At 44.1% G+C, this 242,132-nt stretch overlaps 2 protein-coding genes and 1 long non-coding RNA gene across 3 annotated transcripts in view; 1 reads left to right on the top strand and 2 right to left on the bottom strand.

Moving 5' to 3' along the window:
• The window catches only part of LOC120936304, an 8,087-nt gene extending 4,814 nt beyond the window's left edge, over positions 1-3,273 (top strand). Inside the window, exons 2-4 of the long non-coding RNA XR_005748599.1 lie at positions 794-862; positions 1,250-1,316; positions 2,110-3,273. This is a non-coding gene — a long non-coding RNA (uncharacterized LOC120936304). The remainder of the gene's footprint in view (positions 1-793; positions 863-1,249; positions 1,317-2,109) is intronic.
• A 38,538-nt stretch (positions 3,274-41,811) lies between these two features.
• LOC120935625 lies at positions 41,812-45,051 on the bottom strand. The gene has a single exon (XM_040347677.1). It carries the CDS (start codon positions 45,049-45,051, stop codon positions 41,812-41,814), a length of 3,240 nt encoding a protein of 1,079 aa, XP_040203611.1.
• Positions 45,052-71,749: 26,698 nt separating this feature from the next.
• Positions 71,750-229,672, bottom strand: WDR35 (WD repeat domain 35). The gene is made up of 29 exons (XM_040348549.1): positions 229,500-229,672; positions 218,685-218,802; positions 215,594-215,665; positions 212,283-212,375; positions 210,997-211,125; positions 208,534-208,667; positions 205,886-206,051; positions 200,216-200,361; positions 196,848-196,973; positions 195,341-195,526; positions 190,470-190,502; positions 189,753-189,776; positions 181,324-181,384; positions 159,445-159,589; positions 159,283-159,352; positions 154,897-154,950; positions 152,894-153,003; positions 144,153-144,363; positions 143,116-143,196; positions 141,639-141,775; positions 127,061-127,264; positions 122,952-123,098; positions 120,885-121,017; positions 112,156-112,266; positions 104,877-105,041; positions 82,903-83,043; positions 78,800-78,956; positions 74,350-74,590; positions 71,750-72,036 (listed from the first exon to the last, which is right to left on the bottom strand). The coding sequence occupies exons 1-29, from the start codon at positions 229,521-229,523 to the stop codon at positions 71,883-71,885; spliced, it is 3,573 nt and encodes a 1,190-aa protein (XP_040204483.1). The 5' UTR covers positions 229,524-229,672; the 3' UTR covers positions 71,750-71,882.
• Positions 229,673-242,132: the final 12,460 nt, after the last annotated feature.

The following is a 242,132-nucleotide window of genomic DNA, read 5'->3' as shown; positions in this document are numbered from 1 at the left end:
CTAAATATATGTATATAAAAATCTGTGTTTGTCTGTCTGTTTCTCTGTCTCTTTTTAAAAATTTAAAAAAATAATTATATCGAATGTCTCTTGCTTTAATATATTTTCTTTTTTCTTAGGAAGACCTTCGATGACAAATAATTTTGGCTTCATTAATTAGTTATCTTTAATTTTCATATCAAGGTATGTATTTCAAAATAAATAAAAAAAAAATATTTCGATCTACAGAAAGATCTCTCGCTGTGGCTGTTTATCGCTTACTCTCTGTCTGTCTCTCTCACTATGTCTCTCTCACTCGGTCTGTCTCTCTCACTCTGTCTTTTATGTCTCTCTCACTGTGTCTCTCTCACTCTGTGTCTCTCTCTCTGTCTGTGTCTGTCTCTATCTCTGTCTGTGTCTGTCTCTGTCTGTCTCTCTCTATATGTCTCTCTATGTCCTTGTCTCTCTCTCTCTCAGTCTCTGTATTTCTCTCTCTCTCTCATTATCTGTCTCTTTCTGTCACTTCGTCTATGTTTTTCTCTCTCTCTCTCTCTCTCTCTCTCTCTGTCTATTTCTCTGTCTCTCCCTCTCTGTTTCTCTGTGTGTGTGTGTGTGTGTGTATATATATATATATATATATATATGTGTATATGTGTATATATATATATATATATATATATATATATATATATATATATATATATATATATAATATATATATAATTTTTTTTTTCAATATACTGTATAAAATAAAACCAATTTTACAAATGTTTAATTTTAATTTTTTTATTTTTTTTGTATATTGACTTCTTAGACATATCGTTTTGGAGAAATTCTTACTATTCATTACTACTTGATCTTTATCCTCTGATTTTAACATCAGGTATGTGTTAAAAAACCATTTTAAAAATTTGTCTATACAGAGATCTCTGTTTGTCTCTCTATTTGTCTCTATCTCTCTCCCTATCCGTCTGTGTCTCTGTCTCTGGGTCTGTGTCTCTCTCTATATGTTTGTTTATGTGTCTCTGTGTGTCTGTCTCTCTGTCTCTCTGGGTCTTTTTATCTGTATATCTATCTTTATCTATCTTTGTTTATTTTTTAGTGTATTTTTGTCTTTATTTTTTTTTATCTCTATCTCTCGGTCAGGTATTAAAAAAATTATCTATAGAAAAAAAATAATTTTAATCTATTATGTTATTATTGTATTATTTTATTATTTTATTATTTATTATTTATTATTAATTATAGTATTTTTTTTTTTTAAATATAGGGAAAATTACCTTATACGAAATTTGGATTCAATACTTCTTGTTCTTTATCGTCTACTTTTTAACCAGGTAAGAATTAAAAATTTAAAATTATTATATTTATATTTCTTGAGAAAAACATGTGTGTGTGTATATATATATATATATATATATATATATATATATACATATACATATACACATATATAATATGTCTCCTCTGTATACACTCTGAATACTGTTAATTTTTTCTCTTTTTACTCTTTTTATATATATATATATATATATATATATATATATATATATATATATATATATATATATATATATAAAACCAAAAATTATATACAAAAATACGAAAAAAAATTAAATGCTTGTGTATTATAGATCTCTCTCAAAAAAACACTATCCTAAATCTTGGTTTTGGATGTATGTATGTCTATGTTTAATATTCTCTCATTTGAAAAAATATATATATCGATTATTATATATATATATATATATATATTTTAAAAATTGGATAAATATATATTTTTTCAAAAAAAATTATTTATTATTTTGAAGAGAGAGATCTTGAACACACACACTCACACATAATGATTTTATCTAGGATATACCTCTCTATATATCGCTCTATATATCTCTCTTTATATATATCTCTTTATATATATATATATACATCTCTCTATGTATATATATATATATATATATATATATATAAAGAGAGATATATATATATAGACTTCTGTATCTAGATAGATAGATATATATATATTTATATATATATAGATCTATCTAGAATAATGCTTTTTGCTATATGATTGTAATTTTTTTTTAAATTTATATTAATTTATTTTTATTTATTTCATTTTATTTCCCATAGAATGAAAAGACAAGTGGATTTTGATTTATCAAAACCATGCCATAAATCAAAAAAAAGGGTTATTTTATTTTAATAAATTATATATTTTATATTTTATCTATATTTATATATTTTTTTTTTTTTTTTTAATTGTCTTTAGTAAGCATAATTTTCTACTCTGATCCTATAATTTAACCTGAATCCCCCTCTCTTTCCCTATCGATCCCTTACAGTGATCATTTACTGTATTTTTTTTTTAACCCTCTACTTTATATCTATCTAAAAAACCTCTGAAAACTATAAGAATATCTATAACCGTGAATCCCCCACTACCCACACAACCTAATATCTCTCTATGCACCACCACCCCCCCACTCTTTCATCTATCCTTTTCTATAGCCACCCAAACCCACTATGCTATTTCTCTATCCCCCATCACTTCTCTCTCTATAACCACCCACTCTCCCATCTCTCTATCCACCACCGCCTCAAATCTCATCTCTCTATCCATCATTGTCTGACCTCTGTACCTCACACCCCCCCCCCCACTCTCATCTCTCTATGTACAACCTCCCCCACAAATCTAAGATTTCTATTTCTATCCACTACCACACTCTAACATCTCTCCATACACCACCAACTCTCTAATCTGTCTAACCACCCCCCCACCCCCCACACTCTAATGTCTATATCCACCACCACTCACTCTATCATGACTCTATCAATTAATGTCTCAATTATCTACTCCCCCCCCCCCCCCCCCCACCCACTCTCACTTCTCTATATACAACAACCAACACCACCACACTAATCTAACATCTCTCTTTCTACCACAACCACATTCTTTCACCTCTCTATGCCCCCTTTTTATTTTTTAACTACACATATTTTATTAATTTTATTTCAACTATCTTAATTTTATTAATTGTCTTACTATTGGTTCTGCTTGTTTTGAAAAAATAATTAATGTTGTATTATTAATAACATGTTTTTTTTTAACATATTTACATGTATCTTTCTTCTTTTATATAATTTTAGATTCTATCTCATTTTAAATTTTCAAACAACATATTTCACTGTCCACCTTTATCCCCTCTCTCTCTGTCAAACTGTTTACTATTCTATATTCCACGTCTATATTAGAATTTCAAAATTTCTTTAACAAATAGAAACCAACCACCCCCCCCCCCCTTCTCTTGCCCCCATCTCTCCAACCCCCGCCTTCTAACGCCCCCTTCTCCCCTCTCATATCGCTATGCTATATGCCTCCTCTTTCTCTAGCACAAACCCCCTCTTATTGCCCTCTTCTCCCCCCTATCTCACTACTATTGATATATTTTCTCCACAAGAGCCACCATTTATTGACCGCTTTTGTCGCTCACCCCCACTCCCCCCTTAGTATAGCCCTATTTTACCCCACACATCTCCTTTTGCTCTCTTCTCTCCCCTTCTCTCTGACCACCCATCTCTTCTATTGCCTCCGTTCTCTGTCAACCCTGTCCTATCACCCCCTTGTCTATGCCCCTTTTCCGATGCCACTCTTCTCTAACCCATCCACATCTTATTGCAATCTCACTCCTCCCACTCCTCTCTCTCTTCTTAATCGCACTATTCTGTCACCTACTCCACCGTCTCCTATCTCCCCCTTCTATAGTGTCTCTCTATATGTCCCTCTCTATTCATCTTTTTATAAAAATTTATTCAAACTAAAACTAAATTAATTAATATGAAAAAATCTTTATGATTACATCTGTACCCCACCCCCCCCCCTTCAATTTTATATTATATCCTTTTTAACACATTAATTTTTCTTATATGAACATTAGTCCTTGATAATTTTTTCTCTATCACACTCTCTTTATTTTTTTTTTTTTTTAAATCATATCTAAGTAATGAATAAAATGTGTATTAATTTGTAAAGATTAATAATTATTTTGTTTTTTTATCTAAATAAAATTATTGGTTATATACTTACTTTGTTTCTTATTTTTTATTTTTTTTAATATGTTATTATATTAAAATAATGATTATTAACTAATAATTTTCTAAAAAAGTCAAAAATAAAAATTGATATATGTGTATGTATGTATGTATATATATATATATATATATATATATATATATATATATATATATATATTTATTGAGAGAGAGATATCAGGGGTTTAATACTTAGTAGTGTAATTTTGAATGTTGCTTATTTTAATGTAGCTTTGATATGTAACTGCGTTAATAAAATTAAAATATTTTTATTTATTCATTCATTATTTAGAAATGCCGGCCTGTTTTGCCTTAGTGTGCAAACATCACACTGGTCCTAAAGAAGTACAGACAGACCTAAAATATCTTACGTTTCCAAAAGATAGTGAGAAGATAAGGATATGGCTAGGAAATGCAGGTATGCAGGAAGCATTGATAGAGGAATATATTCCTCTTATACTTCAAGATAAGCGCAGCGACTTTTACCGCCTCTGTTCAGGCCACTTCACAGATGAATCTTTTACTGGTCAAGGAAAAAGGCGTAAACTCAAAACTGATGCTGTACCAACAATATTTGAGGAAACACCTTTGACATTGTCTGACCAAAATAAGTGGGTAAAAAAAATTAACAGACTCAAAAAATCTACATTGAATCAGGCTTCAACATCTCAAATTTTAGTTGCATGTAAATGCAACACTTTAAAAGTCGATGCAGCTACACAAACTGCTATATTTGATTTGCCACTCGATCTATCAGAGGAAGCCACCTGTAAAATTGCAAGTCAGGAAATTTTAGATTTGGATCACGATTATGTAATTACCGAAGAAGATGTTATGCCACCACCACTTGAGGTATCAACACCAATTATTCATGCACATTCCTCAGCCACTCAAGGAGCAATGTCACCCTTAATCATAGAAAGTCCATTGCCTATAAGAAGGCGTAAATTAGCCTACGAAAATGATCCCAGTTTCCATCTATCGGACTGTGACACTCCTGAGAAGGAAGACATGAGTCTCGCTGAGAGTGTGGATGACACTCAAACTCCACATGAACCAGAATCTGTTGATGTACTTGCAGCTCATGTGAATTTGGTGAAGGAGAGAAAATTCATAATTTTTGAAAATAGTCTTGATATACTGCTTTTAAAAATGAGCTGTCCCAGTGCAGAGTGTACCGAAAGTATCATAAAATTGGAAAAACAAACAATTGGTACTATGATTGTAGTCTACTCGATATGTAAAGGAGATCATCGACTCAAACTTTGGAGTAGCCAGCCTAAAATTAAAAATTACGCCGCGGGAAATATTTTGTTGGCAGGTGCAATCACTGTAAGTGGAGGAAATTTTACAAAGGTAAAGGAAATGTTTGACCTTTGTGGAATCCAGATTTTTGGAAAATCTTCTTTTAATAGAGCACAGAATGAATACATTTTTAAGGCAATCGACCACAGCTGGCAAACAGAAATTCAGAAAGTGACTGAAGATTTGCGTTCTAAACCCTTGTGCATTATTGGTGACGGCCAATGCGACAGCCCTGGTTTTTCGGCAAAATATTCAACATACACTTTCATGGATCTTGATTCCAAAAAAATTGTAGATTATGAAATGGTGCAGGTGTCACAAACAACTTCATCGGTTGCGATGGAGAAATTTGGCTTTCAAAAATGCTTGGATAGGATAATTGGCAAAGGATTAGATGTAAAAATGATCGGAACAGATCGGCACACTGGCATACGAAAATTGTTAAGTGAAAAATATGCATACATAAGACACCAATTTGACATGTGGCATTATGCAAAAAATATAAAAAGCAAATTGACAAAAATTTCAAAAAAAACAATATATCGTGAAATTTTGAAGTGGATTTCCCCCATAGTGAATCATTTCTATTGGTGTTCTAGAGCATGCGAAGGGAGCGAAGATATTTTCCGTGAACTTTGGCATTCTCTACTACACCATGTGACAAATGTTCACCAATGGAAAATTGACGATGTAGAGCATAAATGCCGACACAGTGAACTCAGTGTGGAAACCCCGACTATTCCGTGGTTGACTTTAAGTACACCTGCGTATCATGGATTATCCTCAATTGTTTTGAATCAACAACTTGATAAGGACATGAAACACCTCACGTATTTTTGTCAGACAGGGGTCATTGAGACGTATCACAGTATGATTTTAAAATATCGTCCAAAAAGAATACATTTTGGTATAGATTCAATGGATGCAAGAACCAAATTGGCGGCCTTGAGCCACAATCATAATGTGATACGGAAACCTGCCATGACAAAAAAAACGAGATGAAAGTGGTGCTGAATATTGGGTCGAAAGGAAAAACTTAGAGTTTCCCAGGGGTCGCAAAAAATGGATTGTCAGAAATGTCTATGAGAAGATTAACAATAACCATGCTTTTGCAATACTAGCAGACATGATATCAATCGTGAATGGAAATCTGACAAGTACTTGGCGAAGCAGGAAAACGGAAATGCCCCAAAACATTGCCTCACTAGAAAGGCCGGAAACCAGTCTAGCTGTTAAAGCACACATGTCCCGTTTCCCTACTAGTAAAGACTAATAAATGCCTTCTACTGTTTCTTTTTTTTTACTTTTAATATTGATATAACAGATATATTTCTTATTATATATATTGTAAATATGTTTAATTTTTTTTGTTAAATTTGTCAACATTTCAATAAAAATTATGTTTAAAAAGAAGTTTATGGATCTATTTTAATATTAGTAGAAAAAAAATGTTACCTAAAGCATTATTTATAATAAAAGACAGAAAAATATTGTTATTTTAAATATAACTCTTTTTATTATGTTAAATTACATACAAAACTTTAATATATGAAAAAACAACCAAAAAAAAAAAGACAACAACAAAAATTAACATTTTAAATTAAATAATTAATGATAAGCCATCTCTGATGCATTATAGTCCTCAGAATACATAAATCCTACATATGTACCATTGGGATCTGGAAAAAGCAGGCGTATGATGTTGACTGCACATGACGGGATCACCCTCCTGTTACCTTTCCCTAGGAAGCCATAGATACAGGATATATATGTCCTATATGCTATTTTTCTTAATCTCCTAATAAAAAAATAAAAATGTTATCAAAATAAAAAAATATTAGTAAAAGGAGAAATATAGTAGTGTAAGTAGGATCAACATATATCTTTTTCTATTTACCTGTTGTTGTCAGGATCTACCTCTGGTCGTTCCTCAAAAAATACTATATTGTTTATTATTGGTATGAGTCTATCTGAGGCTACCACTGTATTGAAAATTTCAGATTCTGTTATGCAAATTTTTCCTGGTGGAATATATTCTTTGACTTCCTCAAGTTCTTGGCAGCAAACGGCTTCAACGGTTGTGGGCATTTCAATGCAATTCTGGCATAAACACCAATTTTTGGTTCCGATTCTGTCAGTCACTTGTGATTGGGAGGAATCACTACTGGTAGAAGAGCCAATGGTCGGGTTGATTGGGAATGCCGGATCATTTTCGCGTGGTGGATACCTAGCTAACAACTGATTTCTAAGAATATTCCACTACAAAGGAAAAAAAATAATATAGATCCAAAAAATAATATAGATCCAAAATATCATATATGAATACATACACATATATCTATGTCTGCACATCTATTTTAAAAAAAATAGTTTGTCTGGTATTATAAAATAACAAGTTATTCATAAAAAATAATATTAACTTTGTTTGTAAATATCTAAAACTGTTTTTTATGTGTTTGTGTGTATGTGTGCGCGCCTAAAAAAAAATTTATATATATATATATATATATATATATATATATATATATATATATATATATATATATATATGTAAATATATATATATATAGATATAGATATATAATTAGATGTTCTAGATATATATATAGATATTATATGTATATAGACATTGTATATCTATATGTTTTTTTTATAAATATATTTAAAAATATAAATATCTATGTTTTCTGTGTGTGAGAGTATATATATCTATATCTATCTCTATATATATATTCTAACAAAATATATGTCTTTTTATTTTGTTTTATATTAACAAATATAAACACACATACAAAATATAAATATTAAATTCTTTGAATTGTTTCAATAATAAGTAAATAAATATTTTATTTTACATATTTATTATAAAAGCAACACAAAGAACGTAATAGTTATATTTTGTATGTGTTTATATTTGTTAATCTAAAACAAAAAAAAAATACATATATTTTGATAATTATATATATATTACACACACACACCCTATCTCTTAGCACCTCCACTATATATATTTAAGTGTATTCTGCTCATTTTTTATATATATATATATTTATATATATTTATATATATATATATATATATATATATATATATATATATATATATATATATATATGTATTTATTTATGTAATATTTATTTTAAATATACACTAATATGTAATTAAATAAACTTATATATCTACACAAACACAAAAAGAGAATGATTATATCACTACATATATATATATACATATATATATATATATATATATATATATATATATATATATATACACATATATATATATATATATATATATATATCTATATATATGTGTGTGTATATATGTATATATATATATATATATATATAATCTATATATATATATACATATACAAACACATATATATATATATATATATAATCTATATATATATATATACATATACAAACACAAACATACATAAATATATAAACCAGCATATCAGATTTTATAAAATTTTTAGAAAATTCACTAGATAGCTAGATTAATTTATATATATATATATATATATATATATATATATATATTCACACACACACACATATATATATATATATATATATCTATATGTAGGATTAAATCTAAAAAATGAAAAAAAAATTAGATACTCGTTAATATAGTGAAATAATTAGAATGTGTGTTCTGGTGTGCGTGTGTGCATATACATATATACACACACACACACATGTAATTATATATTTGAATGTATTTATATATAAAAATGTATTTATAACAATACAGTATTTTATTAAATACACTCAAATATACACAGTGTATTTTTTTGATTTCTTTTAAAAAATAGAGGTATACATATATAAATATATAAACAACAAAAAACCGCGCTAGAAGACCCCCAACCCCCAACCCCTAGGCAGCAGCTGGCGTGTGAAACACAAAAGAATTTATAAACAAAGGAAAAAGCCGCGCCCCAACAAGTAGTCCATAAACATGCACAGTCTTTGAGAATATATTGCTTCCGTATTAAAAGAAATACAAAAATGGATCCGGATTGGTCTTAACTATGATGGCTCCTTCAATCCGCAACCCAAAAACATCAGACACAGAATGACCCGGATATGTGACAAAAAAGGCCGCTTACCAGAAGGCAAGTGGTTAAGGCAGATGGCTATAACCCAGCCTAGGCCTTTTGTCCCTGAGATTTTACCAGGAAATCCTCCGTCCTCTGAGACGCTTGTCCTCCTCTCCACCGTGTTATATGCAAATAAAGCAGAGAGCGCACATAGCGTGATACTGGGACAATTTCTAGTAATGGTATTTACGGTCCACACCACCTAGTGACAATTGTACATGATTGTGCATACATAACCCATCACCAATAGCAGTGGCCGCTTACCAGAAGATAAATGTTTAAGGTGTTTTGGCTATGACCCAGCCCAGGTCTTCCCCTTATGGTAGGGGGTCCTTACACTTCTTTGTGTGGCTCCCTGGAATCGGTTAATACATGCAATTCACACCACCCTGTGAATAAAACCTTAGGTGACCCTCCACCAGCCTGATTGGCTCCTTACCAGAAGAAAACAGGTAGCAGGCAGATGGCTATAACCCAGCCTAGGTCCTTGGCTCCTTGCGGTGAAAAAGTCCTCCTTCCCTTAGGCGCTCGGTTTCCAACTCCCCCGTTTAAATAAAGAAAAGACCGCACATAGCGTGACTCTGAGATGGTGACTTTAATTTAAAAAGATAAAAGTACTCACATCGAGCGATAAAATTTCAGACAGATTTGCCGGTGCACTGCCATGAAATGTGTTTTGCCATGAAATGTGATGGTCCGCCTGGAGGCTGTCTGTTAGAAAAAAATTCCTTTACAAGGCTTGTCTTATCCTAAACAGGCCTAGATTTTTTTTATATTAGTGTAGATTTGATTATCTTTTTAATTAATGTTATTTACTGTGTGTCTGTCTGAGTCATGAAGTCTCTTGGCCCAACAATGTAAGATAGACTTAAATAAATACAGGTGGCCTCTTTTTTGCTTAGGCAGTCACAAGCATATGTTGATAACGGCTAAAGAGCCTGATAAAACCGGCTTGAAAAAAAAAGACTATACTCAGACAGTAGATAAGATCAGTGATAATAGACAGTCCTCTTTCTGGTTTAAACAAAAGCAGACAAGAAAACCTGTCCATTTTCACCTGTCCAAATAAAACAAATTCATGCTATTATACAAGTGAAAAATGTAATAAAATGTAGAGTGTTATTTACATTTAAAAAAAAAAATATATATATATATATATATATATATATATATATATATATATATATATATATATATATATATAATGATTTTATATACACATACATTAATTCATGTAGATATCTATATTTCACCAATTTTTTTACAATTAAAATAAGATTTTTGAGAGAGAGGGAGAGAGAGAGAGAGAGAAAGAGAGATATGTGTGTATATATATATACATATATATACACATACACACTATTTTTATTTTATTTAATCTAATTGAAGAGATATATATATATATATATATATATATATATATATATATATATATATATTTATAGCTAAATGATTTATTATATATCTATATGTATATAAAATCATCAATAATATATTTATGGATATACACACATATGATTGTTTATATATCTATATATAATTTCATATATATGTATATGAAGATTTCTCATAAATCAATCAATAAATATATATATATATATATATATATATATATATATATATATATATATATATATATATATATATATATATATATAAATAAACAATATGGAGTGAGATATTTATATATATATATATATATATATATATATATATATATATATATATATATATATAATGTCTCTCACATTCTATCACCCTCTATATATAGATATATATATACACATATATCTATATATCTAACTCTCTATATCTCTCTCTCTATATTATATATATATATATATATATATATATATATATATATATATATATATATATATATATATATATATATATATATAAACCAACATAAATACTCATAAATGATATAATATATTTATTTATAGGCAATTAATATATTATATATAACAATAAAAAAAAAAATGAAGGCATATAGAAGTACAATGATTATTTTATAGATATATTTGTTTTTACAATAATCTAAAAAAAAAGAAGCACAAACATCAATCAAAAATCTAACAAATATTTTTAAATATATATGAATATAACATTATATTTGTGTATTAAATTTTAGATTTTTTTTTATGATTTTATGGAATAAAAAAAAATTTTTAGTCAGTAAATCGTTATAACAATTAAAAAACTATTTTATACTATCGTTAGATTCTATTTCTATAATGAAACAATGATTATGTTTATTATACTATAAAATCATTCAGTAATTTTCTTACCTTGCTAGTCCGGTCTTCTCAGCTGTGAGTCTCTCAGTCTGTTGCTGTTGCTGTATTACACGAGGCTCTGTTATCATCACAACGGGGCGGGAACTTTTCATTCATACGCCTGCCGTTGCGATGGCAACAGAGACGCTCAAGCCGCCAGGGAACATTCGACACTGCGCATGAACGAGATTTTGCGGTGGATGCTGGGACAGCATCCACCGCAAATAGGAAGTAACTCCTTGCTGGAATCGCGTGCCCAAAGCTAAAATGGCCACGGGACGCGAGGGAGAATAAAAGTTATTCTTGGGGCTGAAATCGGAGCGGAGCAGCGGACGAAACCCGGAAACGTGAGTTTAGCACAGCAGTGCTAATAGTGATATCGATTTGCATTAAAAAAAAACTCGATTAGGCCGCGGGCGATCCGCTTTAAGAACAAACACCAGGCAGGCTGTATGTAAGTTCAAACAGGACTCTTTATTTTCAAGTACACAGCACACTTTTATACAGAATTTTGGAACATCCCACTCCCAACAACCGCTTTCCTATTGGTCAATTGTAAAGTATGCAGTCTTCACTCAGGTCCTCCTTGACCATGCAAATGAGGACTTGAAATAGTCAACAGGGATTGGTCCAATAGCTTGGATAGAAAGACTTGTGTATTGAGACAGAAGCCCCAGGGGGTAATCAATGTACACAATAACCCGGTCTACTTAATTACTACCTCTGAGAGGTTACATTCCTTTTAGACAATAGAATGCTAATTCAATACAGCTGACAGGCTTCTGACCTTTAGAACAATACAAAGTCCCTTAGCGTAAACACATACATCTTCAAACATACATAATAGATTCAATTAACCTTCAATCCCCATGTGACGAGATCCTTCCTCGCCCAGGTCCTGCTCTCCCGACACTCCTCTGCTACCAGTGAGTCAGCTTGCAGATTGCAGCGTCTGATGGTCCAGTCATCCAAGGTTCCGGGGTCCGAACTACAGCTATGTGCCATTCAGACCCATTAAGAACAAACACCAGGCAGGCTGTATGTAAGTTCAAGCAGGACTCTTTATTTTCAATTACACAGCACACTTTTATACAGAATTTGGAACATCCCACTCCCAACAACCGCTTTCCTATTGGTCAATTGTAAAGTATATGCAGTCTTCACTCAGGTCCCCCTTGACCATGCAAATGAGGACTTGAAATTGTCAACAGGGATTGGTCCAATAGCTTGGATAGAAAGACTTGTGTATTGAGACAGAAGCCCCAGGGGGTAATCAATGTACACAATAACCCGGTTCTAGCTAGACGGACTGACTCCGACACCCGCTCTTAACCTGCAGAACACAATAAAAGGTATTTCGCAAGCTGGTTCCACTTAGCATTTCAAAAGCCTTGCATTGAATGTCCCTCTCCTGTGTAACAGATGTCAAGTAGAAACACTTTAATATCTCAAGGTCCATGACATTACTTCCCCTGGGAAACAGTCCAACAGCCGCAGTGGGACCCAAACGGGTCAACTCGAGGATGTTGGAAAAGTAGTCTTAAAGTTCCAGGACTGTGCTGGGATGACCCATCTGCCTTCCTGTTTTGAGGTCCTGGCCCATAATCGGACGGCAAGAGGCTCACATTCAGTCCTCTCCAAAAGCCCCTGTCCCGGCTAGGTCTGTCACACATCTCCCCCTTTGGCAGGAGACTAACACTGGGAGAGACCCCAATTTCGGTACCCACCCAGTACCCCAGATACCTTGTCCCAAAGAGAGCATTACTCACCCAGCCAATCTCTGCCTCTCTCAGAGAACACGCCTGCCGCTGGGGAGAGGCCTGGACTGGCCCTTCTCCCTGGAGTCCTTTCAGCCGCTGGAGAGAAGACAGGGTGGCTGGGCTCAGTTCATCATGCCGTTGGTAATCTGGGCCAACTGGCCACCATTCCTGGGGTATACCAGTGGAGACTGCAGTCCCATCCACTGATGCTAGGTAAAAATCCCCCAGTGCTTGCAAAGCAAAGCCGACATCCTCCTGTCTCAGTGCCGCACCATGTTCTGGGGTTGTGTCTGTGGAGATCGGAGTCCCATCCACTACCACAGGAACCCCCTCTTCTGTTAGTTGAGAGCAGAGGCCCGGGGCACTCTGCTCTGTTGCCAGCTCTTCCGCTGGGTTGCTGTGAGTGGGGACCACAGTCCCATCCACCGATATCCGCTCAAGCTGTAGTTGTGTGCAGCAGCCAGTAGCATCCTGCCCTGCTGCCAGTGATTCAGCTGGGAGTACGAGCTTTACCACCTCAGCTTGTTGCTGGGGAGGGGGGCCAACCGCCCCGGCTCCCTGGAACTCCACAGTTGGTCCCAGTGCTGGGCAGAGATGGCTAGCATTCTGCCCTGTTGCCAGCACTTCTGCTGGGGGTGCATAATCCATAACATCCTCTGAACAGTCCATACATTCTGTAATCTGTGGCTGGGGAGTGATTGCCATCTTCTCACCCTGAGCCTCCGGAACTGCCACGGGGTTGGGGCAGAGGTCTTGATCCCTCTGTCCTGTGACCAGCGCTTCAGCTGGGGAAGTTCCTTGTAACTCCACAAATACTGCCCTTGGTGCTGGGCAGAGCACAGTGAAGTTTGGCCCTGATACCAGCTCTTCTGTTGGAGGCTCCCCAGGTTGTTCTTCCTCAGCAGAAAAGTCTATCAAATCCCCTGTCTCTACAACTGGTGTCTGGGGATAGAGGTTCACCATCTCCTGTCCATGGAACCCAGAAGATGCTATGGGTACTGAGCAGAGGTTAGCAGAGCTCGGCCATGCGGTCAGCACTTCAGCTTTGGGAATGGCAAGCTCCCGATTTTCCACTGCTGATTCATCAGCCAGGATTTCATCACTGTCAGCTGATATTTCCTCATAGTCCCAGGTAAAGGGAACCTCACCCTGCTGCTGAGCGGAGTCTAGCAGCTGTTTGTAGGTGATTTCCAGTTCCCATTCTTGAGCGGCCAGGAATTCCAAATCTTCCTGTAACCAGTGCACTTCCGGGACATTCAGTCTTCGCTCTCTGTGCTCCATTATTTCCTCCCAACGCCACTCCCGATCGCTCCCAAAGTTGGGATCCCTGGACATCCTCCAATACAACAATCCCAGGCCATCATAGTCATAGCCTTCCGTGGGGCTGTCATCCGCTGACCACGGGCACTCTTGGACTACATACCACCGGAGGGCTCTGTAGCTCTCGTCCAACCGCATCTCTTCCCGGATCAGCCTGCTTAACTCTGCTGTCCACTCCTGCTTTGGTTGTTCCCCCAATAACAGCATCCGTACTTCATACTGTGACCAGTACCTTACATGGATGGAGGGGAGAGCTTTTCCCTGGTGTCGCTGCTCGCGGGCTAGCGCTTCTTTCCAGAGTTCGCAGCGGATCGAATCAGACCATCCAAGCAGGACCTCCTCTGATACTGGTCCTCTGCGCTGTATCTGCTTCTCTCGCAACCTCCTTCTGAATTCCTCTTCAATGGTTACTGATATCTGTACCTCTCCTCTTCTTTCATTTGGTGCTGCTTCTTTAGGTGTTGTCACCGATCGCTGTATTTCTGCAATTCTCAGCTCCTGTTGCCGCTCTCGTTCTCTCTGTTGTCGCTCTCGTTCTCTCTCATCCTGCCGCTGGAGGTCTCTAATGGTATTCTGTATGGCGGTCTCTGATGGGTTCGCACCATATAATGCCAACCGCTGTTGAACTCGCTGCTGGAACAAGTCTTCAACTGACCGGGGTCCTGCATCACCATCCCTCTGATCCATCTCGGCTAGCGCAATGATCAGGGTGGCCTTGTTCTTCCCACCGGTCCCTCCACGGCTCTCAAGCAAGTCTTTTAGCATGGTTCTCCTCCAGGCTGCATAGCTGGTCATTCATGGTGGTGGTTTGGAGTTGTCCCAGTAACTGGAGAGCAAATCCCACCGCTGCCAACCAATGTGACGAGATCCTTCCTCGCCCAGGTCCTGCTCTCCCGACACTCCTCTGCTACCAGTGAGTCAGCTTGCAGATTGCAGCGTCTGATGGTCCAGTCATCCAAGGTTCCGGGGTCCGAACTACAGCTATGTGCCATTCAGACCCATTAAGAACAAACACCAGGCAGGCTGTATGTAAGTTCAAGCAGGACTCTTTATTTTCAATTACACAGCACACTTTTATACAGAATTTGGAACATCCCACTCCCAACAACCGCTTTCCTATTGGTCAATTGTAAAGTATATGCAGTCTTCACTCAGGTCCCCCTTGACCATGCAAATGAGGACTTGAAATTGTCAACAGGGATTGGTCCAATAGCTTGGATAGAAAGACTTGTGTATTGAGACAGAAGCCCCAGGGGGTAATCAATGTACACAATAACCCGGTTCTAGCTAGACGGACTGACTCCGACACCCGCTCTTAACCTGCAGAACACAATAAAAGGTATTTCGCAAGCTGGTTCCACTTAGCATTTCAAAAGCCTTGCATTGAATGTCCCTCTCCTGTGTAACAGATGTCAAGTAGAAACACTTTAATATCTCAAGGTCCATGACACCCCAATTCTAGCCAGACTGGCTCCGACACCCGATCTTAACCTGCAGAACACAATAAAAGGTATTTCACAAGTTGGTTCCACTTAGCATTTCAAAAGCCGCTGTCCTTGCATTGAATGTCCCTCTCCTGTGTAACAGATGTCAAGTAGAAACACTTTAATATCTCAAGATCCATGACACTGTCCAGCGAAGAAAATTTCGATAACGCTTTCCAGCAATGTCAATTGTCGATAATGCCGTCCAGCGATGAAAATTGTCGATAATGCTGTCCAGCGGCAAAAATTGTCAATAACGCAGTCCAGCGATGTCCATAACATTGTCCAGCGATGAAAATTTCGATAACGCCATCCAGCGATGTCCATAACACTATCCAGCGATGACAATTTCGATAACGCTTTCCAGCGATGTCAATTGTCGATAATGCCGTCCAGCGATGAAAATTGTCGATAATGCAGTCCAGCGGCAAAAATTGTCAATAACGCAGTCCAGCGATGTCCATAACACTGTCCAGCGATGAAAATTTCGATAACGATATCCAGCGATGTCAATTGTCGATAATGCCGTCCAGTGATGAAAATTGTCGATAATGCTGTCCAGCGATGTCCATAACACTGTCCAGCGATGAAAATTTCGATAACGCTTTCCAGCAATGTCAATTGTCGACAATGCCATCCAGCGATGTCCATAACACTATCCAGCGATGAAAATTTCGATAACGATATCCAGCGATGTCAATTGTCGATAATGCCGTCCAGCGATAAAAATTGTCGATAACGCCGTCCAACAATGAAAATTTTCGATAACGCCATCCAGCGATGAAAATTGTGGATAATGCTGTCCAGCGATGTCCATAACACTGTCCAGCGAAGAAAATTTCGATAACGATATCCAGCGATGTCAATTGTGGAAAATGCCATCCAGCGATGTCAATTGTGGATAATGCCGTCCAGCGATGAAAATTGTCGATAATGCTGTCCAGCGGCAAAAATTGTCAATAACGCAGTCCAGCGATGTCCATAACACTGTCCAGCGATGTCAATTGTCGATAATGCCGCCCCGCGATGAAAATTGTCGATAACGCCGTCCAGCGATGTCCATAACACTGTCCAGCGATGACAATTTCGATAACGCTTTCCAGCGATGTCAATTGTCGATAATGCCGTCCAGCGATGAAAATTGTGGATAATGCTGTCCAGCGATGTCCATAACACTATCCAGCGATGAAAATTTCGATAACGATATCCAGCGATGTCAGTTGTCGATAATGCCGTCCAGCGATGAAAAATGTCGATAATGCCATCCAACGATGTCCATAACACTGACCAGCGATGAAAATTTCGATAACGCTTTCCAGCGATGTCAATTGTCGATAATGCCGTCCAGCGATGAAAATTGTCAATAACGCAGTCCAGCGATGTCCATAACACTGTCCAGCGATGAAAATTTTGATAACGCTTTCCAGCGATGTCAATTGTCGATAATGCCATCCAGCGATGTCCATAACACTGTCCAGCGATGAAAATTTCGATAACGCTTACCAGCGATGTCAATTGTTGACAATGCCGTCCAGCGATGAAAATTGTCAATAACGCCATCCAGCGATGTCCATAACACTATCCAGCGATGAAAATTTTGATAACGATATCCAGTGATGTCAATTGTCGATAATGCCGTCCAGCGATGAAAAATGTCGATAATGCCATCCAGCGATGTCAATTGTCGATAATGCCGCCCTGCGATGAAAATTGTCGATAATGCCATCCAGCGATGTCCATAACACTGTCCAGCGATGAAAATTTCGATAACACTTTCCAGCGATGTCAATTGTCGATAATGCCGTCCAGCGATGTCCATAACATTATCCAGCGATGAAAATTTCGATAACGATATCCAGCGATGTCAATTGTCGATAATGCCGTCCAGCGATAAAAAATTGTCGATAATGCTGTCCAGCGATGTCCATAACACTGTCCAGTGTTGAAAATTGTCGATAACGCCATCCAGCGATGTCCATAACACTATCCAGCGATGAAAATTTCGATAACGCTTTCCAGCGATGTCAATTGTCGATAATGCCGTCCAGCGATGAAAATTGTCGATAATGCCGTCCAGCGATGAAAAATGTAGATAATGCCATCCAGCGATGTCAATTGTCGATAATGCCGTCCAGCGATGAAAATTGTCAATAACGCAGTCCAGCGATGTCCATAACACTGTCCAGCGATGAAAATTTTGATAACGCTTTCCAGCGATGTCAATTGTCGATAATACCGTCCAGCGATGAAAATAGTCGATAATGCCGTCCAGCAATGAAAATTTCGATAACGATTTCCAGCGATGTCCATAACACTGTCCAGCAATGAAAATTTTGATAACGCTTTGCAGTGATGTCAATTGTCGATAATGCCGTCCAGCGATGAAAAATGTCGATAATGCCATCCAGCGATGTCAATTGTCGATAATGCCGCCCTGCGATGAAAATTGTCGATAATACTGTCCAGCGATGTCCATAACACTTTCCAGCGATGAAAATTTCGATAACGCTTTCCAGCAATGTCAATTGTCGATAATGCCGTCCAGCGATGAAAATTGTCGATAACGCCATCCAGCGATGTCCATAACACTATCCAGCGATGAAAATTTCGATAACGATATCCAGCGATGTCAATAGTCGATAATGCCGTCCAGCGATGAAAATTGTCGATAATGCTGTCCAGCGGCAAAAATTGTAAATAATTCAGTCCAGCGAAGTCCATAACACTATCCAGCGATGAAAATTTTGATAACGCTTTCCAGCGATGTCAATTGTCGATAATGCCATCCAGCGAATAAAATTACGGATAACGCCGTCCAACAATGAAAATTGTCGATAACGCCATCCAGCGATGTCCATAACACTATCCAGCGATGAAAATTTCGATAACGATATCCAGCGATGTCAATAGTCGATAATGCCGTCCAGCGATGAAAATTGTCGATAATGCTGTCCAGCGGCAAAAATTGTAAATAATTCAGTCCAGCGAAGTCCATAACACTATCCAGCGATGAAAATTTCGATAACGATATCCAGCGATGTCAGTTGTCGATAATGCCGTCCAGCGATGAAAATTGTGGATAATGCCGTCCAGCGATGTCAATTGTCGATAATGCCGTCCAGCGATGTCAATTGTCGATAATGCCGTCCAGCGATGTCCATAACACTGTCCAGCGAAGAAAATTTCGATAACGCTTTCCAGCGATGTCAATTGTCGATAATGCCGTCCAGCGATGAAAATTGTCGATAACGCCATCCAGCGATGTCCATAACACTGTCCAGCGATGAAAATTTCGATAACGATTTTCAGCGATGTCAATTGTCGATAATGCCGTCCAGCGATGAAAATTGTGGATAATGCTGTCCAGCGATGTCCATAACACTGTCCAGCGAAGAAAATTTCGATAACGCTTTCCAGCGATATCAATTGTCGATAATGCCGTCCAGCGATGAAAATTGTGGATAATGCTGTCCAGCGATGTCCATAACACTGTCCAGCGAAGAAAATTTCGATAACGATATCCAGCAATGTCAATTGTCGATAATGCCGTCCAGCGATGAAAATTGTCGATAACGCCGTCCAGCGATGAAAATTGTCGATAACGCCGTCCAACAATTAAAATTGTCGATAACGCCATCCAGCGATGTCCATAACACTATCCAGCGATGAACATTTCGATAACGATATCCAGCGATGTCAATTGTCTATAATGCCGTCCAGCGATGAAAATTGTCGATAATGTCGTCCAGCAATGAAAATTGTCGATAACGCCATCCAGCGATGTCCATAACACTGTCCAGCGATGAAAATTTCGATAGTGATGTCAATTGTGGATAATGCCGTCCAGCGATGAAAATTGTGGATAATGATGTCCAGCGATGAAAATTGTCGATAACGCCATCCAGCAATGTCCATAACACTGTCCAGTGATGACAATTTCGATAACGCTTTCCAGCGATGTCAATTGTCGATAATGCCATCCAGCGAATAAAATTACGGATAACGCCGTCCAACAATGAAAATTGTCGATAATGCTGTCCAGCGATGTCCATAACACTGTCCAGCGATGAAAATTTCGATAACGCTTTCCAGCGATATCAATTGTCGATAATGCCGTCCAGCGATGAAAATTGTGGATAATGCTGTCCAGCGATGTCCATAACACTGTCCAGCGAAGAAAATTTCGATAATGCTTTCCAGCAATGTCAATTGTCGATAATGCCGTCCAACAATGAAAATTGTCGATAACGCCATCCAGCGATGTCCATAACACTATCCAGCGATGAAAATTTCGATAACGATATCCAGCGATGTCAATTGTCGATAATGCCATCCAGCGATGAAAAATGTCGATAATGCTGTCCAGCGACGTGCTTAACACTGTCTGTGACGAGATCCTTTCTCGCCCAGGTCCTGCTCTCCCGACACTCCTCTGCTACCAGTGAGTCAGCTTGTAGATTGCAACGTCTGATGGTCCAGTCATCCAAGGTTCCGGGGTCCGAACTACAGCTATGTGCCGTTCAGACCCATTAAGAACAAACACCAGGCAGGCTGTATGTAAGTTCAAACAGAACTCTTTATTTTCAAGTACACAGCACACTTTTATACAGAATTTTGGAACATCCCACTCCCAACAACCGCTTTCCTATTGGTCAATTGTAAAGTATGCAGTCTTCACTCAGGTCCTCCTTGACCATGCAAATGAGGACTTGAAATAGTCAACAGGGATTGGTCCAATAGCTTGGATAGAAAGACGTGTGTATTGAGACAGAAGCCCCAGGGGGTAATCAATGTACACAATAACCCGGTCTACTTAATTACTACCTCTGAGAGGTTACATTCCTTTTAGACTATAGAATGCCAATTCAATACAGCTGACAGGCTTCTGACCTTTAGAACAATACAAAGTCCCTTAGCGTAAACACATACATCTTCAAACATACATAATAGATTCAATTAACCTTCAATCCCCAATTCTAGCCAGACGGACTGGCTCCGACACCCGATCTTAACCTGCAGAACACAATAAAAGGTATTTCACAAGCTGGTTCCACTTAGCATTTCAAAAGCCGCTGTCCTTGCATTGAATGTCCCTTTCCTGTGTAACAGATGTCAAGTAGAAACACTTTAATATCTCAAGATCCATGACACTGTCCAGCGAAGAAAATTTCGATAACGCTTTCCAGCAATGTCAATTGTCGATAATGCCGTCCAGCGATGAAAATTGTCGATAATGCCATCCAGCAATGTCCATAACACTGACCAGCGATGAAAATTTCGATAACGATTTTCAGCGATGTCAATTGTCGATAATGCCGTCCAGCGATGAAAATTGTCGATAATGCTGTCCAGTGGCAAAAATTGTCAATAACGCAGTCCAGCGATGTCCATAACACTGTCCAGCGATGAAAATTTTGATAACGCTTTCCAGCGATGTCAATTGTCGATAATGCCGTCCAGCGATGAAAATTGTCGATAACGCCGTCCAGCGATGAAAATTTTGATAACGCTTTCCAGCGATGTCAATTGTGGATAATGCTGTCCAGCAATGAAAATTGTGGATAATGCTGTCCAGCGATGTCCATAACACTGTCCAGCGATGAAAATTTCGATAACGCTTTCCAGCGATGTCAATTGTCGATAATGCCGTCCAGCGATGAAAATTGTGGATAATGCTGTCCAGCGATGTCCATAACACTGTCCAGCGATGAAAATTTCGATAACGATATCCAGCAATGTCAATTGTCGATAATGCCGTCCAGCGATGAAAATTGTCGATAACGCCGTCCAACAATGAAAATTGTCGATAACGCCATCCAGCGATGTCCATAACACTGTCCAGCGATTAAAATTTCGATAACGCTTTCCAGCAATGTCAATTGTTGATAATGCTGTCCAGCGATGAAAATTGTCGATAACGCAGTCCAGTGATGTCGATTACGCTGTCCAGCAATAAAAATCGTCGATAATTCTTTCCAGCAATGAAAATTGTAGATAACGCAGTCCAGCAATGTCAATTGTTGATAAAGCTGTCCAGCAGCAAAAATGTACTGTTTTTGGAGGATGGTGGTGCCCTTTCTGGCCACTGGGTCTTCTGGGGTAGTAGTTTGGGACTTTTTTTGAGGGGGTAGTGTCCTTTTTTGCCATTGGGTCTTTTGGGATAAGTTGGATTCTTTTTTGGAGGATGGAGGTGCCCTTTTTGGCCACTGGGTCTTTTGGGATGTTTTGGCCTTTTTTGAAAGGGGGACAGAGTGCCCTTTTGCCCATTGGGTCTTTTAGGACAGATTAAGCCTTTGTTTGGGCAGGGTTGCCCTTGTTGACAATGAGAAAGTTTACAGCATTGTTGTTTGGGGGAGGGGGAGCCCTTACTCTGGAGTCCTAAATCACACACTTTCGTGCACCAGGGGGCCAGGTACTGCTTGTCTGTCCTCCGTAAAGGGGTAACCCTTCTTCCCCACTTTACGGCCGAGACGAGGCACACAGACGGGACAGCAGCGAAGAGACATTTTGAAAACTCTTTGCACCTGATGCATCCAGGTGGGTGTCGGTTTCTGCCCGAGCTAACAATCTAAGGAGAAAATCACTGCCCACAAGAGCTTAACATCTCATATGACAAAGAAAATCCTGCTCATAAGAGCTTACAATCTAACAAGAAAGCCCACAAGAGCTTACAATTCAAGATGAAAAGAATATAGCACTTACCTTGCAGATATCCACTTACCTTTGTCTTTTCTGGAATAATATAATTTTGGAGGATGGTTGTGCCCAAGTGGGATTATTGAGTGAATTTAGACCTATAATTCATGGGTCTGTAAGAGAGAGGAGCGGTGAATTCTTACAATGGTGGGGAGTGAGGTGTGACACAGACACTGGGATCTAGTATACACCGATCTGCACTCACTTGTTGTATAAAGTGTTCCATCCACAAGGAACATCCAACAATATTATTTGTGATCGCATGGGCAGTGACAGGTACTCTTTCCTGAGAGATATGGGGTCTATTAGATCCCAGATCTCTCTTCTGCCCTTAGAATGAAGCTTACCTGTAGTTAAAATGAATATCTCAGAAACATGCACCATTTAGGAGATATTATCAGCCGGTCTTGCCACTGGTGCATGCACTCTGAAGGAACGGCATACCCGTGCCAATCCCTTCAGAGCTGTGTGCCATAGCCGAGACTCCCGCACATAAGCGCAGGCGCAAAGTCATCGCGGCTCGTGAACAGGGAAGGAAGACCCGGTGAAGAAAGAAGACTAATGACCTGTTTGCATCCGGCCAAACCGGAAGTGACAAAATACTTGCTTCTGGTTTCTTAGACCATCCTTTCTCAATCGGGGTGCCGTGGCATGGAAAAGGTTGCCGTAACTCTCGCTCAGCACTGCAGGAGCTTGGCTGACACAGTACAATGAAGAGTGCAGTGGAAGAGGGAGTATGCAGGGCCGGTGGGGGGGGGAAGTTGGAGCAGAAGGGGGTATGTGCCCCCTACATCCTACTAAGTGCATACAGAGCTACACCAGTACTTCCTCCACACTCTGCCAGCACCGCCCACAGCTTTGTAGTTTAATGGCAGAGTGGCCCTGCCCTGAGGTTTTGCTGAGAGGAAAGTAGGGCAAGGGGGGGGGATCAAAAGGGAGGGTGGGGGTTAGCTTTCAAAAGAGGGTTTGGGGTACAAAGGGGAGTTTTGAGGTACAGAGATTAGCAGAAAAAGAGGGGCGTGGGGTGTGAGGGTGACCAGAGAGCAGGTTTGGTGTGCGGAGGTTAGCAGAGAGGGGATTTTGGGGTGCAGAGGTGAGCAGAAAAAGAGGGGCTTGGTGTGTGGAGGCGACCAGAGAGGGGGTTTGGAGGTTAGCAAAGAGGGGGGTTTGGGGTATGGAAGTGAGCAGAGACAGGAGGGTTGGGGGTATGGAGATAAGCAAAGAGGGATTGTCTGTAAACAAGGCCGATCGTTGTTCTAACAGGGGGCAATGAATGGATTCTGTGTTCCTGTGTTTTATTTGAGTACTGCATTGCATGACCATGCAACCATTTTTACTGAATGAAACTGATTCATTCAGCAAATTTTGTTGTGATTAGCCAAAGCTAATCACATATGGGCTGTGATGAGAGAGAGAGAGAGATAGATAGAGATAGAGATAGAGATAGAGATAGAGATAGAGATAGAGATAGAGATAGAGATAGAGAGAGAGAATAGACCCTAAAGAATAAAATGGTGGGTTTTCAAATATATTTTTTATGTCACACGGTACTTGTGCTGAAGTTTTTAAAAAACATTTTTTTGGGGAAAATATACACTTTTCTACATTTTAAGGCAAAAAAAAAGAAAAAAGACCTAACCCAATTTTTGGTGAAAAAAAAAGGATGATGTTATGCCAAGTAAATAAAGACCAAGCCGTGCAACGGTGACAAACAGCGTACATTTTACTACCCCTAGTCCAAGCTTTTAAAGCCTTCACAGGTTACCACTTCAGATTTACACAGGAGGTCTGGTTGTAGAATTACTGCCCATGATCTGAGGTTCGTGGCGACACCTTACATGTTATGGGACGATCGCTGTTTGCATGTGTGCGGGACAGACGTCTGCATTCGCCTTTGCACAGCGGCACTTTCATTTTTTATTTATTTGTTTTTACAATGTCGTTTTAAATTTTTTTTTTTGTTTACTTTTATTGCTGTCACAAGGAATGTATACATCCCTTGTGACAGCAATAGGCATCTTTATGGAGAGATCTCCCTCCTCTGCTCTTAGAAGCATTTCATCACACCAAGATCCTCATCACTTCTGGGTTACTATAATCATAGAGCCCAACAAAGCTGATCGGGTCTTTGCTGGGCTCTATAATCAGCTGGCAGAATCACCAGCTGGTTGATCGGGACTCCCGGTGGGACAGAAGATCCCGGTACAGACACGGAAAGCGGCGGGAGATTTCCCCTCCCGCTACTTGTAAAAACAGTCCATCGGCTAGTTAGCCACTAGGATTACTTTTACAAGAGAGCCGACCGTCGGCTCTAAAAAACGATAACGGTGTGATGCCCGCAGTTGCAAGCATCATCCTGGTATAACCACCTAAAGCCTAGTGATGTACGGATACATTGTTGGTTGGCAGGTGGTTACAACCTTACAAATACAACCTGTGCCTTCTTATTTCAGGGGTCCCTATCAGAGTCTCCCTTAAATCAAGTACTCCCATTAGAGTGCCCCCCTTAAATCAAGTACTCCCATCAGAGTGCCCCCCTTAAATCAAGTACTCCCATCAGAGTGCCCCCCTTAAATCAGGTACTCCCATCAGTGTCCCCTTAAATCAGGTACTCCCATCAGAGTGCCCCCCCTTAAATCAGGTACTCCCATCAGAGTGCCCCCCCTTAAATCAGGTACTCCCATCAGTGTCCCCTTAAAATCAGGTGTTCCCATTAGAAGTCTCTCTGAAGTCAGGTGCTCCCATCAGAGTGCCCCCTAAAATCAGTGCTCCCATCAGAGTGCCCCCTAGAATCAGGTGCTCCCATCAGAGTGCCCCCTTTAAATCAGGTGTTCCCATCAGTGTCCCCTTAAATCAGGTGCTCCCATCAGAGTGCCCCCTAAAATCAGGTGTTCCCATTAGAGGTCCCCCTTAACCACTTCAATACAGGGAATTTTCACCCCCTTCCTGCCCAGACCAATTTTTAGTTTTCAGCACAGTCGCACGTTGAATTACAATTGCGCGGTCATGTACCCAGATTAAATCTTTATGTTTTTTTCCCCACAAATAGAGCTTTCTTTTGGTGGTATTTGATCACCTCTGCGGTTTGAATTGTTTGCGCTATAAACAAAAATAGAGCGACAATTTTGAAAAAAATATATATTTTTTACTTTTTGCTATAAGAAATATCCCCAAAAAATGTATTTAAAAAAAATGTTTTCCTCAGTTTAGGCCGATACGTATTCTTATTGCGATTTTTTTTTTACCAAAAATATGAAGAGGCAAAAGTTATAATGTCTACATAGTATGGGATAGATTTATGGCATTTTTATTTCCATACTATTTTTATCTTGACTGCGACATTATGGAGGACACATCGGACACTTTTGGGACCATTGTCGTTTTTACAGCGATCAGTGCTATAAAAATGCACTGTTACTGTGAAAATGACACTGGCAGTGAAGGGGTTAACCTGTAGGGGGTGCTGAAGGGGTTAAGTGTGACCTAATGTGTGATTCTTACTGTGTGGGGATGTGGCTTGGCGCGTGACGTCACTGATCGTCGTTTCCGATCAGTGACAGTCTCACTAGGCAGCACGGGGAGAGGTTTGTTTACACTTACCTCTCCCCGTTCTTCAGCTCTGTGACCCGATCTTTAAATGGTTAAATCAGGCGCTCCCATCGGAATGCCCCCTTAAATCAGGTGCTCCCATCGGAATGCCCCCTTAAATCAGGTGCTCCCATCGGAATGCCCCCTTAAATCAGGCGCTCCCATCGGAATGCCCCCTTAAATCAGGTGCTCCCATCGGAATGCCCCCTTAAATCAGGTGCTCCCATCGGAATGCCCCCTTAAATCAGGTGCTCCCATTAGATTTCCGCCTTAAAGTGGTTGTATACCCATTTTGATAACTTTTAATGAATTAATAATAGCAGGCTATAGTATAATTTGGAATTTTTCATTTTTCTCTTACCTGCTTCCTTAGTGAGTAATCGCTGTTTTACTTTGTCTGCGCAAGCGCTGTAAGAACTATCTTTCCGGCCAGCAACAGACCTGGCCGGAAAAATGCTCCGTCTATGCCGGGCACGTCACTTCCTACTGCTGGCATCGGCCCGAGATCCCGCGAGACTCATTTCCCTTCTGACGTAAGGCAGCAACAGGATCGGCACCTATTCGCTGGAGAATGTTTCCATAGTGACCGGACACAAAAACGAGGCGTGGATTCGGCGGTAATGCGCATGCGCGAGATTATGTCCTGTTAAACCTACTGAGGGCAGAAATAAAGCACCGCACCAACACGGAAGGACCATAGTTGTGATGGCGGCGGCTGGGAACATGCGGGAGCATGCACAAGTCACTTTATTTGTAAAAGTAAGAACACTTTTGGAGCATATCATTAGTAGCATTGTAATGCAAAATAACTAACTTGATTGATATATTGCTTAAATGGATATCATTGTCAGAGTTTACAACCGCTTTAAAAATCGGATGTTCCCAATAGAGTTCCCATCACAGTGCCACCTTAAAATCAGGTGTTCCCATTGGAGGTCCCTCTTAAAATCGGGTGCTCCTATCAGGGTCCCCTTAATATCAGGTATTCTCATCAGAGTTCCCCCTTTAGATCAAGTGATCCAATGAGGGTCCCCCTTACAGTGAGGTGTTCCCATCAGACTGATGATTGGCTGCATTCTCATAGACTTGGAGAGGAGAGCCCCTCCCCCTGATCTGTGTGTACGGCACTGTATATCTGATCACATTCATGTTACACAATGATTTCTCCTCCCCCTACATCACATGACACGGCGGACACTCCCCTCACCTACAACACTTCGCCTCTCTTGAGGTCTTACTCTGCTCTGAGGGGAGCTCCAGTAACTCAGCTGTAAATAGGGCGAGGAGGCGGGGCCCAGGAATGAAGAGGCGGGGCTACACTCCCCTGCGCGCGGCAACTTCTTCTGAGTGTCGAGCATTGGAGGCACGCGAGCGCCCCCTGTAGGGCCTGTAATGGTGAATACACAAAACGGTGGGGGTGAGGATCTGTATAGACTCCGCCCGGCTCCAGCACCGCCTACGGGCGTGTCTTTTTCTCGTTTCTGGGCGTCCTGTGTCGAAGATATGGTCGGTCTCTCCTGTGCTCCGGAGCTCTCTGTTACACGTCCTCTCCTGAGCTCCGCGCACTCACTACTGCTGTACCTTCCCTGCGTGCGGCTATTTATTGCAGCTGGACGGTGACGTCACAATGGAGGGGCCATATCCTTATAACGAATTGCGGACCGTTGGAGGCACGCGAGCGCCCCCTGGAGAGCCTGTAATGGTAAATACACAAAAGGGTGGGGGTGAGGACCTGTAAAGACTCCGCCCGGCTCCAGCACAGTCTTAGCATTGTAGTTATGATGAGCTGTATGAGTATGGCCTATGACTATGTTATCCTTATGGAGGTATGAATATAAAGAAATAACTATAAAAAAATACAAATGTATATATATATTATTTCTTTTTGATAGTTCATATTCATTCTCAGACACATATCTGCTCATCTATGGCCATTCTCAGTGTCTGTGGATGATTTCTATGATGAAGTTGCTGGGGGGGGCGGAACATTCCGGCGAAATCCGGGACGGTTGGGAGGTATGAGTATATACCAGCTGTGTATGTAGTGTCAGGCTCCATGTGTAACAATCCTGAGATGAAGAGAGCCCACCAATAATCAGTGTTGTAAGTCATTCTACGGCGGCAGGTCGGCTCTCCTGGGCGAGAGCCCGTAGCTATACGGCAGCTCTTTGGGCGGCCACTAGGCGCCGCCGACTCCCGTGCGAGTGCCCGGCGGGCACACAGCTCCCGGTCCTGTCAGGGGGGGAAATGCTGATCCTCTGTTCATAAAATGTATGAACAGAAGATCAGTGTTTCCCCTAGTGAGGCCACCCCCCCCACACAGTTAGAACACACCCAGGGACATACTTAACCCCTTCCCCGCCCCCTAGTGTTAACCCCTTCACTGCCAGTGGCATTTTTATAGTAATCCAATGCATTTTTGTAGCACTGATCGCTATAAAAATGCCAATGGTCCCAAAAATGTGTCCGAAGTGTCCGCCATAATGTCGCAGTACCGAAAAAAAATCGCTGATCGCCGCCATTACTAGTAAAAAAAATATATTAATAAAAATGCCATAAAAATACCCCCTATTTAACTTTTGCGTAAACCAATCAAAAAACGCTTATTGCGATTTTTTTTTTTACAAAAAATATGTAGAAGAATACGTATCGGCCTAAACTGAGGAAAAAAAATGTTTTTTTAAATATTTTTGGGGGATATTTATTATAGCAAAAAGTAAAAAATATTCATTTTTTTCAAAATTGTCGCTCTATTTTTGTTTATAGCGCAAAAAATAAAAACCACAGAGGTGATCAAATACCACCAAAAGAAAGCTCTATTTGTGGGGAAAAAAGGACGCCAATTTTGTTTGGGAGCCACTTTGCACGACCGCGCAATTGTCAGTTAAAGCGGCGCAGTCCCGAATCGCAAAAAGTGCTCTGGTCTTTGGGCAGCAATATGGTCCGGGGGATTAGTGGTTAAATAAACGCCGTTACGTAACGATGGGCCTCCTGAGGGAAACGAGTAATCTACCAGATTGCTCTTTCCCTCTCGGCAACGCCGTTCCCATTACTTGGGCGGCGTTACTGAAATTACATTGAGTGCGCTCGGGGGGTGGCAGTCCGGGCAGACTCTGACTGAGGTCACTGTCACGGCAGGATGGAGCTGGCCTGTGATTGGGTCACAGGCCAGCTCCGGGTCATGTGTCGTCGACGTTGTGACTGGCGCTAGCGCATGCACGCGCCTGAAGACTCCCGCCCGCAGCAGTGTCATGTGACGGATCGGGAGGGAGTGAGTCTGGCTCACCTCCTCACCCTCACCTCAGTCGACATCTCCCCCAGCCGCCGCGGAGGCTCCGCTCCACCACCACCGGTCCGGACTCCGGGGACACTCACCGCGCCAGCAGACCAGCAGTGCACCGACCGACTGTGGGCCGTGGCCCTGCGCAGGTGAGGAGCCGGGCGGCATCGGATTGGGAGTGGGGGGGCCGAGGGGGAAAGAGCTCAGAGCACAAGTAATTAGGGTGTGCTGCCTGGTACGTAGCTCCTTGAGGATCACTTGTACCAGTCCCATGTTGGTTTCCAGAACCACACCAATTTGTATTTGTTAAACCCTGCAAAGGCATAATGTGCTAGTATGCAGCACATACTAGCACATTCAGAAATACATAGAACGATGTGCTGTCAGCACTGACAGGTGGTTCCATCTTCACCCGGTCTTCCTTCCAGGTTCATGGCCTCCAGCCATCTGATTGGCAGCACCCGAATGACATAACTCCTGCACATGCGCGTGGAAGTCGGGGACAGCGCCACGGAGCTCTGAAGGGACAGCACCGGTATACCGTCCCTTCAGAGGGCATGCACCAGTGACATCACCGGCTGCATGCAGTGTGAATATCTCCTAAACGGTGCAGGTTTAGGAGATATTCATAGTACCTACAGGTAAACCTTATTATCGGCACTGGAATCTTTAACCTCAGTGGAGTTGATCTCACTGAGGACGAGATCAGAGTGCTTGATAGGGGTTTAAAGTTTGCTCCTGTACGCAATCTTAATAAGTTTGAAACGTATGTGAGTGTGCAGAAGTATATAAGAAATTTAAACTTAAAGAAGTATTTCTTATCCAATCCAGTTATGAGGAATGCTCCAGCTGTTGCTTCTAATCCCTCCAATCACTCTACATTAAGAAACAAATCTGTTTTCAATCCCCAACACACTGATACTAAACACTTGGATGTGTTTCGGAATTTAGTGTGTAAAGATCTTGATAGTTTGCGAATTAATAAAGTGAAAGATTCGCAGTGCATACAGAGGGGTATCACTTCCCTGGAAAAACGCAATGAGATCGTTATTCGCCCCGCAGATAAGGGGGGTGGGTTGGTGGTCCTCAGCAAGACCTATTATTTTGAGGAAATGAGTAGGTTGCTTGGGGACCAGGATACTTACCTTTTGCTGCGAGGCGATCCAATGATGAATTTTAAAAATGATCTCCATGTTTTGATTGAAAGAGGTAAGGGATCGGGGATCCTTAATAAGAAGGAAGCTGCTTATCTCGATCCTTACTATTGTCGGACCCCGATTATTTACTTCTTGCCGAAACTGCATAAAAACGCAGAACGGCCCCCAAGCCGCCCGATCGTGAATGGGATCGACTCAGTCAGTTCTCGATTAGGGCAATATTTGGATGTGTTTTTGCAGCCGTTAGTCTGTAAGTTGCCTGCATATCTACGAGATACTAAGCAAATTATCCAAATTTTGAGTTCCATTACATGTACACCTGGAACGATACTGGTGACAGCCGATGTGGGGTCTTTGTACACCATTATAGGGCACGATGCAGCCCTCACATCGGTTGCATGGGCTCTGGAGTCCACTAATCTGGACCCTGAGCATGTACGTTTCCTTTTGGATAGTTTGGAATTTTGTCTACTTAAAAACTATTTTTGGTTTGATAAACAGTTTTTTCTTCAGCGCTGCGGAGTAGCAATGGGGGCTCGTTTTGCTCCCAGTGTGGCCAATATATTTATGGCCCACTGGGAGCAAGATGCGATCTTCCATGATATGCCGCCCCAGCTCTGTTGCTATCGAAGGTATATAGATGATTTGGTGCTCATCTGGGAAGGCGATATGCCATCTTTAAATGCCTTTATGACAAGGTTGAATGCCAATCAACTGGGTATAGTCCTTACCTGGACCGTTTCTACGGAACAGGTGACCTTTCTGGACTTGGAGATATCCAAGTCAGAATCTAGATTGGTGACTAAGAACCACTTTAAATCGGTGGACAGGAATGGATATATTCCATTAAATAGTTGTCACCACAGATTGTGGTTGTGCAACATACCCCGTGGCCAATTTGTGAGACTGCGGAGAAACTGCACCAGGGAATCTGATTTCCTGGTGCAGTCCCGTGAGTTGGCCACTAGATTTGTTGCAAAGGGATATTCTAAGCCCTTGATAGAGCAAGAAATAGAAAAAGTTAGGACAACAGATAGAAATCTGATGATACAGGACAATCCTCCCAAAGATGATGTAGGAAAAACTAGTTTCAAGATGCTATTGGATTTTAATGTTCAACATAAAGCATTCGAGAAAATTGTTGCCAAATATTGGCCGATACTAAAGGGAGATGTAATTCTTGGTCCTGTCCTTCCTGAGCGCCCACAATTTATCTATAAAAAGGCACCTTCACTTAGAGACCGATTGGCACCTGGAGTCACTGACCCACCTGTCATTCCTCGTCCTAGGCTTTTTAATTTTCTGTCCGGGTTCTATGCCTGTGGTAGGTGTGCCACATGCAAACATGCAAAACGGAATATTAAAAAACGTAAATCTTTTGTTTCCAATGTTACCCATGTAGAGTATCCGATAAAGCAGTTGATCACCTGCGCAACAGAGGGCGTAGTTTATATGCTCGAGTGCGACTGCGGGTTACAGTACATAGGGCGCACCTCACGTGAATTGCACGTGAGAGTGGGCGAGCATGTGAGCAACATTAAGCGTGGCATTAAGACCCACAGCGTATCCAAACACTTTAGAGACCATCATCAGAGGGACCCCAAATGCCTCAAATTTTGGGGTATAGAGAAAGTCACCAGACATTGGAGAGGAGGTCACTATATTCGGCAATTGAGTAAACGAGAATCGTTCTGGATATACGAGATGAAGGTTTCTGTGCCGTTGGGATTGAACGTTGAGTTCGATCTCAACTGCTTTATATCTAATCGTTGAGAAGTACTTTGGGGATTGTATTTTAATGTTATGTTTTATTATAGGTATCCAAATTTTTATTTGGGTATTACTATATAATTTTTTATTATTTATAATTTTTACTATAATTGCTTTTCTAGCTTGAACTGCCTTTATATGTTGATGCAGTTATATATTGTAAACTTGTAATGTAAATGTTTTGGTCTTAGGTGAGGTAGATGCGGATGACGTCTAAATATATTTTTTATATATTTTTTATATATTTTTTATATATTTTTAAATAATTGGTTGGTTTTAACCTGATTGCCTGACTGAATATTGTCCCTTAAGATTTAAGTATCTTCAGTCTTGTGTTTGTACACAAGATGGCGCTATTCTCAGGCTATTTTTAAATATATTATTTAGATTTTATTTTACCTTTGCCTGGCGTGTTGCTTTGCAAACACCAGATGGCGCTAGTCAATTGGCTCCTTTTGTGCTGCTATGGCAACCGTATTGTATATATAGTGTTGTGGGACGTCTGCGTTGATCCCCGCCCCATGCTGATGAAGTCCCGCCTACATTGGGATGTAACGCGTACAAGGGGGAGGAGCTACGACGACGTCATCCACGTTTGCCTCACAGAGACCTACACACGCTGTACACATTGATCCGGGCCTCTGAGCTGCGGTACAAGCTGCTATCTTTGCACTCGGACCAGAGTGCTTTACAATGTGAGTGGTTTTTAAACTTTTGTTGTGATTATTAAACCTTTTAAGCAGTGAACACTTAGAGTGTGTTTGTTTTACTCTTTCTCGGTCCATTGAATGATCTATGGGAGATTATTTGTTTATTGCTTGCTGGTTCCATCTGGTGGACGTTTTTGGAGTTGAACCCTGAAAGCTGCTTGCCATTTACTGTGTGGAGGATATGATATTTGCTTTTTGACCTAGCCACAGGTCGAATCGCTGAGGTGAGAGGCCATCCATTAGCCTTGGTGGAGGATTATCCTGTCCTATGGGTCACAGATCTGATGAAGATTTCTGCACTATATATCACCACTGTATATTTTTTGGAGCACCTTTATCACTTTGCACTCTATGGACTTTATGTATTTATTTTTTATTATGTATCTATTTTTGATTATTTGAATTTTTAGGCATATTCACTTGCGCTGCACTATTTATTTATTTAAACCTTATTATAGACTTACCTGTAGGTACACATTTACAGAAAGGGTTTACTTCCACTTTAATTCTTAATGGCATATTTTTTTGTGAACTGGTGCCCAGCCACCTCTGTACCCCCCGTCCACAGCCACCTCTGTACCCCCCCTCCCTGTCCACAGGCACCTCTGTACCCCCCTCCCTGTCCACAGACACCTCTGTACCCCCCCCCCTGTCCGCAGTCACCTCTGTGCCCCCCTGTCCACAGACACCTCTGTAACCCCCCCCCTGTCCACAGCCACCTCTCTACCCCCCCCCCCTGTCCACAGCCTCCTCTGTACCCCCTCGTCCACAGCCACCTCTGTACCCCACCCCCCTGTCCACGGCCACCTCTGTACCCCTCTGTCCACAGCCACCTCTGTACCCCACCCCCCTGTCCACGGCCACCTCTGTACCCCTCTGTCCACAGCCACCTCTGTACCCCCCTGTCCACAGACACCTCTGTATCCTCTAAATCACAGCCACCTCTGTACCCCCCGCACAGTCACCTCTGTATCCCCTGTCCACAGCCACCTCTGTACCCTCCCCCCTGCACCACCACCTCTGTACTCCATGGCCACCTCTGTACCCCCCCCCTGCACAGCCATCTCTGTAAACAATCACCTCTGTACCCCCCTGCACAGCCACCTCTGTACCCCCCATCCACGACCACCACTGTATCCTCTGTCCACAGCCACCTCTGTACCCCCCTCCCATCCACCTATGTATCCTCTGTTCACAGCCACCTCTATACCCCCCCTGTCCACGGCCACCTCTGTACCCCACCCCCCTATCCACGGCCACCTCTGTACCCCCCCTGTCCACAGACACCTCTGTATCCTCTAATCACAGTCACCTCTGTATCCTCTGTCCACAGCCACCTCTGTACCCTCCCCCCTGCACCACCACCTCTGTACTCCATGGCCACCTCTGTCAACAATCCAAAACTGTATCCTCTGTCCACAGCCACCTCTGTACCCCCCCCCCCCTTCCACCTCTGTATCCTCTGTCCACAGCCACCTCTGTACCCCCCCTTTACAGCCACCTCTGTACCCCCTGTCCATGGCCACCTCTGTATCCTCTGTCAACAGCCCCCCTGCACAGCCACCTCTTTACCCCCACCCCACACAGCCACCTCTGTACCGCCCCTTCCACGGCCACCTCTGTATCCTCTGTCCACAGCCACCTCTGTACTCCCCCCTGCATAGCCACCTCTGCATCCTCTGTCAACAGCCACCTCTATAACCCCCTCCCTGGCACCGCCCTCTTTTTACCTTCCCCCTCGCACAGCCACCTAATTACCCGTCCACCTCTGTATCCTCTGTCCACAGCCACCTCTGTACCCCCCTCGTCGACAGCCCCCTCTTTACCCCCCCATCCACAACCTCCTCTGTCCACAACCACCTCTGTAACCCCCCCCCCCGTCTGCAGCCACCTCTATACACCCTCCCCCTTTGTGTTAGCTCAGTTTACACCTCACTTAAATGATTAATGATACATAAAAATGATTGGTTAATAACCTGTTGCCTATATAAAATTAAAGCATACAATAGTAGTGGAAAAAGAAAATAATTAGTTTATTATACAGAAAAAGAAACTTGTATTAATCCCATAATCATAACAGAAATTATATTACTTTTGATCAGAGAGAATATCGCTGATACACATACAACATACAAGTATTGTTATAACATATAAGATACAAACAATAAGATTGCAGTAAAGGATTCAACAGTATGGTTAAGACAAAAAGTAGTTATAACATATAAGATACAAACAATAAGATTGCAGTAAAGGATTCAACAGTATGGTTAAGACAAAAAGTAGGATAAAGGGAGAAACAGATTATAGGAGAGAATAAGGAGATTATAGAGTATATTTACAGAGTACTTCACCATGTTTCCCAAGTCAGATCATGATCCAGTCTGCCTCTTAGTCAAGCTAGCACTGTTTTTTTATACCCTCTAAGAATTAAGAAAAAAACCCCTCTGCTGTGATTGGTCGAATATGTGTCCTTTTCAAGATGGCAATTAAAGACTCCCGACCCACCCAGTATCGCCCTGTCCGTCCTGTCCTATTGTGGCTTGTAATTAGACAAAGGGTGAAAGGAATCTCTTTTAATATACACACCCACACCTGGTATTATTATCTGATTAACACAGTCCTAAATTTGGTCCTAAAACAGGAGATGACCGGAAATTCTTGTAATTCAATGAGGAGATACTTCTTATCAGACAATATATTGTGCTGTAAATAAAAATGGTATGCAGCTATTCTTGGACAGAGTAGTCATACCAGTATGCTAAGGGCCCCTGCTGTTTCTGGCCTCCCTTCAGAACAATAGGACAATGTGACTAATTGAATTAAAACCTGACACCGGTAACTGGTTCTCAAGACAGCAAATGCATGTACAGTAGTGGCTCTGTCTTATACATTAATATTTTTCCCAATGGTTCCCCTGGTACAAATATGAAATTCAACATTTCTATAACAGTACCCCCTCAAGTTCATTATTGAACTTATATCCTCCTTCAATGATCCGGTACCCACACACAACGGCCCGGAAGCCCCGACCCTTCCCCCACCACCACTGCGGCCTTTTCCTTTCTTGAACTCGTCGTAACTCATCAAGGTAGACTTGAGACAGTCCTGGTGCCTTTGAGACTTCCGATCCGAACCCTGAGTGTCTGTACGGCAATGTTTCATCGCCCCTCTGCATTGGAGGAGTGGAATTCCAACATTGATGGCGGGATCCTTATATATTTAGTCCTGTATCTTGGAAAGATGGTGTTCTGATTGTCACCATTGGATCGGACCGCGAGGCAGCACTTTTCCAGCATGATGAAGAAGGGTTTCGGAGTGTCTTATTCATGGCACGTTTGTCTTCAAAAAGATGACTTGGTTGTCGTTGTTTCTTCAGGTGGTGGTTGGGTGGGCCTCCAGACAGTCATGTATGAATACAAAAGGAGAAAGGAGAACGTCAGTGTACAGTTATTGGAGGAATGTCGGACAGGAGCCGTGGGGTGGCCTTTATGACTATAAAGCCGTAGGTAGACTAGGGGAGGTAGAATTACTTTAAGACATGAAAACCTGGATGTCCAGGGATACTTCAAATGGGTGTACAATATTGCGCTGGCGGGCAGGCATGCTCACGCGCCTTAAAAACAAAATATGACTGAAGTTCTAGTTACATTATCCTGAGAAGATGTATGATAGAAGCCAAAAAGTAAAAACTTAGAGAGCATAATATTAAAGGAGGGAAGGAAGAGAGGTGAGTAATGAAAAAGAATATGGAGAAGAGAGAGAAAAAAAAAAAAAAAACACAAAAAAAAAATAAATAAATAAAAACTACAGATTTAATGCTGCTCCAACCAAGCTCTCCAGTTTAGATTCCACTTTCGATTGTTAAAAGAGCATTGAATCGGTATTTCAAAAAAAACTTAATACCTAGTTGCCCTGTCAATTTTAGCTGACAGCGAGAAAAAAATAAAAACGAAATATTGTTCCGTTAAAAACGACTCCTCTCTCCTACTAGTAATTGGTGGTATTTTTGCTGGTCAGGTATACAGATTATAACAAGAGAGAGATGATTTAAATTTGTAGAATTTGGGTAAACCTGACCGCACTTTACTATTACAAATTGAAGAGGCTTATTCCTAGATCAACAGGAAAAAAATATAGTTCTAGGGTCCTCTCTTAAAAAAAAAACAAGAACAAAACAAAAAAACAAAACAAAAAAATTGACTTTTCTGCCCTAGTGGTGATCAACAGGTGAACATGATCATGGTCACTTAACAATGTACAAGTCGGGTTAAAAACATAAAAAATGTAAATATTAAAAAGGAGCTGCTAAAAATGGTTGCCAAAAAACTTTTTAGAATTTAGTCAAACCCGACTGTACTTCTTACTAAAAAACATTTTTTAGGCTCTTCCCCAAACCAAAGAATAATAATAAATTCTCCAACAAAAGGGCCATTAAAAACAATGCATTATTTATTCTTTTTCCTCCAGGTCTATGCACTACTCCCCCCTTCAGGTGGAAAAAGTTCAAAACCTTTTGGAACCTTTCTCACCTGAATGGAATGAGAGGGAAGAAAAACAATAACAATGAAAAAAACTTCAAAAAATTAAAAGCAAAAAGTTATAACCATCACACTTCAGGGAGAAAATTAGAGAAAAAATAAAAATTAAAACTGACAAAAAAATAAAAAATGAAAAATTAGAAAAATTTATTAAAAATGACTAAAAATTGAACTAAAACCGAGAGAGAAAAAAAATGAATAAAAAAATAACTTTTACAAAAATCTAAAAATGTATAAAAATGAAAAGTAAAACAAATTGTAATGGATAAAAAATGAATAAAAAATTAGAAATAAAAATTACTAAAAAAAAATTACACGAACATGATAAAAATGTTAACCTTGGAGTATTGGAGTAGTGTTTCTGAGTTAGTGGCTTTTCTGTTCCTTGAGAGAAGATACCTCGTTGAGGTGCACATTCTCATAGTTTTGGCGTTCATTCTCCTGATAGTAATGCACATCATTACTTGCATCAGGGAGAGCAATAGAGCTACACAGATTAGGACAACAACAGGATGGAGCAAAATGTTTAGGAAAGCTGACGCGTTAGGACTATACCCAAATATACTTTCCCACCAGGAAATCTTAGCGTCTGCCTCTAAAGCGTGGGATACTTGGATCAACTTATCTTGATCATGGGTGAGTCGTATAGTGGCTTGTTTCTCAGCATCTCTCAGCACATTTAATATTTCATCCTGTTGTCCAAAATCTACCAGCCAAGCCTTTAACTCAGCCCCAAATCCCAGAGGAAGTTTCTGTAGATGTATGGGGGTGTCAGGTTTGATATCCAGCCTTTTCTCTGGGGTAACAGGGGTACGTCCTTGTGTCCCGGATATATCTATTCCCAGGACCGGGGAAGATGTACAGTAGACTCCCTGAGGTAATGTACCCCGTTGAGTACAGTTCAACCCGTAGGCAGAATATAGAGCATCATTGGACATTTGATACCAGCACCAATACCCTTGCCCCAAGTATTTTACATAAGGTTGGAACAATTCCTCGGCATCCATAAGACACGACCCTTCCTTGTGCCAGCATTGTTGTCTCATGATCCTATCCTGTTTCCCTTGACATAATACCACCCCTTCCTTCCTCCAGCACCCATCAGTATCAATCATTTGAGGTTGTTCAGACTCATAAACCATCAGATCATGATGGACTCGGGGGTGTAACACAGTAGTGCCCGATAGGATAGTACCCAAATTAACTGTGGTATAAGCACGATGTTCGGTCCCGGCGACCGGAATCAGGGATGAGACTGTGCAAGTCAGGTTTTGGCAGCCATGGAATTGAGTCATCCACCAATCCATATGACTCATAGCAAACTTGGATACTACCCTACCTGCTTGTTTTCTCAAATTTAGTGGAAATTGTCCTGCTGAAAAAGAAGCGATCATTACTCTGAGATCCTGGGACAGTTCTGATTGTACCTGGGTGCAAGATAAAGCAAGTTGGATGTCTTCCTGTACCTTGGATAATCCTGCTATCAGTCCGGTGAACTTCTGTTTCATTATCTCAGACAATGAGGCAGTAGCATCAATATGAGCATGTTGTAGATTTTCAAGAATATGATTCACATCTAGCTGCACCTCAACACCTTCCCCCACATGCTGTGCCAACCCTCCTAGCTTGTTTCTGAGTACCTCTAAATCCATTGTGTTTAGGCTACTCAGGGCAACACCTCCTGCTCCTAAGGCAGTATCTATTACGTCTCTCTTTGCTCTTTTGGGGGAATATTCTGAATATCCCGATTGCATCCACTCCTTTAACATGTATACCTGATTCTTTATGAAGGCTGCACACCGTTGATCCCATTTATCAACTCGGAAGTCAGATAAGGTTATCCTCCATGTGTATAACATAAATTGTGTTTCTGTTAGTACTGTCCAGTGAGAGGAGAGTAAAGGGCTGACTAGATCTGCAGCCTTCACTATAGGGGCTTTACAGGAGTCCGAACTAATTTTTGCCGGCACAAGAACATCTAACTCATTGGGTACCCGTACTACTGTCACACAGATCTTTCCTCGCCCTTTCCAGGGATACCAACGTTTAGGATCCATAACTGGGGTACTGATTCCGGGCAACAGTTCATCACTCTTAAGCTTTGTCATTTGCCTAAAGGTCCAACAGCCTTCGTCAAATGCGTTGCAGAATGGCCACACAAATGGGCCATCTAGATGTAAGTCTAGATCCAGATCGTATCCTTGGGGGTCTTGCCAGTCCACAGTCATATGCACGCCTCTCATTTCTTCATTCATTGGCCTTCCATTCATCCACTCATTCACACTAGGCAGATCCACCCCGTTGCATAAGACATCCCACTTCCATGGGTTTGGACTGTTAAAAGCCAAGGATTGAGTTGGGGGCCAGTAAGCGGTGTCGATAAAATAGTGACCCTCTGTCTCGGGGACACAGGTATCCCTCATTACCTGCAACACAAAGGCATGTATGGACAGTCGTGGTTGTAAATCCATGACCTCGTACTGTTTGTTTTTAGCATCGGTCCTAATTTTTAAGATTACGGTGTTTGTATATTTGGTAGAGAGAGTCACATTCGCTCGTTCGTACCATATGGCCTGATTGGTGGTACTACAATTCAACTGCAGTACAACCTTTTTCTTTGACAAGTAGTTTAGTGCAGGGTTTCTCAACTCCAGTCCTCAAGGCGCCCCAACAGGTCATGTTTTCAGGCTTCCCATTATTTTGCATCAGTGATTTGATCAGTTTCACTGCCTTCGTAATTACCACAGCTGTTTCAACTGAGGGAAATCCTGAAAACATGACCTGTTGGTGCGCCTTGAGGACTGGAGTTGAGAAACACTGGTTTAGTGGATGTGTCTTCCTATCATAGGTGGGATGTTTAGTGATCAGAATCTCAAGGGTTCCCTCCTCGGGGTGGAAACACTTGTCCGCTAGTGACCCTTGAACAAGTTCGGGGAAATCATAATAGTACCTCTTATGTTCTTTCTCTTTCCCCTGATTAAAGATGATGTAAACTATGTACCACCCTTCATAGTTCTCCCCTGTGGGATCTATGGGATATACTCTGCTCTGTTTGCATTTTACCCTCCATGTATCTGACCCCTTGGTTAAATTAGTTATGGACATTTCATAGGTCTCGGTATCAAGATCTACAAACATTCTCTTGGTAGTTTGGCTGTCATTTGAGGTCTCAGGAAAAATTCCGGGGATAAGACATAATCTATCCTTGGGGTCCCAATCCCCTTCACATAAGGCAATGTCCTCATCTATGTGATAGGTGACATACATTATGGTGTCAGGTTTATCTTTCACCACCTGCTGTATTCTTACCCGGTCACGAAGATTGGCCATTCTGTATGTAAGACTGCAAAGCCTATCTAATAGATTCCCGGCCTTAATGTCCCCACGGGCAGTATGAAATCTGTATGGGTGTGGGTCGAGGCCAGTGGTATGTTCTAGGAAGGACCCATCAAATCCCAACCCTGCTATGGCATGAATGAGTATATACCCATGAAAGTACATTGGGTATCGGGGAAGTACTCGTCCGTGTTTGCACTCTGCCTTATGGATCTGTGTGGGACTCCACCCCTCAGGTTTAATTCCCCATTCCCCATACTCCCCCGGTGGAGTCCAGGGTACTGGCTTTGGTCCCTCTAAAAATGTGGCTGGTGTCATAGGAGCTGTTAGTTCTTGAACAGAACTGAGAACATACCTGCTGAGTATACCTAATAATAGGGGGAACGTGCCCATTCCACCCGATTCCCTAAACCTCCTTCTGAACTCGTTTGCAATGAGAAGCATGTATCCAAGAGATTTTTCCCTCTACCTTTACTGAGGTGGGGGTGGTCAGCAATACCTGGTAGGGACCCTCAAACCTGGGCTCCAGTCCTCTTCGTTGAAATTTCTTGATCACCACCCAATCTCCAGGTTGTAAGGAGTGGGATTTACCGTCAGAATTTGGGTCTGGAATAGAAGAGAACACTTTGGCATGCAACTTAGTGAGCTGCTGGTGTAATTCCTGCACATACATTTTTAAGGAACAATGCATTAATGTCATTTCTTGTGGGAAAAACAATCCTGTCATTGGGGGTCTTCCAAACAATATCTCGAATGGAGACAGTTTTTCTGGACCTCTAGGAGTATGTCGCATGGATTTCAAAACCAGAGGGAGAGCTTGCACCCAGGTGAGGCCCGTATTTTCACAAATTTTTGCTAGTCTATTCTTAATCACCCCATTATATCTTTCGACCTTTCCCGACGCCTGTGGGTGATAGGGAGTATGGAACTTCTGTTCAATTTGGAGTCCTCCCATAACCTCAGCCATCACCTGGCCTGTGAAGTGGCTCCCTTGATCAGACTCTACAGTCTCCATTAGGCCATACCTGCACACAATTTCCTGCAAGAGTTTCTTTGCAGTGACTGATGCCGTCGCCTTGGCTACCGGCCAGGCCTCTACCCATCCTGAAAACATGTCTACACACACTAGGACATATTGAAATTGTTGGCATTTTGGCAATTGAATGTAATCAATCTGCAGTCTTTGGAAAGGATACTGTGCTTTGGGCAAGTGTTTAGTTGGGGTTTTGACCAGCCTCCCAGGATTATGTTTCTGACATGTTTCGCACCCTTGACAGAATCTCTCTGCAACAGTGGTGAATCCGGGGGCCACCCAGTGAGATGTGATTGTGGAGACCATTGCTCCTTTGGATAGATGAGAAGGGCCATGCGATGCCTCTGCCAAATATGGATACAGTGCTGGAGGGGCACAGTACCTTCCATCCTCATGGGCCCAAAGTCCAGTAGTTTCTTTACATCCCTGATCTTGCCACTTCTGCTTTGTCTTTTCATCAGTTTGCCTTTGCAAGTTCGCCAGGACAGTCAAATCTACCTGATCAGGACTGTCAGAGCAAGGTGTGGCTATGAAGACTTCCACAGACTCGGTGCCAGTTACAGCAGCGGCCTTTGCCGCAACATCTGCTTTAGCATTCCCAAGTGAAACCTCATCCGTGCCTCTGGTGTGTGCTGCACATTTTAGAACTGCTATTTCCTCGGGGAACCAAAGTGCCTCAAGGACTTTCTTAATGAGCTCACCATGTTTGATAGGTTTTCCACAGGTGGTCAGAAATCCACGTAATTTCCAGATCTGGCCAAAATCGTGACATATTCCATACGCATATCTTGAGTCAGTGTAGACATTGAGCCTTTTATCTTTTCCTACTATGCAAGCCTGCATGAGAGCCATAAGCTCTGCCACCTGGGCGGAATGATGCCCAGGTAATTTTCCTTGGAAAAGGATTTCATCCTTGGTGACCACAGAATATCCCGTAACAGGGTGCCCTTCTTCAGTATAGAAGCGGGACCCGTCTACAAACACAGTGAGGTCCGCATTGGGAATGGGGGTATCTCTTACTCTCTGCGCTTCCAGATAATGATCCTCCATTTCTGCATTGCAGTCATGGCTTTCTAGTTCATCTTGTACTGTCTCTGGTAGCAATGTAGCTGGATTTAATTTTGCACACCTTTTGAGGGTAATATTTGTGGGCGTTAAAAGTGCCAGTTCATATCTGGTCAATCTCGCTGATGAAATGTGTTTTGTTGTCAAGTTCTGCATGACCACGTGGACCTCATGAGGTACGTAAACCTCCAATGGGTTCCCTAGCACAATGTCTGCAGTTTTAGTCAGCATCTCCGCAGCTGCAGCTACTGCCCTCAGGCAGGGTGCCATCGCATTGACAACAGTGTCAATCTGACAACTGTAATAGCCAATTGGCTTGTCATGTCCTCCATGGTCCTGCGTCAGAACTCCAGCAGCGTGGCCTCTGGACTCGTGACAGTAGAGCCTGAATCCCTTGGTATAATCTGGCAAGCCCAAAACAGGTGCTTCGCTGATTGCAGCCTTCAAGGTCTGAATAGCATGCATTTGCCCTTCACTGAGTTCCAGTTTCCCCTGTGTGTTCACAGAGTCATAGAGTGGTTTACAAACATTGGACATTTCTGGTATCCATTGTCGGCAATATCCAACCAATCCTAGGAACCCCCTCAATTGTTTTGCATTTTGTGGCATTTTGCTATTCAGAATAGCCTTCTTTCGGTCTTGTGTCAGGTGTTTTCTCCCTTGGGAGATGCAATGACCTAAGAACACAACTCGGTCCATGTTGTATTGTAATTTGGCGGGGGATACTCGGCATCCCTCCTCTGCTAGGTGATTTAACAAGGAGATAGTTGCATCTCTGCATGCCTCTCTCGTGTTGCCTCCAATCAGCAAGTCATCCACATATTGGAGTAGAGTGGTATCCTCTGGGCAGTGCCACCTGTCCAGGCATTCTTTCATAGCTTTGCTGTACTCATTTGGGCTAGATACCATGCCCATGGGCAATCTACTCCAGGTATACTGTTGCCGTTCAAAGCTGAAGGCAAAGAGGTACTGACAGTCAGGGTGGAGTGGTACCGTGAAAAAGGCATCCTTCAAATCCATAACTGTGAAATATTGGTTAGAAGGAATGATGTTACTCAGAATAGTGTGAGGGTTTGGTACCACCGGAGCATCCTCTTGGATGATTTTGTTAATTGCTCTCAGGTCTTGTACCATCCGGTACACGTTTCGGCCTGGTTTTTTCACAGGGTATAATGGGGTATTAGCGGGTGAACTCACCTTCACCAGTATACCCTCTTTCAGGAGGTGTACAATTTGGTCTCTAATTCCCTCCAATTGGGCCAATTTTAATGGATACTGAGGTAACCTAGGAATGATAGCATCTGGTTTTAGCTTGATCCTAACAGGGGGGCAGCGGATCATAAGTACCGTGTTCCCCTCTGTAGCCCAAACATCGGGATTGGTGCCTTCAACTAAATCACTAGGCAAGCTCTCTGTGAAACTTGCGTCCAGTTCCAAGTTACACAAAGCAATGATACTATCCCAGGTTTCTTCCATTTGGGGTTGGTCAGAATCAGAAGGGATGTTTACTTCCACTCCATCCTCAGAAAAATGTATTTGGGCCCTCATTTGGGAGAGCAAATCTTTTCCCAGCAAATTGCAAGGAACTGAATTGCTCAAGAGCAGTGAAGCTTCAGTTTGAAAAGGTCCTATTCGAACTTTTGTGGGAGTGGTTTCCAATAGGGGGTATACTATACCCCCTAGCCCAACCCCTCTCACGGTTTTTCGAATGGGAAGATTTATTTCACTGGATTTTAATATGGTCCGGGCAGCACCGGTGTCAACTAAGAGCCTTAGGGTCTGATTATTTAATTTCATCTGTACATAAGCACTACCTTGCTCATTGGTCGAAATTACAGGTAACACCGGGAGCTCTCCCCGTCACTTGAGGTCTTTTTCAGATTCACTCTCGTGTCGTGGTGGCCTACTTGGTCTTGGAGCTGTACAATCTTTCCTGACGTGCCCGGGCTTGCGGCAGTTGTAACAAACCGGTTTCCATCTCGGTTTCTGGTCAAGATCTGCACTGTTCATCTGATTGGTGACAAGGCAGATCTTTTGAGGTTTTTGTGACTCCCAATCTGCTATATTCCTTTCAATAGCAGTGGCAAGTGACAACAAAGAGGAGAGGGGCTTATCTCTCCAGTCTGGATTTGCAGTCATCAATTTTTCCCTGATGTTTCCTCTCAACCCGGTAATGAAGCTATGTATCAATACGGGTGATAGGGCACTGTTAGTAATGTCCCCACCCGCCGATTCCACAGCTTGTTTAAAGTGATTGTAGTATGTCATACAATCTTCTTTTGGACCTTGGACCACTCCTGACACCTTGGTCCAAGACTGGGGAGGATAGACGGTTTTAATCAACTGTGCTAATTGCTTCGTGAGTATATCTCCTTGCTGGCTGGAGTCCATATACAGGGTTCGTGGAATATGAGTTTTATTGAGGATTTCATCAAAGTCCCCATCTCCACAAACCCTTTTCATGATTTGAAGCATGTCACCCCAGTTTGCATTGTAGCTGGCCTGGATGTCCAGCAGTTCTTTGGCAAATTTAACGGGATCAGTCCTTGGATGGGGGATAACACTCAGAAATCCCTTCATCTCAGAGGGAGTCCATGGTACATGATGTATCATTCTTCCAGTGGACCTCCCGCTGTTGTCATAAACCACCTGTTCTCTTACAGGATAGACAGATGTGTCATCCGGAAAAGATATTAGTTGTTGATTGGTCTTTTGGGATTCTGTCACAGGTTCCCAACAAGACTGCGGATGATTGTTGCTGCCATGTGGGGGCACTTTATCCAATTGCAAAGTGCCCTGGAGCGTGGCATTAACAGTTCCATGGTATACAGGTGTGCCCACATTGGGTGACATTCTTTCCTCATTAGAGTGACCCCACATAGGTCCTTGTTGTGGGGTGCTAGTTACTTGGGGGTATAAAGGTACATAGGCAGTGTGCCCTGTAGCAGAACTGCCAGTGTTGCTTGTAGCAGCGGAATTGTTTGTTAACTGCTGTCTAGGGGAGAATGTTGGTTCGCAGCCAGTAAATGGAGGATTACTGTATTCGGGAGGTTTTTCTGTCAAAGAAGAAGAGGGTATCCCTTTTGATGGTATATGATCTCTGGAACTGGGGAATATTTTCTCCCTTGGGTCCATCACTCCCTTCCCCTGGCAGGCTACGCTATCTCCCTCCTTTTGTTTCCATGCTTCACAGGAAGAGTTTCTCTGTGATTCATTTGGGGTTTTTAATGGGGTGTCAAATCGGGCCGCAAGTTGTGGCTTCCTGGTTTTGTCATCTGCTGATAGGTGACAATTCCTCTCAGCCTTTAAACATTTTTCCAACCAGGACCTGGCAATTGCATAAGGCCCCACTCCTGACACTGCCCCATCCTCTTCCTGTTCGTCACTGTCACTATTCTGGATAGGTGGCTCTCCCTGCTTGTCATTACTTCTCAGCATCATTTTGTGTGTTTTCTCCTTACCTCCGACTGTGAAAATATTCACATCATCGGCTCTATTCATGGATTCTACCATCCAGGCACTCCAAGCATCTTTTTCATTTGTTCGTACCATCTTCCCGTGGTGACGGTACCACAGGGCTTCCCAAGCGCTTGGCTTGAAAGTACCCTTTTTCGAATATTGCTTTCCTGTCCACTGATCCCAATCTTTTATATATTTCACAACCCAAGGTCCATATTTATCTATCATTTCTTCCTTCGGAGTCAAATGGTAAGGTTCCCCACGGTTCTACATCCGTTTTGAAGCGATTTGATTTCCCATCCTTTTACAGACGAAAGGACTTTGAGCTGATCCCGCAAACCCTTATAGGTCGCTGATCCCGCAAACCCTTATAGGTCGCTTTTTCCCAAAGCTAGCTACGCTTTGAGCCCTGATTGAGTTGACCGGTACTGCCCCTCTGCTGATCTTTTTTCACTACTTGTCAGAACAACGACTGACTATAGTCCTTCAAAAAATTAGCCCGGGGATTTTCCCAACTAAATTAGTTGTCCTCCCGTGAACTTTTCTGCAATATTCTAAAAGAAATGCTTACTTATTAGATTGTTATGATTGCTTGCAGTGTAAGAGGTACCTAATTGCACTAATTTAGCTGACGCTTACCTAATAATGATTTTTAGCAGTTACAATATAGTCAGTGTTTACAGATCTTATTACACCGCTTAAAACATCCCGTTAGTAGTTTATATAGAAAGATAGATTCACATACATCCAGACAATTCAGGGTGACCTAGGCCCACAGGTGCAATTCAATCTCAAAGATTGGGAAGCGTCTTGACCTAGACTCATACAAGGGTCAATCGGAAGCGCTTGTCAGCAGAAAGGCCCAGATTCCAAATCTTTTCACTGCCTTCAAGCGTCCAATCAGAGCCCATATCATTCACACTGACACCCTGTTGTAATTTTGGCCTATCACACAGGATGTCTTCTCATACACTCTCAGTATAATTTATTTTACTTATACTGTTCATATCAGTCTCATCAAAGTTTGTTAGTACAGACAAAAGGTTATATACCTATAAACAATGTTCACAGAAGCTTGCTAGTCTGGGTGTTCAGATAGAGTAAAAAAAATGCTTACCTTGTTTAGAGTTAGATTCGTCTGGTTCTGTTCTGTGCTCCACACAAGAAATCCCAATGGCCCAAAACGTCAAGCTTCCTCACACTGGAGCACCAAATGTGTTAGCTCAGTTTACACCTCACTTAAATGATTAATGATACATAAAAATGATTGGTTAATAACCTGTTGCCTATATAAAATTAAAGCATACAATAGTAGTGGAAAAAGAAAATAATTAGTTTATTATACAGAAAAAGAAACTTGTATTAATCCCATAATCATAACAGAAATTATATTACTTTTGATCAGAGAGAATATCGCTGATACACATACAACATACAAGTATTGTTATAACATATAAGATACAAACAATAAGATTGCAGTAAAGGATTCAACAGTATGGTTAAGACAAAAAGTAGTTATAACATATAAGATACAAACAATAAGATTGCAGTAAAGGATTCAACAGTATGGTTAAGACAAAAAGTAGGATAAAGGGAGAAACAGATTATAGGAGAGAATAAGGAGATTATAGAGTATATTTACAGAGTACTTCACCATGTTTCCCAAGTCAGATCATGATCCAGTCTGCCTCTTAGTCAAGCTAGCACTGTTTTTTTATACCCTCTAAGAATTAAGAAAAAAAACCCTCTGCTGTGATTGGTCGAATATGTGTCCTTTTCAAGATGGCAATTAAAGACTCCCGACCCACCCAGTATCGCCCTGTCCGTCATGTCCTATTGTGGCTTGTAATTAGACAAAGGGTGAAAGGAATCTCTTTTAATATACACACCCACACCTGGTATTATTATCTGATTAACACAGTCCTAAATTTGGTCCTAAAACAGGAGATGACCGGAAATTCTTGTAATTCAATGAGGAGATACTTCTTATCAGACAATATATTGTGCTGTAAATAAAAATGGTATGCAGCTATTCTTGGACAGAGTAGTCATACCAGTATGCTAAGGGCCCCTGCTGTTTCTGGCCTCCCTTCAGAACAATAGGACAATGTGACTAATTGAATTAAAACCTGACACCGGTAACTGGTTCTCAAGACAGCAAATGCATGTACAGTAGTGGCTCTGTCTTATACATTAATATTTTTCCCAATGGTTCCCCTGGTACAAATATGAAATTCAACATTTCTATAACACCTTGTGCACAGCCACCTCTGTATTTCTCCCTTTACGCCACCCCTCTGTCCAAGATTTTACTTACATCTTCATAAAAAGAAATCAGGTTTGTCTGACAATTATATTTCATGAATCCATGTTGTCTGTTGCTTAAAATATTTTCCAGCAAGAACTCATCTATGTGATCTTTTATTAAACTCTCCAGTATCCCCCCCAACTATAGACATTAAACGAACAGGTCTATCGTTTACTTGTAAAAACTTTGATCCCTTTTTAATTATAGGCAATATATACAAGTGGGCAATAATGTGAGTGCACCTATGCCTACGCACACATGCATTGGTTGGCACTATGTTCCACACAATGATGTGTAAGTTTGTACACTGTCACAGAACAGACCACCTCACACCAGAAGGACCACATCTTCTCACCCACCAGTGACACCTGTCCTGGTGCTGACTACAGAGTCCTTTTAAACCTCTTCCTGCTACTTGCACATAGCAGGGTTTCTGCTGGGTGCACAGTGTGCTCCCAGCACAGAGACAGGGCTCTCACAATCACTAACGATCGGTAACCAGGACTCCAGATCGCCTGATTACTGTGGTTGCCTCTGATTGGCTATCGCAGTGATCAGTCACTGTGCAGCCCACCCATTGTATCTTTCTTTCCTTACCAGAGGAGAGAGATGTAAACAAACAAGTATTTAGCCCTGGTTCACACTGGGCTGCGGGAGTGAAGCTGTGCAAGTTCAGCTGAACTCACACAGCTTCACTCCCGCTGGGAGTCCCGATTTCGGCCGCAATTTAAGAGACATCTGTGCAGGTTTCTGCACAAATGTCAATGTAAATCGCGGCCCGAAATCGCAAAGAGTAGAACAGAAACTACTTTTTGAAATTGGTGCAGCGCCGCAGATGCGGCGTCGCACCGATTAGGACGGTGTCATTACTAAAAGTATATATAATATTGCGCAGACAAAAGTTGATCTAGGCTGCCAGCATAACAAAAGGATGGTTTGTGAAGAATATGTGAATAAATGTAGCGCCTAATAAATGAAGAAAAGAAAGCCTTAATAAAGGATCTTTAAAAAAGAAAGAAGAAATCCAATGGTGGATATTCTTTCATCCACTCAGAGAATATGTAAAGTGCACAACCATGTGAGGTGAGTCTTTAAACCCTGTATATAGTGGTGAGTAGATGATTGAGCTGAGTGTTTAATGTGAGCACCAGGTTATAATATTTAATCCAGTGATCCGGGACTGAAAGCCTTCCCTGACCAAAAGGGGGGGCAATAATATAAATGTCCCAAAAAAAAAACCCCGCACTAGTGGTGACAATCAAGTGATAAGTGAATGCATCAGCTGTTAGCCGACAAGACTAAAAGTGAATAAAGAAAAAAACTCTTATCCACGAGAGTGATAATGTGATAACATATACAGTCCTAAGCTTACATGACATTCGTGCAACTTATTTGAAAGTTCAGAATATGGCAATTCTTTTACCCAAAAAATTATATATACATTGATCTGGGTTCAAACAATTATAATGAACAGAGTCTTTGTAAAAACAAGTCCAGTGTAGACAAAACAAAAGTGTCTGTATGACTAACATACACACAACAAAGGTCCTTGTGAGTAATATATAGTGAATGTATATAAAAATTCTTCCAATGTGAGATAGAGCAGATATCTTCAACCCGGCAACTTCTCAAGAGATATTTCGATAAATAGAATAGGTGGGTACTCTTACCAGAGCAGTTGGACCCTCTACTCACCATACGGTGGGAGGGTCGTCAAGGCTTGTACAGACCGATTGTCTGAATCCAGAAAGAGGTCACTTCTATATTCAAGGATGACTTGGTTGTTCAAAGATATCGTGCCAGACTTCTCACTGTCAGCAATGGCTCAAAACACATGCGGAAGAAAAGAATATAGAGGTGCTCCTCATGGTGTAAAACTATTATATTTAATAGTATAAAAAAATTCCAATTTTCAAATAAAATCATAAAAGAGGCTGACACAGCCACATGTGATGAAAAAACAGCACACCAGAAAAATCGATCACACGCAAAGATGCAAAAAAAACAATATGCAAAAATAAAGATGATATAGCAGCAAACTCCCACCTATGGATAGGTATAGGGAGTAATTCAATAGTATGTAAAATGCAGCGGAGGTACGTTTGAAACGGTCACCCTACCGGTTTCGTCACAACGAGGACTTCAACTGGGGTATCTGACCTACACACGCTGCTCCCCTGCATTATGTACCTGAAATCCTGATCCGTGAGTGTCCACACCTGACGCAATGGCGTGCGTTCCAAATCATTCAGCCTAATGACTGGCCGGCGTTTCAAAGGCCGGAAATGTGTGGGCAGACTTAGCACGTCACTTCCCTTATCTAACATGACTCATAGGGAGAGAGACGGAGACAATGCGACCAATCCTAGTCTCGCATGGGATGCAGCGCTGCGCGATGACGTCAGCGCGACAGCGCTGCGTATCAAAAATACGTACCAAACGGGCAGGGATTGGATATGGGCAGACGAGTCACTTCCATCTCACATAGGAGGAATAGGAGCTTAGCTGGCCAATAGGAACCTGTCAATAGCTAACGCCACGTCTTGACGTCAGCGCGTTAGCGTTGCGTCTCACGGTGCGTTCCAAGGATAAATGTCAATGCATCTATAGTACCCTATTGTTAATGCATGACAATCCTATGACCAGCTGCATCATACAAGGTTCCAAATATGACACTCGCTCCTATGGGATAATAGATCATCCTTAGTTGCCATCATATAATCAAAACCGCAGTTTGTATAATAGTCTATATATATACAAATATAAAAGATTAAAAAAAATTTTTTTTTTTTTTAAATGATGATTGGCTCTCACGGATACAGGATATGGTAAGAAAAGACATCATAATAGACATGCATGAATATGGAGTGAAAAAATCCCATCTTGCAGCATATAATCATAAAAAAATGAAAATTAGGTTAAAATTTACACAATGGTGCAGAATATGCACCCCATATATATGCATATGTTGGTACTCCATATCTATCAAAACCTGGTTAGGATTGGTTGATGAACGCATTTACGTCCCACTCGACGTTAAGGCCGAATGGTGCGTAACTTTTGAGCGTATAGATCCAGAAGACCTCTAATTTGGAGACCCCTCTGGTGCTTGGCTCTCCTCTCCAGTGTGGAATGAATTTGTCAATAATCAAGAAAGTAGTGCCTTCCAATTTCTTATTATGTACTTGTAAGTAGTGTCTGGGCACTGTATGTTTCTCACATCCTTTCTTGATCTTCGCAATATGTTCACCTACCCTTGTGGAAAAGCTCCGAATGGTCCGACCAACGTACTGTTTCCCACAAGGGCAGGTGATCAAATACACTATGTGTGTAGATGCGCAGGTAAAAAATTGTCTCATGGGGTGTTCAATATTGGTGATACTAGACTGGAAGGAAATGGTCTTCCTTCTCCCGTATGTATTATTGAGACACACTTTGCACTTCCTGCATGGGTGGTAGCCCTTAGATAGCGGAAAAAAGGAGGGTCTAACAGGTGGGTCAATGACATTGGGTGCAACCTGATTTTTTACAGAAGTGGCTCCCCTATATATCACTGTAGCGTTGTTAGGCAACGTGGGTCCAAGGATTTGGTCCTCTTTTAAAATTCCCCAGTGTTTGTAAATAATATCTTTAATCTGTTTATGCTGACTTGAGAAGGTGGTAAAGAATGCATTTCTGAATTTCGGATCTTGGACTAATTTAGTTTTCTCTATTGTAAGGGTTGAACGGTCAATACTTCCAATCCTTGTTATTTCTTCCTCAATTTGTTCCTCCAAGTAACCTTTATCCAAAAACCTCTGTTTAAGTACCTCTGCCTGTGTGTAGAAATCTCCAACGTCTGAACAATTGCGTCGTATCCGTAGCAACTGGCTTTTTGGGATGGACTTAAGCCAGGCAGGGTGATGGCAGCTATCGATCGGAATATAGCTATTACGATCAGTGTTTTTAAAATATGTTCTGGTTACTCTTTCTGGATTCAGACAATCGGTCTGTACAAGCCTTGACGACCCTCCCACCGTATGGTGAGTAGAGGGTCCAACTGCTCTGGTAAGAGTACCCACCTATTCTATTTATCGAAATATCTCTTGATAAGTTGCCGGGTTGAAGATATCTGCTCTATCTCACATTGGAAGAATTTTTATATACATTCACTATATATTACTCACAAGGACCTTTGTTGTGTGTATGTTAGTCATACAGACACTTTTGTTTTGTCTACACTGGACTTGTTTTTACAAAGACTCTGTTCATTATAATTGTTTGAACCCAGATCAATGTATATATAATTTTTTGGGTAAAAGAATTGCCATATTCTGAACTTTCAAATAAGTTGCACGAATGTCATGTAAGCTTAGGACTGTATATGTTATCACATTATCACTCTCGTGGATAAGAGTTTTTTTCTTTATTCACTTTTAGTCTTGTCGGCTAACAGCTGATGCATTCACTTATCACTTGATTGTCACCACTAGTGCGGGGTTTTTTTTGGGACATTTATATTATTGCCCCCCCTTTTGGTCAGGGAAGGCTTTCAGTCCCGGATCACTGGATTAAATATTATAACCTGGTGCTCACATTAAACACTCAGCTCAATCATCTACTCACCACTATATACAGGGTTTAAAGACTCACCTCACATGGTTGTGCACTTTACATATTCTCTGAGTGGATGAAAGAATATCCACCATTGGATTTCTTCTTTCTTTCTTTTTCAAAGATCCTTTATTAAGGTTTTCTTTTCTTCATTTATTAGGCGCTACATTTATTCACAGGACGGTGTCATTGCCGACAATTGCCGCCGATTTGAGATGCGATTTCACATGTGAAATCGCATCTCAAATCGAAGCAAATCGTACCCAGTGTGAACCTGGGCTGAATGTTAAATAAATATAGCTAGATCAAGGCTTGATCTAGGTAAGGGTCAAATGTCAGGGCCAGTGTATTTTGGGTTGGATTTTTAAAAACAAACATTTTTTAAAGTGGTATCTGTGTCAGTGGGGTAGATTCAGTAAGCAATTGCGTCTGCGTATCCATAGATATGCAGCGCAATTGCTTAGTTGCGCCGGCGTATCGACTTTTCTGTATTCAGAAAGCTCGATACGCCGACTGCAGCCTAAGATATGACTGGCATAAGGCTCTTATGCCGTCGTATCGCAGGCTGCATTCTTACAATGGCCGCTAAGTGGCGTTCCCGTAGTGGTCAGCGTAGAGTATGCAAATTGCATACTCACGCCGATTCACAACCGTACGCGCGCCCTGCGTTCACATTTTACATCGTTTGCGTTCGTCGGTTTCTGCGTAAGGCTGCCCATGCTATTAGCAGGGGCAGCCAATGCTAAGTATACCTGTCGTTCCCGCGTCGCGATTTTTAAAAATTACGTCGTTTGCGTAAGTGAATCGTGAATGGCGCTGGACGCCATTTACGTTCACGTTGAAGCAAATGACGTCCTTGCGATGTCATTTACCGCAATGCACGTCGGGAAAGTTTCCCGACGGAGCATGCGCACTACGTTCGGCGCGGGAACGCGCCTAATTTAAATGATCCACGCCCCCTACGGGATCATTTAAGTTTTACGGAGCGCACACGCAAATTACGGAGCTACTGCTTCATGAATGAAGCGTAGCGCACGTAATTTACGGAGGCGTAGCGTAAAAACGGTACGCTGCGCCTCCGTAGTAGTGCGCGCCCCTACCTGAATCCACCCCAGTGTGTTTTAGGTAGGATAAAGAAATGTGCACTCCTGTTTTTGGTCCCTACTATGGGTACAAGCAACAAATAACATACACATAGGTGGTATCTCCCCCCCCCCCCCCCCCCCCCCCCTCCACCATGAAGGGGCATTTTGAGCGAGTGGCAGGCTAGGGAAAGGAACCCGCTTCGTAGGGACAGTGATTTGTGCAGGGATAGGTTCCTGGCATATAAGGGACAGTGTAAGGTACACTGTTTTATGTCACAAGAACTTCTGAAGATCCCTTGTTGTGGGTAAGTGGTATCCGTTTAGACAAGGAAGAAATGTCCTAGCATCTTTGGTGTCACTGAAAGGAAAAAAAAATTCCCTGCATCGGTGGTGTCACTTTCTTTCCGGCAAGGTCAGGTCTCTGCCGGAATTTCAGCCGAGAATCTCCTGAGTGCATGCGCCGCTGCAGCTCATTACAAGGGGAATACCTCCTAAACCGTACAGGTTTAGGAGATATTCTTTTTACCCAGGTAAGCCTTATCTACAGGTAAGGCTTACCTGTAGGTAAAAGTAAAAAAAAAAAAATGTATACAACTGCTTTAAGGAGGGGAGCTGGGCTCTTCAGGGTGCATAGTGCCAAAGTTATCTGGAGGGGGCTATAAGGGAGAAGAAGGAAAGGGAGGGAGCATTCTAAGTGGTTCTTGTGGGTGATGTCCTTCCATTCTTTGTGTACTCAATCAGTACAGACCTCCTCCTCAGTGTGACCCCTGCTTCTTCTTCTCCTACTTCCTGACTCTGGTCATATGATATCTCACATGACAAGGGGAGATAGAAAGAAGGGCAAAGAATGGAATGGCTGAAGCTCCCAGAGCACCCTACATGCCAACATGCCCAGGGCATGTGCCCTTTCTGCTCATCCCTTGTCCCAACTCTGGGTACATCCATGACATAGCTATTACGTCCACGGCAGTGAAGGGTTTAAACAATGGGCAAGAGGTGTCCTCTTCAATTATCTTTATACAATATTCCTATTACATGTCATGCCCACCATCAGTCACTATGGGGTTGTGGTGCCCCATAAAGTAAAATCTGGTGCAGCTCTGAATAGAAACCAATGAGCTTCCTTTTTTTTCCCCCCAAAGCTTTATTGAACAAACTTTAGTTAATCGGCTATCATGCAGAGCTGCACCAAATTTTGCATTCTCCAGTTTTAGTAAATCAACCCCTATGTATATTTCTATTGGTGTGTGTCAATCAATGGGAATCACTGCCTTGGTGGGTCCATAGCTGTCGCAAGCATAACAGACGATAAAGAACAAAATGTTTATTTGTGAGTATATGACAATTGGTTAAAACATTTTCTGATTTGGGTAATGTTTTTAAAATAAAATATATACTGTAGTAAAAAAATTGAATTACTTCTTTTTTTTTTTGCACAAAAACATATTTTTTTTCAAAATATTTTAAAGTTACAGTTCAGAAAAGTTGTACAATATAGTGCAATAGTAGACTTTTTTGGCCTATTGAACACAGGAGACTTTCTGTTCAAATTTCTTTCACAAGTCAGTGTAGAAAAGGTGAGAAAACCTTGGTTTGGTTCACTGGTGCGCAAAGAGGACAAGTGACTTTTGAGTGTCTTTTCACATATACTCTGAGCCATTGCAGTGTTGTAAAAGAAAACAATCATACTCACCTAGGTGGATGAAGCATTGTTCTGATGCTGCATCTGTCCTCCGCCCCGCTCTAAGACAGAGAACTGAGCAATCAAAGACCGCTGATCACTACTCTCAGTGAGCAGAGAGTAGTGACTTTGTCACCAAGCTTTCTGCTCTGCCCTTCCAGTGCCGACTGGAGCACCGGGCTTTGCAGTGGGTGGGAGTGGCTGGCTCAGGTTCTCAGTAGGGGTGCAACGGATCACAGTTGATCCGTGATCCGAACGGGTCACCCCCTTCGGATCGGATCACACTGTGATCCGCGGATTGCCACGGCTCCGGAGCTAGTCCGAAGCCGCGGCCTTTCCTAATGTTACGGCGGCGGCTCCGGAGCTAGGCCGAAGCCGCAGCCTTTCCTAATGTTACGGCGGCGGCTTCGGCCTACCTCCGGAGCCGCGACCATAACGCTAGGAAAGGCCGCGGCTTCGGCCTAGCTCCGGAGCCGCCGCCGTAACATTAGGAAAGGCCGCGGCTTCGGCCTAGCTCCGGAGCCGCGGCCATCTTGGTACACCCGGCGGCGGCCCTCCTCTGTATACACCCACAGAGGAGGAGCCCGCACTCGGACACACCGCTCGGGGAGTGCCTGTCGGTACTAGCTGAGGGGGGGGTCACTGTACTGAGGGGGGGTCACTGTACTGAGGGGGGGTCACTGTAATGAGGAGGGGGGTCACTGTAATGAGGAGGGGGGGTCACTGTAATGAGGAGGGGGGGTCACTGTAATGAGGAGGGGGGGTCACTGTAATGAGGAGGGGTCACTGTACTGAGGAGGGGGGGTCACTGTACGGAGGGGTCACTGTACTGAGGAGGGGGGTCACTGTACTGAGGAGGGGGGTCACTGTACTGAGGGGGGATCACTGCTGAGGAGGGGGGGTCACTGTACTGAGGAGGGGGATCATTGTACGGAGTGGGGGATCACTGTACGGAGGGGGGGATCACTGTACAGAGGGGGGGGATCACTGTGAGGAGGGGGGGGGGTCACTGTACTGAGGAGGGGGTCACTGTACTGAGAGGAGGGGGGGTGTCTGCACTGAGGGGGTACTATAGTTGGTGGGGGGGGGGGCATGTGGATATTACAGTGGGGGAGTTTTTTTTTTTTGCCAACCCGAAAAATGATTCGATCCGTGACTCCTGATCCGAGGAACGATCCGAACCGTGAGTTTTTTGATCCGTTGCACCCCTAGTTCTCAGTAGCATGCCGAGAGGCTGAGTCAGCTGCAGCTCAGGCATCTGAGTGGATCCCGACATTAAAGTTGGGATCTCTCCAGAGTCTGGATCAGCTGAGTGACGACAGCCGACAGCGGGTCAGCTTTGGCCCTACTTTTCCTTTAACCACTTGAGACCCGCACTATTGACAAAAGACGTCAACAGCGCGGCTCTCAGGTGCCAACTGGACGTCTTTGGACGTCATTTAAAGTGCATCACCCGCGCGCGCCTCTGGGGGGCGCGCAGCGGGTAAACACTGTCCCGGCGCATCGCTGGGAAGCCGATGCGTGTACCTGGCGGCCGCGATGTCCGCCGGGTACACGCGATCGTCGGTAACACAGCAAGGACGTGGAGCTGTGTGTAAACACAGAGCTCCACGTGCTGTCAGAGGAGACCGATCTGTGTCCCTTGTACATAGGGACACAGCATCGGTCACCTCCCCCAGTCAGTCCCCTCCCCCCACAGTTAGAACACACCCAGGCTACACATTTAACCCCTTCCTCACCCCCTAGTGTTAACCCCTTCACTGCCAGTCACATTTATACAGTAATTAGTGCATTTTTATAGCACTGATCGCTGTATAAATGTGAATGGTCCCAAATTTGTGTCAAAAGTGTTCGATACGTCCGCCGCAATATTGCAGTCCCAATAAAAATCGCAGGTCGCCGCCATTACTAGTAAAAAAAATAAATCATAAAAAAAAAAATCATAATTCTGTTCCCCATTTTGTAGGCGCTATAACTTTTGCGCAAACCAGTCGCTTATTGCGATTTTTTTTTTTTTTACAAAAATACGTCAAAAAAATACGTATCGGCCTAAACTGAGAAAAAAAATATTAAAAAAAAAATAAAAAAATTGGATATTTATTATAGCAACAAGTAAAAAATATATATATATTTTTAAAATTGTCGCTCTTTTTTTGTTTATAGCGCAAAAAATAAAAACCACAGAGGTGATCAAATACCACCAAAATAAAGCTCTATTTGTGGGGAAAAAAAGGACGTCAATTTTGTTTGGGAGCCGCGTCGCACGACCGCGCAAATGTCAGTTAAAGCGACGCAGTGCCGGAAGCTGAAATTTCGCCTGGAAACGAACGGGGTTTATGTGCCCAGTAAGCAAGTGGTTAATGTGCATTATGTCAGGTCAGCTAGTCATTATACATAGGCTGCTAACGCAATGCAATAGCCAAAAAAAAAAACAATGCATTGTTTTTGGGGTGTTATGTTAACGCACCAATGTAATAATGGGCCCTGAAGCAACGCTACGCTTCGCACATTCAGGTCAAAGCAATAGGTTGGCATTGGTCCCCACCTCCTCAGCAGCATATACTCACCTTTCCTTCACTTGCCACTCTACTTAAAGCGGATCTCCACCCTAAAGTGGAGTCCCGCTGATCGGAACCCGCCCCCCTTCCGGTGTCACATTTGACACCTTTCAGGGGGGAGGGGGGTGCAGATACCTGTCTAAGACAGGTATTTGCACCCACTTCCGGCCACACGCTACGGGCGAAAGACGGGTTTTTCTGACTTCCCGTCTGTCGCCCGTTGTGTGCTGGGAACACTCGGCTCCCAGCACACAGCGTGTGAGCCAATCGGCGGGCGCAGCGCGACTCGCGCATGCGCCGTAGGGAACCGGGCAGTGAAGCCGCAGCGCTTCACTTCCTGGTTCCCTGAGCGTGGATGGAGGGGGGAGCAGCAGAGAGACGAGCGATCGCTCGTGCTCTGCTGCGATCAGCGCTGGACTCCAGGACAGGTAAGTGTCCTAATATTAAAAGTCAGCAGCTGCAGTATTTGTAGCTGCTGGCTTTTAATATTTTTTCCCCGTGGCACATCCGCTTTAATACCAGGAGCCAAACAAAATGCCCAGTACCCTGTGTATGTTATGACTTCATGCTTGCATAGGATTTTGTTTTCATTCCTAGCAGATAAACAATTAGCTGGAAAGGCAAAGAAGTTAAAGGGTCACTAAAGGAATTTTTTTTTTTAGCTGAAATGACTGTTTACAGGGTATAGAGACATAATAGTTAACTGATTCCTTTTAAAAATGATTAAAAATAGGTAAAAACCAATCATATAATGTGCCTACAGTTTAGTTTCGTTTTTGCTGTCGTTTCCTGGTTCTCTGATGTACAGAGACAAAGAGCCAATAGAGGGCAGTGATGGATTGTAAAACTAAACTGGATTGGTGCTGACACACAGTAATCACACCTCCTTGATTAGTCACCACAGTGAGAAATCTCCCAGTACTGTGGTGATCAGGAAACAGACAACCAGGAAGTGTCCAGAACAGAGAGGAATTACAGCAACATCAAAGCAAAAACGAACAATGAGGACATGAATCCAGGACTGCAGTAAGGTAAAGGAAGCTATTTAGCTAAAAAAAAAGAAGTTTTTCCTTTAGTGACCCTTTAAGTCAGTGGTCTCAAAGTACCGGCCCGTGGACCAGTTATAAATGGCCCGCAGGCAGGGTGGAAGTGAGGGGAGCAAAAAAAAAAAAACATTTTTTTTCGAGCTGGCGCCATCTGGTGGTGAGCCGTTGGTATTACAAGTTATTACCACCAGATGTGTAAGCTGGCGCCATCTGGTGGTGGCCGTTGGTATTACAAGTTAAGCATTACAAGTTAAACAGCAATTCTAATGTCATTTTACACTATTTTCACTGCCATATTCTTCCCTCTAATTAGAACCCCCAAACATTATATATATTTTTTATCCTAACACCCTAGAGAATAAAATAGCGATCGTTGCAATTAGGGTTGTCCCGATACCACTTTTTTAGGACCGAGTACAAGTACCGATACTTTTTTTCAAGTAGTCGCCGATACCGAATACCGATACTTTTTTTTAATGTCATGTGACCGTTTTCAAACCACAATACAGACCAAAGATATTTTCTTTAGAATTATGAAGAACTGGTACATCATGGTGTGGGGCTGTTTTTTAGCATACGGTACTGGAAAACTACATATCATTGAAGGAGTGATCACTGTCAGTGCAGCTCATCGGTGCCAGTGCCCAAAAGTGCAGCTAGCCAGTGCCACCTATCAGTGCAGATCAGTGCCCATTAGTGCATCAGTGCAGGGAGGCAGCTTATTAGTGCATCTCATCAGTGCCACCCAATCAATGCCAGTGCCACCTATCAGTGCCATCCATTTATGAGTGCCATTCAATCAATGCCAGTGCCACCTATCAGTGCCATCCAATGGTGCCATCCAATTTGTGTTCGATGTCGCACAAAAAAAAAAAAAGTATTCTATTTTGGTATCGGGAGTATTTGCGCGAGTACGAGTACTAGCACAAATACTCGGTATCGGTCCCGATACCGATACTGGTATCGGTATCTGGACAACCCTAGTTGCAATACTTTCTGTTACGCCGTATTTGCGCAGCGGTCTTACAAGCGCACTTTTTGGGGAAAAAATTACACTTTTTTTGATTAAAAAATAAGACAACACCTTGGTTGGAATACATGGGGATAACTTATACTCCGTGAAGGTTTTGATGACATCAGTGTCTTTTGGACGATGCTGGTAGATGGCAGGCGGGCTAATTTTCTATCTCTCCTGATTTTCTTCTGGCTTTCTTTTTTCACTTCCTCTCTTGTCTTTTGTCACTCTTTCTTTTTTTCTTCTGATTCTTCTTAGGTTTTATCTCATTATTTTATCTCTGGGGATAGAATCCTTAAGATTTTTGGTCCTCAGTTTGTTTTATTTTGAAAAGATAAGTTTATGTTTAAGTAATTGAAGGATTTTACCAAACCTTTGAAATAATTAGATTTGATGGGGATTCCGAAAATTTGTTTTCGGTTATCGGAGAGTTCCAGTAATAGTTATTGGAGGGGGGGAGGGAGGATTGGAGGTTTTGCTCAACCTCTTGGACACAGAAAGTTCCCGTTAGGGGTGTCGGAGAGGTTGATGCACTCCGGATATCTTATCCTTTAATTATTCTAAGTAATTTAATCTGGTACACTCAATTAGTTTTATCCCTTATATAACTTATTGTGTGATAACGCTAGACCTAGGAATTCCTTGATATATGAAAATATTCTGTTTCTCTTTCAAGTTTAAAGTATTACTTTGAAATAGTCTTTTAATTTAGCTTATGTGAACTGCCTTACTTTCACCACATGGTGTAGAGCATATAGGATGGATAGATATAAGTGGCAGTTAATAAGACAGGAATGATTATTATGAATTGAAATGTATTTAAATTATTATATTTCTGCGTGCTATTGACTTATTTCTTGCTAATTTAATACAAATGTATGTATTTATTTTATTGAAAATAAACTTAAATTTGAATGAAAAAAAAATAAAAATAAGACAACAGTAAAGTTATCCCCATTTTTTTTAATATTATGAAAGATAATGTTACGCCGAGTAAATTCATACCCAACATGTCACGCTTCAAAATTGTGTCCGCTTGTGGAATGCCGACAAACTTGTTTACCCTTTAAAATCTTCAAAGGCGACGTTTAAAAAAATCTACAGGTTGCATGTTTTAAGTTACAGAGGAGCTAGAATTTTTGCTCTCACTCTACCAATCGCGGCGATACCTCACATGTGTGGTTTGAACACCGTTTACATATGCGGGCGCTGCTCACGTATGTGTTCACTTCTGCGCGCAAGCTCGTCGGGACGGGGTGCGTTTTCTGGCTCCTAACTTTTTTAGCTGGCTCCTAGATTCCAAGCAAATTTGTCAAACCCTGACTTACACCAGTGCTGGTGGTAATAATGCGCTCGCTGACACCAGTGCTGGGGGTTAATAATGTGTTCGCTGACACCAGTACTGTTGTTTTTGAAGTTTGAAAGTTTGCATGCGGCCCCCCATGGCATATGAAAACTTGTCTTGCGGCCCTCAGGTAATTTGAGTTTGAGACCCCTGCTTTAAGTATATGCCCCTGTGGCGGTCTATTAGCATAAAAAGGCACTCGGCATGCAGATCGCAGCTTTATTTGTTTACACGTAAAAGATTACATACAGGATTTCAAAGCGTATGCGTTTGTCCAGTGACAGCCCATTAAGCAGAAACGCATACATGTTGGAATCCTGTATGTAATCTTTTATTTGTAACCAATAAAAGCAAAGCTGCAATTTTCAAGCCGAGTGTTAATATATTCAAGTGGATTGGCTGACAGGAGCCACAGCGACCACCACAGATCAATATGGAGTCTTATAATTGCCTGGGGTACAGCAGCGTAGATGTTTTGTCTACATGTGGAGGTCTGCAATAGAGTGAATCTGTTCATGAGTAGTGTATTTAACGATCATTCAGATCTGCAATAGTAGTCCTCCAAACTTTATGGTATAGGGCAGATCTGTATGCTTCCACCCTCATCCTACAATGCAGCACTTACAGAACTCAGTACTGTTTCTCTCTTGGTAAGCTCTCTATGTGCCTAGTACTGTCATGAGTTGTTCAACAGGAATAGTTAGTACTGTCTGACATAGACAGCCAAAAAAAAAAAAAGACCGATCTGCATTTCATTTTACTAAAATAAATATGGAACAGCATGCAAAAACTCAGATTACCGTACTTTCAAATAAACTTTACAATAATGATACAAATTGTGTTCTTGCTAAAATCCAATATAGATTCTCTGTATAGTGTTTTGTATGTTTTTTTTCATTCTGTTTAAGATAAACAAAAATATTTTTTTGTTTGTTATGTAAATCTGAAATATTAAATATCATTTTTTAAACAGTTTATTTTTGTATGTTGCTGTGAATTGCCTTCAATAGCAGAAGCTAAAAGTACACCACTGAATTATTTAAAGCTGAGCTCCGGGTTTTAGGGAACTTTAGGCCAGGTTCACACTATTGCGAATTGGATGCGGGAACTCTGCATCCAATATGCAATAGCAGGAGAATGTGAATGGCTCTCTATGGAGCCGGTTCACATATCTCTAATGCGGCTCCGGTGTGAATTTGTACAGGAGCCCTGTGCATCTTTTGGTCCGTTTAAGGTCCGAATTCAGCCAAAAATTCGGGCTGAAATTGGACCTGAAATGGTAAACCAGGATGCACAGCACCCCTGCCGGGAGCCACATTGGCATTAGGTGTGAACGGAGCCTTAAATACGGTAGTTAGTTTGGACCAACCTGACTCGATTTTGTTTCCAGGAGCGGGACGAGAAGTTCACATCCCACTGCCGGGACACAGCACTGTATACTGAATATAACCGAGGATTCATATAGCTAGATTCACATAGATGGCCGCAACTTAAAGGCGGCGTAGCTTAAGGCATTTAAGCTACGCCGCCGTAAGTTAGCGAGGCAAGTACATGATTCACAATGTACTTGCCTGCCAAGTTACGGCGGCGTAGCCTAAAGCGGGCGGGCGTAAGGGCGCCTAATTCAAATTTGTCTAAGGGGGCGTGTTTTATGATAATGAGGCTTGACCCGACGTGATTGACGTTTTTTTTTCAACTGCGCTTGCGCCGTGCGCCTACATTTCCCAGTGTGCATTGCGGCTACGTCCGCCGCACGGGCCTATTGATTTCGACGTGGACGTAAATCCCGATTCACGGACGACTTACGCAAACAACGTAAAAATTTCGAATTTCGACGCGGGAACGGCGGCCATACTTAACATTACTATTCCATCTATTTGATGGAATAACTGTAGGCCTGTAATACGTTACGTAAACGGCGTAAATGTACTGCGGCGGCCGGGCGTATGTTCGTGAATAGGCGTATCTACTGATTTACATATTCTACGCCGACCGCAATGGAAGCGCCACCTATCGGCCAGCCTCAATATTGCAACCTAAGATAGGACGGCGCAAGCCGGCGTATCTTAGATATGTTTAAGTGTATCTCTGTTTGAGAATACACTTAAACATAAGTCGGCACAGATTCTGAGTTAGGTCGGCGTATCTACTGATACGCCGACCTAACTCTACCTGAATCTAGCTAATACAGTTTATATAGCACAGCCACAGCCATTGTATCGGTTATTGAAGCAAAAAGTGTGTCGGGACCAAACTATTACAGTTCACTGAAACCTGGAGCTCTGCTTTAGGAGGATGGATGCGCCACCTTCATCCTGCTGTGCTTATAGGACTCCAAATGGGTTTTTAGTTGGAATAAGACAGTCACAAAGTGACCACACAGTGCTGGGCTTTCTTTTTAAGCTGGCCATTCATGGATCGAACTGTGGCTGTTCAGCAGAGACTGACCTAATTTCGATCCGTGTACAGGCAGAAAGGTTGTACAGAAGTTGATCTGCAGATCGACTTCTGTACAATTACCCTTCCAGATTAGTAAAGAAATGGGGTTAAGGGATGTTGGCGCTGCTTATACTTGTTGGTAAATATCCACGAGATGTCCTATGTATTGTAAATTATTTGTAGGGGAGCTTCAAAATACTAGGAGAGACCAATGGGGATGGGTCTCCTAGACCTGTGCGTTATTGTAGCCAAACGTCCAGGTGCTGCCCCTTATTAATGCTTGTAATCAACACTGGTGACCCAATGATCTGTTGGTTCTCCCAGTGGGAATATTATATTTATATTCAGAGGTTAGGAAAGTAGCCGGTAAAATAAAATTTCTGAGCTAACAACGTCCTGTATATTTAGTCTGGTTCGAATGATTAATCTAAATAGGGTTCTGAAAATAAATGTATATATCTTTTCAAGATATATAATTACTATTAGTAGTGAAAATCCAAATATAGTTGGAGAGAAATAGCATCAATAGATAAATAATAATATAAAAAGTGATATAAACCGTCCAGGCTAGACCTTATCAAAATAATTGAACTTGGAACCCCCTACTGGGTAGTTGCTGCAAGTTCTCTTAGTTAGCCAAGGTCTCATGAACTAATCAAAAAGTTCAATGTGGAAACAATGTATCACTGATGACAGAATGCATGTAGAAAAAAACAAAACAAAAATAGTGACTTCATGTGATTTTCTTCCTGATGCTTTTTGGCGTGACTTTTGTGCTCCCCCTGCTGTGTCCACACTCACCAGATGTTGGCACCCCTAAGGGCAAAAGGCAATGGTGGTGGTACCTCGTCGTCAGTTGTTGCGCTGGTTGTTAATTATGTAGCGTAGGAAAATTCCTTCTCACCTCTCCAGAGGGGGGGGGGGGGAGAAAATCCAATCAGCTTCCAGGTGTCCAGAGGATGGCAATCACAAAAGAAAAAAAGAAGGAATCCACATAGTGTGACACTGTATTTTGCAAGAAAAAAGACCACTGTCTTTATTTAAAAATATATATCTATATATCTTCTCTGCTGGTTAAAGGTAGTTTAAACAATCCAACCACCAATCCCAAGCATACATGGGTTAACTACACGTATCAGCAGGGCATGGTTTTGAAAAACCGTATCCAAATGAAGATAAATGCAAAAATAAAAAAGTAAAAAAAGGGACCGTTCAAAGAACAAAGTTTACATAAATGAAAAAAATAAAAAAGGTTAAAAAATGAGCCACAAAGGCACAGTTAGCCCTGTTATCCGTTTATGCTCACGAGCTAGTAGGCGATGCCTGTGTCTCACTGTGACCTCCGTGCAGCAGCAAAGGCGTCCGTGGCTTTCCGTACAGGTGATTCGCGGCTCGGAGGATAACGCTACAGTCAGCTAGGAGGGCGTGCGTACGTGCGTGCTTGCGTCTAGGTCACCTGACGCGTTTCGTCGTATGACGTTATCAAAACACAGTGTCACACTATGTGGATTCCTTCTTTTTTTCTTTTGTGATTGCCATCCTCTGGACACCTGGAAGCTGATTGGATTTTCTCCCCCCCCCCCTCTGGAGAGGTGAGAAGGAATTTTCCTACGCTACATAATTAACAACCAGCGCAACAACTGACGAGGTACCACCACCATTGCCTTTTGCCCTTAGGGGTGCCAACATCTGGAGAGTGGGGACACAGCAGGGGGAGCACAAAAGTCACGCCAAAAAGCATCAGGAAGAAAATCACATGAAGTCACTATTTTTGTTTTGTTTTTTTCTACATGCATTCTGTCATCAGTGATACATTGTTTCCACATTGAACTTTTTGATTAGTTCATGAGACCTTGGCTAACTAAGAGAACTTGCAGCAACTACCCAGTAGGGGGTTCCAAGTTCAATTATTTTGATAAGGTCTAGCCTGGACGGTTTATATCACTTTTTATATTATTATTTATCTATTGATGCTATTTCTCTCCAACTATATTTGGATTTTCACTACTAATAGTAATTATATATCTTGAAAAGATATATACATTTATTTTCAGAACCCTATTTAGGGACGGCACATATATATATTAATCCTTTGTTGCTTTGCACATATTTTTGCTCATTACCCGACGATTTAGATTGTTGGTCATAATTATTGCTGTCATTTTCCTTTTTATTTATATATTTTTTCCTGACACCACTTTTTTAAACACGCTCTTTGACAGAGCAGATTTGCACGGGAGCCTTTAAAACACACGGTACTTCTCTGACCTGCACAGGGTCCTGGACTATGCATTTCTAATATCTTTGTTATTTTTATTTTCTTATCAAACCTATCAACCTAGTTAAACAAGGGTTTAGATTTGCAATATCATTCATTGCACGGTGCCCCGGGGGACACTTAACCATTTAACACATTTATTATTTTCTCTCATCCTATATTAATTGTGGAGGTCTTATATATCTTGTATCCATCATTTGGATTTGTGCACCCATTGCACACTGTATTTTGAGGCTATACACCGGAATCACCGAAAAAATCCTTTTTCAATATAATTTGAATTAATCATTCGAACCAGACTAAATATACAGGACGTTGTTAGCTCAGAAATTTAATTTTACCGGCTACTTTCCTAACCTCTGAATATAAATATAATATTCCCACTGGGAGAACCAACAGATCATTGGGTCACCAGTGTTGATTACAAGCATTAATAGGGGGCAGCACCTGGACGTTTGGCTACAATAACGCACAGGTCTAGGAGACCCATCCCCATTGGTCTCTCCTAGTATTTTGAAGCTCCCCTACAAATAATTTACAATACATAGGACATCTCGTGGATATTTACCAACAAGTATAAGCAGCGCCAACATCTCTTAACCCCATTTCTTTACTAATTCCAGGTCTCTTTGAGGCTTGTCAGGGAGGCAGCAGCTTAATATTATTCATTCCTAAGCGCGGATCCTTTCCCCTTACCCTTCCAGATTACTCTGCTCAATCAGAGCTGCAGACTACAGCCTGCGACGCTGATCAGTATATTCTAATGCTGAGGAAGTCTCCCCACTGTCAGAATTCAATAGCTCAGTGGGGAGAATTTACCCATTTACATTGAGTGTGTGGATGGGGGAATCAAGTCACATTAAAGGAAAAAACCTGTATGGGCTGCTTTCAGTGGCGGCCTGTCTATTAGGGGCACTGCACACCACCCCTATATGCAAAATGTATAGACTCATGCATAGCATGAATCAATCCACATGCACATGGCCACCCCCTATTCATGCGTCCAGCTCCTTTCAGGGCACATGAATTACAGCAGCAGGGATTTTTTTTTAAAGCACCTGATTAGAGCCAGAGGCTCTAATAGGCTTCAAAATGGGGTGGGTTTGGGTCGCAGAGCATGCGACCGGAGCCCACCCAGGTGTGTTACAACAGCGAATGAATATTTGCTGGTGAAACACTGCTCCTCAATCCGGCAAATCAGAAGCGGGTGTGAGACCCGTTTTCCGATTGGCCAAAAAGAGAAGACTCCTGATTGGCCGCCGAGGAGGGAGAAAAATGAAGCTGCCACCGGTGAGCAGGGGAAGCCGCTGGTAATGGGGTAAGTGCTACTGACCAACCGACAGGGGGGGAGAGATCAGAATGCTATGCAAAATCAGTGTCATTTGCATCCCATATGAAATGTTTATTTGTAAAACAAAGATTTTATACAAACTATAAAAAAATGATACAAAACCATTTATAAAATTGTAAAAGAAAAACAAAAAAATGTCAGTTTCTCTTGAAAGGAACCCTTACTTTGTTACAAAACTATGTCAGTTAACACAGAGATTCAGTAATCCTCTCCCGCCATCATCAGCTGTACACAGCAAAACCCTCCACCACCATTGCCAAGTCTTCCTTCCCACCAATGGAGAACTCATGGAGGAGATTTACTGGAACACACAAAATCTGGTATAGCTGTGCATAGTAACCAATCCGCTTCTATATTTAAGCCACAGTTTACACTGCCGCGAAGTTCAAAGTCGCATTACAAGTCGCGCCCCATTAACGGCAATGGAACCGTTCTAATTGGTGCAGCACGAGATTTAGAAAAGGGTTCCTGCACTAATTTTTGTGTGATTTCTGTTAAAGAAGTCGTATGCAAGCCGCAATGAAGTTGTGCAGGGATGTCGAATTCAAAGTTGCACAGTGTAAACCCAAGATTATTGTCAAAGCTTTATTGAACAAGCTGAAGATAGAAGCTGACTGGTTACTATGCACAGCTGCACCAGTTTTAGTAAATCTCTCCCATAGAGTGCAGTTAATGTGCAATGACTGTGCAAGGAGTTATGGAACTCCAGCTGACCCATCTGTTAAGTAGCCCAAGTTCTCTTAGGGCCACTTTCAAGCCCCGTACACACGACCAGTTTCCTCGGCAGAATTCAGCTTCCGACCGAGTTTCTGGCTGAATTCTGCCGAGGAAACTGGTCGTGTGTACACTTTCAGCCGAGGAAGCCGACGAGGAGCTCGACGAGGAAATAGAGAACATGTTCTCTATTTCCTCGTTGTTCTATGGGAGCTCTCGTCCCGCCGAGCTCCTCGGCGGCTTCAGTGCTGAACTGGCCGAGGAACTCGATGTGTTTGGCACGTCGAGTTCCTCGGCCGTGTGTACGAGGCTTCACACTCAGGCATTTTACAGGCATGTTTGCACTAAAAATAGCACCTGAAAAACGCCTGTAATTTGCCTCTTCTGCAGCCCCGGTGTGAAAGCCCGAGCGTTTTTACACTGGAGGGGTGCGCTTGCAGGACAGGAAAAAAAGTCCTGCAGGCAGCATCTTTGGGGGGTGCGGGAGCGGTTGAATACACCGCTCCCAATTCGCCCCGCCATTGAAATCAATGGCCAGCGCTGCCAAAGCGCTTCAGCAGCAGCACTTTTAAACCTTTTTCGGCCACTAGCCAGGGTTAAAAACATCCCGCTAGCGGCTGAAAAGCGCCACTAAAACGACAATAAAGTGCTGCTAAAACTAGCAGCGCTTTACCGTTAACGTGGCCACAAGGATAACTTTGCCTTTTAAAACATGTTACACCCGTATTTAAGGTCTAAAATGTAACATGTTCCAGCGCCTCTCTCACCCCCCCCCTTTTTTTTCCCCTGAAGGTGAACTTATCCTTTAACAATTCATTTTCTGCGCTGAAAACTTCATGTTGATATGCTCCTACAGTGTGTTATCACCATGCTTTTTCCTGATTAAAGAAGAAGTAAACCTTCCTGTATTCTTTGTACCTATAGGTAAGTCTAGAATAAGGCTTACCTATAGGTACATTAAATATCTCCTAAACATGAGCCGTTTAGGAGATAGTCACTGTTTACTGCGCCGATTATGTCATCGGCGCATGCGCCCTGAAGGATCAGCCGCTGGTGCAGTTTCTTCAGAAGCCTGTGCCGTGACTGCCGGCTCCTGCGTGGGAGTGAGGTCACGCGGCTCCGGCGAGCTACACAGCTGGAGTCTGCAGACCCGGAAGGAAGACAGGTGAAGATAGATGTGGCCTCGAGCGGGGACGACGAGGGCTTTGTTTGCAGGTAAGTGTCACATAATGTGCTTGTATGCCATGCATACTAGCACATTATTCCTTAACTTTGCAGTGAACAAAAAAGTAAAAATCCCAGGTTTACTTCCTGTTTAACTTCATGGAGCCCAGGCCATTGTAAAATGACGGCCACAAGGTGGCTCTTCAGGTCCGGGAGGCCGTCTATTGATGTCCTTGGCTCCTCCGGCCACTGGGGCGCGTGTGTGCCCGCCGTGTCACCGAGATGCCTATGCGCGCGCCTAGCGGCCGTGATGTCCGCCAGGTACCCACGATCAGCCGCTACACAGCCAAGGACGCGGATCTGTGTGTGTAAAAACACAGATCCACATCCCGTTAGGGAGAGGGGACCAATGGTGTGTCCCTTGTATATAGGGACACAGATCGGTCACCTCCCCCAGTCAGTCCCCTCCCCCTACAGTAAGAATCACTCCTAGGGAACACATTTAACCCCTTCCTCGCCCCCTAGTGTTAACCTCTTCCCTGCCAGTCACATTTATACAGTAATCAGTGCATATTTATAGCACTGTTCGCTGTATAAATGTGAATGGTCCCAAAAATGTGTCAAAAGTGTCCGATGTGTCCGCCATAATATCGCAGTCCTGACAAAAATCGCAGATAACCGCCATTACTAGTAAAAAAAATATCATAATTCTAACCCCTATTTTGTAGATGCTATAACTTTTGCGCAAACCAATCACTATACGCTTATTGTGTTTTGTTTTTTTTACCAAAGATATGTAGAAGAATACATATCGGCCTAAACTGAGAAAAAAAATCGTTTAAAAAAAATAAAGTGGGATATTTATTATAGCAAAAAGTAAAAAATATTGTGTTTTTTTCAAAATTGTTGATCTTTTTTTGTTTATTGCGCAAAAACTAAAAACCGCAGAGGTGATCAATTACCACCAAAAGAAAGCTCTATTTGTGGGGGAAAAAAAGGACGTCAATTTTGTTTGGGAGCCACGTCGAACGACCGCGCAATTTTCATTCAAAGCGTGACAGTGCCGAAAGCTGAAATTTCGCCTGGGCAGGAAGGGGGTATATGTGCCCAGTAAGCAAGTGGTTAAGAAACAATTAAAATGAAGTAACTGTCCAACCTAAAGAAAACTGTCATGTAAAAGTAATATAATAATAAATACGTACTAAGAATATTATTGCACATTATAGGTATGTTTAAATTGACATCCCCGTGGTCAACCTTCCCTCAGTGATCGGGGGCAGACTATCAGTATATAGATTTTATTTTTAATATATTTACACTGAAATGTCTCATACATAGGAGTCTTATGAAGAAGTGGAGCTGTGGCAGAGAGGACAGAAGCTGTATGCAGCAATCTCTCGGTCTTGAACGCCGTGCTTGCAAACGCTGCACATCCAGAACTCATATTCTGTAATGGGTCTCCCTGAAGCAATGCATGTTGGCAATTTTCCTTCACCACTGTAGGAAGAAAAAAACAAAATGACTTAAGAATGATTTAATAATTATTATATAATAAATATCATAGTGCCTAAAAGATTACCACAAAGCCTCCAAGGTAACTTGGCTTTTTTGGTCACATGATTTTAGAAAAAGGAGGATCAGAATCCCAAACCAGCTGTTGACTAGGCTCTTCTGCCAGAAGCTCATCCCCTGAACCCCTTCAGCTAAAGGATCATGTCCAAATACCCAGGCATGCAATTATGGGACCAGCATCTACTGGTTCAGGCCAGCAGTTTTACTGCTACACGGCGGCACCTGTGCACCGGATCACATATATAAACGTGATCCGACACTTCCGGGTAGGGGGCCTGCATGTGCGCTGTCAACCCCTTCGCTTCCACTGTGATTACACACAACGGAAGCCGATTGGTGGGTGCAGGGTACCCGATGTCCTCCAGCACCCGCTGATCGTTAGGCAGATTGCCGTTCTGACAGGAGGGTAAGGGATGAAATTTGTGTGCCTGCAAAGCAGGGAATATATTCTATCTCTTGCCCTAGTGAAAGCACCGCATGCAGTTTAGCAAAACACTGGCTAGGCACACAGTTAACCCTTTGATTGCCCCTAATGTTAACCCTTTCCCTGCCAGTTTCATTAGTACAGCGACAGTTTATATTTTTTAGCACTGATCACTGTATTAGTGTCACTGGTCCCCAAAAAGTGTCAGAATGTCCGGTGCAATATCGCAGTCCCACTAAAGGTTGCTGATCGCCGCCATTACTAGTAAAATAAAAATATATATATCACATAGTTTGTAGACGTTATAACGTTTGCACAAACCAATCAATATATGATTATTGGGATTTGTTTACCAAAGATATGTAGCCAAATACATATTGGCCTAAATTTATGAAGAAATTCGATTTTTTTTTTTATTATTATTGGATATGTTTTATAGCAGAAAGTAAAAATATATATATATATTTTTTTCAAAATGTTCTTTTTTTTTTTTTCTTTGTTTATAGCACTATACAATAAAAAACGCAGAGGTGATCAAATCCCACCAAAAGAAAGCTCTGTGTGCCAGATTCAGGTACAATTACGTTACGCAGCGGCGGCAAAACGTATCCCATTTACGTTACACCGCCGCAAGTTTACAGCGCAAGTGCCTGATTCACAAAGCACTTATCTGTAAACTTGTGGCGGTGTAACGTAAATCCGCTCGGCGCAAGCCCGCCTAATTCAAATGGGGCGGGCACCATTTAAATTAGACGCGTTCCCGCGCCGAACGTACTGCGCATGCTCCGTCTGTCAAATTACCCGACGTGCATAGCGCTAAATGACATCGCAAGGACGTCATTGGTTTCGACGTTAGCGTAAATGGCATCCAGCGTCATTCACGGACGACTTACGCAAACTACGTGATTTTTAAAATTTTGACGCGGGAACGACGGCCATACTTAACATTGGCTAGTCCACCTAGAGGGCAGCCTTAGTTTTACGCGGCGTATCTCGACAGAAACAACGTAAAGTTAGAGCGACGGGTAAAGCGTACGTTCGTGAATCGCCGTAACTATTCATTTGCATATTCTACGGCGACCGCAATGGAATCGCCACCTAGCGGCCAGCCTAGAATTGCATCCTAAGATCCGACGGTGTAAGTCAATTACACCTGTCGGATCTTAGGGCTATTTATGCGTAACTGATTCTATGAATCAGCCGCATAGATACGACAATCGTATCTCAGAGATACAACGGCGTATCAGGAGATACGCCGTCGTATCTCTTCTGTGAATCTGGCCCTATTTGGGGGAAAAAAAGGACATACATTTTATTTGGGTATAGTGTCACACAACTTCACGATTGTCAGTTAAAGTAACATGGTGCTGTATTGCAAAAAAATGGCCTGGTCATGAAGAGGGGTAAATCTTCTGGAGATTAAGTGGTTAAAAGGTATTTACTCCAGCACCACCAACAAGCATGCTTGTCTTCAAAAAATGTGAAACTAGCGATTCCTCTGAGAATCCATAAATACATATTTCGCATTTCATGCTTGAGGGCATTGTAGCCGTATTAGTGCACTTGCAACAAGAATAATGGAGTACTGTCCGTGATACATAAAGTTGTATATTAGTACTGCTTGGACCTTGAAGAAGGGGGGTACACCCTGAAAATTTGGATGTTAGTGCAAATAAAAAAGTATCACAGACAAGTACTCAATTGTTCTTTTGGCGTTTCATAAAATAATAGGAAAATGTGTGGTAACTGGTTTCTAGTTTGTAAATTTGAACTATTCATAAGGTCTATGTGTTGATATCACATGTTATACAAACCGTTCTGGGAAGACATCAGCCTCAGGATTCCGGCTATCTTTTGGACCGTGTTTGGTGAAGATTTCCAGGGCAAGGTCTTCATATTGCTGTCTTTGCTCAGGGCTCAAAGTCTCTAAGGATTCCAGTTTAATAAAGGCCTTGGAACAGGTACCGAATGCCCTGTTAACACAGGCACAGAGTGCCAGCAAGGAATAGATCTCCACAGCAGGAATAATATCTTCATAATCTCTTAGGTGTAGAGCTGGAAAACAAAGACAAAAAGGTAAAACTTGTGTGCACCAAACTGACTCAACTCTGTTACCAATTTCCTACACCGATGAAAAACGCAGACAATTGTTTGACCAGTGGCGGCCCTTCTATTAGGCGCCTAACCTATCCATGCATCCAGCCCTGATCTACATATGGGGTGCCGGATGCATGGATTCCAATGGGGGGGGGGGTTTGAAGCACATGATTAGAGCCAGAGGCTCTAACAGGCTTCAAAAAAGGGTGGTCTCCCGGCACAGAGCACTGTGCTCCGAGACCACCCAGTTGTTTGACAATAGTGAGTGAATATTCACTATTTTCACACTAAATGTCCTCCCGGGCAATCAGGAAGCAGGTCGTGAGACCCGTTTCCTGATTTGCCGAAAGGACGGGCCATCTTATTGGCTGCCGAGGAGGAGGAGAGAGGAGACTTATGGAGCCGGGACACAGAGGATACAAGACTGTTGGCACAGGGAAGTGAGCTGGCGACGGGTGGGTGCGGGGGTCTGTGGCCAGGTCAGATATTATACTCACAGCATGCATCAGGGGACTCAAGAAAGTGTCAAATGCTAAAGAGACTGACAGAGGTTGCAGTGCTGAATGGTTGGTTGTCAAAAAGGTCCACCAGGGGATTTCTCTTCCATTGCTGGGGCCTTCTTTTTGGACTTTGTTAGGGAACTGACAGGGTCACTTTAAATTACATAACATAAGTGATGCCACGTTTTTCCAAAGCATTATAAATAGCTACAGCTCCTTGTTCCTTTCCGCCCTCCCCCCAGACATTTTTTCATAACAGTTTCAACCTCCCATTCAACAAAAAGCCTTCTTTATGAACCAACTAGCTGAACACCCGGCGTTGCCCGGTCTTCCTATCCTAACCTTTTGGGGAGGAAAATCATAGTAATATAAATATACCCATCGTTTATATAAGGGTGTAGGTAAGGGTTAATTTAACCGTCATATATTTTTATTTGGCATATAAGTAATATGTGTACCAGGTATTATTGAAATATCTCCAGGCGTACAGAAGTTATGTGGGAACATACATTTCCCATTGATTTGCATGGGACTTTAAACAAAAACCCCGACCCTCACAAATGGGGGTAGTTAAGGGATAAATTAACTATCCTATAGTTTAAGTGGACATATAAGTAACATGTGACCAAGTGTTATCGAAATATGTACAGCCGTTTGGAAGTTATGAAGTAACATGTATTTCCCATAGAGTTGAATGGGACTTTAAAGGAAAACCCCGACCATGGCAAATGGGGGTGGGTAAGGGTTAAACCACCTATCCTATGTTTGTTGCTGACATATAAGTAACATGTGTGACAAGTTTCATGTTAATATCTTTAGCCGTTTGGACGTGATGCTGGGACATACATACATACATACACACACACACGTTGAGTTTTATGTAAATAGATTGTAACCGAAAGTGCCAAATACTCCCAGACGTGGGAAATTCAGTTTTGGATGAATGATGGTGGCCTTTAATAACTCAACTCTATATAGTTTAGTCAACTCGGGAAGCCACATATCTTCATATGAATTCTTGGGGTTTACACCCAATCAGAAGGAGCCAAAGGAAGTCAGAACGCAACAGATCCCTCCCTCTCTTCTTTCGAGATGCACTGTATTTTTCCCATTTCTCTGAGGATGGCAGCAATTTATCGGCCTCATGGACCAGTATTGTGCTTTTTTAAAGACTTCGCTGCATGGCTACCCTACTTTCTCTCCTCTGAAATACCCACTAATACCCACTATCATTCTTGGTGACATCAACATTCCTGCTAACAGCCCGGCTATAGCTCAACTTCTCAATTTAACCTCATCTTTTGACCTAACCCAATGGACACACACTTCCACTTACTCCAATGGTAAATGGTAATACCCTCAACCTTGTATTTTCCCAACAACACCCCCTTTCCTCTCTCTAATCAGAACCTCATCAGTTTCACTGTATCCTTGCGCCTCCAACCACCCATCGCTCCAAGCAGCAAACGATTACTTGTAGAAACCTCCGCCACTTTAACCCTTCTCTTCTCTATTCTGCTACTGACCAGCTATATGACATAATCTTTCCCCTGTCCTGTGTTGGCCAACTCTCTCTACAACAGTTCACTCTCATTATCACTGGATGCACTTGCACCTCTAATTACGCGCAGAATCAGGCCCGGACCGTTACAACCCCGGCAACCTGACAACACTAGAAATCTCAAGAGACATTGCCATGCTCTTGAATGACTGTGGAGTAAATTAAAACCAAATGCCTACAGGACTTCACCCTATATAATTCTACCCTCCTAAGATACAATTCCTGCTTCCATGCTGCCAAACAAGCCTACTTTGTCTCTCTCATTAATACCTTGTCATCCAGTCCCCGTTGGCTCTTCTCTACCTTTAACTCTCTGCTTCGTACCCCACCGTCTCTAACCATCAACTCACTCACTGCCTAAGAGATTGCCGATCACTTCAAACACAAGATTGATGCAATACGTGAGGAAGATTTTTGTGTTAATAAGTACGTTTCCTTCTTCAATTATGGGCACTGATATGGTGGCACTGATAGGCACCGATGAGGTGGCACTGATGATGGTCACTGATAGGTGGCACTGATGGGCACTAATAGGTGGTGCTGGTATGGGGCACTGATGGCCACTTATAGGCAGCACTGATGGGTGGCACAGATGGGCACTGAGGGGTGGCACTGATGATGGCATTGCTGGGCATCACTTGTTTATTTACTCATTTTTGCCAGTCAGTGACCATGTTGCCAGTCGGTGCCCATTTGTGGGCACTGATTGGCATCTATTGTGAATATTTTTTAACATGTGGATAGCCATGGGGTACATACCTGGCCATCCACATGTTGCCCCCTTCCCTGGTGGTCCAGTGTGGGCATCCGCAGGGGGCTACACTGATACACAATCAGCCTATACCCCCCTGTCTGGAGAGCCACCGATCGGCTCTCCTCTACTGGCGTCTGTCAGACGCGAGTGAGGAAGAGCCGATCAACGGCTCTTCCTGTTTACATCGTGATCAGCCATGATTGGACACGGCTGATCAAGTGGTAAAGAGCCTCTGCCGGAGGCACTTTACTGAGATCGGGAGTCACACTGACACCCGCATCACCGATCGCCGTGCTGTGCGCCCCCATGGGCACGTGCTGGCATGTTATCCTACTGGACGTCCATAGATGTCCAGTCAGGATTACACAACCACTTCCCGGACGTCAATTTGCTATTGACCGGGCAGGAAGTGGTTAAAAAACCTGAACAACTTAAGACCCATCTCATTGCTCCCATTCACCTCTAAACTTCTAGAACACTTAGGGCCATATCCTCAAAAGAGATACAACGGCGTATCTACTGATACGCCGTCGTATCCCTGTTTCTATCTTTGGAACTGATCCAAAGAATCAGTTTCCAATAGATAGACAGAAGATCCGACATGTGTAATTGAATTACACTGTTGGATCTTAAGGATGCAATTCTAGGCCGGCCGCTAGGTGGCAAGGCCATTGCGGCCGGCGAAGAATATGCAAATGAACACTTACGGCGATCCACAAACGTTCCGACGGGCCCGTCGCTCTAATGCTACGTCGAGTTACGCCGTGTAAAAATAGGGCTGAGTCCTATTTGACTAAGCCCTATTAAGTATGGCCGTCGTTCACGCGTCGAAAATTCAAACTCTACGTCGTTTGCGTAAGACGTCCGTGAATGGCGCTGGACGCCATTTACGTTACCGTCTAAGCAAATGACGTCGGAGCGACGTCAGTTAGCGCAATGCACGTCGGGTAAGTTACCCGACGGAGCATGCGCAGTACGTCCGGCGCGGGAGCGCGCCTAATTTAAATGGGACTCGCCCCATTAGATTCGGCACGCCTTGCGCCGGACGGATTTGAGTTACACCGCCACAAATTTCCAGGTAAGTGTGTTGTGGATCGATACCTAACTTAGGAAATTTGCGGCAGTGTAACTTAAATCACTTAAGTTACGTTGCGCTGCGGGGCTGTGGATTACCTCAGTGAAAATAACCTTCTTGACCCCTTACAGTCTGGCTTTCGCTCGCAGCACTTCACAGAAACTGCCTTACTAAAACTTGCTAACAATTTACTAACTGCTAAAACCAAATGCCACTACTCCATACTCCTACTACTTAACCTCTCTGTAGTAAGAAATATTATAAAGTCCAGACTCACCTGTCCTCATGGCAGCATCTACATAGCCTTCATAAAGCTGCCTCTGAGCGAGCAGGAAGAAGTGATAGGCCTCAGCCCCTCTCCAGGCATTGTCAATTATCCGATTATCAGACAGGAGACCGTCTTCCTCCAACAGGCCAGCCAGTGCCGATGTTGCCTGAAAAACAAGAGGCAACATTACATGGAACACCCAGCATTATACGATTGGAATCTTCTTTCAAAACACAGTTGAAGGCAGCAGAAGGCACATATGATAACTGCAGCACAACATTATGTTTATGAAATACTCCAATTTCAGTGTACTGTTCTCCAAAGTAGATATGTTGTTTGGCATAAAAACATGTATCAAGGGCGCTCCGAATGTCAGGGCCTAGCAAATAATGTCTGCATTGGAAAAGGGTGTTCAGAGGATGTGATCTTCAAACACTTCAGACCGCACTCAAATAGGAAAGCAATCTCTAATAGAAAACAATCTCTAATGTTGTTTGGCATAAACATGGAAAAGTGATATTAGAAAAAGTACAAGTGGTCCATTGTGGCCTTTTTTACCTTTTTGTATAAGTTTAGTTCTATGCTTGTCCCAAACATTAACTACTCTTTCAGTAAAATAATACTTTCTAAAATAAATTTTGAACTTTCCTGCTGCTAGGAGTCATGTCCTTGTGTTCTTAATCGCTTAAGCGGGGGTTCACCCTTAGAGGGCTCTTTTCCCCCTTAGATTCCTGCTCGTTTTTACTAGGGGAATCGGCTATTTATTTTAAAATATGTGCAGTACTTACCGGTAAGTTTACGAGATGCATCCTCTCCGTCGCTTCCGGGTATGGGCTTCGGGAATGGGCGTTCCTTCTTGATTGACAGTCTTCCGAGAGGCTTCCGACGGTCGCATCCATCGCGTCACGATTTTCCGAAAGAAGCCGAACGTCGGTGCGCAGGCGCAGTATAGAGCCGCACCGACGTTCCGCTTCTTTCGGCTACGAGTGACGTGATGGATGCGACCGTCGGAAGCCTCTCGGAAGGCTGTCAATCAAGAAGGAACGCCCGCTCCCGAAGACCCATACCCGGAAGCGACGGAAGAAGATGCAGCTCGAAAACGGGTAAGTACAGCTCATATTTTACTACAAATAGCCGATTCCCCTAGACCGAACGAGCAGGAACCTTATGGGAGAAAAAAAAAAATTTCATAAATGGGTGAACTCCCGCTTTAAGGACCGCCGCACGACGATATGCGCCGGCAGAGCGGCATGGCTGGGCATAGGCATTAACAGGTACGTTGTCTTTAAGAGCACAGCCGTGGGTGGCGCGCTCGCGATCCGGTCCTGAGCTCCGTGACCGCACCCGATCGCCGCCGGTGTCCCGCGATCGGGTCACAGAGCTGAAGAACGGGGAGAGGTAAGTGTAAACAAACCTATCCCTGTTCTTCCTAGTGGCAGTGGCAGTGATTGTCTGTTCCCTGTCATAGGGAACGACGATCAGTAACGTGCCATGCCCCCCTACAGTAAGAATCACACACTAGGGCACACTTAACCCCTACAGCGCCACCTAGTGGTTAACCCCTTCACTGCCAGTGTAATTTTCACAGTAATCAGTGCATTTTTATAGCACTAATCGCTGTAAAAATGACAATGGTCTCAAAATAGTGTTAAAAGTGTCCAATGTGTCCGCCATAATGTTGCAGTCACGATAAAAAAAATCACTGACCGCCGACCATTACTAGTAAAAAAGAAATGTTAATAAAAATTTCATAAAACGATCCCCTATTTTGTAGACACTATAACTTTTGCGCAAACCGATTAATAAACCCTTTTTGTGATTTGTTTACCAAAAATATGTCGAAGAATACGTTTTGGCCTAAACTGAGGGAAAAAAAAAAGGTTATATTTATTTTTTGGGGATATTTATTATAGCCAAAAAATATTGAATTTTTTTCAAAATTGTCGCTCTATTTTTGTTTATAGCGCAAAAAATAAAAAAACTGCAAAGGTGATCAAATACCACCAAAAGAAAGATCTATTTGTGGGAAAAAAGGAAGTAAATTTTGTTTGGGAGCCACGTCGCACGACCGCGCAATTGTCAGTTAAAGCGACGCAGTGACAAATCGCAAAAAGTGGCCTGGTCCTTTAGCTACAAAATGGTCTGGGGCTTAAGTGGTTAATCTTAGCTTCATATTGTAAATATTGCCTTCCTAAACCCTATTTATGTCCTCAATGCATTTAAAGTGGTTGAAAACCCTCACATTGGCTCCTTCTGCTGTCAATCAGGACCCTCAAACATCATATATATATATTTTTAGCAGACACCCTAGGGAACAAAGTGGCGGTCATTGCAACTTTTTATCTCGCACAGTATATGCGCAATAATTTTTTGGGAAAATGAATTAAAAAATAACAAAACAGTAAAGTTAGCCCAATTTTTTCTGTGAAAGATGATGTAAATACTGTATTTATCGGGGTATTGCACGCTCCGGCGTATAGCGCGCACCCCTAAAGTGGACCCGCATTCCTGTAAAAAAAAAAAAAAAAAAAAAGATTTTAGTACTTACAGTTTTGGTGTCTTGCGCGGAGTCCATCAGCGGCCTCGTCGGGTCCGGCGTCCGTCTGCGGCTTCGGTGGTGTCCTCCTCGTCGATCCCTGCTTCCCACGCTGAGTTTGAACTACTGCGCCGGCATATACCGAGCGCAGTACACTCGTGTATAGTCGGGCAGCCTCGGCTCCTCTCGCGGTCACGTCCTGTGCGTCCTGTACATCCAGGACGTGACTGCGAGAGAACCCGAGCCTGCCCGACTATACACGAGTGTACTGCGCTCGGTATATGCAGGCGCAGTAGTTCAAACTGGGCACGGGAAGCAGGTATCGGCGTATATCGCGCACCCACGATTTTGCCCTGAATTTCAGGGCAAAAAAGTGCGCGGTATACGCCGATAAATACGGTAGATATCTAACATGTCACGCTTTAAAATTGTGCACACTCATGGAATGGTGCCAAACTTCGGTACTTAAAAATCTCCATAGGCGACGCTTAACTTTTTTTTTACAGGTTACCAGTTTAGAGTTACAGAGGAGGTCTAGTGCTAGAATTATTGCTCTCGCTCTAACGCACGTGGTGATACCTCACATGTGTGGTTTAAACAGAGTTTACATATGTGGGCTGGACTTGCGTGCACGTTCGCTTCTAAACGCAAGCTACTGGGGACAGGGGCGTTTTAAATTTTGTATTTTTTTTTATTTTACTGTAAACATCCCTTAATAGGAATAGTGTGTGACAGGTCCTCTTTATGGAGAGATGCAGGGTTAATAAGACCCCACATCTATCCTCCAGGCTGGAAAGCATGAGATCGGGGGAAAAAAATTCACCAATCTCATGCTTTCAGCCGCGATTGCGGCTTTGTTTACTTCCGGGCCTCCGACGGTCATAGAGGAAATCTCTATCCTCCTCATCCGGCGGAGGCCGAATCAAGAGCCTAGCGAAGCACCAGATGGCGGCGGGAGGGGGGCCGTCCCCTCCCGCTGATTATAAGAATGATCAAGTGGTGGAACCGCCGATATGATCATTCTTATGGTGCGCAGAATCGCCGCCTGAAAAGAAGGATATCTGAATGATGACTGTAGCTGCAGGCATCATTCAGATATCCCCCCCTAAAGTCCAGGACATCATATGACGTCCTACGGTAGGGAAGTGGTTAAAGAAGTATTAAACCCAAAAGGAAAGTTTTAGCTGGAGTTTGGCTTTAATTTGTTAGTGTATCTAAATTTGCTAGTACATCTAACACTCCCCTCCCCCAGACTGACAGTGCAGCTGTGCAAAGGTGCCCCCTGTGCTCCTTCATCCAAAGTGGCAGCATTCTAATACAGGATGTGTTACTAGCCAGATCAGCGGGTGAAAACAGAGGGGGAAATTCTAAAAAAGGAAAAACGAATTCAGCCACCACATCCAATAGCCAGTAAGCTACAATGTATTACATTTTCGGTTTAATACTTTCCATAATTCCTCCAAATGTGAGCCAATCTTGGTAACTGTTTTTTGTTATAGGAGTTTGCATTGACCGAACTCCAGGTGTTTTAGTTTTACCTTTTACCATTAGTCTGAGCAAATCGGGATTACCATACCTCAGACTGCTTTCCTTTCTGCTTTCCTTTCTGTGTTATCTTCACATGTGTATGGTATTGCTCCACCAGTAATGCTGCCAGCACATACAGCTTCTTTACACGGAGTGGCTTTGTCCGTTTCTTGGCCTCCTCATCAGCAATCTGGAATACAACACAATACCAGTTATTGAACTACAAAGGATCACTGACAAGACCATTCATTGCTGATTTACAGTAACCTCTATGACTGGGGAGATAATGAATTGAGCAGGTTGCTGCGTCTACAATCACATAATCATCTGGTCTGTCCGGGATTACATGGAGAGACAGAAGGATTTGAGGCAGCCGACATCTACAGGAGATCTGTGATTGTTCGCCAAGATGATTGGAACAACCTACCTGCAGAGTTCCTTCAAAAACTACATGCACAAGCACTGTGTGTACCTAGGAGCACTGATGGTGGTTTGAAGCCAAAGGGTGGTCACAACAAGTATTGATTTGATTCAGATTTCTCTTCTGTTTGCTCACTTTGCATTTTTGTAAATTGTCAAAAGATATATATAGATTAGATTCAACAGATATATAGAATATACATAGAAATATATATATATATATATATATATATATATATATATATATATATATATATATATATATATATATATATACACACACACACACACACTATCTATAGATTACATAGATATATAGATATTGGTAAATCTATCTATAGATTATATATATATATATATATATATATATATATATATATATATATATATATATATATATATATACACACATACACAAACACAATTTTTTTTTTTTTTTTATGTTAAGGCTCTCTTTACACCTGTCTTCTCTGATTGCATTGCATTTAGGGCTCTTTCACACATGCAGACCGTATGTCCGCTTTTTCATCCATCCGTTTACAGATGAAAAAGGGACATACATTGATCCCTATGAGATCTCGGGTGTCAGCGGATGAAAATCTGCTGACACCCGATCTCACCCGGGTCCGCAATCCTCCGATTTTGCAGACGGAGGAAAACCCTATTTTTCCATCTGTCTGCAGAGCGGATCGGGTGAACACGGACAGACGGTCCGTGTTCATCCGATCCCCCCATAGGGGAGAGCGGAGATCTGAAAGGGTGGACCCTGCACAGTGTGCGGGGACCACCCTGTCATCTGCCGGCTCAGAGGGGATCAGCGGAGCGATCCCTGCTAAGCAAGCGGAGGTTCACGGGGCGGATCATCACGGATCCATCCCGTGTGAAAGAGGTCTAAGACACTTTCTCCACTTAGTGATAGTTCACACCAGATGCAGTTTTGTGCATTTTTTTTCTGCACTAATTAAACACACCAGAACAGACTAAATATTGCACCTGCGTCTTTTTTTTCTGACATAGAACACTACAATAATGCAGATGCACTCTGGAAGTGCCTTAAGCCTCGTACACACAATCTGATTTTCCGACGGGAATTGTGTGATGACAGGCTTTTGACGTAAAATCCGACCACAAGTGTGGCATAGCATGCTTTAAAATTTTCCAATAACAAATGTGTGCTGTTGGATTATTCGATCATGTGTACGCAAGTCCGTCTGAAAAAAATCCAAAGTACAAACACGCATGCTCAGAAGCAATGATCACCATAGCACAACATTAGCAGAAGTTGCCCAAAGGGTGGCGCTAAAGAGCTGAAAAAACACGTTGTTTTGTGTATATTGGCAGGCAATTCTTTGCAGTTTGTATGCAACACAAGTTCACGGCCAATGCCCTTCGGACAAAGGTCATACGTTCCGATCGTGTGTATGAGGCTTCAGGGTGTCAGCATGTGTGAGTCGTGTTACAATGCAATGGTGTAAGGCCAGCCTAACATTTAAACCTGCACCAGAATTATTTCAGTTAGGCTCTATAATCATTCGCTCTGGGAACTTTTTATCTACAATGAGTTTACACATATCTTTATTTAGATGTTTTTCTGCCTGAATGGCACCTCAACACACTTTGGCAAATTAATGTACCTGTGTGTATTATGGAACATTAGCAGCCCAATCAAAATGCAGAGGATGCTTTCATAAAACACATATTAAGTGGGTACAGTAATGAAATGCACCAACAGTGGTGTAAGGGGACCCTAAGCTATGTGTCTTAATTGCTCTGGTACATAATTCAGCACCAATACACACTACATGCCAATTTTACCCAGAGCAGGAACTTTTCTAAAGATCACAAATCCATATTCCAAAAATACATGTTTAAGCAACCAATGAACAATAAAAAAGGTGTATGTATAGCAAACCACCACTAGATGTCAGCAGTTGTTCATTTTTTGCTCAAAGCAGACGCGGTCCCAAGAATCTGGTTTGGAGAAACTAAGATCATTCACAAATAAGAGCCCATTCACACCACGGGTGTTAGGCTGTATTGGTCAATCCAAGCTGAATGTAATAACAAGCAAAAATCTATTGCTTTCAGTAAAATCTCAGTTCACACTAATGCATTGCGTTGGTGCGCACTTCATGAAAATGAAACGCCATGTTACAAAGCATCAGAGTGCATTTTAATGCACGTTAAAGGAAAAAAAAAAAAAAATGTATTTTGGCTTCTGATGTGAACAAAATAGCCTGCACATCAAGACAACGCATAAAAAATGCACATAAATGCAATGCATTTGAAAAATGGATGACAACACATGCATGCATCACACTCGCATCAACACAAGCTACATGCAATGGACATGGTGTGAATCCAGACATGTAGAAACCTGTGCTGATGTACATACTGTATCCAGACTACATTTGCTGACCTGTACTGCAAAAAAAAACGAAAAAATGATTTTTGTACTCACCGTAAAATCCATTTCTCTGAGTTTATAGACGGACACAGCCTTCATTGACCTTAGGGTTATGCTTCTTCCTACCAGGAGATTTAGGCAGAATTCTACAGCACTTAAGGTGTTAAAAACCTTTCCTTCATACCGCTCCTCCCAGGGGGCGTGGCTCCCCCAGGCATAACCCACACCCTGCTCTAGCAGCCTCAGTTCGTAACAAGCAGTACAAACAAAGGAGGGGTGGGTGCTGTGTCCGTCTATGAACTCAGAGAAATGGATTTTACGGTGAGTACAAAAATCCTTTTTTCTCTTTCGTTCATAGACGGACACAGCCTTCATTGACCTTAGGGACGTCCCCAAGCAGTGTCAAAAAATTTGAGGGGTGGGAAAAATAACACGGCAAAAACAGGTTACACCCCAAACAAAAACCGGAGTTACTCAACGGAGGAACTCCAACCTTAAACTGCCGCCTGTAACACCTGCGGCCGAAGGAGGCATCAGAAGATGCACTCACATCCACCTTATAAAACTTTGAAAAAGTGTGGACCGACGACCAGGTCGCAGCCTTTACACACCTGTAACACAGAGGCTTGGTGTCGGAAAGCCCAAGAGGCCCCGATCGCCCTGGTCGAATGCGCCGTGACAAGAAAGGGGGGCGCCCGCCCCTTCAGGGCATAGGCCTGAAGCACAATCCGTCGGAACCACCTAGGAACGGTGGCCGACGAGACTGCCAGGCCCTCTTGTAGGGCCAGCCACCGACACGAACAGTGAGCCCGACTTCCGGAACGGAACCGTAACATATAAGTACACTCGTAGGGCCCGAACCACATCCAGAGGATGCAAAGTGGCCTCCTCTTGGCATTTCGGCCGAGGACATAAGGATGGAAGAACAATGTCCACATCCAAGTGAAAAGCCGAAACGACCTTAGGGAGAAAAAACGGCTGCGGCCGCAGCACCACCTCATCCTTACGGATGACCAAGCAGGGAGCCTTGCAAGACAAGGCTGCCAGAACAGACAGACACCCGTCTGATCGAGGTAATTGCTACCAGAAATAAAATCACCTTTTGTGACAATAAACAAAAAATGTCCTCAAAGGGAGCATCCCGAAGCACTGAAAGGACTAAATTCAAGTCCCATGGGGGTAATGGAGGGCGCACCGGAGGGGCCACCTGCCAGACCCCCTGACCCAACACACGCACCCAGGAGTGCGATGCCAAGGGTCGCTGCAAGTAAAAACAGCCAGAGCAGAAATCTGGCTCCTAACCGTACGTAAGGCGAGAGCCTGAACCACTCCCTGCTGCAAAGACAGCAGAATCCTGTACACAACGCATGTACGAGAGTGCCAGTTCATCTCCCCACACACAGAGAAGTAGGCCTTCCATGTATGAGGAAAAAACCTACGTGAGGTAGACTTCCGTGCAGGCAGCACGGTAGAGACCACCGAGCCCAATAGGCCTCGGTCCTTAAGCCCCTGGCTCTCAACAGCCACGCCGCTAAGGCCAGTGGCTGTGAAACAGGGTGGAAGATCGGACCCTGTAACAGAAAATCAATTCCCAGGGGAAGACGCTAGGGGGCGTCTGCCACCAGACGCACCTGGTCCGCGTACCAGAAGCGACGCGGCCAATCTGGGGCAATCAGGACCGATAGAATCCCTACAGCTTCTACTCTGCGCAGCAGGCGAGGAAGAAGCTTCCGAGGAGGGAAGGTGTAAAGTAGGCGACAGTGACCCCAAGGAGCCACCAACGCGCCTGACGCGTCCGCCCACGGGTCCTTAAAACTGGCCACGAACCGTGGCACCTACCGATAGAGACGGGACGCTAGAAGGTCCACGTCCAGAGTGCCCCACTTTCGGCACAGACCCCAAAACACCTGAGGGTGGAGAGACCACTCTCCTTGGCCCAGTGCAGAGCGACCTAGGTAGTCGGCTAGCCAATTCCGTATTCCCGGAATGTACCCGGCCGATAGAGCCGGAACGGACCCTTCGGCCCACCGAAAGAATGCGCGCGACCCCCGTCGCTGCAAAAGAACTCTGTGTGCCTCCCTGATGATCAACCTACGCCACGGCCGTGGTGTTATAGGACAGGATCCTGACCGGTCGGCCCTGTAGATCCAGGGACCACCTGGCAAGGCAAAGCTTGATTGCTCGGAGCTCCAGAACGTTGATCAGTAGGCAGGACTCCACCTGAGTCCAGCGCCCCTGGGCTGACTGGGTGCCCCAAGCGCCCCTCCCCAACCGGAGAGGCTGGCATCCGTCGTGACCACTGTCCAGTGGCCTGCAGAAAAATGACTTTGCCGCCTGAAGCACCGGAAACGCCAGCCACCACACCAGGGGAGACATGATCAGATGACTCAATTGAATCTGGTAATCCAGAGATGACGGAAGCTAGTCCCATCGTGACAGCAGTTCCCTCCGTAGTACCCTGGCGTGGAATTGGGCATACGGAACCGCCTCGAAAGAGGCTACCAACTGACCCAGAACCTTCCTGCAGAATCGCAGAGATGACCGCTTCTGGGTCGGCAACTGCTGCACAGCAGATAGCAGAGTCTGAAGTTTTTCCGTTAGGAGAAAAACACTCCCGCCCCGGAAGAATCCAGGACTAGTCCTAGGTATTGCAGTCCCTGAGACGGAATCAACCCTGATTACAGGACAATCCAGAAACCAGCCGAACACTCGGAGAGCCTGACACGTGATAGACACGGCTCCACCAATGCAGAGCTCGAAGAAGCTCGTAGGAGAATGTCGTCCAGACATCCCATGATAACAAACCCCCGCTGTCACAGCCGGGCCAGTATCGGGACGAGCACCTTGGCGAAAACCTGCCGAATGGGAAGGACACCAATTGAAAATGGTCCCCCCCGACCGCAAAGCACAGAATCTCCGGTGGTTTGAGGATATGCAGGTACACAATCATGACATCCAAGGATGCCAGAAAATCCCCCTGATGGAGTGCCGCTATTACCAAGCGAATCGACACCACCTAAAAGTTTGCACCTTGACAAAACAAACGAGGGACTTGAGGCCCAGGATTGACCGGGCCCCATCCTCCGTGGGGACACAAACAGAATGGAGTAAAAAGCCCGAGACCGTTCCAACGAGGGAACTGGCACAATCACTCCCCTGACCAGAAGATCCTGGACAGCCCCTGACAGAGTCAACCGGCGAACCAGGGGAGGCCAGAAGCCGGAGGAAAAAAACTGTTTGGCAGACAAGAGAGAAACTCAATCTTGTACCCCAAGGAAAACACTTCGCAATGCGAAGCCAGTCTCCCCCCCGAGACACGGGCGGGAGCAGACCTTCAGGCGGAAGCAGGTATGTCCGCAGACTTGTTAGGCATGCGGTTTCAGGTGCGCTGCTACCCCGCAGCGGGGATTCAAGCACCATGTAGACCTACCCCCACCGCACAGGGCGAGCGAAAAAACGCTCAGAGGTAGGCAAGGAGGGTCCTTGCACAGGGCGAGGTCCCTAGCCCTTCCCAGACTGTGGGAACAGCATGCGCTTACCACCCGTGGCATCCTCAATGATGCCATTCAGGGAAGTCCCAAAAGGACCGTTCACCCTTAACGGCCATCACCAAGGCCACCTTAGAGGTCCTTCTTCCAGCTCCTGCAGCAGGAGCTTCGCCCTTTTAGTCTGGGCCTGACCAGGGCCCCGGCCAGAGCCGGCCTCACCGCCGAGCCCACCACCGTGAATAGGGAGCGGGCCACGGCCTCCACTCTACTATCAGTGGGATCCTGAAATGCAGGAGCCCCTTCCACAGGCAACGTGGTGGCCTTGCGCAGTCTGGACACAGGGGGGATCCACTGGCGGAGGAGAGACCTACTTTTTTTTTTTTTTTTTTTTTAAAGCCCCCCCAAGGGGGTAACGGGTTGCAAAGTTTTTTGACAAACTTTTTGCGGTGCATCCCATTCCTTGTATAACATATTGTCCAAATAAGGAACACAAGGAAACACTTCAGCGGTGCGTGGTAGTCTGCTGGTACTGACACGGAAGTGTCTCCGCCACATCCTCAATTTTTAGAGTCTCACGCACCGCAGAAACAAGAGCTCCAACAAATTCTTGCCAGCAACTGACTGCAGCAGAGTCATCCTCACTATCCATAAGGGTTAAACCCGCAGCCTCTGACATAACAGAACCAGAAAAAAACAGCGATTCTGTGTCATCCCCAGAAGCAGACTCGGGGAGGGGGCGCTTTTTTACCCCCCATCCGGGCACTAGCTGCTTCAAACCTGGCAAGAAACCCAGGACAGCCAACATAACAGATGTGGCAGGGGATGGGGCATTAAGGGTTAACTCAGGCATAGCTTGAGAGGGAGACCTGGTTCAGGTTCCATAGTGTCAGCTCTGAGTCACCCACCCTGCAAGACAGGACAAAAAAAAAAAAAAAACCCACTGGTCACCTCCTTGCTGCTATTGCAGAGCATGGGGGCCCCTGGTATTCACCACCCCACCCAGCTGCAGAGGGAGCTGAAAACCTGAGGTGTGCTCTGATGTGCTGGCTGTGATTTGTGTCATCCTCAAAGAAGATTCACAGCGTTTCACAGCACTAAAAACTGTTACAGCACTAAAACTGGTAGAAGAGACCAGAGGCCTAAAAAACGGTTACAGCACTAAAACTGTACAAGATACCAGAGGCTGTGCTGTGTCTGTCAGCGTTACCAAGGAGATTTCCAAGATGGCCACTGTCTGAGGTAAAAATTACCTCATAGAACACAGCAGCACTGGCTGTGCTTTGTTACCTCAGGGAAGAATCACAGCGTTACCAAGGAGATTTCCAAGATGGCCACCGTCTGAGGTAAAAAACAACTCATAGAACACAGCAGCACACAGCAGCACCCCCCAGAGTAACAACACAGTCCCCCAACAACACACGGGCCCCGGTGGTAATAAATAAAACCCAGGAGGCCCCCCTTCACAGCCACTACCCAGTCAGGGGAAGGAGGGAGAGGAAGGGGAGAGAGGAAAGCAGGGCGGACCCTCAGTCGACCTCCCCAGGGAAAACACCAGCCAGACCACTTACCTGAGTAAGGGGCCACTACTTACCCGTCCTGCGACTACCTGGCTGGAGGTATCCCAGACAGAACCAACGTCCGTAAACGGCATGACTGTCGGCCAGACACACTGTGACAAAGCCATGGAGACCGGTCATATGTGTGCCCTAGAACCGAAGTTCCCCGGCCGCCCCTGGAGCAACAGGGCCTGTCGTGGACGTCCCAAAGCTGAGCTGAGGGCCGGCACACGCTCGAAGGCCGAACATGGGGGGACTACAAGGGTCAAGGACCCAGCCTGTCACCCAGTCGGCTGTTGATAGAAGAATCGCAGGATTCAAAAATGCAGGAACAAAATAATAAAAGCGAGAAAAAAAAATCGCAAGAAAAAAACTCCAGAGTACAGGAACTCCAGAGAGAGCCTGACCTCCTGTCGTTAGGCAGAAAACAAACTGAGGCTGCTAGAGCAGGGTGTGGGTTATGCCTGGGGGAGCCACGCCCCCCTGGGAGGAGCGGCATGAAGGAAAGGTTTTTAACACCTTAAGTGCTGTAGAATTCTGCCTAAATCTCCTGGTAGGAAGAAGCATAACCCTAAGGTCAATGAAGGCTGTGTCCGTCTATGAACGAAAGAGAAATAGGATTTTTATACTCACCGTAAAATTCTTTACTAGTCCATTTTGGGACACAGGAAGTCTGTGCAAAGCAGAACACAGATCTTTGCCTTCCCCTAGTTAAAGCACCTTCCCCCACAGTGAGTAAGCACATTTTAGACCAGGGGTCTCCAAACTACGGCCCGCGGGCCACATCCGGCCCGCCAGGCCATTTATTCCGGCCCGCAGCGTGAATCCTTAGTTCCCCTGTTAGTTGTGGAACCTGCGCTGCATATTCGCCCCAGGCAATATGCAGCGCAGGTCCCGCAATCCCTCCCGGCGTCTCACTGTGTGTGTTGGCTGCTGGCTGGGACCACGGCATCCCAGCAGCCAATGAGGTGTTTAGGGCAGACCTGTTGCCGCCTCCCTGCTCCCGCCTCCCGCCTCGCTGTTAACCAGTAACGAGTGTGTAATACCAGCGGGGCGGGAGTCGGGAGATGCAGCAGGTCTGCAGTGCACAGCCAGTGATGGAGAGTGGAGACGCGCTGGACACATGCAAGGAGGGGGGCTGATACACTTGTGTGGGGGTGGGTTGAATGGCGCTGATGGGGCACAAACATCTGGGGGCTGATGACTCTGATGGGGACACACGTGGAGGGGGTTTTTCATACTGATGGGGACACAAATTTTGGGGGACTGATGACTCTGCTGGGGACACACGTGGAGGGGGGGTTGTAGACTGATGGGGGCACAAATGTTGGGGGGCTGATGACTCTGATGGGGACACAAATGTGGGGGGGGTGATGACTCTGATGGGGACATACATGTGGGGGGGGGCTGATGACTGATGGGGACATAAATGGGGGGGGGGGGCTGATGACTGATGGGACATAAATATGGGGGGGGGGGGTGATGACTCAGATGGGGACATAAATGTGGGGGGGGGGGGGGTGATGACTCTGATGGGGACACAAATATCTGTGGGGTTTGATGGGGACACAAATGTGGGGGTGCTGGTGGCTCTTATGGGGACACAAACATGTGAGGAGGGGGGCTGATGGCTCTAATGGTGACACAAATATGCAGGCGGGGGTGGGCTGTGATGGGGACACAAATGTGCAGGGAGACTCGGATAAATGATGGGGGGGCTCTAATGGGGACACCAATTTTTGGGGATACTGATGGGGAAACAGATGAATGCGGAGACTGATGGGGACACAGATGAATGGGGACACAGATGATGGGGACACAGATGGATGGGGACACAGATGATGGGGACACAGATGAATGGGGACACAGATGATTGGGGACACAGATGATGGGGACACAGATGATGGGGACACAGATGAATGCGGAGACTGATGGGGACACAGATGAATGGGGACACAGATGAATGGGGACACAGATGAATGGGGACACAGATGAATGGGAAGACTGATGGGGACACAGATGAATGGGAAGACTGATGGGGACACAGATGAATGGGGAAACTGATGGGGACACAGGTGGATGGGGACACAGATGAATGGGGACACAGATGAATGGGAAGACTGATGGGGACACAGATGAATGGGGACACAGATGAATGGGGACACAGATGATGGGGACACAGATGAATGCGGAGACTGATGGGGACACAGATGAATGGGGACACAGATGAATGGGGACACAGATAAATGGGGACACAGATAAATGGGGACACAGATAAATGGGGACACAGATAAATGGGGACACAGATAAATGGGGACACAGATGAATGTGAAGACTGATGGGGACACAGATGAATGGGAAGACTGATGGGGACACAGATGAATGGGAAGACTGATGGGGACACAGATGAATGGGAAGACTGATGGGGACACAGATGAATGGGGAAACTGATGGGGACACAGGTGGATGGGGACACAGATGAATGGGGACACAGATAAATGGGGACACAGATAAATGGGGACACAGATAAATGGGGACACAGATGAATGTGAAGACTGATGGGGACACAGATGAATGGGAAGACTGATGGGGACACAGATGAATGGGAAGACTGATGGGGACACAGATGAATGGGAAGACTGATGGGGACACAGATGAATGGGGAAACTGATGGGGACACAGGTGGATGGGGACACAGATGAATGGGGACACAGATGAATGGGAAGACTGATGGGGACACAGATGTATGGGGACACAGATGAATGGAAAGACTGATGGGGACACAGATGAATGGGGACACAGGTGGATGGGGAAACTGATGGGGACACAGGTGGATGGGGACACAGATGAATGGGGACACAGATGGATGGGGAAACTGATGGATGGGGACACAGATGGATGGGGAAACTGATGGATGGGGACACAGATGGATGGGGAAAATGATGGGGACACAGATGAATGGGGAGACTGATGGGGACACAGATGAATGGGGAGACTGATGGGGACACAGATGAATGGGGAGACTGATGGGGACACAGATGAATGGGGAGACTGATGGGGACACAGATGATGGTGACACAGTTGGATGGGGAGACTGATGGGGACACAGATGAATGGGGAGACTGATGGGGACACAGATGAATGGGGAGACTGATGGGGACACAGATGATGGTGACACAGTTGGATGGGGAGACTGATGGGGACACAGATGAATGGGGAGACTGATGGGGACACAGATGATGGTGACACAGTTGGATGGGGAGACTGATGGGGACACAGATGAATGGGGACACTGATGGGGACACAGATGATGGTGACACAGTTGGGTGGGGAGACTGATGGGGACACAGATGAATGGGGACACTGATGGGGACACAGATGATGGTGACACAGTTGGGTGGGGAGACTGATGGGGACACAGATGAATGGGGAGACTGATGGGGACACAGATGAATGGGGACACAGATGAGGACACAGATGAATGGAGAGACTGATGGGGACACAGATGGATGGGGACACAGATGATGGTGACACAGATGAATGGAGAGACTGATGGTGACACAGATGATGGTGACACGGATGTAAAGCCTCATGCACGCTGGAAGTTTAGCCCCGCTGCATGATGCTCCAGCGTTTAGGTGCCAGCAAAGAATAGAGGAGCACCATTCAATCTTGCTGTCAGCAGTAAGTCAAATTCTATTCTATTCTTCTTCTACTGTGGATTTATTTATAAATTATGTTTCCGGCCCGCGAATATGTGTAAAATATAGAATGTGGCCCTCGAAGTAAAAAGTTTGGAGACCCCTGTTTTAGACATACATTTAACCCTTGATCACTCCTGATGTAAACCCTCTTCCCTGCCAGTGTCATTAGTACAGTGACAGTGTATATTTTTAGCACTGATCACTGTATTCGTGTCACTGGTTCCTAAAAAAAAAAAAAAAAAAAGTATCAGTTAAGTGTCCAATTTGTCCGCCGCAATATCACAGTCCCAATATAAGCTGCTGATCACCACCATTACCAGTAAAAAAAAAAAAGAATCACATATTTATTTATTTTTAATATTCCATAGTTTGTAGATGCCATACAACTTTTGCGCAAACCATCAATTTACGCTTTTTGGGATTTTGTTTTTTACCAAAAATATGTAGCAGAATACATATTGGCCTAAATTGATATGGAAAGTTGGATTTTTTTTTCCAATTATTAGCTATGTTTTATAGCCGAAAGTAAAAAAAAAGGATTTTTGTACTCACCGTAAAATCCATTTCTCTGAGTTCATAGACGGACACAGCCTTCATTGACCTTAGGGTTATGCTTCTTCCTACCAGGAGATTTAGGCAGAATTCTACAGCACTTAAGGTGTTAAAAACTTTCCTTCATGCTGCTCCTCCCAGGGGGCGTGGCTCCCCCAGGCATAACCCACACCCTGCATTTGCAGCCTCAGTTCGTAACAAGCAGTACAAACAAAGGAGGGGTGGGTGCTGTGTCCGTCTATGAACTCAGAGAAATGGATTTTACGGTGAGTACAAAAATCCTTTTTTCTCTTTCGTTCATAGACGGACACAGCCTTCATTGACCTTAGGGACGTCCCCAAGCAGTGTCAAAAAAATTCGAGGGGTGGGAAAAATAACACAGCAAAAACAGGTTACACCCCAAACAAAAACCGGAGTTACTCAACGGAGGAACTCCAACCTTAAACTGCCGCCTGTAACACCCTGCGGCCAATGGAGGCATCCGAAGATGCACTCACATCCACCTTATAAAACTTTGAAAAAGCGTGGACCGACGACCAGGTCGCAGCCTTACACACCAGTAACACAGAGGCTTGGTGTCGGAAAGCCCAAGAGGCCCCGATCGCCCTGGTCGAATGCGCCATGACCCGAAAGGGGGGCGCCCGCCCTTCAGGGCATAGGCCTGAAGCACAATCCGTCGGATCCACCTGGATGAAATGGTGGCCGACGAAACTGCCAGGCCCTTACTGGGACCGGACACAGACACGAACAGCGAGTCCGACATCCGGAACGGAGCTGTCGCCGACAAGTAAACTCGAAGGGCCCAAACCACATCCAGAGAATGCAAAATGGCCTCCTTCGGGTTCTTCGGCTGAGGACATAAGGATGGAAGAACAATGTCCACATCCAAGTGAAAAGCCGAAACGACCTTAGGGAGAAAAACGGCTGCGGCCGCAGCACCACCTCATCCTTACGGATGACCAAGCAGGGAGCCTTGCAAGACAAGGCCGCCAGAACAGACAGACACCCGTCTGATCGAGGTAATTGCTACCAGAAATAAAATCACCTTTTGTGACAATAAAACAAAAAACCTCCCGAATGTCCTCAAAGGGAGCATCCCGAAGCACTGAAAGGACTAAAATCAAGTCCCATGGGGGTAATGGAGGGCGCACCGGAGGGGCCACCTGCCAGACCCCCTGACCCAACGCATGCACCCAGGAGTGCTATGCCAAGGGTCGCTGCAAGTAAAAAACAGCCAGAGCAGAAATCTGGCTCCTAACCGTACGTAAGGCGAGAGCCTGAACCACTCCCTGCTGCAAAGACAGCAGAATCCTGTACACAACGCATGTACGAGAGTGCCAGTTCATCTCCCCACACACAGAGAAGTAGGCCTTCCATGTATGAGGAAAAAACCTACGTGAGGTAGACCTCCGTGCAGGCAGCACGGTAGAGACCACCGAGCCCAATAGGCCTCGGTCCTTAAGCCCCTGGCTCTCAACAGCCACGCCGCTAAGGCCGGTGGCTGTGAAACAGGGTGGAAGATTGGACCCTGTAACAGAAAATCAATTCCCAGGGGAAGACGCTAGGGGGCGTCTGCCAGCAGACGCACCTGGTCCGCGTACCAGAAGCGACGCGGCCAATCTGGGGCAATCAGGACCGATAGAATCCCTACAGCTTCTACTCTGCGCAGCAGGCGAGGAAGAAGCTTCCGAGGAGGGAAGGTGTAAAGTAGGCGACAGCGACCCCAAGGAGCCACCAACGCGCCTGACGCGTCCGCCCACGGGTCCTTAAACCTGGCCACGAACCGTGGCACCTACCGATATAGAGACGGGACGCTAGAAGGTCCACGTCCGGAGTGCCCCACTTTCGGCACAGACCCCGAAACACCTGCGGGTGGAGAGACCACTCTCCTTGGCCCAGTGCAGTGCGACTTAGGTAGTCGGCTAGCCAATTCCGTATTCCCGGAATGTACCCGGCCGATAGAGCCGGAACGGACCCTTCGGCCCACCGAAAGGATGCGCGCGACCCCCGTCGCTGCAACAGAACTCCGTGTGCCTCCCTGATGATCAACCTACGCCACGGACGTGGTGTTATCGGACAGGATCCTGACCGGTCGGCCCTGTAGATCCAGGGACCACCTGGTAAGGCAAAGCTTGATTGCTCGGAGCTCCAGAACGTTGATCAGTAGGCAGGACTCCACCTGAGTCCAGTGCCCCTGGGCTGACTGGGTGCCCCAAGCGCCCCTCCCCAACCGGAGAGGCTGGCATCCGTCGTGACCACTGTCCAGTGGCCTGCAGAAAAATGACTTTCCGGCCCGAAGCACCGGAAACGCCAGCCACCATACCAGGGGAGACATGATCAGATGACTCAACTGAATCTGGTAATCCAGAGATGACGGAAGCTAGTCCCATCGTGACAGCAGTTCCCTCCGTAGTACCCTGGCGTGGAATTGGGCATACGGAACCGCCTCGAAAGAGGCTACCAACTGACCCAGAACCTTCCTGCAGAATCGCAGAGATGACCGCTTCTGGGTCGGCAACTGCTGCACAGCAGATAGCAGAGTCTGAAGTTTTTCCGCTAGGAGAAAAACAATCCCGCCCCGGAGGAATCCAGGACCAGTCCCAGGTATCCCTGAGACGGAATCAACCCTGATTTCAGGACAATCCAGAAACCAGCCGAACACTCGGAGAGCCTGACACGTGATAGGCACGGCTCTACCAATGCAGAGCTCGAAGAAGCTCGTAGGAGAATGTCGTCCAGACATCCCATGATAACAAACCCCCGCTGTCACAGCCGGGCCAGTATCGGTACGAGCACCTTGGCGAAAACCCGCCGAATGGGAAGGACACCATTGAAAATGGTCCCCCCCGACCGCAAAGCACAGAATCTCTGGTGGTTTGAGGATATGCAGGTACACGTTCATGACATCCAAGGATGCCAGAAAAACCTGACAAAACAAAACGAGGGACTTGAGGCCCAGGATCGACCGGGCCCCATCCTCCATGGGGACACAAACAGAATGGAGTAAAACCCCGAGACCGTTCCAACGAGGGAACTGGCACAATCACTCCCCTGACCAGAAGATCCTGGACAGCCCCTGACGGAGTCAACCGGCGAACCGGAGGAGGCCAGAAGCCGGAGGGAAAAAACCTGTTTGGCAGACAAGAGAGAAACTCAATCTTGTACCCCAAGGAAAACACTTCGCAATGCGAAGCCAGTCTCCCACCCGAGACACGGGCGGGAGCAGACCTTCAGGCGGAAGCAGGTATGTCCGCAGACTTGTTAGGCATGCGGTATCCGGTGCGCTGCTACCCCGCAGCGGGGATTCAAGCACCATGTAGACCTACCCCCACCGCACAGGGCGAGCGAAAAAAACGCTCGGAGGTAGGCAAGGAGGGTCCTTGCACAGGGCGAGGTCCCTAGCCCTTCCCAAACCGTGGGAACAGCATGCGCTTACCACCTGTGGCATCCTCAATGATGCCAGTCAGGGAAGACCCAAAAGGACCGTTCACCCTTAACGGTGATCACCAAGGCCACCTTAGAGGTCCTTCTTCCAGCTCCTGCAGCAGGAGCTTCGCCCTTTAAGTCGGGGCCTGCCAGGGCCCCGGCCAGAGCCGGCCTCACCGCCGAACCCACCACCGTGAATAGGGAGCGGGCCACGGCCTCCACTCTCCTATCAGCGGGATCCTGAAATGCAGGAGCCCCTTCCACAGGCAATGTGGTGGCCTTGCGCAGTCTGCACACAGGGGGGTCCACTGGCGGAGGAGAGACCTACTTTTTTTTTTTTTTTTTTTTTTAAAGCCCCCCTCAAGGGGGTAACGGGTTGCAAAGTTTTTTGACAAACTTTTTGCGGTGCATCCCATTCCTTGTATAACATATTGTCCAAATAAGGAACACAAGGAAACACTTCAGCGATGCGTGGTAGTGTGCTGGTACTGACACGGAGGTGTCTCCGCCACATCCTCAATTTTTAGAGCCTCACGCACCGCAGAAACAAGAGCTCCAACAAATTCTTGCCAGCAACTGACTGCAGCAGAGTCATCCTCACTATCCATAAGGGTTAACACCCGCAGCCTCTGACATAACAGAACCAGAAAAAAACAGCGATTCTGTGTCATCCCCAGAAGCAGGCTTCAGGGAGGGGGCGCTTTTTTACCCCCCATCCGGACACCAGCTGCTTCAAACCTGGCAAGAAACCCAGGACAGCCAACATAACAGATGTGGCAGGGGGAGGGGCGTTAAGGGTTAACTCAGGCATAGCTTGAGTTCCATAGTGTCAGCGCTGAGTCACCCACCCTGCAAGGCAGGACAAAAAAACCCCACTGGTCACCTCCTTGCTGCTATTGCAGAGCATGGGGGCCCCCGGTATTCACCACCCCACCCAGCTGCAGAGGGAGCTGAAAAACCTCAGGTGTGCTCTGATGTGCCGACTGTGATGTGTATTCACCTCATGGAAGATTCACAGCACTAAAACTGTAACAGCACTAAAACTGACCAGAGGCTGTGCCGAGTCATCTCAGGGAAGAATCACATCGTTACCAAGGAGATTTCCAAGACGGCCGCTGTCTGAGGTAAAAATTACCTCATAGAACACAGCAGCCCTGACTGCTTTGTCTGTTACCTCAGAAAAGAATCACAGCGTTACCAAGGAGATTTCCAAGACGGCCGCTGTCTGAGGTAAAAATTACCTCATAGAACACAGCAGCACTGACTGCTTTGTTACCTCAGAAAAGAATCACAGCGTTACCAAGGAGATTTCCAAGACGGCCGCTGTCTGAGGTAAAAATTACCTCATAGAACACAGCAGCCCTGACTGCTTTTTCTGTTACCTCAGAAAAGAATCACAGCGTTACCAAGGAGATTTCCAAGACGGCCGCTGTCTGAGGTAAAAATTACCTCATAGAACACAGCAGCACACAGCAGCACCCTCCAGAGTAACAACACAGTCCCCCTAACAACACACGGGCCCCGGTGGTAACAAAGAAAACCCAGGAGGCCCCCCTTCACAGCCACTACCCAGTCAGGGGAAGGAGGGAGAGGAAGGGGAGAGAGGAAAGCAGGGCGGACCCTCAGTCGACCTCCCCAGGGAAACCACCAGCCAGACCACTTACCTGAGTAAGGGGCCACTACTTACCTGTCCTGCGACTACCCGGCTGGAGGTATCCCAGACAGATCCAACGTCCGTAAACGGCATGGCTGTCGGCCAGACACACTGTGACAAAGCCATAGAGACCGGTCATATGTGTGCCCTAGAACCAAAGTTCCCCGGCCGCCCCTGGAGCAATGGGGCCTGTCGTGGACGTCCCAAAGCTGAGCTGAGGGCCGGCACACGCTCGAAGGCCGAACATGGGGGGACTACAAGGGTCGAGGACCCAGCCTGTCACCCAGTCGGCTGTTGATAGAAGAATCGCAGGATTCAAAAATGCAGGAACAAAATAATAAAAAAAAAGCGAGAAAAATCGCCAGAAAAAACCTCCAGAGTCCAGGAACTCCAGAGATAGCCTTGACCTCCTGTCGTTAGGCAGAAAACAAACTGAGGCTGCAAATGCAGGGTGTGGGTTATGCCTGGGGGAGCCACGCCCCCTGGGAGGAGCAGCATGAAGGAAAGTTTTTAACACCTTAAGTGCTGTAGAATTCTGCCTAAATCTCCTGGTAGGAAGAAGCATAACCCTAAGGTCAATGAAGGCTGTGTCCGTCTATGAACGAAAGAGAAATATTATTTATTTTTTCAAAGTTGAGGCTCTTTTTTTGTTTATAGCACAAAAAAAAAAAAAACACGCAGTGGTGGTCAAATACCACCAAAAGAAAGCTCCATTTGTGGGGAAAAAAAAAGTACAAAAAATTTGTTTGGGTACAGTGTCGCACAACCGCACAATTGTCAGTTAAAGTAACGCAACGCTGTATCGCAAAAAATTGCCTGGTGATGAAGGGTAGGTAAATCTTCCGGAGCTGAAGTGGTTAAAGTAGAACCACTTCTTTACAGCTAAGGAAGCCATCATCCATGCCACGGTTTGATCTGCAGTTGCCATGTTGCTGTGCATGTGATCAGCTATGAAACCAGCCCTTTGATGGCTGGACTATTTGGTTAGGAGCCAACATAAGATCATAACTGTTTTGTAAAATAATTAAATTAGTGGGTTTAGTTCCCGCCTTAGCCTTTGGGTTATACAGTCAGTAGCAGGAGAATTTCTCCTGTAGGTAGCATTAAAGATGTTCTGTGTCCCTCAATGGATGAGAAGAAAATAATGGCATTTGTCTTTAATACCTTGAGTGAAAGACCCGCAGTAGGTAGGTAGGCAGACTCTCCTACATGACACAATCCGATATTCTCTTTTAGAAAGCTTCTTTCTCTCTTTGTGATTATAGTCATCTGGGTTTTGTGAAATTTTGTTAGGGGAATTGATTAAATACCTAACCAATATAGGTTTAGGAAGAGGTATACTGTAACCTATGGAAAGGATAACACTGGAGGATCTGTCTGCATAGTCACAGCTCAGGAACTCAGCATTAAAACCAGAAGCGGTCAGGTAAATAGCATCTGTTGGAAGAAGGTCTATTTATTTCAGCATTGTATTCCTATTAGCCTAAGGCCCACTGAATCACTTCATCACTACACTGTGTTCATGGACCATGCAAATAGACAAAGGATTTATTGCTGTCTACACAATAATTCTCCAATATCACTGCCAATTCCCATCACAATGAATTTCAAAGCTGTTCAGGCACAAAAAAAAAAATATAACAGAGGATATACCTTCTGTAAATGCAAACACTGATAATTTTAAATCGATGGGCCATCAAAGCAGTGTCAAGACTGCAGTGTGAAAACAAAATGCCAATGCCATGCCAGACAACATTTACAACTTTCAGTCCCCAGTCCCCTAAAGTCTCTTATTTTTGTCTCTCTTGTCAGAGATTGCAGCTTTGAGGGCCCCACGTACAATGCAACACTATCAGTCCTGGATTGCAACTGAGGGCCCATCCACAACCTGGAGCATCAGAAAGCAGAAAAAAGTGCCAGCTGCAGGGGGTGCAAGGGACAAGGTGAAAAAAATGGTTTTACTGGCACCCTAGGCCAGGGCCGCCGAAAAGGGGTACCACTGGTCCGCCTGTAGCAGGCCCGGCCAAACAGGGGGGTCTGGACAGCAGGGGGTGGTTTTACAATGTCCTGTGTCTGTGTCTTTTCCGGCAGCAGCTAAAAGCTGATTTCTCTCCCTCCCACTGGCTTTTAACTGCTGCAGGGAGAGAAGCAGACACAGGGGTATAAATGACCCCCTCTGCACTGACCCCCCTCTCTGTTCTGCCGACATCCGATTCCCTCTGTGTGTCTGGGCTCCTTTTCCACAGTGCTGCCATCTCCCTGTCCCCCCAGCTACTGCGTTTACATATGGGGGATTTTTTTTAGGAAGGAGAATGGTGGAAGGGGTCAGTAAATGGTCATTTACCGGGTCCTTCCATTTCTGAATGGACAGAGTGAGTGATCAATACTTATAACTGAGGCATAGTAAACTGTGTTTATGAATGACCAGGAGCCTCTGTCTCCTGGTCATTCATCTTCAGCGGCTTTAGAGAAAGAAACTGAAGAATCTGTGTCCTCAATTATTTTCTCTGTATCAAAGGTGAAATGTCAGGGGTCTAGACATAGTTTAGACCCCTAATATCTCACCAAAGCTCCCAACAACAAAAAAAAACTGTAATAAAAATTTCAAAAATACATTGTAAAAAATAATTTGTAAAAATCATAAAAAAATTGTAAATAAAAATAAATAAAAATGAAGGTCTCATTCACACGGGTTTTCTGGCCCATACAGTGTGAATAAGCAGTTTGTTTTGCAGCTGGAGCAATTTGTTGGGGCCGTTTTCACACTGCAGCTCAAAAAAAGATGCTTTTACAGGCATATGAGCTTTAAGAAGCTTGTACTTTTGTAGGCTCTTTTGCATGTTTTTATTGAGCTTATTTAAACTTCTTTGAGCTTTTTTCCCACACCGCAAATTTTTTAAATTTTTTGGTGTGCTTTTCAGCTTCTTTGAGCTTTTTCATGCCCGTTCGCACTATTTTGCACATTTTAGGCCAGCAAGTCAAAGAACTGAATGAACTGGGTCAGCACAACAGCCAAGAACTAGAATATTCAGAAGGAATGCTCAGCAACTGCTGCTTATATATTTCTCTTAATACAGGTTTGCTTAACCTCCCTGGCGGGATGATTCTTTCAGAAAAAAGGTGCTGAAAGCGGTACCATTATTTGCAAGGAAATTTGGCGTTTTATATTGTAGGTCTGTAATTTTTAGAAATAACTCACTTAAATCTGACCAAACAAGATTCTAATAGGCATCCCGGGTATGACATTTTTTTAAAAACAAAATTATAAATTATAATATAATAAATAATTATAAATAATTATAACAAATAATAATATAATTATAATAAAAATTATTCAATAATGTAATCAAATCAAAATCACTGAAATTTGCTCAGTTGCAGAATTGTCGCTGTCATTACTTTTATTATTTATGATGAATTTCCCCACAAATCGCTATCACACAATTCTGCAAGTGATTATAATTTATTATCGCTGTTTTCTAGCTGCTCTAAAACCATTTTTGACATAAAGGGACACTTTTGGTTGCTATGGACAATCTACAGTTTTTATTATATAAAAGTACATGTAGGGCACTGGGCAGACCACTAGGGACAAGGGGGGTGTGTATTTTTTACATATAGTACTGTAATCTATAAGATTACAGTATACTGTATGTAATGTGTTTGTTTACGTTTTTGAATTTGGCGCCATTCTCCGCTCCCGTGCGTCGTAACGTCGCAGGGAACGGAGATCGGCGGCACAGGAGGACGCTGTGTGAATCGAGCGAGGTCCCGCTCGCTCACACAGCGCGGTGGCATCGCTGGATCCAGGGACAAGGTAAGTAAACACTCCCTGTGGATCCAGCGAGGCGAGCCCGAGTCTGACTCGGGGTTACCGCTCGCAGCATGAAAATCTAACCCAGAGTCAGACTCGGGAATACCGCCAGGCAGGTTAAAGGATAAGTTCACCTTTTATTAAGAAAATAATAACTGCACATCTTAAAATGTTGCACCAGCGATCAGCAGTTTGAGGGTGCAATGCCAGGATCCTGCAGACACTCAGTGAACTGTCTGCCCTAACCTCCCATATAGGCAGTTACTGAACTGTAGGAACAAATCAATGAACTACAAGAGCACTCTCCAGCGTCCTCACAGTTTATTAGGAACTACAAGCCGTCTGCTACGGCAGCCATCGATACTTGTAGTTCATTCATTCATTCTCTGAATAAATGACGTAGCTGTGTGGGCGGGGACCAGCACAGCCATGCTGTTTTCAAATTGTGACAGCGGGTGGGGGGAGAAGATACCCTGCTCGTTGTCACGGGATGAGGGGAGTGTGGGTAGGTGCTGTGCTGTACTGTAACATGTTACACCCTAAATACAGGTATAACCATAGGCGTGCGCACAGGGTGTGCCAGGTGTGTCTGGGCACACCCTAATCACACTGTGCTGCACAGGGATTCCCCCTGCTGCTTGGCTGCAAAGAAAGGGACTGGGGAATCTCTGCCCTCAATCACCTTTCTCTGTATCTAAAGTGAGACATCAGGGGTCTGTTTAGACCCCTGATATTTCACTAAAGCCCCCCAATGGGGCTCAAAAAATTTTTACAAAAATGTAAAAAAATTATTGTAAAAAAATAATAAAACATTAAATTGTAAAAAAAGTAATATTAAAAAAATACAAATAAACTACTGACACCAATCTCTGCCCTACTGACACCTCCACTGCTCTACGACACCAACCTCTGCCCTATATATATTTACATACACACGTGTGTTCGAGTTTCATCTCCGTGTATTACAGGCTGCAGCTGACCTAACATGGCGTCATTACATACCTTGAACAGGAGCTTAGCAGCTTCTAGGAAGTGATTAGCTTTGCGGTAAAGTTCAATTGCATCCAGAGTTTTGTTCTTTTCTAACAAATGGGAGGCGTATTTGGCAAGCAGTGATCCTATTTCTTTCATGTTGTGATTTTTGGCAAGCTCAACGGCTTTATTCCACTGTAAGAAAGAAGCCAAAAGTGTGAAATCTAATTCATATTTTTTAACAATGGAGCAATAGTTATGTGATAGCGTGTTATACAGAAATCAAATACATGCAGCTGGTACACTTACAATACGTTCAACCATTCCCAGTTTTACTTTCCCACAATTTACACTTTAGCCTTCTTAAAGTAGAAGTCTGAAATAAACCTACCTAATCTTAAACCTGTTCCCACCCCCCATTCAAAGCCTTTTACTATCTAGCCTGTAAAAGGCCGAGTATACTTCCTTCAAAGGGAGGAAACAAATAGATTACTATGAAGCAACACAGACAACTTGATAAATAAAGCTGGATATACACATAGATTTTTTGAAGAAGAGAGTAACAGATTCATACATCCGCCCTATGCACCCTGGATGGACAAATCTCTCGCTCCAGCTATTGTATTCTGACAGCTGTCAAAATAGCCAAACAGCAGCAGCATCGGGTTGGATGCAAGCACTGTTTAGGCAACAATTCTCCACCTGGCTCCTTTCATTTTTCAATCGAGGGATGTAGGACTGGAGGGGATTGGCAGGGCCACCCACTGATCAAATATGGACCAGTTCATCATGAACTGGTCACAATTTGTTCAGGATATGGCCAGCTGTAAATTCAACACTTCAGATTTCTGATATGTGCCTGCTGTACCATGTACTTGTATGAGAAAGCCTCCTGTTCTCTTTGTATTGCTTCCTTTATGTGAAATCCCTGATGTTCCTGTCAAGCCCTCTACTTTCCCATTACAAATTTACCACACTAAGCAGGAGATCTCACCGTGGACAGTTCTCTAGCTGTGCTGAGAACTCAGCCTGTTTTCCTCCAATGATCAGACATGTCCTGCCCCCCCCCCCCCACACACAAGGTTATTTACGAACGAAAAATCCACTTTGCACTACAAGTGCAAAGTGCATTTGAAATTGCACTGAAAGTGCACTTGGAAGTGCAGTCGCTGTAGACCTGAGGGGGACATGCAAGGATAATAAAAAACAGCATTTTAGCATGCACATGATTGGATGATAAAATCAGTAGAGCTTCCTCTCATTTCAGATCTACCCCTCAGATTCACAGCGACTGCACTTTCTAGTGCACTTTCAGTGCAATTTCAAGTGCACTTTGCACTTGTAGTGCAAAGTGTATTTGCCTTTTGTAAATAACCCCCACAGCCTTTTACTGGGAAGCTAAGTGTGCTGCTGCTCCCCCCTCCCCCCACAGCTCTTATGCAGCTAAGAAAATTGTGCAGGGCTTTGTTTTTCCCCGCACTAGAATCGGATCGCATGGGTGTTCTCACCTATGTGATCCGATTCCTGTGCAAGTTCAAGGTTGGCACTGCAATCTGTAAACTAAACTGGGGTGCAATCTGTAAATCTGCAATCTGTAAACTAAACAAAGTTAATGACACCCACAGCGGTTTGCAGAAGGCAGTGTGAACTGCCCACGGGAGGAATGTGATGCAGGAACCAGCGTCGTAATCGCACTGGTTCCTGCATCACAGATATGTGAACCCAGGGTAAAGCGGTAGTAAAGCCTGCGTCGTGATTTTTACCTACAGGTAAGACTTTAATAATGAATAAACAAAAAAAATCCAGCGCTCAAAAGGGACCAGTGAGAAGAGAACTATTGCAATTGCTATATTCAATCAAGTTCATTTATTTGTTGGATGCACATAAAAATAATTAAAAACTCACAACTGTCAATGAGAATGAGATGATAAAATTGATAAAATGTATCTGATGAAAAGAAAAAGAAAACTCATACTCATCGTTGAAGTGCTACAAAACTAAGGCCCGGATTCTCATACGAGTTACGCCGGCGTATCTCCAGATACGCCGGCGTAACTCTGAGTCCGAGCCGTCGTATCTTGGCGCCCGATTCAAAGAATCAGATACGCCAAAATTTCACTAAGCTACGACCAGCGTAAGTCTCTTACGCCGTCGTACCTTAACTGCATATTTACGCTGGCCGCTAGGGGCGTGTACGCTGATTTACGCCTAGAAATATGTAAATCAGCTAGATACGCCAATTCACGAACGTACGCCCGGGCGACGCAGTACAGATACGCCTTTTACGTTAGGCTTTTCCCGGGCGTAAAGTTACCCCTGCTATACGAGGCGTACCAATGTTAAGTATGGCCGTCGGAACAGTGTCAAATTTTTCAAGTTTTACGTCGTTCGCGCAAGTCATTCGCGAATAGGGCTGTGCGTCATTTACATTCACGTCATTTACGTGGGGTCACATAAAATTTACATAACACACGCCCACATCTTCCACATTTGAATTAGGCGGGCTTACGCCAGCCTATTTACGCTACGCCGCCGCAACTTTGGTTTGAGAATACGGCACTTGCCTGTCAAAGTTGCGGAGGCGTAACGTAAATAGGATACGTTACGCCCGCACAAAGATGCGCGCTTCTACGTGAATCCGGGCCTAAGTGTGTACAATCCCGCCAGGATTCTAAGTACCAAGGGGTTAATGTCATCAAGTGTGCTCCGGGTCCTGATGTTGGATAACTGATCCAGATCCAAAATTGAAGTGAACAGATCTAGAATTCATTCAGATCAATTCTGGATCAGTTATCCAGGAGTCAGAGCACACTTGATGACATTAACCCCTTGGTTATATATATATGCATTCAACAAATAAATGAACTTGATTGAATCTAGCAATTGCAATAGTTCTCTTCTCACTGGTCCCTTTGAGCGCTGTATATTTTTGTTTATTTATTGTCCACTTTCTCCAGAAGTTACCAACTACACTGGAGTCCAGTTTTTTTATTATCTAAGGATTGACAGTTTTTAGTGCCTATAGACTCTTTTGTTTTTTTAAGACTTTAATAATGAGCTAGTATGCGTATTTCATAATGTGCTAGTATGCGTATTTCATAATGTGCTAGTATGCGATGCATACCAGCACATTAACCACTTAAGGACCTTGCCTGTTTTTCAGAATTGGTGTTTACAAGATTAAAAAAAAAATTTTGCTAGAAAATTACTTAGAACCCCCAAACATTATATATATTTTTTTCTCACACCCTAGAGAATAAAATGGTGGTCGTTGCAATACTTTTTGTCACACCGTATTTGCGCAGCGGTCTTACAAGCACACTATTTTTGGAAAACATTAACTTTTTTTAATTAAAAAATAAGACACCAGTAAAGTTAGCCCAATTTTTTTATATATTGTGAAAGATAATGTTACGCCGAGTAAATTGATACCCAACATCCCACGCTTCAAAATTGCACCCGCTCGTGGAATGGCGTCAAACTTTTACCCTTAAAAATCTCCATAGGCGACATTTAAAAAATTCTATAGGTTGCATCTTTTGAGTTACAGAGGAGGTCTAGGGCTAGAATTATTGCTCTCGCTCTAACGATCGAAGTGATACCTCACTTGTGCGGTTTGAACACCGTTTTCATATGCGGGCGCTACTCACATACGCATTTGCTTCTGCGCGCGAGCTCTTCGGAACGGGGCGCTTTAAAAAAAAGTTTTGTTTTCTTATTTTATTCATTTTTACACTGTTTAAAAAAAAAAAAAAAAAACACTTTTATTCCTATTACAAGGAATGTAAACATCCCTTGTAATAGAAAAAAGCATGACAGGTCCTCTTAAATATGAGATCTGGCGTCAAAAAGACTTCAGATCTCATTTAGACTAAAATGCAATAAAATTAAAAAAATTGTAATTTGCAAAAAAATTACAACAGGAAAATATGCCTTTAAGAAGCGTTCTGACGTCGCTTTCCGCCCTGCTATGCTATGGAGACGGGTGGGGGCCATCTTGCCCTCACTCAAATCCCAGCCAAGCAGGAGGAAGGACCTGATCGCCTCCGCCGCTGCTGACGGCTTTGGTAAGCGGCGGAGGGCGCAAGAGAGCGACAGGAGGGGGGGCCCCTCTCCCACCACCGATAATGGTGATCTCGCAGCGAATCCGCCACAGAGACCAACGTTATCGTTAACAGGACCGCTCACAGGAAAGATGGATATCTCGGTTGTGGCAGCAGCTGCTGCCGTTACCTGAGATATCCATCTTTAAAGTGTCGACGTATATATATGTGAGCGGGTGCTTGAGTGGTTAAGCCATTTTCTTACAGGTGTTTTTTCATTAATAATAATAATAATAATAATAATAATAATATTATTATTATTATTAAGCCAGCTATGGTTTACAACCGCTTTAATAAGCTATTTTTCTTTCTTAGGAAAACAAATCAACTGATAAACTGCCTGAGTCTACAGTGTGTGGCAGGTACACTTAAGAAATATGGATTTAGCACATCAGAACTGCTGGAGGAATTTTACAAGTGGTTGAATAGAACCATTTATTCTTAGAGGAAAATAGCTGTTTTACCATACATCATTCTATAGGCACAGAGGAGACGTTCTCTCCATCCATGAACAGAGAAATACAGAGGAGCACAACAGCGGTCTGTCGTGTGCTGACATTTCTACCTCCCACTTCTTGTGTTTGCAAACACAACATAAAGACGCTCAGAGAAAAGGGCACTAAGGTCTACACACAGCGTGTCTATGTGACCTCCATGCCAATGCAGGTCGTAAAGTTCATGAAAGTTTGTATACAATAAAAAAAAAAAACAGTCTGTGTTCTCCTATATGAGTAGAAAAACCCGGGAAGGAACAAGGCTGTAACTGGAGGGAAATCCTCCGCCATAGATGTATGATGAAAATTACCCATAGACATGGACACCTGTTGTACCATTAGCAGATAATGCTGGGCTTTCGTAATAGAAAGTAGAGTGTGAATTGCAAACCTGGGGTCATTCAGTTATAAGTATTTATTTGTTAAAGGTTTTATACAAATAATCCCCCAAGAAAATAAAATTCACCAAAAAACATTAGGGCCCATTCACACCTACTGTTCTTATGCATTTTTGCATGTGCGTAATCATGTGTTTTTTGTGCATTCATTTACAGTAGGCCCCGTACATTGATCATCGACCAAAGTGTACCAGCCTAATTTTTTCAAAAGAGCACCGCAAGGCAATGCATGTGTTCTTATTTTGGTGGGCTGAGAGGCCAGTATAAGGCCTCGTACACACGACCAGTTTTCCTCGGCAGAATCCATCAAGAAACTTGGTGGGAGAGTTTTTTTGCTGAGGAAACCGGCCGTGTGTACATTTTTCATCGAGGAAACTGTCAAGGAACTCGTCAAGCCAAAAAGAGAGCAAGTTCTCTTTTTCCTCGACGGGAGTCAAATTGGCTCGTCGAATTCCTCATCGGGCTGGTTTCCGACGAGAAACTTGAGCGTGTGTATGCTAAGGAACCCCGTCCCGTCTCATAATAAAGTATGAGACGGGAGTAAAAGTAGCATTTGTAATGGAGATAACAAATTTTTAAAGCTGTAACAGACTGAAAAGTGCAAATCGTCTCTTTCCAAACTTTTATTTAACACGCAAACACATGAGATTAGCAAAAGCAGCCCCAAGAGTTGTGCAAGTGGAATCAAACTTCCCCTGCCGTCGGACTTGATTTGCACCCGAATCTGTGAACAGGGAAGCACCCCATGCTGAGACTTGCAGCCGCAGCATACGTGAACCCAGCCTAGCCATATTTGGGCTGTGTGAATGAATGACGTGACCGTGTGGGTGGAGCCCCGCACCGCCGTGCTGATTTTAAAAATGACAGCTAGTACAAGAAACTTCTTCCCGTACTACTGCTACAGGGAGAGAGGGCAGCAGCTGCAGCATTGGGAACAATCCCTAGATGTAGTCCTTTCCCATTATCAACACCGCTAATGAATTTAAATAAAACCTGTTTTCAATACATACCTTCTTTGGACTCAGTGGCATCATCACTGGTTCTGTTTGCTTCTCTATGTAATGCAGGCAAATTATGACTGTTGTGGGGGGCTATACATAGCTTTCTGAAAAACATCACCGCACTCTGCTCTTAGGACGGGTTGTACAAATATCAAAATGCCATGATGAATGACAGTTTCTAGAACTGCATGCAGACTGTCCTAAATAATGCCAACATGTGATGCAGACCCCCTATTACTGAAAGAACCAAAATCTAGATTGCAAGCTCCTTGAGGGCAGGGGCTGATGTAAATATACAACATATATGTAAAGCTCTGCGTGAATTGACAGCGCTGTACACGTACCTGTCACAATGAATGAAAACGGGAGGGCCAGTGAGAGTAAGGCTTGGGGACAAAGAGCTAGATGATGATTGACATCCACCAGCCTGGAAATAAGAAGGGTTTTATCGGACTTGCTGTAGCTTCTAATGCACACTATGGGAGAATTTACTAAAACTGGTGTACTCAGAATCTGGTAGCCAATCAGCTTCTAGGTTTTATTGTCAAAGCTTAAAAGGAACACTAAAGTAAAAAAAAAATGTTGTTGTTTTTTATTTTACATGTTATACTTACCTCCACTGTGCAGCTCGTTTTGCACAGAGTGTCCCCAATCCGTGTCTTCTGGGGTCCCTCGGCGGCTGTCTCGGCTCCTCCTCGCAAGAGCTTTCCACCTTCATGCGAGCGAGCTTGCATGGTGGAAAGCTTTTGCGGGCGCGCTCCCGTGATACAGCGGAGGGCATAGCCGCCGACTGTATCACTCGGCCCCGCCCCCCGGCGTGCCGCATCATCAGATGTGATTGACAGCAGCGCCAGCCAATGGCTGCGCTGCTATCAATCCGTCCAGCCTAGCCAATCAACGGCCAGGCTGGGAACAGAAGAGGATCACGGGGACGCACGCGGGACTTTAGAGGGGTGAGGTAAGTAAAACGGGGATTCGGGGGGGGGGGGGGGGGGGGGGGGGGGGGGGTCGGTACCGTCGGATGTTTTTTCATAGGATGCATTAAGGTGAAAAAACATTTACCATTACAACCCCTTTAACTGAACAGGCTGAAGTTAGAAGCTGATTGGTTACCATGCACAGCTGCACCAGATTCTGTTTGCTCTAGTTTTAGTAAATCCCTAACCTCCCCTATGATTAGCTTACCGTGTGCAGGGAAGGATGGAGTTCAGCTAAAAGTCAATAGTGAGGGTAAGAATGAAGATGTAGCATCTCAATAAATAAAAAAATGACAAAAAACTGTATCTGTGTACTGATATGCAACTACTGCTTACCTGGTTGAGGTGCATGCATGCGTCTACAGCTGCTTTTGGCATGTTACACTTGAGGAAGGCGGCCACAGCCTGCTCACACATCCCTACTGTCACAAACATGCGAGAAATGTCCTGGACAACAACAATAGGAAGAAGATGCTGATCACATTGATATGTAGTAACCAAATGACAAAATCCACAATATTCATATAAATCACTGCTTCTATTAAGGGTCTATGCTTGTAAGGAATGTGAAATAATGGAATATTATATGTCTGACATTATCTACTCCATTTTAGATCTAGGATTCCATTTTATATAACATAGGTCTCTGTAGAGACATTTCAATATGTATTTTTTGTTTTTGCTTTTATTCTAACATTTAAGTTTTGCGGTTTTCATAAATAGAATATGTGCTAGATGGCTAGTTCCGGAGCAGGCATTCTGTATGCAAGTAACGTGTTCTTCTGTCTTTAAAGTTTAACAATTGTTCCTTAAAATCCTCTGAAATCTGTAAGACTGAAACTTGTGAACTTGTTCCCCTTTTTCTAAACATGTCAGGAGGAGGAGATTTCTGTAACTCTCTGTATGTGTGTATAAAAGCTCTGTCGAAAAATATAGCAATTTGCAATCTCTAATACAGCATATATCGTGTCTGTGTTATAAATTGACCGACCGGTGTGGGGGTTAAAATATCCAACTGTCCAAGGTCCAGCCTAGGCAACAGAACCAGAACCGAACCTAACAGAACTGGTACCAGGAAGCGGGGTACTGATTGACCAGGTAAGGCCACACTTATTCTCGAATTTTACATTTGGGTGTTTTTGTGTTCTTTGCCTGGCTCAGTAGAACCTCGGATATTTTAAATTTTTAGTTTTAAAATTCTGTTGTGCGTATTGCAGAGGTTGCGGTTATAAAGGATAGGGAGAGTCCGACGGAGTGTCTGACTATAAACTAATGAGTCCGACGGGGTGTCTGACTATAATCTATTGAAAGAATATTTCAGGGTAGCAGCAGATTGCTCCCTGAAGAAGGACGGACAGAGTGGAGCCCCAAGTACAAAAGAGCTCATTTCTTGTTTTGTATTGTCTGAAATTGATGTGATTTAATCTGTTACAACCTTTTGATTGATATAGAACACAATGTATTGTATAATATAAGATTGATGGTTGTTGTTTTTGTGACAAGTGATTGCATGTCATACTCTGTGCCAAAGACCTCCTGTAGTGAGTGCAAAACAGGTTTAACTTTCTTGGCAGACGGGTCAAAGTTATCCCTAATCTCTGTATGGCCGGGAGGACATAGAAGTCCAACCCAACTAGGCAACAGGAGATTTTACCCGTTTAATTCCAAAAAAAAAACAGTCCCCCTGCACTAGAGTGCACCGAGTAAATATATATACAATCAGATACCGTTCACCCCACAGGAAGGTCTTAGAGAAGGCCTGTCCCCGGACGAAGTGAAGGAGATTGTGCAAAGGACAGGACAAACTTTAGTTGTCTGTCCCTTTTCTTTACCAGTGTCCCAAATATTTTAAGGAGGACTTGAAATACAGAGTACCGACATGGGTAATAAATTTGGGAAGGAGTGTTCAGAAGGTGAGCTGAAGCAACCCTCCCCTATAGAGTTTGTTAAGAATGAAATACCAATTGTATATTGTGATCCTTTTTGGGATTTGATAATGAAACGAAGCCATCAATTGCATATGTCAGGATACAGTCCAGTGGGTCCTGTGAATAGGGTATGAGGTAGAGAAGATGTGTGGAATAGGAAAGAACATATATCCACCAGGAGATTGGGATACGGAGTATATGAAAAAAAAATGTTGTAAGAAGTGGAGGCCTTTAGTGGAAAAATATGAAAAGAAATATGCGGAGTTGGACCAAGGTACTGCCCTTCCTAGGGAGGTTCCTCCACCTTATACCAGGCGCCCACCCCCAGTTCCAACCGCGCCAACTCCACCATCCTATGTTTTTGTTAAAGAGGAAGCTCCTCGCAGAAAATTATACCCCGTTCTTTCAAATCCTCAAGTTGCAATCATGGCTTGTGGCTCTGCAACTGACCAGCAAAAACGGCAATGGGAAGGTAGAGCCAAAGAGGAGGCAGATAAGAGGGCATTTGAAGAAGACAGGAAAATAAGAGAAGCCCAGACAATAGCGGATACACTGAGAGAGCTTGGGGAGTTGCAAAGGGACTTAGAGGAGATGGAAGAATCGAGACGCATCCAAGAACAGCATAGAGAAATAAGATTAAAACGTGAACAAATGAGTGAGCATAAACAAACTCTTGATGAGCAAGCCCGGGAAATGAGTAATCTTAGGAAAAAAACTTGGGATGGAGGGATGAGGAGGAAATATTAGCACTTTAGATTTCAAATGTTCGAGTCCCATAGACTTTAACAGGTCTTTTTGAGGCAAAAGGAGGATTGTTCCCAGCTTTAACGGGAGAGCCCATGCTGGAGGAAACACCCCTGTTGGCGGCATAAATGCCCTACCAACAACAGAATCAGTATCCTAGTGATAATCAGTATCCTCCACGCTCTGTGCCATACCCTCGCCAGGGCCCACAAAATGATCAAGCATGTTTCCATTGTGGTGGCTTTGGCCACTGGAGGGCTAACTGCCCACAAGGGAGACAAAGTCATTGAGGTAAAAAGGGAAACAGGGGAGCTTATAGAGGTCAAAACCCTAACTGGAATGACAATAGACAGATAGCCCAGTACCCACAGTGGAACCAACAGGCACAATCTCAGTCCCGTCCTTAGTTCTTTGCTCTTGTTCTGGCATTTGGCAGGCTTTACCTACTTGAAACCTTGTTGTAGAGGGGGAAGACACCTCCGTTCCGGTTGACACAGGGAATTAATGGGATACCAACATCACACGACATAACATCAGATTTAGAAATCTGTAACCAAGATGGCAAGTTCCTATGTAAATGCAGTTTTGCTCTGTTACTTACTTGCCCAGTCTCTCTAGCTGGTAGAGACTTACTGTCCAAATTACGGATCAAAATAATTTTTGAGCCCAATGGCACCGTGTCAGTTAAATCACCAGACTGTGATGTGTCAGTGCAGAAACGGGTGGACATCAGATCTTTCTTTGTGGCTCTACCCCCACCAGTAGGTCAGCATAAAATATGGGCAGAGTCCAAAGATTCTGTGGGTTTCCTAAATTGCACACCCTACCGGCCGACAATCAGACAGGGATGTCTCCCCATTTTTCAGAAACAATATCCCCTGTCTGAGGAGAAGTTGAATGGTATAGACCCACAGATAGAATTATTTTTACAAAAGGGCATACTGACTCCAGTCATCAGTCCTTGGAACACACCCATTAACCCCGTAAGAAAGGCAAACGGAACATGGCGCTTGGTACAAGATTTAAGACCCTTGAACAAATGCATTATACCTCTACCTCCCCTCGTTGCAGATATTAGCACCATCTTTGCTCCTCTGACACCAGAACATAAATGGTATATGGTGATAGACCTTGCCAATGTATTTTTTAGTGTGCCCGTTGATGCTGCGAGTCAGCCCCTCTTTAGTTTTTCATGGAAACGCGACCGACTGACATGGACCAGGTTACTGCAGGGTTTTGTGGACAGTCCGGCCGCCTTCAGCATGGTGTTAAATCAATCCCTGACTGACTGGGTGCCTGAACATGGTTCAGTTCTGATCCAATACGTGGACGATCTTCTAATAGGAAATGGGACGGAAACTGGCTGTAGTAATGACTCTGTGCATCTGTTAGACCACCTCGCTGACAAGGGTCACTTAGCATCTTTCAAGAAGGTGCAGTGGTGCTCGTCTCGGGTGGAATACTTGGGAGCGGTCATCTCGGAAGGTGCCAGGCTGGTATCCCCTGCCAGAGTAGAGGCCATATCGGCACTGAGCAGACCGAGCGACAAACGCTCACTGCTGTCTTTCCTAGGCTCAATAGTGTACTGTAGGCAATGGATTCCAGACTGTTCATTTCATGACTCAGTCCTTAGGAAGGCTACACTCGCCACAGCCCCCAAACAAATTAACTGGACCCATGAGATGGTCACTGCCTATGACACACTGGTGCGTTCACTTTGTAATGCACCCGCTTTGGGGCTGATACAACATGGTAGGCCTTTTTCACTGTATTGTCTCATTGTGGGGAATACCATGGCTGCTGTTCTGACTCAGGAGCATGGTGGTAAGCAAAGACCTGTAACGTATATTTCAAAAAAAAAAAAAAAAACTGCCTGTTCAGGTTCAGGGTATGCCCGCTTGTCTTCAAGCACTGGCCGCCTGTGCCTTAGCAGTACAGGCGGCAGAGAAACTTGTTCTGGCATCACCCATGACCCTTTTCACAACTCACAGTGTCACACAACTGATGCAAAACATGAACACGCAACATATGACAGCTCAAAGGTTAAGTGGGTACGAGATAATTCTCTTAAACACACAAAATTTAGAGATGAAAACTTGTCCATCCACTACTCCTATAGTACGGTTTCTGCACTCCCTCATTAAAACTAATGCCTGAATCAGAGCCAGTGCCCGAGCATAATTGCGAAGACCTAATTTCCCAAACAACCTCCCCAAGAGCTGATTTAAAGGAGAAACCCCTAGAAGGGGGCATTGACATATGTGGACGGTAGCTGTACACGTCCCGATGATAAAACCTACCGTACTGGTTATGCAGTTGTCCAACTTCCTGACATTATTCATGAATCAAAACCCTTAGTCGCAAAATCTGCGCAAGAGGCTGAACTTACTGCTTTAATACGTGCCTGTCAGCTGTTTGCAAACCCTTATTGAAACATTACTAGATGCCATACACCTGCCTAAAGCAATTGCAGTGATTAAAGTGAAAGCTCATACTACGAGTAGGACCACGGAAGCACTTGGCAATGCACTTGCTGACAAAGTAACCAAACAAGCAGCGGATACTATCCCTGCACATGATTTGCCCCCTCCATTAGGACCTCTTACAGACTTACAAATAGACTTTACACATATGCCAAAACAGAAAGGAAATGTAAAATATCTTTTGGTAATTGTGGAACGAATGAATAGAAACATTATCTTCCAGGTGTACTTTACCAGATAAGGGTCACTCCTAATTCTAGAGGGTATTCCCCTTTTGAGATACTCATGGGACATCCTCCAGCTGAGAATAGTGTAGGAAAGGATAATGATTTGTTTTCTCAACAGGAGACTTGGATGAAACATCTGGTGAGTACTATCCAACATACCCAAGAAGGAGTTGCTGTCACCCTTTCTCCTCTTTCTACAGATCCAACTCACCCCTTTATACCTGAGATGAGGTATTGGTTAAGCAATTGGCCGTGAGGAGAAAGACAGGCCCCATTTACCAAGGTCCATATATGGTGGAAAAGGTCCCTTGAAGATAAAGACCCCAGAAGCCCCGATGGCTCCCCCCTTGGAGCGAGGGCTCAAGAACAAGGAGGACACAAAGCTAGAAGCCCCGATGGCTCCCCTCTTGGAGCGAGGGCTCAAGAACAAGGAGGACGCAAAGCTAGAGACCCTGATGGCTCCCTCCATAGAGCAAGGGTCCGGGAAAACCAGCACTTAACTGCCAATCAGGTGTACAATAGAACGATACAAGGAGGGAAATATTGTGGACTATTGCTTATACTGTTTGTGGTGACCGCTTTTGTGGTTTGCTACTTCACCCCAGGTTGATACATAAGATAGGAAAAGGCCAAGACCCAAAATTAGTCATAGTAAGGAAAAGATTCATACCATTTAGATGGCGAACCAAATTTGGTATAGTGAGTGATCCCAAGAAAAGTAAACATTCTTTGGGATCAGAGGAGGGATGTAAGGAATGTGAAATAATGGAATATTATATGTCTGACATTATCTACTCCATTTTAGATCTAGGATTCCATTTTATATAACATAGGTCTCTGTAGAGACATTTCAATATGTATTTTTTGTTTTTGCTTTTATTCTAACATTTAAGTTTTGCGGTTTTCATAAATAGAATATGTTCTAGATGGCTAGTTCCGGAGCAGGCATTCTGTATGCAAGTAACGTGTTCTTCTGTCTTTAAAGTTTAACAATTGTTCCTTAAAATCCTCTGAAATCTGTAAGACTGAAACTTGTGAACTTGTTCCCCTTTTTCTAAACATGTCAGGAGGAGGAGATTTCTGTAACTCTCTGTATTTGTGTATAAAAGCTCTGTCGAAAAATATAGCAATTTGCAATCTCTAATACAGCATATATCGTGTCTGTGTTATAAATTGGCCGACCGGTGTGGGGGTTAAAATATCCAACTGTCCAAGGTCCAGCCTAGGCAACAGAACCAGAACCGAACCCAACAATGCTGTCAATATGTCAAACTATTAAAATACACCCACCCACAACCACAGTTAACTCATTTGCTTTGTTCCTACACCAATAACTTTAAAAAAATGTTTTAGCCTTTATGTTGGTGAATCTTTTAGAGATGATTGCAGCCTATTATACAGCCAATAGATTAAATGTTTAGGTGAGAATTCTACCAGGAATGTCTTTCTTCACCTCATGTATCTGTGTGTGGCAGTCTGTCCCTGTTAGTCTCTGTGTCACTCAGGCTATTTATGCACAGGCTGGTGCGTGAACAATGTGAATTACGTCATTTCCGGGTTTATTCATTGCAGAGGAGATCAGGGAACCGATGTTCCTCAATCTTCTCCCAAACAATGAGTTGGAGCATTTTACTGTGGTCCTGAGCTACCCAGAGAAACTGGAGACCCGGGAACCCTAAGCACCGAAGGACAAGGCAGCACCTTCTACAGCCACCCGGTGTTAAAAAAAAACAACACCAAGCTCATGCAGCCTTGAGCTTGTTTTAACCCCTTATATACCCGGACGTTTAAAAATATACCTTGGTAGACAAGAGATTAAAGTGGATCTAGTGTCAAATATACATTTTAATGGAGTTGTAAAGGAAATGACTGTTTACAGGGTATAGAGACATAATAGTTAACTGATTCCTTTTAAAAATGATTAAAAATAGATAAAAATCAATCATATAATGTACCTACAGTTTCTAGTTTCGTTTTTGCATGTTGTTTTCTGCTTCTGTGATGTACAGAGCCACAGAGCCAATACAGGGCAGTGATGGTTTGGAAAATGAAACCGATTGGTGCTGTGGGGTTTTAGACACACAGTAATCACACCTCCTTGATTAGTGACCACAGAGAGAAAGCTCCCAGTACTGTGGTTATCAGGAAACCGACAACCAGGAAGTGTGGAGATCAGAGAAGAATTACAGCAACTTGAGAGCAAAAATTAACAATGAGGACAATGAGGACACTGCATTAAGGTAAAGAAAGCTATTAAGATTAAAAAAAAAAAGAATCATTTACAAACCCTTTAAGGTTAATAGCAAGTGGATAAAGTAATGTGGTTGGACTCACTGACCTAAAATGAGGTAGAACTAAGCTTGTCTTTTGCATTGTATCCAATGTCATTTACCAGTGATTATAAAGGATAAAACATTTTTTTTTTAAAATAACAAACATGACATACCTATTTGCTCTGTGATGGGGTCTGCACAGGGCAACCCCGATCCCCCTCCTCTTCAGTCCCACACTGGAACTTTTTGTCCCATCCTCAGCCGAGTGCCCCATAGCAAGCTGCTTGCTATGGGGGGCACCCGTGTGTGCTTGCTTGCTCCTGAGCCTGCTCTGTGTGTCCAAAATACACACAGCACCTAGGTCAGTCCGCCCCCCACTGGCTGTGACTGACAGCAGCAGGAACCAATGACTCCCACTGCTGTGTCTGAGCCAATGAGGAAGGAGAGAGCCACTGCTCTTGTGCACATTGCTGGATCAAGAACTGCTGGGGTAAGTATTCAGGAAGGGGGGGGGGGTTGTTGCAGAAGGTTTTATTTTTTAGCTGAAATCGGTAGTTAACCGCATAAATATACGGAAAAATATATAATTGGGCATCTTCACACGTATTTCTTCTGGGTTTGCGGGCCTCTGCAATATGAATAGTCGAGCGGTGATGACATCATTCCTACACATGCGTGCGGAGTCACTTTTTAAGACACGGCTCAGAAGGAATGGCACGGGGTATGCCGTTCCTTCGGAGCGCATGCGCTGGTGATGTCACTGGTTGCATCTAAATTAAATATCTTCTAAGTGGTTCACATTTAGGAGATATTTACTGTACCTATAGGTAAGCCTTATTATATACTTACCTATATATAAAAATCATAAAGGGAGTTTACTCCCACTTTAATGCAGAGAATGCATGGGTGCTCACCATGTGCCCCCCAACTGTTGCAGAACTACAAATTCCATCACGCTTCTGCCTTTGGGAGTCATGCTCCTAACCATCAGCACTGCAATGCATCATAGGACTTGTAGTTCTGAAACTGGAGGGACGCAGGTTGAGCACACATGAAATAAAGTAATAAAACCTTCTGCCTTTAGAACCACTTTAAGCATATAAGAACATAGAAGTTCTGTGGGCTTTATAAATGCAATTTTCCTGAGGCCCCGTGCATTTACACCCCCTATACATTTCGAAGTTATACTAATGTATAAATGGTGATTGAAGCTTTTTTTCCAGAGATCGCCCTACTTTTTGCTAAAACTTTCTGCATCGGTCCTGCTTGAAACGTAGAAGGGGGTACAGCCAGGAAACACTTTGCTGAAAATGTGAATGTTAGTGCAAATAAAAAGAAAGCATCTCAGTACTGTTTTGTAGCAATGTATATGATCTTATATACAATACAGAAATTTGATGATAAACTTACAGGAAGTAACTTATGGTTCTCTGGTAAGGAATTAGCTAAAACCTCAAGTCCGTCATAATCTTCCAACATGTAGTAGCATTCTGCCAATCGTTCCTGATTCCTGCCCTGTATATAGTACTGCACAGCGTTCAACCTACACACAGAGAAATGTCAGTAAGAAAAGACATAATTCCAACTGAAGATTCGTGACTATTTTCCTCTTTATACCCCAGCCTAATTTTTCCCACTCTGGAGCCTTGTGCTGGCATAGATGGGTAATAGGCTACCCCCTAATCGCAAGTGTCCTCACACAGACTTGCTCCAACTTTGGGCTCAGGCACATAGGTATTAAACATTGGGTCTGGTCCCCTAAAGCAGTGGTCTCCAACCTTTTTGGCACCAAGGACCGGTTTGTGAAAGAATATTTTTCCAAGGCTCGGTAGGAGGAATCGCGATGTGTTGCGTTAGCGGTTAGTGCGGGAACCCTGAAAATGCATTGCGGGTTCCCGCATCACAGGTTTTGCCGCGGCAGTTCACATTGCCCTATGCAAACTGCTGGGAGTGTCCGTTAAAAGTTAACAACACCCCCAAATCAGTTCGCATATCGCAGTGCGATCTGCAAACTCGGACAGGAATCGGATCGCATGGGTGTTCACACCCATGCGAGCCATTTCTGCTACGGACAAAAAAAAAAAAAAAAAGGGTCCTGTGCGAGTTTGATGTGAATTCAGCCATACAATTTGTATGGCTGAAATTGCATCGCACAGAGATCGCATGTGATGTGCACTGCAGTGCGGTGCAAATCACATCCAAACTCTGACATTGGTGCAGTGTGAACCAGCCCTAAATGTCCCAGTGTAAAAATATTATTAAATGTCCCAGTATGAAAATATTATTAAAATGTCCCAGTATAAAAAATGATTAAATGTCCCAGTATAAAAAAAATATTAAATGTCCCAGTATAAAAAAAATATACCCTGTTTCCCCAAAAATAAGACCTACCCTGAAAATAAGACCTAGCGTTATTTTCCAGGAGGGCTGAAATATAAGCCCTACCCCGAAAATAAGCCCTAGTTAAAAAATGCTTGTAAAATCCTATAATCCACTATATTACAGTAGTTTATAATGTACAATGTGTGTGTTTCTGTAATAAAATTGCAGGGAAGAGAGCTCCGGCGGGTAACAGAAGTGCAGAGCGGCGCTATAACAAATGTATTTGGCACAATTATATTACAGAAACGCACATACTGTACATTATATAATACTGTAATAGAGTGGATTATAGGATTGTACAAGCATTTTAACTCGGGTCACACTGGGGATTCCTGACAGGCAGGGAGGGAGAGGGGGAGAGAAGGGGGAGCACATTACATGGTAAGACCTACCCTGAAAATAAGCCCTACTGTGTATTTTGTTGGCATAATTAATATAAGACCCAGGCTTATTTTCGGGGAAACACGGGTACAAGTCCCTCTGCAGTGCCCACTATACTTGCAGTCTCAGCACAGGAATGTGAGGGGGAGCCGTTGGAGATTGCCGGAATGCATAGGGAGGGTGGGCGGAGAGATGACGTCATTCTCTCTCGCTCTCATCGGGCGGCCGCGCGTAGCCTTGCAGCCCCGTATGTTAGGGCGGGACAGTGGCGTGCCTCTGCGTAGCGCAGAGAGATGGCGTCATCTCTCTGCTCGGGCAGCTGTATTTCTGACGGTCTCCTCCGTGGCCTGGATATAGCGGCGGTACGGCCCGGACAGTGTCCCTTGCATTGCAGCTCGGCTAGAGAGGCGGTGCGGGCCGGGGGTTGATGACCTCTGCCCTAAAGCATTGACACACAACCTAGAGGGCAGCAAGTAATGCAACATTCAGAGATGTGAAAGTCATCCATAAACACCACTCTTTTTAGAAATTAATAAAAAGAGATACTAACTAGAACATAATATTGATCATTAAAGTGTTTGCCTGAGAATGAACATCAGCAACAATGAAAGATAATATAAAGCACCAAAAAAATATATATTGTATATGGTTGTGTACACTTGAAAATGGACTTCTGCAAAATAGTATATAAATATCGTATGTACTCATCCATACCATTTTTGTCTGTCTGCAAAGTAGTCACCAATGGCATTGTAGGCCTGTTCTAGCAGTGCATCGTCTGAGTCCCCGGAACCCGTTCTGAGCAACTGCAGCACTCTGAACCAGTCACCCAACTTTATTCTTAGACTGATAGCAAGATCTCTGTAAAGAGTATGAAAGGTTTAGCTCAGCAGCAAGTCATATGCTGTACATATAAAATTACAACTGGAAATTACCAAGAATGATGATGTGGGTAGGGAAAGTGCACGGGTGGAGGATACCCATGCTACTTGCCTGTTATTGTGGCATTTCTAAGAGGTGAGCTGTGGGATAGTTGGTTGTGACACGCATAACAATGATTTATGGAAGAAAGAAGATATACAGGAAAGATGGAGAGAGAAAGTGATGTCAGTCTTGTGGGCCTCTTACATTTTCTCTCTGTAGTTTATTACTTTTGGTACTTAGCATCACAGAACAGCATTGTGATATTAAGAGTTCCCAGAACTCTACCTATTAGTATAAAAGTGTGGGACATTTCTGGCGGGAGTCACTCTCTGACATACAAAAGACTTGTTTGAGCCTGCATGTCTTTTTATGGAAAGCAATGCAACTTAGACACTTGGGCCCGGATTCACAAAGAACTTGCGCCGATGTATCTCAAGATACGCCGACGCAAGTACAAATGTGCGCCGTCGTATCTATGCGCCGACCCACATACTAAGATACGCCTAAAAATAGGCTTCCTACGACCGACGTAACTTGCCTACGCCGTCGTATCGTGGGCGCATATTTACGTTGGGCGCATTTGTCGCTCTCATTGATTTTCTATGCACATATGCAAATGAGGGAGATACGCCGATTCACGAACGTACTTGCGCCGGCGCATAATATACGCGACTTGCGTAAGTCGTACGTCCGGCGTAAAGTTATTCCCCATATATGAGGCACAACCCATGCAAAAGATATGTACCAGGGAACACAAGCCGTCGTATTTTACGTTGGACGTGAATATGGCTGAGCATAGGTTGCGTTCACGCCGTAGGCAGTGATCCGTCGTATCTTAGGCAGTTGTTCCGACGTGATTCTGAGCATGCGCAGAAGGATGCGTCCACGTCCCGGCGCATGCGCAGTTGGCGATTCGTATCTGTCTGTCGCTCGGCCCCTCATTTGCATGGGGTCCCGCCTCATTAGCATGGCTCACACCCACTTCCACTTACGCCGACTTACGACTTGGAAACCTAGCGCAGATTTGGCAGCACTGGCTTTGTGAATCCAGTGCTTACCTCTATGCGCTGCGTCAGCGTAGCGTAAAGAAGATACGCTACGGCGGCATAAATATGCGCCGCTGTTTGTGAATCCGGGCCTTGGGGTTTATATACTAAAGCTGGAGTGCAAAATCAGACTCCGTTATGCATAGAAAGCAATAAGCTTCCAAGTTTTATTGCCAAAGCTTAAAGGGGTTGTAAAGGTAAAACATTTTTTCCCTAAATAGCTTCCTTTACCTTAGTGCAGTCCCCCTTCACTTACCTCATCCTTCCATTTTGCTTTTAAATGTCCTTATTTTTTCTGAGAAATCCTCACTTCCTGTTCTTCTGTCTGTAACTACACACCATAATGCAAGGCTTTCTCCCTGGTGTGGAGAAAGCCTCTTGAGAGGGGCGGGGCGAGCAGGAGAGTCAGGACGCTCTCTACTTTGCAGATAGAGAAAGGAGCTGTGTGTTAGTGGGCGTCCTGACACTCCTGCTCGCCCCCTCAAGAGGCTTTCTCCACACCAGATAAGTGAAGGAGGACTGCACTAAGGTAAAGGAAGCCATTTATGGAAAAGCATTTTTTACCTTTACAACCCCTTTAATTGAAAATGCTGAGTTTAGAAGCTGATTGGCTACCAAGCACAGCTGCACCAGATTCTGAGTGTACCAGTTTTAGTAAATCTACCCCTGTATGGCATATAACTGGGGAAAAGTCCAGTCTCTCACTGACCCTATGAAATTTGAGAAATTATGGGACATGGTTTGTCCCAATCATATCATATTTTAATTTATCTAGCCAACCTCCCTCTCCTGAAATATCTAAATGGGAACGAAGGCTGCACACAACCTTCACTGGACAACAAAGTAAATTAAATTGATTAAAATGACCCATAAGGCCTCTATGTTATGTAAAATTGAGGAGATAGGCTACAAAACTTTACCAGATGGTACAGGGTCCCAGCGCGCTTACACAGGTTGCTCCCTCAGAGCTCTCCGTTGTGTTGGAGATGCGTGGAGGAGGATCTACCATGCTCCATATTTCCGGGTCCTGCTCAGGCCTTGCCAATTTCTGGGCACAAGTCTGACACTGGATCCTCAAGCTAACTGGCATACAGATGTCATCAGAGGCACAGGAATTACTGTGATGCCACGTACACACGACCGTTTTTTCACGATGTGAAAAGTTACATTTTTTTTATGTCATTAAAAACGATCGTGTGTGGGCTCCAGAGCATTGTTTGCGACGTTAAAAATTTAGAACATGCTCTAAATTTTTGCGTCGTTTTTAACGTTGTAGTTTCTAACATCGTAAAAAATGGTCGTGTGTGGGCTTTAACAACGTGAAAATAATGCGCATGCTCAGAAGCAAGTTATGAGACGGGAGCGCTCGTTCTGGCAAAACTAGCGTTCGTAATGGAGATAGCACATTAATTACGCTGTAACAGACTGAAAAGCACAAAGACTGAAAAGCGCGAATCAGCAAAAGCAGCCCCAAAGGTGGCGCCATCCGAATGGAACTTCCCCATTATAGTGACGCCGTACGCGTTGTACGTCACCGCGCTTTGCTAGAGCATTTTTTTTCACGATCGTGTGTAGGCAAGGCAGGCTTAACAATAATCAGGTTGAAAAAAATGTAGTTTTTTCTGGACCATTTAAAATGGTCGTGTGTATGCGGCATTACATTTAACACCGATGCTGGGGTATAAACACTCCTTATTACAACATTTACCAAATACAGAAAAAGCCTGCATCCTTCTGTACTGGAAGCAGGTGGCAATGACACCCATCAGCCTGTAGTTCGGGAAGGTTAATGAAACCCACCAAATAGAATCGCTTGTGGAATTAGCCAACCACCAGAAAGAATGCTGCCATAAAATATGGTTCTATTGCAGCGAGTTTACTTGCTCTTCTATATTATTGAGAAATCGTAGGTTCACAGATGCAATTAGGTACTGTGGATATCTTGGTGATTCAGGAGAATACCTTCTTGTGGGAACCCAGATGTTGCTCACTGCCCATCACCTCTTCCTTCTCCTCCCCTTCCCCCAACAACCTCATCCTTCTTTTTTTTTGCATGCAGAGGATTCTCGACTTGGTCCTGGTGCCCGATTATGGTGCGTCATGGGGGATAATCCCTCTTTAACCACCTTGTATAGTGCAAGCTATATGTCTTCTCTTTGACCCATTCGAAAATTGGCTGAGAGATACCCATTTCAGTACTGACAATTGGCTATATCAGGTGAGGAGCACTGGTGTGACAACCTATATATTGTTCTGCATCTGGATTTGTTGGGAATCTCATCTCCTGTATATTTTGTTAAAAAATTCAAATCAAGAATAAAAAAAAAAAAAAAAAAATAGTATGGCTAAAAAGTACAACTCACAAGACCCCCTTCTACTAACTTGGCCAGAAAGCTTATCAGATACTCTGATTTACTTTATTTTATTATTGGGGCCTGACTTCATTTGACATTATAGTTAAACTCTCCATTAAAATGTCAAAAGAGAGCTTTAGTGGTTTATAAGGGCATTCTCTTTGGATGGGGCAGTTGATGAAGCTCAACCATGTAGAATCAGACTCCAGTAAATACCGTAAATAAAACAAAATCAGAGAGGGGCCCATGAGGCTTTTCTAGCTGATAAAAGGTAATAGCAGGCACACTGCACACTATTGACTTATTAATACATTGCTTATTTTAGAAAACTAGATAAAATGAGGACAGACATTCTTGGTGAATGAGAGGGTTTATAGCAGGAAATGAAAAAGTCATGCTGTAATAAAATATTTTAGCAATGAGGGATCAGATTCTGTTTAACATAAGCAGATTGTTGTAGCATTGTAATGCCCTTTTTTCTTCTGTTTTCCCATCTCACCTCCTGTCCATATCCAAATACATCCTTTCTGCTTCCTCAAACCTGCCAAAATAAGCAGACACCTCTGCTTGCTTCATGGGCTCACTCTGTAGATTGCCCAGTCGCTTCACAAACTCTATGCCTTGGTAGTCTTTACAGCGTACAAATGCTTGTTCTGCCGTTTGAAGATCCAGTTTCTGTAGGGCAGCCTCAGCCAGTAAGCGCCTGTAAAGTGCAAATTCATGTAAAAATGTTATTGTATTCAAAAATATAGCAGCTGAATCACTGAAACGGCTGATAATGCCTTTTATAAGAGATAAATAACTTGTTTCACTCATTACTTTCCGGGAAAATTTGAACTGGAGCTATTGAGCTCTGTAAACAATGCTCAATTAGTCTATAGCAGCCTCTTGCATCCTGGAAGACCCTTTCAAATAATTTTTAGAAATTGGGGAACCTCTGCTTATGTTATATCTACAACTACTAGTATATTAGTGTGATCAGTGCATGAGATCCCCTTTTACCTAGGTGGTCAGTGGCAGAAGGCCTGTGAAAGGATGCCCTCTTTTATTGGTGATCAGATGGAGATCAGATGGAGAGGTGCCTCCCTACATTGGGTATAAATAGGAATAATTCCCCCTTAGACACTGATAAAAAGATCGCAGTCCATCGCGCCACTGCTTCCGGCGCGATTGACTGTATTGTTATGGCTTTCTGTGTGCACCCGCCCGTCTCTGTGCTAGTTCCGACGTCACTGGAACAGGAAGTGACGTCGGGACTCTCCATCTCAGTGCGCCTGGAACTGTGGAACAGGTAAGCTGAGCTATGCCGCCTGCCGCTGCCTTCCCCTCTGCAGTTCATTTTCTATTGTATACGACGGCAGCAGCAGCGGCACAATTGCCCCCCTTCTTCGTTTTAAAGTTTCGGCGGAAATAGCGGCTGACGACCGCCCCCCGCTTATTAAATGTTTGTTTTTTTATATTTAATATTTGGCGAAAATAGTGGCGAACACAAACCACCCCCCACCCCCAGCTTATTACAAAATGTCTTTAATACGTAAGAATTACTGCACAAATAGTGGGCGTCAAACCCCCCCCCCCCCCCCGGTTGTATACTACATTTGCGACGAAAATAGCGTCCGTCAACCCCCCCGCTTACCCACTTATCAACATTTCTTTTATATGTAAAAATTAATTACAGCACAAATAGTGGACGTCAACACTACCAGCCAACCCCCCGCCCCCCCAGTTATTAAAAAAAACTTTTTTTATACTTAATGTGCAGGGAAAATATCGGCCGTCAACACCAACCCCACCCCCGCTTATTAAAAAAAATTGCAAATTGCCCTGCGGCTTGGGACTGGAAAGTTGCAGGATAAGTCGGACCCGATGAGAACCGTTCATATCTGTGCAACTTCAAGTCACAGCGACTTTGAAGTAGTCCCTGCATTACTTTTGTCCCACTTTGATGTGACTTGAGGTCCATAGACCTCCAGAAAACACAGGCATTGCTTCAAGTCGCTGCAAAAATTGTGGAGGAATCTTGCGACAATTCTGCCGCAATTTTGATGCGACTTAAAGCAATGCCTGTGTATTCTGGAGGTCTATGAACCTCAAGTTGAATCAAAGTGGGACCAAAGTAGTGCAGGGACTACTTTGACGTCGCTGTGACTTTAAGTCGCACAGATATGAACGGTTCTCATTGGAAATCATGGGGTACGACTTGTCACGCAACGTTAAAGTCCCAAGTCGCAGGACAAGTCATGCAGTATGTCTGCAGTCTCTGATAATCTTGTGCAGTATGTCCGCAGTCTCTGGTAATCTTGTGCAGTAATGTCCGCAGTCTCTGGTAATCTCATGCCCATTTAGAGTCCTTCATTACTAACAGAGTAATTTTTTAGTTTGTTTACGCCGATCTGTAAGGCTGCGCTATATACCATGATTTGTGATGCTGGGGCTAAATACTCTGTCCTGTGATGCTGAGCTGTATACTCCTGACACTATGAGTGGAAGCAAGTGGAATACAGGGGACGGAGTGGGTGGATTCTATAAGGGGTGTGGCTTATGAGAAGTGGGAGAAACCAAATGTGGAGGGGCGGGGTCTTGCGCCCCCCATCCTAAAACTTCACCAGCAGCCACTGCTCGCACCTCTCCTGCAGCTGCAGGAGAGCTCCAGCCCTCCTCTGGTACTCCTTCAGACCCTGTACTTTCTGCTTTCAAGCAATGCATCCATCTTCCTTCCTGTAGCAGCATAAGGCAAGGGGGGTGCACTGTGATGTAAGTGAGGGTGAGGGACTCAACTTCTGATGGTGGGGTGGCTATTGACATCTAATGTAAGGGGAGGGGATGCGCTATACATCTAATCTTAGATATATCCGGCCCATCATAATGCTGATGCGGCCCACAATAAAATTGAGTTTGACACCCCTGCTCTACAGCGTGACATCAGCCTTGGAACTATCAGGTGGGAAATCAATCTGCCACTGCTCAAGAAATCCCTAGCAACTTTCAACTGAACCAGAGGGTTCCAGAAAGCCTTGGTTGAGAAAGGCTGGTCAAAAAGGGCTGTAATAAAGAAGCATATTGCCCTGCACTGTTCAAGATTGATGCTGGCAAACAGGGCAGAGAGAGTAGCGGCTTTGTGGGACTGGGCATCAATATTGAACTAGCAGGGGGGGTCAAACCTGGAGTATCCTGCATTAATGTAAGTGGGGAGGCATCCCCCTGTTTCCTTTATGTGGACTTCCAAAAAATGTATATATAGAGATTATATATATATATATATATATATATATATATATATATATATATATATATATATATATACACACACACATACACACACACACACACACACACACACACACAGTGTATATATTATATACATATACACACACACATACATACAAAAACATGAACAAACTCATATCCTGAAAAGAAAATGTCTAAAATGTTGGATATCTGTCACAGATCCCAGATCCCCATATGGCAAATGTCAACCTTTTAGGCCATACCACCAATCAGATTTTAGCTGAATATAAATGAAATAATCTGATCAGCTCTCATGGCTCACAGCTCAACTCTTCATAAATTGGACTTTCATACCATCTTGTAATGCTCATGCATGCACCAATGTGCAGAGTAAAGTTACACTATTTACTAAATACTAAAAATCCTGAATTATTAATTAAAAAAATCTGTGTGTATACCTTAATGTAAAAATGTTATTCTTTCCCTGCTAATAACAGTGCTAAAGTCCCGGACCGAACTGTAGATTTACTGCTGAAATGGTTTTATAGCCTGGGTAGCACCTGGACATAAGGTGTCCATGTAACAAAAAGCAGCTTTGTGGCAGTGTTTATTTTCATGAAATACATTGCTGCGTATGATTAGGGCTTCACATGACATTCCAGCACCAGTCTAGACCTCAGTGTATCTGACATTCCACACTGCTCTGCTGGAAGTAACACATACAGTACAAATCCCCTCTCAGCCAGTTCTGCTCATTACAGCATAAATCATCTGCTTAATCCAAGAACAATGCCATAAATTACTCTATGAACAGCAAAACTGCTTTCAGTTTTTCATTACCCAAAGCAACTCACTACAAGGAAAGTAGATGAACAGACTCCAAAAGGTAAAAAATCAAGTCAAGTCTTCTTGGCCTGGAGGTTTAAAAAACCCAACAAATGATAAAGCCCATAATAGCCAATCAAATTCCAGCTGTCAAATTCTCGAAGAAAGTAAATATAAGATTGTATTACTAAGGCATAGAACCGACATTACTTCTAAAAAGAATGAAGAATATTCTAATAATAATGATGTTGTGACGTGCAGGTAATGGAGATTAGACCACTGATCCCCCTAACTAGAAGATCTCCAAACGTTCTAAACAAAGGGCCAGTTTACTGTCATTCAGGCTTTATGGGGTCTGGAATGTGGTAAACAATGCACAAAGCTTGGTAGTCAGTGGGAGTAAACAAAAATTATATAGTGTCTATAGTCAGTAGGGGGAGTAATAGTGACCCATTATTGATATTAGTGGGAGGAATACCGACTCATCATTGGTGTCAGTGGAAGGAATAGGGACCCGAGTCATTGTGGTCTGTAGAAGGAATAGTGCGGCATTATTGGTATAACTGGGAGAAACAGTGGCCCATCGTTGGTGTCAGTGGGAGGAATAGTGGCACATCATTGATGTCAGTGGGAGGAATAGTGGCACATCATTGGTGTCAGTGGGAGGAATAGTGGCACATCATTGGTGTCAGTGGGAGGAATAGTGGCACATCATTGGTGTCAGTGGGAGGAATAGTGGCACATCATTGATGTCAGTGGGAGGAATAGTGGCACATCATTGGTGTCAGTGGGAGGAATAGTGGCACATCATTGGTGTCAGTGGGAGGAATAGTGGCACATCATTGGTGTCAGTGGGAGGAATAGTGGCACATCATTGGTGTCAGTGGGAGGAATAGTGGCACATCATTGGTGTCAGTGGGAGGAATAGTGGCACATCATTGGTGTCAGTGGGAGGAATAGTGGCACATCATTGGTGTCAGTGGGAGGAAGAGTGGCACATCATTGGTGTCAGTGGGAGGAATAGTGGCACATCATTGGTGTCAGTGGGAGGAATAGTGGCACATCATTGGTGTCAGTGGGAGGAATAGTGGCACATCATTGGTGTCAGTGGGAGGAATAGTGTTCCACCAGCCCTGTTTATATCTCATGTAGCCTTCCAATGCTGCTTACTGCAATGGCCAACTATAGATGGGGACAGTGGGGTATTTTTTGTATCATTGTCGTGTGTATTGGTCAGACAACACACTGACACCTTTGCAGCCATTGAGCTACTTGCTGGGTGCTCAGTGTGCTCCTGTAACTTTAAGAAGGGGTTGGCTCCCCTTCAGTCCACCTGCCCTCACCTATCCAGCAGAATGCATGTGCCTCCACTGTGGGGACACTCATAAGTTAGTGTTGGGTACCACAGATACCAGGGTGCCGTGGCGAGGCTCTGTGGCTTACGCATGCATTTGCAAATGTGTGTGGACTAAACCCCTGTTTTTAATGCATACCATTAATCAGGTTTAATTGGTTGTCTGCGAGCTGGTCGGTAAGTAAGCTTGTTTTTTTCCCATAGATTTATCCATGGCCCTGTTTATATATCAGTGGGAGCAATTATACCCCATTGTTGGTGTCAATAGAAGGAATAGTGCCTCTTATCATAGGGAGGAATAGCACTCCAAGGGCCAGATAAAGGCAAGCAAAGGGCCGCATATGGCTCGTGGCCCACAGTTTGGAGACCATTGATTTCTACTATACTGTAAATGCCCCTTACTTTTTGTATTGGAAAACTTGTAAATTGTTATAACCTACAGCATGTTGTATATCATGTGCTCATATCCTTCTGTGTACTGTACAGTCTGTACATATGCAGCACAGATTTAAGCTTGGCTTATCCCGGATATAATATTTCCAGCTGCGGTCTTAGATAAGGCCTAGTCCTTAATTCTAATGCCATACATTGAAGGCTTTTTCACACCACAATTCCAGTGTTCTGGGGGTATTTCTGCATACGCGTTTACACACATTGTTTGTAATACATTTGGATGCTTTTTCCTCTTTTTTTACATTTTTTTACCCGTTCAGAGCCGTTTAATCATGCTGACCGATAGCCCTAATTACCGTACTCTCTAGGTCTTATGAGTGTAACTGGATGCAGGGGGATTGATACTCTTTGAAACCGTCTGTGTAATATGTCGATAGTAAATTAACAAACAAATGACTAAATTAAATACTGTACACAGTTAGATCCATATATATTTGGACACAGGCACAATTTTATTTTTTCCCAGGTATTTACCAAAACATATTCAAGCTATAGTTATATAATGGGTTGAAAGTGCACACTCACAGGTTTAATTTGAGGGTATGTACATCCAAACCAGAGAAAGGGTTTAGGAATTACAGCTTATAAGAATAGCCACACACCCGTTTTCAAGGGACCAAAAGTAACTGGATAATTGACTCAAAAGCTATTTCATGGCCGGGTGTGGGCTACTCCTTTGTTATTTCTTCATCAATAAAGCAGGTAAAAGGTCTGGAGTGGATTCTAAGTGTGGTATTTACATTTGGAATCTATTGCTGTGAGCCTACACAATGCGTTCAAAGAAGCTGTCCATGCAAGTGAAATAGGCCATTGTAAGGCTTAAAAAAACAAAACAAACCCATCAGAGAGATAGCAGCAACATTAGAAGTGGCCAAATCAACAGTTTGGTACATTCTGAGGAAAGAAAAATGCATTGGTAAACTCAGCAACATAAAAACGCTCTGCAGATGTTAATGGTGATTGAAAACCAACTGGAAGAATTGCTGGACAACATCAAGGTCATCCCTAAAGACAGGATGGAGATCGCCGAGAAGGCCAAAGAAAAGGAATGCAGACTGAGACTCAGAGAGGAGAAGATTAAACAGCAGAAGCTGCACCAGGAGGAGAGGCTGCGCCGGGCCCTGGAGAGAGCACAACTTGACCCAAAGAAAACAACCGGCAGAAGACTCATGACACGATCTGATCCGCCTGCACTGAAGCTCAGAACAGACAAGGACCAGGACAAAATCGACAAAGAAGGAAGCTCTGCTGTTCTTCACCTAATCCCCAACGAAGACTTGCGAGCTGTACTGTGAGCTCATCATATTACTGGAAGAACTGACCTGTGCTCAGCTGAAATAAAGAATTGTAGTAAAAAAAAAAAAAAAAAAAGTGGTGGATGATCGCAGGTAAAGAAAAACCCATTCACAACATCCAGAAAAGTGAAGGACACTCGCCAGGAGGTGGGTGTATCATTTTCAAAGTCTACATTCAAGAGAAGACTTCACAAGAGCAAATAGAGAGGGCTCACCACAAGGTGCAAATTTGATATCGTTCGGCTAGCCAATCAACGAGAAAGTAATCACCTCTCTGTCAAGATGGTGGAATATTGTGGTAAGGAGTGGGAGGGATTTATAGCTGAGGTGAAGAAATCTAGGATCAAGGATGAGGCTTCGGAAGATGATGCTAATTCCTTTTTCCTGGGTCTACAAAAATTAGTTGAAAAGAAAACGCGCCTATTCTGGCACAAGGAATTCTTTCAACAATACATCAGTACCAAAATTGTGCCTTGGGGTTTAAGGATACAAATATTTCCAAATATTAACAAAGTAGAAGCAAATGTCAAGGCAGCGTGGGAGCTTAATTTACAGAACTGTTCGTTTAATATGATGAATATTTTGTGTGAACAATATAGCCGTGATATGAGCAATATTGATTGTGAGATCAAAGACTGGCAAGACATTAATCACAATGTACGTTCATATGTTGACTATTCAGCATATGATGATCAACTTAAAGTCCATTTGACCAAGTATGCCACTAACCTGATTAAAACTAAGGAAAATAAATACCAAAGAGATAAAAGGGCATATGACAATGCTCAGGCATATAGATGGCCGAGTAACCCTCAGCGTAAAAATGTTAATGTAAAGAAATCCTTTGATAAGAAAAGCTCCCCTAAAAATAGTCCTAGACGTCAGTCTGATACATCTTCTCTGTCATCTGCATCTTACTTTCCAGTTGAGAGACGCACTGACACAGATAACAAAAAGAGAAAAAACGATCTAGACAGGAGCCTGCAGGAGGTCACTCGATCTCAGTTTCCTCTAAAGGATAAACGATCCCGTGCTCAAAGATCGCGTACTAGTAATTCCAGTAACAACACGAGCATTTTCAGTAATACTTCTCTTACGCTGCCTATCTCTACTACAGGGTTAGTTGCAACATCTACCCTTGCTCCACCTATGACCCCCATGCCACATAGTTCCAATCATGTAACATCTAATGTTTCATCAGAATTACGTACTGCACCCATATTTACTGTCGATAGGAAACACAGTGCAGGCACACAGAGTACCCAGCAGACAGTAAAAGATCAGGTCCCGGTCCCCACAATGATGTAGACCGGGACACAACAAAAGTAAAAAATATTATTAACCTTTCTCCCTATCCTTTAACCACAGATCAAGAAAAGGTTCTTCAACTTGGTCTCTCATTCTGCCCAGATGGCGAGGCGGACAAATTTGAACTGGTAAAAGACTTGCACCTTTTCGCTAGACGATTAATGTACAAGGTACTTTACGATAACGCGGCTAATCCCTCTAACCCCTCTATCATTGACAACACTGCCTTAGACAATGTTTCCCTGCAGGAGTTACAGGCCCTACAGGACCTAATGGAACTGTGGGATGAGAGTAATCCTGAGGAGGAAGGCTGGACGTATCAACTTCCGGGCGTGGTGCCCGGCGGCTTAATACAGTCAAGACATAATAAACCAGTCTATGTCACCCCTAAAACTTATAGGCCCAAATCCAGATCATTTCCTGTCCTGCAGGGCAATCCCAATATTTGGGCTTTTGTCCTGCAGGTCACCAAAGCCATAGAAGCAGCGAACTGGAAGTCACCTACCACATCGAACCTTAATAAAAATTTAAGAACAGCCTTGAATACTATCCGTAATAACGATGATCTTGTAGTTAAAGCCTCCGACAAAGGGGGAAACATTGTACTAATGGATCGACACAGTTATGAGGAGATGTGCCTTAAAATTTTGAAAAATAGAGACTGGTACAGACCTGTACCAGCCTCGATGATCACACAAAGCATTGAGCGATATCGCCAGATTCTGAACCGCGCACGCCGCTTGGGCACCATAGATGACACCACTCTGCAATTTCTTAACATCGAGAGCCCCACCACCCCGACATTCTATGCCCTGCCTAAAATACATAAGGGGGTTTTACCCCCTCCAGGACGTCCAATCGTATCTGGTTGTGGTTCCCTTACTGAAAACATCAGTAGGATCATCGACGAATACCTATACCCTCATGTTCAGAGCCTGTTTTCTCACGTAAAAGATACCATCGAACTATTAAAGATTGTTGATGGCCTTACTATTCCACCTGATGCCTGGCTAGTTGCCATTGACATAGAGGCATTATATAATTCTATCCCACATGGGCTGGGGACACAAGTCATTAGGAGTTTCCTCAATGAACGTGACAAAAATACCTCTAAATATAACAATTTCATTATAGAAATGCTTGAATTTATTTTGACGAACAACATCTTTCTGTTCAAACGTTCCCACTACCTCCAGGTACAGGGCGTAGCTATGGGGGCAGGCTGTGCCCCCTCCTACGCCAACCTGTACCTGGGGGGGTGGGAACGTGACCTCTTCAATGAGGAATCCAGGAACACGTCGTCTGATAGCGTGCTAACATGGCATCGCTATATAGACGATGTTTTCATGGTTTGGGGGGGCTCTCGTGATGAGCTTCTGATGTTTTTGGAGGGGCTACAAATTAACAACTACAATTTAAAATTTACATACAATTATAGCTAAAAAAATATAACTTTTTTGGATGTTGAACTCTTTATTGATAATAAAGGTAGCCTGTGTTCTACACTCTACAGGAAACCTACAGCAGGCAACAGCCTACTGCATGCTTCCAGCTCGCACCCCAGTCCGCTAATCAACAGTATTCCATACAGTCAATATTTAAGACTGAGGCGCAATTGCTCCCGCGACGAAGATTACAAAAAAGAAGCAGCACAGCTTTACGCCCGCCTCAAAGAGAGGCTACAGTAAGACTTGCTTACGCCGTGCCTACAATAAAGCCAGCCGATTAGACAGAAACGATCTTATCTATAAATCTAAAAATGTCTCTAAAGCCAACACTACTAGGGTGATTACACGCTTCAATCGTCAGCACCAAACTATTCGTAATATTTACAGCAAATACTGGTACCTCCTTACCTCCGATGATAAAATTAAAAAATTCATCCATTTAAAACCGGAGATAACATTCAAACGCTCTCCCTCAATTCGGGATAGAGCTGTTACCAGCCACTATGCGACACAAATGGTGCCCAAACCAACTAAGACAGGAACTTTCCCGTGCGGTAAATGCAATTTTTGTCGATATATTCTGCCAGGTGAAAGTGTTTCTCTACCTAATGGCGAAACATATTCACCCAAGTTTCGTGCAACCTGCCAAACAATTGGCATTATCTATATAATGAAATGCAATTGCGGTGCCTACTATGTAGGTAAAACTAAACGCAATTTCTTTTGTAGAATGAGAGACCATGTCTTAGCTGTAAAGAAAAAACTTATGGAAACACCCATTAGCCGCCACATGGGCTTGTTCCATAACCACAACCAGGCAATGTTAGGCTTCTTTGCCTTGGCACATATCCCTCTCAATGAGAGAGGAGGCGATGCTGACAAACGACTGCTACAAGCGGAAGCACGCTGGATATATACACTTAATGCCACTCAGCATCCAGGGTTAAATGAAAATATTAGTTATAAACCCTTTCTTTAATTTAATCCAGTGACCACAAGCTGGACATACCGGGGTGACTACATTGTTAATTTGAAGCTCTTCTATCTGAGCTGTTCTTCCATCTTTTATGGTCAGGCTTTACCAAATGGCTATCAGCCTTAATCCATCAAGGCCTATCAAGCTATCTTGTCCGAGTCCCTTGAGCACTAATACTTCCTGTTGATAGAAGGAGGTGGTGCAATCGGCGCCGTGAACTGTGTTTATACACTTATACGAGCCCCATTATTGCGATACCCCACCACCCGACACTTGGGAGTATAGAACTTTATTGTGCAGCTTATATGACTGTAGGTATGCAACAACACTTTATAATTAACTTGATTTGTTTTTTGAATACCATTTTTTTCGGTTATACAGAAGAACATACTTTGATGTGACAACATTAATGTCAAATATTACTGTAATGGATTTCGAGTGGTTTTATGCTGTGACCTGTGGACTTTATCTACGGTTTTTCTTTCTTTTGTTTCTTCTGGGTCCACCGGGGGCCCTTCTTTTACATATTTATTTTACATTCCTTATTATCATTATATATCTTCACACATTTTTATTTATTTATTTTTTCTCTTTCTTATTATTATTTTTCTTCTTATTATTATTATTATTTTTTCCATCTTTTTATTATTTTTCTCAATTTTGATTTTATAAATAATATTATATTCCTTTAATATTCTTTATAATTAATTAAATAATATTTTTTTCTTTTTATATTAATTTTTTTTTTTTTTTCTTCCCTTTTTTTTTTTTTTTTTTTTTCACCAATTCTTATTTCCCAATTACTATACTTACATTTACTTTTGTTTTCCTTTTTCTTTTTCCTTTTTTTTCCCCTTTTTTCTTCTTCCCCCTTTCCCCACATCTATTTTCACTTATTTGCCTGACACGGATTCAAACTTGTTTTGCATGCTCTCCTATCACCAGCATTGATCTCCTGCACTTTAGCACACTGCCGTTATCATCAGACATCTATTAGTATTGCTGCAAGCCATTTTGGGCGCTAGGGGGCACGCACCAGCTCAGCGTCACTGATCTGAACTCAAGCGGAGGCTTGAGTGTCAGTGCGCGTCCGCTTCTTCACGGCACCCATATGGTAGGCACTGATGCGTCATTTGTGACGCTGGTGCACTTTCCCAGGAGTTCCCCTTCCCCGCGCCGGCGCGTTAGATTCAGCATCTCCTAGAAGGATGCTCTTCTTCTGCGCAGACGCGGTCCCTGTGGTTCCTATGGGCAATCCCCATGACATCTGCCGTGATTACCACGCCCATCTTAGAGTGAGGAGCTGCCCCCTACTCAGCTGTGCATCATCTCACTCTGATTGAGGGCAGCTTATTAGTGAGCCGCACAGCTGATGTGTCAGCGTGAGCTCTGCCAGAGGAATCATTCCTTGGTATACAGAGGCAACAGCAGGTCATAGGTATGCTTTCATCTACCATTGTCTTATCATTATTTCATTATTTTCTTTCCTTCCAAGTTTAATTCATTATTCACAACAATCTGGATGTGATACTTTGTTGCCACTTGCAGACTCTGTGAAAATATACTTTTTATTCACTTATCTGTCAACAATGAGGAAATATATTTTTTCCTGGATTGACTTTCTTTCTTTTATTTCTCACTATTCAGTATCTGGACTATACAATTCTCCTGGGCAATTTTTCTGCCCTATTCCCGGCAGTTATTATTGCAACTAGAATCAGGTAAAACCATTACCATTATTCCTTTTAATTAGATTAGTATTTTCATTCTCTTTTTATGCTATACCCCTATTACTATGATAGGTATAACAACTATAAAGTTGAATTATTACACAAAAAAATGCTACAGTACATTCTTCTAATTAATTTAGATTCGTTTGATACTTTGCAGCCTATATAGGCGTTTTTATTTATATTAACATTATCTTTATTACTGCTGTCGTTTGCAGTTTTAATAATTAATTTTCAAACTAATCTGTCATTATACAATCTGATGATTTAGTGAATGACTTCCTATTTTGTGCAGTATAGTATTGACAGAAATCTCTTGGGATGAATTATATCCATCTCTTCTGAGACTACCTCACCATCAATCTTCCCATTTTTTCTATCATCATTTTAATCAGGTAATAATCATTAATTATTTTACACATATCTCTCTACAGTTGTCTGTTCATCGCAATTTTTCTCCCTTTTTGGTTACCTTTTTTCTTTCTCCTTTTTTATTTGTTAATTTTCCAATATTCCTAATATTTTTATTCTGTACCTACAGTACCTGCTTGCCTTCGGCTCCTCTTCCTCTATAGGCTTGCATCCAGGCTCTGTGCATTGCACGGCGATCCTACCCGCATGCTTAAGAGGATCATTTCCTCTTTTTCCCAACCCTCCTTCCATCTATCTGGGATTCTCCATCTGGGACTTTGAGCCAATCACGGCCAATCATTCAGGTTTTTTTAGTCCACTTTTACAGGTAAATATATTCTTTATAATTATTATTCATATTTTTTTTCGTTAAAGTCCACAGCTACCACAGATACTCCATTAACTCGACTTTCGTTTATCTAAATAAAATACATTATCTTTATGTTCTATAATAAACGATGATTATATTAAACTCTATGGTCAACCAGACACGTTTGTATGTACTGATATAATCAATTTATGTGACTATTTGTATATATTATGATTTATATGTTCCTGTTCATTGATATACTCTTTGTTTGCTCAGACTACTGCCCCCCATTGGTTCCTGACGAAGCCCCCTTGGGCGAAACTAGTAGAACCGTTACATGTGGGATGAAATGAAGATCACCTGCATCTATATGCACTTGAAGTATCATTTTACCTGATAGTCTGGAATTTGTCTAGTATGCATTCTATAGTATTCAATGTACAACATTTTTGCTTTTCTCTTCTTTTTTTCTTTTTCTATGTCTTTTTATAAAGAAACCCTTTTTACAAAATAAATATCTTTGATATTCATATCGGTGTTGTGGCTCTCATGATTGAGGTTTGACCAGGCCCACATATTTCTACAGAATTTTACTGTCGATGCTTTAACAAGAGTCCCCATATTTTTCCTGTATAAGGAAACCCCCATATATCCTCTTTCATAGAGGGACTTGAAAGCTGACAGTCAATCCTTATTTAATTAATGTTTATGCTCTGTCAATCCACTTATACAAGGTGCAAACCATTCATAAGCCTGAAGAATAGAAAAGACAGATTAGACTTTGCCAAAAAACATCTAAAAAAGCAAAACCAGTTCTGGATAAACATTCTTTGGACAGATGAAACTAAGATTAATCTGTACCAGAATGACGGGAAGAAAAAAAAGTGTGGAGAAGGCTTGGAACAGCTCATGATACAAAGCACATAACGCCATCTATAAAACATGGTGGAGGCAGTGTGATGGCATGGGCATGCATGGCTTCCAGTGGCACTGCGTCATTGGTGTTTATTGATGATGTGACAGAAGACAGAAGCAGCCAAATGAATTCTGCAGTGTTTATAGATATACTGTCAGCCCAGATTCAGCCAAATGCAGCAAAGTTGATTGGACGGCGCTTCACAGTACAGATGGCCGATGATCCAAAACACACTGCAGAAGCAACTCAGCAGCTTTTAAAGGAAAAGAAGTGGAATGTTTTGCAATGGCAAAGTCAGTCATCTGAGCATTTCACTTGAAGTCAAAACTAAAGGCAGAAAGACCCACAAACAAAGAAAAATGGAAGAAAACTGCAGTTAGAGCCTGGCAAAGCATCAGAAAGGAGGAAACCCCGTTTTAGGTAATGTCCATGGGTTCCAGACTTTGGGCAGTCATTGCCAGTAAAGGATTCTCAACAAAATATTTAAAATTAACATTTTATTTGTGATTATATTCATTTGTCCAGTTACATTTGATCCCCTGAAAATGCGGGGACTGTGTATAAAAATGGTTGCCGTTCCTAAAATGTGTACTTGATATTTATGTTCAACCCCTTGAATTAAAGCTGAAAGTCTGCACTTTAAATTAATTTGGATCGTTTCATTTTAATTTTATTCTGGTGGCATAAAGAGCCATACATATGAAAAGTGTGCCTGTGTCCAAATATATATGAACCTGACTGTATTTGATAAATATCACTAGCTCAAAACATTACAAAATGCATCCCATGCTGATAATTAGAAAATATTAACATCTTTAATTACCAGAGCCTTGGATGAGGGTTGTCCTCTATAAACTGGGATGCATCCTCGATGCCGACCTTCTCAATTAAAGCCCGGCTGTCTCGCAATGACCGGATTTCAAAATTAATGATGTAGTCCTTGTTGGGGTGTTCGGGATCCTAAATAGGAAAACCAACAATGACAATGTTACAAACTGTGTTCCGGACATTTAAATATGGCTTGGAAAAGTCTGGAAAACAAAAAAACAACTGCAAATCTGTTGAGTCGTATAATATTAGAATATCTATCTAAACTGAAGAACAAAAATTGATGAATGTCGTAGCTACATTATTTTAGGTTAATTTTCCAACAGTAACACACTCGTCACTCTGTTGCCCCCCCCCCCCGCCATCCTCGGTGAGGGAACCAGGAAGTGAAGCGCTCCGGCTTCACTGCCCAGTTCCCTACGGCGCATGCGCGAGTCGCGCTACGCCTGCCGATTGACTCCCGCTGTGTACTGGGAGCCGAGTGTTCCCAGCACACAATGAGGGGGGGGGGGGGGAGGTGACGTCATGCCCGCAGTCTGCCCGAGACTGTGTGGCCGGAAGTGGGTGCAAATACCTGTCTTTAGACACTGGAGGGGGAGGGTTCCGATCAGTGGGAGTTCCACTTTAGGGTGGAGCTCCGCTTTAAGCTTATTTTCAAAACAATAAAAACTTATTAAAACAGAAGAGAGACAATAGAAAAAAAAAAAAGACCATAGTAATGCTGTGTAACTCTGTGTAATGCTGTGTAAGTGGGATAGCCTTTGATGGACTTTACAGTCACTTACCACCTAAGGGCGTCAATGTAAGTGATATCAGGCTCTCTCACATTGTAAATTCTTTACAGTCATGAGTGGTACTTAAAGTGGTTGTAAAGGCTCAAGATTTTTTTTTTAGCTTCATGCATTCTATGCATGAAGGTGAAAAACCTTCTCTGCGCAGCGGCCCCCCTAATACTTACCTGAGCCCCATCTCAATCCAGCGATCTGCAGAAGAGTCTTGGCTCTCTGGGGACTCTCACTCCTCACTGGCTGAGGAAGCAGCAGCAGCCCCTGGCTCCCACTGCTGTCAATCACAGCCCGTGAGCCAATGAGGAGAGAGAGGGGGCGGGTCGAGCCACGGCTCTGTGTGTGAATGGACACACAGAGCAGCATCTCAAGAGCGAGCCTGCCTGGTTTCCCCCAAAGAAAACTGCTTGCTCTGGGGACACTAAGCAGGGGGGAGGGGCCAGGAGCACCCGTAAAGAGGAGGATTGGGGCTGCTCTGTGCAAAACCAATACAGGGCGCAGGCAAGTATGACATGGTTGTTATTTTTTATTTTTAATGGGAACCTTTAGATCACTTTAATGCTAAAAGGTGTAATTGTTCTGGTGTACAATATTAAAATGAAACCCTTCCAAAATATTCTCAATATTCATAAATACATATTGGTACCTCCATTAGGTAGAGGTGTCCTTAAGTTACAAAATACAAACCTTTAATAATTCATCCAAAAGAACAGATTTTATTTCCAAATCTTCAAAATTGCAGATATATCCTGATGTTTGTATGGGTTCCTGAAATGAACAACGTCGTAAGTAAAATATATATGAAAATTATTCTATATAAAATTAGAATTATTAATTCTTTCCGACTTGTGCTTGAGGTAATAGTTTGATCCTTAATTGATCAGTTTAAGTCACCAATATACAACAGAGTCAGTACATTTTTTGACCTTCATAAGAAGCCAGCCAATCAATCCACCAGGCACCAATGCCCTATTTGAAAATATTGGCCCAGATTCACAGAGAGCAAGGCGCACATTACGCCGCCGTAGAGCAAACACCGTACGCCATGCCACGCCTACATAGCGCGGAGAGGCAAGCATTGCATTCAGCAAGCCAGTGCTCCCAACGCTGCGCCAGCGTGGCGTGGGTTTCGAAGGCGCACGCCGGCGTAGGTGGAAGTGGGCGTGGCCCCATGCAAATGAGGCGTGACCCCATGCGTGTGCAAGCTACGTCAGCGGGGTGTAGCCTGTTTTTAGGCGCATTTGCACTAACGTCGGCGCAACGTGTTATACGTCGGCATAAGTGCTTTGTGAATCTGGGCCTAAGCCTTTAAATGCCTGCATGTAGTGCAGCCTACCTGCCTAAGGATTCAGATTTTTGCTCAGGTACAGCTAAAAGGAGACCCTCTACCTCCATACCCTTTATTGGCAATCTGATGGTCTTGGAACCTCTCTTGTATACTATCCTCTATAATAAAAGAGAGGCATTTCCAAACACATCCAATGAATTTCCCTTGCATACATAGGTAAGACCTAATGTATTCTTGTGTCCGTAGTTTCTTCATCATAGCCAGATAGCCAAGTAGATTCAAACTTTGCTTTTAGCTTTGGCAGAGATATCTCCTTCTAACAAAATTTTCTTATGAAATACTTTTTGTGTCTGTGTGCTCTTCCTATTCTCATACTAGAATTCCTAACATATGTTAGACATTGACAGTTTGTGTGATGCAATTTGGAAATGCATACCTCTGGATCCAGGTTCCTGAAAACATACATCCTGGTTTTCTCCATCATTGCAAATAAGTCTGGATTGTCATTGGCCCACTTCATGTCCCAAACATCCTTGCGCTCAAACTTAAGTTGCTCTCCAATGGTCTGCTGCCCCGTGTCATAAGAGTTCATGGTCTCCAGATCCAGAAACGTGAGGACTCCAGAAAGATCAATTATAGCCAGGCGGCTGAGGAGACCATCAAATATACTTAATACAGGACAATACAATTCTAGTATACAGCTAATTACATCATCATCAGGCAATCACAATTCTACATCAATACGTGTGTTTTTTAACTGCTGTAAGCTAAAGGTATTAAAAATGGGAGATCATATAGAAGATGAATCAGGCTGAATAATTAAAGTGGTACTAAAGGTTCAAATAAAAAAATAAATAAATAAAAAAAGGACATGTCATACTTGCCTCCACTGTGCAGCTAGTTTTGCACAGAGTGGCCCCAATCCTTGTCTTGTGGGGTCCCTCTGCGGCTGTCTCAGCTCCTCCCCGCATCAGCTAACCCCCCTGGGAAGCGCTTTCCCAAAGGGGTAACCCGAGTCCAGCATTTGCATCCATAGACACGAATGCCGGACACGGCCCCCGCCCCCGTCGCCATTGGATTTGATTGACAGCAGCGCGAGCCAATGGCTGCGCTGCTATCAATCTATCCAATGAAGAGCCAAGAAGACCGGTCCGTGCCAGTGTGTTCTTGATGCGGGACTTTCGAGGGCTCAGGTAAGTAAACGAGGGGGCTGGGGGGCCAGTAAGCATCGGATGTTTTTTTCACCATAATGCATAGGATGCATTAAGGTGAAAAAACATGAACTTTTATAGCCCCTTTAAGGTACCCTAACTCTTCTTCATTCCAGGCAAGGTCTAATTATGGACACGTTGGTTCCAACATGACCAAATCTGTCTAAAAACTGGGCTGTATATACTCTAAGGTTTGTATTGCAAAGCAAAGACCATAATACTGTCAATTCCTGAAGACATGTATAAAGTTACATTACATGAATACCTAAACAGACATGATCATACCTACTTTTTCATGTTGTCAAACTGTCTGCAAATAGAAGACATGCTTTCAGAGCCTCAGCCGACTGCCCTTTACAGCAGGGACATATAGTGTAGTATTTAAACATTTTCTGTTGAGGTTGCTAGTACCCTATTGGGTATCTGCAACCTAGAACGACCTGGAGGATGGGGTAAACAGCTCAATCTCTGTATTTGCAGACAATACTAAGCCAAGCAGGGCAATAACTTCTCCACAGGATGTGGAAACCTTGCATGAAGATCTAAACAAATTAATGGGGTGGCCAACTACATGGCAAATAAGGTTTAATGTAGAAAAATTAAAAAATATATAGTTGGGTGGCAAAAAATATGAATGCAATCTATATACTAGGAGGAGAACCTCTGGGGGAATCTAGAAAGGAAAAGGACCTGAGGGTCCTAGTAGATGATAGGCTCAGCAATGGCATGCAATGCCATGCTGCTGCTAACAAAGCAAACAGGGGGCGTGGTCTGGAGCTGCATGGAGTAGGACGTGCTGGGTGAGAGCTCCGCTCGTGGCTGATCCTATCTACATCCATCCTGGGGGAATCTACCCTGAAAACTAGCAACAAGCTCACCCACCTATGCCGCTAGTATTTGTCGCCCCCTAAGAGGTCTGGGGCCCTGGCAAAACTCGATAAGAGCCGTCATGGTGATCGGGACCAGGTGGAGGAAGATGGCGCCGCCATGCTCCCTGAGAGTGAGGACCGTCCATCTGGCGACACCGCACGGGTTTTGGAGGCTATTGCTGCCTGCCAAACGTCCCTTACAACCAGGATCGAGGAAGTTAAAGTGGACATCTCCCACATTCGGCATGACATGCACAAGCTGCGGGACCGGGTGTCGGAGACAGAGCGCAGGCTGGACCACGTGGAAGATGGCCTACACCCGCTCCAGGTCACGGTGGAAAATTTGCAGCACCAACTCCAGGCGGTGCTCTCTAAGCAGGACGATATGGAGAATCGCCTTCGCAGATGTAATCTACGTTTTGTGGGTCTTCCCGAACGCTCGGAAGGAGCGGACCCCCCTACTTACCTGGAAAACCTGCTTGTTAAAACTTTTGGCAGGGAGGCCTTCTCCTCCACTTTCGTTGTTGAGCGCGCCCATCGCCTTGCTGCAAAACCCCCTCCGGAGGGGGCCCCCCCGAGGACCTTCATCGCCAAGCTGCTGAACTACCGCGATCGTGACGCTGTCCTCCGACTTACCCGTGAGAAGGGGAATATCCCCCTTGGCAATGTAACGGTGGCCGTGTATCCGGATTTTTCGTCAGAAGTTCAGAAGAGGAGGGCGCGATTCACAGAGGCAAAGCGGCTGCTGCGCGTGCATCACCTACCATACGCAATGCTCTTCCCAGCGCGGCTCCGTGTTGTGTGCGATGGTAAGGCTCAATTTTTCGAAGACCCTCAAGCAATCCTCTCCTGGCTGGAGTGCCGCGATGGAGCCGGCTCGTCCCGTAACTGATCCCTCGCCTCTCATCCCAGTTTGTCACCTGTCCCGCGCGGTAAACCGCTCTGTTTCTCCTGGACAACGTTGCCTTGGCTGTATGGACTTCCTAAACAGTGAGTTGACTATGCTCCCGTCCGAGGCCCCCCATCTCCCTTCCATCCTTGCATACCCTGTCATGATCCCCCCCTCCCCCCCCTTTTTTTCTTTCCTCTGCTTCCCCCGGTCATTTCTCCCCCTGTCACTAGCCACGAGTGGCCCACCCGCACCGGTATCCCACCTGAACAGATACCCCACTCTTGCACCAGTGTGTGCTCTACAGTTTGGTCGCCCCCCTGACCTCATTGGTTGCCCTGTCCTCTGGGTACTTCCATCACCCTAGGCAACCATTACTAAGCTACTGTTTCCCTGGCCGGCCCCCGTCCCCAGACTTTTGGTGGGTGGTGGGGTGTTATACCTGCTATGTCGGTCCAGTGTTTTTGCAGGCTATGTTCAGTGCGTTTACTATAGTGCTAGTAATTTTGTTTTTTGCTTGTTGGTTCTTTTTCGTTTTATTTTAGCAATGTCGGAGTATTATGCAGACCTTATTGAACTTTCTGATATGTTTCCACATGTGGGGTGGGCGTCGCGCTTCCTCGTGCTGGGTTCTATTTGGGCCCTCGGGGGACGCGCGGCCCCCACCTATTGCCCCCAGGTCACTCTACGTGGTCTTCCCGCCCCCCCGACTTCGGGGGGATGCGGATCCCCCCTATGCTATTACACCTTCCCATGGCGTCCCTAAAGGTGGTGACCTGGAACGTTCGTGGTTTGGGGGACCGGACTAAACGTTCGGCAGTCCTCTCCCACCTGAAATCCCAACATGCTGATGTTTCTATTCTCGTGGAGACGCATCTTGCAGGTCAAAAACAGTTGTGCCTCAAGAAAGCCTGGGTGGGGTGGGTATACCAGGCCCCCCACACCTCTAATTCTCGAGGTGTGGCGGTGCTGGTAGCGAGATCCCAGCAATTTCAGCTACACACGTTGCAATCGGACCCCCAGGGTCGCTATTTATTTTTACATGCCACTATCGGCGGCCTAGAGGTACTGCTCCTGGCCTTCTATGTTCCCCCCCCTTTTCAGTTCGAGGTGCTTCAGCGGGGGGTGGCTTTCATGACTCTCTACCCATCGGTGCCTGCCATATGGGCGGGCGACTTCAATATGGTCATCTCCCCATCCTTGGACAGATTGGGCCAGAATGCCCCTAGGGGCCCTGTGCCGTGCATCACTAGGTTTGGTAGGTTCCTGGCTGAGTTTGCTCTGACTGACACCTGGCGGCACAAGCACCCCACCCAACTAGGATTTTCCTGCTTCACCCCCTCCCGCGCCGTGATGTCACGTATTGACCTTATACTTGTAACCCCCTCCCTCCTCCCATATCTCCTTGATGTAGGCTTTGACACCAGGACACTTTCCGACCACTCCCCATACTGGGTCAAGCTGAGGCTCCCATCACCCCCCACGACCCAGATCTGGCGCCTCAATCCATTTTGGTTGAGTACTCTCCCGGAGCTGGAATCTATTGGGGCGGAATGGGTCCGCTTTTTTAACACAAACGTCGGTTCAGCCTCGGCGGGACCTGTGTGGGAGGCGTTCAAACTTCATGCTCGCATGTTCCTATCCTCCCGCATCAACAGACACAAAGCCTCTTCTAAACAGCTAATTCACCAGGCCGAGACACAACTTAGATCCCTCGAGCGGGCCTTCCTGGCTGATCCGTCAGACACTACCACTTCCCAGCTCCGTCTGCAGTCCAGACTGACGGACCAATTGCACCTTGAGAGGGCACGCCGGGGCATCTTCTTTAACAAACAGCGCACATACGAGCATGGGGAACGGGCTGGTCGGCTCCTTGCCTATATGGCTCATCTAAATCACAAGCCCCCCGTGGTTGTGGCCCTCCGCGCGGAATCCGGGGCGATACTCTCGGACCCTGATCAGGTAGCGGAGGAGTTTAGGTCCTTTTACTCGAAGCTCTATACCTCCAATACACAACACTCCAGGGAGGAGCTTACCGCCCTTCTACAGAGTGTCACCTTCCCTACCCTATCCCAAAGTCAAGTCTCTATGCTTGAGGCTCCCATTACCACCGTCTGTGTGGAGACGGCCATCGCGAGCCTCCCCACTTCTAAAACCCCGGGCTCCGACGGGCTTCCCCTCGAATTCTACAAGTCCTTCCAGGACTCTCTTGTCCCCAAGCTTTGCGAGCTATACAATCACGCCTTTGACACGGGAACACTTCCCTCCTCCATGAGTGAAGCTATTATTGTCCTTATACCGAAACCAGGCAAGGACCCCATGCTCCCCGAGTCTTACCGCCCCATTTCACTCCTCCAGCTAGATGTGAAGATCCTTGCTAAAATCCTTGCCCTGCGCCTTAACAAAATTATCTCCAGCCTGATACACCCCGACCAGACTGGGTTCATGCCCAACAAAAACACGGCCTTCAACCTCCGCAGGCTCTACATGAACCTTCAGGCTCAGCACGTAGAGGTGGGCTCCAGAGTGATAGTTAGCCTCGACGCTGCCAAGGCTTTCGATTCAGTGGAATGGCCATACCTTTGGGAAAGCCTTGGCAGATTCGGTTTCGGCCCCCGCTTTGTAAAATGGCTCCAACTCCTATATCAGGCACCCACGGCGCGTATCAGGGTCAATGGTAGGACCTCCTCTCCTTTTCCTCTCTCTCGCGGTACTCGCCAGGGCTGCCCCGTCTCACCCATGCTCTATGCCCTTGCAGTGGAACCCCTGAGTATAGCCCTACGTAGTCATCCGGGGATTAACGGGCTGCGATGCGGACAGGTTACCGAACTACTCAGCCTCTACGCTGATGACATGCTCCTTTACCTATCAGATGCAGGCCCCTCACTCCAAATGGCCCTTCAGGTTATAACCCAGTTCGGGGAATTTTCGGGCCTACAGATAAACTGGACTAAGTCCCATATCCTCCCCCTAGATCTAGGCCCCCCTACTGCGACACAGGCGGCCCTTCCACTGCTGCGGTCGGATGTTGTTAAATACCTGGGCGTTCATGTCACTAGATCCCCCTTAGATTACATACGTCTCAACATTGAGCCACTTTTCCAGACGCTGAAGTCCAAAACTCAAACGTGGTCCCGTCTCCCTCTTGGGGTGATGGGCCGGGTAAGCCTAGTAAAAATGATCCTCCTCCCGAAGCTGCTCTATGCCTTTTGGCATGCTCCGCTATATATCCCCCCCCGTATTTTTAAGGCCATGGAGTCCATTCTTAACTCATTCATCTGGGGCCCATCTCGGCATAAACTGCCGTGGCGGGTCCTGAAGTGCCCCTCCAGTCAAGGGGGCGCTTCGGTTCCAGACCTGTTCCTGTACTATGTCGCATCCCAGCTCTCCCACTTCTATCACATCCACCATTCTGATGGGAGGCGATATCTGGCCATGGTGTGCTCCAAGGCCCATGGCCCGGTCTCGCACCCTTTCCAGCTCACGTATTGTGCACCCCGCAACTCTAGGCGATCGGACGACAGGAATCAGCTGCTCTTCCACCATCGCAAAATTTGGCAGATTGCCATGTCGGTTGGCAAGGCTCCGTCCCCCCACTCTCACACACCCCTTTGGGATAATCCCCAACTGCCTGAATTGGCCATGGTCCCTGACCATGGCATCTGGGTTAGGAGCGGAATTATTTATCTTACACAAGTCGTTGCACACGGTTCGGTCAGGTCCTTCCAATCCCTTAAAGATACCCATGCCCTAGCAAATCACATGTTTTTCCGCTACCTCCAGCTTCGCCACGCACTTACCACACAATTTGGTACTACCATCCCACTTCTCGAGACCCCACTCCCTGTTGACATCGTCCTGGGTTCGGACCCTAAGAAATTGACTTCTCAATTCTACTCATACCTCCTGGCTCCCTCGGCGGCTGTCACTCTCCAGCAGGCGAAAACTCGTTGGGAACCTGACTTGGGGGTGCTGTCGTCGGAGGATTGGGACAAAGTCCTCGTTAATTGCAGATTAGTCTCCCCCAAGATTTCCGACCGCCTCACCCAGTTATACATCCTGCATCGGTCATACCTAACGCCCCGTCGCATTTTAAAGTTTAGGCCGGACGGCAACCCTAACTGCCCGGGCTGTGACTCCCATGATCCTACCTTCTATCATCTCATCTGGGAATGCCCCTGCGTGCAGGACTACTGGATCCAGGTGGTCCGATTTCTTCACGACCGCATGGGCTCCCCCCTCTCTCTTAGCCCAAGACAATGCTTGTTTGGACTGTTTTCGCTGTCTGAGGCCGAAAAGTACCTTAATATATTTCTACAAGAGACGTTGTTCCTTGCTCGGCTTCAGATAGCGAAAACATGGCTTAGGGGCTCTCCCCCTACCCTGCAACAGTGGACTAAAGCTGTTAATGACACCCTACCCTTTAAAAAGCTTCTTTATGTCCACAGGGGTTGCCCCGGTAAATATAACAAGATCTGGGATAGATGGTTGGGAGAGGCCTCCACATGCGCTGTTTCCCCAGATTAGCGCCCCCCCTTTTTTGCACCTTTTGGGCTTTATTGGGCCGCGGTCCTCACATCTAACACGTCCCATCCCCGCATGTTGTAGTGCATATTCATGTGTTACTTACTCTGCCTTTACTATGTCTGTCATGTCTGCATATTTGACATTGAAATGTATCCTTGCTTGTGGTGCATGTTGCACCGATTATTGCATTCTTTGTAACCATTTGACTTTCATGCTCATTAAACGACGTTCTGATTTAAAAAAAAAAACAAAGCAAACAGAATATTGGCATGCATTAAAAAAGGGGATTAACTCCAGAGAGAAAACATTAATTCTCCCACTCTACAAGACTCTGGTCCGGCCGCACCTGGAGTATGCTGTCCAGTTCTGGGCACCAGTCCTCAGGAAGGATGTACTGGAAATGGAGAGAGTACAAAGAAGGGCAACAAGGCTAATAAAGGGTCTGGAGGATATTATTATGAGGAAAGGTTGCGAGCACAGAACTTATTCTCTCTGGAGAAGAGACACTTGAGAGGGGATATGATTTCAATTTACAAATACCGTACTGGTGACCCCACAATTGGGATAAAACTTTTTCGCAGAAGGGAGTTTAACAAGACACGCGGCCACTCACTAAAATTAGAAGAGAAGAGGTTTAACCTTAAACTACGTAGAGGGTTCTTTACTGTAAGAGCGGCAAGGATGTGGAATTCCCTTCCACAGGTGGTGATCTCAGTGGGGAGCATCGATAGTTTAAAAAAACTATTAGATAAGCACCTGAACGACCGCAACATACAGAGATATACAATGTAATACATATAATCACACACATAGGTTGGACTTGATGGACTTGTTTCTTTTTTCAACCTCACCTACTATGTAACTATGTAAGAACATCTCTGTTTCCACCCAGACCATTCTGTAAATGATTCTGGTCACGCTCAGTTCTCAAGAAGGTCCAAGACCTTTGGATTCTCAATGAGGTTTTATACTGGTAAAGGAACATGTCACCAAAAGAGATGATGCAGAGGTGCCCATATAGGCAAGTTAAACCTCCATTTGCTTACCCCACTTGGGTGTCTCTGTATGCCACACAAGTAGCTAGTATAACTACCTGAAACTTGTCTTTACATCAAATTGTTACAAGCCAGTGAAAAGCTGAATTCAGGCTTAGACAAGGAACGCATGCTTCATAAAGTACTAGTTGGGACTGCTTAAGGACAATAGCTCAAGCTAAAGAATTTCAATGACAAGATCACTACAAATAAGTTTACAGGCTCACTTGCTTGCCACTGCCTTTGTAAGGGGGTGCTATTTTCTACGTTGCAATTTATTTTATTCTATATTACCAAAAATACCAAAAGAATTTGAACAAATAAACCTCAAAAATTGGGCAGGAACAAATCCAGGAGCTATAATAGGGAGATCATTTCACTGGAGTTCCCAAGAGATATAGGAAGCCAGAGAGTTACACTGACCAGGAGACTATTGATAACTACTGAAATGACCCATCAAAATCCTGTGGTTTTAACCATTTCTCAGCCGCAAGTGGGGGGTAAAAGCTCCCCGCTACCGGCCGAATAGCACCGCAAAATTGACAGTAAAGCTAAGCTAAAAATAGCGGTGCTTTACCGCCGCCCCCGTCCCAATGTGAAAGGGGCCTTAATGTAAGTAAAATGAGGAACAGGTTTAGTATACACACCTGGAATTGCAGTTCAGACTCATCTGAAAAGCACGGCAGCTCAGTCCATACTTCTGTACTAATGCCACATTGGGTAGACTATACCTATGTACTGCTCCCGACTCGCGTGCCTAGAGAACATTGCAAAGGTTTAACATGACACAAAACTTTTATTCTCAAAAATCATGTGCTTACACATTTTACTTAGATGTACATCTTTCTATTCATAAAATGTGTCCTGTGCTGTGGACATGTTAATAAATGTTATCGATTTGGCAGCTTCCAGCGGACACTTTGTGCACCTGCTAAATGTTTAACCCAGTTACCAGACAGTTTCTCCCCACTAATACTCAAGATCCAATTAGCGTGGTTTCTGATCATGTGATCCCAAACTTTCATATGCTACTGCAGACTGTAGATGGCATTATGTCTCTGTTTAATACTGTAACTGATAAAAACTATATATATATATATATATATATATATATATATATATATATATATATATTTATTTTTTTACTTTTTTAAAAAAAAATCCTACAAATAGAGCTTTCTTTTGGTGGTATTTGATCACCTCTGCAGTTTTTATTTTTCGTGCTATAAACAAAAAAAGACTGACAATTTTGAAAAAAACAACAACATAATTTTTTACTTTCTGCTATAATACATATTCCAAAAAATATATATAAAAAAAGTTTAGGCTGATGTGTATTCTGCTACATATTTAAAAAAAAAAAAAAAACGCAATAAGCGTATATTGCTTGGTTTGCGCAAAAGTTATAGCGTCTACAAAATAGGGGAAAGATTTACAGCATTTCTATTACTAGTAATGATGGTGATCTGCGATATTTAGCGGGACTGCGACATTGCAGCGGACAGATCTGGCCTTTGAAACTTTTTTGGGACCTTTGACATTATTGAAGTGATCAGAGCTAAAAATATCCACTGATCACTGTATAAATTACTCTGGCAGGGAAAAGGTCAGCACTAGGGGGCGATCAAGGGGTTAAACGTGTCCTAGGGAGGCGTTTCTAACTGTGAGGGGAGTGAACGGATTGGGAGTAGAGGGAGATTGCTGTTCCTGATCACTAGGAACAGACAATCACACTGTACTCCCCTGACAGAATGGGGAACTGCTTTGATTACATTGGAAGAGCGATCATAGGTGACTGGCGGACATTGCGGCCGCCGGACCCACCCAATGGCTCCCCCGCTGGCTACAGTGTCTCGTGCACAAAACGACGTACAGGTACATTGATTTGCACAAAAATAGGGCCGCCCAGCCGCAGTATTTATGTGGTGGGTGGTCCTAAAGTGGTTAAAGGTTAAAGTAAAAGAAAATTCCAAATTTTGAGTTGTCCCCAGAAAAGTAATAGAGGGGAAATCCTCCAATAGGGGAAAATAGCTCATGTGACCTGGGGGTCCCCAAGAAATTCCTTTAATTTGCAGGGATTCCCTCTCACTTTCTGTTTGGCTATGAGACAGCAAGTGAAGGGGGAAACCTCTGCAATTGGAAACAGATGGCAAGAAGAAAAAAAAAAATCTGACAGGGGTTATAACCCTCCCTTACTCGATCCAAAATGAGAAAAAAAAAAAAAGGTTTTGCCCATAGTTGTACTTTCATTTTATCATTCTATAGCTACTATTCTCTCCGATTCTGGGGTTACTGTTATAATAAGTCTTCTGCTTCTTTCCTGAGGATGCTAATTCATGTCTAACCGTTGTTTGTATACAATGCATTTATTACTAACTTAATTTTCAGCAATATAGCAGAGCAGAGTGCATTTTTATGCTGAATTGCTGCATAATTCAGACACTGCTTCCTACATATCAGCTCATTGTTGCATCACATGCCTTACATATCTCATAATGTGTATTGTGGATCTAATGTAAGAACAATTTACATTTCCCTACTAACACTCACTCAGCATCTACATTCTATTTTCTATCAGAGCCTTATAAAGTAAAAGGGAGTTAGTCGGTGAGAGAATATATGAGAACGGTTATACTTCTATAGCACTTACCACAATTAGGACTTTTTCAGATGCAGTTATGCTGCAAATAAGATCCCTTGTAGCCTGAAATATCAAAATACAATAATTACAAGCAGCAAAAAAAAAAAAAAAAAAAATTAAAGTGGAACTTCACTCTCTTAATCAACTTTGACTATACTTAATCATCATTTTTTTTTTTTTTTTTACATTTCTTCAGTTACTTCCTAGTTTTCATGCCTAGACGAATTACCGTATATACTCGGGTATAAGCCGAGTTTTTCAGCACATTTTTTGTGCTGAAAATGCCCCCCCTAGGCTTATACTCGAGTCACCTTTTTGCGCCTGATCTCCCGGGCTTTTGGGACCCGTTACCGGCCGGTCGTAGCCCCATTTCTCCTTTACAAGTGTGCAAAGTTTGTTGTCTGGGGGACCAACAGCTGGGGAGCACCGATTTTTCAAAGCCGGGCACCCCTTTCATAGACTCCCATGTTAAACGTCAGTCTAGTCATGGGCACAGTGAGGCATGGGCATGGACACAGTTAGGCATGGACATGGACACAGTTAGGCTTATACTCGTGTCAATAGGTTTTCCCAGTTTTTTGTGGTAAAATTAGGTGCCTCGGCTTATATTTGGGTCGGCTTATACTCGAGTATATACGGTATGTCATACATTCCAGGAGTCTTCAGAAGAGGAGGGGCTCTTTCAGCTAAGAAAACCTTCCTGCCTACATGCCTGAGCCAAGGGCAGTTGGATTCAAGGAAGTAAATGCTTTATAAATCATCTGCCCTTACTCAAGATTGCCACGGCCAGAAATGCTAGAGGGTGTTTTTCAAAGTGATTTCTCAACAGAATAAAGCATAGAGACATGGATGGATGGGGGAGTTTGCATTGAATATTAAAGATGAATTAAATAGCATTTGTGGCTTGTGGTGCTCAGATGCAGTGTAGTTCTGCTTTAAATATGACTACATTTAATACTATTGCTGTAAAAAAAAGTTTGGGTAATGCCATTATTTTTTTAATGTCTTCCCACTAAAACACTGTCATTGCCCTGCAAGCCCCACTCTGTGTTTTCCGTTGATAAAGTTACCAAATCTCATTCAACTCTGAACAAGAATATATTAAATTGCACGGCTCTGTCCCTATCGATTAAGGAATTAAAAATGAATGTAAACCCTATTCATAAAATTTGAGCTGGGCGCATATATCCCCTCCCTCCCACATTGGACATTTCTGTTCTGTTGTCAACTTAGAATTTTAGGTTTACCCTCATTTTTATTCCCAGCAACATTGGTGATAAGGTCAAATAAAGAGAGAGTGAATTGGAGACAGACAGCAAAAAAAAAAAAAAAAACTGAAAGTAATTCTAAGCTTTTGCCCCTCTCTATCCTGATCTTAAAAAATATTTTGTCGTCAGTTATATTTTAGGGCTGGATTCACACCTATGCATTTTTAGAGTTTTTGCATTTTGCAGATTTGCACTACAGCCCATTTAACATGTTCTACAGTGCAAATCTGCAAAATGCAAAAAGCGGTAAAAATGCATAGGTGTGAATCCAGCCTCAAGGACTGCACAGATCAGGACAGTTATGAAATGGCTGCTTCCATCAAAGCCTTCTCACTCACACCTGAACAGCTTTTCTCTCAGTTAAAGCTTTACCTTAAGCAAGGACTCTGCTAAGCATTATTTGCCTTTAAAAGGCCTACATAACATAACATAACATAACATAACCATAATGCAAATGTGCAAGATCTAGAAACTGTTCTCTAAAATAATAATAACGATAATAATACAAAAAAAATATACTTTGTCTTAAAAAACAATGGCCCAGATTCACAAAGCACTTACGCCGACGTATAACAACTTACGCCGACGTAAGTGCAAATGTGCGTCGTCGTATCTGTGCGCCAGACACACAAACAGATATGCGCCTAAAACCAGGCTACACCCCGCAGATGTAGCTTGCTTACGCCGGCGTAGGGTGAGAGCACATTTAGGCTGGGCGCCCGACGCAGGCTACGAGAGGTGCGCGTAAGTTGTACGTCCGGCGTAAAGTTATTCCCCATAAAGGAGGTGCAACCCAGAAGCAGACATGCAAAGGTCTGCACCAGGGAACACAAGCAGGCGTATTTTACGTTGGACGTGTGTCTGGCTGGGCGTAGGTTACGTTCACGCCGTACGCAGTGATCCGGCGTAGTTTAGGCAGTTGTTCCGACGTGGTTCTGGCGCTCGGCCCATCATTTGCATGGGTCACGCCCACTTCCACCTACGCCGGCGTACGCCTTCGAATCCCACGCCACGCTGGCGCAGCGTTGGGAGCACTGGCTTGCTGAATGCATTGCTTGCCTCTTTGTGCTGCGTTGGCGTAGCGTACATTGGTTACTCTACGGCGGCGTAATGTGCACCTTGCTCTCTGTGAATCTGGGCCAATGTTTTGTGGTGCACCCCATGACATCTTATATTTTGTATTTTAGTTCCCCCAGGTAAGTTGCATGTGCAGATACATGCCAACAGCGTTGGTCCGCCTACTGCGTAGACTCATCAGCCCTGTACACACGATCGGTCCACCTGATGAAAACGGTCTGATGGACCGTATTCATTGGTTAACCGATGAAGCTGACTGATAGTCAGTCGTGCCTACACACCATTGGTTAAAAAAACGATCGTGTCAGAACGCGGTGACGTAAAACACAACAACGTGTTGAAAAAAAAATCAATGCTTCCAAGCATGCGTCGACTTGATTCTGAGCATGCATGGATTTTTAACCGATGGACGTGCCTACAAACGATCGTTTTTTTTCTATCGGTTAGGTATCCATCGGTTAAATTTAAAACAAGATTGCTTTTTTTTAACAGATGGATAAATAACCGATGGGGCCCACACACGATCGGTTTGGACCAATGAAAACGGTCCATCAGAACATTCTCATCGGTTTAACCGATCGTGTGTACGCGGCCTTCCGCTTCATCCCGGAAGAAGACAGCGGTAGTAGTCGGAACAATTATCAATTTCCGACTCGACTACACAAACTCCCTCTACTTAGGACTACCCAAATACCAGATTTCTTGCCTACAGGTCGTCCAGAACATGGCAGCCAGACTGGTAACAGGAGAAAAACCCTGGGATTCAATCACCCCTTCACTGAGGATCGGGTGACATTCAAGGCCCTCTGCCTCACCCACAAATGTACACAAGGAAAAGCCCCTCAATACTTATGCGAGAAAAAAAAAAAAAAAAACGACAACACCAATCGCATTCTTCGATCAACTAACCAAAACCTCCTCCACATCCCCAAATCCCACTACAAATCTAAGGGAGAACGAAGATTTGCAGTCCAAGGACCACGGCTATGGAACGCTCTTCCCACAAACATCCGCATGGAAGAAAACCATCGGGATTTCAGGAAAAAACTTAAGACTCACCTCTTCTGAAGGATAAGGACGACACTGGATGGAAACAAGCGCTTTGAGGTGATTTAGTTTGCATTTGTAGCGTTATACAAGTTACTCACTCGTAACTTTGTATAGGCTTCCCAGTCACAACAGTTTGCATAAATCTGTGATTCCAACTGCAGAAATCGACTGTCCAGCCCTAACTGCACTTGTAAATAAATCCAAGTTTTCAATACACAGTGGGCTAGATTCAGGTACGAGATACGACGGCGTATCGCCAGATACTCCTTTGTATCGCTGAGTTGCGGCGTTGTATCTATGCGACTGATTCATAGAATCAGTTACGCATAGATTTCCCTAAGATCCGACCGGCGTAAGTGTCTTACACCGTAGTATCTTAGGCTGCATATTTACGCTGGCCGCTAGGAATATGCAAATGAGCTAGATACGCTGATTCAGAAACGTACGTCCGGCCTGCGCATTTTTTTACGTTGTTTACGTTAGGCTTTTTTTGGCGTAAAGTTACCCCTGCTATATGAGGCGTATCCTATGTTAAGTATGGACGTCGTTCCCGCGTCAAATTTTGAAAATTTTACGTCGTTTGCGAATAGGGCTGGACGTAATTTACGTTCACGTCGAAAGCAATGGCGATTTGCGGTGGAATTTCGAGCATGCGCACTGGGATTCTTTCACGAACGGCGCATTCCGCGGGGTCACCATTCATTTAAATAAAACACGCCCACATCATCCCCATTTGAATTAGGCAGGCTTACGCCGGCCCACATACGTTATGCCGCCGTAACTTAGGGCGCAAGTTCTTTCTGAATACGGAACTTGCGCCCTAATTTACAGCGGCGTAACGTATCTGAGATACGTTACGCCCGCAGAAAGATACGCTTATCTTTCTGAATCTAGCCCAGTATGTTGTTGAATTCCGTTAAGATGTGCACTTTACAAGAATTTCCACATACTGGCCCAAGGAAAGACTAAGGACAAGGAAAAACTATCATAATCTATTTACCACCAATGCTTTATTAAAGTCCATCAGACTGTCACCCACTCCGGCGGGGCTATCATCGATGTGAAACACCCTGCAAAAAACAAAAACATGATAGAACATTTCAACTGAGATCAGCTGACTATAGCGTGATGCTGTGAATGATACCATAGTTCAGATGTTTACCGTTCTCTCCCCTCTTTCCTGGTCCGTAACAACTGATTGATTTCCATTGCAGTCAGCTTTTTTGCTACTCTGTACTGCCAGACATAAAAGGCTTCTTTAGATGCAGCGATAACATGGGTTTTGGTCATAGTCACAAACAAGGGCACTGCGGAAAGAAAACAGATTTAGACAAAACAGGAACATTTAATGTGAAAACTGAAGAGTGGGATTCCATTCACCTGAGAACTCTAATGCCACGTACACACGATCGATTTTCAGCATGTAGAAAAAAACGATGTTTTTTTTCCAACTTCATCTTTAAAACGACATTGCCCACACACAGGCATTTAAAAAAAAATGCTCTAGCAAAGCGCGGTGACGTACAACACGTGCGACGGCACTATAAAGGGGAAGTTCCGTGCGGATGCCGCCACCCTTGGGGCTGCTTTTGCCGATTTCGTGTTAGTAAAAGACGATTCACGCTTTTCAGTCTGTTACAGCGTGATGAATGTGCTTACTCCATTATGAACGGAAGTTTAACCAGAACAAGCGCTCCCATGTCATAACTTGCTTCTGAGCATGCGCGGGTTTTTCACGTCGTTTTAGCCCACACACGACCATTTTTTACAACCCGAAAAATGACATTGTTTAAAACGTCGTTAAAAAATGCAGCATGTTCGAATTTTTTTTTGTCGTTTTTCAGAACCCGAAAAATGATGTGAAGCCCACATACAATCGTTTTAAATGACATTTTTTAAAAACGTTTTTTTCATGCCGAAAAATGATCGAGTGTACGCGGCATAAGCTGCAGACAAGAAAAGCGGTGCTGATGTTGCTCAAAGGATTCAGCTGAGCCCTACTGTCACACCAAGTCACAAAACAGTGGCCATGTGTGCAGTCAAGTGGGCTGTGTAGAGAAACAGTGAACGCTGCAAACTCTTTCAGCTCCATTCTTGCATAAATACATAGTAGGTGAGGTTGAAAAAAAAGACACAAGTCCATCAAGTCCATCCTATGTGTGTGATTATATGTCAGTACAGTGGAACCTCGGTTTAAGAGTGACTTGGTTTAAGAGCGTTTTGATTTGCAAACAACTTTTTTTTAAATTCTGGCTCAGTTTGCGAGTGTTGACTCGCAAGACGAGCAGAATTCAAGCTAAATAGGCCTGCAGTACCTCATTTGGCCTGAGGTACGGGGGCGCAGGAGCCAAGAAAAGCCGAACATTGGCCTGCAGTACCTCATTTGGCCTGAGGTACAGGGGCGCAGGAAACGAGCCAAAGTGTCCTCTGGCCTTTTCGGCCGTTTTCGGCTCTCTGCCCCCCCCCACCTCTGGTTGAATTCGGTATTGCATCCCATTGAAGTCAATGCGGAACAAATTATTTTCGTTTCCATTGACTTCAATGGGAAAACTTGCTTTGATATGTGAGTACTTTGGATTACGAGCATACTCCTGGAACAGATTATGAGGTTCAACTGTATTGCATTGTATATCCCTGTATGCTGTGGTCATTCAGGTGCTTATCTAATAGTTTATTGAAACTATCGATGCCCCTCGGTGAAACCACCGCCTGTGGAAGGGAATTCCACATCCTTGCCGCTCTTACAGTAAACAACCCTCTACGTAGTTTAAGGTTAAATTTGATATAAACCTAAAAAAAAATTTTTTTATGTCACAATGTGCAGTATAAGATTTCCTATCACCTATGCCCAGTCTTGCCACACAGAGTTAATCCAGCTTTGAGCAATCCTCTTTTATTGTTCAGTAAAATAAAACGAACTTACAGAGAAAAGTCCATTCCGCCCCCTTGCTGTGAGTGACAGGTTATTTACATATCTCATGCACTAGCCTTGAGACAGGTATTATTTTTCAATTCCCACCCCCACTCCTTTTCTGAAGTCATGTGGTTACTTTTCTGGATTTTGACTGAATGTTAGTGATCATAGCAGAATTTAGTGTAAGGAATACACAGGAGAAAATGCATGTTGACAAGGGGAGTGTGGAGGTGGAGCGGGAAGTCTACTGACATCACAACTCCACCCACCGAGCTCCAGACAACAGACCCACCCACAGAATCTGCAGTTTTTCAGTTCTTATAACAGACAGAGGGAGGACATTTGACAGGTAAGGATACATGCAGGAGGCATGTATATCCTTATAGATCAGCACTATGGCAGTAGTTTAGAAAGGATGAGAGTGGCTTTACATCCACTTTAAACCTCTTTTCTTTTCTATTTTAATGAATTGGACACGTGTTTTGTTAAACTCCCTTTCCGCAAAAAAAGTATCCCTATTGTGAGGTCACCAGTACAGTATTTGTAAATTTAAATCATATCCCCTGTCAAGCGTCTCTTCTCCAGAGAAGCCATAGATATGGATCATTTAAAAAAAAAAAAAAAAGGAAAATTTAAAGCAAATCTGTACAGTTTTAGTTATTTTTTTTCCCCCGTTAAAAAAAATTCTGTTGACATCCTATTCTGGAGACACATGATACAGTCAGTGGAGATTTCTCCAAAGTAAATGTTAATCCTCTCCAAGAGGTCACCAGAACAGGTGCTCTTTGGAAGATTTCCCCTTGCCTTCTGTTCTAATGAGAAATGTTAAAGAAGACCTTCACTCTTTTTTTCTTATTTCTGTGAAATTGCTCCATATCCCCCTTCCTGTAACACAAATGTATATACATATACTAGAGCTACACCATTCAGGCTAAAATGAGAATCACGATTTTTTTGCTTAGAATAAAGATCACGATTCTCACTGTGTAACATCTTATTTCACATAATACAAAAAAATTGGGCTAACTTTGCTGTTTATTTTTTTTTTTTAATTCATTAAAGTATATTTAAAAAAAAAAAATTGCGGTTGAAAAAACGCTGTGCAAATACGACATGACATAAAATATTACAACAACCACCATTTTATTCTCTAGGGTATCTGCTAAAAAATAAATAAAAAAATCTTCAGTCCAGGGAGGTTTCTAAAATAGAATAGCAGGGAGCAGGTCCTATTACAAAACACCCCTGAGAGTCTCTGCCTATGATGAGAGGGGGTGTGTGCATTTCCTCCAATCAGCAATTTTAGCTATCTTGGTTGTATGCCGAGACATCACACTCTGTGTTAACCAGGAAGAGAAAATCTCCTAACACGATCTCAACTTTTTAAACAGTATATAAATGTGAAGACAGCAGATATACATGTAAAACCTATGTAGGGAGATTTGGTTCATCCCTGTGCATCATCGGAGGCTGTTCACTTCACTGGGTGTATGGAGGGTTTACATCCACTGTAAGTAGCAGAGGGGGTTGTTAATCAGTTTTAGCTGCTTTGGTGTTAATGAAATCAACAACAGGGGCACTAAATGGGCAACAATAAGACGACCTCCAAAACAGGAATGGTTTTATAGGTGTAGGCCACCGACATTTTTTTCCCCTACTCATCTTTCCTGACTGTTTTTTACTAGTTTTACATTTGGCTATTGTCAGTGTCACTACTGGTAGCACGACGCGACACCTGGACCATATAGAGTTTGCACAGGCAATCCAACTCCTCCAGGATGGCATATTAATATGCTATGTATATTAGTACATAATGGCAGAAAGATCATTGGTCCTGGAAGTTTTATTCAGCTTCAGTGATGTATATAAATGAATTAAGAGCTGCATCAGTTTATTTTATATCTGCCTGGAGTTTAACTTTAATTAGTATTAGACTGCTGTCTATGGACGTGCTGTGACACTAGTAAATAATAAGGATAAGCCTCATATAGGCACCTTGAGCCAGCAAGGAGTGGAGGAATGGGTCAGCCAGCATGATCTTTAAAAGAAGCCTAGTAAGTGTCTGAGTGTCCACAATCCATGGGGGAAGTCAGGGAGAATGGGTGTTCAGTGAGCGGCCAAAGCAAGCCATAGGTTATATATTTTTTTTTCCTTTCCATGATGGGTGGAAGGAAAGAAAACCTCTCGATTCCACCATCAACACAGTCAGTGTTGATGGGGAAATCCCTCCCGCAGCTCTGTGTTCGGCCAGTGGGGAGCCTTCCCTGTTGGCAGAAAACAATGATCACTGCTGGCCGTTACAGCTGCCAGCAGTGATCGCATACAGAAAATCTGACAGGCTGGTTGTGCTGACGTCTCTCGATGAACCAGCCTGACCATAAATGGATCAAATCTCTGCCGGTCCTTGCTGATCTGTTTGAGATTTGATCCATCTGTGGCTGGTTTAAGGGTTTGATTTTTTCCAAAGTCAAAAAGCTACATATGATTTGCAGGGAGTGATGGAGTGCACAGGCATTGGCTGGAGAAAAGGAAAACACTTTTAGCAACCAATCTTTTGATATGAAAACAGATACACTCTAAAATATCCAGTGGATGAAGCATTTGTTTACTGGCCTGCTATGCCATTACCCAGAAGCCTGTTCTGCTTCTGGGAGGGGTCATCAGCATATATTTCACAGGTAGCTTTGCTGAAAGTCATATCTGTGCTCATACTTGCTGAAAGTCATATCTGTGCTTGTACTTGCTGAACGTCATACTGTACCTCATCTGTACATCATACACTACAGACAGTGTAGCTTTTAAAGTGGATGTAAACCCCAAAAAAAAATGTTTTTTGATGTCATAATGTAGAGTATAAGATTTCCTATCATCTGTGCCCAGTCTTGCCACACAGAGTTAATCCAGCTCTGAGCAATCCTCTTTTATTGTTCAGTGAAAATTAACTGACTTCCAGATAAAAACCTGTCTAAATAAAAAGTCATTTCCTCTCTCCTTGCTTTGAGTGACAGGTTATTTACATATCTAGCTTGTTTATCATATGTTATGTTAATCATAATATGAGGTGATCCACAGTATAAAAAGTGAGAAATCCACCCCTCCCCCACATAACACATCCTGGTAATATACAATGAACTGTGGATCACCTCATATTATGATAAACATAACATAACATATGATAAACATGTCCAAGCTAGATATGTAAATAACCTGTGACTCAAAGCAAGGAGAGAGGTAAGAACTTTTAATTTAGACAGGGTTTTATCTGGAAGTCTGTTAATTTTCACTGAACAGTAAAATAGGATTGCTCAGAGCTGGATTAACTCTGTGTGGGAAGAATGGGCACAGACGATAGGAAATCTTATACTCTACATTGTAACATCAAAAACAAAAAAAATTGGGTTTACATCTGTAACGGTCACCACCGTTTACGACCTTCCATCAACTACGACAGCTCATCTGACAAACAGACAAACCAGCAGGCCTCCCATTTCCCAGAATAACTAGACTTGCTCCGTGTTCTCTGGTTTCAAATGAAGACAACTTTTAATGGTTTCTTCTCAGCTTATATACAGTACAAGGCATGGAAGTATTCAAAGGGACAATGAAATCTGCACCCCCCCCTAATCACACACTAAGGCTAATTACTAAACATTCCTTCATTAACAGCATAACAAACAAAACATCATCACACAATGATCTCCTTCCAATCCACATCCCCAGACAGACGCTCTGTCTCCGCATACAGCTTGACACCTATTCACACCTCTGAGCATCACTAGGCTTTAGACAGTGTTATCACACATAAACAGTATTTAGCATACATAATTAGAGGTCTGGGAGTAGACCTGGATTAACACCTCTACAGCCTTACACAATGGTCAATGGAATATCTTAGGAGTCTATGCAATTAACACCTTTCACAAGGACAATGAAATGTCTTCCAGGCCCTGACTCAATTAGCATGTCACTAGTCAGGGCTAATCATAGAATGAGTCACCACATTGAATAGCCAACAACTTGTGATATCTCAAGACATCCGGCAATCATGATTTATTATTAATGTCCCATCTCATGTAATACATGAATTATGATTCTCTTGCCACCCCATGCCCAAAGGGCACAGGGTGGACTCAGACCCAAGAGTTATCAGTGACGCTGACACAGGAGTATCCCCCATCCTCACAAAGTCTCTGGGTGTCCCGGGTCATTCCGTTACAACATCCACTTTAAGTAAAGAGGAAATAATAAGGGTATTACTGCTGACTTTCTTGTGAAAATGCTAGTTGCCTTGCTACCTCTGGTTGTATCATTTTCCAAGCCAGCATTTTTGATAGCATATGGGTTAAATGCCAGTCTCTGCATTGCAAAGCTGAAATTTTTCTTTAGGAAGCAGTGGTGTACGTGGACTGAGATGGGACAAGAACAATAATAAAACTGGACTATGACAAAAGATTATTTTCACTGCTTACAATGATTTACAATGTAACCTCAGAAATCCACAGATCCGCAGGAAAAACAAGCACATTCTACCTGCATTCCCCAGTGTTACAAAGGCTTATTTTCCCAGATCTAGAAAGAAGGTTATGTAGCCGCCAATCTTCGAGTTAAAAAGGAATTTTGCAGGATGAGGATAAAACCGATGAACACTGAACATTTGGCTGTGTTTACCATGAGCAATGAAAGGTACATTTGTTGGATGTCATAGCAGAACTGGGAGACTAACGGAGGCAGGAGAATGTACATACTGCTATTTACTTTCTATGAAAGGCGAGGGCTTTACAGTATAAATTCTCACTTGTCAAAGACGGCTTCCATTCCAGAGCATTATGTAATAAAATAGCACCTAGTGAATATTAGGAAAATCTGCAAAACAAGCTGGAGGTTTATTGTAGGTAATGTTCCAAATCAAGATATACTATATGTAAACTTGTGCAATAAACTATAAAAAAAGGAAAAAAGGAGGCTGTGGTTTTCCAGTTTGGATGGTGGCAGCCTGCCATGTTGCTTGATAGACCTGACCGTGCTTTAAAAGTGTTACAAAACCCAGGACCTTGCATTCACTATATCTGGTCTCCCACAATACACAGAACAAGGAAATGCAATAGTTTTAGTAAATATAAACTGCTAAATACATTTTCTTATCAGAAGTTAGAGCAGTCTTGTGACTTCTATCAGTGTCTAGTAAAAGCTTGTATGAGGAGTTTTCATTCTCCCCTGCTTGTCCTGCGAGTCTGCAGGACCTCTGACCTTCTGTCTGGACAGTGCTGATTGGCCCTGTGCTGATCACATGCACTCTCCCAAGGAAACAAAAAACTCTCTAGCAATATACACCAAACTGGACATGTGCAGAGTACCCTCAAGACTCATATCAGCAAATGGATTGGGGACTGTGGAAGAAGGTAAGGATCCGAGAAGACAGGATCAAACAGCTTTTTTACGCAATGCAGAGGATTAAAAGGGTTGTAAAGCTTTGAGCTTTTTCACCTTAATGCATCCTATCGTTGCTGTGTCGTTCTCTCAATCTCTGAACGGCTCTTCATTGGATGAATGATAGCAGCGCAGCCATTGGCTCCTGCTGCTGTCAATTAAATTTGATTCCAGGCCTATTGTTGTTTACTATGCTATTACTGACTATGGGGTTGATTTACTAAAAATGGAGAGTGCAAAATCAAGCGCAGCTCTGCATAGAAACCAACCAGTTTCCAGGTTACTTTTATCAAAGCTTAAGGCCCCTTTCAGACGTGCGGACCGTATGTCCGCACTTTCATCCATCCGTTGCGGATGAAAACGCAACATACATTGGTCCCTATGTGATTGCGGGTGTCAGCGGATGACCATCCGCTGACACCCGTAATCACCTGCCTCCGCAAAGCTCCGCAAAAATCAGACGGAAGAAAAAAGAGATTTTTAATACAGCTTACCTGTAAAATCTTTTTCTTGGAGTACATCACGGGACACAGAGCGGCATTCATTACTATATGGGTTATATGGAGTACCTTCAGGTGATGGACACTGGCAATCTCAAAACAGGAAATGCCCCTCCCTATATAACCCCCTCCCATAGGAGGAGTACCTCAGTTTTGTAGCAAGCAGTATGCCTCCCAAAATGGTCCCCAACAGAGGGGTGGGAGCTCTGTGTCCCGTGATGTACTCCAAGAAAAAGATTTTACAGGTAAGCTGTATTAAAAATCTCTTTTTCTTTATCGTTACATCACGGGACACAGAGCGGCATTCATTACTATACGGGATGTCCCAAAGCAATGCTTACAATGAGGGGAGGGAGAACATCTCCAAGACAAAAGGATTTAATTTAGAGATATACTCAAATCATAATAAATCCAACTTAGTTGAGAAAAATAATCTTAAATTTTAAATTTAACTCAAAAAAGAGGAGCCCCCGGAATCCGAGGGTCTCAAACTGCAGCCTGCAGCACTGCCTGCCCAAAGGCTGTATCAGTATTCCTTCTTACGTCCAACTGGTAGAATTTTGTAAACGTGTGGACAGAAGACCAGGTTGCCGCCTTGCAAACTTGAGCCATAGAGATCTGGTGATGTGCTGCCCAGGAGGCGCCCATGGCCCTAGTAGAATGAGCCTTTAATGATACTGGAGGAGGCAACCCCTTCAAGCCGTAGGCCTGAGTGATTAACTGCTTAATCCACCTAGAGATGGTGGACTTTGCAGCTGCCTGCCCTTTCTTGGGCCCATCCGGTAAAATGAACAACACATCCGTTTTCCGGATCTTCTCTGTAGCTTTAAGATAGGCCTTCATGGCCCTGACAATATCCAAGGTATGCAGCAACCCTTCCTTTCTGGAAGTAGGTTTAGGGAAGAAGGATGGTAATACCAAATCCTGGTTTAGATGAAAACTGGATATAACCTTCGGTAGGAAGGAAGGATGAGGGTGGAGAACGACCTTGTCCTTATGAAAAATAAGATATGGTTCCTTACAGGATAAGGCCGCCAGTTCCGATACTCTTCTTGCGGAAACTATGGCGACCAAAAATACTAACTTCCTTGTCAGTAAAACCAAAGGAATTTCAGCCAACGGCTCAAACGGTTGTTTCTGTAAACTTGACAGAACAAGATTTAAATCCCACGGGCAAAGCGGGGATTTAACTGGAGGTTTAATACGTAAGACCCCTTGAAGGAAGGTCTTAACCAGCGAGTGGGTGGCCAGCGGCCACACTGACAGAGCAGAAATCTGTCCTTTGATTGTGCTTAATGCCAATCCTTTATCCACTCCTAGCTGGAGAAAACTTAAAACTCTATCGATGGTGAACTTGCGAGGAAGCCATAGCTTGGACTCACACCAGCCTACATAGGCCTTCCAGACCCTGTGATAAATCACCCTAGAGACCGGTTTCCTGGCTCTGATTAGGGTAGAGATTACTTTCTGAGACAGACCTCTACCCCTGAGAATCAGGGATTCAGCTTCCAGGCCGTCAAATTTAGATGCCGTAAGGCAGGGTGGAGGATCGGACCTTGCGATAGCAGGTCTGGCCGTAGAGGAAGAGTCCAAGGGTCTCCCACTACCATCCTTAAGATTAGTGAGTACCATGCCCTTCTGGGCCATGCTGGAGCTACCAGGATAACTGGTATGTGCTCCACCCTGATCCTGCGCAGCAGGCGGGGTAGTAACTGGAGCGGGGGAAACGCATAAAGAAGTTTGAACTGATGCCAAGGGCAAACCAGCGCATCGGTTCCGCAGGCCATCGGATCCCTTGAGCGGGACATGAACCTGTCTAGCTTCTTGTTGAGTCTCGATGCCATGATATCCATGTCCGGCACTCCCCATCTTTGGCAGAGTGCTTGAAAGATTTGTGGATGCAGAGACCATTCCCCCGGCAATAGAGTCTGGCGGCTTAAGAAGTCCGCCTGAAAGTTGTCCACTCCTGGAATGAATATTGCCGATATGCAGGGCACATGAGCCTCTGCCCATAGGAGAATCAAGCTCACCTCTCTCTGAGCGGCTTGACTCCTGGTTCCCCCTTGGTGATTTATGTATGCCACGGCCGTGGCATTGTCTGATTGAATTCTCACCGGGAACCCCTGCAATTTTGACGTCCAAGCCCTGAGGGCTAGTCGAGCAGCTCTGAGCTCCAAGATGTTGATGGGCAACTGCTTCTCTGGCTTTGCCCAAGTACCTTGGCGAGTGCAACCATCCAAAATTGCTCCCCAGCCTGTCAGGCTGGCGTCTGTGGTCACTATCTTCCAAGCCACTGGGCTGAAAGACTTCCCCTTCAGTAGATTCTGAGGGTCTAACCACCAACACAGACTTTGTCGGACTCTTGATGAGAGCGGCAACGGGATATCCAAGGCCTGTGGCCTTCTGCTCCATGCTGACAGGATGGCTGCCTGCAGGATGCGAGTGTGGCTCTGGGCGTATGGTACCGCCTCGAATGTGGCCACCATCTTGCCTAGTAACCTCATACATAGGCGAATAGTCGGTTCCTTCTTGCTTAGAACCAGTAGGATTAATTCCTTGATGGCTTTGACCTTCCTCAGAGGTAGAAACACTCTTTGTTGTTCTGTGTCTAATCTCATGCCGAGATATTCCAACTGCCTTGTGGGCAGGAAAGCTGACTTTTCTCGATTTAGGACCCAGCCGAACTTCTCGAGGTATTGGACCGTGAGGGCCACTGCTCGCTCCAAGCCGGGAGACGAGTGATCTATGACTAGGAGGTCGTCCAGGTATGCTAGGATCGTGACCCCTTGGATCCTTAGCTTGGCTAGGATTGGAGCTAGGACCTTCGTGAACACCCGGGGGGCCGTAGCCAACCCGAAGGGAAGCGCCACGAATTGGAAATGACGCGAAGCCACCATGAAGCGTAGATATCTTTTTTTTTTTTTTTTTGAAAATATTTTTATTGAAGAATTTCAAACACAATACACAGTACATTTAGACAATACAGGACATAGACAGCTCAACGTCTTACAATTCGTCATGAGATGCAGCTGATACATTCGAGAGACAGTAACCCTTGCAGCTATACATGATATCCAACTGAGGTTCGTATCAACCGACATAGTTAAGGAAGGGGGTGGCGGGGGGGGGGGGGGAATGTCACATCAAAAAATAGAATGTCTTAGCCAGCAGTCTCCGGCTCCTCCACCCAGACCCGCCATACCTTATCATACTTTTGCGGACATCCGCGATTGGCATACGTGTCTTTATATAAGGGAAGGCTGGTGTTTACCAGGCGCCGCCACCGTACCAGGGATGGGGGTGAGGGTTTTTTCCAATGCATGGCCACATTTTTACGGGCATAAAAGAGCAGTACGCTCACTAGTGTGCGCTTGGCAGAGGTTCGGATAATGTTGTCTACGATGCCCAGGAGGCACACCTCCATAGTCAAGGGTAATTGAGTCCCAGCAATTTTGTTGGTCAGTTCCAACACAGCCTCCCAATAATGCACCACCTCAGGGCATTTCCAGAAAATATGTGAAAAATCGCCTGGGGAGGCGCTACAACGCCAGCACTCCTGTGAGTGTGTGGGGTTCATTTTGTGTAACCTGTGGGGGGTAAAGTATGCCCTATGCACTATTTTGAATTGTACCAGTCTGTCACGAACTGACACCAGCGTGGAGAAGGGAAGGTCCCATATGTCATCCCAGTCGTCTGAATCTAGTGTGGGAATGTCCGTTTGCCACCTGGCTCGCAGCCCGTCAAGGGGAGGGAGGGACACAAAGAGTAGGAAGGAGTATACGTGCGAGGTGGGCTTCACGCCACAATCAAATCTAAGCGTCCTCTCCAACTCCGACTGGGCCACAACACAGGAGGACAAGGGAAACTGCGCCGAGAAAGCGTGCGATAATTGTAGGTACCTGAAACGATAGTGAGAGGGCAGATTGAATTCTGACGAAAGCTCGGGAAAGGTTTTCAGTGTGTTCTGCGAAATAATATGTGATATCAGTTTCACGCCGTACTTCGACCACGCAAGGGGATCCATCAGTCTGTGAAAATGGTCCAATGTAGGGTTTTTCCAGATCGGGGCGTTGGGTGAAATTTCAGTGGGCTTACATTTTTCAATGGCCAGGCCAGTTCGCCACGCCCGCAGGGTGGTGGTCATAGAGGGGGTCAGAGAGTATGGCGCGCGGGGGCCCCTGAAAAGCAAAAGCCGAAGGGCCTCCAACGAGCCAACCACCGAGGCCTCAAGAGCAGTGGAGGTGTTTGTACCATCTGGCTTCAGCCACCAGGCCGCCGTTACCAGCTGGGCGGCGAGGTAGTACTTGTGACAGTCGGGAAATGCCATTCCACCCTGCGTTCGCGGCCTCATTAAGGTAGATAGCTTATACCTCGGAGAAGAGGTCCCCCAGATAAAGGAGGAAAAAAGTCGATTTAGTTTAGCAAAAAAGGACTTAGGCACCCACTGCGGCGAATGTCGGAAGAGGTAGAGAAGTCTGGGGACTATTTTCATTTTTAGAAGATTCACCCTTCCCCATACCGACAGAGGAAGGTTGCCCCATGCTTTGAATTTGGACTGGGCGTCTACCAAAACAGGGGAAAGATTAAGGGGGATGAAGTCAGAGGCCGAGGTAGAAACCTGTACTCCCAAGTATTTAAACGTGTCTACCCAGCATAGGGGGTTGTCCTGAGGGGAGGTAGATCTGGCAGCCTGGTCTATTGGGAATAGGAGGGATTTGGACCAGTTTACCCTGAGTCCAGTGACCAGGGCGAACGTGTCCAGTACAGAGAGAGCACCCTGCAGGGAGGGGCCAGCATCGTTTAGGAAAAGCAACATATCGTCAGCGTATAAGGCCACTCTCTCTTCCAGCAGACCCACCCTGAGTCCCTTAATGTGACAAGATGTACGTAATGCCTCTGCTACTGGTTCGATGGCAAGGGCAAATAAGGCCGGGGAAAGAGGGCAGCCCTGCCTAGTGCCACGGGAAAGCTGAAAGGGGGCGGAAACACCACCGCCCAGGCGTACTGACGATGTAGGGGCCCTGTAGATTACCTGTAACCAAGTTATGAAAAGTAATGGAAATCCCATTCGGCGCAGAGTCTCCCACAGGAAAGGCCACTCGACTGTGTCAAAGGCCTTTTCCACATCTAACGAGGCCACAGTCCTCGTTCCGGTATTAATGTGTCGGGTATGGATGTTGGTGAAGAGCCTCCGGAGATTGACGTCCGTAGACCTTCTGGGCATGAACCCCGTCTGGTCGGGGTCTATTACCGTGGGCAACATGGGGTATAACCTCAGGGCTAACAGCTTGGTGAGCACTTTAAAGTCAGTGTTCAGTAATGCAATGGGGCGGTAGGAGCCACAGGAAGTAGGATCTTTGGGAGGTTTATATATCAATGTCAGATGGGCATGGTACATAGAAGCTGGGAGGTTGCCATCAGCCAAACACGTAGTGTATAGCTGAGCCAACAGGGGCGCCAGGAGGCTAGCATGAGCCCTATAGAAATCTAAGGGAAGTCCATCCGGTCCGGGCGCTTTGCCCGGTGGAAAGGACTGGATGGCAATCTGGACCTCGAGAGCTGTAAACGGCTGTACTAGGGCCTCCCTCTCCTGGTCGGAGAGCCAGCCCAGCGCCAAAGGGTCAAGTAGATCATTTAGCGTCTCAGGTCGGAAGTCCGCCGGCAGCCCAGAGGTGTAGAGCGTCCCATAAAAGTCCTTAAAGGTCTGTAGTATGTCTTGAGGGGAGGACACTGTCCCCCCTCCCGGGGTCTGGAGGAGAGATATAGTTGTGAGAGGTTGATCGTGTTGAGCCATCATGGCCAGAAAACGTCCGTTTCTGTCACCCTGTTCGAAGGCCCTCTGCCTACCCTTATGCATTTCCAGACGAGTGGCCTCGGCCACGTGGAGGTGTAAGTCACGCTGGGCCGCCATCATCAGCTCAAAGTGGTCTGACGAGGGGTCAGCATTGTATGCAGCTGTGCGGTCTGTAACCAGTTGTTCTAAGTCACCCTGCTGTGCCGAATGCTGCTTTTTGACACTGGCTATAGAGGAGATGTACTGCCCCCTTGTATACGCCTTAAAGGTGTCCCAGACTATGGCCGGGGGGGCCGTATCAGCATTTCGCTCCCAGAATTCAGTCAGTAGGGGGGGTACAGTAGCGGCCACGTCTGGATGATTCACCCATTGTACACCTAGTCTCCAGAGAGCGGCACAGCGCGAGGCCGGAGAGCGGAGCACCACCAACAGCGGGCTATGATCCGACAGACCGCTGGGGAGATAGTCCGCCTCCAGCACGTCCGCTAACAGTGCAGGGTTAGAGAAGGCCAGATCTATCCGGGACGCGGTCTTGTAAGAAGCAGAGTAGCAGGAATATGCACGCACATCCGGGTGCTTCCACCTCCAGACCTCCTCCAGGCCCACCGCCTGAGCCCAGGCCAGCAGGTCGGAGGACCGAGATTTCGGCGGGGTAGGTCTATCTAGTTCTTGGGACAAGATGGCATTAAAGTCCCCCATTACCATAATCTTCCCCGGGCAGAAAGGCGCAATCTTATCCAAAACCTCATACAGTAGGGCTGAAGAGAAGGGAGGGGGAATATACATATTGACAACAATGTACCTCTGTGACCATAATGTAAAAACAAGTACCACATATTTACCCAGGGGGTCCGTGCGGACTTCCTCAATCACACAGGGAAAGTTCTTATGGACAAGGATTGTCACCCCCCTAGCATACGTGGAATATGTAGCATGTATCGCTCGCTGAACCCAGGGTTTTTTTAAGGTCAGAATCCTGCTGCCCATGAGGTGTCTCCTGGAGCAAGATTAGTTGTGCAGGGCGGGACTTTAAATACTGAAAAAGGGTGGCCCTTTTAAACTTGGAGTTGAGACCCCTTACATTCCAAGAAAGGATAGAGAATGAGTTAGGCGGGCGGTCAGCCATCAGGCCGAGGGGGTGGAGAGAGGGCAGGATACCAATTTATGAGCATCACGAGACACCCCAGGAGCAGCAGGTCCCCGGGTACACCACAAAACATGTCAACAGAACCTGTGCAGGGTACCATCCTTATAGAGCAAAAGACATTGAGCAGAGCATACACATTGAACACAAAAAACAACAAACTTCCCAGGCACCAGGTGCCTATCCGACTATGTCCCATCCCTCCAGCAACTGCCCGAGGGGTGGGAATAGTTTTTCCCCAAACAAGAACAGTCAAAAACATAAGGTGTAAATGAGCCCTCAAACTTGGGCCCTACACGGCATCCGCGAGGCTGCCCTCTCACGGCGGGGGCCTGCGGTCAATGTTCATGGACACAGTGCCCCAGTGGGATAGGGCACAAAAGTAGGACAAAAAAAAAACTTAAAACTAAAAAATAAAAATCAGTATATAGCACGAGTGCAGGGGGGGGGGGGGGCGGGGGGTTGACGGCTTCCGCGCGTCACAGTTCCTGGATTTCTGAGTGATGCGCCTCTCCGTCGGCGCGCTGAGCTTCCAACTCTGCATAGTAGTATGAGCAGATTCCCTGCCTGGGTAGGGCATAAGGGCCAAGGCCCGGGGGGTAACGACACTCGGAGTGCAATGCCATGGTGAGGGAGCAAAGTCAGCACATTAGCAGGAAAAAAAAGATAAATAAAAAAACAAATAAAATGTATGTACTGAGAGACAAGAGAAATAAGGGGAACCGGATCACAATCCACAATGTAGAGAGAGAGCTCTTGGGGGGCACAAAAGCAGCCATCTTCCTGCGGCAGCAGGGTCAGGGACCAGGGACAACAACAGGCAGCAAGGAACGGATGACAGTGGTACAGTGAAAAGAGTAGCACAGAACAGTTCATCAGGATGAAGAAGGGGAGAAACTGATCATCATCGAGATCCCAGAGGCCACATGCCGTTGCTAAAAAACAAATAATGAGTCCCCACCACAGCGGGGGGGGGGGGGGGGAAGGGGTGACCCAGGGAAAAAGCAGAAAACTAGCCGCCTTACTTGCCACGAGGTATGCTTCCTCAGCGGGCCTCAAGCCACGACATAGCCGCCTCCGGGTCCGTGAAGAAGCGCGTGCGATCCCCATCTATCACCCGCAGCTTGCTAGGGTACAACAGGCTGAATTTAAGGCCCTGGTCACGCAGACTTCTTCTCACCTCCGTGAAGGAGCGGCGCTGGCGTTGCACCTCGGGAGAGTAGTCCGGGAACAGCATGATCCTGGCTCCCTCATACACCAGATCCCTCTTTTCCCTGGCAGCCGCCAGGATGCGATCTCTGTCGCGGTAGTTCAGTAGGCGAAGGAGGAAAGGCCGCGGAGGGGCCCCTGGGACCGGAGGCTTAGGAGGAACCCTGTGTGCCCGCTCGACCACAAACGTAGGTGGCATGGCTGGTAGGCCTAGCAGGGAGATGAGGAAGGTTTCGGTAAATTCCGCAGGCTTGGGCCCTTCCGCCCGCTCCGGGAGGCCAAGGATCCTGATGTTATTTCTCCTGAGCCTGTTCTCTGTGTCAATGGATTTCTCCTGCAGGGCTCTGACCTGTAATTGCAGGGCATGGAGATCTCTGGAGTCAATCCTTGTAGAGTCCTCAAGCTGAGAAATGCGGCCCTCCGCCTCGGCGAACCGGGCCCTAAATTTGTCCATGTCGTGCCTAATGAGGCTGACATCCGCCACTAGATGGTCAATCTTCACCATCACGGAGTCCCGGCCCTCCTTGATTGCTGCCAGGAGTTCAGCGTGAGAGGCGGCATGGGATGCCGATGGATTAGGCAAGGGTGGAAAATCGACGGACATCTCTAGGGCTGAGAGCCTCGTGGGCAAGATGGCCGTCTCGACCCGGGTTCCAGGCGTCGAGGATGAACGGAGCTTGCCCGGCGACAGCGGAGGGGCTCGCGGGGTACCGGGTGCCTTCTTCCGCCCCAGGGTGCCTGCGAGACGGGTGTTGGATGCAGGAATCTGCGCTGGAAGTCAGTCAGGATAAGGGTAAGAGCGGAGCTCAGCTAACGCACGTCTGCTCCCTTTCACATCCCGGCCACGCCCCCAAGCGTAGATATCTTTGATGTGGCTGATAAATTGGAACATGAAGGTAGGCATCCTTTATGTCTATGGACGCCATGAAGTCGTCCTTTTGGAGTGTGGCAGCTGCTGACCGCACGGATTCCACCCGAAATGAGCGGACTTTTAGGTATGCATTTACCATCTTTAGGTCCAAAATTGGCCTGACATCTCCATTGGACTTTGGGATGATGAATAGGTTGGAGTAGAAACCCAGCCCCTGTTCCAGGACTGGTACCTCTACTATTACTTCCTGGGAAAGTAGATGATTTAATGCCGACATTAATGCGGCTCCCTTCTCCGGATCGTTTGGAATCCTCGACTCCTGGAAATGAGGAGGAGGAAACTTTAGGAAATCTAATTTGTAGCCCGTGGCCACGGAAGACCGTACCCACTCGTCGGGAATGCTGGCTTCCCAAACCTCTGAAAAGAGTCGCAGCCTTCCCCCCACCTTCGTGGGTGGGGGCGCCCCTTCATAAGGTCGGCTTGGGGGCTGGTTTTGCTGGTTTGCGAAACCACTGCTTTCTGCCTCTAGCAGCCTGTCCTTGTGACTTGCTGTTGAAGCCGAAGTTTGCTTTCGCAGGAGGCCGTCGATACTGTTTGGCATTAGAGGGCCCCTGCCCAGGGGAGTACTGTCGTTTAAACGCAGGCCCCTGAAACTTCTTTTTAGTTGGCAAGAGAGTACTTTTGCCGTTTAAAATGGTCTGAATGTATTTATCTAGGTCTTCTCCGAAGAGTCGACCTCCATGGAAGGGGAACCCTACCAGGAGCTTCTTGCATGGGGGCTCGGCCTCCCAGCTTTTTAACCATAAGAGTCTTCTCATATGGATAAGGGATAACGATAAACGTGACGCTTGCTGGATAGAATCCTTAATTGCATCTACCGTAAAACATATGGCCCTAGGGACATCCGAAAATTCTTCTGCCTGCTGGGCAGGAATAAGTTTAAGCATCTGCTTAATTTGATCCGATAATGCATGAGCAACCCCAATCGCAGCCACAGCTGGCTGTACTACTGCCCCTGCAGTAGTGAAGGAGTTCTTAAGTAGTGCTTCCAAGCGTTTATCAACTGGATCCTTGAACACCTGTATGTTTTCTACAGGGCATGTTAACGATTTGTTAACACATGAGATGGCTGCGTCCACTGCAGGAGTAGCCCATTTCTTGGAAAATTTATCCTCCATAGGATATAGGGCAGAGAATCTTTTAGGTGGTAAGAAGATCTTATCTGGCTTGTTCCAATCTTGGAACAAAACTCCCTCTAGTAGAGGATGGATCGGAAACACTGCATTGCTTTGAGGCGCCCTCAGTGAGCCCAAAGCTGAAACCGTCGATACCTGGAGATCTGGTACTGGCAAGTTGAATGCACTATGGACCAAGTCCGTTAAGGCTTGAATCCACCAGCTCTCCCCTTGGGAGACTGCTCCAGATTCCTCTGTATCCGGATCTTCGATCCCTGAACCCACTTGGTCCTTGTCCAAGAGGTCGTCCAATTCCCCTGAGGAAAGGACCTCCTCTTCTGAGGGTCCGCGCTCGGGCGACGGAGATCTAATCCGTTTACTGCCCCGCATAGCTGTGGCTATCATTTTTCCCATTCTTTTCTCCATCTCTTTTAAAGAGGTGAGTAATACCTCGTCCGTGACTATCTTAGGGTTGGACTGACCCGCGCCAGCTCCAGCCCCAGATCCCGATGGCCCCAAGGCTCCTTCTGGGGAAAGCAGCGGCATAACTTTGTCCGAGACCTCAGACTCTCTGGGGGAATCCCCACCTCTTGTACCCTCTGACCCGGATGCCATGGTACAATACCGAGGTACACCTGCTAGCTTATTGGTACTTGGAACTATAAATAGTTAATTGCCCAAACACCTGTTTGGGGGATAAAAAATGCCTCCTCTCCCCTAGATGACTTTTTTTTTTTTTTTTTTTTCGTTTTTTGTTTCAAATCCAGGAAAGAAAAAGCATTCTGTCCCCCTGAGTAGTATTGCAAAGAAAAACTATGAGATGGAAAAGAAACAGCCTATTTCTAGGCTTGAAAACAGTCTTCTGAAGACTGCAATATCCTTTCTGGCCACTGTGTGTCCTCGGCGCCCCGTGCTGCCACTCTGGTCTTTTCCTCCTCAGTTCCAATGTTAGAATGAGCTGTTGGAACGAAAAAGGAAGGGCCGCCCCTTCCTTAAGCCACTGACCCGCCCTTCCCCCCTCAGCTAAACGGCGCGAATTGCGCCTATAACACGGGGACGCGCGCGCATGCCCGCCGACAGGGGGGGGGGGTTGGGGGGAAGGGAGCCTCTCTGCTCCATCCTGGAACCACGAGGAGGTCAGCGTTTTGCCTGCTTTGCAGGCTCTGAGGAGGAAGACTGATGGAGCATCGCCTGGAGGCTTGCAGGTAAGCACAGCTCTCTGACACACACATACACATTATATCACACAGGCCCCACTCAATGCTTTTCCAACACTACAAGGGAGGTCACTTCTTATGGGGAATAATACACATAGAGCCATCCTATCATTAAGATATGTGACTAGTTTGCCAGATGCAGCGCATAACTTTAGGCATGTCCCCTGTGACCCCCCAGAAAAAACCTGCTAAGAACCAAGTTCCGCAAGTTTTCCCCTCACTTACCTGCTCCATGCCGCAGGACTTTGCCAAGCAAGAGGCCCAATCTTCCCCCATCTCCGTGGGGATGTCTAGACCTTCAGGCCCTGGGTTCCTATGAAGGATCCACTGTCCTGGGCCCATATAGCACCCTGGCAACAGAAACATTAGGCCCCCAAAGGTTTCTAAGTTCTGGGCCCAGGGTCCAGCTCTCTAAAAAGAAAAGCATTATGGGCTATACCCCAAGGGTTTGGGGTCCGGTTACTGACCACTTTAGCGCTGAGGCCTTTGGACAGAACCGGTTAGCTCACCTAATCCCAAGGATGCGGAGGCAAGCTAAACCATGACCAACACCTAAGACACTGGCGTAAAAACTGAGGTACTCCTCCTATGGGAGGGGGTTATATAGGGAGGGGCATTTCCTGTTTGAGATTGCCAGTGTCCATCACCTGAAGGTACTCCATATAACCCATATAGTAATGAATGCCGCTCTGTGTCCCGTGATGTAACGATAAAGAAATCCTATTTTTATTCCGTCTGGCGGTCGTATGTACACGGACATACGGTCCGTGTTCATCCGATCCCCCCATAGGGGAGAGCAGAGGAAAGACAGGGCGGTCCCTGCCCTGTCAGCCGACGGCTCAGCTGGGATTTTACGGAGGATCCCCGCTGAGCTTGACGGACACACAGAGGCGGATCATTACTGATCCGGCCCGTGTGAAAGGGCCCTAATTGAACAAAATGAAGTTAGAAGCTGATTGGGTACCATGCACAGCTGCACCAGATTTTGAAATCTCCAGTTTTAGTAAATCAACCCCTATGATCTGATGACAATTTAGGGCTCTTTCACACATGCGAACCGTATGTCTGCTTTTTCATCCATCCGTTTACGGATGAAAAGGGACATACATTGATCCCTATAAAATTTTGCGGGTGTCAGCGGATGAACATCCGCTGACACCTGACCTCCTCCAGGTCCGCAATCTTCCGATTCTGCAGATGAAGGAAAACCCTATTTTTCCATCCGTCTGCGGATCGGGTGAACACGGACAGACGGTCCGTGTTCATCCGATCCCCCCATAGGGGAGAGCGGAGATCTGACAGGGCGGTCCCTGCACAGTGTGCGGGGGACTGCCCTGTTACCCGCTGGCTCAGCGCCAGCGGAGGTTCACTGGGCAGATCATCACGAATCTGTCCCATGTGAAAGGGCCCTTATTTGCACCTGAGGAAGAGCAAGTCTTGACGTGCATCGGGCAATTGGGAAGGAACTTATTTACTGTAATCATTCTGTACGCCTTCCCCTTAGGGACTAAAATATTTTCATTATTGTGATCTTGGGCAAAGTTGTTGAACATATCTATACCTCATGGTCTGGATTAGGTATTCTGTTTCTTTCCAATAAAGCTTTGTTATGTTTCCTATACCAAGTATGGTGTCTGGTTTTGTGCCCATTAAGGCCTCTGCAAAATGATAAACCATTTGTGGTTCTATATACTGTTCATGTTGTTTAGGGTCAGGCACCAATGTCGTTTCTAATCACTACTTCTTGTATATACAGTAAAACCTTGGATTGCGAGCATAATTCCTTCCGGAAACATACTTGTAATCCAAAACACTTGTATATCAAAGCAAATTTCCCCATAAGAAATAATGGAAACTCAGATTATTCGTTCCACAACCATTTATTTATAGGTCCTTCAGTTTATAGTCCATATGAAAAAATTACAGCAAGTAAATTGTGTAAAGTGTTAGAACTGCTTATAGCTGCTCAGTGTCCTTTGGCTTTCCTTAGAAACATACTGCCAACCCTGCCAAGGGTTTCAAAGACCAAACAGTGTGGCCCAACCCACGCTGGAACCAACAACAAGTTTGGAATAGAGTTACTGAGGACTGGTTGCAATGGTAAAGATGAGACACACAGCCAGATGTAATGCTGCATACACACAACCGTTTTTCGGGTTGTAAAAAATTACGTTTTTTTTAATGTCATTAAAAACGATCGTGTGTGGGCTCCAGAGCATTTTTCACGATGTAAAAAATGGACAATAAAAATTTCGAACATGTTCTAATTTTTCCCGATGTTTTTAACGTTGTCGTTTTTAACGATGTAAAAAAATGGTCGTGTGTGGGCTTGAACGACGTGAAAAAAACATGCATGCTCAGAAGCAAGTTATGAGACGGGAGCGCTCGTTCTGGTAAAACTAGCGTTCCTAATTGAAGATCGCACATTCATCACGCTGTAACAGACTGAAAAGCGCAAATTGTCTTTTAATAACACAAAATCAGCAAAAGCAGCCCCAAGGGTGGCGCCAATGGAATGGAACTTCCCCTTTATAGTGCCGTTGTATGTGTTGTACGTCACCGCGCCAAGTTTTTTTCACGATCGTGTGTAGGCAAGGCCGCTTTAACGATCGGGTTGAAAAAAACTTTTTTTTTTCTAGACCATTAAAAACATCATTTTTTTACAGCCCGAAAAACGGTCGTGTGTACGCGGCATTAAAAAACCTTAGCCTTTTTCAGAGAATTAAAAACATGATAATGGAAAAACTAGAGGCACAAAAACAATCTTTTATTAAATGGATAGGTACTTACATATATCAATATATTTTGAATCCAGAGGCGTTCCGATGGAATTACATAAAACCAGAACATACTAAAAGTAAGAAGAATACACAGAATCTTAGTATAAATATATATATACGTAAAATGAATTCACACTGTTGTGAGCACAAAAGTTCTGGTAATAATAAGTAACCCAGAGCAACCAAACTACAGCAATCTGATCATCATAATACAACAAGTATGTGTAGCTGTTTAGTAAAATAAATACCAGGGAATTTATAAAGTGTATCATAGACACAGAAATCGATCTCCTGAAAACGTGATTAATCAGACAAAATCAATACTCTGTGGTCCAGTTCTAATGTTAATGTGCCCACTGTAGGAGTTTATGGCTGTGGACACGAGTCAACTTGGGCACTCTGTCCAGTCTGCAGCTATGCCCCTTACATTGTAAACTGTGATGCACTGCGTGTTCTGACACTTTTCTACTGGAACCAGCATTAACCTTTTCAGCAATGTGAGTTACAGTAGCTCATCAATTGGATCGGGCTTCATGGGCCAGCCTTCCTTCTCATCTGCATAACTGAGCTTTGACCACCCATTGTAATGTTGCCGGTTTGCCAGTTTTCCTTTCATGAACCACTTTAGACCAGGAACATCCCCACAAGAGCTGCTGTTCTGGCATCCTCTCACCCAGTTGCCTAGAATTGCAATTTGGCTATTGTCAAAATTGCTCAATTCCATACACTTGCCCATTTTTTCTGCTTTCAATACATCAACTTCAGGGACAATATGTTCACTTGTTGTCCAATATATCCCACCCACTTTCAGATGTCATTGTAATTAGATAATCAACATTATTTATTTTACCTGTAAAGCCTCATACACGCGATCTGATATCTGAAGGAATCTAATCCGATGGATTTTTTCGTCGGATATCCGATGACGCTGACTTTCATCAGTCTTGCCTACACACCATCAGTCAAAAACCCGACCGTGCCAAAACGCGGTGATGTAAAACACTACAACGTGCTGAGAAAAATTAAGTTCAATGCTTCCGTGCAGTGGGTCGACTTGAATCTGAGCATGAGTGGATTTTTGACCGATGGACTTCCACACAGACGATCATTTTTTTCTATCGGTTTTTGATCCATAGTTACATAGTTAGTCATAGTTAGTCAGGTTGAAAAAAGACACAAGTCCATCCAGTCCAACCACAAAAAAAAATAAACATAGGAAAAATGTAAAACATGTTCTATTTTTTTCACAGATGGAAAACAAATCGATGGGGCCCACACACGATTGGTTTGTCCGATGAAAACAGTCTATTGGTCTGTTTTCATCGGACAAACCGATCGTGTGTACGGGGCCTAAGTGGTCATAAGGCTGATCGGTGTACACAGACACAAACAAACACTTCAATAATTGTGTAGAATTTTTTAGACTTATGAATTTAGATTGTTTTGCTTTGAGAAACCACGTTAAAGCGGAGTTCCACCCAAAAATGGAACTTCCGCTTATCCCACTCCTCACCCCCTTACATGCCACATTTGGCATGTCATTTTTTTGGGGGGGGGGGGGCAGTGGGGGCTTCAGGAGAAGGGGACTTCCTGTCCCACTTCCTCCTTCCGCCGAGGGGCTGCAAAGGCGATTAAGCTTAATCACCTTTTGGCAGCCCCTCCCTGTAGGCGATCACCTAGGACACGTGACAGGTCCTAGGCGATCGCCTGTCCAATCAAACAGCGCAGCGCCGGGCCGCGCGCGCGCAGTGCCGCTCGCACATGCGCAGTGGGTGCCCGGCCGTGAAGCCGAAAGCTGTCACGGCCGGGTGCCCACAGTGACAATGAAGACGTCGGCCGGGGAGGGGGGGAGAGGAGCGTAGCCCCGGCCGGCGCGTCACTGGAACGCTGGAGCAGGTAAGTGTCTGTTTATTAAAAGCCAGCAGCTACACTTTTTGTAGCTGCTGACTTTTAATAAACATAAATATTGGCTGGAACTCCCCTTTAACTCTTCAGGTTTTGTGGATACACTGTGTAGCAGGGAGGTACCCTGCCTGGGTTCAGGTCTAGTAAACAGCCAGTTCACTTATGAGTCAGCTGTGTTCTGGGCTTTAAGTAATCACCAGACCACAACTTTAGGCTCCCAGTTGGAGACTACTTCATCCTACAGACAGGGGGCCGGCTTCAGATACAATAGTGTATCTATCCGCCCGGCGTAACGTATCTTAGATACGTTACGCCGCTGTAACTTTGGGCGCAAGTTCCGTATTCAGAAAGAACTTGCACCCTAAGTTACGGCGACGTAACGTATGTGGGCCGGCGTAAGCCCGCCTAATTCAAATGGGGATGTTGGGGGCGTGTTTTATGTAAATTTGACTTGACCCCGCGTATTTGTCGTTTTTTGTGAACGGCGCATGCGCCGTTCGTGAAAAAATCCCAGTGCGCATGCTCGAAAATCCGCCGCAAAACGTCATTGCTTTCGTCGTGAACGTAAATTACGTCCAGCCCTATTCGCGAACGACTTACGCAAACGGCGTAAAATTTTCAAAATTCGATGCGGGAACGACGGCCATACTTAACATAGGATACACCGCACATACCCCTCATAGAGCAGGGGTAAATTTACGACGGAAAAAGCCTAACGCAAACGACGTAAAAAAAAGCGGCGGGCGGTCGTTCATTTCTGAACTGGCGTAAATACCCAATTTGCATATTCCTCGCGTAACTATACGGAAGCGCCACCTAGCGGCCAGCGTGAATATGCAGCCTAAGATACGACGGTGTAAGACACTTACACCAGTCGGATATCTATGCGTAGGGATATCTATGCGTAACTGATTCTCTGAATCAGGCGCATAGATACGACGGGCCAGACTCAGAGATACGACGGCGTATCAGGAGATATGCCGTCGTATCTTGTTTCTGAATCTGGTCCAGGAGGTCTAGGCACAGGAGATTTCGGTCGGCAAGGATTGCGTCTACGCAGTCCTTACAGGAACCATCTCGTTAGGGGAACCATACCAACAAGTCACCGGTTCACAATTGTGCGAGTTGATACCGAATGTGATGCATTAAACAAAAACTAGATTTGCATGCCATCCAAAAAGTAATTGTTTTCAATGATGGTCATTCACACCTATGCGTTGCGATTCCTCTCTGAATGCGATGCGATGAAAAAAAAAAGGGTCTTGTGCGAGTTTAGAGCGTTGCGTTGCAAATTTAGACTCCATAGACATGAATGGAAATCGTTCTGGAATCGCATTTGATGGTTCACATATGTGCAAATTCCACCACACTATTCTCCACAAAAACCAGGAAGTACACAGGAAGTTAACACCTTTTTTTTTTACATTATGATTCCATTGGCTAGAGACATTAATCGCAGCTCTGTCCCACTCCATAAATTTGCATTAAAATCGCGGTAATTTCACACCTCAGAATGGACTGAAAAAACTGAACAAATTCACAGCGCAGCAGTGTGAACCGGCACTAAAACAGAGAAAAGCAAGTGGGGGTGTCCTTAAAGCTCTACATCAGGGGTGGCCAACCAGTGGCCTGGGGGCTACATGTGGCCCGCGTAGCCCTCTGATGTGGCCCGCGGCCTTCTGCTCTGGAATAGTGGGTTGGCAAGCCCAGATCGCAGGTTGCCGACCAGCCATGCCACAGCATCAGTGTTGTGAATGAAGCTGGTGGTAGTGGAAGAAAGCGGCTGTGGACCAGAGCCCCATAAGCTGATTTTTTTCTCTACAGCGCCGGCTTTGCCACAGGGGGAGTCTATAACAAAGTTCAGCTAACCCGCAGGATAGACACAGGTGCACTATGCTGCACTCGCGGTGTGGGTAGACCGCAGCACATCAGTGTGAAAGCAGTTTTAGGCCCTTTTCACACGATCAGCCCGACCAAATGGGACCCTCAATTCACCTCTATAGAGTGACAGACGTCAATTTAGGCCCGCCTACCTCCAATCCGAAAAACAGAAGGGAATGCGCCCCCTTCCATCTGGGCAGATCGGAGGGCCTAGAGAGTAGCCGTGACCTGTCATCCGCACGCTCCGCTCTTTGTGGCCCGCGATTGGTTACCAAGTTGCTTAAGTGGCCCTCGTTATTTAAAAGGTTGGGCACCCCTGCTCTACATCTTGGCGTGAACCCCTGACAACTGATATGTAGAATGACTTATTTTGTTCACACTCTTCGCAAACCTAGTGACTGGCCCTTCAAGAGATCAACAAATCAATGTAGGTGGCTCATTACTTTCTGAAGCTGTGCCAATACTTTGGGGAGGTTAGTTCAGACCTGGTTTAGATTCATTTCCTACAACTCCATTATTGACTAGGCACAATAACAGAGGGATAAAAAATACTGCATGGGAGCATGCTATGATAAAACGAAAAACGTCTAGATCAGGGATATGCAATTAGCGGACCTCCAGCTGTTGCAAAACTACAAGTCCCATCATGCCTCTGCCTCTGGGTGTTATGCTTGTGGCTGTCAGTGTCTTGCTATGCCTCATTGTATTTGTAGTTTTGCAACAGCTGGAGGTCCGCTAATTGCATATCCCCGGTCTAGATAAACAAACATGCAGCCAATCAGTTTGGTTTTTCTGTATGTGGTTTCAGCTTGATGGCAGTCAATAAAAAACAAAAACATAAAACTGCTTTAAAACGTTATTTCCATTATAAAGTTTGTAGAGATACGAGCCATATCTGCTCACTACGCATACATGCTGCATCTATTGTTGCAATATGATTGCACGTTGTCGTTTTTTTTCTCATGGTTATTAGATTACTCATGACTCAATATAACACTCTCTATGTAGCTACTGGATCTAATTTCTTCAGTCATTTGCAAGGTGTGCCGACTACACCACTTGAAATACAGGGGAACCACTAGAGCAGGCATAAGCAATTAGCGGACCTCCAGCTGTTGCAAAACTACAAGTCCCATCACGCCTCTGCCTCTGGGTGTCATGCTTGTGGCTTTCAGAGTCTTGCTTTGCCTCATGGGACTGCAACAGCTGGAGGTCCGCTAATCGCATATCCCTGCACTAGAGAGTAGAGCTGCACGATTCTGTCCAAAATGAGCATCACGATTTTCTTGCTTAGAATGAAGAGCACGATTCCAGTGGCGTAAAATCTTTCACAAAAAAATTTGGGCTAACTTTACTGGTTAGTTTTTTTTTTTTTTATTCATTAAAGTAATTTTTTCCCCAAAAAATTGCATTTGAAAGACCGCTGCGCAAATACAGTACAATATAAAATATTGCAACAACCACCATTTTATTCTCTAGGGTCTCTACTAAAAAATATATATACATAATGTTTGGGGGTTCTAAGTAATTTTCTAGCAAAAAAAATGGTTTTACACTTGAAACCAACAAATGTCAGAAAAAGGTTTGGTGTTTAACCACTTAAGCCCCGGACCAATATGCAGGTAAAGAACCTGGCCCCTTTTTGCGATTTGCCACTGCGTCGCTTTAACTGACAATTGCGCGGTCGTGCGACGTGGCTCCCAAACAAAATTGGCGTGCTTTTTTTCCCACAAATAGAGCTTTCTTTTGGTGGTATTTGATCACCTCTGCGTTTTTTTTTTTTGCTGTATAAAACAAAAATAGAGCGACAATTGTAAAAAAAAAATGCAATATTTTTTACTTTTTGCTATAATAAATATCCCCCAAAAAAATATAAAAAAAAAAAACATTTTTCCCCCCTCAGTTTAAGCCGATACATATTCTTCTACATATTTTTAGTTAAAAAAAATATCACAATAATCGTTTATTGATTGCTTTGCGCAAAATCTATAGCGTTTACAAAATAGGGGATAGTTTTATGGCATTTTTATTAATAATTTTTTTTTGCTACTAATGGCGGCGATCTGCGACATTATGGCGGACACATCGGACAATGTTGACACATTTTTGGGACCATTGTCATTTTCACAGCGAAAAGTGCTATAAAAATGCACTAATTACTGTGAAAATGACAATGGCAGTGAAGGAGTTAACCAGGAGGGGGCGCTGTAGGGGTTAAGTGTGTACTAAGGGAGTGTTCTTACTGTGGGGGGGAGTGGCTGTGCGTGCGACGTCACTGATCGTCGTTCCCTAAGGCCCCATACACACGAGAGGATTTATCCGCGAATACGTTCCAGCGGAACGTTTCCGCGGATAAATCCTCTCGAGGATTTCAGCAGATTTCTATGCGATGGAGTGTACTCACCATCGCATTGAAATCCGCGCCGAAATCCTCTGGCGATGACGTGTCGCGCCGTTGCCGCGATTATGACGCGGCGACGTGCGCGACGCTGTCATATAAGGAATTCCACGCATTCGTCGAATCATTACGACGCATGCGGGGGATCCCTTCGAACGGATGGATCCGGTGAGTCTATACAGACCAGCGGATCCATCCGTTGGGATGGATTCCAGCAGATGGATTTGTTTAGCATGTCAGCGAATATTCGATCTGCTGGAATCCATCCCAGGGGAGATATATCCGCGGAAACAGATCCGCTGGCGTGTACACACCATAGGATCTATCCGCTGAAACCCATTCGCTGGGATTTTTCAGCGGATGGATTCTATCGTGTGTATGGGGCCTAACACAGGGAACAGACGATCACCGACAGCCACACTAGGAAGAACGGGGAAGGTTACACTCACCTCTCCTCGTTCTTCCTCTCTGTGACCCAATCGTGGGACACCGGCATCGATCGGGTCACGGAGAACAGGACCAGGTCGCGATGGGCTCTTAAAGGCGACGTACAGGTACGTGCCTGTGCCCAGCCGCGCCCTTCTGCCGACGTATATCGGCGTGAAGGGGTCCTTATGTGTAAATTAGGAAAGTTTAACCACTTAGCAGTCTGTTCCTTTGATGTAAAAGACAAATTGTTACAGTGTTTAGACTTAAAGGGGGGGTTTACCCAAAAAACAAGTATATAACATTTCATTCAGTATACCTCAAACATGTACAGTATGCCGTTTTTTTTTTGGGGGGGGGGGGGTGTACATACGGTATTATCAGTATTTTCCTCCCGGCTTCCGGGTACTCACTCCCGCGGGACTGGGCGTTTCTGTGCAGTGCCGCAATGTCATCTGGGACTTCACCCATATGATTGACGTGCCTGAGAAAAACTCCCACCGGCGGATAAGGCGTGTCATGACTTTCCAAAAATAGCCGAACTGCGAGTCGGGTCTATACGGCGCCTGCGCAGTCAGCGCTACACGGCTCCTAGTCGGTGCGCAGGCGCAGTATAGAGCCGACTCGCAGTTCGGCTATTTTCGGAAAGTCATGATGCGCCTTATCCACCGGTGGGAGTTTTTCTCAGGCACGTCAATCATATGAGCGAAGTCCCAGATGACATTGCGGCACTGCACAGGAACGCCCAGTCCCGCGGGAGTGACTACCCAGAAGCCGGGAGGAAAATACCGTTAATACCGTATGTACACCCCCCTCCAAAAAAAAAAAAAAAAAAACGGCATACTGTACATGTTTGAGGTATACTGAATGTAATGTTATATACTTGTTTTTTGGGTGAACCCCCGCTTTAAGGTTCCACTGATAAAGAATGTTCTGATACTTGGCAGACTGCCCAGATTTTACAGTTGTGGCTTCAGCAGACCGAGATAATTCTGTGCATAGAAAGATCGGGAAATACTTTGTCAAGACCGCAACAGGAAAAAAAAAAAATGCGATAACGTAATCGTGCAGCTCTACTAGAGAGAATCAACAAACCTTCAAATGTGAAACCTTAACAATGTAAAAATGTAAAAAGGCATAAAAATCACTTTCAGGTTAACGTTGCAATAAGCATGAAGAACCGGTTCACACCAGAATCGTACAGGAACATGGTGCATGTTCTCGTGTTTTTTCCTGCAGTGTGATTTTAAGCCCATTCATTTAAATGGGCTGAAATTGCACAAAAAGTAGTGCATGCACTACTTTTGAAAAACATATCACTCCAAATTCGCATGGTGCTGCGGTACCATGTGATCTGGTGCCTGCAAGCATACTGCGTTTGCATTTATAATGTATTGGCACCCGCATCAGATCACAAAGACAGTGCGTTTTGAACATGGTGAGGAAAACATACACGGAACAGGCCTTTCTTGCACTGCGTTCTAGTATGGACCGGCCCTTATTGAAAATAGATGAATGTTTTTCCCTAATGTGGGTACTACAGTGGGTAAGGAGACATTCCAAGGGTTGTAGTAATCAACATCTTCACTGCTGATACACACGCCTGTAGCTTGTCAATCAGCAACTGCCCACAACTAGTCCTGTCTACTACTTTTTGCTGCTGAAACTCTCCTATTGTGAGCTGCAGTGTCTGCGAGGGGGAGCATGTGAGACACAAATAAAGAATTGGCTCACTTAGGGAAGGTGAAGATTGTCATACAGGATCCTTTAGGTGTATTTAAAAATAACAGCAACTTCAACAATGCCAGAATAAAAAGGGAAAAACTGACCTGTGCTCCAGAGACTGGTGGTCCCTAAAGGTTGGAAAGATGGACAGAAGAGAGCATTATGACAACAGAAATATAAATACGATTATAACAAAAGCTTTAAAAAAAGTACGGTTCTAAGATGTTTTATTATTGATTAATTTTAAAAGGAAAGAAATAAGGTAAAAGCATATTAAGCATATTAATAGAAGTTAAAGTGTTTCAAAGGCTGAATTTTTTTTTACCTTCATGCCTTCTATGGCACTCGTGTGGGCTTATGTGGGCTTATGTGGGCTTATGTGGGCTCGTGCGGGCTCCCCCCCCCCAACCACCTTAAAAACTTACCTAAGCCCGATCTTAATCCAGCGATGTGCATTAGAACAACGATTCTCTTGGCTCTCTTCCTCTTCATTGGCTCAGACACAGCAGCAAGAGCCATTGACTCCCACAGCTGTCAATCATAGTCAATGAGGTGGGAGCGGGGGGCATGGCCGAGCCCTGCTCTATGTGTCTTATAGATAAACAGAGTGGAACTCGTGAGGTAGGCAGCGCGAGTGCCCCCATAGCAGGTGGCTTGCTATGGGGTCACTCAGTTTTGGGGGAAGAGCCAGAAGTGCTGGCAGTGGACCACAAAGAGGAGAATCAGAGCAGGTAAGTTTTAGTTTTTTTCAATTTTACCTTTTACAATCACTTAAGTATTAATAGAAACGCTAAATAAAAGATTTAGAATACAGATGTTACCTTAATTCTGTTTGTATCGGAGTCATTGTCATCCTGTAAAGAAAAAAAAAAAAGAAAGTAATAATAATAAAAAATAATAAATTAAGAATACAAAACTAGAAAACAGAAGACGTTCCTGATTGTTATGAGAAGGGCCATCCCTTTAAATGTGCAAAATTTAGACAAAATACATACAAAATTGTATAAAAGACCATTTAAAATTATACATTTTTGTATGGATTTTGTCAAAATTTTGTGATTTTCAATTTATAGTGATCATATATGCAGTGCCTGCTAAAAGTTCTCCTGAAGAAGCCATCGTTTGGCGAAACATGTAGATTATAATCAGCTGCATCTATTCCATGTATTGTGGATTTTTTGATGTTTCTAAATAAAACTTTGATATATTTTTATATATTACTTGTCGCTGTTGAGTTTTGACACCTTAAAAATCCCATATTTTGTTCTCTTGTTATGTAATTAAAGGGGTGGTTCAGCCTAAAAACTACTTTTTTTTTATTAGACTGGCCCCCCACATTACAATACGATTAAGGCTATTATTATTTTTTTGATGCTGTACATACCTTTGTACAGCATATTCACCCGTGGCTTCGGGGTTGCGAGTCCCGCGGGAGTGGGCGTTCCCAACATGTCTGTGATTGACATTTTGACCAAAAACGAGCTCCCCCCGTCGCGCAAGCCGCGTCACGATTGGCGAAAGGAGCCGAACGGCGATGCGCATGCGCAGTATAGCGCTGACTCGCCGTTCGGCTCCTTTCGCCAACCGTGACGCGGCTTACGCGACGGGGGGAGCTTGTTTTTGGTCAAAATGTCAATCACAGACATGTTAGGAACGCCCACTCCCGCGGGACTCGCAACCCCGAAGCAACGGGTGAATATGCTGTACAAAGGTATGTACAGCATCAAAAAAAATAATAATAGCCTTAATCGTATTGTAATGTGGGGGGCCAGTCTAATAAAAAAAAAGTAGTTTTTAGGGTGAACCACCCCTTTAATAGATTTCAGTTAATGGAACAGTAAAATATATAGGATATATAGGATTTTGTACTGACAGCACACACGTTTCAGAAAAGGGGACATAAACTAGCAGCATAGGTTGGAAGGGTAATATGTACACAGGTAAAAAACATTTTTGTCCTACTGCTTTGTTTAAAGGTGATTGTAAACCCTCACTTTGTAAAACATTGTTTAAAATAGAAATGAAAGGCAACACATTTGTGTGTATAGATATGAAAAAACATTATAACTACCCCTTTTCCCTTTTTTATAAGTGATCACATTCCCTCTGTTCTCAGCTGCATAAGAGTTGGGGGAGGAGAAGAAACACTACACTGAGCTTCCCAGTGAAAGGGTGTGGGACAAGTCTGATCATTGAAGGAGAGTAGGCCGAGTTCCCAGGACAGCTAGAGAACTGACCATGTGTGTTCTCATACCTAGTGTGGTCAGTTTTTAAATAGGAAAGTAGAGGGACTGGCAGGAACACCAGGGATTTCACACAAAGCAGACAATACAAAGAGAACAGGATATGTTTTTATACGCAAGTACATTGTACAGTAGGCACATATCATGCACTCTATGCAATGCAAGCACATCATGGCTGGTGGGAGGGGCTAATGGACATATGCCCAGAGGGTCAGTAAAGCAGGATATAAACCACTCTCAGGCCTGGATCTGGTCGACGATGCACTATTTGATGCGAAACGCGTCAGTAAAAACTCCACCGCTGCCACTTTGTACAATTGAAAGCGCTGATCACCTTTTAGAATCGACCATTTACCTGATTCGATCTCTGGGTTTCCTCTCTGATTGACGTGCGTGACGTCTCCGTGAGAAATGCAGCCGACGATCCAGGCCTGAGAGTGGTTTATATCCTGCTTTACTGACCCTCTGGGAATATGTCCATTAGGGTACAGTACTTCTGGTAAGCCTTCCTTTTAATGATTAGTGGTGGATTTCTTTATTGCACTTCATTCCGAGGCATTGGGACCATCATCACCAATTCTTATCACATTGGACTTTTTCTCACTAAATTTCTACTAAGGTTTTTATATATACACACCATTTAGTGTTCATTCATATACTGTACAGTCATGGCCGAAATTGTTGGCACCCCAGAACTTTCCAGAAAAGTATTTCTCCCAGAAAAGTATCGCAGTAACACATGTTTTGCTATACACGTTTATTCCCTTTGTGTGTATTGGAACAAAACCAAAAAAAGGGGAGGGGAAAAAAAAGCAAATTGGACATAATGTCACACAAAACTCCAAAAATGGGCCGGTCAAAATTCATGGCGCCCTTAACTTAATATTTGGTTGCACACCCTTTGGAAAAAAATAACTGAAATCAGTCGCTTCCTATAACCATCAATAAACTTCTTACACCTCTCACCCGGAATTTTGGACCACTCTTCCTTGGCAAACTGCTCCAGGTCTCACTTATTGGAAGGCCAACAGCAATTTTAAGATCTCTCCACAGGTGTTCAATGGGATTTAGCTCTGGACTCATTGCTGGCCACTTTGGAACTCTCCAGCGCTTTGTTGCCATCAATTTCTGGGTGCTTTTTGACGTATGTTTGGGGTCATTGTCCTGCTGGAAGACCCAAGATCTCGGATGCAAACCCAGCTTTCTGACACTGGGCTCTACAGTGCGACCCCAAATCCTTTGGTGATCCTCAGATTTCATGATGCCTTGCACACATTCAAGGCACCCAGTGCCAGAGTTAGCAAAACAACTCCAAAACATCATTGAACCTCCACCATATTTCACTGTAGGTACTGTGTTCTTTTCTTTGTATGCCTCATTCCGTTTTCGGTAAACAGTAGAATGATGCGCTTTACCAAAAAGCTCTATCCTGGTCTCATCTGTCCACAAGACGTTTTCCCAGAAGGATTTTGGCTTACTCTAGTACATTTTGGCAAACTGTAGTCTTGCTTTTTTATGTCTCTGTGTCAGCAGTGGGGTCCTCCTGGGTCTCCTGCCATAGCGTTTCATTTCATTTAAATGTCGACGGATAGTTTGCGCTGACACTGATGCTCCCTGAGCCTGCAGGACAGCTTGAATTTCTTTGGAACTTGTTTGGGGCTGCTTATCCACCATCCGGACTATCCTGCGTTGCAACCTTTTATCAATTTTTCTCTTCCGTCCACACCCAGAGAGATTAACTACAGTGCCATGGGTTGCAAACTTCTTGATAATGTTGCGCACAGTGGACAAAGGCAAATCTAGATCTCTGGAAATGGACTTGTAACCTTCAGATTGTTGATATTTTTCCACAATTTTGGTTCTCAAGTCCTCAGACAGTTCTCTTCTCCTCTTTCTGTTGTCCATGCTTAGTGTGGCGCACACAGACACACAATGCAAAGACTTAGTGAACTTCTCTCCTTTTTATCTTCTTTTAGGTGTGATTTTTATATTGCCCACACCTGTTACTTGCCCCAGACAAGTTTAAAAGGAGCATCACATGCTTGAAACAATCTTATTTATCCACAATTTTGAAAGGGTGCCAAGAATTTTGACCAGTAAATATTTGGAGTTTTGTGTATGTCCAATTTCCTTTTTTACCTCCTTTTTTTTTGTTTTGTTCCAATACACACAAAGGGAATAAACAGGTGTATAGCAAAACATGCGTTACTGCAATACTTTTCTTGGAGAAATACTTGATTTCCTGGAAACATTTCTGGGGTGCCAACAATTTCGACCATGACTGTATATAAAAAAAAAAAAAAAAAAAAAAGGGTTGATATACGGTATTGTCATCACAATTTTTCTCATTTTTTGTTTGATGCACGGTTTATTCATCCACTCATCTGGGTGATCTTCTAATTTTATGCGCTACACTTTTTATGTTTGGTGTTAAATAGCTCCACTTTTACATTTGGCACATTCAATGTGACACAATGTAAAGTGGCGCATTCAGTCCCACACAACGTAAAAGTGGTGCATTTTAGAACTTCCTGAATTTGTTGCACGAATCGCTGTCAGAACCAAAAGTGTTGCAAATGCTTCATGAAAAGCAATGTTTCCCTATGGGAGCCGTCTTAACTGGTCCGACACATGTCGGTCCGACTTTGAAGACACTCCCTGTACTACTTTGGTCCGACTTTGATCCTACTTCAGCCCATTGAACATCATTGAAGTAGGATCAAAGTCGGAACGCAGTCTTGCACGCTCCGACTTTGGATTGCAACATGTATTCTACTGATCTTGAGGGGGAACTCCACACCAAATTTTAACAAAAAAACTGGCATGGGTTCCCCTCCAAGAACATACCAGGCCCATGGGTCTGGTGCGGATTTAAAGGGGAGCCCCCCTACGCCGAAAAACGGCGAGGGGGTTCCCCCAAAATCCATACCAGACCCGTATCCGAGCAGCTGCCCAGCCGGTCAGGAAAGGGGGTGGGGTTGAGCGAGCGACCCCCCTCCTTAACCGTGCCAGGCCACATGCCCTCAACATGGGGAGGTAGGTGCTATGGGGCAGGGGGCGCACTGCGGCCCCCCACCCCACAGCACCAGGCCGCATGCCCTCAACATGGGGAGGTAGGTGCTATGGGGCAGGGGGCGCACTGCGGCCCCCCACCCCACAGCACCCTGCCCCCATGTTGATGAGGACAGGGCCTCTTCCCGACAACCCTGGCCGTTGGTTGTCGGGGTCTGCGGGCGGGGGGCTTATCGGAATCTGGGAGCCCCCTATAACAAGCATTGTCGCAGAGCAAAGAAAGATGAAAGTCGTGTAGTATAGTGTGAACCCAGCCTTATGCTCACAGTGTGTAGTGAAATAAGTGGAAACTATTGTTCAGTACAGCAGCGAATCCTACACAACTGTACAAGACTGATGGGAAGATTGGAGTTCAGTTTTAAAAGCAACAGACCAACCTGCGGATGGTTTTCATCAGCCTTGGTAGCGAGAATGCAGAAATCGCCAAATGTGGTCACAGATATCAGGCTCTTTACATACTTCACAAACTTCTCGTTATTCTTGGTATCCCAGAAAACCACACAATACTCTGGACGATCAGGTCTTGTGTAAGCATATACAACGGTGTTAGAGCAAAAGCCCCACTGCAAGCAAAAATATATATAATGTGACAATTAAAAAACACATGCTTCATTTGTGCACAAATCACCAAATTTCCCATGAAATGCAAATCTCAGAGCTCAATCATGCCATGCTATCAGGAAATATCAAATAAGATTACTTCTGCAGTCAATAATGAAATATGATAATAATCAATAACACCCGATAATTGTACGGACAGGGATTTGGTTTATTAAACCATGTGTGGCCAAATTATAGACAAGAAAGCTAATTGAACATAGAGTTATTTAAAGAGTTGTAGAGGCAGAAGTTTTTTTTATTTATTTTTTATCTTAAATCAGAGGTTCACTTAAAAAGTGAACCTCTGCTTTTCGGAACCCTCCCCCTCTCCGGTGTCACATTTGGCACCTTTAAGGGGGAGGGGGGTGCGGAAACCTGTATAATACAGGTATTTGCACCCACTTCCGAGCATAGATAGCCGCAGAATCTGTGGATAATCTACTCCACTTCCTGACGTCGTCTTCGCTCCCCCCGCTGTCTTATGGGAGATAGAAGACATGAGGACCAAGGCACGCGTCAACCTAGGGTGCCAAAATCAAAATCGTGGGTGCACTGAACAGGTAGGTGTCCATATTTTAAAGGGGTTGTAAAGGTAAATGTTTTTTCACCTTAATGCATCCTATGCATTAAGGTGAAAAAAAACATCGGACAATACCGCAGCCCCCCGAGCCCCCGTTTTACTTACCTGACCCCTCGAGAGTTCCGCGCTCGTCCCTGTCATCCTCCTCGTTTCTGAGTCTGGCCGTTGATTGGCTACACTGGATGGATTGAAAGCAGCGCAACCATTGGCTGGCACTGCTGTCAATCACATCCAATGATGCGGCGTGTCGGGGGGGGCGAGGCCGAGTGATACAGCCACCGGCTGTATCATGGGAGCGCGCCCGCAATAACTTTCCACCATGCGAGGGAGCTCGCATGAAGGTGGAAAGTTCTTGCGAGGAGGAGGAGAGACAGCTGCCGGGGGACCCCAGAAGACAGCGTTCGGGGCCACTCTGTGCAAAACTAACTGCACAGCTAAGGTAAGTATAACATGTTTTTTATTTAAAAAAATAAATACATTTTACTTTAGTGATCCTTTGAGTCAGCAGCTGTAGTATTTGTAGCTGCTGGCTTTTAAAAAAAAAAAAAAATTGGGACCTCCGCTTTAATGCATTCTATGCTGAAGAAGAAAGAGCACAACGCATCACTGGTAATAAAAATCTGGCAGAAGGTGTCATAGTTCTATAAATGTTGGTGTCATTTGTGTGGTGCATATGATGTTCCCATGTGCATTACATTTCTTACCTTGTAATCTGGTCTAATGTTTGCAAAGTATATGAATGAATCTACAGCCAGTCCGATTCTCAACCCTCCTCCTTCCCAGGACACAGCAGACATTTGTTTTCCCGGAACCTTTAGGGTGCGTAGATGCTTGAGAAAAAAATTTAAAATGAATTAAATAGACAGAAATTTTTCTCTCTAATAACTCCCACTTCTACAATTGGCAATCTGTAAATACTGTATAAGCATACAACTCTACCTTAAAAAACAAAACAAAAAAAAAGGCCTTCAGTCACCTAGCCTGTACAGAGGACGTGCTGTGTTTTTATACCCCAGGCTTCTGAATGCCATCAGCAGGGGCAAACTAATGTACGCGAAGAACAGTGGTGGAATTTACAGAGCCTTGAAAAAGTATTCATACCCCTTGAAATTTTCCACATTTTGTCACAATGTTACAACCTAAAACATTAATGTATTTTATTGGGATTTTATGTGATAGACCACCACCAAAATGCCACATATTCATAAGGGGAAAGAAAATTATAAATGTTTTTTATTTATTGTTTACAAATAAATATGTGAAAAGTGTGGGGTGCATTTGTATTCAGCCCCCCCGAGTAAATACTTTGTAGAACCGCCTTTCTCTGTAATTACAGCTGCAAGTATTTTTGGGGATTTCTCTACCAGCTTTGCACATCTAGAGAGTGACATTTAATTTTGGTCTCATCTGATCAGAGCACCTTCTTCTTCCCCCACATGGCTTCTCACAAACTGTAAACAGGACTTCTTATGGCTTTCCTTTAACAATGGCTTTATTTTTGCCACTCTTCCATAAAGGCCAGATATGTGGAGTGCACGACTAATAGTTGTCCTGTGGACAGATTCTCCCACCTGAGCTGTGGATCTCTGCAGCTCCTCCAGAGTTACCATGGGCCTTTTGGCTGCTTCTCTGATGAATGCTCTCCTTGCCCGGCCTGTCAGTTTAGGTGGGCGGTCATGTCTTGGTAGGTTTGCAGTTGTGCCATACTCTTTCCATTTTCAGATGATGGATTGAACAGTGCTCTGTGAGATGTTCAAAGCTTGGGATATTTTTTTATAACCTAACCCTACTTTAAAGGGGTTGTAAACTATTATTTTTATTTTTTTTAAATAACAAACATCTTATACTTACCTCCACTGTGCAGCTCGTTTTGCACAGAGTGGCCCCGAACCTGGTCTTCTGGGGTCCCTCGGCGGCTGTCTCTGGTCCTCCCTGCAAGAACTCATCACATTAATGCGAGAGAGCTTGCATTGTGTGTAGTCCTTTCGGGCGTGCTCCCGTGATACAGCGAGCGGCCATAGCCGCTCACTCGGCCCCGCCCCTCGGCGCGCCGCGTCACTGCATGCGATTGACAGCAGCGCCAGCCAATGGCTGCGCTGCTTTCAATGCATCCGCTCTAGCCGATCAGCAGCCAGGCTGGGCGGTGAAGAAGATGTCGGGGCCAAACGCGGGACTTTCGAGGGGTCGGGTAAGTAACGAGGGGGGGGGGGGCGGTAAACTCTGAGGGCCAGATTCACGTAGAATCCCGGCGGCGTAACGTATTGCATTTACGTTACACCGCCGCAAGTTTTATGGGCAAGTGCTTGATTCACAAAGCACTTGCCTGTAAACTTGCGGCGGCGTAGCGTAAATCCGTCCGGCGCAAGCCCGCCTAATTCAAATGGGGCGTGTATCATTTAAATTAGGCGCGTTCCCGCACCGAACGTACTGTGCATGCGCCGTCCCTAAAATTTCCCGACGTGCATTGCGCTAAATGACGTCGCAGGGACGTCATTGGTTTCGACATGAACGTAAATGGCGTCCAGCGCCATTCACGGACGACTTACGCAAACGACATTAAATTTCAAATTTCGGCGCGGGAACGACGGCCATACTTCACATTGGCTAGACCACCTAGGGGCTAACATTATCTTTACGCCGCGTATCTCTACGTAAACGGCGTACATTTACAGCGACCGGCAAAGCGTACGTTCGTGAATCTGTGTAACGACTCATTTGCATATTCTACGCCGACCGCAATGGAATCGCCACCTAGCGGCCGACCTAGAATTGCAGCCTAAGATCCGACAGTGTAAGTCACTGGGTAAATAAAGGGCTGAAAAATTGAAAGTGGTTGGATACCCTCATGGTATACTTGCACCTACAGGTAAGCCATATTAAGGCTTACCTGTAGGTGCTTGCAATATCTCCTTAACCTACATGGTTAAGGAGATATTTGCAGAAAAGTGGGCGCCGATGTCTACGACGCATGCGTGCCTTGGACAATGGGGCAGGCGCACTGAGCGCGGCGGTTTTTGAATGGGAGCCTGGCGGAAAGTGCCGGAAATGTGCGCATGCGTGGGGAGCGTGCCGATCTGCGCGCATGAGCGGGAGTGACGGCATCGCCGCTCTGGCCAGTCACATCGCCGGAGCAGCGATACCCGGAAGTCACTCCGGGTATCATGGCGGAGACGGAGGACGTGTCCGAGGACCGCTGCGGGGGCTTCGATCTAAGGTAAGTAATTGATAATGAGCTAGTATGCTAGTCATACCAACTCATTATGCCTTTGCCTTGCAGGATTTTTTTAATAATTTTTAAGGGTATACAACCGCTTTAATCTACTGTCTACTGACTATAGTGGACAAAGCCATCAATTAAATTAAACGCCATGGAAAAGAACATAAAAGGACAGGAACTGTAACACTAAAATTAATGTTCGCAAAAAAGAAAACAAAAAAACGGCTTGGATTTCCAATCTATACATAGAAAAAGAGCAAAAAGAATCAAAAATAATTGAAGTAACACCCACAACAATCAATCAGGCTTAAGCCTCATACACACGATCAGATTTCCATTGGACAAAGCGTAGGACTTTTGTCCGAAGGGCGTTGGCCGTGAACTTGTGTTGCATACAAAACGGCAAAGAATCGGCCAAACAAACACTAAAACGACGTGATTTTTTTTAGCTCTTTAGCGCCACCCTTTGAGGCAACTTCTGCTAATGTTGTGTTATGGTTAGCATTGCTTCTGAACATGCATGTTTCTACTTTGGATTTTTATCCGACGGACTTGTGTACACACGATCGGATAATCCGACATCACCCATTTGTTGTCGGAAAATTTTAAAGCATGCTATCCAACATTTGTTGTCGGAAAATCCGGACAACAATTGTTCGATGGAGCATACAAACGGTCAGATTTTCCAACAAAAGCCTGCCATCACACATTTGTTGTGTGTACGGGGGCTATAGTTTCACTCTCACGTTGGCCTGGAAAATAAGAACTCAGATCTGCCACAGATGCCTCTCTCTTTGTTGCAGTGTGTATGTATAAAGAAATCATTTAATTGGCAAGCATCTAAATAATAATTACCTCTCCGAATGGGGTGTAAAACTGTACAATATTGACGTCCTTATCCTGAGTTGTGGCTCTCTGAGAGCCTGCTATAGCCAGGACGCTTCCACAGTGATTCCACTGTATGCTGACCACACTCATTCCAGTATCGATCAAAATTGGGTCTACAAAAGGAAAAAAACACATTTGCGCAACACTGAGAAATTAGCAACTTTACAGTAATCAGTGGATTTATTTTAGAAGATCTATACTTAAATGATAACATGCTTAGGCCCCATGCACACGAGACACTGGTAAACTCAAGTTCAGAGGCATTTGGGCATTGAACACATTTAATGTTATCCTATGTGTCCATGCACACATTCACGTTTTCTTGCGTTTTAAAGCAGTTGGGTTTAGGCTAGTTTTTTCAGACGCAAAATTTTGGGTTCAGACGCAAACGTTTTTGCGTTTCAAAGCTTTGGGAGGGTCTACAATGTCTTTGTTATGAACGCCGATAGCCTCAAACGCGGTAAAACGCCGCTAAACGCTGCGAAATTCACGGCAAAAACGGGTGTTTTAAACGCCGGTTTTTGCCTTTGAAAACTTGAGTTTACATGTGTTTGCATTTGCTTCTCGTGTGCATGGGGCCTAACAGTCTTTCTGAGATAGATAAAGAAATATTAGGCCTCTTGCACACTGCAGATTGAAAAAGCTCAGTACAGATTTTTTTTTTGTACTGCGCTAAAATACAACACATTAATTGTAATGTGCCAATGCACACAGATGTGTAAACAAGCGCAAGTCATTTATGCCTCATGCGCGCGAATGCACGCAAATATGCTGGAATGCTTGCAAATGCCCATTTTTATACTGTGCAGAACGATGCTATTGCGCAAAAAATGCATGAGTGCATGAAAGCATACACGCGAAAATGCGCGTAAATACACGCAAATACATACCAAAAAAAGAAGTCAGAAAAAGTAGTAGACACTCAAACAGGAGTATCAGGTGCAAGAGGCCTTTTTTTTTTTTTAACCACTTGCTTACTGGGCACATATACCCCCCCTCCTGCCCAGGTGAAATTTCAGCTTCCGGCACTGCATCGCTTTAACTGACAATTGCGCAGTCGTGCGACGTGGCTCCCAAACAAAATTGGCGTCCTTTTTTCCCCACAAGTAGAGCTTTCTTTTAGTGGTATTTGATCACCTCTGTGGTTTTTATTTTTTGCGCTATTAACAAAAAAATAGCGAAAAATGTAAAAAAAAAAAAACAATATTTTTTACTTGTTGCTATAATAAATAGCCCAATTAAAAAAAAAATAAAAAAATTCTCAGTCTAGGCCGATACGTATTCTTCTACATATTCTTGGTAAAAAAAAAAAAAAAAAATCGCAATAAGCGACTGGTTTGCGCAAAAAAGTGCCTACAAAATAGGGGACAGAATTATTATTATTTTTTATTATTTTTTTTTTACTAGTAATGGCGGCGATCTGCGATTTTTATTGGGATTGCAACATTATGGCGGACATATCAGACACTTTTGACACATTTTTGGCACCATTTACATTTATACTGCGATCAGTGCTATAAATATGCACCAATTACTGTATAAATGTGACTGGCAGGGAAGGGGTTAACACTAGGGGGTGAAGAAGGGGTTAAATGTGTACCCTGCATAGTGTTTCTAACTGTGGGGGAAGGGGACTGACTGGGGGAGGTGACCGATCTGTGTCCCTATGTACAAGGGACACAGATCGGTCTCCTCTCTCCCTGACAGGACGTGGATCTGTGTGTTTACACACACAGATCCACGTCCTTGTCTGTGTAACTGGCGATCGCGGCCGCCAGGCACACGCACCGGCATCTCAGTGATGCGGCGGGCACGCGCGCCCCCCCCAGTGGCTGGAGGCCGTATATAGACGGCCTCCTGGAAATTGGCATCCACCCTGCAGCCGTATAAAGTCCTACGGCCGTCAGGAAGTGGTTAAATAACAAACATGTTATACTTATCTCCGCTGTGCAGCTCGTTTTGCACAGAGCGAACCCGATCCTGGTCTTCTGGGGTCCCTCGGCGGCTGTCTTGGCTCCTCCCCGCATCAGCTAACCCCCTTCATGGGAAGCGCTCCCCCAAGGGGGTTAGCTTGCGGGCACGCTCCCGTGATACAGCCGGCGACTATAGCCGCCTACTGTATCACTCGGCCCAGCCCCCCCCCCCCCCCCACGCACCATTGGTTTGACTGACAGCAGCGGGAGCTAATGGCTTCGCTGCGATCAATCATCCATTGATTGAGGCAAAAGACCCAGTTGAGAAGCCTGCTCGTTCACAACGTGGGACTATCGAGAGCTCAGGTAAGTAAACGGGGGGGGGGGGGGGGGGTCGGCGAACATCAGATGTTTTTTTACCTTAATGCATGGAATGAAAAAAACACGAACCTTTACAACCCCTTTAATGTAATATTAACAGAAAGAAATGCCTAACTTATATCCCTCCAGAACTAAACAAACAATGCAAGCCCTGGACATTTTGTCATGTAATCTCTATGAAAGGGAATAATCAGCCAGTCGCAAGTCTAATTTTAATAGGAATCACATGACCAAAAACCAAAACTTTCCCACATGTGGCCAACCCAGGAGGGCACCAAGAACAGCAACTTCTCCAGGAAAGGCAAGTATTTCAGCTCATCTATTTCCCTTTATGCATGTCAGGAAGATTGTAGTAAAAAAAAAAAAAAAAAGACCATGGCAACCACTTCAAGAATTGACCGTAACAGTACAGGCAAATCAACTGTCTTTAAGGCTTACTTGCAGTGTGTTTTTTTCTTTCTATATTCACTTTCAATGCGCCTCTGTAATTGCTAGAAAATATGACCTAGTACAGCTTCTCATTCCTTTTAGGTCATAGCCCTCCCTTCTTTGAGGTGTGACTAATTACTGTCAGTGCTGGCCAAGCTCCTCTGCCCCTCCCTTCACCTTTTTACATAACCTTTTATGAGGCTGCCCTGGGAAGAAAAATATTAATTTCTGAGTTTTCTGGGGCTGCTGACATCACATCCAATATAGCACCCCCCAGTGGCAGTCTCTGGATTTTTGGATGTCTACACAAAAGGAGGCTCTTGCATGTAAAACAAAAAACATGCATAAAAAACACATACAATGTGCATATAATATAATGGGAAGATTTTTGTTGAAGGTCTGGCGACAGGGTCTGTTTAAGTTAACATTTGGTTCAAGGTGCACTTCAAAGCATTGAGATCTTCTACATGGCTGGCCTGGTACTACTCAAATCTTTACATTCTACTAATTTCAATAAAAAGCCCACCAACAGGCCAGGATATTGGAGAAGACCTCGCAGCAAAACAATCAGCAGAGCTGCATTACAAACATACAGCAGATATATAACCTATTGATCTAGCACAGCACAGGGAGCAGAAATAAAATGTGTGAACGTGTAACTCAACTTCACCACAAATTTTCAACCTCAGCATGACCCTATTTTAGGCAAAGCAGAAGAGTGCAATTCTAGTCATTTCTTGTTGTTAATTCTCCCAGTACTGGATGAATACAGTTACTACACCCTGTTCCAAATTATTATGCCAATGATATTTTTCTCATTTACCGTATTTGCCGGCATATAAGACGACCTCCTAAAATGTTGGTTTTGGGATATACTCGCTGTATAAGACTACCCCCTTCATACTAGTCTGTCTGGAAGCTGAGGGGTAGCCAGAACAACCGTTGACAGGAACAACCGCTGACAGAATCAGGCTTTTTTCAGATCTCACTGTGCCATTACATTACATGCCTCACTGTGCCATTAGGAACATGCCTCACTGTGCCATTAGGAACATGCCTCGATGACCTCCCTACCTTCTCCTGTATGCACAGTATGTCAGACGGCGGCCATCCATGATTCAAAAGCCGCGCCTCCTCCTCAGGCTGTTCCGTGATAGGCAGAACACTAATTTTCCCAGCAGAGCCTCTGTTCATTGTTCCGCCTATCACGGTTGTCCTCTCGTCCGAGAGTGAGGATGAGAAGGCATCCGTGATAGGCGGAACACTGAACAGAGGCTCTGCTGGGAAAACGAGTGTTTTTCCGCCTATCACGGAACAGCCTGAAGGAGGAGGTGCGGCTTTTGAATCATGGATGGCCGCCGTCTGACCACAGGTACCCGGCGTATAAGACCACCCCCGACTTTTGGGGCATTATTTTACATGCAAAAGGTCATCTTATATGCCAGAAAATACGGTACCTAAATAATTGATGTAAACAAGAGTCAGCATAATTCTCATGTTATCAACTATTAAGAGTACAATTCAAATTTTATTGAACAAACCTCCTAACCTTTCAAAATAAAAAACTTACAATGCACTGTTTCAAATGATTACGCACAGTAAGTTTCAAAACACTTTATAGGTTGTAAAGAACTGAAAACTGTCATTTGTTTAAACAACATTTTAACAGGTCACGTTACATTTTAACATAGGACCCCTTATTTGATAGCAGCTTCACAAGTCTCACATCCATTGAACTTGTGAGTTTTTGGACAGTTTCTGCTTGAATTTGTTTGCAAGATGTCTGAATAGCCTCCCAGAGCTGCTGTTTGGATGTAAACTGCCTCCCACCTCATAGATCTTTTGCTTGAGGATACTCCAAAGGTTCTCAACGGGATTGAGGTCAGGGGAGGATGGAGGCCACACCATGACTTTCTCTCCTTTTATCCCCATAGCAGCCATTGATGACTCACCTCAGGAGGAGACTGCCCAGCGCTACCGTCCGCTCTCAGCACACAGCACACGTGTGCTGGAGGCCCTTTACCGAGATCGAAGATGCAGGGTGTCAGACTGACACCCCGCATCACCGATCGCCACGCTGCGCACCCCCACTGGCGCACGCCGGCATATTATCCTGCAGGACATCAATAGACGTCCAGTCAGGATTTCACAACCACTTCCCGGACGTCAATTGACTATTGACCGGGCGGGAAGTGGTTAAACATATTTGCAGTACTGTCTTAGATAGGGCTATATACTCCACAAAGTTTTTTGGATAAGGTCAGCTTAAAGTGGTTGTAAACCTCAGACATAAAACATAAACAAAGAATAGCTCCCTATAGTGTGTACTTGTCTCAATTAAGAGCACAGAGTGTCATTTCTGTCTGCTTCTTTGTTCCTCTGCTATCAGCATGAATCACTTCTGACAAGTTTTCCTGACACCAAGACAAAAAGGTGACAGGGAACAGGGAAAGGGAACTTCAGCTTATTGACAGCCCCAGCTCTGTTCCTGTGTGCTGTGTGAAGGGGGTGTATCTTTTCCCTCCAATAAGCTCTTAGAGCTCTCCAGGTTGTAACTTCAGCTCTCTGCCCCTTTTTTTTCTGACTGCTCAGACAAGCTTTAAAAAATCTGCACTTTGAACAGATGCAGAGAAGAGAAAACTGCAGATAAACAGGTACAATTTATGTAGGAGGATTTGTTTTATATCTGTGCATCGCCTGAGGCCAGTGACTTCACTGGGTATATGTAAGGGTTGTACACTTCAGTCAATCTAAAATGTTGTTTTCATCGTTTAACCTGAACTAAATCCATACGTGCCAGTTGCAGACTGTTTGTCATCAGGATCTGACCATACTGGATATATACATAAACATTCATCCACAACATGTGGTCAGTTCATTTAGAACAGTGAAATATAACATAAGATTTACTCACTTTCATCATTCTCGTGCCTCATTATCTGGCATCTTCCATTGTCAAAACATATAGCCAGAGAGGGGCAATCTGGCTCCACATATCCTTTATTGCCTGGGTACCAATGCATTCCAGCAATACTCAGAGGACCAGTCACATTGACCAAACAGCTCAGAACCATTTTTACCTACAGAGGAGAGACACACAGTATCCTTATATTAGTATTTTTTGTTTCTCAATTTTGTTTCTCTAACTAAAATACCCACCATATAAAAGTGTTGCAGAACTACCCATGAGGCATAGCAAAACTCTGACAGCCACAAGCATGACACCCAGAGGCAGAGGCATTTTGGGACTTGTAGTTTTGCAACAGCTGGAGGTCCGCTAATTGCATATGCCTGTTCTAGAGCATCCTAATTGTTATTATTACTACTACAGGCATTTATACAGTACTGTCAACTTACGTAGTGCTTTACATGCTGTACATTCACATGAGTCCCTACCCTCAATGAGGTCTAGGTCTATAATCTAAGGTCCCTTTCTCACATACATACACACACATAGTAGGGCCAATTTAGACAGAAGCCAATTCATCTACCAGCATGTCTTTGGAAAGTGGGAGAAAACCCATGCCAGCACAGGGAGACAATGACATGCTAACCACTAACCCACTGTGCTGCCCAGCAAATCATTTGTAAAAAAATTTAAAGCCACAAATAAAAATAATCTACACGCAAATAGTAAACACAGTCAGTGAAATGATATTATCCAGAAAACATTGCAACTGTGCTACACTGAGCCAACCTGATGTATTCTATTTCAAGTTTTATCTAATGTCAAATGCCTCGTACACACGACTGTTTTTCCCGAAAACTGCCATTAGAGCTTTGGTCGGAAATTCCGGCCGTGTGTATGCTCCATCGCAGTTTTCCCGATAGGAAAACCGGCTGGAAAAAAGAGAACATTTTACTCTTTTTTTCACGCCGGGATTCCTGGCATTTAAGCCAGCAGCTTTTCTATGGGGAAAGCCTGCGGTGGAGCATACACACGGCCAGCCGTGTGTAGGGGGAAAGAGTTACCGAGCAGGATCTCGGTTTTCCCAGCGGTTTTCCCGGCGGACTTTTACTGCCGGGAAAACCGATCGTGTGTACAAGGCATTACAGTCAAGTTATTAAAAGATCCTCACTGATTTTTAGTGGGACAGCAGTCTCTGTTATATGATTCGTTGCTGTGGTATCATGACTGCATAATCCACTGTGTGTGGGAGACACTCAGGGAAAAAACTCACTTACAGGTTAACTATACCTTGGTAAAATTATCCTTTAAGATGGAAGTTCAGACAAAACTTAACTACGCGCAAGCTTAATCCCACCCTCATTCCAAGTCTATTCTACCTACCCTGCAAAAGGAAAGATTCCTATACTTACCTATGCTTAAATCGCTCTGTGGTCATCAACCCTGTCCTCATGACCCACTAACAGGCCAGGTTTTATGTATTGGCTCGGGGAGATGCAGACTAGAATACTGCAATCACCGAGCAGCCAATTATATCACCTGTGATGTATTTCAGTTATCTTGCAAACCTGGACTGTTAGTGGCCCCTGAGGACAGGGTTGATGACCACTGGGTTACATGATCTCTTCAGCGCCACCTTCAGTGCAGAGGAGAGATCACGGACAACGGCTGCAGAGCCTGTGCGATGACGTCACCCATAGGCTTACTATGGGGCATCCATAGTCGGCTGTCCCTTCTCTACACTGAAGCCACCGCTGGAAGCCAGGCATGTGACTGGACTGGAGCGACTTCAGAATAGCTAAGCATTGGCATTTTTCCTTTTACAGGGTAGATAGAGGGTAGTGGTAAATACTTCTGCCTAGCAACACTAGGGTCATTGGTTTGAATCCCAACCAATGCACTACCTGCATTGAGTCTGTATGTTCTCCCTGCATTTCTGCCTTGCAGCCCTGGGGACCTTGGTTTGAATCCTGGCCATAACAATATATGCATGGAGTTTGCAGGTTTTCTGTGTCTTTGTGTACGTTCCTCCTGGTACTTTGGTTTCCTCCCATACTCTAAAGACATGTAGTAGGTTAACAGACTCCTGTCTAAATAGGCCCTAGAATGTGTATGTATGAATGTGAATTATGGACCTTAGATTGTAAGCTCCTTGAGGGCAGGGACTGATGTGAATGTACAATATATGTGCAAAGCGCTGCATAAATTGACAGTGATATGCAAGTACCTGTAATAATAGGCAAAATAGTTTTAGAACGGGATGGGAGCAGGTTTAAGCTTAGTTAGGGTTTGACAGAACTTCCACTTTAAGTAACCCCACTTCCAATGTGTGGACTCATCTGCCCATGCTAATGCCGGATCATTGCAGTGCAGCCCACAGGGAGCTTCTAAGCTGCCACTGTAAATCCTCTGACTGGTCTTTTTCTTCTTCTGCACATGCAAAGGAAAAATCCTATTCACTCTTATTGAAACTGCTATTTGTTGCTGGAACACACAATAAACAGCCTCTCCATAGGAATCTCATGAATGGGATTTTTTCAAGCATGCCAAGAACCAAGGGACCAAACAGGGGAGGTTGCGTGGTTCAGTGTGGATTGCACAGCGTGGATCTGGTGGAAGCAGAGTACTGTTAGTAACCGTCTCTTGTTACTTACAATGAAATTTCCCTGGTTATCATAAAGATGTATTTCTCCATTTGCCATGCCAAACAGAAGGATTTTGCTGTCTGGGGACCATGCAACATGGCACAACTGTATCCCTTTCAGTTCTTTGCCCCAAATTCGATTTCCTGTATGAAGCAAAAAGCAGTAAGTTAGAACAAAAGGTAATAACTCAATATCACAGCATAGGACAGTACAGTATTATACACAAATATTGTTTAAAATACAAATTAAAGTAAAACAAAAAAGTGGATTTGCCTTCACTTCCTGTCGAGATAGAGCTACAGAAGTACAGTTACAAGGGGATGATGTGAGAAATTGAATATCTTGTTCCAAAAAAAAAAAAAAAACTTATCAAGAATGAAAAGTTGTTAATTAGGCTAAAATATGTCTTCTAATAAACGCATGAAAGGTCTGAAATAAGAAACACAAATAAGGTGGATGTGGAAATAGAATTTGCTCTCTTTCTAGTGCTCCAAATGTGAACCCCTGGAAATATGTTGCAGTCTCTGGGGTGGATTCAGAGTTGATCATGTACAGTATACAATAGGGTCATATTGTCAATGTTAGAGGCTTTTCATACTGGGTACAACTGCAGAAAATTAGCAATTTTGTACCAGTAGGTGTATTTGCCACCACTGTATGTATGGTATGAATAGGCCAATGAATCCAAACATATACAAAGGAACAAAGTCATTTAGAAACATCCCATCACATCCTCTATGCACTGTTTGTATAGTAAGTTAATCGTTAATACTTTTGGTGCAGTACTAGCTTCTCTTTGCCATATCCAAAAAACTCAGTCCTAACAAATGTTGAGTTTAAAGTTATACCCAATGGTAGTCTTCTGAGGTCCCCTGATATGACAATACAGACTGTGAGACTGTCAAATAATTATGCCCAAATCACCCATATTGCAACAAAGTATAACCATGTATGACTCATTTTAGAAAATTCTACGGTTTCCCCAGGGTTCATTTTAAAAGGTCAGACATCCCAAGTCTCGTGTGAGTTGCCGGGCCTGTCTCTCAGCCACAGACAGAACAGCCCGAGCGGCAAAATGGAGTACGGCTGCGGCGGCCACTCGGGCTGCTCTGTCTTCTGTCTGAATGACAGGCGGATGGGAGGACGTCCCCGTCTGTGCGAATTGGAGGACTAACAAATTTCCGCCTCCTAGATAAACAGAATATTGATCCAATGATACATTGAATCAGTGTGACATATATCTTAGGAGGCTGGAATTTACAGTTGCTGTTGGGATATTCAAATCCGTTTCAGAGCTCTGTGTGTTCAGGCTGTATTTCATGGGCACTGGTAAAGGCTGTATTTCATGGGCACTGGTAAAGGCTGTATTTCATGGGCATTGGTAAAGGCTGTATTTCTATGGGCACTGGTAAAGGCTGCATTTCTATGGGCACTGGTAAAGGCTGCATTTCATGGGCACTGGTAAAGGCTGCATTTCATGGGCACTGGTAAAGGCTGCATTTCATGGGCACTGGTAAAGGCTGCATTTCATGGGCACTGGTAAAGGCTGTATTTCATGGGCACTGGTAAAGGCTGTATTTCATGGGCACTGGTAAAGGCTGTATTTCATGGGCACTGGTAAGGCTGCATTTCTATGGGCACTGGAAAGGCTGCATTTCATGGGCACTGGTAAGGCTGCATTTCATGGGCACTGGTAAGGCTGTATTTCATGGGCACTGGTAAGGCTGTATTTCATGGGCACTGGTAAGGCTGTATTTCATGGGCACTGGTAAGGCTGTATTTCATGGGCACTGGTAAGGCAGCATTCAATTGGCACTGGTAAGGCGGCATTTAATTGGTAAAGCTGCATTTCATTGGCACTGGTAAAGCTGCATTTCATTGGCACTGGTAAAGCTGCATTTCATTGGCACTGGTAAAGCTGCATTTCATTGGCACTGGTAAAGCTGCATTTCATTGGCACTGGTAAAGCTGCATTTATTTGGGGGGGGGGGGGGGGGTCGGCGCAAAGAGTCACCTCCCTGAAATGAGTTTGCCACCTCTCTGAAATTTGCAAAATTTGTTTTTGCAGGTTGGGATTTCTGAAAAGGTACATATCTTTCTCATTACCATTGTCCAGTGTAATTTCGCCTGCCCAGACATTTCTCAACAAGGTAGATGAGAAATGCTTCAATGTACCATGATAGTCAGACACCAAACAGCATGAGCACAGATTACACATACAATTTCTCTTCACAATAGAAAAAAGAAGAATGTGAATCTGTCAGGCCTAGATTTTCCAACAATCCTCTTCTAATACACAGAAGCGCTACTTATGGGAAGTCTCCCTCTGGGAATCCCCAAATCAGAAGCTTCATCTACACCAGCAATGCTCAAATCAAAGTGTCCACAGAATCTACAACACTCTGATTTGCTTTGCAGATGCCACAACCTATGACCATGGTCAGAGGAAACTGTATAGAAGTCGGTTATTACCATCCACTGAGCCAACAATAACCGCTCCGTCTTCATATACGATACAAATCTTCTGGCCATCAGCATTCCAACTCATACTGCGCACAACTGATTTGTTCCGGTTATTGATCATCTCTTCATACCAGGAGCCTGCAAAGCATTTTACAGTTTGTTACATTTATAAGGAAATTAATAATACAGCACAGAGAATATTTGTAAAAAGAAAAATAGTATAAAACATATTTAAAATTGTTGAAGTTATGATAAATGTAATGTTTTTATTTATTTTTAAACACAATGGACTGTATGTGTTGCATGGTGCCAATATTTTTTTATTCAAAAGTTTTTCCCATGTTTTTAGGACATTTAGGACAAAGCTTCCATCCATGCAACAGTTATTACTTGTACAAATTAGCACAAAAATCAGTCCAGGATAATCTTTACAAATAGTTTGCAGAAGTCTAAAGCTTGAGATAACCCCAGCTGGTAACGCTAAAATCTATAACAGTGGTATGCAACCAGTAGCCCTCCAGCTGTTGTGGAACTACATTTCCCATGAAGCATTGTAAGGCTGGCAGTTACAATTACTCCCAGAGGCATGATGGGACTTGTAGTTCTGCAACAGCTGAAGGGCCCCAGGTTGCCTACCCCTGGTCTATAAGTATTATCATAAAGTGTGGAAGCTCCAGTATAACCGGAGTGCAAAAAAAAAAAAGAAGCAGCAGGCGCACGCCCCTAGTGGCGGCAGAGCGAAGCAACATACCATTAAGTTGTTTCATCCAGACGTGCCAAGCTGCCGCAGTAAAACTGCGACAGCTGGTCGGCAATTGGTTTATAATCAAAATATGAAATTCAGTGATATAGCCATTTTGAATCCCTATGACAGAACAATCTCGGAACACTAGACTCCATGCAGCCCTCTACCATATAATCAGTTCAACTGAAAGTAACCAACACTGCTAATGGTTATCAGCAATCACTGCATGAATTTAAAATGTGAAAGAGTCTTCTGTACATCACGGCGATCTTTCAGAAGCAGAGAACTTGGGACTGGACAAAGCCCAGGTGCCAAGTACCTAGGGGCCTGAAAATGTACTGCTACCCATAAGTGCTCCTGGTTCCTGATGGGTGCTTGATGCCTCATATAAGCCTGACTGGTTCTTGAATTCTTAATGGATTTGCACCTTTCCTATCAACATATCCTGTTTAGATGTGGCAGAACAGTGTAATAATGTCAAGCATATACAGGATTGCTAGGATTATTTGCTTATGAATGTCCAAAATGCACCATCGCCAGCAGTTTTTACCTTTGTACAGCATCCATACAATAATGAGTCCATTCTGATCACTGGTAGTTAATTTCTGAAAATGTTCATTCCATGTCACCACTTGTACAGATCCTACAGCAGAGGTGGAGAGAGTTTAGAATGCATAATGTCAGATCCTAATGTATACCAAGCTCTTCAAACCCAAATCTATTGAAATATAGTCAATTACACATGGAAAACATAGCTCCCAACTGTCCCTGATTTCGAGAAATGTCCCTCTTTCCTCCTCATTTATCCCTCATTTTTGTCTGATCTATATAGTTGTATATAAAAAAGGACTATTTATCTTTCAAAAAGTCTTTCCCAGTGCTAAACCTTTCTTCCAATTTCTAAAATTGCTGCATTTATATAGTAGTGGTAAAAAGAAGCACTCGTGAGTTTAACTAATATGGCCCGGATTCACAGACATCGGCGCATATTTATCTCATATACACTACGCCGACGTAGCGCAGAGAAGCAAGCACCGAATTCACAAAGCACTTGCCGCCAAATCTGCGCTGGGTTTCTTAGGTGTAAGTCGTCGTAAGTGGAAGTGGGCGTGAGCCATGCAAATGAGGCGTGACCCCATGCAAATGATGGGCTGAGTCTCAGCCAGATACGAATAACGAACGGCGCATGCGCCGTCCCGTGGACGCAACCCAGTGCGCATGCTCAGAATCACGTCGGAACGAATGCCTAAGATACGACGGATCACTGCCTACGGCGTGAACGTAACCTACGCCCAGCCATATTCACGTAAACGACGTAAAAATACGACGGCTTGAGTTCCCTTGTACATACCTTTGCATGGGTTGCGCCTCCTATATGGGGAATAACTTTACGACGGACGTATGCAAACCGCGTATATTATGCGCCTGGCGCAAGTACATTCGTGAATCGACGTATCTCCCTCATTTCCATATTTGAATATTAAATCAATGGGAGCGCCCCTTGCGGCCAGCGTAAATATGCGCCCACGATACGCCGGCGTAGGCAAGTTACGTCGGTCGGATGAAGCCTATTTTCAGGCGTATCTTGGTTTCTGAGTCCGGCACATAGATACAACGGCGCATATTTACACTTACGCGGCGTATTTCGAGATACGTCGGCGTAAGTGCTTTGTGAATCCATGCCTATATATTTTTTGTATAATTCTCCTTTAAAAAGGTGGCATGGCAGGGGATGTCCTATGCCTACATACTTTTGCCAATAGGTGTCCCATATTCCCATCTCAAAAAGTTGGGAGGTATGGGAATATTGTAGTATGAATCAACCACAGGATTTTATACCTCATGGGAACTTCACAGGATAATATCCCAGATAAGGTTTCCATATATCACCATCAATTTACATATTGTACATTTACATCAGTCGCTGCCCTCAAGGAGCTTACAATCTAAGGTCCCTAACTCACATTCACACATACACACACTAAGGCCAATTTATACAGGAGACAATTAACCTACCAGCATGTCTTAGGAGTGTGGGAGGAAACCAAAGTACCAGGAGAAATGTAAACAAATTGGTGTCCTTGGGAGAAATTGTGTCCCATCATTGGTGTCAATGGGAGTAATGGTTGCCCCATCATCGGTGTTGTTGGGGGAAATTGTGTCACATGATTGGTGTCAGTGGGAGGAATTGTGCCCCATTATTGGTGGCAGTGGGAGGAATTGTGCCCCATTGATTTTTTCAATGGGTGGAATTATGCCCCTTCATTGCTGTCAGTAGGGGGGAATTATGTCCCATTGTTGGTATTAGTGGATGAAATAATGCTCAAAGGGCCAGATAAAAGCAAGCAAAGGGCCATACCTGGCCCCCAGGCCGCATTTAGGAGACCACTGATCTAGGGCATAGTAAAACCACTTCTAATGACAAACACAAATCTTGAAACTCATGAAGGCAACAATCATGGACCAAAATGTTGGACTATGCCCCTCAGTTCACAAAAGACGCATTAGACGCTTAACATGTTTTTTTTTTTGTTTTTTTCTGCATCATAAGTTGTTGTTTTTTTTTTTTTTCATTAAAACGTGGAATGGTTATTTCTCCACAAAAAGTGCGCATTTGAGTAATAAAAGCCTTAATTTTTTTATTAACTAGCATTTTATCTCATTCGTCTATTTATCTCCTCCTGGAATAACTCTTCATAGATACCTCAAGTCACTGTTAACACCAGAAACAAAACACTATTTGTAGGTGTTAAGCCTCGTACACACGATCGGATATCTGATGGAATCTAATCCGATGGATTTTTTCGTCGGATATCCGATGAAGCTGACTTTCATCAGTCTTGCCTACACATCATCAGTCAAAAATCCGACTGTGCCAAAACGCGGTGACATAAAACACTACGACGTGCTGAAAAAAATCAAGTTCAATGCTTCAGAGCATGCGTCGACTTGATTCTGAGCATACATGGATTTTTGACCGATGGACTTCCACACAGACGATCGTTTTTTCTATCGTTTTTTTATCCATAGGAAAAAATTTAAAACATGTTCTATTTTTTTTTCACCGATGGAAAACAAACCGAGGGGGCCCACACACGATCGGTTTGTCCGATGAAAACAGTCCATCAGTCTGTTTTCATCAGACAAACCGATTGTGTGTACAGGGCTTAACACTCTATGCAATCATCTTTTTCAATTTACATTTACAAAACACAGAAAAAAAAAAAATACTAGATCAAAGGTAAAGGCACTCTAATTTAGCCATGTGACAGCAATTTTCAAATCTATTTGGAATGAACTGAAAATAACTGTCACTTATTTGTGAAATAAGGTATCCTTATGCCGCATACACACCATCACTTTATGTGATGAAAAAAAACGACATTTTCTGTGAAGTAAAAAACGACGTTTTTGAAACTTCAATTTTCAAAGACGAAGTTGCCTACACACCATCGTTTTTTCACAATGCTCTAGCAAAGCGAGGTTACGTTCCACCACGTTTTACCATTGAAGCTCGCTTCATAAGTAGCTTCTGGGCATGCGCGGGTGTAAAAACGTTGTTTTAAACGTCGTTTTTTGCTACACGCGGTCAATTTCTGTGAAGTAAAAAACAACGTTTTGAAAAACGACACATAAAATTGAAGCATGCTTCAATTTTTTTTTGTCGTTTTTCACAAGACATAAAACAACGTTTTCCCCCACACACGGTCATTTAAAGTGACGTTTTTAAAAACGTCGTTTTTTTTCATCACATAAAGTGATGGTGTGTATGCGGCATTATCCTAGTGCATTGGGAATGGAGTTTTACATGTGTTATGCTTGTGTGGTTGGCGAATATATGTTTTGCCATTTAGATCTTACCGCTGTGTCCCTCCAGAGTCTGATTCATGGAAAGATTACTGGGAGCAGCAAGGCCTTTTAACTTGGAATCATCTGGAAAAAAGAACATATATTCAGATTAGAAGTACAATTTTCTCAAACCAGTAGATTCCGGTTCCGAGATTTCCACACAAAATGGGATGGTTTTCGGCACAGGGGATCCAGCGTAATAGAAGGGAAGGTAAGTGTTAGAATGACAGAGCGGGAGAGTAAAAGTTGAGTTAGTGTAAGGGTTAATATGAGGGTTAGTGTAGCTGTGAGGGTTATAGGAAGGGTTAATGTTAGTGCGAGGGTTACAGGGAAGGTTAGCGTGAGGGTTACAGGGAAGGTTAGCGTGAGGGTTACAGGGAAGGTTAGCGTGAGGGTTACAGGGAAGGTTAGCGTGAGGGTTACAGGGAAGGTTAGCGTGAGGGTTACAGGGAGTATTTATAGAGCGAGTTATAAGATTGGTTAGTGTTAGGGTTAGAGTTATTGTGAAGGCTACAGGAAGGGTTCAGTGTTAGGGTGTTAGAATTAGAGAGAGTCAATGTAAAGATCAGTGTTAGGGTTACAGTAAAAGTTATTGTTAGGGCTACAGGGAGGGTGAGTGTGAAGTTTATAAGACCCCTTTCTCACTGATCTGTGGCCGTGTTAGCGCTAAAGTGTTGCTCGTTTTACTGACGCTTTAGCTCTCTTTAAGCTGTGCTTTTCGTCCGTTAGCGGTGCGTTTTTAACCCGAGGGGTTAAAAACGGCTGTGTTGTGGCGCATCCGAAGCACTTTTCATTTCAATGGGCAGGGTATTTTGGGAGCGCTGTATACAACGCTCCAAAACCTCCTCAAAAATGCTACTTGCAGGACTTTTCCTAACTTCCCGCAAGCGCACCGCCCAGTGTGAAAAGACACACTGAAATGAATGGGAGGAGTTTTCAGGTGCAATTTAGTGGCCATTTCTAGCGCTAAAACGCCTGAAAACCTTCTCAGTGTGAAAGGGGTCTTGGGGTATAAGCATAAAAGTAGGGTATACCATCATTATTTAAAAGTCAATGTACAGATTTCCAGAATCAATACCAGGAAAATATAATGTTCCAATGTTTTAAACTGTAACAGTCTACCACTGCAGTACACACCATGTAGACTTTGTAATCTTCCCATCTTTTCAGGCCTGACTTCTAAATTTAAACACAAATTTGATTACAAAAGTATCGATTTGCTTCTCAAAGGGTTAACAAGTAATGAACCCATAGCGGCTACATAGCAGTGGTGCATCACAGGTATGGGTGTATTACTTGTTAACCCTTTGAGAAGCAAAATTATTATTTTTTTGTAATAAAATTAAAAGCCGGAACGCTTCACTTCCCGATTCCCTCACCGAGGGTGGCGGGGGGGGGGGGGGGGGAGCAGATAGACGAGCGATCGCTCGTCTTCTGCTGCAGACGTCACTGGACTGCAGGACAGGTAAGTGTCCATATATTAAAAGTCAGCAGCAGTATTTGTAGCTGCTGGATTTTAATATTTTTTTTTAACGGCGGAGCTCCGCTCACTGTAAGCCCGATTTTAACTTTCATCTAGCATGTGGCATTTTTAGGTATCCACACTAGCTGAATCAAAAATGATTACTATTATTTATATGAAAGAATACATAGATTCATTAACCACTTAACCCCCGGACCATATTGCTGCCCAAAGACCAGAGTACTTTTTGCGATTCGGCACTGCGTCGTTTTAACTGACAATTGCGCGGTCGTGCGACGTGGCTCCCAAACAAAACTGGCGTCCTTTTTTTTCCCACAAATAGCGCTTTCTTTTGGTGGTATTTGATCACCTATGTGGTTTTTAGTTTTTGCGCTATAAACAAAAATAGAGCGACAATTTTGAAAAAAAAATGAATATTTTTTACTTTTTGCTATAATAAATATCCCCCAAAAATATATTTAAAAAAAACATTTTTTTTCCTCAGTTTAGGCCGATACGTATTCTTCTACATATTTTTTGTAAAAAAAAAAAATCTCGCAATAAGCATTTATTGATTGGTTTGCGCAAAAGTTATAGCGTTTACAAAATAGGGGGTATATTTATGGCATTTTTATTAATATTTTTTTTTTTTTTTACTAGTAATGGCGGTGATTAGCGATTTTTTTTCGGTACTGCGACATTACGGCGGACACTTCGGACACTTTTGACACATTTTTGGGACCATTGGCATTTTTATAGCGATCAGTGCTATAAAAATGCATTGGATTACTATAAAAATGCCACTGGCAGTGAAGGGGTTAACACTAGGGGGCTGGGAAGGGGTTAAGTATGTTCCCTGGGTGTGTTCTAACTATAGGGGGGTGGACTCACTAGGGGAAATGACTGATCGCTGTTCATACATTGTATGAACAGAAGATCAGCATTTCTCTCTCTGACAGGACCGGGAGCTGTGTGTTTACACACACAGCTCCCGGTCCCCGCTCTGTAACGAGCGATCGCGTGTACCCGGCGGCAATCGCGCCTGCCGGGCACGCACACGGGAGTCGGGGGCGAGCGGGGGGCCTGCGCGAGAGCCGACGTATAGCTACGTGCTCTTGTGCAGGGGAGCCGACCTGCCGCCGTAAAATGGCGGCGCTGGTCGGCAAGTAGTTAAAAGCTGTTTTATGCTGTATGTTTGCTTGTCTTTACACTTGCCCGGACACAGGAAAACAGACTGATGTCCCAGAAGGTGATAAATAAAAAGTCATACAAGGAGATCTGTCAACACCTTCTGCTCCGGAGGAGCCTGCACAGTACTACCTGGCAGAACAGAATGTACAGAATCTCTGACAAAATATTGACCTTCCACAAGTGTCAGCCTCAAAAAGAAAGTCTTTGCTCCTGTTTTTCCTTCCTTTCCCAAGTGATAATATTCGGTGCCCACAAGCAGTGATCGCTCTCCAGGAACAGCCCTGAATAAACTGCTCTGCTCTGCCTTGTAGGATCATCCCAATTTACTAACATCAACATACCCTTCAGGCTAATATCTGCTTCCTGGGGAACGATACTAAGTAAACTCCGGCTGCTCCAGAGCTAAACTCAAAGGATTCCTTAGTGAGACCCAGAAAAGACGCCATTTACCTGATTGCATCTCCAGCTTTAAGACTTTCAGCAACCCAGATTCTCCTCCACATGCTATATAGCCTTGGTCTTTGTTCCAGGATATGCATTTTAGCTGGATATTATTGGGAATGGCAATCTGAAAGAGAGTGAGGTATAATGTGTGAATACTTAGAACATGCATACAGTTTATGAAAATGCCCAATTATAGGGAGCGCCAAATTCTTCCCAATATATCTGTAAGAATAAAACCAGACAAAGTGGAACTATCTAGGTACAAACAAAAGATTTATTACGGATATATTGATTAAAACTTAAATAATTGTATTAATAATAAACCTTTGTGTATAAACAAAGGCTAGTACACATTACAGATTTGTAATTGCATTGAACTCCTATTTAACCACTTCAGCCCTGGAAGAATTTACGCCCTTCCTGACCAGAGCACTTTTTGCGATTCGGCACTGCGTCGCCCCGGGCCTGTTTTTCAGAGTCGGTGTTTACGAGACTAAAACATTTTTTTTTGCTCGAAAATTACTTAAAACCCCCAAACATTATATATATTTGTTTTCTAACACCCTAGAGAATAAAATGGCAGTCATTGCAATACTTTTTGTCACACCGTATTTGCGCAGCGGTCTTCCAAGCTCACTTTTTTTGGAAAAAATGCACTTTTTTAAATTAAAAAATAAGACAACAATAAATATTGTGAAAGATAATGATACGCCGAGTAAAATGATACCCAACATGTCACGCTTAAAAATTGCGCCCGCTCGTGGCATGGCGTCAAACTTTTACCCTTAAAAATCTCGATAGGCGACGTTTAAAAAATTCTACAGGTTGCATTTTTTGAGTTACAGAGGAGGTCTAGGGCTAAAATGATTGCTCTCGCTCTAACGATCGCGGCGATACCTCACTTGTGTGGTTTGAACACCGTTTTCATATGCGGGCGCTACTCGCGTATGCGTTCGCTTCTGTGCGCGAGCTCGTCGGGACGGGGCGCTTTAAAAAAAAAATTTTGGGGTTTTCGGATTTATTTTTATTTATTTTAAAATTTTTAATACTGAAATAAAAAAAAATAAAAAAATTATCACTTTTATTCCCATTACAAGGAATGTAAACATCCCTTGTAATAGAAAAAAGCATGACAGGTCCTCTTATATTTAGGCTTAAATGCAAAAAAAAAATAAAACAATTTGAAAATGTCATTTTTTCAAATGACAAAAAATAAATAAATTTTGCTTTAAGACGCTGGGCGGGACTGACGTTTTGACGTCACTTCTGCCCAGCAGAGCTATGGGGACGGGCGAAGGAGATTTTTCCTTCACTCGTAACCCCGCTCAGCTGCCGAACGGTCCCGATCGCCTCCGCCGCTACCGACGGCTACGGTAAGCGGCGGAGGGCGCCTCTCCCGCCACCGATAACGGCAATCTCGCGGCGAATCCGCCGCGGAGACCGCCGTTATCGTGTACCGGACCGCCCACTGAAGAGATGAATATCTCGGTTGTGGCAGCAGCTGCTGCCGTTACCGAGATATTCATCTTTAAAGTGATGACGTATAACGACGGTGGGCAAGTAGTTAACGAACAATTGCACGTTGTACCCAAACAAAATTGACGTCCTTTTTTTCCCACAAATAGAGCTTTCTTTTGGTGCTATTTGATCGCCTCTGCTATTTTAATTTGTTGCACTATAAACAAAAAAAAGAGCAACAATTTTGAAAAAAAAGCAATATTTTTTACTTTTTGCTATAATAAATATCCCCCAAAAAAATATATATAAAAAAAAAAGAATTTCTTTCTCAGTTTAGGCCGATACGTATTCTTATACATATGTTTGGTAAAAAAAAAAAAAAAAATCGCAATAAGCGTATTGTTTGGTTTGCGCAAAATAGGGGATAATTTTATGGCATTTTTATTATTATTTTTTTTTTTATTATTAGTAATGGTGGCGATCTGCGATTTTTATCTATCGTGACTGCGACATTATGGTGGACACATCGGACAATTTTGACACTATTTTGGGACCATTGTCATTTATACAGAAAGTTGGGAGGTGTGTCATTTTACTGTGGTCCTAGAAGAACGAGAGAGCCCGGGAACCACTACAGGTGGCCCCAGAGGGCCATTGTATATTCCATGTACTGTAAAGTGATCAGGTGGCTCTAGAGCTGCCTGGATCACTGTTACTTGAAAGTCGAATACCAGCTGAAAAAAAAAAATTATATATATATATATATATATATATATATATATATATATATATATATATATATATATATATATATATACACACACATATACACACACACACACATACATACATACATACATACATATATATAGAAAAACAAGCTCACAGCTGCAGAAGCACCCATGGGGTTGTTTTAACCTCTTGAATACTAAGATGTTTATAAACATTTATTGTGTAAAAGGGGTTAATAAAATAGAAAGAAAATGTGCATTTATTAAATATTTGCATTGCGGAATTCAGAACACTGATCTGTGCATCATGGGTATGTATGCATTGTTTGCATTCCAATCTGAATACAGCGGCTGCATAGACACAGTTGCATGTCAACATACGGGCAGGAGCGGGTGCACAGATCCAAACGCACAATGTCTGCAATCAGAGCCAGGCCGCTCGTCAGATCTTGACATGTGACTGCGTCCATGCAGGCACTGCGTCAGCATCCACTCCTATGGGCGGTCTGCGCACAGCTCCGAGGTGGATACAGACACAGCTTGAGCAGCTCAGCACTGAAGAAAGGGGGCTCAGCGCCCATCTGAATGAGAAAATACCATAAATATGGGTGCAACATGAAGAATGGTCAGGAAGGTGGACTATTCCTTTAACCACTTGCTGCCCGCGTGGCGTCATATGACTTTGAATGGTGATATCTGAATGGTGCCTGCAGCTACAGGCATCATTCGGATATCTTCTTTTAGGACCGCTTCACACTAGTGCGCTGTGCGATATCACATGTGATTCGCACCACACTGCAGTGCAAATCACATGCGATGTCCGTGAAATGCAATTTCAACCATCTGCATTCGGATCAAACACGCACGGGACCTTTTTTTTGGTCCGCACCAGAATTGGATCGCATTGGGTGTTCACACCTATGCGATCCGATTCATGTCCAAACTGTCAGTTCGCAGCGCAAAATGCGAGCTGAAATGGGGGCGTCGTTAATGTTATATGACACTCCCCAGCAGTTCGCATATGGCAGTGTGAACTGCCGTGCGAATGGGTGCGATGTGGGAACCCTCAGTGGATTCGCAGTGTTCTCGCATGGCACTAGTGTGAACCCGGTCTCACAGCCGTCGATTCCCTTCACCATAGCGACTGTTCAGACGCTTGATTGTTCTTATAGGCGGCGAGAGGGGACGTGTTGGCTCGCCCCTGCCATCGGTGAACCGGAGAAGAAACCGACTGGCCCCAGATGTTGACCATAGAGATTTCCGGTGCGTCAGATGGTCCCTAAAGTCTCTATGATCATTCGGTGGTCGGGCACAATGTTATGACATCACCCGCGTCCTCTGCATTAGAAAAAATGCTGCCACCTCAGCTGCAATGCAGAGATCATTTTTTATTTTAATTATTTCAAGCTTCCCAGCCTAGGAGGTGATATGTGGGGACTTATTGGCCCCAGATCTCCCTGTAAAGAGGACCTGTCAAGCACTATTCCTATTAGAGGGGATGTTTACATTCCTTCCAATAGCAATGAACGTGATCAAAAAAAATAAAAAGGGTCAAAATAGAAAAATAAAAGTAAAAACAACAATAAAAAAATGTTTTACATTTGAAAGCACCCCGTTCCCGCTCACAGATGGAACACATACGTACGTCATGCTCACATACATAACCGGCATTCAAACCACACATGTGAGGTATGGCTGCGAACGTTGGCGTTAGAGCTGCACGATTAATCGCGAAGATTTAAAATCGCAATCTTTTTCCCTTCTTGATCTTTAAAACAGCATGTCACGGCTCTCTCTAACAAGTGCAGAGCGTTCTCACAGCTGGATAATTAAAATCCAGGCAGCCTGTCAAGTTTTAATACAACAAGCAATTAAGTGGAAACAAAGTATCTCTTCCTTCTTTTATCAAAGGAAAGAACTCCGTAGATGAAGGAAGTTTAACCATTTAAAGACCAAACCGTTTCTGACATTTGTTGTTTACAAGTAAAAAAAAATCATTTTCTGCTAGAAAATGACTTGGAACACCCAAACATGATATATTTATTTTTAGCAGAGACCCTAGATATTAAAAAGGTAGTTGTTGCAGTATTTTATGTCACACCATATTTGCGTAGCGTTTTTTCAAATGCAGTTTTTTTTTTTTTTTAAATATACACTTTAATGAATTAAAAAAATAAAAATAAACAGCAAAGTTAGCCCAATTTTTTTGTATAATGTGAAAGAAGAAGTTACACCGCGAGAATCAAGATCTTTATTCTAAGCGAAAAAATCGTGATTCTTATTTTAGTCAAAATCGTGCAGCTCTAGTTGGAGTGAGGGCAATAATTCTAGCACTAGAACTCCTCTGTAACCTCTAAAAAAAACGTTGCCTACGGGGATTTTTAAGTACCGAAGTTTGGCGCCATTCCACAAGCGTGTGCAATTTTGAAGGGTGACATGTTTGGTATCTATTTACTTGGCGTAACTTCATGTTTCACATTATACAATAAAATTGGGCTAACTTTACTGTTTTGTTTTATTTTAATGCATGCATTTTTGTTTGTTTTTTAACCACTTAAGCCCCGGACCATTATGCAGGTAAAGGACCTGGCCCTTTTTTGCGATTCGGCACTGCGTCGCTTTAACTGACAATTGCGCGGTCGTGCGACGTGGCTCCCAAACAAAAGTGGCGTCCTTTTTTTTCCCACAAATAGCGCTTTCTTTTGGTGGTATTTGATCACCTCTGCGGTTTTTATTTTTTGCGCTATAAACAAAAATAGAGCGACAATTTTGAAAAAAAATCTATATTTTTTACTTTTTGCTATAATAAATATCCCCCAAAAAATGTTTTTCCTCAGTTTAGGCCAATACGTATTCTTCTATATATTTTTGTTAAAAAAAAAAAAATAAGCGTTTATTGATTGGTTTGCGCAAAAGTTATAGCGTTTACAAAATAGGGGATAGTTTTAAGGCATTGTTATTAATCATTTTTTTTTTTTTTTACTAGTAATAGCAGCGATTAGTGATTTTTTTCGTGACTGCGACATTATGGCGGACACATCGGACACTTTTAACTCATTTTTGGGACCATTGTCATTTTCACAGCGAAAAATGCTCTAAAAATGCACCGATTACTGTGAAAATGACACAGGCAGTGAACCACTAAGGGGCGCTAAAGGGGTTAAGTGTGACCTCATGTGTGTTTATTACTGTAGGGGGGCGGGGCTGGATGTGTGACGTCACTGATCGTCGTTCTCTATGACAGGGAACAGACGATCAGTGACACTGCCACAGAGAAGAACGGGGAAGGTTTGTTTACACTCACCTCTCCCCGTTCTTCAGCTCCTGTGACCTGATCACGGGACACTGGCGACCCACGGCTGGGCACTTAGGCTGCATTCACACCTGAGCGTTTTGTCGCCTGAAGCGCGACGCCCCAAAACGCTAGAGGGGAAAAAATACATTATTCTCTATGGAGATGGTACACATCTCCACTACAAAACGCCTGACGCCGAACGCCTGAAGCCCAAACAAGTTCTGGACCCATTTTTGTCGCTCGAATTTGGGCGTTTGGGCGTTTTACATTGGTGACCCTAGACCTGTCAAAAATTGCGGTAAAAAACGCAGCATTTTGTCGCGGCGAATCGCGGTAAAAAACGCAGTGTTTTGACGCGGCAAATCACAGTAAAAAACGCCGCAAAACGCTACGCTCAGGTGTGAATGCAGCCTTAAAGGGCAACTTACCTGTACGTGCTTGTGCCCAGCTGTGCCATTTTGCCAACGTATATTGGCGTGAGGCAGTCCTTAAGTGGTTAATGCATGAAACAGTTTTTTTTTTTTAACGTGTTTGAAAAATTGCTGCGCAAATACCTTGCGAGATAAAAAGTTGCAACAACCACCATTGTATTCTCTAGGGTGTCTGCTAAAAAAACATATATAATGTGTGGGGGTTCTGTTTAATTTTCGAGCAAAAAAAAGTATGATTTGTACATGTAGAAGAGAAATGTCAGAATTGGGCTGGGTGGGAAGGGGTACAAGAAGATGATCTGCATGCATGTGACAGTCCCCAGCAATGATCTCGCTGTGTATGGAGTATGAACGATCGTACTGGCAGACCACATGAGACTGGCTGTATTGGACAGCTGGATCCTTGGACCGTTGTTCTGATCTTATGGCCGATACAGGAGACAAGAGGAGAGATCTCCGGGATCTTCTCATTACTGCCCCATAGGCTAGATTTACAAGGAGAACTCCAATCACAGGCATGGAGAGGGAACATGGGCGCCCCGGATAGAAGAAAGACACCCGCAGCTCCAGTCATTCCTTGTTAGTAAGGCGTGTTCCCAGGCAGTGATCTGATCGGGAAATGTCTCACTACCTGTGATTAGCACTGTGGGGTGTCAGCTTGCTGGCGGGCACATGGAGCTACAAACACACCTGAGCTCATCCTTACCTGTGATTAGCACTGTGGGGTGTCAGCTTGCTGGCGGGCACATGGAGCTACAAACACACCTGAGCTCATCCTTACCTGTGATTAGCACTGTGGGGTGTCAGCTTCCTGGCGGGCACATGGAGCTACAAACACACCTGAGCTCATCCTTACCTGTGATTAGCACTGTGGGGTGTCAGCTTCCTGGCGGGCACATGGAGCTACAAACACACCTGAGCTCATCCTTGCCTGTGATTAGCACTGTGGAGTGTCAGCTTCCTGGCGGGCACATGGAGCTACAAAGACACCTGAGCTCATCCTTACCTGTGATTAGCACTGTGAAGTGTCAGCTTCCTGGCGGGCACATGGAGCTACAAACACACCTGAGCTCATCCTTACCTGTGATTAGCACTGTGGGGTTTCAGCTTCCTGGCGGGCACATGGAGCTACAAACACACCTGAGCTCATCCTTACCTGTGATTAGCACTGTGGGGTGTCAGCTTCCTGGCGGGCACATGGAGCTACAAACACACCTGAGCTCACCCTTACCTGTGATTAGCACTGTGGAGTGTCAGCTTCCTGGCAGGCACATGGAGCTACAAACACACCTGAGCTCATCCTTACCTGTGATTAGCACTGTGGGGTGTCAGCTTGCTGGCGGGCACATGGAGCTACAAACACACCTGAGCTCATCCTTACCTGTGATTAGCACTGTGGGGTGTCAGCTTCCTGGCGGGCACATGGAGCTACAAACACACCTGAGCTCATCCTTACCTGTGATTAGCACTGTGGGGTGTCAGCTTCCTGGCGGGCACATGGAGCTACAAACACACCTGAGCTCATCCTTGCCTGTGATTAGCACTGTGGGGTGTCAGCTTGCTGGCGGGCACATGGAGCTACAAACACACCTGAGCTCATCCTTACCTGTGATTAGCACTGTGGGGTGTCAGCTTGCTGGCGGGCACATGGAGCTACAAACACACCTGAGCTCATCCTTACCTGTGATTAGCACTGTGGGGTGTCAGCTTCCTGGCGGGCACATGGAGCTACAAACACACCTGAGCTCATCCTTACCTGTGATTAGCACTGTGGGGTGTCAGCTTCCTGGCGGGCACATGGAGCTACAAACACACCTGAGCTCATCCTTGCCTGTGATTAGCACTGTGGAGTGTCAGCTTCCTGGCGGGCACATGGAGCTACAAAGACACCTGAGCTCATCCTTACCTGTGATTAGCACTGTGAAGTGTCAGCTTCCTGGCGGGCACATGGAGCTACAAACACACCTGAGCTCATCCTTACCTGTGATTAGCACTGTGGGGTTTCAGCTTCCTGGCGGGCACATGGAGCTACAAACACACCTGAGCTCATCCTTACCTGTGATTAGCACTGTGGGGTGTCAGCTTCCTGGCGGGCACATGGAGCTACAAACACACCTGAGCTCACCCTTACCTGTGATTAGCACTGTGGAGTGTCAGCTTCCTGGCAGGCACATGGAGCTACAAACACACCTGAGCTCATCCTTACCTGTGATTAGCACTGTGGGGTGTCAGCTTGCTGGCGGGCACATGGAGCTACAAACACACCTGAGCTCATCCTTACCTGTGATTAGCACTGTGGGGTGTCAGCTTCCTGGCGGGCACATGGAGCTACAAACACACCTGAGCTCATCCTTACCTGTGATTAGCACTGTGGGGTGTCAGCTTCCTGGCGGGCACATGGAGCTACAAACACACCTGAGCTCATCCTTGCCTGTGATTAGCACTGTGGAGTGTCAGCTTCCTGGCGGGCACATGGAGCTACAAAGACACCTGAGCTCATCCTTACCTGTGATTAGCACTGTGAAGTGTCAGCTTCCTGGCGGGCACATGGAGCTACAAACACACCTGAGCTCATCCTTACCTGTGATTAGCACTGTGGGGTGTCAGCTTCCTGGCGGGCACATGGAGCTACAAAGACACCTGAGCTCATCCTTACCTGTGATTAGCACTGTGAAGTGTCAGCTTCCTGGCGGGCACATGGAGCTACAAACACACCTGAGCTCATCCTTACCTGTGATTAGCACTGTGGGGTTTCAGCTTCCTGGCGGGCACATGGAGCTACAAACACACCTGAGCTCATCCTTACCTGTGATTAGCACTGTGGGGTGTCAGCTTCCTGGCGGGCACATGGAGCTACAAACACACCTGAGCTCACCCTTACCTGTGATTAGCACTGTGGAGTGTCAGCTTCCTGGCAGGCACATGGAGCTACAAACACACCTGAGCTCATCCTTACCTGTGATTAGCACTGTGGGGTGTCAGCTTCCTGGCGGGCACATGGAGCTACAAACACACCTGAGCTCATCCTTACCTGTGATTAGCACTGTGGGGTGTCAGCTTCCTGGCGGGCACATGGAGCTACAAACACACCTGAGCTCATCCTTGCCTGTGATTAGCACTGTGGAGTGTCAGCTTCCTGGCGGGCACATGGAGCTACAAAGACACCTGAGCTCATCCTTACCTGTGATTAGCACTGTGAAGTGTCAGCTTCCTGGCGGGCACATGGAGCTACAAACACACCTGAGCTCATCCTTACCTGTGATTAGCACTGTGGGGTGTCAGCTTCCTGGCGGGCACATGGAGCTACAAACACACCTGAGCTCATCCTTACCTGTGATTAGCACTGTGGGGTTTCAGCTTCCTGGCGGGCACATGGAGCTACAAACACACCTGAGCTCATCCTTACCTGTGATTAGCACTGTGGGGTGTCAGCTTCCTGGCGGGCACATGGAGCTACAAACACACCTGAGCTCACCCTTACCTGTGATTAGCACTGTGGAGTGTCAGCTTCCTGGCAGGCACATGGAGCTACAAACACACCTGAGCTCATCCTTACCTGTGATTAGCACTGTGGGGTGTCAGCTTGCTGGCGGGCACATGGAGCTACAAACACACCTGAGCTCATCCTTACCTGTGATTAGCACTGTGGGGTGTCAGCTTCCTGGCGGGCACATGGAGCTACAAACACACCTGAGCTCATCCTTACCTGTGATTAGCACTGTGGGGTGTCAGCTTCCTGGCGGGCACATGGAGCTACAAACACACCTGAGCTCATCCTTACCTGTGATTAGCACTGTGGGGTGTCAGCTTCCTGGCGGGCACATGGAGCTACAAACACACCTGAGCTCATCCTTGCCTGTGATTAGCACTGTGGAGTGTCAGCTTCCTGGCGGGCACATGGAGCTACAAAGACACCTGAGCTCATCCTTACCTGTGATTAGCACTGTGAAGTGTCAGCTTCCTGGCGGGCACATGGAGCTACAAACACACCTGAGCTCATCCTTACCTGTGATTAGCACTGTGGGGTGTCAGCTTCCTGGCGGGCACATGGAGCTACAAACACACCTGAGCTCATCCTTACCTGTGATTAGCACTGTGGGGTGTCAGCTTCCTGGCAGGCACATGGAGCTACAAACACACCTGAGCTCATCCTTACTGGTTAGCACTGAACTCCAGGCAGGGCTAGGGTGTGAGAGAAGGAAGCAGTACAAGGGCTCAATCCGTTCATGTGCTGATAGGAGGAAAGAGCAAAGTGATAGAGAGATGAGCTCATCACTGTGCTGCTTCTCCTTTCACTGTCCAGTCGCTAGCTGGGGGCTGGTCTAGGATGACCTGGGCTCAGAAGAAGTGTATGAAATGATGCCGACCATCAGACTTAAGCCATCTAGCTGCAAAAACAAATGTGTGGGGGAGGAGGAATCTCTGGACCGATAATAAATATGACAGTGTTTTGCTATGTTTTCTTTAACTGATCTATTGGTTTGTCTCTCGAACATTTCTGGCTGCAGCTCAGCTTTGCATCTTTAATGCAAGCATCCCACGTACCGGAGTTTGACTCAGTATCCGTCTCTTGCAATCCCAGTACAGCAGATCTCAGACCGGTGGAAGGAGAAGCAGCACAAGGAGCTGTCTTGCTGCAATGCAAGGAGCATGCTGATAGGAGGAGAATGCAGAGAGGTGAGCTCATCACTGCGCTGCTTCTCTTTTCACTGTCCAATCACAGGCTGGGGGGAGGGACAAGACCTGTAAGTGTTACTGACCTGCAGCAGAGAGAAATCAGTTCCCCTGCCCTGGCAGAGCTGTGTAAATTGTAAAACTGGATGGACAGAATAACAAATCGCTTGCCTTCTATGTCTGTCATCCGTGTCTGTGAACAATCTGGTATACCCTCCCCCCCACTACTCACCTTCTTGCTGAGGTAGATGAACATTGCTGTACTCAGCAGTCCCTCGGCCCCAATCACTGGAGGTTCCACACATACACAGTCCTATCCCGGGGTAACTAAGAAGCCGAGTCCTCCCGTCTCTAGGTAACCGAGGTCCTTCCCCTCCGTGTCACTTCCGGTGTAGAATGGACCAGCGAAGCACCTGGGAACAATAAACACTAGAGTCCGAACTAATACTGAAAAGTGTCTGCGGCGCCACGCCTGGTTCTGTAGGAGAGCGGCCATATTGCCGGATACTACCGCCATTCATTTCCCACGTAGCGGTCTCCAACAAAATGGCTGAATTTATGTGGACATGTTTCAATAAGCGGTTTGTTATGTTTCACAAATGAAGAATTCGATTGACAGGTACAGCATGGTCTGGGAAAGAAACCGGTGAAGACATTCCTGTCAGTTATTATTCTAATTCTACAATAACTTCCTCTTTCTGTGTGATTTTCAAAACTTGTTGCAGCAGAAGATGAATGGGAAAGGGCTGTGTGTACCTTCCAACAGTACAGAAAGATGAGAGCGCACGCAGGGCGCCAACGAAGGGGAAAAGTGAGCGTGATCACATTACGCTGAATATTGGGTGTGCCTTGGGGCTCATTCACACCATATACGCATAAAAACGCACAAATGCTCGTTAACCACTTCTCTACTTTGGGTGTTTTTCAGATTTGGCGTTTACAAGACTAAAACATTTTTTTTTGCTAGAAAATTACTTAAAACCCACAAACATTATATATTTTTTTTTCTAATACCCTAGAGAATAAAATGGCGATCATTGCAATACTTTTTGTCACACCATATTTGCGCAGCGGTCCTACAAGCGCACTTTTTTTGGAAAAAAATCACTTTTTTGAATTAAAAAATAAGACAGCAATACATTTGGCCCAATTTTTTTATATATTGTGAAAGATAATGTTACGCCGAGTAAAATGGTACCCAACATGTCACGCTTACAAATTGCGCCCGCTCGTGGCATGGCGTCAAACTTTTACCCTTAAAAATCTCGATAGGCGATGTTTAAAAAATTCTATAGGTTGCATTTTTTGAGTTACAGAGTAGGCCTAGGGCTATAATTATTGCTCTCGCTCTAACGATCGCGGCGATACCTCACTTGTGTCGTTTGAACACCGTTTTCATATGCGGGCGCTACTCACGTATGCGTTCGCTTCTGCGCACGAGCTCGTCGGGACGGGGCGCTTTAAACATTTTTTTTTTTTTTTCTTATTATTTATTTTTATATATTTTATTATTTTTTACACTGGAAAAAAAAAAAAAAAAAAATGATCACTTTTATTCCTATTACAAGGAATGTAAACATCCCTTGTAATAGAAAAAAGCATGACAGGTCCTCTTAAATATGAGATCTGGGGTCAAAAAGACCTCAGATCTCATATTTAGACTAAAATGCAAAAAAAAATAAAAAAATTGGAAAATGTCATTTTTTCAAATGACAAAAAAAAAAAATGTTTCTTTAAGAGGCTGGGCGGGACTGACGTTTTTACGTCACTTCCGCCCAGCCGAGCTATGGGGACGGGCGAAGGAGATTTTTCCTTCAGTCTCGTCCCCGCTCAGCTCCCGAACGGTCGCGATCTCCTCCGCCGCTACCAACGGCTCCGGTAAGCGGCGGAGGGCGCGGGAGGGGGGGGGCCCTCTCCCGCCACCGATAACGGCGATCTCGCGGCGCATCTGCCGCGGAGACCGCCGTTATCGTTACCAGAACCGCTGACAGTAAAGATAGATACCTCGGTTGTGGCAGCAGCTGCTGCCGTTACCGAGATATGTATCTTTAAAGTGCCGCCGTATAAAGTCGTACAGCGGTCTGGAAGTGGTTAAATCTGTATATTTTGAATGCATTGTGTTGCATTTTACTTTACATTGAAATGTGTTTTTAAAATGCTCTTTTTACATATGTACAGGCTACATCAGTGCTAAAAATACTTTTTTCTTTATTCTTTTTTTGGTATTATTGCATTGAGTGAGTGAGTGAGAAACTTATATAGCGCAACACATGCGAACTGAATCGCCTCTGGGCTCATTTGCATTGACACATGTTTTTGTGTAGTATAAAAAAACATCATGTTTTGATTTGTATGCTGTGGACAGTAAAACGCCGCTATTTCTAGCGACACTTTACTGTCGTTTTTCGGACGCTAGCGGGCGAATAAAGGGTTAAAAATGCCGCCGCAAGTCGCTTTGGCGACGCTGCCCATTGATTTCAATGGGCAGGGCGCTGCAAAGAAGCTGCACGCAGGACTTTTTTTGACACCCTGTCAGCCCCAGTGTGAAAGCACTCGGATGCTCGGATTGCAGATGAGGCTTTTTTACAGGCGCTATTTTTAGCGCTAAATCGCCTGAAAAATACCTCCAGTGTGAAAGGGGTCTTAATCACTTCAATCCTGGAAGAATTTACCCCCTTCCTGACAAGAGCATTTTTTTGGATTTGGTACTGCGGCGCTTTAGTTGACAATTGCGCGGTCGTGCGATGTGGCACCCAAACAAAATTGATGTCCTTTTTTTCCCACAAATAGAGCTTTCTTTTGGTGGTATTTGATCGCCTCTGCGGTTTTTATTTTTTGTGCTATAAACAAAAAAATTGTGACAATTTAAAAAAAATAAAAAAAAAATTTAATTTCTTGCTATAATAAATATTCCCCAAAAATTTATAAAACATGATTTTTTCCTCAGTTTAGGCCGAAATATATTCTACATATTTTTGTTAAAAAAAATCACAATAAGCGGATATGGTTTGGTTTGCGCAAAAGTTATAGCGTCTACAAATTAGTGGATAGATTTATGACATTTTTATTATATATTTTTTTTTTTTTACTAGTAATGGTGGCGATCTACGATTTTTATCGGGATGGCGGACACATCGGACACTATTTTGAGACCATTGTCATTTATACAGCGATCAATGCTATAAAAATGCACTTATTACTGTGTAAATGACACAGGGAAAGGGTTAAACACTAGGGGGTGATCAAGGGGTTAAGTGTGTCCTAGGGAGTGATTGCAACTGTGGGGGGGGGGCTGGATTATGAGTGACACGTCATTGATCACTGCTCCCGTTCACAGGGAGCAGTAGATCCCTGTCCTGTCACTAGGCAGGACAGGGAAATTCCGCATCTCCCCATTCTGCCTCTGTGTCACGATCGCAGGACACCGGCGGACATCAAGTCTGCGGGCATTATCACATAAACTGGCCTTATAACTAAGCTGTAACCACTGATGCTAATTCAGCCATTACATGACCCTTAGTTAACCGGAAAATCATCACATAGGACTCTATCAGCCCCTAGAGACCCAATTATTTGGCTTTATATGATGATTATGGACCCTATAAGTTCATCGTAGTATTGTGTTATCCACTTAAGAAGATCTCTGTGCAGGCGTTAGTGGATGTCTGGATCAGTGAGACCTTTTCTATACCACCCCAAAATGTGTCCTGAAGAAGCGACCAAGCGAAACGCGTTGACGCACAGGGGCTCACGCATTCTTTGATGTCATACTGTTGAACGTCATTTTTCTACTTGGGTTTATGTAATGTCCTCTCTCTTTGGGTGCTAGTAGACACAAACCTTTTTATAATTTTATACTTCTGTAAGTTTACATTTAAAGCGGAGGTTCACCCTCAAAATGAAATTTTCAGCATTGCTAGCTTTAACCCTATTTACAGATGATAGCGTTGATTTTTTTTTTTTAAATGCTCCCTTACCTCTTATCTCCTCTACTACCTGGTTTTCAGCCGAGCGGGGAGTGGGCGTGTCGCTATATTCCCCGACGGCTCTTTGCACTCTGGGAGCTGACTGTGTGTTCTCCTGTGAGTGACGTGCAGGCCATCTCAAATAGCTAGGCGCCGTAGTCTCGCGCTAGCTAGGCTGTCATGTGACGCGGGAAGCGGGTCACATGACTCGCAAAGCGCGTCATATGATGAGGGAGGGCGGATACATCTTCCCCTATTGTAATTATCACAGCGGGGCGTGTCCTTTTCAGGACGCCTTTGGCCGTTGTGATAGCAACTCTGCAGTGTTGACGGCGCGGCTCGCCGTCGACACTGCGCATGCGCGGGATTACGCGGTGAATGCTGGGAGATCAGCATTCGCCGCATCCCGGAAGAAGAAACAAGAGGGCTTCAGAGTGCCCACAATTAAGATGGCAATGTCCATCACTATATTTTATAAAATATTATTTTATGGGAAAAGAGGATCCTGCTAAAACGGGACATGTGAGTAAAATAAATCCTATAGTAAAAGCAGCAGATTAGTGTTTAAAAAAAAAAAACGTTTTCCCACAGAACCTCCGCTTTAATAAAATAATTTAAATGATACTGCTGTTCCAATCTGCCTCTAAAGTCTGACCGAATGGGGGAGAAACGTTTACTTCTCTATATACTGCAGAGCGTGGCACCACATCCAATTATGTATATAAGCACAGAAAAAAATGGACAATAGAAGAATGGAAAAACATTGGCTGGTCTGATGAGTCTCAATTTCAGCTGCAACATTCAGATGGTGGGGTCAGAATTTGGCGTAAACAACATGAAAACCTGGACCCATCCTGTCTTGTATCAATGGTTCAGGCTGGTGGTGTAATGGGGGGGATATTTTGTTGGCACACTTTTGATCCCTTAGTACCAATTGAGCATCATTTAAATGCCATGGCCTATTATTACTGACCATGTCCATCCCTTTTTATGACTACAGTGGCCACTTCCAGCAGGATAATGCACCATGTCACAACGAATCTTGAACATGACAATGAGGTCACTGTACTCCAATGGCCTCCACAGTCACCAGATCTCAATCCAATAGAGCACCTTAACCACTTCCCATCCCTGCCATAGTCAAATGATGTCCGCAGGAGGGATCTCCCATCCTGGGCGGGCGTCAAATTACGTCCTCGGCTTTCTTGGCTGTCTACACCGATGCGCGTGCCCGGTGGCCACAATGTCCGCCGGGTACCCGCGATTGCAAGATAACAGAGCAGGACCGTGGATCTGTGTGTGTAGGGCAGGGCAGACCGATGGTGCGTTCCCAGTACAGAGGAACACTGATCGGTCTCCTCCCCTTGTGAGTCCCCTTCCCCTTCAGTTAGAATCACTCCCGAGGTAACACATTTAACCCCTTGATCGGCCCCTAGTGTTCACCCCTTCTCTGTCAGTGACATACAGTAATCAATGCATTTTTATAGCACTGATCGCTGTATAAATGTCAGTTGTGCCAAAATAGTGTCAAAAGTGTCTAATCTGTACACCGCAATGTCACAGTCATGATAAAAATCGCTGATCGCCGCCATTACTAGTAAATAAAAAAAAAAAAAAAAATGCCATAAATCTATCCCCTATTTTGTAGACGCAATAACTTTTGCGCAAACCAATCAATATATGCTTCTTGCGATTTTTTTTTTTATTTACCAAAAATATGTAGAATAATACATATAGGCCTAAACTGAGGGGAAAAAAAAATATATATATTTTTTTAAATTGGGATATTTTATTATAGCAAAAAGTAAAAAATATTGGCCCGGATTCACATACATCGGCGTTTCGCACAGGCTAGCCATGATTAAGCACTAGCTCAGTGCGAAACGCGTCGGCTATCTACCTGTTCCTTTGTTGCACCTTGTGAAGTGATGTACTATTTTTTTTTTTTTTTAATAAAAGACAACCGTTTGGTCATTGGAGTGTGGCTATCCATCCTCTTTCTTCCTGTTTTAAAATTATCTGATGGTTAAAAAAACTATCGTCTGTGGGCAAGTCCATCGGTTAAAAATCCATGCATGCTCAGAATCAAGTGGAAGCATGCTCGGAAGCATTGAACTTTTTCTCAGCATGTCGTAGTGTTTTACGTCACCGCGTTCTGACACGAACGGATTTTTAACTGATGGTGTGTAGGCAAGTGTGACGGTATCGGTATGATATCCCCGTCAAGCATTCCCTCCTCTCCATACAAGAACATCACAGTATCATCCACACATGAGTCAAGACTGAATGCTGGAACCAAGACTGATTTATTGGCAGCTTGCTGCTGGTTATAAATACATTTTTACAAGCTAAATCCTTAATCAAGGAACAATGGGAGCTCCACCCCCTTTTCACCCACTCTGGAGTTTCTCATACAGAATATAGCCAGACAATTCGAAGCCGACCTGAGACACATTTTCTTTAAATAATGACATCAGGGAAGTTAATTACAAGGTGTACAGAACACATTAGCTGGGCAGCCTGGCACCGCATAATGAAGCAATCAGAATACATAACATGAGTCACCTCTAATCACAGTAAACAGGATTAACATCCCTTTGAATTAAGGAGCTAGCTGCAGACGGGTCATTAACATGTCAATAGCTTGTAACACATGAATCCATTTTACCTCTAACCCACAATTTAACCAAGCAGGGAGAATTACACTGAAGCATCCTTCACAATGGCCCCCCTTTTTCTCCCTGCTACGGCAAACCCGGTTGGACCTTCCCTGGTCCAGTAGGGTTGACGGGTTCAGAGCTTTTAGTCCGAGGTTAACTCCGTTTGGCATGACTGACCTCCATTGGTAACTGCTTCAGACTCAGGTATGCCACCGGGTCGTCAGATCACACGCCGGTCAGTCCCCAAGTCTTTGTGCGATCAGCAGAGTCATCAGAAGTCAGTGTGAAGACGGCGAATGGGTCTGTGCGCCGCTGTCTAGGTGTCCCGCTATGGGAGGGGCAGGTTATGGCTCTGAAGTGACAATCACAGGAGATTCATAAAAAGAAAAAGTTATATTTGTTGAAATGCTGTAGCACTGGTGCTCAGAGTCCGGGGGGGGGGGGGAATCAGAGCCCCATAAGGTCAGCCACCCCCTGCTCCCTCCGCAGCCGCCGGTTCTCCTCTTGGAGCTTCTCCAGCTCCATCTCCAGTTCATGGAGCCTGGGGGGGTCGGCCTGCTGTGACCTCAGGCGGTTGTTCTCCTCCTCCATGCGGCTTATGCACTCCTCCAGCTCCATGTATTCACGGATCAGCTCCTGCTTGCTCATGTCCTGCAGGCTTTCCACGTGGTCCTTCATCATCAGGAACTGGGTGGTGGTGTAAGGGGCCACCGGTGGGCCCTTGGCGAACATCTCGGCCCGCATCTGGGGCGCCCGCTGCGATTCCATCTCCTCCAGTCGCTTCTTCTCCTCCCAGGTCCGCTGGTTATATGACTTCCAGGACCTCTTCTTCTTGGAGGGTAGCTGGCGGTGTCTCTTTCTGCCCAGCTCCCTCCAAGGCCCCTCCGGCTCATGGCTGTCGCCCATGACCAGCTGACAATGGTGTTCCCTGTTGTCCGTAATAACAGATTGTACCATGAGGGCTTCGTAAGGGGTGCCCAATGGTTCTTCCTGACCCAGCTCCTGGGGATCCCAAGCCGAGTCTACACAATGGGCTGCTGCTGGTGGGCGGTACCCAGGTTGAGACCAATTTGATCTGGTGTTGTCATTCAGGGGGCAATTCTGCTTGAAGTGACCCAACTGTTTGCACCGGAAGCAGCGTTGTTCGTTGTCCTCCTGGCGTGGATAGCGAGGGCTCGATGTCATCGGTCTGTTAGGCGGTTGGTATCTAGCGGCTGGTGGGTATGAGGGCGCCGTTGGTCGTGGAGGTTGTACCCGTGGTGTGACCTGGTTTGTCTTGCGAGTATCCGCATTTTCATCCGCCAACTTCGCGGCCTCTGGTAGAGTCATGGGCCTGCGATCTCTCACCCAATCTTTGACATCCGTCTGGATGTGATTGTAAAATTGCTCCAGGAGCATTAGTTGCAAAATGTCCTCTGCGGTGGTGGCCTGGCTGCTGTTAACCCAGTTAGAGGCCGACAGGGATAACTGGCATGCCCATTCCGCGTAAGAGTCTTTCGTGGTTTTGCGTGAGTCCCTGAACTTTTGTCGGTGGGACTCTGGGGTTACTGCATAACGAGCAAGGAGCACTTCTTTAACCCGGGCGTAGCTATGGATATCCTGATCTGGCACGGTCCGGAAAGCATCAGAAGCTTTGCCTGACAGTTTGCCTGACAATATTGCAACCCACTCTCCTCTAGCTATTCGGTGCAGGTTACATTGTCGCTCAAAATCTGCCAGGTAGTTATCAATCTCACAGTCCTTTTCATCAAAAGCTTTAAAAGCGCTAAACGGAATCTTCCTTGTGTCTGCTGTGCTGTACTCACTGTTTGGAGAATGTGCGGCTGCTTGTCGGACTGCTGCCAGTTTTAACTGTAGCTCTGCGTCTCTTATTTGTTTATCCTTCTGTAGTTCTCTGTCTCTTATTTGTTTAGCCTCCTGTAGTTCTGCGTTTACTAACAGGTCCATCACTTTCAGCACCACATCCGGCGTTGGGTTCGGGCCGAACCACGCTAGCTTCTCTCTCATTAGCTTGTTGGCTGGCGATTCCTCTTCCTGAATCACTGGTGTCTCCATCTCTTGTTCTGCTGGCGTTGCTGCAATCCCGTCCTCCTGGTCCATCTCCATTAATTCTGCTATGATGACCCGCTTGGTTTTGTTGCTAGCAATCCTTCCACGAACTTCCAGTAGTTCTTCCAGTGTCTGCTTGGAATCCTGGTGTAAGGGAGAGTAGAAGGGAAAATCCCTCTGCTGCCAACCAATTGTGACGGTATCGGTATGATATCCCCGTCAAGCATTCCCTCCTCTCCATACAAGAACATCACAGGATCATCCACACATGAGTCAAGACTGAATGCTGGAACCAAGACTGATTTATTGGCAGCTTGCTGCTGGTTATAAATACAGTTTTACAAGCTAAATCCTTAATCAAGGAACAATGGGAGCTCCACCCCCTTTTCACCCACTCTGGAGTTTCTCATACAGAATATAGCCAGACAATTCGAAGCCGACCTGAGACACATTTTCTTTAAATAATGACATCAGGGAAGTTAATTACAAGGTGTACAGAACACATTAGCTGGGCAGCCTGGCACCGCATAATGAAGCAATCAGAATACATAACATGAGTCACCTCTAATCACAGTAAACAGGATTAACATCCCTTTGAATTAAAGGAGTTCTCTGACCTAAAACTTTTAACCCCCGCTGTGCCCGGGCTGTAAAAATATACAAAATAAACTTTCACTTACCTGCCTACGATCCCCCGTTGTTCCGATATCGCCGTCCCGTTCTCCGGTCCCGGGCCCCTTCCGCTTCCTGTGTGTCGGTGACTCATAGTGCGCTCAGCCTATCAGCGGCCGCAGCAATGTCCCGTCGCGGCCGCTGATAGGCTGAGCGCACTATGAGTCACCGACACACAGGAAGCGGAAGAGACCGGGACCGGAGAACGGGACGGCGATATCGGAACAACGGGGGATCGTAGGCAGGTAAGTGAATGTTTATTTTGTATATTTTTACAGCCCGGGCACAGCGGGGGTTAAAAGTTTTAGGTCAGAGAACTCCTTTAAGGAGCTAGCTGCAGACGGGTCATTAACATGTCAATAGCTTGTAACACATGAATCCATTTTACCTCTAAACCACAATTTAACCAAGCAGGGAGAATTACACTGAAGCATCCTTCACAGCAAGACTGATGAAAGTCGGCTTCATCGGATATCTGATGAAAAAATCCATCGGTCCGTTTTCATCAGATGAACCGATCATGTGTACATGGCATTACAGAAGTGAATTTCCTTTCCTAGGGGTAGATTTTCTCTGACTTCCTGTTGTCTCCCTCCGTTTGTAAGTAGGAGTAGTTTGTAAGTCGGATGTTTGTAACTAGGGGACCGCCTGTATGGATATTTTACATATTTTTACAATGGTCCAGCTTGGACCAATGTAACTATGTAGATATAATACCAAACTGATGCTCCTGAAAGCTGGAAATCACTTCTTCACTTCACGTTCTCTGATTGGAGGAGGTGAACAGGCAGGACTGTGATGTCACATGTTCAGAATACAGCAGAGAAGCTGCTCAGGGCGGGATCTGGAAGCCAGTTGAGATCATTGGAGTAGCAGTCTTTACTTCACTGATTTCCAGCCTCCAGGGGCATTGGCTGGATTCATGTAAATATGTATAAAATATCCATACCTGTAATTTCTCTTTAAGTACAAATCAAAACTTAGACAATTCCAGTTAGTCATATGGGAAATAATAGGAACTACCTGTGCTGACCTTATTTGAAGGTGGATGCTCCAGGGCAGCGATTCTCAACCTCAAGTACCACCAACAGGCCATGTTTTGGGAATTTCTCTTTGATAAAATATCTGTCCAAAATACCAAGCCATTGACTCGGATTTAAAGCACTTGTGCAAGATAAAGGAAAACCTGCAAACATGGCCTGTTGGGGGTACTTGGGGCCAGATTCACCAAAGAGATACGACGGCGTTTCTCCTGATACGCCGTCGTATCTCTGTTTCTATCTATGCGACTGATTCATAGAATCAGTTACGCATAGATATCCATAAGATCCGACAGGTGTAATTGTTTTACACTGTCGGATCATAGGATGCAGTACCGCGGCCGCCGCTGGGGGGAGTTTGCGTCGTAAACCAGCGTCGGGTATGCAAATTAGGAGTTACGGCGATCCACGATGGATTTTCGTGTTCGCTACGTCGCCGCTAGTCTAGTTTCCCGTCGCAAAGTTATTTTTTTTTTTTTTTTTTTTCTTTTTCTCACTTCAGACATCAACCTCATAGAGTATGCGTTTATACGCTCATGTTCCGTTTGCCAGCCCTTTGCGTCTCTGATCAGGTTTCGCATCATTAGTGTAATTTTTTTTTTTTTTTACGTTTGCTTTTTTCTTTCCAAGATGTGTAAATGTATATATACCCTTTTTTTTTTTTTTTTTCTCTTCTTTTCTTTGTTGTGTATATATTATGGTATTTACTCCTTCATTTACTTAATACAGAAAAAAAAAAAAAAAAACAATTTTTCAGTTCCTTTACCTTATCCCATTTTCTCCCTCCCCCCCCTCTCCCTCCCCACCCTCCCCCTTTCTCACCATAAACAATCCGGAGTATCTCCTGATGCCTTCAACTCTGTTTTTAATTTATCTTTAGGTCTCAGCCCTAAGTTTTTCTACATAACTCCAGGATCTCTTGAAACCCCTCCAATTGTCCCACTTCTTATCTTGGACTATACTATTTCCTGCCACTTCTTCTCTCAGTTCTTCCATTCTGTAAGTCTCTTCTACAGAGTCTATCCACTCCCAGGTATGGGGGCAGTCTATCTCCTGCCATCTTCTCGGTATTATCCTTTTGGCGGCGTTTAATAGGTGTGGGACTAAGGTTTTCTTGTATTTTTTGATTTTTTCCTCACCCCCATGGAACAATATCACCCAAGGATCCAACTTAATTTTTTCTTTTGTAATCTCTTCTATACATCTCAGTATTTTTTCCCAGAACTCCTCGACCTTGGGGCATTTCCACCAGAGATGAGCCATTGTACCCGGAGATCCACATCCCCTCCAGCACTCTCCCGTTTGTCCTTCGTTAAATTTAGATAATTTGTCCGGAGTCATGTACCATCCGGTCAAACATTTGTAGCTCATCTCCGCTGTGCGGCTATCTATTGCCGAGGAATGGGCCAGTGTCAGTATTTTTTTGATTGTGGCCCTATCTCGTTTTGATCCAAGTTCCCTCTCCCATTTTTTGATGAAAGGAGGAACCATCCGCTCGTCCACCTTTAGCAAAATCTTATATAATTTTGAGATAGTTCCCTTGACCTTCTCTGATGTGCATATTTTTTCCAGTTCGGATAGCTGCTCCCCTGATCTCAATGGGTGCGGTAATCTTTGTATAAAATGGGCCAGCTGATGGTATCTCCATTCATCTATTTCCAAAAAACAATCTTTTTTTTCTTTTAATTCTTGTAGTGTTACAATGTGCCCATCTTTTATTACATCCCTTAATTGGGTAGTGTCTTTTTTTATCCAATTTCCTCCAATCTGTGCTTTACCCGGTGCAAAATAATCATTGTTTTTCAGTGCCAATAAAGGTGAATTAAATTCCTTTTCTATTTTTTTGTACCTAGAATCCCAAATTTTTAGTGCGTTTTTAGTTATCTCGTGTGTATTCTTATCAAGTGTCCTATATTTAGGTGGGTTCCATATAATCTTATCTAAACTTGCCTTTGACATTTCGTTTTCAATGTTCACCCATCTCTTTTCCTTACTGGCCCTAACCCATTCCACCACCCTTGACAAAACCACAGCCTCGTAGTATGTTTTAACGTCTGGTACTGCTAATCCCCCCTTATTTTTAGGTTGTCTTAAGGTTTAGAAGGATACTCTGTGTTTCTTATTTCTCCAAATGAAGTTCATGATCTGTTTTTTAAGGGCTGAGAAGAGTGTTCCGGGCAGACTTATAGGTATCATCTGGAACTTGTACGTAATCTTTGGTAAAATTACCATTTTACAGAAATTTATTCGTCCTATCCAGGATATCGGTCTGCTTTTAATCCTCCCAATTTCTTCCCTAATTTCGTTTAACAGGGGGATAAAATTTTTCACGTACATTTTTTCCATTGATTTAACTAGAAAGATACCGAGGTACTTGAGTGCTTTTACCCAGGAGAAGCAATATTTCTGTTTTAGATCCCTTTCCTCTCGTCCATTGATATTAATACTTAGAATCTCGGTTTTAGCTACATTGATTTTA

This window comes from Rana temporaria, chromosome 4, assembly GCF_905171775.1.
Source record: "Rana temporaria chromosome 4, aRanTem1.1, whole genome shotgun sequence".
In the NCBI taxonomy this organism is placed as follows: domain Eukaryota; kingdom Metazoa; phylum Chordata; class Amphibia; order Anura; family Ranidae; genus Rana; species Rana temporaria.
The sequence above is the reverse complement of the archived record's forward strand: the minus strand, read 5'-3'. Positions and strand labels throughout refer to the sequence as shown.

Bases quoted from the DNA above. Each gene is read 5' to 3' on its own strand.
- LOC120935625 (XM_040347677.1), bottom strand. From the start codon at position 45,051: ATGAGGGCCCAAATACATTTTTCTGAGGATGGAGTGGAAGTAAACATC.
- WDR35 (XM_040348549.1), bottom strand. From the start codon at position 229,523: ATGTTCATCTACCTCAGCAAGAAG. The intron at 195,527-196,847 runs GTAAGAAATGTA...TTTTGCTTGCAG, and splicing joins ACATTAGACCAGATTACAAG to TGGGGCTTTTGCTCTAACAC. The intron at 83,044-104,876 runs GTATGTAATGAC...GTTGTATTCCAG, and splicing joins CTGCTAAGCTCCTGTTCAAG to ATTGCTGATGAGGAGGCCAA.